The sequence below is a fragment of the Phaethon aethereus genome (assembly GCF_964289735.1).
Source record: "Phaethon aethereus genome assembly, chromosome: 5".
NCBI lineage: Eukaryota > Metazoa > Chordata > Aves > Phaethontiformes > Phaethontidae > Phaethon > Phaethon aethereus.
In genome coordinates, this window is record NC_138579.1 from 64998973 (window position 1) to 65287330 (window position 288358).

Below are 288358 nucleotides of genomic sequence, written 5' to 3' on the forward strand. Positions count from 1 at the left end.
ACAAGCATTGCAGATGAAGCCACCTCCAGTGAGCACAGCAGTCTCTCGGTGCTCAGTGCCCCGGCTGGCGCACGATGCCCACCCGCCTCTCACAGGCCACACCAAAACCAGATAGAATTGGGGTATTCCAGCTACTTCTGAAACCCACGCTTCGCCTTTGGTCCCTTCTATTTATCCAGGGCCTACCTGCGTGTGTAAAGACTGGAAGCCAAGGACAAACCCTGAGCAGCACCAAGGACAATCTGAGCACTAGGGAGCTCTTCTGGAAAGAGCAGGAACGCTACAAACTGAAATAGACCTCGAGGAAAGCTTCTAAATCAGTACCACTGATGAGAGATGTATAAAGTGCTGAAATTAATAGTCAATAAATAGAAAGGAAGGTGATAAACTGTTAAATATCTAGAGAAATTAATTTATGCTTACAACGCCTGTCACAGTGCACGATCACTGCTCCACAGCCGTAAGACTTTCCAAAGACAAAAAAAAACCCCAAAAAATATAATAAAATAATCAAAAAACAGTACCTTGAATTATTCTTACACTGTTACCACTGAAGTGCTGCAACAGTTCCTCAGGACAAGCCCTCCTCAGCGGCAGCGGCACTGAACCTCACCGCGTGCAGCCAGTGCCCGGCGGCGAGGCCACACAAAGATGGCGCCCAGCCAGACACCCCTCAGTGCCGGGCCCTGCTCAAGCAACAGGCCCGGCAGCACCAGCGTTCCCTGCCGCCCCCGCCAGGCACCATCCACCATCTTGCAGCTCCCAGGCTGCCTGGCTTTGTTCAGGGGGGTGGGCTGCCTCTTTCCACCCCTCTGTCTCCCAACTCTGAGTCCGATCTGGAGGGCGGAGGCTAACGCACAGGGCAGTCACCTTCACCTCGCGTCGCGTGCTCTACAACCACTGTCTTCGGGACCGAGCGCTCCCCAGAATTATGGAAAAAGAGCACAAGTCAGCAAATAAGGCGAAACTAAAATAATTTCAACAGTTAAAACGACTGTTTGCAATTCCTTTGCCTTGGTTTTAGTAGCAACAGAAAGAGAGAGAGGGCAAGGTCCTGGCAGGCAGCTGCAGGGGTCAAGGCGTCAGCGGGACACACAGCCGCGAGGAGCGGGGCGGCAGCTGGCAACCCAGCCCGCCGGGCAGTAGCCACGCATGGCAAAGGACTTCCAGTGAGCTCTTAACAGCATTTGTTAGGTGGCAACATGTGTCAAGGACTTCAAATTAGAAGGAGGTCGTGGAACAAAAGGACGCTGTATAAAAAGAATATATGCAGTAAAAAAATGAGCAAAATGGTTTAGAGGGTTTTTTAAATTTTGTTATCCGTGAAAAGCTTGTTTACCTGTAGGAGCATGTAGCTGTGGAAGAGAAGTATTTTTTCAACAAATTTTTTTTTTTTGTCTTCAGATCCAGAAGCCTGGGATAAGCACCATGAAACAGGGAAGCTGTTTCAAGAGCTAAATGTTGAACTGAATTATCACATTTTTGTGTACTTGCAGTTGTCCTTTTTCTTTGTACCTGACTGAAAACCAAACAATCCCTGACACAAACAGCCCCTGTCTCAATTCACTCGTTAACAGCACCCTGTTACAAGCCTAGGCCCCATATATTGAACTGTCTTACAAGAAGCTGGGAGAAGTCGATCTCAATGTATAGCACCTAGGTTTAATAAAGATTAAGTTTCCAAAAGCCTGGGTTGACCTAACCCCAGTCTCAAACAGGACAGTATCAACTGTTAGGGACTGTGAAAGTTGTGCCACAAAGCTGTTGCCAAATAGTCTTGAAGTTTCCCCCAACACAGAAATGCAATTTTCATTCCGGTGGCACAAACCAATAGCGTTCACTTTCCCTAATACATCAAAGGGAAAAAATCCTTATAATCATTCCCTTTAAATAAGCAACTAAACTTTAAAATGAAATCACTGTTTCCCTTCAGTGTTTTCCATCCAGCCATAGGCACAGCTACCCACAGATTTCATTAGACAGAAGGCAAAGAGGATAAAGACAGAGACAAAAAAAATTAACAGTTTTCAATTTTTAAAAAAAACTTTGCTCGTCTCATGCCTGTAGAAGGTGAAAATAAAAGATATGTAAAAAGAAAGAAGCTTTTTAGCATCCTCCCCAACAATATGGGGAAATTACATGTTTCTTCTGGAAGAGGTGTTTTAGCACAGTAGTCTGTTCTTATGTTGTGACAAGATAATGTGTGTGTAAAGCACTCCTATAATTTAGCTGTCACACCGATGCGCCTACTCAAGTTCATGTGTGTCAATGGAGAATTAGTTTTGATCTGTAAAATACATCAATGGTTTCCATTCCTTACGCTGAATCACCTCAGTTTGATAAGAAATTAATCTGACCATCTTTCTTACAGCCAGTGTTTAATCTCTGGAACAGATGCTGTGACTGCATGGAGCTGTTTACAGGGTAAAAACCTAATGTCAACATGGATAAAAATCATATTTTAATAGTTTTTATCTTAGCATTTCACCTTTAGAGATTCCTAGATATTTAAGGGCCATCAGGTTAACACACTATCCAGCAAATTTTTCTGGGAAGAAAAAAAAGTGCAGTATTTACTCCTGAATAGGCACTAAACTTTGTAACTGAGAAATACACTTTCTGTAGCTTTTGTAATTTCGGCATTAGAGAACCAAATGTGAAAATGGAATTATTTTTACAACTATGCCTGCCAAGACTATAAAGACTGACTTAAACTTGCAGTCATGCATCTACCTCTTGTCATCCAACCATCTGCAAGTTTAAAGAGGCAAGCAGGTATGGGTGATGATATGAGTCCTTAAGCACATCAGCAGAATACAGCTTTAACCACAGCTGGTACTAAGTTTTTTCACTATAATCACTCTTTCAAATACAACTTAACGTCAGTCTGGACTCTAGATTCTTCAGTATGTGCTTCTTCAGACAATTAACACACAGACAAACAGGAAGCTCTAGGAATCAGATCACAAAGAAAGGAAAATAATATGTGCACACTGTAAATTTAGGGTGAAAATTTTCATCTGTTTTGGGGAGTCAGTATGATTTGAAGCTGATGCTTGCTTTGAGGGACTGGGATCTGGGAGCTGTCTCCTATTTTCCTCATTTACCTCCTTCACATGCTTACTGGGATGCACAAAATGCTTACTTCTAAGAAATTCCAACGTTCTTTCTACATTGAGCATGATTTGGTCTCTAAAGTTTAGCTGCTGCTGCAATTCATCTGTAACTTTTCATTTGTCATGTGGCAAAAAAGGCTAAATGTCAGATTAGAAAAAAAAATCAGCTTAAATAGGGCCTTCCTCTTAAGTATTCCTCTCTGTCATATACATTGTAGTGCTCCAAAGTGTTACCCCTAGGCACAGGCAAGTCCTTAATTAATAATCTAGTGGCAGAGGTTGCTTACGGTCATTTAGTGCAGCACAGAAAAGAGGACCCAGCATGACAAATGAAAATCATGCCCATACTTGTTCTTAAATTAAGCAGGTTACATGTTTGGCTCTTCCTGTCTCCGACCATTTTACTGTTTCTAAAGACTACTTTTATTGAGTGAAAACATCTATTTTGAGGAATCTAGAAGCCTGTATTCCACTTCCATAAATACATATGCATATATGCTAACATAATAGATAAGGTAATACTAGTTAAGGAAAATAAGCAAAAGAGAATACCTGCACATAGATGGGCCGTTTCAGTATCTGGTGAAACTCAAGCAATAGGGCAGAGAAAGATGAGGTGGTGGCCATATTTCTTAAACCTCTCAACTGACGGAGTAGGATTGTAGAGAAGAACAGGATCTGTTGTGTAAACAACCAGAACCGAGTCACTTGGACAGGAAACATGGAAGAGAACAACCAAGTCTCCTCTCCCTCTATCCGTGGCCGTGTACATGTGCGCAGCTATTAGTTGTATTACTAAACAACAGTTACATCTCTGAACAATAGTTATATATCTGAACATCACAACAAATCTAATTCCTATATTTGCACTACCTTCTAAATGTTATTCTTAGATGTGACGAGGACACACATTAATTAGTCAGTTAGTTACACACATTACTTAGCTTCTGCCAGACCAGGGAAGGTAGAGCAGTATTTCACAATCCAGACCATTAGATTTTTTGTGAAGCCACAGGAATCAACAGCTTTGTCACCAACCCTTCACTCGGAGAATCAGCTCTTCTCTGGTGTTCCCAAGGCAGCTCACCTCTATTTTCCCAGTAATACCAGCTTCTGTTAACTGCTTATCTGCTTTCCCTCAAGAACCTGTGTACTTTCTTCCTGACTTCGTAATAGGAACACCCTCCCTCCCTGCAGAAAACAAACTACCACCTCCTAGCCTCTTTCAAGTCCCCCTTCACCACTAAGCCCCATTTGAAGCCAGCTAATGATGACCAGGTAGGTGGCAAATGGCAGAGGCTGTTGGTGGTTGGTTGACCACGGTTCTCTCCTTCCTGGGAGGAAATACCTATTTCAATTTTCCTCTCTCCTCTCTGCCTATAATGCCCATCCCCTTTGCCCTGCAAATATGAGGGAGGAAATAAAAAAACAAACCAGAATAAAAATCCCAACCTATTTTATTCTTCCCCAAGTTCCAGAGAAACTATTCCTCCTTTGCTCAAATGTTTGGGGTTTTGTTGTTGCTGTTGGTTGGTTGGTTATTTTTTAATATCATCATGCTTCAGTGGTCTATCTTCACTGCCTTCTCAGATGATTCTTCTGAGATCTTGGACTTCAGACACACGCTATCTTTTTACTATGCACTTACGTAAAATACAGTAGATGGGATTTCATCTTGATCTGTATTCTTGGCTACAGTTGTTGGACTGCAAAAGGACTAGTTGTAACAGGCGTACATAGAACTACAGTTGAGTAGGATGAGATTTGTTGTGAGAAAGTACCAAAGTGGAATGCAAACCTGGTAAAGACAGCATTTTTTGCTTAACCTTGCAGAAAAAAAGAAATGGCCAAAAAAGTGTGTATGCACTTTTGGGCCCACTAAAAATGTAGCATTGATATCTGCAAAAGTTTATTATGTACAAGCTGTAGGTTTGTTTCTGGCTTGAAAAATAGAAATTTGCAAAGCCAGAATGTGAGTAGGCAGAAAAACTTAATAGATATGTCCTCAGAATACATTCAGAAAGAAACTTCTATACCTTGTTGTATAAAGAGTTTAATGGCTTCCAGATACACAGTGCTGTCCAATAATTAAACAGAATTAAAGTGCAATTAATTACACAGTTTGAAATTAATATATTAGTTACTTGATGGCACCATTTCTATCCCTAATAGACTTCAAGCTGTATAACCAAATTAGAAATCGGAACCACAGCACAGCATGACTTGCTATATGCACAGATAATAGACAGTGGCCATTAACTGCCTTTAATGGTTTGCACACCACGAAATCACTGAAGAAAGGTCTACAACAGGTATCCAAATAATATACTACATTGAAGGTGAAAACAGGCATTCCCTACTCCCTGATGGAAAGGTAACTGCAGTAGTTGAAGAAAAAATGACTCTTGGGGCAAGAAAACCTGGGCTAACTACCAAAGTATAGAAAACATCAAATAACCAGCGTTTATTTGATGAAGGCTTGAAGTGACCAGCCACAAAAGGAACCAGCCATTATTTTTCTCCAGAATGCAAAATTCGTTGATTCATTTTTGTTGTTTTAAGTAAAATAACACACACACACACAGAGCTGTTTTAGAGTCAGTAGTGAGTAAAGAATTGTTGAAATTTCTAAATGTTTCACAGCATCTGAAGTGCAGAGAAAAGATAGAGTGTCTCCCTCCAGCTTCCTTAAAGTAACACACAGAGACTACACAGAAAAGCTCTGCAGGACAAGGGAAAGGAATGAACTTCTGGCCACCAACTGAGAGCTCTTCTATAGGCTGCCACTTCTATAGGCTGCCACTTCTTCTGTGTAACCAGAAAGCAACATTCTGTTACTCATCACACGATTTATTTACTACTGACATAAAATAGGATTCAAAGGGTTTAGGATTTGGTGGAGATACATACCACAAATCTTTTACAAGCAGCAATGTGGTCTATAAATTTGCTTTACTTGTACAGATTTTCTAAAAATAACACACAAACACCATTTCAATATAACTTCTTGAGCTTGCCACTTGTCTTTGCCTTCAAAGCAAAAGTTTTGCAGACAGTAAGTACATTGGAAATACTAATTCACTGCTCTAGAAAAAGGGTACACCTGTATCCAATCAACTATATCAAAGTATATTTCTATTTCTAAAATTTACACAGATGACAATATAGATTTCACAGTATTATCATAATACCACAAATTATATGTAAATGAATGACAACACAACCATGCATTCCCAAAAGCTGGTACCTGGAAATGCATAAAAATATCTTCAGTAATCTTCCAGGCAAATTACCAAGGAATGAGTTAGGCAGTCTGAAGCCATTCTTCATTAAGCATAAATAATTGCAAATTGTATGATACTCATAAGCAACATTAGCTAGTAAAATAAAACTGCTATGAAAGAAACTTCTCTTCAGTGTCTAGTTTTATGCTAGACGTATCTGCAGTGCCAGCTACCTCAATAATCATAACCTGACCTTAATTCATCACATCATTATAGAATTCTTGCTCTAGCATTAAAAACCTGAAGTTTCCTTCCGAGAATTACCTTAATAAAGTTACCTACATATTGTTTTTATCCACTATATATACCATACACAAACATTATATAACACACGTGGCTTGTACTCATGTCTTTGTGCCATATCTTTGTGTAAATAAGCTTTACTTACGTCAGTTATCACTAGATAAATCAGTTCTTAGGTTAAAAAAACAAAACAAAATCAATCAATCAACAAAGCCAAGCTGATGGAAAACACAAGATGGAGAACGAAAGACTGCCGTTCTTGCCCCCACTTGGCAGCAGTGCACATCGTCCTGTGGGAGCTACTGCTTGGATTTGACTAGACAACCAACAAAAATTGCAACCACTTTAGATTTAAGATTCATAGATTCCAGACGCTGGCCTACCTTGATAAGATCTACCATTTCTGTGCATGCTTCTGTGTGGCAAACGCAGCTTGCTTGCCTCTCCTCCTCAGCATGAAAATACAGAACTGACTCATAGCAGTGTTGCTCTCCGGACAAGAGCACTGCTGGTTGCTTCACTAGGAAGGGATTTCCTAAATTACCTTTGTGACTACCTTGGTTTGAAGGCTGACCTATGAAAAGCAACATTTTGTGGAGTGCTTGAAGGCCTTCTGGTAGTTCAGCACAAAATACTCTCTATACGAACACAAGCAGCTCTTGATACACAGCTTCAGCTCTTCCCTATCATACAGGCAGCCCATGTCAGTGGTGCCCTGGTGAAATCATCCACACATCGGTCTACCGAGTAGGAACGGTTCTTGCTTTCTTGCTGCACCATGTAGATGCAACCACACATAAATCCTTTCTTAATCTCACATCTTTTGACCTTAAAAAGCCCATCCCTAAAGAATCATCAGGCTGTGGCTGCAATCTGGTTATCCAAATTGCAAAGGACCAAAGAATTTTCAGTCCTTTTCCCTCTGCTTTTTTCAGAGGGTCCCAGAATGCTCAAGCTAATGCCTCATGTTGAAACCTCAGCATCTTGGAAAGCTTTGTTTTTCTCTCCAAGCCAAGAGGACCAATTTTCTCATTTCTTCCTTCCTATCACTTTTCCTCCTTCCCTATTCGATAAAACTGTATTTCAGTATATTAATTTCTTAAAATTTATTTTAATGTCTTTTCCATGGTACAGTCAGGAAAAATTTGCAACTCTGCACTTCGTAAATGGTACCAATTCTAGTACACTTGCATTCCCTATTTGACAAAATTGTCCAATCCTAGGAAGTGCTTAGAGTGTTTAACTCCACTTAGTAAGGGGACTTATACAAGAGTTTTCCGTAACGAAACTAAACATTATCAGCGCTTGTTCTCTGTCCCCACGGCCACTGAAATGTCTGCTTTTATATGATAAAATTATCTTTTTCTAAAAAATTGACTGCTTCCAGCTGCCAGTTGGGAGTGATCCCTGGCTCACGCCAGCTACTTTGTGTCCAAGAAACTATTGGGGAAAACACTGTCTGACCAGACCAAACAGAAGAGGCAAGGACTATTCTAACAAGAAACAGCCCAGGCAATCAAGTTGCAGTGCTGGCTGGGAAATATTCCCTGTTACTGTTGGAGAGGAATGGCATCTTGGAACTGCCTATAAACCATAAACCCATGCTTTGTGTAATGCTAGCTATACACTAAACATTTGAGGCCCCGATAAAAGCTCTTGTAAAAAGGCTACATATAATGCTCTCTCCATTCATTAACATGTCCATAAACAAATACGCAGGAAAAATATTATTACCTTCTTCCAAAATTCACTTTTCTCTTGAGTCTAGAACTCATGAAAGATCTGAAATAACTTCGGTTGTGCTGTTGGCAGCCTTATATTATTCTCTGAGACGATACAGCAGGGCAGATTGTTCCAGCTCATTCTTCAGTTCCAAGTTCTCCAAAAAGACCAGCAATGTTGGGTTTCACAATGGAGCCACTGGGGACTGAATGGTAACTCTACCAGCTCCTTCAGTATAGCAACAGTGTAAGTTCCTTTCACTGAAGAAATAAAAGATGGTATACATATACACACATATATAAAAGTTATCAATACATCATGCAAAGCCATATCTTAGCACCAATGAGATTTTTTTAACACATCAAGCAGGCATGCACCTGGTTGTGAGGCCCACATTATGTTTGACGTTTGGGATCTCCATTATTCCAGCATATATCCTAACCACAATCTAATTTAGGAAAGCCCTAAGAAAAAGTCAGGAGGCTGCTCCTCTGAATCAGCTGTTTCACCTTTTATCCTTTCATTTTTCCTTTCACTGTAATCCAAATAAAGAGCCATGATTTCGTACGTGCCTGCCCCTGGTGGGTTACCACCTGTTTTGCAGCTGGTGGGTCTCTTTCTTTGCGTAAAGCAGTTTTCAAACCAGACCTTCATTCTGGCAGCATGGGGCAAATTTTCGTCCCACTAAAACTTACCGTCCAATTGTCTTCACAAAATCATAGCCACAACCCCGAGCACTGCTGTAATGATTCCAAAAAGACAAAAATCTGTAGCAGTTTGAAAACATGCTTTATTCATCCAAGATTTAATGGTCTGTTTGCTTCTTCCGGAAGACTACATATTGTGACATTTTGCTCAGTCTAACAGATACTACAAACAAGTCTTCTTAAAGCGGTGACCCTTATTTTTGTTTGCTGGTGTTGCATAATGTGAAAAGACATATTAACAGTCTCTCCAGTAACAGGGAGAATTACTGCAATGGATTTATTCTTTGCCTAAGTATTTCTTCCACATACATACATTTGCAAAGAATCTCAGCTCTTCTGTAATGAAAACTCAGACTTATGCCCTCATATTCTTCCTGCTTGGTGTTTGATTTCAGTTTTATTTTCATTCCTGCCCTCTAATAGCAAATTTATTTTATTTAAGAACCTGAGAAGAAAGTGTGTGTCTTTTCAGGGCAAAAGGGTACAGGCATTTTGGATATGATTTTCATGGAGTAACTGTTGTTGCCATGATTTAACTTTCATTAACAATTAACTGGTATGCCAGCAGGCCAAGTTGAGATTATGATGACATAAGAGACATTAGATTTTACTGTATATAATACAGGCTTGCAGGTTTGTTGTCCGGCTAAGTATGAAGGTCATTTATTTAGGTTTTTATACCGGATTTCTAAAGTTTGTTGTTAAGCTTTTCTCCTTCAAATCAAAACACATTGTTAGCACCTTTTGGATTTCCCCACCAAAGACATTTTTGCCTAGGATGGCAAATACTGATCCTCCCACGAATGCAATACATTATGATGTGCGAGTTGTACTTGTTAAAAGTGCTTTGTAACAGTTATATATTCTGCCATGTTCATCGTATTTCATACCTGTTGCAACTGAAGTACTTTAACAAACGTCTTCAGAGTTTTGTTGCTACGGCATGACGATAGATGAAGAGAGATGCTCACACAGTCTGTGACTGAATGTAGCTGGTCATCTTCCTCTCCACTGCAACCTACACACACCATGTAGCAATCACGCTGGCTGCGTGCATTTGTGTGTGACAAGAAACAACAGTCTAGGTGGATGCAAGGAAGTGAAAGAAGTCTTCACTCAGCACTGACAGAGCGGAGCAAACAGCAAAACCCCACACCAATGCTTTTCCTAAAGACGCGTTCTCAGCTATAGACGTATCCCTCCCCCTCTTTACCTCTCAGTTTCTTTCTTGTGATGCTGCTGTTTTGTAGAAAGCCTTGTTTCAGAGTGCATTCTGTATGAAAAGTCTCATTGTGCTCAGAGGAATAGATCACTGACCCACAAACGCGTTTGTATGGTTACCAATCTGCCTCTCACACATACTTAGGGATTCTCCAAAGTTATCTAGGCTGAAGAATCTTAGCAAAGTCTTTTGTATTATACCAAATGCAGAAGCTTCAAGGGGAATTTTATGCTAATGATTCTCTTTAATCTCCATATAATTCAGGCCAACTAAAAATAGATCTTTTACAAACAATGAATCATCATGACTTTAAGTAGATGCAGTTCTGCCACAATAAAGTCGAAATCTCTGTTCCATAGCACCTTTCCTTCCTCTCTTCACATAACAACCACCCAACAAGCCAAATGACAAAAATGAATACAACTGTGTGTTCTTCCCCCCTCCCCTTACTTCAGCTATCAGTAGTATGACCAGAGTCAAATAAAGAAATAATTCCAAGTACCATATTCATTTGAAGGATATTTCTAGAAGAGAAATAGAATTTATCAATTTTTTACAATTAAGAAAATTAGACATGAGATTGTCAAATCTCATGGCAGTAGCAAAAGCCAAGGTAATTTCTTTACTGAAAGAAAAAAAAAAAACCACTACCTAGTCCCAGAGCAGGCTGTAGACCTACTTTTACTGCAGTTCCACCCTCCTGGAATGTGTGAGAAATCAGATACAGGCAGTGACGGAACTGATTTCTGTGATTAATTAGCACCCATGTTACCTTGCAGATCAGATCTGTCTCACAAGATTTCACACAGCGGTATTCTACATGCAAGGATTTCTCCTGGTATGCCACTACTAGGAGACAAATAGCTTTGGAAATGTATCTCTAAGATAAAACATGTCTGTGCAGTAAGGAGTTTTGTATCTCTCCTTAGTCCATTTTACTCAAAACAACCATCACCGAAGAGAAGCAGAAACAGTCATGTTTAAATCTTAAACAGTAATTCTACTGTTCTAGTAAAATTCTAGTAAAACTACTCACCTCTCAGTGACAATATAATTTGTTTCCTAACACAATTCTTGTGGATTCCTTGAATATTACCAACACCTTTCTGAAATTCCCTTAAGACTAGTACATAAGATAAAGGTTTGTATGCATTCTTCTTAGACAGCAGGTGGAATAAATGAACAACTGGAGAGCAAAGGCCAGCTATTAATCCCATAGAGGTTTAGGGCTAACGGAGATCCAGGTGTTGGCTGATGAAAAGCAACCATAACACGGGCTGAAAGATTGTTTCCTGGGCTTTTAAAAGCCTTCGTGCTTGAACTTCTCTGACATTTGCTTTTGGATCTCATTACATTTTATTTTATACTTTTTCAATGGAAGTTACCAGTGTGATCCCAGGGTTAAGTTACACACCTTACTGACAGTGAGACATACCTCTCAATTTACCCAAATTTCAACCCATGGAAACTTCATGGATCTGATGTGGTAGGGTGCCATAAAGTAGGATGTTAGTATTGTTGCATGGGTAGCATGACGGAAGCAAATCCCCATGAGGAGCAATGCCCAGCTGCTATGCAGTGCTATGCGACCTCTCTGACCCGGTGCACCATGAGGGATTACAGACATTTTTAAGAATACTCCAGTTTAAAAAGTGCTGTTAAAAATTACTGCAATATATACATGAATGAAATCAATGGGTACAGATGCAAAATACCAATGAGGAGACAACGAAGAACAACTGTGGTGCCTGTAACTAAGCAGACAACCCAGGCAAAGAAGCAGATCCTGCCGGACACCTGGAAGAGTGAACCCCCCCAGAGAGCGCTGAGCTCTCCGTAATCCTTCCCAGGCAGCGGAAGAGGCTGTTAGTTGAGAATGTCCCACCTTTCCCAGTCCAGAGCACGAAGGGTTCAATGAAAGTGTCTGAACTTTGTATCGGAATGATGATACGAGTGGGTTTTTTCAGGGACAGCAGTATTTCTCTAGGACTCTGAATTATACCTGTACAAAGTTTAAATGTAACGTTTTGTTATTTACTTCCCAAGTGAATGTCTAAATCTCTATGTCTTGTTGATTTTTTAAAAATATGACTAAGAAAATTGCTTTCTCTTCTAGAAAAATGGTTCTGAGTTAGCAGGTGCTCTTAATGTTTGAGATGTAAGTTAAATTGGAATTGTGCACTTATTAGGATTCACATTTTTATATTTTCTGCAGGAAAGCATTGGAAGCTCTTCATTCTGGGTTACTAGTAGCAGACACAGATACACTAAAATCAGTACAGTGCTTTTAGATCTGAAGGAACATTTTCTGTAACAGCATATATACAGAGAAACACGTTTCCAGGAAAGAGAGATTAAGATATGGATAGTAATATACACTGATACAGTAATTCACTTCTGTGGTCACAGACCACAATGATGAAGGTGGGAGAGAATTCAGCTACAGGGAGACTATTAAACTCAAAGTTTCCTACCAGCAATAAAAGGAAAGGAAAGGATAACAAACATTTAAGCAAAGTCAAGACCCTGAGAAAGCATTACATATAAACCAATAGAGTGTTAAGTGGTATTTGACAGGCTGTGTAAAAGTAAGAGGTTGACAATGAAGCTGAGAGAAAGTATCATCTAAAATTCAAATCTTCTAAGGGGGAATAAGAGTACATGAGCAGAAGTATGTAAAGATGTAATACCGACCTAGGGCCATCTTTTCATGTGTTGAGTGGCACCTTACCCCACAAATAAGCATCTTAAGTTTTCCATTATTTCCACTGTACCCGGGGGAGGAGGAAACTCATGAGAAAGTAGAGTGGAATCTACTTACTCTACAGGTCAGCAGATTTGTAACAAGATTTCCTTTAAGTGTCTATGTTATTTTTCACCTAACTGCTGACTTGTTAATCTTTTCCAGACTATAATCTATGTTTTGACCTGTACTAGGAATACACAGAGAAATTGCTGAAAGTACTTAGCGTTGCTCAGTGTTGGTACATGGGTAAATTACTCAAGTAACGACTACATAATAAGTAAAAGAATCCAGATTCCACACAAAATATTTTAAAGCTCTTCTCTTTCTTTCCCCTTTATATTTATTTCGGATTTTATACTTATTTTCTTCCTCTTCAAACATCTTCTAGATTTCTCCTTCTGTTTACAGTAATCTTACTATCAAGCGCGCTCTCTCTCTTTGCTAACAATCATCAAAATGACTCCACTTTTTGAGTTACCCCTAGAAATTACTGTAGAGGACATCGAAGGAAGTACAATTACATAACATACCCTAAAGGCAATTAACGGACATGAAATAAGCTGGCAAAGACCCACTAAAGAACATTTACTGGAGCTTACTAAGCCTCAGAATGGCCTGTTTAGAAAGACTATTGCTGCATGGAGTGGTACACTAACGTACATATTCTTTAAGGTCAAATTGCAGCTGCAGGCAAAGAAAGATGATAGTGAGTTCCTTCCGCATTTCTGAAGAGCCCTTAATGAGTGCAAACACATCTGGGGTTCACTCTGCTCTGCAGCAATTGAAATAAATTCTTTCACATTTCACAGAATACTTAAGGGCCACCGAGTGCATTATCTCTCCCTGCTTACAGCCTTCTTTGTAATTTCTGAGGATCTAGAAGTCCTCAGAAGGGTGGCAGGCTTCACAACTTGTTATTGTGTGAGAAATTACAGTAACGATTCACAGGGCATGGCCATATGAATTATTCTTTAGACACTTAGCCCAGAGTAAGCATGAGATTTTTTGAAACTTCCAGACCTTATTGCCCAAATGAGCCAGAAATAGCCTATGTCAGGTGGGTTACGTTACCTTGCACGTGTTGCACGTCAAGGATACCAGCACGGGGAACTAGCATAGAAAATTCCAGTAAGCTGCCATGTGACATTACTTCATGTTCCTCACGCATACACATTGTTATTCCTCGGAGTTTTCTTTCTCAGTGATAAAACATACAAATTATTCCCTTCCATTACTTAAACTCGCTTACAAACTTGAACTTATGCCAGGAAATTCTTTCCTTACAGTTTGCCAAAAACTTTCCCCATTTGTATACTTGATTATACTCATACCACGAAGTCTGTTTTGAATGCCCATGGAGCATGTTTGTAAAGACCAGGGTTGCAACACTTTAACATTTTGTATTTACCAATTACTTTCTAAGAAAATGAACATTATCTTCACCATAGCCTTTCAGTAAATGATGTTCCATGGGTTTTTTCAGTAGCGTACCTACCCCAAGCAAATACTAGAACACAAAAACCATCTCTTATCTTTCTCTCCTTGCTTCCTATTTTTCTTCTGCAGCATATCTTCTGTGCTGTAGAAAACTGGATGTATTTTCTAGATTAAAAACTGTTTTTCAAGTTCTCTCTTCACAGAATGTACCGTTGTGCAATGAGCTACACACAATCTTACTGCTACCCCAGGAGAGAAAGTGTGGGGGGGTAATCCTACAGTACCTTTGCCTCCTAACTAGATTATTTATAATTCTGAAATCTGTGAATAAACTCCCTTAGGAAATATTAAAAATTGATCCACTTTGGTAAATTACTATTAATGCTTTCAAGTCAATTAAATTAAACAGTCATACTTGTACGTTGCTTGCCTGATGGGCAAGTAATAATAACATCAACAACATCCTTACTTTGTCGTCATCTTCATTTTTCAGTTGCTGAAACCTCTCCACTCTAAATAGAAGGACATGCTGAAAAATCAGAAGAAAAAGAACTAGCCTGCCCCATAGTTCTCTGATTCTTCTCTGCTTTGCCTTATTGTTCTCCATCATTGCGTATACCGGATAAACATTCTTAAATTGAAGGAACGGCGGGTTCTTTTCCCTCCCTCTACTGAGGGATAACACAGTAACTGTGCTGAAGAAGGAGCCGTCTTACGTGTTCCAGCATTCTCACACAGGTCGTCTGCAACTTTCTTTGAATCGGCAGAAGTGCCTGTGGGAGTTTCTTGGGCTTTGCATTTTTAAGCAAAAATAATACAATACAAAAATAATTTGGGAAATTATTTATCAATACATTTCTCAATTTGTACATTTCTTAGGCCAAAAATGTTACCAAAATGCAACCAGATCTCCTCATACAAATTTTTGCCACACATTGTCATTGATTCCGTATTTTGATGTCAAAGTAAGTCATATCGAATCTGCTATTAAATTGAGGATTTTTACTCTTTCCCTCAAACGTATATTCCCAAATTCTTGTTACTGAGGAATAACACATTTTTAAACAATCAGGTAGCAATATTTAAAACTGTAGGCTTCAGAAAACTCTAGTATAAAACCTTCAGAAAACATTAATGAAGTTTTTAAGCACCTGACCGAAATTTAATAACTTCATTCCCTTTTGGAGCTATTCTTACTATGTCAACACAGTGCCCAAATTAATATTACTCTTCTGATTAAAAATCAGATTATTTTTTTTTCCCAGAGCATTCTGATCTTAGCTACCCAGGGTGTGCTCAGCAATATATTCTTTGAGAAGATGGTCAAAAGGCCCCCTTCTTCCTTCTCTCCACCACAAAAGAGTAAATTCAAGTTGTCCATTACGAGTTCATTCTCATGATACAGTAACAGGTACGTTGGTGCGGGGATCAGAGGCACACCAGTTACTAGTATGTTTTCATACCGAGGTACGACCGCTGGATGTTTCAGATGGTCCTGTTACAAAGAGTTCTATACGTCAGCGTATCTTTATCTCACTGGCCTGCTAGAACAATGCTTTTTTTGGGGAAAAAAGCAATCTATTTTTCAAGTAACAGACGGATAAGCAGATGGGTGGAAAAGTCCACTGAATAGTGTGTTGGCTGCCTGTCATTGCCTGTATGACAGCCAATAAATATCATATGGATTAAACCTGTAAACTAACACGTCCCTATTTAATGAATTCTTTCAGAATGGTACGTTTGCTTGCCAATACCCACATAAATCAAATGCCACTTTGGATAAGGTAAATTTTTGCAAGGAGACCAAACACCGAGGCACAGCTTTCTCCAAGATTAATAACCGAAAGCAGACAGGGAAGGAAGGCCCATGCTGAAGTGTGTACATTTTTACAGTTTGTCTGTAAGAAGGTACCTTTTGCACACCTGGAACGAATTCCTGGAAAGGACTTAACCTTCAGTATGTTTAGACTTGGGATAATGTTTTCCTACCGCTTACATCTCTTTTTGTGAGAATTTCATATTTTTGGTTTTCAGGCTTGCATAAAGGAGAAGTGCTTGATTCAGCAGCCAGTCATGAGATACCTACCCACATCACACCAACAGTAGACTATATATTTTTGACAGTTTCTCTATTTTGGGCTAACATAACATTAATTAAAAAAATACTGACATGACATGAAAATCCTTATTTACTGGCACGTAGGCCCTTCCGTGTCACGTGCATCCTGCATGACAAACGACAACAATTTGCCTGTCTGCCAAAGCCGGCACGGTTGTGAGGAACGGAAGGCTCCTGCTTTAGGGTGTTCATCCACACAGAGATCACTGTGTGTAAAAGGATAGTTCCTTTACTTTTCTTCCAGCCTACTGTCTAATATTCACTGAGTAATTCCTAGCTCTTCTACTGAGACAGACTATATCATTTTTCCTTTATTCAACAAACCGTTACTGGTTTTACCGACTTGGTTCCACAGGCTGCAAAATGAAATGGAGAGAGATTAAAGAATTTCACCATACTGTAGTGAAAAATCTGCCTTGAAAAAGAATTCAGTTCTCCAGAGCAATGCTCCAGTGCCGTCACCACACAGGAACCTTACTCCTGAATTTTTGAACAAAATACAAAAGCAAATATTCAGACTGAATAATGACATGTGAATTTAATTATTAAAATTGTTTCGCTTCTAATAGTTTTTCACAGGTAGTAGAAATAGATTTGCTGATTTTCAAAAAATTCTTTAAAAACAGTATTCCTGAGAGGAAAATACAGCACTTGTTGATGTCCTATATCAATCATAAAATAATTAGGTGTGCCAAGATGGAAAATAGTACAAAAAGAAAACAGAAAATAATTTCATTATGAAAATACAATCTATTAGCTCAATACCAATAGACGAGGTAAATTTCAGCAGAAGTTTCTGAAAATGTACAGGCAGTTACAAAACACGGAGAACAATATTTTGCAACGCTATTGGAATTTTAAATACGGATGTGTCCAGCAGAACTGTGTGTGACAACATGAAACTGATTATAATTAGAAAAGGAAATAGAAAATGAGTAGAAAAACCCTGAATCAGTTAGAAAAAGATTTGACCTAAGGAAGACACAGCGAAGATTAACTTTAAATTTAAAAATAACTTCTGCCATATGAAAGTATTAGTATGAAGAGATCTTTGCCTTTGCATAACACCTTTTCCCTGAGGAGCTCCAAAGCCTGTAAAGAGGTTAACAGCTTCGTGCCGTGTTAATGAGTTTAATATTATTTCATTTATATGAAATGTGGCTAATGTGACATAATGGGAAAGAAACCGGCAAACACTTCAAGTCATTCATCTTAAAAAAAAAAATTAAAAAATGAAGAATAACAATAAAAGAACCTGATCAGTTTAGCTCCCCGAAGTGTCTGAAGAGGAGAACTGCAAAGCGTTCAGAGAAAGACCCAGGCGGCGGAGCTTGTCCCGGCCGGGGCACGGGAGAGCCCAGGCGGAGCAGGGCTCTCGGCACTACAGCCCCAGGCTCAAGGGGCAAACCACTGAGGACAGCACGTTCCTGTTATCTACAGAGCAACGTCACATAAGAAAACCCGACACGCTGAAGTCGTGTAAGGAGCACAACTCAGGCAAGAGATTCCTGATTCACGAGGCTCCTGCTCTGCTACGGGCGTTGGTCCTAAGCAGAGACGGGGACAAAGTAAAATTGGGCAATCCATGGGTGCAGGATTACACAAACATATGGGGTGCTGAGCCCTTAGTGGAATACGATTAGTTGATGCCTTCTTTAAAAGCGTCGCAGAAGCCTGTGAATAACCTTTTTGTCGTCAAGAGTTTTCCTTACGAGGCTCTAGTACAGCCAGCACGTCCGTACCGCTGAGCAGCCCGCAACCCACGCTGGCACCGCTCCTCCACCGTACCCACAAACAGGTAACTTCAGTTTTTTAAAAAACTGCTACACTTTTTCCAGCCTCTTTGGGCATATGAGGCATCTGTTTGTGAAGACGTTACCTGGACTCCGTCTTGCCTGGGGCTGGAGAGTTTCTGAATGGCTGGTTCCATTTTCTTAGGCACTACAGCAGCTTTTGTGTGACTGCATACCTCTAGATCTGACTGAAGGGGTGAACTAGAAGTGGAATATTCTTTTTTAGTGTAATATTGCATGTCTGTGCGTCTTGCTGTACACTTAGTCATGCCTCCGTGTGTGAATAGGCCCTCCTGTGAAAGGGCTTCTCTAGTCTGGGCCTATTACTATGATTGACAGAATCTGTCAGAAACCTTAGTGAAATTTTTGCCCTCTTTTCCTTCACTTACGTATAGCAGAGAGTAAAATTTTTGAAGTAGTAGAAAAGTTAATAAAAACACTAGAAATATAATTGACATAAAGAAACCCAGGCATTTTATTTTTACGTCTCAAAACTGGAGAGCTTCAAATTTTGCCAAATGAATTTTTGTTCAATTCTTTTTTGTTTTTAAACACAGCAGTCTTACATTACAAAATTATCTAAATCATTCCATAGAAGCTTAGATTAAAATTAAATGAAGCTTAAACGTATATCTGAACTAATTTTCCCACATTTTCAAGTAGTCCCCCTGAAACACAGCCATGGAAAACACAGCTGAAACACAATTCCCTTCAATACTGCCAACAGAGCATCATCTCCACATACATCATTACTCCCCAGGTGGATGCTCTATTTATATACATTTATCACCACCGGACTGCACCTGACTCGTACTGGAAGTAGTCTGGAGGACACCCAGGATGTTTTACGTCTCTATGGCCACATCACTCTCATAGACAACTCCAACTCCAAACTGCCCACAGTGTCTACGAAGGACTCTGGGTCATCTTGTCTGTGGAGACAAGTACAGGCAGGTTACAAGGCAGCAGCTAGATGATGTACAGCCTCATTGCAGACATACTCTCGTTTCCAAAATATAGTCTACTCATATGTTTGACCCTGAAACATCAAAGCTGAGTTGCTGCAGAGATGGTCTTCACGGTAAGCCAGGTGGCAAAACCTGGAAAATTTGGCTTTTGAAGTCTGCTTTAAATACAATGAAGTGCTAGGTCTACCAGTTCCTTGCAAAGATGCAAGAGGCTCTTTTGATTTAAATGATCATAACAAATCCTTGTTACAAGTGAGTGTTATCATTTGGAAAAATGAAAAAAAAAAAAAGACATAGAAGAATGAGGCTGTATGAATGTTATTACTGAAGTTGCAACATTAATGTTGTTTTTAGACCCTGGAGCTTCCAGTCTCCTAACAGCAATAGTCCCATTGGACAACATAAAAAAACCCTGATCAGTATTGCTCTTTGTAAACCCCTTTGTTAATGAGTTCAGCATCTAAAGTGACAGTAACACCCAATATTGCTGCTTTTCTTTCCCTCCTCTTTTTTTTTTTTCCCCCCCTTATGTTAAGCCATTAAAACTATCTTTCTAGGACAAGACGACAAGAACCTGCAGGAAAGACATTTGTAACATATGAGCAATGGAGGCTGATACAAGTTTCATGTCTCTTATTTAAAAGTCTTGGCGAATCACATTAAATTATTTTCTAAATTTACTTGTTGATAGAACAAAACCAGAAGCTAACAAAACTCCAGAAAAAGAGTCTGCTATTAAAACACCTAAAAATGAAGATAAGAGCATGTGGGGATTTTCAGGGTGTTTCATTCCTGCTATTCGTTTTTAACTTCTGTGAATTAAAAAAATCTTAAAAACCCAGGTTTTCCTTTATTACACTTAAACTTAATTAGAAATTAATTAGAATTAGTTCTAATTAGAAATGCTACAAAAGTATGAATGGAAGGCTTAAGACATTCAAATTAAATAAAGATGAAAAGGTCTCATGTAATTCTCAAACTTATTTTGGGGTTCCAAGAGATTCAACAGAAACTTTGAACTTCAGTGTGTTTTTAAAGCTGAATCCCTAAAACTTTCCAGATTAACCTTTCAATGTATTAATAACAAAGCTCTTTAAACAAAACTGCCATTTTGAGAATCAAACCTAATATTACAAGCACCATGCGATCTGGTCTTCCCAAACATCTCCCCTAATAAATCTCTTCCAAGCCTCCAAGCTGTGATTCAGAGAGAGAAGAATAGTTGAGGGGTAAGAGCTCGGCGAAGCCCTGAGTCACACACGCTTCGTGGAAAGAGTTGGTGTATCATTAAGTAATACAGGAGGAAAGAATAACTGATACGAGCCCGGTCAGCCAAGAGAGGCCAAAGCCGTGTGACTCAAGACGCTCTTCAGCGGCGGCGTTACAGACAAACAGCTCCTGCAGGTCCAAGAGAAGCGGAGTCTTTCGAGAGGAGAACATGGAACTTTCCTTGGGCAAGTTATGCATTATAGGAGAAAATTCACAAACAACTAGGGCCTCCTTGTTACTTCTGCTATGCTATACATACCACAAAAATAGCACTATATAAACCAAAATGCCCTCACCAAAAATAGCACTATATAAACCAAAATGCCCTCACAAATATAAAAGACACACATTTTAAGCATCACAGATGATGAAACTGGAGCTCAGTAATGTTATTTGCCATCTCGATTGTCATTTTAGTTGCAGAAGTCCATCGGTTTCTCTACATCCCTGTTCATACATGACCCTCTCAAACAATAGTCACGTCGCACAGCAATAGAAATACTGACATTAACAAACGTTTTTAATTAAACATTAACACAGATGGGAAATAGAACTTGGTTTTCTGGGAAGAAAATGGCTATGGCGGTTGCCACCGTTGCCAGGGAAAACCAGAACAGAACAGGAAAAAAGGAGGTGACTGTACCGACATTTTCCATCTCCACCTACTCATATATCAGACATAAGTACCAGAGCTCCATTAAGTAGCACCCACATAATCAAGTGGCCTAAAATAAGAAATGGACTTCTTTCAGTTCATTCCCCGGCCAATACAGAATAATTCCTTACATGGTGGCTGTCATTTCTTCATCAAGTCTGATTTTAAATATCCTGGCAAAGCCACCTCCACATTTTCTTTGGAAAAATCTGTGCATTAAATTTTCCATTGAGTTCACCCTTATTTTAAAACCTATTTATCCCATTTTTTCCCCTTCAAACCACCCCAAATTCTCCTCCTTCTTGCTCTTTCCATGTTCCAAGTATTTATATTCAAATATCACAATTCTTTGTAATGGTCACTTGTAAGCCAAACACTTGGATGTCAGGTGTGTGGAGATGCAAGACGGTGTTGCAATAGATGGATTAGCAGCTGCAGTCCGTTATCGTTGTCCACAAATAAGAGTTTACAACCTGGCATCTGGCAACCGAACCTACAGAAGTGGCTCTTAGACCAATATACTTCACTTTGTACTAGCTTTTTCAGGTGTGTTTTTTGACTCTCTCTGGTCATGCTTTCAGCTGACAATTTTGTATAATTTAGTAGCCTAAATCAGTAGGACACAACGACGGGATTTTGGTGAGATATAGTTCCACAAAATATAATTGGAAAATGTGTGATAAATGGTAGGGATAAGACTGCATTGTATTTATGCTAGCATCTTGATGACACACGTAGGAAATGTATGATCTGTTCACCAGCTACTGAACTTATCTATATATGAACTTCCCTTCATTAGCCTGCCTTCTTCCTCTTGAAGTAGCAAGCCTTATTTTCTCAAATACGCTAAGGATGGTCATGCTAATTAATGAAGCACGATTTCTTTCTGCGTGCATATATATACACACATGTACGTATGTATGCATACATACATATACATCTTCATACATACAATTAATTTGTTTTAAATGGTGCAGTTATATAAACCTTGTGCTGAGGTAAATGGATAAATGCAGAACTCATCCAGAATCCTACAGTGTAAGACCTTTGATGAAAATGCATAGCTTTCAGGAGTCATTTGCTATTGTAGTGCTCTTTATATTGTCATAAATACCTCTGTAAAATGGAAATTTGATCTAAATTCCAGCAAAGCTGCTCCAAATTTTAAAGAAAAATAAAATTGAAATGAAAAACATGCCCCAAAACTCATTCACTTTTTTCTATATCTTCATTTTGGGGTATAGAACGAAAAGACAAATTTTCTTTTCTTCTACTTAATATCTGAAAAATACATGCTCACTTTCAGATACATAAGCTATTCTATTCCCTTCAGCATTTTGACTGAAAATGCTTTGCATTTTCCAGTGGTTGTAATTTTAAAGAGTGTAATATTCCCACTAGGAGTAAGGTGGTTTCCGACAAGCTGTACAATACTTCAGCAACGTGAGGAGAAGAGAGGGATAGGATTTACATAGGGGAAAGACAGAATATGAGAAGAAATACTTTGGCTCTTGGAAAGCAGCAACTGAAAGATACCACCACGTGAAAGCTGATCTGTGTAACATGAGGTGTTTATCCCTTCAGCCTACATCTAAAGACTGCAGCATCAATAAAGACCTTAGAGTGGTAATTAGCACCATTTCAAACAAATTACATGAGTTTGCAATTCATTGCTTAATTGATACTTCACTCAACAGAAGGTATTTAATGCTCAAATAAACCCGAATTTTATTAGAAATGTGGTGGATGTTTTGTTTTATTTTATAGACAAAGTAGCACGCTAATAAAGAGCGGGTCAGAGCCATGATGCCCTTTTGAGCCCATGCTGGTGCAATGACAATTTTGCAGCAGGAACTATATCGTAATCATACTAATAAAAGCTTTGTTGCCAGTCAGTTCCCTATGTGCATGCCATTTATAAACACTTACCTAAATGTGTAAATCTATACGTATTTGTGATCCACTTTTTCCTAGTCAGAAATGACTAAAAACTATGACCGTCATTTAATTAAGAAGGTGAAGTGCAACAGAAGCCTCCTCTTCCCCCTAAGTAATACAGGAAGGCGAGGGAATATAAAAATACCATATTTGCTATTTCGGGTCAGTTGAAGCTTTGGCGTGCAGCATTTCTGCAAAGCCAAGCCACTTGTGCAATATGGATTTAGGCATCAAACTTTTAGCATTCATACCAGAACATCCCAGTCTGCCTTGTCGCCCGAGGGAGGCGGGCGCCGGGCTGGGAACAGAAGCCCGAGCGCTGCCCGGTCGCCCTCCCAGCCTCGGAGCGCCGCAGCCTGGTCAGCGCCGCTCTGGCATTCCTGTTCACCCATTCCCTGACAGTGTCACGGTGCTCCGCAATGCTGTGTTCCCCACTTAGATCTTTTGTAATGCCAAGTAACCAGGGAACCGGGTAGCACGGCAAATGACGTAACTTCTCTGCCAGCTTCATCTCTGCGCAATAAGCTGTACCACGCTTAGGCACGGCTTGCCTTTCGACAGGTTCTTCCTCAATTTGAGAGCTGCGCTTCCCTTTTGATAAGAGGAAGAGCCTCATTACAGCGTACTGGCAATTTCTACAGCTGATGGGTTGTTATTAATGGGAAGACAAAGTTATGTTTATATAGGCAGGGGAACCACAACTCTGTTTTTAAATACGGACTTAATTCTTTTAGATAAGGATACCTGGAACTTTACAGAAAGCAGACTGTTGAAACTGGTGATAACACCGTTATTTTTAAGTCTTGGAAAAGCTTAAATAAAGCAAGTAAGATATAATTAACGAAACGTTGTGTTTTGCTCTCTGCCAAGATTATAAAAGAAAAGAAGAATATATTTCTGCAAGAACATATTAAACCCACTCATGAACTAATCTTCAAGGAAAGGAATCTTTCCCAAAACAGCCACTGAGGTTAAATGGAACGAAATTATGAAACTGAATCACAAAGCTGTAGGGCTCATGTTCATATTAAAAAGAAAAATAATAGGAACCAATCACCCACTCTTTGTCTTCTGTGGCTGCTACTGCTTCTTTTGTTTTTTTTTTTAAAGAAACTGAGCAGGCAAAATTGAACTCTTCTATTAATGAGTATGTGTTGACTCTTGTGAAAAGAACAGTGACAACTTCTCCACAGCTGTTCACATTAGCCATTCTTAATTTATTGCATAGACTGAAACATCCTCAATAACCAGCTGAACGTCCAATGAAAACATTTCATCTGAAAATATTTGAAATAAGTTTAAGCTTATGAGCATTTTTAACTCCTAGGTGAGTGAAGCTTGCTAAGAAATAAACATTCTTCCCTTTTCGGACTTACTGTTCACAAAACGCATTTTTGTGGTTTGTGAGAATCCTTGTAGCCAGCTACACACAGACAGCAAAGTTTATTTCATTAAAGCCACCCACAGTGTTGGGCTCTACTTGAATACAAGCACCTACTTCCCTACCCCTCTGCCTGTAAACAGCGCTGCATATAATAAAAATGCACCTAGAAATATCAATAAAGTATTTAACTACATTTATTAATTTGTGCAGAGATAGAGAAAAATGAGGACTTTGCCATCAGTCCCTTTCAAGGACCGATGTTGACTGCGACAAGGTGCTCTGTTTCCCTGCAGGTAACTCAAATAAGGAACAACCACGAACAAAACATCTGCCGGAGTCTGACTCGCATTTTGCAAGCAAAATGGCAGAATCCATTACTTCTAGCAGAATGCTGTTTTGTGCTCAAGGAACGCAAAGCCACCCCTTCACTGGCAGAAGCTCTCCGCCTTCTCCGTCAGGTGAGGAGACAGCCGTGGGCTCTGGAGAGCCGGACGCGCCAGACGCTGCTGAGCTTTCAGCACAGCTCTCCTTCCACACTGCTCACGCTCTGAGCACTCGCTCCCCAAACACAGAAGACAATCCACATCCACCTCATGAAAGGAGCACTCAGCACCAACACACCCGTTTGCACAGAAACTGGAGCCGCTGCCGAAAGCTCAGAACAGCAGCTCCCCCAAGAGCTACGGCAGTGAAGAGTGTCGGTGGTGACGAGGACAAGGGGACACCTGGATGAGCAGTGTAGTCACAGGCAGCCTGCGAAGCAGAAAAATGGGAGGTCATAAAATAAAACTGTACATGGTAAAATACATTAAGTAATTTATTATTAAAATATTAAATAATACGCTCATTTCTGCATGCGGACACACACTTACTCGCACTTCATAAAATCCTGGTTGAACATCAGAAAGAATTTCCTATGTGCATTTAATTAGATTCTGCATATTTTTTTCATACACATCCTGATGATTTGGAACATTTCCAAAATATTAGGATCATGCTTAAACACATATATGAAGCTTTGGACATTTTTGTAAATGGGATTTTCATCTTACCTTTTCTGCATCGTGGGCCTCGTCATGGCCCGCTGGCCGAACCACTCCTGGCGCGGAGCCGTACCATTCGTTTATTTTTGCGACTTGTGCAGCTCATTATAACGATAAAAACCATCGACGCTGAGGGCTTTCATCCATCCATAACCCTACGTTTTTTAAGCCAGAGGCTAAATCTTTTACTGAGATTTTGATAGATCTTAAGGATCTCTACTTTGTCCCTTAGAAACAGCTTTTTAATTAACTTATTTATTTATTGATGAGTGTAGCTGATGGGAAAGGAAAGAAGCGAGGGTAATAAGGAAAGCATACATTCCCAGCCTGTTAACCTCTGCTATTCAATAATGCACCAACGCACCCTTAACTTTCACTTTTTTCTCTCTCTAGATAGACAAGGCAACATGTTTTACATTCAGCATGGAGGAGAAATAAACTTCCTTGCCAGCTACATTTCTGCAGAAAATGAGGCCTAGATCAATAGATTTGTGTATTTACAGACATTTGCCACAGACGATGAATTCTCCAGTAGATTAAACTCAGAAAAAATGACAAATAGTTGTTGGCATGCTGCTGGAGATCGGCTACGTTGCCATTTCCCAGGGAAGAGTACAGGCTTCTGACAGTCTTTAACCTTGTTGACGAAAAGAAAACCCCAAACTACACTATTTGCCAAAATGATACTTCACAACTTTTTTCTGATTTAGCTCAATGTTGCTTTACTGGTGTGCTCCAGTGCTGCTCATCACATACTGCTTTAAATAATTCTAGAAAGAAGGATAGTGTAAAAAAAATTGCCATAAAAAGAAAATTGCAGACATTGCCAAGAAAACGGTTGAAGATATAACATGAATTGGCATTTAATGACAGTTTAACATGCTTGCAAGTCAGCTGACATGCTGTTAAGTAGAATATCATGGGTAAAAACCCAAGCTCTTACGGACTCAGGTTATGATGTTCAAGAAAAGGGTAGTGTGATAGACATGGTTGCTCCATCCCAAATGCAACATAGTCATTTTAACACATTTTGCTCAACGAGGATTAATAGCTCTGGTTTAACTAAACTGCTTCCATTTCCAGAACTAACATGTCATCTGCACAGGTTTTACTAAATCAGTTATTAAAACAAATTCATATCAAGTAATTATAGATTGTGTGCATTTAAGGTAATTCTTCATTCTGCCAAGGCAAGCAGTCAGCTACAACTCTCCTCTTGGATTTTGGAAAGGAAGCAGTGGCTGCGGTGAATGCAAACAGCACTAATAATAATTATTAAAGGCAGCGACCGGCTACTAGTCCCACATTCTAACGTTTCTCAAGTTTTCTCACGACGACACTTTAAAGCCTTAGAGCATTTCAAGCTGCTGGATTTAACATTGGGTCAGATCCCAATATAACTGTTAACTGCCCACCAGTGTAGCATAATTTGGGGAAAAAACAGAAGCATGACTCAGGCAATTTGAATTATATCTCTGCTTTAATCACTGAAAGTGATATTCCCAAAGAACTATCTTTCAAATTAAACACTTCTCCCCATTGCCAAAGATATACCCCTCCAATTTAACCTGCCCAAGAAAAGTCATGTGCAGTATTCTTTCCGAGGATGATAAAACACTTCTCCTTCTCCAATAATAACCCTCAATCTTTATCATTACCCAAGGCAACTTTAAATTACACCGTCACCAATTATACTGCGTATCGCTAGAGGTATTCCTCAGTCTCTTAATATCACTGAACAACCCTTGCAGACTTCAGTCCACAGCCAGACCCAGCCACGCTGAGACATCCTACCGCTTTGTCACACAGGACCGCTTTAGGGACCGGATGCGCAGCTAGGAACCTATGGACCCCAAATCTCCAGCTCCCCGAAGCGTTGGCAGTCTCCTTCCGGCCAGGTGCCTCCCATTGCTCAGGATGCTCTTCTGGAAGTGTATTGACTCTGGCTCTCACGACTAAGGAAATGGCTCATTGGGAAAGACTGTGTTTACAAAGCTGTATTTATAAATATTTTCATTCATGAATTTAATTCAACAATCTGTCACCTTACTGGGATATAAAGCATAAGAAATACTTTTAAGGATCCATTTGTTAAAGTTTAAGAGAGGCTTTTATGCTTCAGAAAGCATAAAAAAAAGTGTGTTGAAGATGACCGCATCAGCTGATAAACACCACATAAGCAGGAAGCGGCAATAAACCTCCTTTTCTTCCACTTCAAACTAGTGCCATCGCATGTTCTTCACTGCATCGTGACTGGGATTCAGAGATACTAAAGATAATGACAATTAATACATATTATTTGGCTCAGATTTCAGTTTGGAAGACCTTTAGGAGAAGCCCTAAATATTATATTATGTTCTCAAATTCTATGCATTTATTTAGAAACAAAGATATCTGATCCCCGTCTATTGTACTGCCAAGACAGTAACTAGACTTGTAGCTTTCCAGCGGGCAGTGCTCAACAAAAGGCAGATAATTGTGCAAATAAATGAAAAACCAAGAGCATCTCAAATGGACTAGAGGCAGTAATCTATGGAGGGAACGTGCATTCGCACAGCAGCGAGGTGTGTAATGGCATACCCAGACGTGTTCTATGCATTTTCTTCCTTACGTGATTCCACAACAATTCCCCGTAAACTGATAATTAACAGCGTCCTACAGTAATTGAGATGGTACACGTTGGTACCACGAAAGAACGGTGGCACGGAAGCAAGGTGACAAGTACAGAGACAGTCCTGTACGCACACAACTTCTAGCGTGGCACACGGAAGATGGGGGAGAAGGGAAGGGGCTGGAAATGTTAAAAAATCAGAAGTAAGGCTCCAAAAATGACATGGCCATCCAAAAAAAAAGAAATGACATTTGGTTATCATGCATACTTACGGAAAAGATAAGGGGCTCCAATTCGCATGGTTTCCTCCGCAGCTGTAGAGGCTGGAAATGAAGGCTAGGAAAGCTGAGCCGCTCATGTCCGTGGGAAAACTTGGAACATCGTTAATTACAAAGGTAATGAGCGTTGTCAACAGTGAATCTGATGTGGTGACTTGAACATGGAAACATTTCATAATTTTTATATGCAAAAATAAGTAACAATACAAGTGTGGATTTCACTTAGAGAAAAATCTAACTTTAGCAAAAGTATTTTATAGCCTTGTTATTAAATTAAGAGGACCAAACGGTGAATGCATGCTGGGGAGTGGCTGTTGCTCTGCAGGCTATAGGCAGCGATTGGGAGTTAGGCCAGTTCATGTGACACGCTGTGTAAGCGGGAACATGATAGTCAATAGCTCTATTCAGTAGCCAACATTAAATCCGTACCCCTAATGCAAACAATGAATCCAAAGGAAAAACGATGGCAGAATTGAGTAGATCTATACTTTCTCATCAAAGTAAAAACCAAAAGAAAAAAAAAAGGACTGTTTTCTTAGCATGAGACTATATTTAAAGAAAGGAATCAATTGCCTTTCTCAGGACAACTAAGTACTTTATAACTTTTTTTTTTTTTTTAACAAAAAGCCTGCTTAAATGAAGCAGAATCCTGAAAAATAAGCTACAACTTGGATAGACTGAGTAAAATATTTGCCAACTGTAACTATGGAGGTGGCTAAACTGCAAAAGAATATTTTCAATATGCCGCTGAATTGCTGAACTACTGGGAATGTGGTGTTTATGGAAGACTGTGCTCCCACTGGCATATAATTGCATCAAATGGTCACTGCAATTAATTTCATTCATTACTTTTTGTCTCAAAGAAAAATGGTGACTGCTGCTGGTTCCAAGAAAGTCTCACTTAATTTTAAAAGAACAACAGCTAGCTCGCCCTGAGGAAAAAAAAAACCAGTTATGAAATTCAACCAGCAACCAGAAAATACCCCCTACCCTCAGCTTGTAACACGTTGTTTGCCAAATCACTAGAGCTCTATTAAGAAAGCATTAGCCAGTAAGTCAATGCCTTAAAAAGTAAAGATATTGTAACATTTTCAGGGGAGGCTCAGATTTTAATCGGCGCGTTGGTCGCCGCCCCAGCAGCGCTGCTGCCCCGGCCGCCGGCTGCAGCCCGTGTTTGCTCGAGACGTACGCAGGAAAAACTGGCAGGGTGCTGGTGCGAGGGCTGGCGTGACGCATCCCCGAGCAGCCCCGAATTACTTTGCTTTTAGAATGGTACTAAGTGCAGCACTACTGTATGGCGGGGTATTTGCCAAGCTCATTTAATTAATCTACTGTTTTATAATTTCGCATCACCTGTTAGATTTTAATAGACTCATTAATAGTGATAACTACAGTACGTGTGCAGTTTAGGTCTTGAGCCCACTTTTTTAAACCAATGGAAGCTTTTTATTACCTTTAATAGGGGCAGCAACGGCAGACACGAAGTGACCTTTCCTCTCAGGTAATTTTTCTGTCACCCTCCTGCCCTCCCCATGAGAGGCGGTAAAAAAATTATACACGGGCTTCAATTCCAAGGATTATTTTTTTAAACCATTTTCCTCACTTTGGTCTTCCGAAACCCACCGCCACCGTTGTTAAGGCCTTGTGAAACGCAGCGTAATATACACCAGCGGACCGGCCTCCACGGCAAGAACTTTGTTAATTCAGCATTATGGTATTTAGCTACGAGCGCGCGAGCCCAGGCAGTCAGCCCGGAACGCCCCACAGCCAGTGGACCCTGTTTTGCAGGGGGTCAAGTCCTTTCTGCTTCCACCGAGCCCCACCGAGCCCCACCGACGGGACTTAGCGCCGCTCTCCCCGTCCGCCATCACGCCCCGCCGAGGTTTCAACTCCCGTTTCTGTCCCAGCTTTGAGGAACGGGACAGCTTAGCAGTAAAGTTGCTAAAGGTGCGAAAACAAAGCTGCACCTGTAAGTAAAGGCTGCGAGATGAGGCGCGCAGACTGTGCATGTATAAACATGCGTGCGTCGTTACTCTTGAGAATGTAAGTTTTGCACTATACTACAAAACAATTTTTATGATATCTTCATTTTCAGATACTTGTCAGCCAGGACTGTCAGTGCTTTTCATTTCAGCTCTTTCCAAAGTCTATGAGAGATGTTCTTAAGCATGAAACTACTTCTGATTAAAAAAAGAAAAATATACAATTTCCAGGAAAGGTGTGCAGGAATGAGCTTAAAATATAGTTTGAATTAAGAAGGCTTTTCTAGCCTGAGTTGTTGATGACTAAGTTATTACTAAGCTTCCACACATTTTAGTGTACAAGCTATATCACGATGCATCAGGATTGTTTTATAGTTACTAATTCGTGATATAACCTTATTAACGTTATGTTGCTATGTTAATTAGTATAATTGCAACTAATATAAAGTGCTAATAACATCATAAGCCTAGTAGAGACTTATTCTGAGCTCTAGAATACATTCAGTGCAAATATAAGCCACAGACAACCAAAAACTGAAAAGCAGGTTACATTTTGTCAGAATCACAGCCACAGACTCAAACTAATGTGGCATGTGAACAAATGACAGTGGAGTACATGAAAACCTAAGTTTTTACTCAGGTAGTCTACCACGTATGAATTCTAAGATGTGATTTACATAGCATCATTTATGTTCATTCCAGTACCTGTCGTATCACCTAATGTTTTACTGTTTATGCAGATTTTTCCTCCAGCACAGAAAACTTTTGTAATGAGCGTCAACAAAAACATGAAGCACATTCGCCACCGTTATGTCTCTAGAATTTGTATGAGCACTAAAGAATAGCTAGAATTTATATATATATATATAGATATTTTATTCTAATAATAAATTATACGTTTGAGAACCTTGCTGGGGAAGTTTGTTTTTCTGTCTTTCGAATTAGGTATCTTGATTGAAGTATTTTTAGATAAGAACGTGACTCACCCTTTGTTCTTTTAAAATTCCAGTTAGCATAATTTAAAACAACTTCTAACCTGCAAAAGAAGTTACCCACGTGTTTTTATCTTCCATCTTCATGCTGACAATACACATGCTCTTACTACAATCATTGGCAGGTGCACTCCAAAAAGAACAAGCACCGGTACTCCCAGGGCAGACAGAGGGAGCTGTATCTCCAGTTTTACTCTTTAAAGAGACAGCTATAAACAAGGTGTCATTTAAATTGGCAAACATAAAAATAATTTAAAAACTCCAGCTTGTTGTTGGCTATTACAACCAATCAAATTAGGCTTTAAAAGCAACAGGAAAAATATAATTTGCCTAAAGATCAAGGTATAATGAGAAAGTTTTTTTTTTTACGAACATAGCTATGTCAGTACAATAAGACGTTCAGGCGACCGATCACTTGCTCTGGTTTTTTTACCTTAGATTTCCCGTGAGCAAACATTTGCCCCTTCTCCTGTCTTAGCAATATTGAAAAACATGGCATGTCATCAGTAAAATATGCAAAAGGAAAAGTATTAAATAGCATGAATTTTAATAAAGCTGGATGGACAGCTATTACAGTTTTCTGAAAAAGAAAAGCCCTTCCCTCTCATTCATCCCGGGATACGCTCACAGAGCATTCACAAAGGTAAACACAATTCTAACTGCAAAAGAGGCAGAGGGAAAAATACAGAGGGGTGGATTGAGAGGCATATATACCTTCCCGCTGTCACCTTTGATTACGCGCTAGAAGCCATGCTCTGCATCCATGTACAGAGCTTGAGCTCTCTCATTGCTACTGCTTATCCCAAAACAGGTAAATTTAGGCGATGAACAGGAAAAGTAACAGAATACTGCATGTATGAAACTTGGTTAAAATTGGATGTCAACCTCATAAGTTACATGTTTTCTAAAGTGTTCAACTTTACTGCTTATTTCTTACTTTTTAATTAAAGATATCTTGCTCTTCTATCTGCTACAGGGGTTTGGAGAAGGGGAGGGGAAGAAGTTGTTCTACATTCATTCATTTAAATCATTTGCAAGATTCAGTGGAGCACTGCAGTCTGAATTAATGCACAAAATTCTCCTTTAATTCCAGTATACCTCAGTGTAAAAAAGGCCTACACATTTGATAATACTTCTGAAAGACTTATAAATATAATGGTATATTTTTCTAAGTTACAGATTAGTTTTAAGCAACTGCTATATGAAAAAAAAAAAGAAGTATGGATATAAAGACAGATTCCCATATCCCACTGAACAGTGTTCGTAATGCGGGTGTAAATGGTCCTAATCCATTGGTCCCAATCCTAACCCAGACAGAAGGGCCCTTCCTGGAGAAATTTTGGAGCACAAGAAAACCCTTTATTGCTCTTGTATTAAGTAAGATGGGCAGCAACTAATTGGCTTATGAGTTCATCATTACTTCTCTGTTTATTCAAATTCCTCTCATTTTTCACCAATACTTTTGTACAGTGATACTCCAAACAATGAGTCAAGGCTGGCATCTAAGTTATTTTAAAATTTAAATTAATCGAATAAAATCACCAACAATCTGTGTCTAAGGGTACTTATTGCGATCATCCACCCCTGCGCGTCACCTTTCCTCAGGGCATGCTTCCACCCTCGTTGTGCTGTGACGCTACTTGGAAGCATAAACTCTCCAATTAACACTGTCTTCTCCAATACAAAGAGTAATATTAGAGCAATTATACGAATCATTAATCACCATAAAATGCTACTCTAGAAAGCGGCATGCAAAAAGTCTGATACAATACTTGCTACTAGAAGAGAGCCACTTGCTAACGGCGTTTACTGAAGCGGGTATTTTCCCCGTCTTTAGGAACCCTCTCCTTCCAACTTCCACCTATTAAATGCCTCAACACATCTGCACAAAACCTGACCTTTCAGACTGGGATTTTCCCAGCCAAGTGGCAATCTCAGCAGATGTGACTATAGAAGGCTACTGAGAAATTACTGAACTGTAACAGTTTAAAAAAAAACAAAGAAACAAAAACTGAAGCAAGAGAGATTAATTACTCATATTACCTCAAAACAGTACGATTAAGCCTTTGCATTCTGAAACAATGAAACTGATTCTTTTTCTTTAGGAAGCAATATGGAAGGAATAATTGTTGGTAAGTCCTCATGGGCTATAAATGCAGCTAATGGTGCTTATACTTTAAAATATTTTTTAAATGATACTTTAAAAGTATTATATTTTTACTATAAAAACCTTATTCATAGGATAACCGTGTCTAGTTTTCAAATAATTATTCTGTGCAAATCTCTTCATCAAGTGGGTACTTTCAACAGCATATCAAATCTTTATGTTCACTTGGATTAACTAATTAAATCACATTTCATAATAATTTCAATAGAAAGCATGTTTACAATGTATACAGATAGTTTCATGGCTGGTTTCTTTATCCCTTTTAAAAATTTTTCCACGCTCTTCTGAAGTACTAAGATGAAAAGATATACACTCTAGCAATATGCCATGCTCACACATATTGTTTGGCAACACCATTGTCTCCCAACTACCACTTGATCTTCTCTACAAATATTCCACATATTGGATGTTTCTACTCTTCTCGCTGTGGACAGCACCATGGTATTGCCATATTCCTTGTAAACATGGTCTACAACCTTTTTTTTTTTTTTTTTGATAGATATCTTGCATTTGGCTGTATTAAAATGTATATTGCTCAGGTTGAACAGCAAGTTTCTAGAAATTATATATAATTTGTATCTTGACAGCATGACTTGGTTTTCAGAGAGACTAATAGTCCACCAGATACTGTCTCCATCATATATACCATTTTTGATTATGATAAAAAAAAGTTTAGTTTTACTAACACGTCACATATAACATGTTAGGAAAATTTAAGATATGCTGTGTAGACATGTGTCCTGGAAAGAACATAAAGACACAATATACTTCCACAGTGGGTTGACCTTGGCTGGACACCAGATGCCCATCAAAGCCATTCTACCACTCCCCCTCCATAGCTGGACACGGGAGAGAAAACATAACGAAAGGCTCAGGGGTTGAGCTAAGGACAGGGAGAGGTCACTCACCAACTGTCACAGGCAAAACAGATGCAACTTGGGGAAATTAATTTAATTTATTGCCAATTAACTGGGTAATGAGAAATAAAAAATAAATTTTAAAACACCTTCCCCCCAGCCTTCCTTTCTTCCCAGGCTCAACTTCACTCCCGATTTCTCTCCCTCCTCGCCCAGAGCGGTGCAGGGAGACGGGGAATGGGGGCTGAGGTCAGGTCATGACATGTTGTCTCTGATGCTCCTTCCTTCTCAGGAGGAGGACTCCTCACCCTCTGCCCTGCTCAAGCCTGGGGTCCCTCCCACGGGAGACAGTCCTCCATGAACTCCTCCAATGTGAGTCCTTCCCACGGGCTGCACTTCTTCATGAACTGCTCCAGTCTGGGTCACTTCTACAGGGCGCAGTCCTTCAGGAACAGGCTGCTCCAGCCTGGGTCCTCCATGGGGTCACAAGTCCTGCCAGCAAACCTGCTCCAGAGTGAGCTTCTCTCTCTATGGGTCCACAGGTCCTGCCAGGAGCCTACTCCAGCGTGGGCTTCCCACAGGGTCATGGCTTCCTTTGAGCATACACCTGCTCTGGCACAGGGTCCTCCATGGGCTGCAGGTTGAGATCTGCTCCACCCTGGAGCTCCATGGGCTGCAGGGGGACAGCCTGCCTCACCATGGTCTTCACCAGGGGCTGCAGGGGAACCTCTGCTCTGGCACCTGGGGCAGCTCCTGCCCCTCCTTCTTCACTGACCTGGGTGTCAGCAGGGTTGTTTCATGTATTCTCAGTCCTCTCTCTGGCTGCAATTCCTGCGTGCCCTTTTTTTTCCCCTTCTTACCTCTGTTATCCCAGAGGTGCTACCACCATCGCTGATGGGCTCAGCCTTGGCCAGCAGTGGGTCTGTCTTGGAGCCGGCTGGCACTGGCTTTGTTGGACACAGGGGAAGCTTCTAGCAGCTTCTCACAGAAGCCACCCCTGTAGCCCCTGTGTTACCAAAACCTTGTCACACAAACCCAATACACCTTCACATAATATAACTTCACCTATAAATGAAAATAAAATGCTTGAAGATACAAGAACACTTTGACTAAATATAACCAGAGGTTTTTCTGGGAAAACCAGAAAATTATTTTTTCAGGTAAGCAGAGGCTAAAATTCCAGGACTTTCCATAGCACAAGTTTAAAGTTGAAAGTGAGAAGACTCTGAGAGCAGAGAAACAGATCCTCTGAAGAGAAGAGCTCAACGACTGATGCACTGCCGCGACTGTGCAATTCCAACCCAAAGGTAAAGAAAACACTCTTCGTTTCCCTGAGGGACTGCGTTTACAAAAACTGATAAACTGTAGTTCAACTATCCTAAGAAACTGTGCCATTGAAATTAGATGCGAGAAGTGTGGATTTTAACATTGTTTTAAGTGTAAGGAATTTTAACGCTTTCGTATAATTTCTAGGATACAGATAACTTAACTTCCACTATAACTGGATGGTGTTTTCCTGAAGTGTGTTCCTGAGCAATGCACAGCTTGGCACTACAACTCTTCTAAGCCTATGTTGGAGGCACAGTTTTTCCAACCTACAATTGAAGTACATTTCGGTATGGAATGTTAGCTAAAAACAACATTAGCTATTTATATTTAATGTTTGGAAGAACAAGTGTCTATTTAAGGTACAGTCTGTTTTCTCTGAGATGTCAGCAGTAAGTAATATTATTTGAAGTGGAATGATGTATTTAATATTTAATAGCATGTACAATGAAAGTAGTGGAAAAGTATTGAAATTGCAGAAAAGCATGAAATGCCCATCACCATTCGACTGTTATTTCAGATTAGTGACGGATGTTATCATATGTATACCTAACAATACATTACATGACTTAGCTTCGCTAAGGAATTAAACAATATTCAGGTATTTCAATATATTGCATATTATAGACAGTAAACCTAAATTTCAACTTGTTTCTGTCAATATGACTCAAAACACTCCAATGAAGTAATCATTTACAACAGCATAAAGAGGATGCTTGATGAAAATCCAGACTGCAATGATCTAGTCAGTTCTCTTTCAGAAGCCAGTGTAATAATCATTTATCTCAGAGTCAGAAATTACGTTTTTTTTATTCTACCAGCCGTTAAGTTTCAGGTTCATCACAAATGAAATCCTGCTACTGATTTGATTACCTAAATAAGGACTTCGTTTCCTGAAAAGATGAGCTGGAGGTCAAAGAAGTTGAAACTTACATTATTTTCTGATCATTTTTAACATACAAAGACAGCAAAACATTGGTCTTTGAAGATATTCATACCTTAATTCATATTAACTTACTAAAAATAAATGATGCTACATGTTTTACCACCTAGTATAGCATCCAAATAGGAAACTGGTGTTACCATGGGCCTTTTATAATAAAGAATTCAATACTTAATCTAAGTAGCACCTCTTAATAACTCATCACCAGCAAAGCAGAATACTTAATAAGACCCACAATACCCCTTTTTTGATGGGGTAACTGTAATTCCATCGACACACAGAAGTTGTACTGGTTCTATGCACAGAAGTCAGGGTGACGGGAAGAAATCCAAATGATCGAGTGCAAGTTTTCTGACTGCTTGTTTGCTGTGTCGAAGTGCAGAGATCTTTTAAGTATCTTTTTTTCCCCAAGATACATTTATTATTTAGAATCCATAAACATTACATAACCAGGTGATCACTCAGATGGAAATATTTACTTATTTTTAAAAAAGGTAAGCACCCATTTACAAATTCCTGGATAGAACATTAGATACTGCTACCAATTTATTTAGGAACTAGCTCTTGTCCCACAGGCATTCATGCAACAAGTCAAATTGAGAGAGAGATATTTATATATCATGAATTCTTAGGTTAGCTTGAACTTACTGCAGACTAAATCATTCATCTGACTTAAGTGTGTGAAATCCACCCCCATAAAAATGTTTCTGTCTCAATCAGCTACCAAATTTAGACTGTTAATGTCATGATTTTGAATTTAATCTAAGAGAAATACTATAAATAACCTGTAATTTTTATAAATTTTGGTTTTCATGGTTTTTTTTTAAAAGATGTCTTTTTTGTATAGTTAGTGACACCCACTTATCTACATCTACTTTACCTTTTGATGCTCTACACTACATCCTAATTAAAAAGAAACACAAAGGTAGGAAAGAAATGTTTTCTAACAGCCTTCATTTTATTTTCTCAGCTTGAGAAAAGCTATCTGTCCAGTTAGCCTTTCGGAAAACAACATTTAATTATAAAAATTATATAATCAGATATTTTGTTTTAGATTTTAATAGCAGCTCTTAACTTGGCCGACCTTCCTCTTGGGTTTGTTTGAATATCCTTGGCCTGAGGTGTGAGAACTTTCTTCTGTATAAAAATCCACTTTGAGTTGGATTTTTCACAGGGAAATTCTTGTGTATCTTCTGTGGAGCAATTCTTCAGGGCCTGTCTTATCTTCTGCCTTGACCCAAGATTGTACTTTTCTGCCATGTCTATTCCATGAAGAAAACGTTTAATAATACGATCTTCTAGTGAATGGAAGGAGAGGGCTACAAGGCGACCTCCTGGTTTTAGAAACTTCTCAGCTGTCTTCAGCCCTATAAAGAGTTCATGGAGCTCATCATTTACAAATATTCGCAGGCCTTGAAAAGTTTTGGTAGCAACATGTGTAGGTCTCTGAAGCAAGTCTTTTCGTGCATACAGTGCTGATGCTGGAAAAGCACCTGTCATAAATTTTAAAACGTAGATGTTAATTTATTATTTTTACATTGCTATCCTGACATTAACCCACTCATGCATGATGCCTTTAAAGAAAAGCATACTTACACCTGAACCTTGGATGGTGAGCTTCCTTCTTTATTATATATCTTTATTTTCTGCTTTGCATTCATATTTCTGAAACTAAACCCTATGAAACTGATCTGGCTTGTGGTTGCATGTTTTTTTTTTTCCTACAATCTGTCATAGAAATTCCTTCCTCAAATGCTTCACAAAATTAAAATGCAGAGTGACGGCTGAAACTAAAACAGGGAAAAAACGAAGATGCGCTAGGTAAGTCCTACATCTTACAGTGTAGTCAATGTCAGTTCAGTATTTGTAGTGGTTTGTTTTATGTTTTTAAGGGAAAAAATAATTTAATATATGATGGACACACAATTTTAACTGCTGCTTCTAGAAAATTATGCATTTCTTCACAGGCAGAGATGATGACTATGTCCACCTGGTGATAATATCTTTCAATGAATTGCTTAAAGCTTAAAAGAGGCATCCTTGTTTGGGGATAAAAACAGTTGACCACAGCCCTGTGTTTCTTCAAATGTTCACAAAAATACCTCGAGAAATTTAGAAAATGCAGCTGACTTGCTTTTTCACATGCCTATAGAGCAGAATGTGTCAAGGTATGAGCCTGTTGGATGAAAAATCGCCAAATTAAATAATTTTGACTAGATGCACAAAACTCCCTCTTCCTTTTTCCAAAATTCTTATGAGTTATACAAGTCTCTGTAGAGACCGAGATTTTGATAGAAACTTTAATATATCATTATGTTATTTTAGGCTTGATTCTTCATTATCTGAGTATAGAGCAAAAACGTCCAGGAGCCAGATTTGATGGATCAAAGGGACTAAACCGCAAGAGTCTTACAAGTTCTGTGAAACCTGAGTAAAGTTATAATCTATTACGTAACTGAGCGCAGGAGTCTGGTGAAGACAGATTGAATGAATAATGCCAGCGTATAACTGGAAAGAATTATTTTTCCAAACAACAGGGCACATTAGAGATAAGGCAAACAGATAGCACGTATGTATTAAAATGCCTTAATTCCATGCCAGTGCAAACTACATTAGAAAGCAATGGATTTGAAGTAAATGCAGCTCATAATCAAGTAATTGATATTCTATGTAGTGGAGTAAATGATAGGAACAAGGTAGCTCTGAAACAAGTTGACTAAATTCACATTTACACGGGTGATGGAAGAAAATTTAATGGAGATATCATAATCCAGTACGTTGCCACAAAATAATTTATTAGTGGAATTCCTGACAGTTTTAAAGGTAAGATTTTACTTAGGTCAGAAAGCATAAGTGTTCGGCATCACAAACACACAAGTGATCATCAGTGTCCAGCAAAGGGAGAGGCCAATAATGGGATTTAAAAATTCAATTATTATTAACAAAGTTATCACCATGCATGTGATGTATCTAAGATGCGTTTCTGCATACTCAATTTTTCCAACTAGATTCCCTACCTCTTCTGACTCTCTGCTAACAGTGCCTGAGTTAAATGAAGTAACCCACCGTACCTGTGGCACTTTCTTGTTCCTATTGTCTGAATCCTTCCAGCGAGAAAGTGGCAACAGGATCAACTTCTCCCAACACACACCACTGCACAGGATTTGTGGCTTTAAACTCTGTTTTGCAAAACAGAGTAAACAGATTTAACCTGTAGGAACTAGGCTCCTCCACCACTTACAAACTCTAGAAAAAGTTAAACTAGCTAGCTAATACAATTTCTGTCTTTCAGAACACCACGTTCTATACTTTCAGTGAATCACAAAAAGAATATATACCCTCATTGTAGGGGTGCTAAAGCGTCTTTTGATGAAAGAGCTGAACTAAAAGGAGCACTCAAAATCACAGAAGATGTCCCAAGAAACCAACTGACACCATGCTCGTACTACCTGGCACATTATCTGTTTCCATATTTCTTTACTTACCTAAGAACACTCTTTGAAAATGGAATCCTTAAAACAGCCATTGACTGCCATTTGTGTGTGAAGAAAACTGACTCCTAATGCATAACATAAAGGAATGCTATGCTGAGCATAATTTTTTGAAGTGGTCAACTAACAGCCACAAAAATGAGTAGCATGCTCAGAACTCCTGTATAGTTATTAAATGAAATGGCAGGGTTTCAAATCAGCATGTAATATATCCAAAAATACCAGAGGACATATGTGTTTCATAGCATGCACTAAATGATTAGTTTCTTAGCTTTGTATTCTCCGTAAGACCTGCCTTAGGTTTCAGTCATAATAGCATTTTTCTTCAATAGAATTTGAAGTTAACACATCAGATACCCAGGTATCTTTTGAATTCAATTACAGAAGCCATGGTCTCTTGAGTAAGAAAAGACTGTTTTTGTAAAAGATCTCAGACAACAAATTTATCCCTTTTTCTAAGTCTACATTTAAAACCATTGAAAACATACCTTACTCTTCCCTTCCCCCTTCCAAAACCATGCCCACTGCTGCCGTGTTCACATTACTGAAAATAGTTGTAACTGGAACGAAAAACCACAGTTCCCTTACAAAATGTAGCTACTAACAAGCTAGTGAGTGAGGAAACAGGGTGCATTTTTCTAATTCTACCTGTATTGGTTTATTACAGGCTTTCTGCAGTACCACCTTTCTCCTGCCACTTGCTGAAAAATTTACGGATGTGACTTGAAGAGCATCCTTTTTTTACTTTCAATTTTTGGCTGTTACCACCCAGAGCTGGTGTTCATCTCACAAAGCCGATCCGGAATTTTTAACTATCACCGTTTAGAAGCCTAAGTATTGCAGCCATAAGTACTCTAGCAGCCTAAGTATTTTCTAAAAATACTGCTGGTTTTCTGGGGATGATCCATTTCTGATATTCTAAGAGTATTCCAGCTTCCAAAAGTATCACAGATAAAAATGAAGCCAACCCACAAGAGTACAGCATGTAATTTAGGTACAAAAATGAATGTGTTTCCTGATTGGGACCTAACCATAAAAACAGAAGCCTACAATGAGATCCTTTGTTTAAATTCCCACAGCGAATCTCACTGGAATTTTAGTAAAATATTGGAAGTTTTGTCTCCATATCACCAAAGTATCTTCTACTTAGCTGAACAACAAGGATGATATAAAGATCTACTTCAAAACTGGTTTTGTAAAAATCTAAATAGACATGATATGCTGATATCTGGCCAGATTTTTAGTAGTCTGATCATGAACTCTGCTATTTTGCAATTGCAATACTGAATAGATACACAAAAGAAATGAGATACTCAGGCTACCAGCATGACTAGGACACTAACAGGTCTTAGGGAGGTTCTTCCATTTGTCCTGCCATGGTTGTTCAGTGCAGTGTCTTCCTACAATAATCTTGTATGATGATTAACCGTGACATTAATTTACTACTGTGAATTAATTTATCACACACTGAAGAAAGCCAAATTAAAACCCAGATATATTCTGTGAGTATAATACAATCTCACATGCCTCAGTTGAACATGTACAAACAGCATTGCAGGTCATCTGTAACAGTCCAGAATGCTAATATTCAGGAAATTGGTAAAGAAATACAGCTACTTTGCAGCTTTATGCAACCAAATCACTCCAAACCAAAATCAAAATGAAACCATTTCCAAGTTCAGGGACTTATTGGTCTGTCTTCAAAGACTGGGATTAAATAATAAATGTGATCTGTGGTAATGACTTCTGCTGCATTGGTCTTCATATTTCTAGTAAAAGCAGTAGATTTTGATCTATGTTCCAGGGGTGAAAAATCTTCCTATCCCACTCTTAGTCCTCTGATATAGTTAAATAAAAAACTATCTGTGCTTTTTGCTAAGGCACAAATTCTCTCACTCAGCCCCCTCCAATTACCATGACAGTAAAAGAAAATCCTTCCTGGTGAGAGGCTGTACAATGTACAAAAATATAAAAAAAATCTATATGGGAAGCTTGCAAAATGAATTTCATTCATAAAAACACCACGCTTCTGGCTAGATGACTAGCTTGAAATCCCAGTGAGAGAAATTATCATTTTTAGTTTTGGGATGCCCTGATGCTAGTTACACTTTTAAAAATCTAATAGATTCACATGTTGAAATGTATTGAAATTTTAAAGCTTGTGAATGAAATTAGCAACGTGCTGTGCCTGTCAATATGAACTGTTAAAGTCCCCAGAGTGGATGAGAGTGGGAGAGTTTAAAAATTAATTCAGATGGTGCACCTGTTTGCAGGAATCCGTCTGTTGAATTAGCATTGCATTTAATAAGTTTCTGTGACGCAACTAATGTCCTTTTGTCTAGGCTCCCTCAGTACAGTGTTAATTCTCACTCATCTGAAATTCAGGCAATATTACAGATTCCAAACTGATAATTAAAGTCTATAAATGTGAACCAGTCTGAATGAGACTGGCTTCACCCATTAAAGTTTTTTTAAACTTTTCAAATTTCTTTAGTATCTTATCATAATTCCTTTCAAGTTAATTTCAAATGATTACATGATCTCAAAATGACCTGTTAATAGATTACATATCTAAATAATACTGAGAAAAATAAAATTTTCAACAAAAGCCACTGAGAATAAATAAAAATGGATGATCAATTGTATGAAAAAAGCATATTAAAATTACATTCTAGAAATTTCACTGTTTTTAACCAGTTTTCCTGCACACCGAGTTAAACCTGTATTTTCCAAACAACTCGATGAGCTACAGCAAAAGCCGTCAGGAATTGTTTCGTAATCGCCTTCCACACATCTATTCACCGACCTTCAGCCGAGAACGACTGTTCTTTAGTATTTACAGAGTGTTCATCATTACAGATAGCTGTGTGAAAATTATGAACAGTGAATGGCGTTCGACCGTGCTGCAGGAAGAGATGATGTTGACATGACTGAACAGAAAACTCCTCCTTTTTCCCCATGTATACTGCAGACTTCGTAGCTCACAAAGATCTCCTCATTTAAATGGTTCAGAAGCCTTTTGGACGACATTTAGAAAAACAAAAAAAGCCAAAGTTTCTTTAGATTTTTTTTTGTAGGACCTTATTCATTTGCACAGTATGTAGAGAGATGACTTTCAGGCTCTATGCCAAGAAACAGAAAGAATTATTTTCTTGAACTGGGACAAAGGAGAGCAAGGGATACCTGAGTTAGCCCCAAGCTGTTGTAGGAAATCTTGACATACAGATCTGTTCAGGTATTTTTTCAAGCCATATGTTACAATGATAACTCTTGCCAATACAAACTTCAGAAATGTCCGATTGTTCTGTGACTGTTGTGGAGCTGGTTTTGTGTTTGTTTTTTAATTACATCCTTCACTCTTATCTCCCAAAGAATTAGCAACAACAAGACAGGCTTTTATCAATGCATTCTATCAACAGAAATGAAATTTTCCAATTTCAGGGTAGTCCAAATCTATATTCACTGGGATTCTGGTTATCAGCTGGACGTTAATACAAAACTCTGAAGTTCTAGAAAATCTGAAGCCATGTTAATCTAGAACACGTGAAAGAAACATTTTATTTTTTAAAGGACTTGACATTTAACTAATAGGTCATAGATTTTATTCTGGTAAAGTCCTGAATTAGTCAGGGGGGTTTTTGTGCTGTGCCACCGAGAGGATCCTGTAGCTGTGGTCTCTGGCGCTTTAGCTCTGGCTTACCTTGCATAAGAATATATATTGACAATAGATGATAAATCAAACAAACTACATTATAGATACCAGAAATTTTCTTAAAGTATAATCAGTTCAAAAAATAGTAGGATCCACCATTGTACTGCTTTACTGGAGGAATGAAATTAAAACTGGAAGAAGTTCTACCCAAACAGGGATCAGTGTAACAATCCTAACATTTTTTTAGCTACTTGTATACTTAAAAAAAAGCAGATAAGTGCTGGTTTCATTGTGTTTGGCATATGTACTGTCTGATGCATACCTGATTCATGTATCGAGCTGCTCTTCAAATGTAGCAGAGAGTTTAAAGTGAGAACAAAAAATCTTTCTCCTTGTCACAGGAAGTGACCATTAAGTGATGAATCACATGAAACACATTAAAGGATCTTTAATCACTGTCTTTTATGCACTAGTATTTTTATTTTCTTAGTTCAAGCTAGTGCACAGAATTATTTCAGAAGTTACGAGGTTGCTTGTTAACAGCCTATAACACATTACCTCTTTAGCATAGCAATATGGTTGCTTCAATCTCAAGAACAGTACACTTTTAATCAGCAGTTTTTCAAAAAGCATGAGATACATGTGACAAAGCGCTAAATTATTAGTTTGTGATGTTGATGACAATGACTATATTAAAAATGTAACCCTTCAAGTTTTATTAAAGACTCATTTTTTTTAAGATTGATTGTTCCTCACAATCAGTGTATTTACAGCAGAGGCTTATCACAGCAAGCAGTGTCTTCGGGTCCTTTAATCATATCAGCTAAACTTTGGGCCTCAGTTGACTATACATTTTGTGCAAGTATCCTGACTTATGCAAATCCAAACCTTTGAATTTCTTTGTTAGTCATTAAAAGTAAGTCCCTTAAACTTCCAGTTTAAATAATACAAATTTTTATGAATACTTTTTTTTTTTTAAGTCTTCAGGATACCAATACAGCATTTAACGCTATTCTTTAGCAAATCTTAAATTTGGATAGCCATTTTAAAGGTCTATATTGAAAGGAGTCAGCATTTTAGACTTACTTGTGACAAGACAGAGTAATTTTCATTTCTTGGTTTAAAAATGAAAATATCCCAACATTACCTATAATAATGTTAACGAACAGGATTTGTGCCTTATATTTTTTCTTGAAAATTTTCACTTGAGAACACAAACATGAAGGTTCTTGATGTGAGCACAGTTCCTGCCTAACTACATTTTGTTCAAGTTGTTTACAGTGAAGAGCAAGTAAGATGAAATGTTTCAATAGCCGCTTCAGGCTGATCTACTTGGCATTCACAGAGTGAAGCAAGCTATGTATTGCTTTACTTTTTGCTTCCTGGTTCTTTAAGCAGACAGAAATGATCTGATTTCATTCATAATTAGAAACTGCCTTGGTACTACCCCTCAAAATATTAAAAATGTAGAAATTTAAAACCAAGAGAGGTACATGACGTATCTAGTATTTGAAGGCTTATCAATAGCTGGAATAAAGAATTCCCTAGGCTGCTGTCATTCTGTGTTTCCACTTGGTTGGCAAAATGACATATCACTTCATGTAAAATCTATTATTAAACTAATTGTCAAACTATAATATAAAAAGTGGGAGCTTCAAAAAAAAAAAGCGCTGACATCAGAGCAGAATAGGCAGGATTAGATCCTGCACGATTTCAAGTACAAATAGATCCCTCTGGGACTTTGGGGATTAATATTTTTTCTCCTCAGCCACTGTGAAGAATTAATGAGGGTACCTGCAACAATGCTTGCAAGCTGCTGAGTTCTGGTGATGGGGTATATGCTGCGTGCCTGAACGATGGCTGAAGCGATTTTCTTGGCATGCCTCTCCTCTCCGTATGTTCTCAGGATGGACGCAAGCGCCTGTTGATCTAAAGCATTCACAACATCAGCAGCAGTGGGCATGTCAGGGTACCTACGCACAAGAAGAGCCAATTAGTTCACTGACGTCAGTTTTCATTGACAAGAGGTGAAGCTTCACAGCATTGAGACATAAAGTCAAACACACACACTGCATACAAGTGCCTTTGAGGTTTTCAAATAAGAGACAGCAACCCTATGAAAACAGATATAGCTGGCACCTTTTAAATCCTTTTTTTTTGCTACTTTAAATGGAGCTTGTTCCTTAACATCAATTAGAACAGCTGAAACTTCCAAGTATTACCATAAACTATGCTTAATGAGTTGACAGAAATAAATATCTCAGTCTCACATTAAAATGGAAATGTTGTGTGACTTTTTATTTAGCCAGCTTTAGAATATAAACTTGCCCCTTATGGGTTAATTTTAGTCATCTTGCATTATGTAATTTTCTAGTCCGACCTGATCTCAAGGATCTTTTCTTCCACATCATCTGCTATGAAAACAATTGCTCATGAAAATAATTTCACTTTACTTTTCATTAAAAGGCATAAGAATTTATATCCAAATACTGCTTTGAGAGAATAAAAATGACCTAATATTACAAATTACAGGAATTATTACAACATAAACAGTATAAGCCATGCATTTATTTCTTTTAAATCTCTGTCACTTCGCTATTGAAATAGCTCAAGCCATTTTATGAACATCATATATGGGTTTACTAATCTGAGAAAACATACAACCTACTTAATAAATTCTCTTCTACAAAGACATGAATGTGCCGAATATTTTTCAGGCGTTTATTACTCTCCTGCAGTATCTTACAAAAGGTGACAAAACTTAGAAATCAGAGGCAAGTAGTATCATAGCAACAACCGTTGCGTAAGGCTTTTGTTATGCTACAGGTATCCTTTGTTCTTATGCCCTTGTTCCATGTATGTATCCACATGATGCAAATACAAGCCTTTAGTTCAGATTCTTGAAATCTGAGGGCTGAATCCCAGGAGGATCATGTGAGCTTTTTACACAAAACTGGAAAAAGCGAGAATCATGAAATTTGTTGTGTTAAGACTCAACATTAATGTGTTAAGATAATACCTTAGAAACTGAGGTTTCCCATCGGCTCTATGTGAGCAATGAAAGATCAAATGACATTTCGTAACACTACAGGTTCATCAGAACGCAAACCAAAAATTTTCATTCTCCCAGTCATGCATTATGCAATTACTGCCATCATCTATACAACAGAGATCTTTGGTTGTACATGGAAAAAGCACAATGCTACAGAAATATATCAGGTTGTTTGAAGATGAAAAGTGCTACGTAAGTAGAAATCATCATTGCACCATTGATTTTCATGGTCTTGAATGTACTAAACACCAATTCTAATAATTTAAATAATTATATTTTACTTAATAATTGTTAATTTGATAATTAAGTAAGCCTGATGTGCTTCCTATGCAATGTGAAAGGAAGCTTATAATATTGCTAAGGAAAGTTTACAATACATCCACAGGCATGTAAGACAACATTATACTAGTGTGTTAAGAGCAATGTAGCTATCTGATTTCACTTGACAGATATATCATGGATGGGATTTTATTTATTTATTTTACATTACGTTCCTTTTAGTGAGAAGTAACTGGGTCAGATGGTCATTGCAGAGAAGAGGGAGGTTGCTCCTTTCCTGAGGGAGCAACCGAACATGCTCAAGTGAAGGTTCCAAAAATAGTAAGTGTGGCAGGAAAGGAAGGGGACTGCAGTAAGGGGTTGTGAGCCTGTAGATCAAGTACAATCTGAGAAACTGCAGAAATAACAGGGAGAAGACAGGCTTCTGAAAAAGAGATGTCCCTGTAACTGTATACCATACAGTCAAAAAATATAACATAATAATTGTATAATTAACAAAAACGTTACTGGTTTAATTACTCATCACTGGAAGTTTCCTCCTATTTCAAAGAGGGAAAAGATAATAACAAGGGTTCTAAGTATTAGCATCAAAAAAAAGCTTTGTAGCGAGAGACAGATAGTATACTCGTGCAAAATTAGATGTGGTCTGATGATGAGAATTCTTCAATTTAAGAGGCAATTAAAGGTATGGGTGTTGCTGAGCACACAGCTTTTGAGTTTCAAGAAGAAATATTTTATGAACAGGTACCTGTCACTATCCATCCTCATGTCCAAAGGTCCATCCTTCTGCAGGGAAAAACCTCTTTCAGGTGTATCAAATTGCATAGAAGAACAGCCAGCATCCAGGAGAACTCCATCTAGAGTCCCCGGCTCAACTCCAGAGGAGATTAACAAAGCCTCTGACTGGCTAAACTGTCCTAGAAGAGCTCGAATCTGCTTCCTGTAAGGAAATCACAAATAAATAGCCTCAATTTTAGTTGTAACAGCACAGTGTTTTCCTCCTGTATAGCAGGAATTAGACAGTAGTGCTCACTTCTCCCAGAAGCACTAGGCTATGCCCAAAGCAATAGTTTAAGTACTTTTCACACAGAATCACAGAATCACTAGGTTGGAAAGGACCTTCAAGATCATCAAGTCCAACTATTAATCCAGCACCACCATGTTCCCTAAACCATGTCCTGAAGCGCCACATCCACACGTTTTTTGAACACTTCCAGAGATGGCGACTCAACCACCTCCCTGGGCAGCCTGTTCCAATGCCTGACCACCCTCTCAGTGAAGAAATTTTTCCTAATATCCAGTCTAAACCTCCCCTGGCGCAATTTGAGGCCATTTCCTCTCATCCTATCACTAGTTACTTGGGAGAAGAGACCGACACCCTCGTCACCACAACCCCCTTTCAGGTAGTTGTAGAGAGCGATAAGGTCTCCCCTCAGCCTCCTCTTCTCCAGACTAAACAACCCCAGTTCCCTCAGCCGCTCCTCATAAGACTTGTGCTCCAGACCCCTCACCAGCTTCATTGCCCTTCTCTGGACACGCTCCAGCACCTCAACATCCTTCTTGTAGTGAGGAGCCCAAAACTGAACACAGGATTCAAGGTGCGGCCTCACCAGGGCCGAGTACAGGGGCACGATCACTTCCCCCCTTCTGCTGGCCACACTATTCCTGATACAGGCCAGGACGCTGTTGGCCTTCTTGGCCACCTGGGCACACTGCCAGCTCATGTTCAGCCGGCTGTCAACCAGCACCCCCAGGTCCCTTTCCGCCAGGCAGCTCTCCAGCCACTCCTCCCCAAGCCTGTAGCGTTGCATGGGGTTGTTGTGGCCCAAGTGCAGGACCCGGCACTTGCCCTTATTAAACCTCATACAGCTGGCCTCTGCCCATCGATCCAGCCTGTCCAGATCCCTCTGCAGAGCCCTCCTACCCTCCAGCAGATCAACACTCCTGCCCAACTTGGTGTCATCTGCAAACTTACTGAGGGAGCACTCGATTCCCTCATCCAGATCATCAATAAAGATATTGAACAAGACCGGCCCCAGAACCCAGCCCTGGGAAACACCGCTTGTGACTGGCCACCAGCCGGATTTAACATCATTCACCACAACTCTCTGGGCTCGGCCATCCAGCCAGTTCCTCACCCAGCGAAGAGTAAACCTGTCTAAGCCTCGAGCCGCCAGTTTCTCCAGGAGAATGCTGTGGGAGACGCTGTCAAAGGCTTTACTAAAGTCCAGGTAGACAACGTCCGCAGTCTTTCCCTCATCCACTAGGCGGGTCACCTGGTCATAGAAGGAGATCAGGTTGGTCAAGCAGGACCTGCCTTTCATGAACCCATGCTGGCTAGGCCTGATCGCTTGGTTGTCCTGCAGATGCCCTGTGAGCACTCTCAAGACCATCCGCTCCATAATCTTCCCCGGTACAGAGGTCATGCTGACAGGCCTGTAGTTCCCAGGATCCTCCTTCCGGCCTTTCTTTTAGACGGGCGTCACATCGGCAAGCCTCCAGTCTTCTGGGACCTCCCCTGTTAACCAGGACTGCTGATAAATGATGGAGAGTGGCTTGGCAAGCTCCTCTGCCAGCTCTCTCAGTACTCTCTGGTGGATCCCATCAGGCCCCATAGACTTGTGGTGTCCAGGTGGTTTAGCATGTCCTTGACTGCTTCCTCCTGGATTATGAGGAGTACATTGTGCTCTCCATCCCCATCTTCCAGCTCAGGGGGCCGAATACCCTGTGGATACCTGGACTGGCTATTAAAGACTGAGGCAAAGAAGGCATATATATATATCAGCATTGAAAACTAGTCCAACCCACCCATCAGCAGCTACTAAGCTTCTTTAACTCTTTACTCCCTTCCTGCTTGATCTCAAGGAAATGGAAACCTGACTAAAATTTCAGTTTTTCACCACGAAGGAACCTAAAGGGACACCTTCCACATTCAACGGGGCTGCCCTGAGCACCAGGGCAAGCATGGCGCTGAGCAGGGTCCTTTGTCAAGCGAGGCCAAAATGCCCAAAGGAACAAACAGTTCTTGGACCTAGAGGAGAAGCATACAAGATGGAACATGACTACACAGCCTCGTGGTTAATATTGACCTGCCAGGAAAAGAAACTGGGTTACTGCCACGGAACAAACAGTGTGGTTTTGTTTTAGATTTTTAGGGGTATTTGTTGTTTCAAAAATAATTGCCAAAACTAGGTGCACTGGAACATAAACAGATAAAATACTTCATTGTAGTTTCGATGCAGGCACCTAGTCACTGGGGAGAGCAAAGTTTTACAGGCATATTTGTGCTTAGCATTCTTCTTTTTTAGATTTAAAGTGGATCTTGCTTAATATTCCCGTACTGGGAAGGCAAAGCGTCACTGCAAAGGAGAAGATGACACATCTCTGAGGTGTTCTTTCTTGAGTGTCTAAAAGTGGACTTTTGATTCTTATTTACAAATAAGGTGACCTACAATTAAATGATTTATTTTATCTATCAAAATCTCAATGTATTTCACAAAGATTAACTAACATGTTGCTGCATTCTTAAGCAGTACATGCAAAACGCAATATATTTCTGCCCCTAACAAGAAGCCACTGCCTCCACGTCTGACTTTCGATTACGGTTTGGGTAACTGCTCCTCAGCACGATGAATTAGCAGCCAAATTATTACTAGGTTAACTCACATAATTTTGTCTAAGTTACATGGGCAGCAGTGAATGGAGAGAGCAACTCCTTTAACTGTTTCAGCTACAAAAGGACAGCTGTCCACATAACTTTTGACACTTCAGCATTACAGTAATTTTGAAAAAAACCCAAACAACTTAACAAACAACTTATTCAAATTATCAGCTTAAGTCTAATCCCTCTTTCAGGTCAGTTTAACATCAAGACAACTGGCACTATGACATAATTTAGCCAACTCCAGTGGCTACAGCTTTAAAATAGCGTATGAACAGGGAATCGGGACCTTTTCTGCATCTATCCAACTGGAGTGAGAAAATGCTACCGGGGGGGAAGGAGGGAGGAAGAAAGAGAAGAAATCTCTGTTAAAAGGAAGAAGTTATGAATGCAACCATATGGAAGAACATTTAGCTACACAATGGTATCCTCATTAGAGTAGAATGAATCAACCTATTTAACATAGCACAAAAACCGGGAAATACCTTGAATGAAGAGATTTCATGAGGGATGTCATGATCACACATAGGCATTTTTGAATCGATTACTGTCCAGCACATGATTAAATAGAACTATTCAGCTTAATGAGAACTGACAGTTCCTGAAAAGCACAACAATCCACTTAACATATTTAAACGAATTTAAGCTATATAGTTATAGCTTTGAGATTGTATTTCCCCTCCATATAATGAGAGGAATTTTCTTGAAAATCTGGACCACTTCGTCCAACTGGGCAGTGTTTCTAACCTTGCAACTTGTGCAAACAAATGAACTTTAAAATTCTGTATGTGGGAGATGAAAATAAATGAGAGCTGGAACAAATTATAAATTGACACTGCCTAGTTCCCCCAGCAGACAGTTATCCATGACGGCGGCCATGAACGAGTGCTGTATTGTGCTACCAACCAATCTGAAAAAGGACTCTGAACTACATTTATAACTTGCTAGAAACTTGATCATGTTTCTTTAAACAAGTCATAAGCATGCAGATGGCTGTTTGGGACAGTGGCCTGCCAACCCTCTGTGATTAGGAAAAGATAATTAAAAAATAAGTATATTTTAAGTAAGTTGAAATTTGCTCTTTGGTAGAGAGATGTTTCAGCTGGAAAATGTTTTGGAGTTTGCCAATAAAAAAAGATTGAAAAAGAGTTAGATTGACATTTTTATGTCAGCCTTTCAACTGTGTGAAATTATAGCCTCTGTATATAACCTGTTTGGAATACAATGCATTTTGTATATCAAGAGTGGATATAGGTGTCTTGGTGAATATAAATCTTTACTAAACCCAGATGAATTTCATGAGATTATAATGACTATATTAAAATGTTCAGGCCAGTTTTCTGAATTCCTGTTTCTTTGTGGGATAGAAGAAACAATTTTAAGCACCTTGGGTATTTCATACATTTCAATTAATCAAACCAAGTACACAGCAATAAATAAGATTTATTGCCTTATGAAAGGAAATACAAATAACAACTCTTTTTTTGATAGGATGGTAACAATTATGATAGGGATGACAAGGACTAATCTATTTGATTATAAGCCTGACACATTTATTTAAATAAAAATATTTTACTAGGCATTCAGAAGCATTTATTAAAACAAAATAAAACTTTTCCCTTGGCCTACTATTCTTTACATATATGTTCAAATAATAACTGCTTGTTACACACATTATTTTCTCTAAAAATGCCTAATTTAGGCTCAATTCCTTTTGCCTTCAGATTTCTGTTTACATCATCTGTAAATTCTGTTTCCAGAAAAACCTCAAATAAATAATAGAAGCTGCATACCCTATGCTAAAAATGTTTATTCCCTACAGTCACAGGCCTTCTGCTCTCCCCAGGTATGTAGAAATTCTTTTTGCTTTCTTTTTCAGTGTTCCAGTGTTTTCTTTGGGCATTAGAGGATTTATGTTCCACGACCACACTTCCCAAGTGTGCAAATCTGTCTGTTACACTTTCTGTCTTAATATATTTTAGAAACAGCGCTTAGTGGAAAAAGCAGGAAAGGTAAACCAGGGACCATCCCTAAATACCAAATAAATCAGCCATGCTTATGGTTCAAAAAACCCCAAGAAGACAACGAATATCAAAACATTACCGACCAAGACCGAACAGGAGTTTTGGAGGAGGTCTCGGGGGTACCATCAAAAGCTGTTAAGACTCCAAAGAGGGACATAGCATTTTAAGTGATCTTTGAAGGTTACAACATAACTAAACCCAATTGTCTTGCTTAAGAGAAACCATCTAAACTTAGTACTTGAACAGCACTTTACATATTCAGAATATTTTAGAGACGTAAAACAGCTATAAAGAGCTTTTAGCCCCTCTCTTACAAATGGTGAAGTAAGATTCGCAGGGCTTAATACTGAATGAATGACTTGAAGATACCTATACAGAAAGCTAAAACAATTTCAGAGATTACGGTCTGAGGATGTGAAAAAGCAAACAATACCTGTCATATGTTTAGCTCTCATTGGGCTTCTGTGTGTGTGTGCGCGGTAATAGCATGGTAATTTTTCATAAGTTCTCAATTGTTGCAGTCAAGCAACCTCTAACTTCTCAAAACACACGTGCTCACTCCCTCTTCATTAGTTTTGACATTTTCCAAGAAAAAAACATTCAAGAATTTAAAAGAACACTGGGAACACGAACAATCCAGGCAATTTTAAATATAATAAGTTATTTCAGCTACTACATATGCTGTTGGGGCCTTAATAGATTTTATTGTGCAACAACCTCAAGAGCTTACAGCATTCTTGTACTGTTTGCTACAGTTGGAAAATAAGACACAACCTTGAGTTCAGGACCCTTTGTTCAGGTCGTAACACAGTATTTTGTTGTATTATACTATGACACATAGCATAGTAATTCTGATGGCATTGGATCCCCACTTCTCAATTATATGAAAAAGCAGAATGAGAAAGAGTTCAAAGTCTCCTAATGCCTTTCAGGCTATTCTGCTTTCAGTTAACCTCTGGCATTCTACAACGCTTTAGAAAAATAATTCTTTTTTATTTTACTCAGCTGAGAGGGATGCACACAGGAAAAAGTAAAGCATGAATATAGCTTCTACAAAATAAACTGAGAAGATCTCTTCCCTTATCTAGTTTCTCTCTATTGTCACAGAGGTTACTGTGACATCAATCATTGAAGTAATTTCACAGAAAATTACGATTATGCTTTCACGGTGCTTCAGTATTTTTTTATGTGTATATAACAACACTTGATCTTTCACCTTTGGTCCCCCTTACAAATTCTATGTATGAACACACAGAAAGTCGGGAAGTGATGATCCCTTGTCAACAGTGAAAACTACCTTCTACTCACCAGAATAAATGGTTTCTTTGAGACAACTAGAAAAAAAAAAGTTTTTCAGCTAAATCTTGCCAGTGTACATCAAACAAGGAGACCAATCCGGTGCTTGCTTCGATTCAGTAACTCCACTGAGACTACCAACAGGGGTGCCAATTAGCACCAGCTGTAATGAGGATACTGGTACAGACCTGGTTTGATATCATTGACTCACTTCACCTAGGTCACACAGCAGCTGTTAGATAGCTGCGACTTCACTCGCGGCTGCACTGGACCAGGCACACCTAGAAGCAAACCACCAAGTACTCCAGTCATAAAGTCCTGGAACTCTCAGCATCCTACCTAAGAGCGTTATGCTGCCTCGGTGCCACACCCCCCTCAAAAAAGGTATCTAAATATGCTGTAAAAAATTTTAAAAGACCTTTGACAAAGGGGAAGTTGGGAAGGTTTTCATGTTTGCAAACAAAAAAAAGTTGTAACATCTATCAACTTATAAACAAACCTTGTCATTACATTCTTAGTTTTGTAAGAAATTAATTGCAGCTCTGGAGAAAGCCCATATATCTATTTGAGAACTAACAGTTCAGTCTAGGCTGGTTATATATAACACATCTCCCACAGCATTCTCCTGGAGAAACTGGCAGCTCGTGGCTTAGACAGGTTTACTCTTCGCTGGGTGAGGAACTGGCTGGATGGCCGAGCCCAGAGAGTTGTGGTGAATGATGTTAAATCCGGCTGGTGGCCAGTCACAAGCGGTGTTTCCCAGGGCTTGGTTCTGGGGCCGGTCTTGTTCAATATCTTTATAGATGAGCTGGATGAGGGGATCAAGTGCTCCCTCAGTAAGTTTGCAGATGACACCATGTTGGGTGGGAGCAGTTGATCTGCTGGAGGGTAGGAGGGCTCTGCAGAGGGATCTGGACAGGCTGGATCGATGGGCAGAGGCCAGCTGTATGAGGTTTAATAAAGGCAAGTGCCGGGTCCTGCACTTTGGCCACAACAACCCCATGCAACGCTACAGGCTTGGGGAGGAGTGGCTGGAGAGCTGCCCGGCAGAAAGGGACCTGGGGGTGCTGGTTGACAGCCGGCTGAACATGAGCTGGCAGTGTGCCCAGGTGGCCAAGAAGGCCAACAGCGTCCTGGCCTGTATCAGGAATAGTGTGGCCAGCAGGAGGAGGGAAGTGATCGTGCCCCTGTACTCAGCCCTGGTGAGGCCGCACCTCAAATACTGCATTCAGTTTTGGGCCCCTCACTATAAGAAGAACGTTGAGGTGCTCAAGTGGTTCCAAAGCAGGGCAAGGAAGCTTGTGAGGGGTCTGGAGCACAAGTCTCACGAGGAATAGCTGAGGGAACTGGGGTTGTTCAGTCTGGCGAAGAGGAGGCTGAGGGGAGCCCTCATCACTCTCTACAACTACCTGAAAGGGGGTTGTGGTGACGAGGGTGTCGGTCTCTTCTCCCAAGTAACTAGTGATAGGACGAGAGGAAATGGCCTCAAGTTGCACCAGGGGAGGTTTAGACTGGATATTAGGAAAAATTTCTTCACTGAGAGGGTGGTCAGGCATTGGAACAGGCTGCCCAGGGAGGTGGTGGAGTCGCCATCTCTGGGAGTGTTTAAAAAACATGTGGACATGGCACTTTGGGACATGGCTTTTTGGGCATGGTGGTGTTGGGTTGATGGTTGAACTTGATGTTAAACGTCCTTTCCAACCTTAATGATTCTGTGATTCTGTGATATCCTGTAGCTTCCAGCAAAATTTCCTCTCCTTAGTCCACTACAGATTCCATAAAACGATGCTGTCGTTTGCTCCTTGTGTCTCATTGACTCCAAGCACCCAAAACTGTTTCTAACAGCCTCTCAAGCACACCTGTAAGAAATTTCAGGGTGCCTCAAAACAGATTGCTCATTATTTTAATGTTCATTTTTACTTTTATATGAAGTATGCATTCCACTATTCCGTCCACTAGTGCAAACACAATTTTCGTGAAAACTACTGTTCTAAATTGAAGGAACTATCAACACTGTTCCAATTAAGGGAAAAGATGTAATTATTTAATCAAAACCACAGATATCAAAGATCATTTCCATAGACTACATCAGAAACCTTCCCATATTAGACATCTTTCATAGCAGGTATGTTCAACCCCATCAAAAACAAATATGAAAATTTAAGTTCCTCATGAGCAATGTTCCTCTCTGATTAAGGAGGTCATTTCTTTCTGGGCAGGTAGAAGACTGAAAGAATAAGACCAGTGATTACTGAAGCAAATTTCAAAATTATATGCCTCACCAAAATTTGAGAAAATGCATTTTTAAGTTCCCTAAATAACACAAAGTTTTGCTCAGTAATAAGAGCAAATTGTTTATTTTATGCAATTTACAGCTAGCCGGAGTTAAAACCTCTGTTATAAAATACATAATGTTGTTATGCATGCCACCTTTATTACATAATATATGTAAAATATGCGATATGATGTCATCCTAATTTCCACAGCAAATGAAACCACACTGTCCCATCAGATCCAGTATGTATATATTACATGCATCAATAAAACTGCCTGTTATTTCAGATCTCCTAATAACTACTATCACTTTAACAATTACTGAAAAAAGTTTTGATGGTCTTGTAGCATTTCCGCTGACAGTTTGCACAATCACTTTTTTGGACTGAATGTTCATCTCATTATTCAAGTTCTACTTCTAAGATATTTTGCACTGTAAGAAAAGGTAGTAAAGCAATTTTCCTTAAGAGTTGATAAATCTTATGCATTATTTCCTTATTCTTTCTCTACTAGCATCTTAAAAGATATCTTTATAAAAATCTCCTCTCCATTTCCGACCAACCCACATCGAAGTTCATACTTTCATTACAGACACAACGGTGCTTCACTGAACTCGAAAGAAATGTTGCTACATCTAACTGGCCTTGGAATGAAGAAAAAGTTCTGTTTAATTCAGTCATCAAAACTCTGTAGAATACAGAAAGAAATTCTGGATATACATCAGCAAGCTGAAAAGTAAAAATTGACATCAGAAACTTAACAGCTCTGTAGAAATATCTTTCAGCCTATGAATATAAGAATACCAAAATCCATAGCAACAATCATTGCAGATACGTTTTATCAACATGCACAGAATGAGCAGATCACATCATCTTTTTCCCCCAGTGTTTACGCCCAATCTCAGAGGAATCTGAAATTATATTCAGGGTTTCAGACTGGGAACAAGGCACAAAAACGGATTCATCATTCAATTAGATTTACGGATCAATTACTGACCAGTTGTGATCAGCTATGTATAAAGACCAAAATACCATATATGAAACATTACTGTTTCAAAAGGCAACTTGTCTCTCCTGCATGTTAAATGAACAGAAAAAGTGTACTTTTTCTACTAACTGCTTGCCCTCCCTGCAACACTTTGGTCTGTGCTGCCTAAATATGTTTCTACTTTACCTGAATCAGTACTTAACTATTCTCTGCATAACATGGATATTAATAAGAAGGAATAATTTAATTTTTTCCAATAAGAAGGAATTTTTTACACGTAACAGAATCTCAGATCAAGTGTATTATTTTTCTCACAAAGAAAGTTAAATCATTACAGTGTTCAGTTTTTTCTCCTCTAAACTCATCATTTCAGAAACACATAATAATCTGTTCATAATTTCCAAAAGTATTCATTCATTAGCTGAATAAAAGATTTTGTTTATTGACACATTTATCTGCATATAAAACATGAACTTGAAGTTAACAGAAAGTACATCGATGATTTAAAAAGCAACACACAATGAACTGATAAAAGGCTACTCCTACCTACAACCCACACATTCAATTGTTTTAAAATGACTCCTATTACAATTTGATTTGCATTTTGTCAGACTGTTATGAAATCACAGACATACAGCATGTAAAGGGCATCTCTTTTTCCTCACTGCAGAACTGAATAATAAATTAAACTACTGTTAGATTTTCTTTAGCTAACAAAGCAAATTTCCACAATACTTTTCCACATCATAAATTCTGGCACGCTGAAGTGCTCTATTCATGGAGAGAGCCTGCTCAAGATTGTGCATAATTGTTGCTTTGACAGACCTGCTGCTACTGATACTTGGAATATATTTGCATAGCCTTTGCCTTGTTAACAAAATACGAGTCTAGACCTTGAGACTCAGTGGCAATACTATGACATAATAAATGGAAAAACAATCTGAGCCACAGCAGCATTTTTTTCTTTTCTTAATTATTCAGCAGCTGACAGTACTGGAGTGGCCTAATAAGACCCTACAGGATTATTATTTCCTTTAACAAACTATTTCTTTGTTTGACATGGTAGTTAAGCCTTAGAACAGTAAGGGTGAATAAACCTAGCATCAAGAATTTATTATAAATGAAACAAGGAACTTTTTCTTCCCTTCTGTCATACTTGTCGAAGGTATCTCATATAAGAGCATAGCTACATTCCTAACTGACTCCCACTTTACACGTTAAACTGTCTGCCCATCCTTGGACAGTGTCACATCTCCCAGCTATGTGCTCCTGATTGTGGGCAGGAAAAAGATGAGAAGCAGAACACAAGAGGAATGCAAATAAGGGCAGAAGTGAAGCAGGGGCATCATTCAGCTGGAAGTGACAGAAGCCACAGAGCTTTGCTCTTCTATATCTTTGCTGGTACCAGGTCTTACCCTTTTTGAGACAAGGGAACAAGAACTGTGCATAAAATTAAGACTGCAATCATATCATGGGTTTAAATGATAGGCTAACGTTCACTATTCTGTTCTTCTATCCCTTTCCTATCAGTTTTTAGCATGCTTTTCTAACCACCAGTGAACACGAAGCATTTAAGTTTTCATAGAACTACACATTAAAAGCCCAGTATTTCATTACTGACCGGTCAGCTCATAGCCTATCACTACATAAGTAAACCTAACAAGTTTTTTGCCACACGTCACTTTACACTTAACTCTATGTCTTTTCACCTGCCTGCCTCATAAGGTTTTGCAGTTCTTCAAGATAAGTCTTCATTTTTGCCGTATTAGGTAAGGTAGCCTAATCAATAATCACCAGCAATTATGCCACCAATTGACTGTCTTATTTAGATAATTTCTGAATAAATAGTACCACATATCCTTGTGGTACTTCACTGGTGAGCTCATTGCTTTGAAATGACATGAGTGTGACCCTTATAGCTAGGCAGAAAAACCTACACCAGAAGACTTCTTTGCTTCTACTACCCACTCTTTACACAAAATGATTACTTTACCTTGTGAAACCATACTTATTACTTCTGAAATTACGAACTCTGAAAAATTGTTCCAAATTACAAAGCACTTAAGATTAAAATTAAATCTATATTTGCTTCTCATAGCATTGCAACCCATTCTGGGAAAGAAAATCTGATACTTAAGCCTATTAAAGATTATAAGGTTTATATGCATATTTAAAAGGGAGTATTTTACTAGTTTGTCAAATCAAAACCTTAAGAAAATCAGGGTTTTCAAATACTACATCTGAAAAGTTAGTTACATCCCCTAAGATAACAGATTTTTAGTTACACTGGTAAACATTAAATTCAGAAAAACTACTGAAGTTCTACAAAAGAATGGAATATTAACAACGCTAAAATGCTGTCTTAAAACACAATTTCGCAGTAATTCACTGTCCCAGTGACCTTGATCTTTTTTCTAATGTAAAAATTTAGATTTCAGAACTCAACCATAAAAATAAAACTAGTTTATTCAGGAACCATTAACATCTTGTTGCTATGTAGAATCTTACAGGCAAGTCTATCTTAAGTTATAATTCTGTTATCTCATTTACGAAATGTCTTGTAATAAAATCTGGCAAATTTAGCTGCATTTCACTAATGACAATCTTTTCTCACAATCAGCGTTTCATGTATTGACACTTTTACTTCATACAAGTCCGGAGATGCTGCATTCAAACACACTTCCCTCCTATACAATGAGCATCCAGAAATTGCACAATTTATCTTTTAACTAAATATAGGAAATAATAATTAATGTTTTTGGTGAAATACTCTAATTTCAACCACTTATATCTTTTTATGTAGAGAGAGTACATGCACAGTCTAGTTACCTGCCACTGCAGATGACAACATGAAGTCTGAAGTTGTAAGTATTTGGAGAAATAAGAGAATATTTAATTGAATTATATTAGGTCCTGAAAGTACACACGCATTTTTAAATTAACGCTCTGTTTCCCTCTACTGGGAAAATATATCCAATTGAGATTCATTAAAAGAAAAAAAAAAATGCCCTACTTGTGAAACAAGACAACATCCGGAGGTAAAAAAAAAAAGTGAGTCACCTCCGCCAAGTGTAAAGGGTAACTAAACAGTTACATAATCAACACAACCTGATTTTTGCAAGCAGCCAAAATGAACGGCTTGAGTTAAAAAGGTACCACATAGAACAAATAATGTGGAAGTATACAAATGTTACCACCAGGCCATCAGAACAGAAGCTGTTGTATAAATCCATCGAAACTATCATGAAACAGAGTCTTTAAAAACCCGTAAGAAAAAAGTGTTTGTAGTCAAGTTTCTATTAACCTGGAAGAGTCAATGTCAATCTAGTTAAATTTGTTCCAACTACCCCAGTAAAGGATTGCAAAGCTCGTAAAGAAATGACTGAAATGTGATGAGTTGAACAGCATCACATGTGAGATCATGTATTGAAGTGCCAGAAAAAAACCCTTGCATGATTTGGAAGCTCATCATCTGGGCATAACCATGAGGAAAAGGAACATGACGTTTTATTTGACCATAAAATGAACAGTAAACAGTAGTGTGAACACAGCCATAAAAAGGGAAACAAAATAGGATGTTCAAGTCAGAAGATTTTTCATTAGGAATAGAAAAGTATTAGCAGTAAGACTTCATCCGGAGTGCTGTATGCCATTACTGGAGCCTTACCTAAAAGAGAGCAACCCAAAGTGGAACTTGCACAGAGAAGTTCTAGTTGGATGACTAGAAGAAATGAGAGCTATTATTATGAGATGAAAGTATAAAAAAAAAATCCAGACTTGTTTTGCATACAAAGAAGAAGGCCAAGAATAGATGTTAATATTCTGCACTGAGTATTTTAAATGCCAGGGAGAGAAAAGAGCTAAGAGATATTAATCAACTATTAGTTAATTTTATTCAACTAAAATTAAATTAGGTAACTACTTTAACCGGAAATTTAAAGAACATTTCATATAATGAAAAATTAGACTCTGGAATAGCTGGAGCACTGCATATAGAACTCCTAATTACTTTTAAGATAGAGCATAGTGAAGGAGATTAAATTATGCAGCGGCTTGTAATACCAGGCAATTGGATTCAATGATCTAGAAGTCTCTTACAGCATGTTTATATTTGAACAGCTATGGTAATTCTCCATTGTAAAGTTCACCCCGAAAATGTTTACTTAAACTTATCAAGACATATACACGTGACACTTTTTACATGTGTATAAACAAACTCCAACCTTGGAATAACATACCCCTTAGGTATATAAATGATTCATTGTATTTTTAGAAAAACCTAAACTGTACGCATAAATACAACATTGGCACTGAAAAGGCTTCTTAATTTTTCCCAAAGCGATTGCTGTGGATTTTTGAATCAAATCTAACAATGGTATTGACTGGAAACTTCTATTTCCTGATAGCAAACTCGAAAAAGACACTGCTCTCAGATGAAATGTTTTTTAGCTTTTTTAAATTCAGGAGGAGAGAAAGCAACTCCCAAGCCCTTTCGCTGCTACAAAAGGATGATTAGGATTCCAAGGTCAACAACTGTTGATCATTACTGAAGGAAAAGTTCAGTATCTGTTTTTCCATAGAGAGCGATAATATAGTCTAACGGCATTAACTTAATAATAAAAGGAGAGTGCTGCAATACTAAAAGAAAAAAAACCCACCAAAAAAACAAACTAAAACACAAAAAAACCCCAAACCAAAACCAACTTACTCCAGCAGTATTTCAGCTCTATTTCTTTCCAAGCAGAATAAAGGAGAATTGGCTTATCTGAAAAGAACATTTTAATGTTCTGCTCCATGGCTTGGTACTTTCTAGGCTGTATTTCTTTATGTTTATGAGCAGTTTTCCATCTGTTTGGCATAGCAGCTGATTCCTCAGTTAGACTAGTACTTTCTTTTGTATTACCAGCTTTATCAGAGGTTAAGATCTTGTAAGTAGAATAATTACTGGTAACTTGCACATGAAGATGAACATCCTTTTAGATGCTAGAAAATACACAGTAACATGATCTTGGCAGGCTTCAGAAGACAAGTACAGTCTACTTAAGTATTTATTTAAACCGATGTTCTCCAAAATTGGAATTATGCAAGAATCCATTTGATCCATAAATGTTCAGACCGGTACAGAGAATTTTTTTTTGGGGTGTCATCTTTTTACCTGAGAACCACAGAATCAGACAATAATTTGTCAAAAGGTCTTCTAGTCCAACCCCTTGCTCAACGCAGGTCTAATTACATGGGGTTGCTCAAGGCCAGGTCCAGCTGAGCTTTGAACACCTCCAAAGACAGAGATTCCACAAGCTCTCCAGGCACCCTGTTCCAGTAGCACCACCCCTGTGGCAATTTGCCCCCCCTCAACATCTAATTGGAATTTCCTGCCTTTTAACTTGTGTCCCTGAAACTCCAAAGGACTCCAGCTATATGGCAGCCCTTCAGGCAGGTGAAAAGCTCTAATGGAAATTATTCATAGAGTTGGGTAAAGGGTTTTAAATTATTTAAGTCTTCAAGAACACTATAGCTCACTAATCCTGTTTTTAATTTTTTTCCAGAATTATAAAGATAAACTTGAAATTAAGATAAAGCAACAGTGTATTTAGTTCAATTACAAAACAAGTGTAGTTGGACACACCTCTGGAACATTAATCCTTGGTTGTGTTGTGCCAGAGAAAGTGAAACAATTAGTCCTGAATCATTTACATATTTACTTCAGGCAGGTTCATTTTCCATATCAGGGTATTAATATAAGACTCACAGTTTTTGATGGTGGATTCTTGGCAGGATATAAAATAATCGCTCATCATTACCTGATGACATGAAAAATTTAAGTCTCACACTGTAAACAGAAGCTAGTTTACAGCTTGGTGTTTTTGCACATCCTCAAAATAACTGATTTTTCAGTTACGATACAGTTTCTCGTTGGAAGTGTCAGTAAATGGAGTTTCATTGCTCTTCATTTGTTATAATACGCTTTCAGCAGAAACAATTCATCACTGAGTGGAATAATCCTCACTGGAAGAAAGTCTCATTTTTGTTACTATACAAATATATTTGTGTTCCTTTTCACGAGCTGGACTATTGACATCAACATAAATACAAATACCAGCACTTCAAGTGAAAAACATACTGGTTTATTTTCTCTTTGCCATGGCAAAACCATGGGTTATCTGTTACATTCCTCAAAAGACACTAGATGGCTCCACTGGTGTTCCTACAACGTGCTCTGGCAATGTTTCAAATCTCTCGTGGAAAATACTAAAGAAATACCCTGCTATTTCATTTCAGCAGTGAAATGTATTATCTAGAGTATACTCTAGATATGGTGGCATACCATAACACTTAAGTATAACTTCATTTGAAAAATTTCTATAAAACAAACCTAAAGGACACAGTTTCCAATATCAAAATATCAAATAAAATTGAACTGAATTCAATAGAACCATCCAGCAGAACTCATTAACCTTAGGATAAGTATACCTCTGGTTTTACTCCACAAAACACTGCCATGAACTTGGCACAGCAAATTCCATCCCCACCATATACCTCCTGCAATACCAATGACTTTTGTGTTATATTCACAGTATGGTTATTAGATTTGTTACAAAGCATATAGCCCAGTTTGATTTATAAAAGTAATCCTCAAGTGATCCAAGAGCTATTGTTCTGTCTTACAAAAGAATCCAGAAACTATTGTCCAAAGAACTTCCTCTGTGAGGATGAGCGCTCAACATTCATGCATTTGGACCAATTTCTCCATGCAGAGCAGTTCTGACATCATGCTGCTTTTGTCCATAAAACCAGTGAGTTATCTGATACAGAAATTAATGAATAAAACGTTATGGAAGATGTTATCTGCTGAAAAGATGATCAGAGATCATCTCATAAAAGATGGGGATAAAAGACATGTTCATATATTATATTGTTACAGTTAATTTGCATCATTCTTCTTACAAAGGAGGAGCTGAGCAAATTAGTTCAGGGAATGGATTAAATCATGTCAAAAATATTTTGAGGTCTTCTCAAAATACATTCTTCACCATTTATCTTTACTTCTTGTTTATCTGATACCACCTCTTTGTGGTACCACTGACAAACACTACTAAGGGCTTTTCCTTGGCACAGGAAAGACATGGACATGTTGGAGCGGGCCACAAACGCAATCAGAGGGCTGGAACACCTCTCCTATGAGGACAGGTGAGAGAGTTGGGGTTGTTCAGCCTGGAGAAGAGAAAGCTCCAGGGAGACCTGATTGCAGCCTGCCAGGACTTAAAGGGGCCTATAAGAAAGATGAGGACAGACTTTTTAGCAGGGCCTGTAGCGATAGGACAAGGGGTAACGGTTTTAAACTAAAAGAGGGTACGTTTAGACTGGATATAAGGAAGAAATGTTTCACAATGAGGGTGGTGAACTACTGGCACAGGTTGCCCAGAGAGGTGGTAGATGCCCCATCCCTGGAAACATTCCAGGTCAGGTTGGACGGGGCTCTGAGCAACCTGCTCTAGTTGAAGATGTCCCTGGTCACTGCAGGGGGGTTGGACTAGATGACCTGTAAATGTCCATTCCAACCCAAACTGTTCTATGATTCTATAAGGTCTTGTCTAAAGTGAACAGTAGAATGACATTCTGCACAGTAAGAGTCTGGCATGTCTTTTTTTATATATATATATATTTTTTTTTTTTTTGTCTTCTTCACACTATATTAACTGATAAATTTTTGTGATAGACAAACAGTTTTCTGAAGTGAGAAGATTTCTGCTGATGATCCTGAGGACCTGAACCAGGTCTCTGTTATAGCTGTGAAGCTGTAACTCCAAGACCCCTTGTCAGAAGCATATGTGTACCGCAGTGATACACTAGTATTTTAGATAGGATAGAAGTGAGCCTTCCGATCACCCTCCCTTACTGCACTTTGGTTTATACCAGAATGCTTCAGTGCACATAATCCAAATTCCTGCCCAAAGAATCTAAATATGAAGATGAGTGTTTAATGTGCTCTAAGCACTAAGGGACATTCAGTTCTAAGGATAAGAGTATTCCACAGCAAAAATTGCAAAACAAAGTACAGCTGTCAGGTCAAAAGCACCACCACTCCTGTTGCATCATGGCTAATACAGGCATGGCTTATAACTATGGATCTGGGAATTCAGGTGAAGGATTCCATCATCATATAGGCTTATGTTTCCAGGCAGTACCTGGCTGACTGTACAAAACACCTTGAAAATATAAGATTGGAAAAATAGAATAGAATAACTTTCAGTTGGAAGGGACCTACTATGATCACCTGAGTCCAACTGCCTGACCTCTTCAGGGCTGGCCAAAAGTTAAAGCATGTAATTAAGGGCATTATCCAAATGCCTCTTAAACACTGACACTCTTGAACATTGACCACCTCTCTTTTGAGGCTACTGAAGAACAAATATATAAGGACAAAAAAAAAAAGTCTACGTATGAATTTTGCAAGCAAGTCACATGAAGCCCATATTTTGGTTAAGAGAAATAATTTCTCTTTCTCCTCTTCCCCCCCGCCCCCAAATGTTGTGGATTGTGGGTAGTGAGTATAGAGCACAGTTAGTGCTAGACCTTGACTGTTCAACATAACATCACAGCAAACTAGGAAGTTATGGTGGAAATTTTTGTAGCTTAAAAAGCATCAAACCAGCAATCATAAACAGCCTGTAGCCAAACTGGATGGTAACCCAAAAGGATTTTTTTCAGGCACCAATCCTGGGCCTGGTACAAGTCATTCTTTTCTATCCTGATGGAACAGTAATATTTTTTTTTATAGTTTGAGATGGCTCTGAGCTGAAAAACTATGGATGGCAAGAAAAAAAAAAACCCAAAACCAAAAACACCACACAAAAATTGGAGAACTACATTGTTCAACGAAGTACCCTACATTAGAAGATGATGCTCTTAAGAAAAAAGGCAAATATTTTCACAGCATAATTAGCAAAAGTCTGATAAACAAAATCAAGAGTCAATTATTCCATGTGACACAGAACTAATTAGGTCTCACCTGAAGTACTGGGCCAAGTTTTACAGACAGTGTTTAAAAAAAAAAGTTGTCAACAACCTGAAAGAGATCCAGGGACCAACAGAAACAATGGTTAGAAAACATGACTCATACAGAAACACTGAATGTTGTGCTTTGTTTTGTTTTTCTTTCTGGATAGAAGAAGGCTGGAGAGGATCAGGATGCTTATCTGTATAAGAAATCATTAAAAAGACATCAGTATTCAGTCATTCTGCATGCCAAGCGAGAGCAAGTCAAGGAGTACTTGGCTAAAGTGGCAGCAAAGCAGCTCTGAACTAGACATTAGGAGAAATTCTTTATGTATAAACCACGCAAAATCACTAAGACGGATTATTTATGTAATTCCTCTTACTTATGAAGGTTTCTCAGAACAGGAAAGGAAAACACTGTTTAGGAATTCCATAATTATATTTGATTTTGCTTTAGATCAAGAAAAATCAATGAGGTAATTTCTTGACATTGTTTAAAACCCATGTTTCTAACATCCACAATTTATTTTCTTTGAATTTCTTTTTAGAAATCATTCAGGGATGAAGTTGTTTCATTCCTACGTTTGCTCAGGAAATCTGCCGTTTAAATTTAAAGTTGGTAACATCTGATTTCACGTCTTAGAAAAAGAGACTGATCAAATTTTTGTCTATATCATTCCATTTTCTCTCCTGTCTTATTTTCTGATACTTCTAAGACTGCATCGGGAGTTCTTTCTTTTATCACAGATTTATTCCTTTGTGCTAGAAATATAGGCAGAATAGCCCCCTTCATGCCCTCATCTCCTATCAGTAACCAGCCTCGCAAGTATGATTTCTGAAAGGTAGAGATTATAGTTCCTAGCCTTTTCCCTCGTTATTAGTAAGGTGGCATTCTGCATTGATAAGCTAGATTTTGGATATATAGAAAACTTCCTGCTTGAGTCTGCAAGTGTCATCTTTGACTCTCCTTCCTTAGTATCACGAATGCCAAAGTATCCTTCATCCCCCTAATAAACTGCCGTTTATATAAAACATATGTAAAAACCTCCTTAGAAAAATTACAAGAAGCATGTAGATTATTATCTGTATTCTTTTTTAAAAGAGTATAACATAAAGAACCCACATTTCTTTTTTTGTGTGTTATAATACATATTGCAAGACTGCTTCCTGAGAACCATAAGTCACTACCCACAGGACTGAAATCATCCTTGTTTCCTTTCCCATGTGCATGAAAAGTGCATAGGATTTTTTTCAGAGAATCTTGGCTGGCCAAATATGACAGGAAATGTAACACAAGTAAGAAAATCTCTAGTGTAATCAGACATAGGCAACTATTGCCCATTTCAAACAAGAAACTGAAAATTTCAGCTCAAAGTTGAACACAGATGTTACCAAAAAGAAAAAAAAAAGGTGGGTAATTTCCAGGAGACTCCAGACTGCACAGAAAAGCTGAGTCTGAAGGGACCAACGTACGTTTAGAAGCTTTTTTTACTGATCGATTTCATGCTGAAGTGGACAGCGAGGTGTGAAGCCACACTGCTTCCCATGGCAACTGTAAGAGATGGCACATACACTTTTGCTGTAGAGCGAAAACTGAAGTGACATAAAAACGCACAATCATGCAAACAGATTTAGCCTCTAAATAAAAAAAAAACGAATCCGTCTTTCACTCAGTATTTCCACCTAGAACTAGATACCCTGAAAACATACCTTGAGGACTCCTCCAAGGCCGCTGCTTGGCTATCCTTGACTTCCCCAAAAACTTTAACTACTGTGTTGAATGGTCAATCAATATTTAAATTGTACTTTGCCATTTTTGCCTGTCACGTTCCACATTTATATCTCTTGCATTAATTTCACCTCTGACTCATGCCATTCCTCTTAAAAATGTCCTATCCCCTTCAATCATGAATTATTCAACTTACTTGGCCTTTTGGTATTTTTCTGACTCTCCGTTTTTCTCAGCAAATCTTGCATATAGTTCTTGTCTTTAGACTTGCTTTTTATCCTTCGATTGCTATATTTTGTCAGTTGTCCTCATGTTCCTGAATTTCCTGCTCTCTTCCATATTGCTGCTCCCCAAAGAATCAATGCAATCCTATTGGTATTCTCGAGACATTATAATTTCCATGCTCCCTGAACAATGAATGGGTGCTCACCACAGAAAGAATCACTTAAAAAGCTTTTCCTATTTTCTAGGGGAAAGCAGTCTTGTCTTTTCTTAGGATACTTATTGCTTGCTATTATTTCTCATTTATCAATGTATAATCCAAATAGTTATGAGCTGTGTTTCTTTTCCACTACACCAATACAGAGAGAGATCAAATTAAATATATTCATGTTCATTACAATCCTATTTAAGTGATATGAAATTACTAAAATGTCACAATTCTGCACAAACGAGCAGCACCCTCTGAAGCCTATTATACTTACATCACAGTTTTCCCAAACTGCAATTGAAGTCAGAAGGCTGAAACACTGAGTTGTAGATATGACTCAGTTCTTCACAAAAAGCTTTCCATTACAATCCATCACCAACTGGCCTTTAAATAAACAATCGCTTGTGTACTTTGCATCTCTAGTTTAATCCAGTTCCTGATGAAACGGTGGATGTTAAAAAAATTAAAACCCTCTGAAATTAATTTGTGGGCCATCACTGTTCTTCTGTTACACACTTTGCTCATTCCTGTGACAATAAGAAGAATATACTGCGTCTGAATTACAGATATTTAGTTATAAAGGTTAATGTAGCATATTGAAGGAGATGGATATTCTCAAGATTCATTTAAAAAGCTAGCTAAACGTACCTGATGTTTTTTCGGAAGGGAATGCTGAGAAAAAAGGAATTACAGCTACAGTGAAACTGTGCAACTACTGCCTGTATTATAACAACATCTGAGCAAGGAAATTACTGTTTTGGGCCTTACACAATTATATATTGTACATAAGGGCAGTTCCTGCACTGAAAATGTCTTCATTCAAGAACCTTATCTCAGGATTAAGTAAAAACTGTGTACCAGGGATATCCACACTGCAGCTACCTGAATTTTGCAGGTTGTAACAGCCTAAATATGAATTCATTTTGAACAGTTACTTCAGAACTTTTCAAAATGTTACTCTAATTTCCTTTTTTCACAGGAAGTTCTCCAGCAGATGATCTTTTCCCTGAATCTTGCATGTGCAGTAGCAAGCAAAAGTCCACAATCACTATTCAGATTTCAAAAAATGACTGTTCCATGTATTGCCCAGATATCTGTAAATTATTAGCACTCAGGAAAGGGCAGGAAAATATCTCATTGTAATTTAAAAGCTGTATTAACATTAGAGTGTAATACTTAAATTTGGGATTTAAAGTAGTTTTTCATCTTTCAAAATTAGTCAATCTTGTACTCACATTCACAGTTAGGCTTCTGTACAGAAATATCTGGCTAACAAATAGCTTCAAAATCTGCATATTCCAATGAAGAGAAAACTGTTAATGATCTCCCTTATGAAGCACGAAAGCATAAACAAGTGACCTGTCAACTATAAAATATCTTTTAAAAAAATATTGAAAGGATCACAGAGGAAAATGACAGTGGGTTTTGATGTTTCAGACCTCGAAGTGTGGGCTCTCATATGTCATGGCAGCATGTACACAGTTCAGAGCGAACATTCAGACAGATGCAAATAAAATGTGCACACAGAGGCAACCAACAAGGCCACTCTCACTTTCTGGAAGACTTGATGTCTCCTTCATACAGTTGCTTAGGCAATAAAATCCTTTCTCCTTCTTTAATGGCCTATTTGCTTTTCCCAGAGAAACTGGGAACATCTCATTCAGTTTGTCTTCTCTTCCAGAATCAAGCACAGATTTTCTCCTTTTTGTTTTAATGGTTCCCAAATCCCGTCATCTCTAAGGCAGTCTTTCCATTCAGTCCCTTGGGCAAACAAACTCCTTCTTTGTCAGTCCTCACAACTATATTTTTCTGCCCAGTACATTTCAACAATTTTCTCAGTCGCCACCCAGCAAGAAGAAAATGTTTGTCTCCGTTAACTTCATAAGGTCACTAACACCTCTGACATGCTGTGTCTGCTGTCAGATTCTGCAGTACCCAGAACACACACCCAAATTACAGGAGATAGCAGTGAGGGCTGTCAAAGATTCCACACGTGGCAAATACAAGAACTAGAAGCAGAATATCCAAAACTCTTCCTCCTCATGGCTGCCCAGGAGATGGTTGTTCACCTGGAATTACATGAAAACCATATTATAACTATATTACACATAAATGCAGATGCCCGATACTGTAAGATCAAGCAGCTTCTATTTACTTGGAACATTAGGATGGGGCTCCTAAAGTTAAGGAACTTGAGTTTGCAACCATGGCCATTTATGCAATATATTAAAGTTGCCCTGTTATAGAGATCAGAGACTTCAAGAGAAGCACTTGTGCAGGAAACAACCTACGACAAAAGCTGACAATACTTCCACTACTGATATAAAGAACACAAGATCATTAATAAATGCAGGAATGGAAAGAAAATCTTCTTAGATAAAGAGCATCCCCTTCAACGCAAATCTATAGCACACTGGTAAAACACCACGTACAAACAAGTGTTTTGTAACTTTTGCAGACAGGCAGCTCCAACTTCATGCACGAATACACAGTGCACATTACCAAGCCCCCAGGAGAAAATCACTGAGAACGACACAGAAGGGAAGCTGTCTGTTGTAGGTTCTGTGTGTACACGATGGCATTTCTTATTGCCAGAACACAGACAGGGACCCTCAACCAAGAGCCAGGATCACTATCAGATCCTACAGCACCCTCTGACGCAGCTGTTCCACCACACTCAGTGTACTGCATGCAAACGCTCTGAAGCCTAGGTGTTGCTGAAGTTGAAATTTTGGGGGAAAAAGCCGGCAACAGAAACCTCTACTGAAATTTCTCTACAGGACATTTGTTTTTGCCAAGCCCACCTCCCTCCGATTTTCCTCCACACCGCCTGTATCTCCCCAGTTCTCTCTACCTTAAGTCTCCAGACGCTTTCTACATCCTACCGAAGCGCCCAGACTGACCTGCGAGCATGACTCAGCTGTAATTACATTAAATTCTAATACAGGCTCACGCCTTTGACAAAGGCAGCCTAGCTTAACCCCTGCCTCTCAAATACACGTGTCCAGCAAGCAGGCAATTTGAGGTGTGGCTCAATGGCATGTTTTGGGAACTCTCAGTGCAATAATTCATATTTTTATGCTGGTGTTTTTGGAAAGCTACGTTTAGTAAGTTGTAAAAAAGATCTCTTCCCTTATTTCTATATTGAGAAAGAATCCTAATTGGCCAGAACCGGTCATAAAAATTTAACCATATTTCCAAAAACACGAGTGCCAAGGGGTAATGTATCGCTAATGGTTGCCAGTGGAATAAATAGCAGTTCTGACGTCAAAACTTTGTTACACTCCAATAACTGGCTCACTCGGGGTTTCAGGTACAGCAAGTTACATGTCAGTTTTAAATAAAGTTACAAAAATAGAATACATGGTGAACCATATTGTCACTATGCAACCCGAAACTACATGATTTATGTCTAATAAAATGTTAACAAAGGTGATGGCATAAAAATAGTATTTTCTACCTCATAATATCCTCTTTCTTGGATTTGAGAGAACAAAACAAGGCATATATTATTTCTCTTTCATTTTTCAAATTGTATGGCCAAAACCAGAGTAAGCAATATCAAGTGAAAGTGACATTTTTAAACATTTATAGTACCCTTAGCCAAAAGAGAGTCTAGTAAAATTCAAGCTGTAAAAATCCGCATTATGATAGATCTTTGATTCCCTCTTTAATAAACACATTAAGTAGCAAGTGGCTTTCCCTTGCCTTTCCATTCCTTCTTGAGAGCAACTATTTAACAAAATACTCTCTTCACATTTAATTTTGTAAAAGATGCAGACCATGGGACATGCTTGTGTAACTAACAGTTTATAGGTCCAGTGTTGCAGCCACTCAGATGACGGACAAAACTATGGAGCTTAATACTTGAATCTTGCCAATGCACAAACAGACGTTCAGCTGTGCAAACTATGGTTGCGTCCACAGGGAAGGGAATGGACAATGCTGTTAAGGTATCACACGAGGCTAGAGACAGAAAGACTGATCTGACAGCAGGTTCCCCAAACTGTTATCTGGGGTCCCACATAGATAAGCCTACACCATCCTGATCAAATTCTAGCATTAAACGTTACTAAGCTTTTTGTTTCTAAATCTTAAGCCTGACCATACAATCTTGTCAAAATATAACCATAAGTGATAACATTTTCCATTTCAGGATAGCTGAAATGCTGAGGGACTTTCACAAAAGAGATCACATCGGGTTGAAAAATGAGGTTAGAAGAAATATGCTGTTTTGCCGAAAATTTTATGATCATTTAATTGAGCACATCCAGCAGCTCCCAGTTCTGGAGCTGGAACTTGAAGTGTGATGACAGTGTGAGATGCAGCTGTGACGAGGATTCAGAAGGAGGTAAAAGCCGTCCATCAAATAAACTCTCTACCCCGTCACTTGGGTACAAAATGTACGTTCTCCCCAATATTGCTAAAGAGGAGACTGCAGGTTCTCTAAGCCTCGCCCTGAGATTTGTCTCTGGAGATGTGCTTTTCAAAGCCTGCCTCATCGGGCCATCCTCCTTTGGTCAGATTACAAACCTCTGAAAACTGCCATTTCCTAATTGCAGAGTTGTGGCTTACAAAGGGCTTAAGCTGGGGGAGGGGGTGGGAGGATTGATCTTCCCCAAGCAGACTCTGAACTGGAAGTAAAAAGGATTTTTCCTGCCATTACTCCTCACACGGGTCAGGGGTCCATGGTGCCACCCAAACGGAGTAAGGAGGCTGGTGCTTTTGAGCAGAAACTCCCCTGAAATGGTGCTTCCCCCTCTTCCCTTTAGCAGGCAGCTTGGGCAGAGCTTGTCAGCTGTTCATGTAGTCACTAATAAATCTCTTTCGCCTGAACAGCAAGCCTTGTTCATCTCCAATCATTTCTGTCTTGACCACCCTGTTTAAGTATTCCTGGGAGAACAGGCATTACTTCCATTTCAGAGATCAGAACGTGAGCCAAGTATTCTAAACATTTGTACCATGCTCTGCATGTCTGCAAATATACACAAAAACTTTTGTTCACAGTTAAAAAAAAAAAGCTCAAGATGTTGCTCCAGGAACACATGCAGCCAAAATAAATCCAGTTTGTCTGTAGCCCCTGTAGAGTTTACCAATCTTTTGTTATAAAGTGTAAGAAACCAAGTTTTAGACTCAGCATATGTGATCATTTGAATAGTAATTCAGATGATACTAAATAATAATTAAGAATTATAACAATGTTAGCATTTAACACCTATTCTTTCAAAAAGAAAAAGCATGAGGACAGCACCAATCTGAAGAAAAAAAAGTAACAGGGGAAAAAACCTGCCAAAAGAAATTCTTACATATTGATTAACATGAATACCCAAGGTGTGGCAAAAAAATAGCTCACTACATATACTTCAACATTTTCATTGCTGAGTTGTCTACTCCATTTTCAGTACTTGATCCTGAATGCAAGAAAGGTACTGGGAGCAAAAACTATCTACAAGTACCTTTTAAATAGTAAATTACACCCTATTTATATATTGCAGGCATGTTTTTTTTCAGCTGCAAAACAGCCCTAATTTTCCAGTAGGTTTTTCCCTCCAGTGAGTAGCAGCAAACACTAAAAAGAAAAAAAGAACAAAAAGCAACAACTGCCCTTTCAAAGTACAATGGACCACGAACACTTAAATTTCTTTTGTAAAGATAGGGCAGCTTTTCATCCTTTCAATAAAGGTGACTTTTTTACTTGCCATATCCATTTAAATTGCAGCGAAAGTAACTTTCTAATTCTGACACTGCAGAATCACCACATTTTAAACACAGCGCTGTTCAAAAACACAGACGTAGTTCTGTGTGTTTTGCTTTAGCTTTTTTCCCCCTCTCCCTAATACCAGCTGGTGCACTTATCTAGGGTGGCAACAGGAAATTCATCTCAAGAGGGAACAAGTGTTTCAGCCACAGGTTTTTATGAAGAACAAACAGCCTGAGTGGCAATAGGACCATCTAAGACTGAGCTTGCTGGGGGCAATGGAGAAGCAATGCACATTTGCTGGCTTGGCTATGTCCTCATTTTTATCAGTATCTCTAACCTCACGCTGCATTGAGATTTCTCTCTCTTGTCTTTCCACTGGGGAAATACAAGTTTAAAACCTTTCTTTTATAGGATGGAAGTGGCAAAATACCCCATCACTATGAACAACATGCCAAATTCTTCATTTGCTTAAAACCATTAAACAATTACCATCGAAGAGGGCAGAGGAAAGAGCTCTAGAGCAGTACATGGGCAGGAAAGGCGTTGGTCCCCGTAGCCTTGATGGCTTCCCTCCTTACGAAGTTCTGAGTGAGCAGCTCTACACGGTGCACATCCTTCTGCTGCCCAGTTACTTACATCTTTTATGCCATCGCGTGATGCTGCCTTGCCATCATCTGATGTAGCCCAGCAAGGAAGCCACACTTCCACTTCTTGCAAACACCACGTGACTCAAGACTCAGAGTTCGGCAATTTCAGTCAATTCTTTCAACTCTCCCTGGGTACTTTCCAAGAAAAGCTAAAGAAAGTGTGTAGCAACCTGGGACAATCCTTGATTCATTAGCGCAAGGCAAACACTCAATCCAAAATAAAAGCATATGTTAAAAATCTAGATGACTCCACAAATCAGACGATAAACCAAAATAAGCAGTATAAAAGTTGACACAGCAACATGCCGAACTAAGAGACATTCCCTCACCAAGGTGCTCCACCTTACTCAATTCAAGCAAAGACTTTATGCAACTAGTGCATCTTCTGCTCAGCACATAAACTTCTTCAAAATAAGGCAGACTTATTTTGAATATATTAAATAAGAAAACCTTCCCAGTAGTGTCTATAGGGGGTTGTAAGATTCAGTGGACAACCCTCAGACATTTCCAACTTTTCCACATGGTACATGCTTAGCCTTCTACCACAAATATAAGTTCTTTCACTTCGGATAGTGGGTCATATCAGATGTATAATCACTTTTAACTATAATTAGCAACTATAGTACCGTTTTTATGGATGGGAGGCATTCCTCCTATCATTTCCTTTCTCTTTAATGGAACTTTAAATGTAAGCTAACATCAGAGGTGCCAATCACATAATTTTCAAAAAGAAATAAAAAATGTCATCTATCATTTTTGAGACTTTCACTTTGCTTTTAAAGTTCTTAATTTTTAGTACTTACAATACGTAGGAATAATTTTAATTTTGTTTTATTTTTTAAAATTTTAAATCTAAGAATTTTCCCCAAATAGGAGAAAAAAAATATTCATTTTGTTAAGAAGGCATCAACATTCCACTGTATTATTTTATCACGTTAGCTTTAAGACAAAAGTTCTTATATTTTACAAAGTACATCCTGCATCAAGAATTACCCTGATGTTTCTAATAATTTTTTCAAGTAAATAAAATACCCTTCGAAGAACATATTGAGCAAGTTTTCAATACATCATCACAGTCTTGCTATCAACGCAGACATGTAATTATAAATGTATTCTAATTTTAAAAGTAAAACAGAATAGAGAGGTACAAAACCTTGCATATATATTTTAGAGGCCCTATTTTTACGATGAAATACAAAAACACACTTTCCTATACTCACAAGTATCAGAGTACTGACAATATATAAAGAAAATGAAGTATTGCCCACATCTTCAGAATAGAGCATGACCATCATTAGCCCATGGAAGTTCATATGCTCAATTCCAGCAGTTTGCTCAAGTTTTTTTTCAAGGTCATAATCCCCAAAAATTCTTTACAACTTTTATGTAACAGCTTCTAACAGTACACAAAGAGAGGGAGAAAAATGTGTGACCCAACTGTAAGTACGATGCAGGCAAGAAAGTACCAAATAGAAAGGGTAATATACCGATCTCTTGCTTCCTCTCTGGGGAGGAAACAGATTTAAGGAGATGGGGGCATAAAAAGTTAACTTGAAGAGTTTTAAAGGATTGCTTCTAAAATTAACAATGAATTTAAATCCATGTCTGTCCAGGCAACCTATTCCATGTTTCAATGTTTTAGTTTCTATTTTGGTCTATATGTCATGCTCTGAGCAAAAATAACATTACAATCTTCAATAAATGATTATACGGTAATTATTTTCCCAAGTATAGAATTGATAAAGTTTTAGTACTGCATCTTCAGAAGACTTTAAAGAGAAAAATAAATGAAAGACAGTATCTACAGCATGCAAAGTGTTTTTAAAATTAAGAAACATGAGGAAAAACAGAGAAAGTTACTTTTTTCTTCTTTACCACTCTGAATGCCAGTACTCAGGCACAAAGAATAATGAGCAATTCCTTATAATGCAAACAGGTAGATCAGAACTTGGTGAAGAAATGAAGACTCAGTAGCACCCTCTCTCATTGCACTGTTTTCATGGTTCATACAGAAAGGACAAAAAACTTGCAACAACAAATTGAAACATCAAGTTTAAAGAAAACTGAGCAAGGTTAACTTCAGATTCAGATGAAGTAGTCAAGTGGCTAGACTCCAAAGACAGATTAAGTACTCAGCCAATGAAGGAAGATCTTGATTGATAAGTTTAACATAAAATTCATTTTTCTGTATCATGTTTTTCCTCTGTAATTGCTTGTGTGGATGGAAGTCTCTACTATACCCTAATTTTCTAAGATGTAATTTTCTTAGGTAGGTGAAGTCTAGCTGTTCCATTTCTAAGTGGCAACCCTAAGTGTCTTGCAATTCTTTTCAGAGCAACACACTCCCTACACAAGTTCAGGCCCTCAGGGTCTGAAAGTCTAATTTGAGTCTGCTAATGTGAGCACTGGGATGTGGAATGAATGCTTTCTTCGCAAGCAAGAGGAAAACTGGGGAAGAGGCTCTTGGTTTGTTTAACCTGAAAGACTGCTAAAACTCTTGAACAAAAGCCATGATTGAGAACTATATTGTTCTTCTGCAAAATAGCCTGATAAAGGTGTGATTTTGTTTGTGCTGTAGATCAATGCCTGATTCTGGTATAAATTCCTCTAGGATGACTGAAACCACATAAATACACAGTAATAAGCCCATGTTGAATGCTCCTTTGTCAACCTCCAACAAACGTAAAGTGCAACAGAATACCCTGCTACACAAGTTTATCTGTGAGGAATAAAGCCAACAGAACAACAAAAGCTCCTAGAACAAACTGCTGGAAAGATTCATTTTATAATTATGACCCATAGCATAAGCAAAGAACAGACCAAACCTTGCGACCAAAGTCCCTCCTGTTGACTTCTCAAACTGAAACAGGTGAGCCAATCTAGCAAAGAGAAACCCCTTTTACCCCTAACTATATTCAGCTTTTTTGTATGACACCAGAACGTAGCTTTGCTTTGCTACACATTCACTTAACACAAAAACAAATTGTTCAGTATAGTGAAGATATACAATTTGAAATCTATTTTTACTAGAAAATCACATCATGTATCATCATGATATATTCAGAAGATGGCACGACATGATCATATAAACTGCATACCCAAACTCTTCTAAGTGCTAATTGTAGCATGCAAATTTTAATAGACATTTTTAATTTATTTAGTGTACTGCACAGCTTGCACCACGTTAACAATTTATGTACCTTGTATTTGAGTCACAAGAGCAATTTTAGAAAAACAATAATTGCAAACAGAGGACATAGTTTCAGCTATAGTTTCAGCTTCTTTCTGTCCCTCAACTAAAAACAAAAACAAAATACCTACTGGTTTAGCATTTAAATCATCCAGTCTTGCAATAACTGTATAGCCTTCAAAGACCTTTAAAATTAATCAGAAATAGAATATCCATTTACAGAAAAAAGTAAATCACAGTAACGTCAGCCTAGTTTAGAAATAACGACAGTTGTCATTTTGACCCATAGGCTCTCCAATGGTTAGTTCAAGAATATTAAGACTTTCACACCATTACGTGTATCTCCCAAAGCAATGGAAATTCAAATAGCTCACAGAACAGTGGATCGAAGCTCACGTACGTGAAAACCCACCCTTATAAAAGGCTGGTGATACACTTACAAGTCACCTACACTAAGTCTAAACTTTCAGCAGAAAAGACTTAAGCATTATAAGAGCCTGTAGAAGCAGAGGAGTAAACTCAGTACCAACTGCAGAAATCAATATTTGTAATCAATTTGTGTAAGTACTACTATATGAAATCTGTGAGGAAAAACTTTGAGTGAGAAAGGAAAGTTTGTCAGTTTCTTTCAGAACAACAGGAATTGCCTATGTACAAGTGAATGTAATCACGTACCCTGGAGGGGGTGTGTGGTTAAAAAAAAATGAAAATATATGCCATAATTTCACATTCAACAAAGTTTTGTCTCTTTAGAAGGCACTAGCAATCATTAGCAAAATGTTTGTAAAAGATTTAATCTTATCTGTAAGGATTCTGAGGTTTAAAAGGAATGTAAGTACACAGGAAACCACATTCTTTAGACAGAAACCTTCAACATGGTCATGGAAATGGTTGGCTTTGGTGTTCTTCTAGTTTTGCAATATTTGAAGATATAATGCCTTCCTGCTCTACTGACAACCTCCGAAGAGACTTACAAATAACAGGGGAAAAAAACCCAACCAACCAAAAAAAAATATTAAGACTGATAGCCACTTGAGTGAAAGTTCTTGAGAAAAAGCCATACAACAACATTTGATAAATTGAGTAATCACTGCATTAAATATGAAGAGGAAAGTTTAGATTCTACATAAAATTACAACAGAAAAATCATTATTTGAATTGGTTCTTTCTATTCCTTACAATAAAACAAATCTTTATAGTATCAAGTAGAACCAATAAAATAATGCTTATTTTGACTTCTGTAATTTATTTTCTTTGTTCATCAGCATCAATTGCACTACAGGCTCCTGCTGTTTATTGTCCTGGTCGATTTTAAGCCCTTAGGTGACTTGTTAGCAAATGATTTGGAAATAAAAAGTGACGCAAAAAAACTGCGTAAATCCTTATTAATCGTTAACTCACTCTTACCTTCAAGCCACCCACCGTACCTCTTAAAGTTGATTATGGGACAGAAAGACGTCAGAAAGCCAAAACACTGAGAACATTCTGGTTCTAGTTAAAGGGTGCACATTTTTTCATATAAAGCTCTATTGAAATTGTCATTCAAGCTTAAAATACTCAAAGAGGTTGACTAAAGCACTTTAGAGATGTGTTAAACCTGTACCAGGTTGTGACCGAATTGGTCATTGCAACAGGGAAGAACAAACAAAATATCTTTGAAAAGATTTTTTTTTTTCTTCAATTAAAAAAAAAACAAACAAACATCACTAGTTTAAGAACTACCTTCCTCATCCTGAATATTGTTGACTTTGGGTATGGCCTAAACCAATCAAGGTCTGCTTTGCTTTTGTTCTTGTAATCATGTAAATCTAATATAAAGTGTAAAAATCTAGCCCGTTTTACCTACACAGAATATCTTCCAAGACCACAAGCTACCTTAGAAATCACTTCCGAATGCAGCAATGCTTACTAAGAAGCACTGACCTTTGAACCACAATTTTTTGTCTCCAAATCTTATCATAGGTCGTAAAGACAGTACCAAGCGACCATTCATTTGCATTTTTACTTTTACACAGAAACGTAAAAAATCCAAACAAAACCAAAACAAACCCAAACCTCAAAGAGAAAAACTCTCAGAATTTACCATTTGAAAAAATAATTTTCAACTAAAACCTCATAAAGTTGTTTAATATTTACAGCATACATTTGTGCTTTTTAAAAAGAGGGACTTATGAATAACACCTTCAAGTCAGTGATAATGACTTGAGGATTTGCCAGCATTTAAGATCACAATACAGCCAATATTTTTCAAAAAAAAAAATAGAAGAATTCAGCTGAGTCCAACACACTTGCTGTCCAACAATGCTTGCTGTTGAGCTTAAGCAAAGTTGTCAATGACACAGTTGACTTAAGTTAATCTCAAGAGATCATTTTAGTAATTGATATGTTATGCAGGTTAAAGTGTTTCTCCTCTGCAATTGCTTTTTAAGATAAAAATATAAGTTACAACTCATTTGTTGAAGGCAATTTAAACTTTACAGTACTAAGAGTATTAGAAATTACATTCATTCTATAAATGAAAAATGGAATTAAACTCTTAATGACATTTATCAGAAATGGTCTTCCACATATTTATTAAGATACTATCTGCATCCTCACATTTAACTGCTTTCTGGGAATCTGTATTCTTACAATAAATTTTTCTGTAAGGATAAGAAAAAAAAAAAGACTAGAACAAACATAGAAATAGATGAAAATTGGACAAAGGCTGGCTGTTTATGTAGTAAGAACGTTCTGGGCCAGTTTCACATAGTGTCAAGAACAATACTTGTAGTAAACTACACAATACCCATACTAACAAAAATATGGAATTGGTAAAAACCTTTTGGTATCAGAAGCCAGCATTCCAACAAGATTTGACTTCAGGTGGCTCAGCTCCTGAGACACCCTCAGACAGATTTTGGAGCAATGACAGCAAATGGGGTATTAACAGGTTATTTGTCATGGAAGGAATAAAACTGTCTAAAAATACTTTTTAACATTGACAGCCCAGGTCCTAGGCTAGACAGAGCCATTCTGCAGTGTAAGACTTTAGGCATAATTGCTGATGATCCTGATGGTAGTGATGAAGACAAGTAGCAGACTAGAAATCCCAGGATTCAGGAAAGCAGGAGGGCTTGGGAGGTCTCCAGGCACGCAAAGGAACTCAGGACAGTGGGTCAATTCCCACAAACAATCTCTGCACAGTGCAAGGGAACACATCCCCATCTAAGGGGGGAGAAGCCAAAAAAAAAAAAAAAAAAAAAAAAAAAAGGCAGCCACAGCAAGAGGCCAGCTTGGCTAAACAGGGAAATCCTGACAAAGCCTAAATGCCAGAAAAAGGAGGGCTAAGAAAGAGAAGGTGGACAAGCTACCATGGGAGTACAAAAGCAGAAATCCAGAGCTGGATTGCACTGAGCTGGAATTACGAACACCTAAATCTGTCTGAAGCTGAAACTGGGAAGAGATGTGTCACGAAGACATGGAAGACTGGAGAATGGCATAGGTGATATAGTCATAAATTTCACTGAAAAAGCAGAGGTAGTAAAAGCCTTTTATATCTAAAAGTGTTGAGAGAGCTGGCTGACGTTACCATGAAGCCACTCTATCAGCTTTAAGACACTGTGGAGATCAGGTCCCTGATGACTGGAAAAAGGTCAGTGCCATGACAGCTTCAAAAAACAGTCAGGAAGGATTGTCCAGAGAACTATAGGCAGGCAGGTCTCACCTTCGCCACTGGGGAAATTACACCGCAAGTCCTCATGGAAACCACTCCCCAGCACATGAAGAGCGAGATGAGAACAGCCCCCATAGATTTACTGAAGGCAAAACACTCTTGACCAACCTGATGCCAAGACAAAATAACTTCTCTGTGGATAACAGGTAAGCAGCAGATTTAATTTAATTTTAATACAGCTTTTGATCTTTTCCCTCTATTACCTCGGTAGCCAACATGAGAGGCAAAAACTGAATGTATGAGCAAAAAGCTGGATTCAAAGGCTATTGGTACAATGGGCCAACGCGTGACTTGCACCTGGAAGTCCAACGGGAGAGAAGAGCTTCCTTCCAGAGGGAAAGCCCTGTCAGGCCTGAGAGGGGGATGTAATTTTGAGTTGAAAACTAAAGTAGGGTTCAGTGATTAAAGTGTGTACACTACATATATGGCTGCAGAATGACTAAACACATTTTTATCCACCATAATTTTATTACATATTAATCTATTTCTAATAAACCTGTGACACTGACTCCAGATAGGCACACAAATATTGACACTTATTTCTGCAATTATGGTTAGAGAGAAGAAATGACAAGACATTTTTAGTTCTGCACACTTCTGCTTCTCAATGTTTAGTATCTTATTAACTATGAGAATTAAAAATGGAAACACATCCTTTTGAAAATAAGAAATTCCCCCGATTGTACAATAAGATTCAGATCTTGTTTCTAGCCTTAGTAAGATCAAGGTCTTAGAGCCATGAAATCATTGTACAGAAAAAGAAGTATAGAATTTAAAAAGTTTTTAAAATTCATTAGAATTTTGTTTTATTCATATTTCTTGCTGCAATGTGTCTGAATTTATAATAAACTAGTGTCTCAAGCAAGCAGCTATGAACAAGGACATCAAATTAACATCAAAAGCCTACAGCAGCTTCTTTTTCAGTCCATTTGTTATCTGCAAAATACCCAAAGAAACAGAATTCAAGGCTTCCATCAAGTACGGGACGGTGCAAAAAAAGGAACAGATGAGACAAAGAATACCAGCATCTTCCATACCTGCTCCTTATTCTGCTAAATTGTCCACAAACCTGTAGTATTCCGAATACCTGGGAACAGCAATATGGAAATTTCCTACTGTAAGAATGACGTGAGGGGTCTTATCTACTTTGTACTACAAAACAAATGGTAAAAACAGTTTGAAGACCGGTCAACAGTTTTCTGACTGGTCATATAATTTCTCATTATTACCAGTCATTTTAGTTATTACTATTGTTAGCCTAGTAATTCTATTTATGGGGTCCCTCTCATTACCACGATAAAGAATACCACACTATCATTAACCTTCATACTCTGGCTTTCGTTAACTGTTGGTTTTGACACATATAACAGATTCATCTCGGAAACAGTATTCTCTGCATAAGAAGAAAATGTCATGTTATATACACAATTTTTTCTTAGCCTGAACTAAGAAGTTGCCCTTTATACTCTTGGAGCTGGTAACCATGATGCTCCTCAAATTCCCTCTACATGAACTGAGCTTTGCTGCAGCAAAAAGTTTCACAAAGTAACATCACTGATTATTCAAAAAGGGCACATGGTTTTGGTCCTGCTGGTTGGAAAAATAACAAACTGTACATCCAACTCTTGTGACACAGAATATTTTTGTTTCGTTTTGGTTTTTTAGAAGATGAAAAGGTACTAGTGTAATTTCATATATTATTAGTTCTTGGTTTAAATATTACTAAATAGAAGAAGGTTGTATCCTAATATTGGGCTCACCAAGGGCTAACATCCACTTCTTTTGACAAAGGCAGAAGTGGGAAGGGTTAAATTTGGGTAAGCGTGCTCTTCTGCTCCGTACTTGGTCACATGCCTCCACATTAACCTAGACTGTAGTGCAAGGAATCAAAACCCCTTCTGATGCTCAGTCAACTAAATGAGATTTTTGCCTCATTTTTTGCAGCAAATCACTCTCTTCATCAGGAACTGCTAGCAGTCATCAGTGAGATGAAGGAGGATGAGCTACTACCATAAACCGATGGAAAAATAGGACAACATGCAGCTCATGTCTTAGGACAGGGTGGGAAGAGACAATGCAGATGTGGATTAGGCCTTCCCTGGTGACAGAAAAGTTGGCTTTTTAACAGCTGCTTTCCCAGTTTCACAGGAAAGAGGTTCCTAGTTTCTTTCGAGAGGCAAAGGCGCAGGTTTTCAGGTCCCCATGTAACCATTGGAATAAAAAAAAAAAATTAAAAAATGGTGTTTTCCCAGAGATAAAAATGCAATGGCTTGGGGGAAGGGAGCGCTTCTTATCCTCCTCCTTCCCTTCCCAGCCTGCTTCAAACCAAGTGAGGGTGGTAGCAGTGGGCACAGATTACCTTGAAGATGAATGCCCCATCTGGATATCTGTATCAGAAAGAATTTGATGCTGTTTTCCTGGCTCATATTTAAAAATTTGGTTCAGCAGCCTCTAACTTCTCATAAGCAGTGTAAGACTGTATAGTAAACAATAGCAATATTACAGATTGTTTCTGCTGTTGAGACGTGACATTTGTATTATTTCTTATAAATCTGTGTGCATCAAGAGTTAAGGGCACTTACTAGTCAATATTGGTCTCAAACACTTGCACCATTCAGTGGTGACATGGCCACAGGTAACTTCCATTTCAAGATACATGTTTTCTCCACCGAGGTTTTTCACAGAAATTCTCCAAAATATCTCTATCCAAGTCTTTGCTTCCTGATCAAGATAAGTTGCTGTATTTTTCAGGCATCCAAATACAAAGCCAGCAACTAACTGTCTGATTTTACTTTCAGTCCTTTGAATATTCTGCACAACACTTGGCACAGCTGAGTCACAAAGGCCAAAATCAAATTAAAATGCAAATGATGTTTATTATTATGACAAGAAAGAACCATAATTATGTAGTCAAACTCAAAGTAATTCATTTTTATGGTCTATGTCACTTACATGCATAATCCTAATGTATCTAAGATAAGAATAACAGTATTTGAAGTACAATGACTCAATGAGAAAAATAATCTGAACTCCAAATAACTTCTCTATACATTTGTGTATTTCTTAAAGTGTGAAGCTTAGTACTGATACAAAAATGTGTTGACAAATATTTTCAATTAGTTACGCATTTTCCTTTTTATCAAATTTGAAGAAATAAAATTATGAATCAGAGACTATCAGCTTTTTTTTTTAGTTAGTAAACAACATGTTTAGCTTAAATACTAATCAGTTTTGACCTTCTCTTAGTAAGTTACAAGCACCTTTTTGTCCATACATTTAGATCATCTCCACCTTCATATGAAAATGCTGGAATCTTCTACTCTCAGAAATTATAATCTATATACTGATGAAATATACTTTTGCCTTTATTGTCTCCTACAAGGTGGAGTATTTCAATACAGGTTATGTCCCTTGTTTTGTGCAGAATATCTCAATGCTTCCTATTTTAAATGAGAAGAAAAATAAGCTAAATATACAGCTCTTGACAAATAGCAGGCTAAAATGCTGTTGCTGAGAAATAGGAAGATACCATCTTCTCAATAGGACAAAAAGATCTGTAGACAACTAGCTACCTGCTACAAAAAACTCCAGATTAGAACCTATGTTTTCTTCTCTTCCCTTCCTCCCTCTCATTGAAAACAGCGGAATCTTGAGTTTTGCTGTTATGAAAAAGTTAAAAAAAACTGAAGTGAGTATCAGTTTTCTTTATGAAATGCTAATTATTTTTGTAAACACCAAACTGGTTTGTTACTCTAATGAAAATATACCTGGAACTCAACTGTTTGGCTACAAAAAAAAAAAAGCTTTAAATGTTTGTAAAAGGTATTTCTAAATGTATTTTTGACACATACATTTTAAAATGGTTTTAATTAGAATTTAAGTTCAACAAACAGAAAATGTTTTACATGTATTTTAGTCATAAAATAATTACAAAAGTAATATAAAAGTATTTAAATTATCTAATCCTCTAGAAGAAACTTTCTCATTAAAAGTAAGATGATGGAAAACTGGCTGAAAGGAAAAGTCAATGTCTCCTTTATGGATCATGTAAGTTCAAAGATTATTTCAGCACCATAATTATTTACTTGAAAAAAATAAACACATTTGTTCCTTTTAGAAAAAAACCTAGAACCCAAATTAAGCTTCGTAGAACTGTCCTCAGAAACACTCTGCATGTAAGAGCTAAAACATTAAACTTTAAAGATGTTCTGAGCACTTTTATAGCACAGTGATATAAATGAATTTAAAAAAAAAAAAGAATATAATGGACATGTCTGAAACTACTGCTGGTTCAAGTAACACTTGGCACTGCATTCCATATGAGGTTGAGCTAGCAGGTATCTACAATGTTCTTAAAAATAAATTAAGGATCTGGACATTTGTATCGAAAAGAAATTCAAATCACCCACATTCAACCTGCAAAAGCAGAGTCCCCCCCTGTACGCCTTTGGATAAGGAGCCACTCAGCAGTAACTTTGAAGGAGTTGACAACAGGATGCAGATCTCTCAATTTTAATTTAAATTCTGTAAGCAATTTAAAACACTCACATGGGATATGACTCTAGGGGCCACCTTAGGATACTCACTACTGCCTGCTAGAGAATGGCGCTGCACAGTTAATGCTACAGCACTACAGCACAGTAAGATCAGAAAGTGAATGTATTTTAAAATCCTATTGTGCCTTAGAAAAATTCAACACCACCCACTCGCATCAGGTTACAATCTACAGTCTAATGCCACTGTATATATAGAGGCAGTATTTGGGCATAGCTACGTTCTTAAAAGACACCTTACTCCTTTAAGATGTAAACAGTGCAAATGAGGACTTCTCTTTTATGTAACCAGTATATGAAATTTAAACTCGGCTACTAATGTTGGAAACAGCCTGTAGCCATCCCACCTCAATGCATGAGCTAGGCAGACCTCGCAAGTTAAGTAAGAGTCAGGTCAGGACAGTATTTGGTTGCAACTGAGGCAGAAAAAATTAGAGCTCTGAAGTGATTTTTATAAATTTATAATGTTTAAATCCAGCAGATAGAGAGTTTTTCCCTGTCATTATTAAAATTCTGGTACGATACAGTGCTAAAAGGATTCTGTGACAGAGAGATATGAGATGTTGATACCACATTCATCAATTCATCGATCCTTGACATCCTATACCTTGAGCACAAAAAGCTCTGCTCCAAACGTACATATTAACCTCCTTCAGTCGATATAAAGTGCAATCTTTCCTGCCCTTGCTATGTAATGTAAGAGCTGTTTTCTGGCTTACATGCATACAACAGTTAACAACTCCCACCACTGGAACTGGATAGCAGTTTTAAGACCCACGCATGGGCAATCTTGGCACTAAAAAAATTCTTAGTTTAGGACCCCATTCATCCTTTCAGTTCTTTTCAGAAGAGCACTTTTGATGCTCACAGGATACTAGGAATTACATAGCACCTTCCTGTTTGAAACCATTATTTGTTACTGATCTCTATGGTTAACTGTAAAAATGTCTTACTAATTATAAAAATAATTCTTGTCTCTATCTTAGTTATAGAGATTTCTCAAATCAACTTTTTTCACAGTCACATTGCACTTGCTCTCTACAAAATCACATTTAACAGATTTTTTTCAAAAATAAATATATTAAATCATATTTTTATATTATAAAGTACTTTGTTTCTGCTATGCATTTTTACATTATAATTTGGTTTTCTCATCTTTTTGCTGTCGTCTGCCAATTAAAATACATAACGAGTTGATGGTAACTCTGGGGACAGTGGTGTGGGCACACAGGCACCTGCAGCTGCTCAGTGTGTATGTACATGCATAGAAATTGTTTTTAGTATACAAACAGATATAAATTTTTAGAAGTTTTACAAACTATTCATACAACAAATAAATTATTCTGCTAAACGATTAACTAAGAATCTGTTCTTGATGAAGACGCATCAGCATTTTTTCCCATTATCTCTTGATTTAGCCAGGAAATACCCAACAAAATATTAATGAACCAGTCTTCGCAAAGCACTGCATGTTAGTCACTCCATTTCAGGTCCCTGACCTAAAATCCCTAACGAAAAACAATAAACTCGTCTTTCAAATTCTTTGGCAGAGACGTATTATTGGTAACCGTGAGTATATGACTGCAATAACAACTCAGAATATTACCACAGGAATGTTAAATAAATTAAGAAAACAATCCAGTAACATTTTGTTCAGCTAGTTAACATCATCAGTTATACAAGAACTTGATGCTGAGCGTAAAATAAAACACACACATGCATTGTGAAGAATATTTAAAAAAAAAAAACCTGAACATTGTAAACATTGTATTATGTGCCTTTTTTTTTTTTTTTTAACACCAAAACTGCCAGGAAAAGAAGGAAGAGACACTTTTCTTTTTCAGTGTCATTTACTACTGGGTATTGTATACGTCAAAATGAAGAGATACTGTATTTGTAAAGCTTACAGGACTGAGGACACATTAACTAACAAGTTGCTTTGACCATGGAAAAAGAAAGAATTCATTTTTCCACCAAGAAATTTTCCTTTCAATCGAGCAATCTGTTTTCCTTCTTTACATGAATTTAGGAAAAATTTACAGGAAGAAGGGAAACTAGCACTGCTGTTTAAAAAGTGGAATTACGTGATTCTGGCTTCTTCTACCAGTTTCGTTTCATTTTTGCCATGGTACATCCTAATGCCACTGGCCAGTTTTGGATACAGGGTTTGCGATACTTACCTTTATATTGAGTTCTTGGAGGACCACTGAGAAGTTGATCTGTTCCAGTAATACTTACGTAATAGAAATACTTTATAAACTTGAAATTATTAGACTGTAAAATTTATTAGACTGCAGTCTGTATATGGTAAAGATTTTGCAGCCCATACAAGGAATTAAAACACAATCATTATGTCTACAACGAAGGAAAAATTAACAGGTACACACACAAGAGTTAATTGCAGTTTCCAGTGATGTGATGTTGGTAGAGAAATATCTACAATTATGCTACGTAAAAGATGACAGACACTCAAACTGACAAGGTTTTAAGGAAACACTAAAGGGCCAAGTTATAAAAGAATGTAAAGAGTAAAAAGGAGGAAAAACAACTCTGCAAAGCAGGCTGTTTCATGTATTTTGTATGGTCAGAGTAACTCTGAATTGGTCCCAAATTTGAACCAGGAACTAAATGTGCTGAAGGATCAGATCGTATGTATGAAAGCAAGCAAAGCTTTCTAGTCATTCTGAAACCTGCACAGCTGGAACTTCAACAGCAAGAAGAAGAATTTGTATTCCTTATGTTTTTACAAGGAAATGCATTTGGGACTGTTATCCAAAGAAACCTTTTGGGGAACAAAATTAACAACAGAAGCGCACTATTTTAATATAATGGCACTTAAAGGTCTTTTTAGTGCTCTCAATTGCATTTTTCCATCTCATATTTATGGCAACTCATTTATCTATGCTGCCCGCATTTGAGTGGTAGCCAGATGTTGACATACATGGATAAACCTTTAGAAAGAAATAAAGCTATAGGTAACTAATTAACTTACTTATGTATAGTCAAGGCATCATTATAATGAATATGCATTGATTGCACACTGTTAATTGTATCCCCTGTGCACTACAGTCAAAAGTTAAATAGCAGCCTAAATAACATATAGCAACAAAAGCATCAATATATTATGCACTCAGCTACAATTCACAAGCACTTAAAATAAGCTTATTGCAACTGAAAAAAGAAGTTCTGTTTTCCCTAAAACTGAAAAAAATACACTCTATTTTCCCCAGAACACACAACGCACAGCTGATGGTTCTACCCCGCCTTTTCTGTAAACATAGTGTAACCCTGAAAGCAAAACCCACAAGGTACCATCACCTCAAAATTACTTTAGAACTATCATAAAATGGTAGTTCAATTGTATGAGGAATTTTATACTATTTATTGCTACTTTTGGAGCACAATTTCTTATTCTGCTCAAAGAATTACAAAGAACATATTGTCTCCTCTGCGTAGGCTTTGTGTAGGTTTCTTATACTTAAAAGCTTGCAATGATATTGGTTAATTGCCCGATTTCAGCCACCTCTCTAACCTCTCCCTTCCAGTGGGTGTGAAAAGGTTTGCTTGTAATATATATTGCTACTGACTGAATTTTATCTTGTTCTCCTGGATTCTCAGCAGCAACTCCCAAGTTAGAGGCTTCCCCAGAAAGCACGTCAAAGGATTCCCTCCCACACACTGAATATATAACAGGCCCTGACCCATTTTCTCCTTATTAAAGCAGCACTACATATTTTAAAAAATAAAAATAATCAACAGAGAGGCTAAATGAACATGAGAATTGCAGTTGGAACTCTACCCTCTTTGGATTTTAGTTCTGACAAAATCACTACCAAGAAGCAAAGACACACATTTAAAATACTACATCAAATGTATTTTTCCTTAGTGGTCTTATTTAGTTACTTATTAGTCCAGCTCTCTTTTGGCTAAGTACAAGAAGGACTTCATTTATTAGTTCTGAATATAGGAAAAATGCCCTAATTTAGTCATAGTTATCTCCTTTTCCAGCCATATCTTTGGGCATATTTCTGCAACTTGAGCTTTAATAATCTTGTAACTCAGTGACTTAAGATATAGGATCCTTAAAAAATGAAGCCCCACAGTAAGTAACAGTTGGAAATATATAATTTTACTAAGATTATTAATGCTACTGTCTTGGTTCAGCTGGGATAGAGTTAATTTTCTTCATAGAAGCTAGTGTGAGGCTATGTTTTGGATTTGGGATGAAAAAATATTGTTAACACACTGATGTTTTCCGTTGTTGCTGAGCAGTCAAGGACTGTCCAGCTTTTCAGGCTGGGCTGCCAGCAAGAGGGCTGGGGGTGCATGAGGAGCCGGGAGGGGGCACAGCCGGGACAGCTGACCCCAGCTGACCAAAGGGATATTCCATACCATACGATGTCATGCTCGGTATATAAAGCTGGGACGAAGAAGGAAAGGGTGGAGGGATGTTCGGAGCGATGGCGTTTGTCTTCCCAAGTCACCGTTACGCGTGATGGAGCCCTGCTGCCCTGGAGATGGCTGAGCCCCTGCCTGCCCGTGGGGAGCAGTGAATGAATTCCTGGTTTGGCTCTGCTTGCGTGCGCGGCTTTTGCTTTACCTGTTAAACTGTCTTTACCTCAACCCGTGAGTTTTCTCACTTTTACCTTTCCGATTCTCTCCCCCATCCTGCTGTGGGGGAGAGAGTGAGCGGCTGCGTGGGGCTTAGCTGCTGGCTGGGGTTAAACCACGGCAGTTACCTAACCAAAATAAGCAACAGCAATTCACACTGAATATTTTTAGTTGAAGTTTTATGGTAGGATGGACTTCTGCAAATACTGCTGCAAGACTCAAGATCCATCATGCAGTTGATATGCTGGAATTTATTAACAACTGCAATTAAACAGCTACAATGTTCTTTTAAGTAGAAACAAAATGGCAACAGAAAATCCAATTGATATATGGCTTTGAATTTGCACATTTCAGACATAGTGGGAATCAGATTTTACTGGTCACTGTCACAGAACAGCCTTTTGCCCTGTCTTGTGCTGTCACCTCCAACGGAAGTGAAGCAATTCACTAAGTCATATAACCTCTCCCAAAACAGCAATGTTAAATGGGAGAGGTGAAAAAAACCCCTAGAATGGAAAAAACAATGGAGAAGTTTATACTTCTGGGCTGCAGTCCTTCAGCCAGTTACATTTATGGCTGTGCTTCTTATAGAAAGCACAGCCCTACATTTCTCTCAGCCTGCAACTGCATGCTGCCGCGGCTGATTTTAAGATAGCACAAGTACTTCTGTGGCTGACTCATGAACCAGCCAAGGGAACTATTTTATCTAACAGTAGACCTGACCTGATCAGATCAAGATGTCAACTGGATGAATCCTCTGAGCTTTTGATGCCAACACAGATTTAAATTAAACTGATAAAATTATGATAAAAGATTTATTTCTAATACAGTGCAGAAAATGGACAATAAACCCCCGTAATATTAGATCAACCATCTTTTAATGAATACTGAAAGAAAAAAATCCATTTATGAAAGCTCCATATCTCATAAGTAAATCCTTTATACTTAGAACTGATCTGTAAGCAAACCCTAGCTTTACCTGTTATTTATAAATGACATACTCATACCTCCTCCTTCACCCTTTTAATTTAACGATGCTTTATGCAAGTGACTTCCCAGGGAAAGCAGATTAATAGTGAGCACATATACCATATAAAAACATTATTTTACCTTAATTTTCAACATAAACTATTATGAAAAAAGATATATTTACCTTTTGAAAAAGGAACCACCTGTTCTTTCCAATAGGAAAGACAGGAGATGAGGGAAAACACCAAAACAAATAAGATAAGAATACTGCTCTGTATCTTTCAATAGGTATTCAAGTGGCATGCAGTCATCTTTCAGTGATTAAGTCTTTTCTCTAACAACTTAACACTATGTTATTTAAGAACCCACTTCATTCTAATAACTTGCATCTGTAAAGGTGGACAACACTATGTCTGGAGTCCAAGTAACCAAGTTGATATGATTCTACAAATAAATAGGAACTAGGAGACCTCCTTTGTTTATAAAGCCATAGTAAGTTACATCAACTGTAATACTGTATTGATTAAAGCTCATCTTTCCACAAACATAAGCAAGCAGAGAATTAACCATGTCAAATCACTGGCAGAACAACATCAACACTTGCCTGGAAAATAAACTTCCTTTGCATTGAGGTTTGCCTAGGATACTTTACAGATAAACATATATTGAATCAGAGGACTGTTCATCATTCTCTTGTATTGTCTGTATGTTTCTGAAAACTTCTATTAGATATAAGATTATGTTTAATTTGGACTACATATTTTTTTTTCCCAAGACACATCGAACAGAAGACTTTACAACTCCAATGACATCTGGTGGAATTTGCAGGTTTAGTTTAAAAGAAAATGAACCTTCCTTGCCAATATTCTCCACACTATTCTGTTAAAAAGAGCTTTCTCTGGAGAAATAACAGTTGAGAGAGGAATTCCACAAATTTTTAAAGTATACACTGCATGTCACTTCAGCCTACAAGGAACCGAAAATTTAGAAAAATATATTTAAGTGGTCTTACAGAGTAGGATGACTAGAAACCGAGCTATGCTTTCTTGTCACATGCTTGCATTTTTGCCACTGGGCACCTGACAATGGCACTTGAAGAAAGAATGCACAGTTTAGCCTTTTCTTTTAGAAAAGGTGAGGAATACTTTTTGCATTGCTTGAACACTATTGCTGTCTTAGAACTCCTTTTTAGGTAGAGAAACATGATTCATGTAGGGAAACATGACTGAATAACCAGGTATATCTTTACCCACCTCTTCCAGTTTCCTTCTTATTGGAAAGACTTGCTTTTCCTCATGTAAAAGTTCTTTTGAAATAAATACCCTAACGTTTTCAACCCAACAGCAAGTGTCTCCTCCTTCCTACTTCTTCCCTAGATTTCCTAAGTAACAATTATTTCATATTATTTAATTTTGTATCTACATATTTTTCCTTCTTGGTCAAATTTAAACAATACCATGTTCTGAAAGGCTCACATTCAACTCCACATATTACATACTTTTGCATGAATGTACTCAGGTTCTGAGTGGAAGTATTCTTTCTTGAATAAAATCAAGGAAAAAGAACTTTGTAGAGCTAAAAAACCTAAAAATTGAAGCATTTAGCAATTGTTCATTTAGCAAATCGGGCACTCTATTTAAAAAGAAAATTGAAGCATGAGTTTTACACAGAAATAGTAGCTTACTAAATTGTTTAGTAGTTTCTGAAGCTAGTGGCAAAATATTTAGCAAACCTAATACTGAATTACAATTTTTTTTAATTAAAATATTCATAAGCCTTATTTAAAATACCTCATTATTTAAAAGTATATTATTCCATCCTTTTTTATTAAATCTTTACCACAAAGTGTATGTTTTTGTACAACTCTGCCATCAGAATCATCTTAAAGCACGCAGAGCACATGAATCTTTTTAAAATAAATTTTTAAATATAAAATTGGCTACTTGATGTATACTCAGAATTAACAGAGCACAGAATATGCATTTAACTCCAAAAACCTCAGAAGAACTTGCATGCAATTACTTATAAATAAATTCAATCTCCTATTTAATGGAGTACATAGAGCATATAATGCTATTCTACAAGAAGCCATTAAAAACTATATATTAAAGCTATAAAAAAAGATTAAATTGTGTAAAGAATACCACAGGATCAACCTTACACTGACCATATTTACAACAGGAGAAGACAACTTACGGGTACGATTCTGAAAGCTTCTGAGCTATTTTATAGGCTGTGGGGTCCCTGTCCAGTGCATATATAGTAATGTCACTGGCCTTCTCTAGCAGAGCTGTAGTATGACCTCCGGCTCCAAACGTCATATCAAGGAAACGCTGTGGAGTAAGAAAGACAATGTCATTACCTTAGAATGAAAAAGTGATCAACCAACTGTTGATTTAAAGTTTGTTCTGTTAATCTCTCTCATATGCTGGAGGAAAACATACCATTCAATATAGTCACAATGACTTTTTGGAAATATTTTCATATTTTGTGCAGAATTGCAGTCATACCAGAGCAATCTTTTTAGGGGTTGTGACCTCCCCCCGACCAACCCTTCAAAAACAAAAGGACAATAATTTGGTACAACCAACTGCAGTTTCATACTCTTCCCATTGCTTTACAGACTGAGGTTAAAGATAGTTTCTTTGACTGCTTTGGCTGGACTTGCTCAACTTGAGGCATACAAAGATACATAGGACACAGGACTATAGGAAGTAATCAGCACCATCTGCTTTGTAAGAACATATCTAAGAGGAAGGCTGATGGATTTCTGCACCAATTTAAAAAATGACAGTATCATAATTTTATACCACAGATCAAAGTGTGATGGCAGCACAGGCACATATATATCCTGACTGGGGCTAACCTAATTAGCACAGAAAATGTAAGTTTTCAAGACACAGTACCACTGATTTCAGGGTCACTGTGCAAGGACAAAGCTATGCATTTATCTTACTAAGATGCGCTGAAGCCCAGTCCTGCTGTATCTTCTCTGCTATCATTGCATGTGTTACTTAGATGCAGAATAGCACAGGAATAGCCACCTTAACACCAATCTCATTTTAATTGCTGATGTGACACACTCTATGGACTTGAATTACAACTTTTGATAAGCAACATATTTCCTTGCTTCTGCAGAATACATACTGCCCATGAACATATACCATGTCCATTGTTTTGGACAGACAAACTAAGACTGGGAGATTTTTAGTAACACCAGGCAGACACAGACATTCTCTCCAGTCTTCTGGACTAAAACTGAGAACATATTCAAGGAACTCGGAATGCACTCTGATTAAAACATACATAGGTACAGATTCAGCTCAAGCTGAGTAAAACTGGGCATCGAAATTCCTATAGCAAGTCTCTCAGAACTCGAAGTTCCTGAAAACAAATGGAAATTTCACATTCCTGTCATCAAAAAATTCACAAAAAAAACCCCAAAAAAGATTTTATCTCTCACACTTGAGAACTGTGATGGGTTCATCAAATTTCACATCGAGATAGAGTGACTCAAACGGCGGGTTAACTCCCAGCCACATCACGGAGGAGAACACATGGAGCAAATGGTTTGCCTGCAAAGGAGGAAGACTGAGCAACTGGTGTGCAGCAGGTCCCAACATGAGAAAGGAAGGAAGAAGCAGAAAGGCAGCTGAGATAAGGGTCTGGAAAGGTGAACACTGCTCTCCTGACGGCTCTGCAGTTTCTGTAGGCTCATTTCAGAGAGCTGTCTGTAGTCAAGAGTCCATTTGACCAACAGGCTTTGCTCCTGAGACTTTCCTAAGAAACAGTTACTTGGGACACAGTCAACCACCTTGAACCAAGGCAGGTAGGGCTATAGGATTCCACCAACAGGAGAAACATGAGAAAATTAGCTAGAACTTAATGCTGTTTTAAGTCGTCTTTTATCTGTAAAACAGCAGTACTGTTTCTAGAACATTCCCCATGTGCCTTCCTCCTTCAGCCTGACAACACTGGTTAAACATCAAGAACTATTTTGACAGAAAAAACTGGCTCTTCACTTAGCAATGCAGAGGCTCTATGACTGCAATTCCACTTAAGAAATATTTCCTTTTCAAGTTACTAAGAAAGTATCTGTAATTCCATACTCCAGGGAAAACATACTGGCATTTGGAAAGAGACAGAATTTTATTGTTTTATGACAGCGTATATAAACCAAAAGTAAAAATGCAACTGAGGAGCATCGTCTCTAGTTTCTGCATCTCTGAATTCCCATAACTCTTTCCTCTCAGTTGATTTACTGACCCCTGTTAGATGGGGGGCAGAGGGCGGGTGGAAATCAGACTCCGTGCAAGCTAAACTAGAATAACAGATTCCCCACATCCTTCAATATGAATACCTGGTTTGTTTTTTTCACTTCTCAAATTGTTTTTTCATATGAAACATTTTTTGAAGACCACTTATCAGGTGCAATCACATTAAATAGACATTAATGTGAACTCAGCTTATTTACAAAAAATTATACACCCCAAAGTTAAGCACCTTTTAAGGGAAATTTTGTAACTTATCTCTTGAAAGAATTAAGATTCAACCACAAAATCCCTTTGGATAAAAACAGAAATTTAAAGGCAATGAAGAAAGACACAAACATTTCTCCAGAAACAGTTTTTAGAAAACATAAATAAAGGCTTTGTAATGGAAATCCCATAATAATGAAACTGAATATTTATGAAACTAGTAATACAACTCTACTGTAGCTAAAAGTGAAAATTATGATCCTTTATGATCTTTAGGCAGTCATGATTTAATTTCTTTGCGTTATACCATCATGCTTCCTAAGCCTATGATCTACAAGCAGAACTTTCCTATAATATTTTACAAAGTTCATTGAGGAAAACAAAATTTAGGTGGCTCATCTTCCAATACTAAATTGCACCATTCATATGAAGAAATAAAGAACTTAAACAGAATTTTTTTTTTTTAAGCAATAGGTATAAGACAAGTTTTGTTACAGAGAATATCCATACTACATAAACACTCCCACAATCTATTTAAGCATTCTGATTTATCGTCTGCTGTAACAAAAACAAAAGTATATTCACTGAAACCAGTTTGATAAGCACAAAACTGAAACAGTCAAAAAAGTGTGGGTATTATTTAAAACACAGTCACAAGAATTTAGCTAGATTTCAAAAATACTTGCATACATTAAAAACTCCAAGCTACTGAAAACATTTATTTTCTCTATAGGCTCTCATGTTATCACTGTTGATGAGATTCAGAGAACCTCTCTTATGATAGAGGATCCACTTAGTATGGGTTTTTCTTGGCACTGTACTGTTACTTGTGCTATCCTTGTAAAAATCCAATACTGGCTATTGACCAGGATATTGAACTAATTAGCAAAATTTGTATTAGCACTCTTAAATGAAAATTAATATAAAAGCGTAATTGTTAACTCTGCATGTAGCTTAGAGAATTGTAAAAATTGACATGAATTCTAGAAAATATAAAAATCCTCTTAAATTACTCTTACAATTTCTAAGAGATGTCTGATGCTCAATTTCCACTCAAGTTATTTCCATTTCATCCTTACCAGAAGAAATCTCCATAAGCAATAAACACATCTTTCACTTTTACCTTCTATTTCTGTACAAAGAACCCTTTTAAAAAATGTGAAGGAACAACAGAAAATTAAACCCACCTTTTTATTTCTTGCATAGGATTAACACAGTCAGAGATGCACTCAAACTTGGTCTCAACAGTCTCAAGTGTCATTTAGGATTGCACTTATTCTGCAGCAACTCAAAATAATCAAAACCAATCTAAATAATACCATAATTCCTCTTGGAAAAATAGGTTTAATCAACATAAGTAACATCTTCCGGGATGTGCCTGGTTGTTTTGTTCTAAAAAAGAACAAAGAAATGCTCTTATTTGATATCATAGCTAGAAATCTAGAGATGTTGGCAGAAAGAGTTAAGGAAGCCACGGGAAGTGCCACAAGTAAGCAGCTACCTACTTTAAAACAAAAAAGTTAGGAACAATAATTTTATTCCACTTAAACTCAATAGTAATGTGAAGTTCCAGAAAATATTCTTTCTTCCCCAATGGGTTTAGCAATTTGCTTATTTTTTGTATATCTGTTCTTTTTCTAAACGTCTAGTTCTTCGTTGGTGATCTCCAGACACAGATTTAATCCTTTCTGCCTTTCTCTTACCAACACTTCTGTACGATGGAGAAGGTCCTTTGTTTCATCAAGTTTGAAAAGCAGGAAGCGAAAAGATGAGTTAGGGACCTTTTTGGCCAAGCATATATGCAGACAATTTTGCTATTTAAGCAATATTTAATACTGCTCTTATTTTTTTCCCCCAAATGAATTTTTGAAGATCTTGTGGCTCATTCAAGAATATTTATATTTGTTATTTTGCTTAACCGTTTCACCTTTCCTCATACACACCTGCCTCTGCTTCCACTAATTTTAAAATTCGATAAACCCCTTCTACATGCTGAATATTAATGAACCATACAGAGGATCTTATAAATAAACCGAAAATTAATACCAGCAGTACAAAGGAAAGAAGGGGAGAAAGGATAAGGACCATACGACATAGTGACAAGCTCTCAGTATTGTGACAGCACCTAAAAGCTTTGCTTAAGAATTCATGCAAGTGTTCACTGTCACATGCTCACCAAATCATATTGCCTTTTCTGGAAAAAAAAAAAAAAACACCCTCCCAAAACAATAGAACCCAACCAAACCTTTAAGCAGTAGACAGCACTAACATGATCTTCAAATTAGGAGCACTACATAAAACAGGATACAGCTCTGATTCAAGCAGAAGTGACCGCAGGACTGAATACATAGTGACAGATAAAATACTGCATCACCAGCATTAATGAAATAGACTAAAGCATTCTTGGCATCCTAGCAAACCTAACTAAGGCTACATTAAGTATATTTTGGCATAACTTTTAAAGTAAGACAGACCTTCCATAGATAATCTTTAAACTGCACAGACACTTATCCCTAAACTAGCAAGAACTCATACAGATGCCTCATAATCTAGCTGTTCCACTCAAAAGCAACACTTAGCATCTAGAACCTAAAAAACCATATCACCTTAAGTTATCAAATACAACAGTTTTATTATTAACACAACTATTTTGGAGCCTTGATCAGATCTGAAATTAAATCACAATACTATACTGTTTCATAATAGGCTTTTTATATATTTCATTCATCTTTCATGCCTGAAATAAAAGAAAGATGCTTCACTTTTTCTTCCTCTTTCTCTCTTGCCTAGTAGTTTTTAATCAAATATAATTAAATGACATTTTATCCTCCTGGTCCTATAAATACCGGAAAAGATTATTACATGAATTCCTCCTGCAGTGACTCACCGTTCCATTGTTAAGCTATGATAGCCCCGTCAGAGCTCGCCTTGGGAATTTCATAATCAGTTTGTGACTGTACATTTTATAAACCATTTGGCTCTTTCATGACATACAGACAGCAACAGACAAAAACTTTATAGCCTTCATTTCACAACTAGTTCTAAGATAGCTATAGATATACAAAGAGTTCATCTTAATTTCTGCACACAAGACTTTCCACTGACAAGCTATCTCCTAATAAATACCTTTTAAGCTCTTCACTTTACTATGACCGAAGTCATCTATAATTCCACTTATGATTATGTTCTGCATCTAATAAAGTTTACTCCACAATACCTGGCAGCCTTTGCAATTATTTTTTTCTTTACAGTGTAACCAAATGAGATTGCGCAACTGATACAAAATTGAAACTCAAGCATGACAGATAGAAATTGAAACTACATGAGCCTTATTTTAAAAATATGTAAAATACAAGTTTTCTCACTAGTTCCAGTAATTTTTAGTCTCTGCTTGCTTTCTTTTTTAAAAGAAAGAACTTTGTTATGTTCTGGAAGTCATTTGCTCGTTTAGATGGACAACTTTATTTCCCACTACTAACCGTAATTCTTTTAAGCACTTCATGGCGATCAGTTGATCTTTCACAAAATGTTTCTTCTTTCTCTTGCAATCCTGACATAGTCTCAAAAAGGACTTAGACAAATTGTACTAAATATACAAGACATCCCGAGTTGGAATATAGTACCTGAAGTATTATGCCGAACAGCCTTCTACCTGGGGTATCAGCCCTTCTCGAGCAGTCTCGCTCTCTCTTTTCCATCACTGACCACACGACAGACTTCCGCTGTTGATCTTCTGGTCCAGACAAACTTGAGTTTCACCTTGTTCACACTTAAGCGACACTAAAAGATAGTTGTTATGCTACGACTAACTAGTACAGGTAATGCATTCTCCACTGCTCTTTGCAACAGATAACAGGAATTTCTTCTAAAAAATTGAGAGCTTTTTGTTCCCCCAAAAAACGACCTTGCACTGCATCATTTTTTTTTAATTTTACCCCACCCTGTTTATCCACTTTTTTTCTATTAAAAGAAATAAATCTATCCTCTATTGATAGTGACCATCCTCTCTGCCTTCAGCGTTATCACCTGAACCATCTTAATGCCACATTCACTGGTTAAAAAAAATTAATAATGGTAATAATAATTAAAAAAAAAAAATCTCAAAACAATCTCCCTGGGAAAACACAGTTCCTTCCTCCAGCCCTCTGTTTCGCACTTCCTCCGAAGACTTACACACACTCACAGAAGGGACAACCATACAATTATTCCCCTCTGATGCTCCTGTATCATAATATTGGCATTTTTCCCGTCTTGTCTGAAGAAATTTTTCTTTAAGTGGCAGTCATTCAAGTACAGCAGGATAATGTGCTGAGCAGAACGTTTTGCAGTTCCCTTCAGAGTACATTTGTTGGAGTATCCTCCTCACAAATTAAATGCTTAAGGCCCATCAAACACAGCATGGGCAAATCACTCAGAAGATAATGACGACAGTTACGGCGTCAGTCAAACGGAGCGGCAGGCCAGCCATGGAAAGACAGACTTATGTTACATATATTACAATGCAGAACTTCTATACAATAGAGGACACACTCTGCCATTTGTAATACACATATCCCAGTTGGTTTAGATGTAGTTCTAAGAGGAAAACGTTACTCAATAGTAATCCAAAAGAATGGAAAAGAATCTTACTTAATTAGTCACCTCTTTTAGCTAATAGGAAGGACGTACTTCCCAATGTACAAAAAAATCAAGCCAAGAGACCTGCTGTTTTCAGAATAGAAAACAATATAAATGCAAAGTTTAAAAGATGAGCAGAACTAAAATTAACTTAAAAAAAATACACACTTTGCCAGTACCATATCGATATTATATATGAATATAATATTTAACACTGATACATGCCTACTGGAGGACTTTCCACCCAGAACTGAGCCTCGCAAACTAATAAACTAGAATCACAAAACTTTCCTGTGGGAGGAGGAGAAAGGAAATATATCCACAATCCCTGCTGCCACAGCTGAGACCACATGTCCCAACAGTCCCTCACCCACCATGGTCCATCTTCCAGAATAAAACTCCGGAGTTAGGAAGAACAACAGTTATAAAATTAACATATTTTTCAGTGCTTGCATAACTTTTTTTTTTTGAAAGTAAATTGCACTCTTAACACTTTTTACAGGTTTTGAAACAAAAAATATCAGAAATGCTTATTTATTTGAAAGAAACTTTGCAAAGAAAAAGGGAAGAACAACCATCCAGCATCCGAGCTATGCTATGTAACTTTTCAGCTCATTAGAAGGAAACGCCTGGTATCTACTGCTTGAAGAAAGAAAAATAAAATGAAGAAAGACTCCTTCATGCAATTGAGACATCAAACATTAAAATAACAATAAATTTTCTTAACATATTGTTATACTGGATATTCTAACACAAAAAAAGTTGACAAAAAAATGGTTGTGTGATAAAAGCAATGACGTATTTTTATGATACTAAAGCCACCATCCAGTAGTGTATTCCAAGCCAATGATGACCAGGTCACAGCGCTTCTCTTTGCTTTCACTGATCCTTCTTAAGGGAATGACAAGCCAACATTTGTCACAAAAGTACAGCTTCCAGATTTTAAATGAGTGCTAGTGTTTTGTTGTAAATGTAAAGAAAGTCAAACTCCTAGTATGCTTGTATTTTGAACTGCAATGCTTGTTAAGGATAACAATAAGTATTTATTACTGCATTGCCAGGCGCCGTTGGTAGGTATCTAAGTACTTTTCTTTTATTTGTATCTATTCAATCAGCTTGTGGAAAGAAAATCCCAGCGACAGAAAAGTAGTATGATAAACAAAACAATCAACACATTGTAAGACGTTTTTTGCCTCTTCATCCTCCTGGTGTTTCTATGATGAGTCATGTTCTCTAAACTTGTTGTCTGAATTTCCTTGTTATTCACAACAGAAATTGTTCGTTGTCACAACACAACTTGTTTTCTACTCTGCTTTATTTTTCAAATATCAACTCTAAATGCATTAAAGTATAAATACATCTGACCTCTTGAATTGGCCACAGCTTACCATTTTAATACACTGAACTATTTCATAAACACGTAAGAAGAATAACAGTTGAAGTGGGGAGTGGCAACAAGGAATTCTATAGGAATCTTTTTTGAGCAGGTTTTTTTTTTTTCATGGAATAGCTGATCTGCTAGATGCTTTTATTACCACATTTTTCACAACTAATCACTGCAAAGGTATGAATTAATATAGACATTTTAAAAATAATTACCGGAGTAAATGCTTCTTGAATAAAGCATAGAGACTATTGTTTGGGCACATATCTTAATGTCCACAGTGGCAAAACGCAGAGTCTCTTATCCGTTCCTTAGCCTTTTCCTTCCCTTCCGCAAAGTTCAAAATTCCCCAGCTCAAAAGTGAAAATTAATGCTCAGTGCTGGCCTGTGTTAATAACAACTTCACTGAACCTGTAGTTTCAATAAACACAGACATAAAGCTAATCATAAGTAAAAAATCTAAAAAGTCATGCTAAGAGAAAGGAAAAATATATTCGGACTTTAATGTATTTCCTTCCAAGCTTCTAAAAGTAGGGATTCTCTTAAACCGCAACACAAAACAGACTTGCGCGTTCAACAGAAGAGGATGGTGAAGCACCAAAGAGACTTCAAATCCTATTCCAGCCAACAGGCAGGACTGAGAATGCCCAAGATCCTAAATGGGCTTCTGTTAGGAGATAGTGGCAAACACTGCTTTATGAAACAACCTTCCCAAAACCACAGCTCCCTCCACATCCACCCTCTACACTGAATTACAACCGACGTTACGATTGATATGCATGGAGAATGAATGGGACCCTCTGGGTTTAAACATATCAGATCTGACCCCCCCAGACTATCAAGAGGAATACATCTAATGCATGCATGAATGCACATACATATACAAATTTCTAAGAGCAGGAAGAACTACCATTTGAAAAATTACAGTGTTTAACGAAACAACTTAAAGTTATTAATCTTAGAATTGTTCTGATTTGCAGTCTCCTTCTCCCTGGCTAGTAGTAGTAATTGATGAGAACAAATAAATATGGCTCGTTCTATTCCAACTCATTTTCTGAATTTCAGTAGAAGACCAATTACAACTTCAGTGCATGAGCAAGTATTTTTCATCCCAATACACATCTGGTCAATATGGCAGAAGATGGGAGAAAAGGCTCTGTTGCTTTGAAATCTAGAATACTTACCACAATTAAGTTACAAACATTTTATTCAGGCCTTTTTAACAGCTAGTCTGCCATTCCTTGGGGATACAATAGAACAGTATCAGCGCCTGTATACTGTTGATGTTTTTCTTCAATTCCACTTCATTTTTACTTCATCAAAATGCCTTACAATATGAGATTACCACACACCTTAGAAAACCAGGAATTTATGGGCATATTCAAGTGCCTTAATTTTAATGTAACTGTCCAAGTGGTTCAAGAAACAAAAATGTCTTCAGACAATTAAAAAAAATTATCCTAATTGAAATAAACTTCCCATGTTGCAACATGCAGTAGTATATTACACAATTTTAGGAACAGAAAAATATCATGATTTTCATTTTTAATACTCTTTTCAGTGTACAGAGATTATATATATAAAGTTCAGCGGGCCTTTACAGATTACCTTTCTTTGAAACAGGTACATGCATACCAATGAACAGTAAAAACATGCCATTCAATAATTGTATATAATACATAGTAATGATAAAACTAGCTTTCTAAGTCAAAAGGAATAATTATACCAACCGTTTTGTCCAAATTAATTTACAATAATCTCCAAAAACTGAAGTTAACACTTTTGTTTCACAATCATTAAACTGGATTCTACACTGTACAATGAAAATTAATTCAGGTAGCAGAAGCTGGATAACCATGTACCATGGAGCTCTAAAAGTTAGTTTGCCTCAGTACCTTAACATGGGAAGGAGTAAGTTCCATATAAACCAGTTAAACTATGTCTGGGACCAACACAATTTAAAGTATTCCCACGCTACCAAAACCACATGCTTCTTAGAGAAGGCGATTTTTAATCAACAGGAAAGATAGTCATTCTGAGATGACATTATGCTCTAATTCAGATGTTTTCATAAGACACTGAATGAATTGGGAAAAAACCCACACTGTTCTGTGCAGCAAAGTATTTTAGAAGAAAGCAAAAAAAGTGTGGTAGTGGTTTTTTTCCACACCAAGTATCTGATCCAAGTCTCATTTGCTGCTGAAATTGTTCACCAGCAAAAGGACATAAACAGAACACTTCTCCTACCCTCGTTCTCAGTGTCACTTCCCAAGCATGCACAACTCGAGCCTATTATCAAGAGCTCCACTAACTGCTGATTTTGAATCAAATTATGGCAGTACACGTTATCCCATACAGCTCTCAAAGATGATCATGTTAAAAAATATTGATCTGCTGAATACAGTAATTAAAAAAGGTAAGCTAACTATATTTTTCTATTCTTCTGTAATTTCTTTACATTAGAGAAAAAAAAATTTCTCCTAAACATTTATCACACCTTAAATATTCGCTGTTCTTACAGCACTTGCCTTTAATCCACTAGATGTATTTCATAAATATTTTTATGCTAATGCAGACAATCATCACATCATCTTTCCCACATGGACCGTTTAAGATTTTAAGATTAGTTTTTGCAAAATACAGCAACATTTTTAGCATAAGCCTCAAAGATGTTATTTAAGGCACATGCAGAAAATCTTTGTTCTGCAGCTCATCACTTTTGAAGCCACATGTCAACATCTGTTGGGAGTAGTTTTGACAGATCATGTTTATGACCAAATCTAACAGAAAAGAAAAATAAAATTTAGGACTGTCTTTTCTTAACACACATTCTGAACAACACAGTCCAGAAAGTGATAATAACCAGCAGGAAGTTAAGCTTTCATTTTGCAATAATTTAAAAGGGACTATTAAGCTATAACTTTGGCACAGACAAAAAGGAAGTAACTTCAGATCTCTTTACATAGAGTTTATTTCAGGTATTACTTTGCATTTTAAGTTATTCTTACAATTATTTCTGAACAAATTATGACGGTCATTGTGTGCAGCAAGTAAAAGAATATGAGTTCAAAAGGAACTTCAAACTATTTCCCTTAGGTCACTGTGAACACAAGGAAGAATTAAAAAGAAAAGCATTTCTTTAAAAACTTATTTAAATTAACATTTACAAACAAAAAAAAGGAAACCTATTAATTGCAGTGCCATTGTAAAGTCACACACGGGTAAAGTCACTTACACCAGCTCAGTTACACAGAACAATCCAAAATGTCGGTGTTGACTTTGGAACATCTTATTACGGTAACAAACAATCTATTTAAAAGAGACTAATGGAAGTAGGATCACTTTTCTTCTGAAAGACATATGGAGTCTTTTTCCTGTCAACTGAAGTTCATGGCTGGACTCAATTTACAACTCTGATCAGATTAATATGCTTAAAAACCTACACTGTGCAGAAATCTCACAAATGTTCTCCTATTATTAGATAATAATGATGTAACTTTCTAACATAAATAATAATAATTTATAACAGTCCTTCCGCTAATTGTACCATTATATGAAAATAACTTAAGGTAAATATATAGTCAATTTGGTTTTGAGCATACCACAGTAATAAATTAAAAAACACCACCAAAACCACACCAAAAAACTACACCAAAACCCACAGCATTCTTCAGAAGAAAAATACCTCCTTGAAAAATAACTTATTTTTATTGTTCACTTTTGTCTGAAGCATAAATACAAGATCATAAATTGCACACAGATACTAACTCAACTACATTATGAAAGAAAGTTGTTAAGAAGAGTAACTTACCTTCAACATCAAAAAATCTACTTATCTGAACTCTAAGTAGTTTTCTCTTGGTAGTCTTATTTCTTATAATATTCCCTACTGATTAAGTAATGGATATTTCAAAAAGAAGTCACACGTTTTCAAATACGTTTGAAATATATTATTCTTCTATAAAAAGGAAGTCAAAAGGCAGCGCTCTGAAAATAATCGCCCATTTGTTTCTAACATTATTCGTGCAATAAGCTTATTAACTTTTTTCCAATAACTAATTCAACAAGTTCTCCTCTTGGCTACTCCTTAATTTCATTCTTTGTAATTCATACCTGAACATATTAAAAATGGGTTTCTGAAACAGCATCTGGAGATGAAAGTTTTAGGTTATACATGCAGAAACCCAAAGTAACATGGCATTTGTGATCTCTTAGGAAACGTTAGCCCCCAAACATCAAGCAGCACTATGTTTTCTAGAAAGTATGTAACAGAAGTTCCATTTCATAGGAAAGGTTTAAGGAAAAAAAAAAAAATCCCAACCATAATATCCCACATATTCGCTGCTCAGACAATTCCGTACCACTATGGTGTTGGATAAGTATCTGAAACTGCAAACACATGATGCACATTTAAACACTCTGAACAATGTTACCATATAACTGAAGTCTTTGTCACAGTATGCATTCATAAAAGATTATGATGCTTGCTGTACCTCCTTGGTCCTTTCATTTTTCATTTCCAATCATTTCAATTGTGCAAAATTGAAGTTCTTTGAGGAGTTTTTATTCTTTAACACCCACTTTTTCCATGGAATTGTGCAGAAGGAAATCAATATGATTAATGTAATTCTGTTCTTTAGGATACTGAAGCTCAGCTGACTTACAAATGAAACATATTATATATTCTATAGCTATTTTTCTTCACTTTTTTAAAAATAAAAATGTTTCTAAAGCAAAATCAGGTTATTCATATTTCTTACTTAACAGACTTAATACACAGTCTTGCCCTCCAGCTCCCCTGTGGTATCTGTCTTTTGTCTCAAACATAGCAGTGGGTAAGAACCACGGGCTTTGCGCACGTTCAGTAAAACGACATACTACCAGCTTTCCTTTTGATGTTAGTGAACCTAGGCTACTTTATTCCATCCAGCTCTAGGATCAGTATTTCTCTGAAAAGGTCATACCTGTTGACTATTTGCTTTCCTGCTCAGGATATGACCAGTTCAATACTACGCTGGAATGGAATTCGGCACACAGAGTTGCCAAAAGGTAGCCTGTAATTTAGATGCTTTCCTGTTTGCAGATGGTTGGGTTGATGAGTAGAATAGATCATTACAAGCAGAGTTTGAGCAACTGTGCAACAGATTTATACCCTTATCACATCAGTTCATGTTAACCTATCAGGTAGCATTTGCTTCCTTAACAGAGACACGTCAAACACCACACCGATAATACCTCCTTTAAATACTGCAAGGCAGCAGACTACATGTTATAAAAAGGGATGTTCTACTTAGAAGCACAGACCACAGCAGAGGATGTGCTGTCGAGGGACTGCCTTTAGCAATGAAACATTGTGCTGTAGACTAGCATACCCTAAAAGTTAAAGTAATTCAGGTATCTCCGGATCCTGGTTGATGCCCCATATCTTTCACTGGATGCTAATGATGTCTGCTAATATTGTGAATTATTAAAAGATTTGGCATGCCATGATATTATGCTAGTTTTGCATATGTTGTATTTTTGTATTGTGTTGATCAACCAGTTCTTGTTCCAGTCATTTTACAACTTACTAGTATCCAAACAAATAACATAAATGGAATGTGAATAGAGAGCTAAGTTAAGAAATCACATTCCGGGATTATACCATCCACCTTGTTTACAGTGCTTTTCAGAAAGACGGGCAACTGTGCTGCGTCAAATACCTACTTTTTATCACTGCAATATTTGCAGTGATGGCGACAAAAGTATTAGTAAAGTTTATACTTACAATTCATGAATGCAATTATTGCTAAACAGTGGTAAGCTTTCACACACCTAAGTCTTATGACTGACAACCTAAAGCCAATAAAAGTATTTTCTGCAAATCACTTGGTCCCAACATATCTCAGCATCCTTTCTAGAAATTCTGTATTACTTTTGTAGAAATAATCTTTGTCTGAAGAGGGAAAAGGTCAAGCGTTAAGTGACAAGGGAAGAGGAGACACTGCTACTGAGAATGCAGGTTACATTAGTCATCTTTTCCTGAAATTATTAAAATATTTTTGGATCATGGTAGAATTCAGCTATGTGTTTATGAAATACCAAAAGATCTTCTCAAATAATTGATAAAATTCTTTATTTTACATTAAAAAATATCCCAAAAACCACTGACAGGTGGTTTTTTCAAATCCTCTTGTAATTTCATAGTATGTTTTACAGCAATTGTTTTCCATATTGTCAAAAAATCCCTATGGAGTTACTTATAAAGTGAGTGCCTTACTGTAGCTAAACATAGACGATCTAAAACAAGCAATAAACACACAGTACCTTCTTCAGTAATTAGAAATGCAGTGCTACTAAACCTCATAGAGCAGAGAAGATTTAATGACCTCCAATACACTGTAACTGGAGATGCTCATATTCTCATCTAGCATGCAGGTACAATACATTAATACATAATTAAAGAACAGGCAGTTACTGATTTATATTTATGTGAGATCAGCTTCACAAAAAGGAACATACTTCGGACTCACGGGCAATTAAAACCAGATTAATTTCCTTCCACAAATATGAGTTCAAACTCCTAGTGAGAACAGTATGACTTATTTACTTTAATACTCTTTATTACATTAATAGAGTAATCAAAACATAATACAGACCCTGAGAGAAACCCTGTCCTTCACCATGGGCAAAAATAATAAGCATAAAAACTTGTAGAACTATACAGTTTTCATAGAATTCATTGATAACAGAAGGCACCTACTATGCTCTTCAGAGCATATAATCGAACATCAGGAACTCCCAACCTCTTGTGGCAACTCTGCAGCTGGTTCGATAGTAGTGTAAGAAGTCTTAATCAGCAACATGTAATTATAGTAATAAAACATGTTTAAAACGTCTGCAGTATTGATGTAAGTCACTGAAAAAGAACATGTATCCACAATCTGTAGTCTGAACAAGTGCCCCTTCCTTTTTCAGGCAAAAAAACATTCTCAGTTGTATTACTAGTGTATTTTAATATAACATGCAATGCTGGAAATCACAGAATACAATGGCATGGCTAAGTTAAGTAAATTTGGGAAGGAAGGTTATTACTTTTAAAAAAAGACATTCAGCCGTTACTTACAAAAAGAATAAACAAGTGCATGAAGAACAAATTATATTTTACATCGAAGTTGTTAAACTAATTGCTTGCATTTCAACATGACAGTATAGACACTATCATAAGCCAAAAGCTGGAAAGAGGCAGCACACCAAACTCTTCACTTTCTGACAACACTCTTTGTAAACAAAGTACTACCTGTGGCAGCATGTTACAAAATGAGGAGCTGATTTGGCTCACCCCTGTTAGTTCTTATTGGCTGAAACAAGAAGCATAGAGTGACTACGTCTAACTTAATTACACAGATTAGATAGACACAGTAGTCGAATCAACCGGTTCTAACACAGCATTAGCTTACAACACAACAACCAGGAGCAATGCTACTTAACATGCTACTGCCTGTGTAAAAAGCCATTTTAAAAATCCCTACAAATACACAGGAAATAAGACACCTTTTATCATGAGAAGAAAGAGTGTAAATACAGAAAACTTTCTTGCTCCCCTTTATCTATTGTTTATTGCCTGCAAATAAATTGTTTTACTCTGTTTAGCTGTAATGATGCTTGTGCGCCATGATCATTTATTAGAGGCCAAAGGAATTACCATTAGCAAAACAAATTTGCTTTATACATACAATACAGTTCTTTTCAAATGAACTTCTGATCTAACTTAAGACAAGATCAAACAAATGACTGTGACAGCATAGGGAAGACCACATAGATAACAGTAACAATCCTGTGTAATTGCACAGATTAGTAGTCATCTCCCTCGGAGCAAAGCAATTAAACGCATGTTTATCTTCAGGCATAGTTTCATTTACCTCCAAAGACTATTCATGGGTTTAATGTTAGGAACATGCAGAGAGTGCCTAGCTGTATTGGAGTCAATGTGCACAACAAATCAGGCCTATTAGTTTCATAGTTGTTAGCTCTATCCTATACTACCATCAAAAAGTTAGTCGCACAAGAAGAAAAATTAAAAAGCAATTATAATTTTGAATCCTCTCTTCCACAAGCAGAATCCGAGCCTCTAAAATCTCTTTTTGGATCTAGCTCTCACCACATTCAGTACTGCTGAGCTCCTCCAGACATGAACATAAAACTACCATTTCTTAATGCCTGTTGTTGCATCCGCAAGCTTGCACTGTCCTGCATGCAACCAACCTGATCTTTACTTTGCTGGTACTGTGACGCTCCAGGCACATGCTGGGATGTAAAATTATCTGAGGAGAGTTTCCCCAAACCATTTATATCTGCAGGTATTTTATCACACCCTTCTTCCTTTCACTCTTCTGAGAAAAACTGGTTTGACATTTTTAATTGATTACATCAGATTTATCATCAGAAAACTACTTTACAATTAACAGTTCCAGTCTGGAACTGTTTAAAAGTAGTTGATTTCCTTTAATCAATAACTTACCATAATCCTAAAGTGTAGATTCATAAGGTTAAATAAAAAAAAAATCTTCAACAAAATACAAATACACATTACTTACCCCTAAATCAGCTACATATGTTCAGAGGGAATGGAAGTGTCAAATCCCTCTACTGTTTAAAGAAAACCAAAGTAGTAGCCCCATTACTGTATTAGCCCAAATAAAGCAAATGTATTATCAGAGAATATTTGTGTACATTTCCCAAAAATCCACCTTAGCAACAATTACTCTTATTTCCTCTTTATAGCACATAGTGAGGTAATACCACTTGTTGAGAAGCCTAAATAAATACAAGGAGAGTATGCCAAAGGGACTCATTATTTAATAGAGAATATCCTGCTTAGCCTCACTTACCTGTTCTTTACGCAGAGAAGTGTATGGTGTATGTATAAAAGCTTGTGTATGTTCCTGATCTGAACGTAACACTCCAGAAAGATGGAGCCTGCTCCAACACCATGGACCACACAGTCAGGACAATGCAGGTGGGACTGGACAGAAGCAGAAACCTCTACACATCTTAACTGTTAAGTGAGCGAGTTTTTTCCAACAACAAACACACAGCTGAGCATTCAGGCTGTGAATACAGCAACAACCAGTGAAGATATAACACCAGTTACTGAAACAACTAGATGATTTTCCTAACTGGTTATTTTCTCTATTGTATATAAACGTCCCAATTTTCTTTACATGACACTTGCACTGACTCAATCGGTGTGGTCTAATCCATATCAGACATTCAATTGCTCAAACAGAAGTAAAAATGAAAATTTATCTTGCTGGTATAATACATTTTTTCCAATTGTTTGCTTAATGTAATCTTACAGAATTCCTTATGCTATTAAGCATACTTTAAACTGGGAATATTCTTCTCTTTTGAATACGCACTATATTTAGCCACACACCATCCTAATCCAGGCTGATGCACCCAGTCACTCTGCTTATACAAACAAAATACAAATGAAAGCAGGTAAGAGGCATTACCGGACAATCTGAATTGTCTTCCATTTTCTTCCAAAGTGTGGAATCATTCAAGAATAGTGATATCTACTCTAAATATCATAGGTGTGTCATCACCCCCCAAAAAAACACTATATGGAAGAGGTAAAAACCTTAATGCAAACCCCATCCCCATTATTTCCTTTCTGTCCATGTCTATGATAAATCATTCATTGTCTTGAATGCCTTATTCAACAGCAAGTAGTAAGATGAAAACACACCAGAGTTACAGGGGAGAGCAACGGTCACAACTTGGAATTAGCAACAACTCAGAAATTGTCCCGAAAGTCATCCAAAAAAATGGCAAAGCCGAGTACCATTGGTAAAATAGAGAGAGGGGGCAAGGAGATCACAAAAATCATGTAAGTTGTACAACTGTAAAGGCAAATTAGAACATTCATTGATTAAAAAACATGAAACTCCTAATATCGCAGCTGTGTGAGCTTTTCTAAAAGCGATGCAAAATACAGACGTGTTTGTCGCTACAGCACAGTCACAACTGTCAATTTATACATGAAACTTATTGTCCGTAAGAATATGTCCACTTTTCCTAGCAGTATAATATTGTATACACTTTTTTGAGAGCAGTTCATTTAACGAAGCTGGGAAATAATGCAGTTCTGAAACACTGAGGAGTTGTATGATGTCCACAAGAATCTGAAGTATATCCTTCATTGAGTCCATTTTGACAAACTCTTCCATTTCTGAAACTTCAGATGAAGCCTGTCAATCAGCATTTTCTGTTATAAGTAAGCATTTGGCAAAAATGACTGTGCAAAACTTTAAAATTCCACTAAAAATAATTACTTCAAAAAGAGCAAGTTTTTTATGCTCTCCAATCCCATTCTGCTTCCTAAAATATTCTGAAGTGTAAATTAAACTTCAAACTATTTGCTGTTGCTAAATTTTAACATGATGCCTGCAGTACTGATATTTTTTCCAGAAAGCATTAAATAACATGTAATTTGAAAGGTGGCATAAAGACTGGAGGACCTGTGTCCTGTTCCTATGTTAAGTGGTCCTCAGGTTTAAAATTAAATGAACTAGAGACTATCAGGTAATAAAACTGGATCAAGTCTCACTATCAGCATTCTTAAGGGAAGTGGCTTGTCAGTCTCATGTGTATGTCTACACTGCAAAGAATTATTACTGGCAATTCTTAAGTGATGTCACACTACCAAAAAATCCATATTCCATATCACTGCAAACTCTGCAAATTACTTCTGACAGCATCAGGGATCGGAAATTTGATTCTGAAGTACCTGCATGGAAACAGCTCAGCGAGAACAGAACAGAGCGAAGATTTCAACCTACTCTATCCAACAGCTACTGTACTTTCGCTAAAAAAGTAGTGGGTCAGTGCAGGATATGAAAATACAAAGAACCTCTAGAAAATCTAAGCCATCTGATACAGCTTCTGTTGAAGAAACCAGGGAAAATAACTAATTTTGAAACTTATGTAAGAACAAAGACTGCAAATCCCCACACTACAGTAACACAGAAGTACCCTGCTTTGATGAAGAGATAGCACTTACAGACACTGCAAATTTAAGTATCCTGTGTGGGACAGACCAGTAAACTCCCTTAACTAGCAGGTAAGCACAAATACATTCTCCAAGTTTTCTGGTCAAGATGTAGAGGCATTTTACATTCTTGAAACTAAGAGTATAAATAGTTTGGGACAAAAAGGGACATCTCTACACATAACAACAACATAAACCTGTTGAACTCCTAAAATATAACTGCATAGAGAATCCTTTCACAAAAAGGTTAACCTACAAAAAAACCCACACACCACACAACTTGTAATTACCACCAAAATAAAAAATGAGTAAAATTCAGATATTGAAAGCACTGAACGCAATGGGTAAGTATTTACACCAAAACTTGTCAACAGAGGAATCTGTTGAATGTCACCAATAAAATTAAGAAACAAAAGACAGCGCAAGACATCAAGTAAATTTGTTTGAAAAGGAACATTATTTTTAGCCTTTCTGCTCTTTCAGCATTAACATTTGCTCTATTTAACCACAGCCAAGAAAAATCTAGTAGGTTTCACAACTGACATGTAATAGTTGCTTCCAAAAGGAATCAAAAAGGACAACATGTTCAATAAATGCCACATACACCACCAGTATTGCAAAGGATTCATGGAGACTCCTAAACTTGCAAAATAAAAAATCTTTGGTAATTCGTTTTCATTTTCATTGATGCAAATAGAAAAATATGAACCCATGATTGGAGGTGATCAGTAATTTCCTAGAACACACACTACAAGAATCCAGTTTGCATTCAAAAACAAGGGTTGCATTTGTCCCCAGCTGCTCCGATCAAAGTAGAGGTAAACCGATGAAAATGTATTTAGTAGTAAAGTCAATGTACAGATGTAATCCAACTTATCAAATCAACTGAGTGTATTCATTACTGCTACCTTTCACCCTACAGCCTTGTTAACCAAGATATGAATGTATAATGCAATCATCTCAAGAAGAAATCATTTTTGAAGCATGATAGGTACATACACATTCAGGGATGACATATTCTCACAAGTGTCTGCCGATAGGCATGTACGGCCATCGTGTTTAAGCCTCAGGTGTTTCACAGAGCAGTAGTAATGCAGAATGCCTGACCAAAAAAATGGACATCATCATCATCATCATTTATAATTATTTACATCCTTTTACTCAAAATGTATTTCATCAAAATTATCACATAAACATTTTTAAACTTTAGTTTGATCCGGTAACTAGTAACTGCAAGCTCTGTCTCCTTACTGTGATAAGAATCACTGTTTTACACAACTTTTAAGATTTTCTTAAAACAATTGCATGGTTGATTTTACTTGCCATTTGTATTCCACTCTTTTGCTTTTAATATTTATATATTTTAATATATTCCTGTATTGGGTTTGCATGACAAAGTTTTGGTTACACGGAGGCTACAGGGGTGGCTTCTGTGAGAAGCTGCTAGAAGCTTCCCCTGTGTCCGACAGAGCCTGTGCCAGCCGGCTCCAAGACGGATCTGCCGCTGGCCAAGGCTGAGCCCATCAGCAACAAGTGGTAACTCTCGGATAACAGAGGTAAGAAAGTGGGGAAAAAAACCAACACACAGGGATTGCAGCCAGAGAGGACTGAGAATACGTGAAACACCTCTGCAGACACAAAGGTCAGTGAAGGAGGAGGGGCAGGAGGTGCCCCAGGCACCGGAGCAGAGGTTCCCCTGCAGCCCACAGTGAAGACCATGGTGAGGCCGGATGTCCCCCTGCAGCCCATGGAGCTCCACGGGGGAGCAGATCTCCACCTGCAGCCCATGGAGGACCCCATGCCAGAGCAGGGGGATGCCCAAAGGAGGCTCTGACCCCATGGGAAGCCCACACTAAAGCAGGCTCCTGGCAGGACCTGCGGACCCATGGAGAGAGGAGCCCAGGCTGGAGCAGGGTTGCTGGCAGGACTTGTGACCCCATGGGGCACCCACACTGGGGCAGTCTGTTCCTGAAGGCAATAAATTAAATCATTTTGGCAACAAATTAAGAGAATTTCCCCAAGTTGAGTCTGTTTTCCCTGTGACGGCTGTTTGTGAGTGATCTCTCCCTGTCCTTATCTCGACCCATGAGTCTTTCACTATATTTTCTCTCCCCTGTCCAGCTGCGGAGGGGAATGATAGAGCAGCTTTGGTGGGCATCTGGCATCCAGCCAAGGTCAACCCACCACAACTCCTCAACTTGAAAAATCCTAATGCAAGCAATCTGACTTGCTGAGAAAAAAATAAAGACATTCCTAAACCACTTAGGAAAATTCTTTACAAAACCATGAAAAAAACACACGGCTAAATATGTTTCCAAGTGTACTTACTGGACCATTTACTAAATTATTTTAACTATTATAGCCTCTGAAATTATTCTGAAATTGGTACCTTGTTTCATGCCTCAGTAGGTGTTAAATTTTATCATCTGGATTTTCTAAATGCCAGTTCCATCAGGTTCTGAGCACTTACTCTTGCCTACTCAGAGTCAGGTCAACAAGACAGAATTTTTGCATAACATTTGCTGAAATGAAGTTTTAGTTCTCTAATTACTGTCTCTACCAGCAGCCAAGAGACTAACAAATACCTCCAAGACTGGTGTTTCTGACTCCATTTAACATTTTTTTGGTTTGGGTGTCGTGTATCGTGTCGTGTCCCCCCCCTTGCCTGCCTGGAATAAAAAACTAATCTGATAGAAATTTTGTGCATTTGTAGAAGTAATTCAACTACTATAGCAAGGCAAAACCACCATCTAACAGGCAATATGTCAATGCACACAGAAGTCAACCTCTAAATATTCCACTTCAATGTTCTATTAGAATATAGAGGAAAAATAATGGATATTATCACCATTAGTTATTTGCTTGTCTGATGAATAAGCATTGTTCCATACAATTAAAAAGGCACTATTATTAATTAGAATATGTAAACATTCCTGAATATTCCTTCTACCTAAAGCAAATGAAAATCCCACTACTGGTAGGATGTTCCAGACTTCTGTACTGAGATGCAAAAACCCCATTAACAGGTCAGAAATCTTGTTGTTTCATCTTCAGTACACTAGCTTAGAACAGACTGATTCTGTCCAGCAATTACCTAACCCAAAGAAGTTTGAAGTGCTAAAAAACAAAAAATGTATGTACATTCACATGTACAAATGGTGTGTGGGAAACAGGATGAGAACAAATAGGAAACTATGACCACTTTTAACTCGGTAACCAAAATTATATGAGCAACAATACACTTGTCCAAGGAAGAGCCATTAATACTATACAAAGGAATCACATCACACAACTTTATCACTGAAGACAGTACTGTGCTGTTACTGCACAAACCAGAGTGTGACAGTTGCCAAATTACCAAGTTTAAAATCCAAGCTACAAGTCTCCACAACAGAAAACTTTTCCTATATCTTCTACATAAAGCAAGAAAAGTTTAGCTGAAAATGGAAGATTTTTTTTTTATCTGATATTAATCTATCTAGAAATTGGATACCTCCAAGTACAGGTTTATGCTCCTCAGTGACCGTAAGGCAGATGGAAGCTTTGTTTTAAATCTTTACTGCTTCTTTCAAATTGAAAAAGATGCTTTGAAATACATTGCATTTTTCTTTTAAAGAATTAATTCTATTGCTACTTTCTAGTATAAATATCATTTTGGTGACCGTATGCAAAATATCTAAGCATCTTCACAAACTGATAAAGAGAACAAATACCTACATGAAAAAGTTACAGCCATAAACCTACTTAAAAATGTAGGTTTTTAAAGCACTTTAAAGATACGCAAAACAAAATGAGTAGATACTTGGAGGGAGACTGTTTGGTCAAACATCGGAACAGGCTGCCCAGGGAGGTGGTGGAGTCACCATCACCGGACATATTCAAAAAAACGTGTGGGCATGGCACTTCAGGACATGGTTTAGTGGGCTTGGTGGTGTTGGGTTGATGGCTGGACTTGATGATCTTAAAGGTCTTTTCCAACCTTAATGATTCTGTGATCCTGGGAGAGTAAGAGTACAATTGGGAAAACAGGAAGAACCACTAGAAAAAGAGAGGAACTGGATAAAATCAAGGCAAAGAAAACAAAGGAAAAATGCATGAAGGATGAAATCCTGTAGAAAGGAAGAGGGCTGAGAATGAACTGCATCAGTAAGCCTTACATTCCTAGGAGAAAGTTGATGTAAGGAAAATCTACAGTGCAGAAAAACAAGAAAATCACATCCAAAGAACAAATTTCAGAGTTAACGGAATGATTGTTTCAGGAGAGAACAGAACACCTTCCGTCACTGCTGCTTTATATGAAACTGGCCTTAGATGAGGACAAGAAGATAGGAAATGTGGAAAAGGAGTCCCTTAGGACACATCTCTCTGGTCCAATACCACATCCAAAGGCTCCAGCAATTTTCTGTGGAGGACTATTAATGTTGCTTTTATACAGCGGTAGCAGATGGTATGATTCACTTATCTCAAAATACAAGAGCTCAGGGAACCTGATGATATTATCAGGCATCAAGTTAGAACAAATAAAAGAAAGTGCCTTTCATGCAAATACTGAAACTATGGATATCATATTGCAGGGAGAGAGATACTAGTCAACACATTTTTTTAAAGAGATCAAATTTGAAAAAAAAAAAAAAAAGACTATGCCAGTGATATTATACAAATACAACCATCAATTTTTTTTTTTCCTTCCCCCTCTTCAAGGATGTCCTTAAACTACTGTTGGAGCCTTAAAGGTCATGCAAGGTAGAAAAATAATCATTCTCTATTTCCCCCTTCTGTTAGGTCTCCATTAGCACCTGCCGTTAGGCACTGACAGAGACTGGACACCTGGTCAGGTATACTTCTGATGTGAACCAGTACTCTGTTACTGATGGTCTGGTGATTTAGGAAGCTCTTTAGATCTAAAGAGCTTAGGAGAGAGGAAAAACTGGTCAAGAGAAAAAAGAGTTAGTATGTAATCAAAACATCTTCTACCTCCTCAAGTCTCTAGAAAAAAATTTCTTCTTCATCATCCCAGCTTCAGTATTTATCACATACAGAAGCAGCATAGACAATTTCTGAAAGTTCAAAAATACTGTCTCCAAGGTTTTAAAAATAAGGAACTCGGTTGCAAAGAGACCCACCACCCATTCAAGTTTTCACTCCTTAGTTCTCAGCTGGAGCAAACAGGAGTCCTACACAAAGCCAGCAAGGGTTTTTTAAATAATTCAAATTATTAAAAAATAAATACCTCAAACCTTGCTCTTCTTCCAAGACCCTGAGGTTAATGAAAGACAGCTTCAGGACATGTCCTGTTCCCTCCTGTCCCCCCAGGCTCTTTGCTTCCTCAAGCTGCATCACAGAAAGAAAAAACACAAAGGAACTGAAGAACAGGAGAGAGAAAGGCTCCAATGATATCGGAAACTACTGTCATTATCTCAGGATGATGGCCAGGCACTGGGATAAAGAAAAGCCATTCGTTATTATAAAACAAGGTACAACACGAGATGAACATTAGAAATGAAAACTAGCAAAATTGAAAATGTAATCTGCAAGTCAACATAAAAATATATTAATTTTTAAATTTAATTTTTAAGAAATTTTGCATAATGCTTAAAAAAGTTTAGGAAAAGTGAAAATATATTCATCAGTGCTAATAGGACAGTTCTTAATGAAGAAAACTTAAAAAAATCCTCAAAGGACTCTCAACATCTGTAAATCCACAGACATGGTAAAGAGCATAATTACCGAATAAGTGACCTAATAGGGGGAAAAAAAAATTTCAGAGTGAGTACTATAAAAATCATAAAGAGGAGAGTAAAAGATAACAGCAATGACAGGTCTATTCAACACAAACAAGATATTAAAACATACAAAACTTAACAGCAAAGAACAATTAATGTAAATTGCTAAAAACAAAATACTTCAGTGGGATGTCAATCAGTAACACAGAGCTGACAACTGTGCTTTAATTAAATTTGAGACTGTTACCAATTAGTTAGTCTAGAGCACTACAGGCTTCATGCTGCCTATGACTCAGTGCACTGACTCATCCACTAAAACTTTTCTTACAGAAGAACCATCCAGGCACCCACAAAGATGCAAGATCAAAAGGAAAGTAGTTTCATTGACCTTCTTAGCAAAAGCCTTGTTTTAAATTTAGATGACCAAAAGTATATACTGACACAATGGCTGAAATAGGTTTATGAAGGAGAGAATTTTAGAAACTGTGTTTTAACTTTTCAGATAAACATCTCAAAAAATCAAAATAATGTTTTGTACAGTCTAAAGCTGAAGCAGCAGATTTTAAATCTGCTTTTTTATAAGCTGCTCAAGTAGCATTTTTTATTATTAATAAAATATCTACCATTTTTCATTGAAAGATCCTGTTTTCTGCCACTTAGAGTCCTGACTGATTTTAACAATTGGATACTGAAATTTTTCTGTCAGAAGTAAGGTCTTCAGCTGATGGGGGGTGGGAAAGAGTGACAAAACATGTTTGCTTAGATTTCAAAAGTATAACAATTCTACCATTGCACTAGGCAGTAATGGCATTTTCAAGTTCTGAAATAAAAATAACAGGAGGATAATCCTGGGTGAAAGACTCTTCTATTGATATTCTCACAGACCTCCAAAAACATCTTAAATTTAAAAGCAAGACTTCTCTACCAGTTGTTCTTTGTGAATGCTCAGGCTGTGATGTCTAAGCTGCCAAGCGCAGGATCTCAGAAAAGCTCGCTCTCTTGCTCTCCGATTCCGCTCTGATAGTGACGGTACAGAGGGAGCAATCAAAGAGTGGGTAAGAGGGGTTCAGACCCAAGACAGGCAACCTGTTGAGGAGAAGCCCTGCGGTACATACCTACAAACTGATGTAAACATCTCATCGTTTCTCAAAACAACTGGCTGCTCACTGCCACCTTCAGCTCTAGCTGCACACTGGCCCTGTAGTCATGGGTTGGATCAGCTTGCTTATTCACCTGAAAACCAGCTGCAAGTAAATTGACAGTTCTAGTGTAAGCTCACTCCATGGCTGCACCATCAGCAGAGTGAGAGAGGAAGCAAGAATCTATATCCAGATAGCAGCATGTGCAGTGCAGTTTGAGACCTGTTAAGCCATTTAAGTAGGACCAGCTCTTTTTCTTGAAAAAGAACTTGGAGTTATATTTTAGACCTGGAGCAAAGGGTGGAACAGGTAAGGCTCCTGAAGGTTAAAATGAGCATGAATGTTGCAATTAAGAGAGAATCTTAAATTAAAGCATGTTTGCCCCACAACTTATACTAGAATCTACAAATCTCAGTATTTAACATTAATTTTTACCGACTGAAAAAGCTGTAAATTCACTGGGAACAGGCATATTTATCTTCTCACAGCAAAGTCAGACAATGATGATCTACCGAAGATCAGTACTAAGGGTATAGTTTCACAAAATGTTAAGTATTAGGCACGGAAAAATTGAAGAAAGGGAGCAATTCTGTGCTATTTTCCAACGTGCAAGACTTCCTGCTTCTCGTTCGTTCCTCCCAGCACCGGTGCTTACTAGATACTTCCATAAGCCAATTTAACTTACCAGCATGACATAGAAAACTAATACAGAAGAAAAAGCTGTACTGTTTTATGCCACATTAGTGTGTTTAACTGATTTGCAGACCAGTCAGGGAAGGACAGGAGCATACGGAGACGGAGATGTGCGGGGAGCATGGCAGCTGGACTTGCCCCCTTTAGCGGCAGCAAGCCATTTCACTGGCTTACCTGTCCAGCCTGGCTCTTCCAGCAAACCCTGTAGGAATGAATCAATCGCTTCTATTTGAGTTTTATTTTCAAAAGCAAAGCAACATTGGAAATGGCAATACTCCACACCTTAAGAAATGCACTCAGCTGACGGATGAACATTGGAACCTCTGCCACACAGCTCTTGTGTCATTCTCAAGAGGTCACCTACACCAAGCAGTTGGGTCACATTAATGGTTCTCATTTTTCTGGCCGTACAACTCAGGAACTCTACATCCACTTCCCAGACATGCTGTGACCTCAACAACAGCAAGCAGATATCACTCCAATGTGTGCCAAAGGTCTAAACCAAATGTTTAACTCAAAATTTTAACCTCTCTGAAAAAGCAGGATTGGGCACCCAAAGCATAATTCTGTTATTGATGCCTCTAAGTTCTGCAAAGTAGAAGTAATATTACTGTGCTGCCTTAAACAACAGCTGTAAAGACAAATTCTGTGTAATGAATTTGAATGAGTTTAGCTACATGGATAATCTGTGAAGAACTCAAATGTTGTAGGAATATAATTCCTGAGATAAAACTCTGAATTCAAAGCAGAGTTTGAGTAGTGAACAGCATACAAGACTCGTGTGTGTACAAGAACAAAACAAAACAAATAGCTTATTCACCCAGCACTCCCTGGCTATGCCTACCTTATCAAGCCAGTGGAAGAAGATTCTCAAAGGGCAGAACAGCCGTTTTGTTTGACATCCTACACACGTGCCAGTGGGATTTACTTCAGACCATTTCTACTTTGGTTCTTCAGGCTGAATACTTATTAACAGTTGGAGCACAACATGCGCTCAGAATACATCGCCTGGCTCAGTCTGAAGAAATCCAGTTTGTGCACTGCAATGTGAACCACCTGCTTCAAGCAGGGACAATCAATACATTCTCTCAAAAGCAGATTCTTTATTCAAGAGCTGAAATGGTAATGCATATGAGCCATATATTGTGCTAAAAACAAAGTTTTTTTTTTAAATATGGTTTTTAAATGTAATTATTTTTCAAAATGTATTTTTTAAAATATAATCTGAAAGCATTTTCCAAAGGAAGGTCACAAATACGGAAACCATTGATGCGATCTGGGAAACCTTTCAATGCCACAGTCGTAAGTGACAGTTAAACAATTCAGTCATCCTCTACTGCATTATTAAAACCCTACAAATTGGAAAACAGAGGACATAAATGATATCTGTCATGCCAAGAGGCATTTTTCTCATGTATTTGGTTTAGTCTTTTGTAATACTTATATGATGCTCAAGTACACATAGACACATCTTCAGGTCACTTGTATGAAACTTCCTTTCTCTTGGTAAAGACTGGATATAAAATACAGACCACTGTATTGCACTGTAATGCAACTTTTTTATGTCTATATCTGTACAAACAGTACCTGCTCAACCATAAACCAATGGTTAGACCGCTAGCTGTACAAACAGTTGAGTTTAAACGGAAAAAAGTATTTTTAACACATTTGCTGTAAAAAAGGTCATTCCTATTAAAGCTTCCAGTATACCAGCTACAGAAATACAAAAATACTGCAGAAAGTCATCGTAAGTGCTACTTTTCTTTCTATAGATCAAGAAAGCTGTTAAATATTTTTGCTATAGAAATGTAATGTTTCTTTATGTTTTTATTATACCAGATCAAAACTGTCTATAGTCAATAACCATTTAACCTATCCTAAGCCATGCTCAAAACATCTGAAGAAATTCATAAACCAAATTATTTACAAAAATTAAGGTAAACTTTTTAGTGTCTTACCAAGAAGTAATTAAAGTGCAGCAGATCCTTATTACCTGACAGTGTCTGCAAAATTCTTCAAAAGAGGAAATCCAACGAGATCACCTCACCATAAAATAATCCAGACGAGTCTGCAAATATTTTATAACTCCTTAAAGCATTACAAAGAATCTCATCTTGGATATAATCCCAAATGATCTATGCAATACAAAGGAATCCCATTAGTGTTATGAAACGTGTATACTAGAAAGCTCCCTAAAGAAGACAGAAATACTAATAATATTGAGTAAAAACCCCACACAACTAATTAAGTGCTAGTTGTGGCCAAGTAAGACTCGGGCTTTTCAATAGGATACCATCTCCTGAGGTTACTCTGTCATTTTTATACCTTCCCTAGATAACTGCTTATAAATTCAAGGCCAGCATATAAGTTTGCATTCAGTCCTGCTGAACAATTACCTATCAATAAAATTCTTCATTAAAAAAGAGAAATCCTCTCTACTCAAACAAAACATACACTGAACACTCACTTCAGACATCGCAATAGCAATATTGCTGGTTTTAGAGAACAGCATCTCTCAAAAGTTACAACATGTTTGATAAGATCGTATTTTATAACTATTAGACATCTACATCTATTTTTGCTAGCATTGATTGATATTTATCAATTTGAGGTCTTTTTTTTCTCCATGATGTTAGTATTTCAGTCACCAAAATACTAGCAGATAACAGGATTATCCATGAGAAAACAGAAAGTTTCCATGAATCTTTCTGCTCTGCTCTGTCAAGGGGTGCACTTACTGCCCTGCTAGAAGTGGTGACATCTGTTGAAAGAACATACCTCATGTAAGCTCTAAGATGTGCAGCTTTTCAAAGCCATTTAACAAGGACTTTAAACTAATCTTGAAAAGCGAAGTCTAACTACCTACACCTGACTAATTCCAAAACATGTATCTATAAAATTTATTTATTTCTCAGTTCTAAGCACTGCTGCTTTGGTTGATTCAAAAGTGTCTGACGATGGCTAAGTCTCCTGCATCCTCCCAATTTATCTCCAATCTGTTTATTGCACCTATCACTATGTCCCACCTAATGCATGCATAGATCAACCATGTAAAGAAATGATTATCTTTAAATTTTTGCACAGCTAACTAACAATTTGTCTTTAATTCCCATTAAATATACAAAAATTAAAAAGGAATATTTGTTTTATATGCCTGCCAGAAGGCAGGGCTTTTAAAATTATTTTAAATAAAAAGGATTGTTAAAAAATGTTGGCACAGTGAGACATGCTACAAAAGCTGATTACTCATGGGATCGCAACAAAGATTTGTTAGTAGAGAAATCTACTGTTAGAGAAATGCTGGAAGGGTTTTAATATTTCTTTAAATAAATGAAGAAATTGTACACACTCAAAGTCACAGCTGAAAAAAACTGAAACATACACTTTACTGACATTCACATGAAAAGAAACATTATCCCAGAACTAAGAAAATGAGACGAAGATAGTCCAAGTTATTCTTCCATTTTTATTAGGACATTTTTAAACCAGTGCAATTTAGTAAGAAGCATTATTCAGTTTTTAACTTCATGTTAACCTCATGAGAATTTAAAAAATTCTGCAAAGATGTTCAGTTTCATGAGGTAAATCAGACAGACGTTTTTAAACTACAGAGTATCTATTCTGATTTTTAATAATTGTTTCAAAACTATTGCCTCACAGAAGGGAAGATATTACAAATCTAAAGAACCACATACTGTACACAGACACCCAGATACTCTGAAGTTCCTACCTCACATTCTGAAAAAGTTGCGATTTACATTTGCATCCTGTTACTTCTATAAGGAACTCCAACAATGAAAGATGACTTACCATTCAAGTAGATGTTCTAATGTCACCTCAACTTCAATCAGTAACAAAATACTGCCATGTTATAACATAAAATCATTTAACAATGAAAAAGGAATGAAAAAGGAACGTCTGGAAAATAAAAACATCTGTGGCAAAAGGCGGTCAAGATTAGTCTATAGATCAAAGCAGTCATTCCAAGTTTCCATGCAGCAAACTTCAAAATGTTGAAAACATATGCAAGGTAAACAAACTTCCCAAAACTCTGCACCTACTACCAAAAAGCTAATGTTGATGACAGTGCTATGAAATGTATAAGTAGCTCCACTGTACCCATTAAGCCACAGATCTATAGAGGCACAATTCCCATCCCAAACCTTGCTGAAGTATACAAGAGCTGAACTTGTCAGTGAAAATGTTATAACAGGATTAAAAATTCTTATGCCTTATGACATCACCTGCCAGAAAATAAAGATGACCAAAAAATGATCCTACAGGTCTATATTTTTGCTAATGGTAATATACTATACCATAAAAACCTTTTTTTTCTAGTATCTACTAGAGAAAAAAAAAAGAATTTTAGTTGCAAGCATAAAAAATTCTCTTATCAGTTCTATGCCGTACATATCTTTCATCTATGTATAAAGTTAGCACATGTAATTTAAAAAAGTAAGGACTAATAGGCAAAACATAACTGGACTGTATTTTTTTTTCCAAAAGCACCTTTGAGAGAATATGAAATGATTAAAAAGTTGTTCACAGTCCAAGTCTAACAATCTACATCACAAAAAGAAATCTAAATAAATAGTTGGCATTTTGTAGGAAAACAACCTTCTCACGTAACATATGTAGTACAACATAAAATTATTTCCCAGTACTGGTCCATTCAACAATTCAACTTAATGCAACTACTATTACCTACTTTTCACATTCATCTCGTTGGTACACTAACAGAGGATGCTACTGAATTACACTGGCATACAGCTAGAATATGTGCAAGATCACTGACTAGGTCTGCATACTCAAGCATTTCAGTAACTTTTATTCTCTATCAACCATGTCTACATCAGTCGACACAGAGGGGGAAAAAAAGATTGTTATGAATATGACATTTTGAAGCACCCATCTATCATAATCACTCAATAGCCTCAAAATTAATTTCAAACATATTTTCTTCACAAGGGTTCAATTTTCTGATTACAGCTAAATATGAAACAGCAACTTTATAGGCAAGATGCTCCCCTCATGAATATTTTTTGTCTTAAAACATAAAAAGGGCATTTTACCTCTTCTTTGTTACTGTTTTGCCTTCTTCACTTATTTTCTAAAGCGCCTACCTTAATTTGTGATCTTGATTCTCTAGAACGTACTGGAATACTCCACCTGTAAACATCTACAGTTTATCTTAAAATATGTGATGGTTTTCTCAGTCATCAATTGTAGGTCCTTCACAAAAGCCTGGCAAAAGTCCATGCGCTGGTAAACCACTCTAATCCTCGCACGTCCAGAAGTGAAGGGAGCTGCGTCCCAGACCCTCTAGTGTACACCAAGTGGCATTCCTTGCATAGTGAGACCTGCCAGCCAAACACTACATTTCATGTAACATCCAGAAAGCTCACTGGGAGCAAATCTTTCCAATTTGCAACAGAACACTGATGAGCCCTTTCAGATCAGAGGCAAGAGAAGCAAACAAAAACCACCACCACCACCCTTTGTCACCTGCTTTTAGACAGCTCCGTCAGGCCTTGCTTCAGGATGCATTATTTACTTTACTCATTTTCCTAAGAGTAATGTTGTCTGGAATTAGATTTAATGACATTATGACTCAAACACACCATTATTAACTTTTTCATAGGAAATTAAAATTTCAATGTCTGAATGACTTCAGTTAATCGCTAGACTTAGCAAGACAGAGCTGATTTCCTCTGCTACCTCAGAAGAAACTTCTTTCCTCAATTACAACTGAGGAGATATTTAAGATGCAATGAAAATTTTACAAAGGCTCAACTGAAAATCTAATCCATTCTTTAATATTTATGGTTAGCCTACCCAAAAAAGCCATGTACACGTTTTTGACAGGTCTTGGCTGCCAGGTGCCTACAGCAATTTGACATTATATGATACAACTTTTTATAAATAGGGAGCCTGGAACAATATTAATTGCTTTCACTGTTTAAAACACAATTATTAGGAAAGTATTTTCCTAAGCTGCTGAGCACCAGTAAACACTGCTGGTATGAAGATGATGTGCTCAGAAACTCTGGGAAGAAGAAAAAAATATTAAAAAAAAAATCATACCATACATTTGGATTACTTCAGATATCCGTTAATTTCAAACATCAAATATAGTAGTTTAACCTTTTAATTATCTCTTTATGCAGAACAAGCCTGCGCAAAGCTATTCATAACATTATCTTAATTATCTTAAACAGAAAGGATTACCTTAAACAGAAAAACAAGAAAGTAAGAAAAAGCCGGCAGATATTTCCCATACTCCAACTGTGATCTTAAACTCCTAGTAATATTTTGTGTGGTAGAAAACGTCTGTATTACTGTTTACAATCTCGAATTCAAATATTTAATAAGAGAGCTTAGCCAAAAGGCTGACTAAATAAGACACACAGTACTAGATGGGGAGGAAATGAGTAGCTACATATATTAATTATCACCCTTTCTGGGATCACAGGCTCACTCAAGTTTAAATTTAAAGGGCTTAGATTACTTTCTGGTGAATTTTATTAGTTTTCCCCAAGAGGTGCAAAGACTAATGCTGTCACAACAGAAAAGGAGAGCCATATACAGCGTCATTACAAGCTGAGTCACCCAAAAGCATTGAATCTTGCTTTATTATAACACAGCATCTTAAATAGTCTCCTGAAGCACTATCATTTGTTATGCGATAGAGTGATAACAACAAGCTAACCCAGTATTACAATAAAATGAAATCTGGCGCATCGGCAGAGTTGTTCTCAGTAGGCAGACCAAGTTCCCTTGCTGGCCTCTTTGGAAATAGCAGCTGCAGGCTTCTCTTTCTCTACTGCAATAGAGAAAGACGCAGAACAAAGTTGGTGAGAGCTATCTTCTTGTTGCTGATGACAACATTTAGATATGCCTGCTGAGAGCCATGCTGCAGGTGGGAAGAAGAGGTGGTCGGGCAGATCTCCAAGAATTATAACCAAAGGATTCTTCCCTGTGCAGTTGTAGTCATCAACTTATTCTTCCCCCTCGCCCGAGTGTTTAGTTACTTACTCTCTGAAGAGCAAAATCTTGAAGTATAAAAAAAGTAAAATCTGAAAGATCTTCTTCACCATGCCTCTCATTCATGTCTTGCCATCATTCAGATCCAATACATGATTATTTTTCATTTCCTGGTACCGCAGTCTAATCACACAGCAGTACCAGCCTCAGAAAGGAGAACAGTTGTGCAGTGCTCTTAAATAAATTGTATGTGTTTTAAATCATCTGTCATTAGGGAATTTACGATCCCTGTAGTTTTTTTTTTTTTAGGACCCGCTACAGAAGACAGCAAAGCAAGAAACTGCAGATAATTAAAGAGCGTGACTGGATTTTCCAGCCCCCTCAACTGACAAGCTGTTCATGAACACCATCTCCTGTCTTGTTTTCTTCCCTGTCCCCTTCTTTCCTCTTTCATCTCATGATGGAACTCACCCAGATGCAGATACTGTAGAACTTGTATGACATTTGCGGGCATCACATTGTTAAACATTTCTTCTACCTTGTTACTTTTTTATTTAGACTGCCTGTCACAGCAGAGAGAAATCAGTTATAAGTTAAGGAACTTAAGCAAATTGGGGTCTGGTTTTCCAAATCCCCATGTAGACACTACCGTCACAAAACCAGATAATATTATTACTCTAAATAACAATAGATATTTGAAGGACTATCTTGTGCATATCCTAATCAAAACTTTTTTGAAAATATTTTGAAAATGTTTTCCATTTTCATGCACTACTTTCAAATGCTAACTTCACCAAAAAATCCCTTTTAAAGTATTATTTTAGCCAAGTACTTTAAACAGTGCTCTCTACCTGATGAGATTCCATTTAACAAGTTTCCTATTATACACCACAGAAAAGGAATACACTTTGCATACATATGCACTCTATGCACATTTTATTACACATTTCCCTACACATCTGTGATCTGAAACCTGGCTAGTCTCTTTCTTAAATTCACAATATACACAACCAAGAAATCAGGCAAGACAAGAGTGACTGAAAAGGTCAAAGGGAAATAACTCACCATAACCCCCAGTAACATTAAAATATCACAGGAAAAACTATGTTCTGTAATTCCCAGTATATTTTCAGAATTTCTCTATATTAATTTATTGCCTCTTGCAAGTTCCAGTATCTTTCTTCCTGTTTTACCATCTTTATCAATCACCATATAAATCACTGTGCTGCTGCCGCAGAAAAAAAAAAACATACAATTTGCATATGGAAAGATATTTTCAGCATGCTTACCACAGGAAAAAGATACAGTTGTTTCTACAATAAAGAACACTATGTAAGTCACTTGCTTTATGTCACTTTATGTCACAGTTACGTACAACTCCAGTGGAAAATAGACTAAAATGATAAAAACGGTTACTATGGCCATGGAGTGTTGTGCTTTTCCAAAACGAACATTTCAGCATTTATCTTATGATGTAATTAATGCTCCATGCCAAACTTGGTGTTTTGGTTGCATCCTACAAAATACTTCATGCAACTTGAGAACTCAGAATTAATTTTTCCAGGTCCCTTTTCAATTCCCGTTGTCTTGGACACCCTGCAGAAAACTTCGGTTTTGAGAGCCTTTAGCATAAATGGGTTGTTCCCATTATAAATTATTTGCAGATGGCTTTGGAAGTACTACGATAAATACACTGGTCACCAGCATAGCCACATAACTATTTATACACCATGATACTTGGAAACCCTCCTCACAAAACAGAAGTCTGCTCTGCAGGGTGTTGTACAGAGAAAGGTTATTTTTGTCCTTAAGAGCTTACATGCGGTATAAGGCAGGAAAAAAAAAGAATACTGACATATGGACAAGGACATAAAGAAACTAAGACAACAATTTCAGAACAATAGACTCTGCCTTTGCAGACGAGTAGTCTACCTCAGCTTCACCAGAGTGTCATCTATTACTTGACTAACTAGCTCTGCAGAACAGGAAGGAAACAACTATGCTTCAGGTCAACAACGTCCAACAGTGGCAAGAGAACTTCTGGAGGTGAAAGGCTACAGTCTTCAAAATAATTGCAGAGCTCAAGCAGCACATCAGTAACAGCAGACCAACGTTTGACTGTCAGCAACATCTTATCCTTCCTCTTGTTATTTTGGAAGGCCATGCTCATAGTCTCAGTTGGAAAAGAATCATTTGACATTCAGACGCATGAAAATAGTAGCTATCCTGAGAACAACGCAATAGATACCTGAGAGACTGAAAGGAAAGCTCATTGCAAAGCTGGATGTTTTTAAGAAATACCTGTCTCTTTCTAGAAGCTAGGTATCACACATTATTTTCAAGACAAGGAGGATACCTCCTTCAGTGAAAGCTGGGTAGTAAAAATAATCTAAATAATTTTATGAAGAATTGAAGAGGATACCTCCACAAGAAGTCCCAGCTAACTCAAGAAGATATCAGACAAGATCTGTTTGGGGAAAATTAACGGCCTTATTTTTTTTTATACACAAATTAACATAATGAGATAAAAGATCATCTGATATTAACTCTGTTTCTGAGAAATCACTTAAGTATGGAAAAAAGGGAATGGTCTCATTCATTCTTTCTCACCTCAAGTTTAAACACCATTTAATTTACAAATGTTAAATAAAAGCTTCCACAACTATCAACTAAATAATAATATTCCTAGAGCTTACAGTATCTCCATTTTAGTCTATTCTAGACCATAAATGCAAAACCATGGATGTCACCAGATTACAGGTTACCCATAAAATATGAGTAGGGTATAATATTTCTTTTTGGTCTAGTCAGAGTTTAAATATTATACACAGAAGCATGCTGTTTGTGCTGGAGCACTATCAAAATAGTTTCCCAGAGATGTGCAACCCGTACGAAACTTTGTTATACGACCCCCCATACGAAAAATTAAAATTTCTAACTTTCGCCCTCTGGCATTCATACTAGAACTCACTATTAATGAAATTCTTCTTTGTATCACTATACCTGTATGATGTGGAAGAAATCCACATCTCTAGTTATAAGGCCAGTGACTATTGCAAAGGAAAAAAGAGGAAAAAGTAGGGTGAAAATTGGGAAAACATGCTTCTGGATGTCCAAAGACAAAATATACTTGGTTCTTCACTACCTTTAGACTTTAAGAGAACAGAGAAACCTCAAGCTACCTCAAGAAAACTGCAGAAACACTGGCCAAGTATGCGTAAAGAACACTAGTGGACCGAGAAGACTAAAATGTAGTTTAGTCAATACAGTAAACTTAAAGACAAAATTACCTGTCTGTGGATTTACTGCAACAGATTTTTCACTGAGGAGAAGCGAGGTAGATTGGTAAAAACTAATTTGTACAATGTGCCTTAAAGACAGGACTACTACAGGGACTTTGTAGAAACAAGCTCTAAGGCAATAAAAGAAGATTCAAAGATAAGTAGAACACTATCGTTTAAATCCCTGACAAACATTTCACAAAGGAGACAGTCAACAAGAATATTCAGTAGGAGGGTACTAACATCTTTATCTGAGTTGTGACTCACTCTTAAGTAACATTTATTTTCTTAGGAACCCCCATAAGTATAATGAAAACACCATTCACTGACCAAAATCATAGGGAGAACGTTGTCTTTCTAATCGGATTTTCCTTATATTGGTAACTCCTTTTCTTAGGACACAAGAAATAGAGGCTCAAATCAGCTTTTTTATAGCAAAGAATTTAATTGTGCTAAAGTTGAGGAAAGAAAATCTTCCTGTGCGTACGAGACAAGAAAGCAGAAAAACAAAATCCAAAATCAGAACATTACTTTCCCTGCCCACAAAATAAAGTCTTCATGAACTTCCTAGTCATGACTATAACCTTAAAAATCTAAATTGATATGACAGTCCCAGTTCTGCATCCATGTTAACAGAAACTGTACCACCATTCACATCAGTGAGAAACAGTCTCAATCTTTGTTCAAAATTTCACTGATGCTTACTCTAGCATAACTCAGCTGACACATTGTATCCTTTTGTACACTATTTATTTTCAAAACTACAGGCTGCAGAAAGTGCTGCAAATATATGATTTACTCTGTCTTTAAAAAAAAAAAAAGAAAAATGAAAGTGCTGTTTTCATTTTCAGTTATGCTAAACAGATTAGCCATATTATAAATGCTTCTGTTCAAAATAATACACTTGTGCCCTCTTATATCTGTCATTAGTGGTTCACCACTGCCTTAGGAATCTGCAAAACCGTCTATACAGAGACCTGAAAAAATCCCACCCCAATAACAAGCTATTTTAAATTCATTAATATTTAAATTATCAAAAAGCCTTCAGGGACAACAGCTACTCTCCACAGTTTATAAATACAAATAGAGTTTCTTTTGCAAGTTCCATCACCAAGTTTTTTCATATCAACACACACAGTTCCATAAACAGTCTCCCCATCGGTTTCTCCTTAATTCTTATTTAAGTAGAAATTTACACAAATGGAAAAAATACCTTACATATAGTATCATAATTTATATGTTAATTTAGTGTGTGAAAATTTCATCACAATTCTGACGTGTGAATGAAATCTGAACTCAAAAGTTCTTTATTTATTTCACTAGTTTAGGTGTCTTCAACAATAGGACACACACAAGAGCAACAGGTTACAGTAATTACGCCATTGGGATTCTCTCTGGCTTTCAAAACACTTAAAATGATACATTGTGTTCCAATCCCAAAGAAGTTCTCACAAGGGAATGCAACAAGATTTGACCACAACTTTTTGATACCTGAATCCATCTCAAATTCGCTATATCCCTTTGCCACTACTGGATAACGCTGTCTTCAATTAAAAATTAATAAACCAACATGCACACACTTTGAACTTCCTACTTCTTTATGTATCATTTCATTCTTTGTAGTAAAACTGCACATTGATAAGCATAAATTCATAAGATTCTATGAAGCTAATATAAAAAGCACTAAATTCACAGATGAAAGCATCTGAAATGTGAAAATCATTTAAGCATTTAAGTTGTATAACAAAACCTTTCAACTTAATATTGTATTTAAGATCTCTCAGATTAAAACTATTTCACTGCGTTAACATTTTTGTAACGGGAGTGTGTAACAGTATACCTACACTGCATACACCAGTACCACGTACATGCATCAACACTGCAGTGTAAAGACCTGAGCTAACCCAGATACCAAAAGGAATCTCCTCACAGTACTGTAGCCAAATAAGACAACTTGTAACACTTGCACATTATTGATACTTAACCATTTCTGGTACCATACACAGTCATTTTATACCTACAGTACCTCTACAGTGCACCACATTATGCAGCGTAAGCGTATCCTAAGGAAATATAGTGCCTCAAACCAAGTGAAACCATGGAGATTAGGATCAAAAGAACAAGGTACAATGATGATGATTTTTAAAACCTACATACTTACTACCTCTTATACAAAAAGAAGTGAGCTGTTCACAAATTGATGACATAATCATACATAAGGACTCCCTGCGACTATCAGTAATTAACAGAACTCTAGAAATACAAAGAGCAACCCAGAAAGATGGGCACAAAAGCAAGAGATTATTCCAAAGCTACAGTTTTAACAAATGCTGCTTATTTGAGGATTCAGGCAAATAGATACCAGATTTTTATTATTTTAAATATGAAGCCTTAATTTGAATTGCAAAACAATTAAAAACCTTTAAAAGGTGCAAGATTCATAAAGAGCATCCCTTTATTTCTGCAAACAAGAGTTATCCCTACATTGCAGAAATTCTTCTGCTGGACTGCTAATGAATCACAAATGTTAATTAATCATTTAACTCACCTGGCCTGGCTGGGGGGATAAACAATTAACAACCTCCTCCAGCATCACTGGTATGTGCAATCTTCCAACACTCTTGTTTTCAGCACTCTTGTTTTCTGTACTCTGAGGCAACTCTTCAGTTTCACATTTCTGGACAGTTTGTTGCTTTAACTCACAGTCAGAAAGCTTTTTTGCCGAAGAATGGATCCGTCTGGCCAAAGTAGCCACATTTATTGAATTCAGTTTTAAGTTATGCAGAAACAAACATCTGTAACCTTGGTGCAGACATTGAGATAACATTTTGGAGTTGATCAACCTAGAAAAACAATAGATGTCAGGAGTTACTTTGAAACAACTATTTGAAACAGTAGATTAGTTTAAAAAACAAAGTGGAAATGCTGCAAGTAAAGCATTAAACAGCCCAAGATGGGCTGTTTCATAGATATGTCATGTCAGTAAAAGGTGAGATTGTCTTACTTTAACACGTTTTCAGAATTTTCCATGTCATCTACCAATCAATCACATTCAAGCAACACTGGTTTTCTTTTCACATAGAACACCTGTTCCTCTTCATTGCCAGGACTCTACAGCATTACAATGTCCCAGAGATGCTAACATTAAGTCACTAACCAAATCTGAGCACAACCAGAACAGTGACTTGACTTTCAAATTGTTTCCCTCCATTTTGCCAAACATAATGAGACGCTTGCTCTGAACAGTAGTGGTCCGGTTGCCAAGTTTTCTGTATTTCTAGTTAAAATGGGGATGGACAAATCAAACACTGTAACCACACTTAAATTGGTGTTATAATTTAGTGTTATGGGTGCAGTAAATACATGGTTTTCATGATGCATTACAACTTGTAATACAAAATAATTAAGCACAGCCAAAGGCAAGAATTCTCCAGAGTATTACTAACTGAAATAATACTCTAAATCCCAGAAACAAAGTGGTTAGCTACATAGTTTGGTTTTTAACTACATGCAAAACTGATGATTTTTTCCCCTCTGTCCAAAACACTCCAAAATTAAGTCAGTAACCTACTAGTAGAAAGATGCATGACTGCAGGAAAAAAAAATAAAAATTGAAAGCTTAACATAAGTGATAACACTTTATTTATAAGATATCTGTATTTGTTTACAGAACTGACACCTTGTGTAACACTGTATTGCATACTCTCTCCCGCCCATCTGGAAAGTTGCAACCTGTGACATAAAACTATTCAAAAAAGTGCCATCCTACATTCATACCGTTAACAGTAAGGCAACATTATTTTAACTATCAGATTTTTATTACATGCTTTGCTTGGATCTACCTATGGCTTTTATGTATTTTGTGTACATAGATAAGAACAGGCTGCGTTGTCACCTCTGGGAAGTTATTCTGATAGTTTAAGCCTCAGCTAGGCAGTATTTCCCCTTAGTTTAAATTTGGAACTGTGTATCATTCTATAACCTCGCACAGATATACCATAGCCCTGCGGTTTTGCAATGAAGCACAAGGCCTCTACAGAAATTATCGTAGGAACAAGACAAAGACCAAAAATCATCATCCAACTCACACTGCCCTGGGTTGGTACGAGCCTAGGCGGTGTTGTTAACACTAGGGACATGCTTTGTTTACAACCGACCTTATTGCATACAATTGGACATTGTTTTTTTTTATATAGAAACAAGCAGAAAGCGTACTTTCTTGCGGCACGCGCCTTAAGCGGCACTTGGGCAAAGGCTGGGGCAACTGCCCGCTGAGCGGGACTCGCCAGAAGCAGCCAGGGAGGAAAAAATGAACTCCATAACATTCTTCCCAGAGGCGGCCGGAGAAGCGGCAGGCAGCCCGCACCCCAGCCCAAGGCAGGCCCCACCCCGGTGCGCGGCAGGGAGAAGCCGGGGGCTACTCCCGGCTCCCCGTCCGGGAGGAGATGCCGCCGGGAGGGAAAAGCCACCTGCCCGCCGCGCCAGGCCTGGGGGGAAGAACGCCTCACGGCGGGCTCTAGTACCGCGCCTCAGTCCCCGGCCCCGACACGGTCGCTCCCCACACACAGACACATCCCACCCTTCACCTCACCGCACTTCCCCTCCTCCACCCAGGCCTCCCACTCTTCCCGAGAGCCTCGGAAATGCGGGAAGCGCCGCACGCGCAACGCGGCTGCGGGGGAGCCTGCACCTCAGCTTCACATCGGCTGCAGCGGCAGCGCCACCGCCTCGGGGCTCCCCCCACCCCCAGGCGCCTACGGCCTCCACAGGGCAGGGTGGGGCCGAGGCCCAGGGGTAACACCCGCCCGCGGGGCGCCACAAAGCAGAGCGGCGCGGCCCAGCCCCTACGCGAGCTGAGCGGTACGGCTGCTCGTCCCCACGCGCTTACCGTTGGCGCCGTCGCACTGTTGGCGTCACGGCAGCGACGGCCAATGAGAAGGCGGGGGGGGGCGGGCCGCTTGTGTTTGAATTCGGCGGCCGGGCTGATGACGGTTAGGTTGGCCCCGGCGCTGAGGTGAGTGGCTGCCTGGGTGGCTGTAGGGGGCCGGGGCCGGGGCCGGGGCCGGGGCCGGGGCCGGGGCCGGGGCCTTTCGCCGCAGCCTCGGTCGTGCTGCGGGGCTGAGCCTGGTAGTGGCCTCCGGAGGAGAGCCATCTGTAGTGGGGTGAGGAGCGAGACGAGGGGGCCGGGTGTGGCTGGGCTGTGGTTCCCCGCGTTGCCTACGGGGTGATCCCTTCGCCTCACGGCCTGGCTCCGTGGTTGTGTCTCGGTCATGCCAGCGGTCGTGGGGCAGCTTGTTTGGGAGAAGGTAAGCTTGTCCTGAGGCCGAAAAGCGTCACCGAGAGCTTTTACCGCGAAGGTCGCTGTCCGCTGTTAGGGGCGACCAGTGAACTACCCACCTGCCACCTTTGTCAGCAGCGGTGGCCCATTAAAAGGCAGTTCTGGTTTGACTTCTGTGGAACATGTTTCTGTCTTCCACGCAAATTATGTTAACGTGAAGCCCGCTTTAACTGTCTCTTTAAACCTACGTGCAACGCGCCTAAACCAATAACGCAGAGAATGCGGATAGCCGGCTACCCCGTGTTTTGCTGAAGGATGAGAAAACTGTACACTTTGGTCTGCGGAAACCTGGTAGCTCATCTGCAAGCTTGTTCTGAAATAAAGGAAAGCCGGTAGATGAATTGGTAGTTGAAATTCTTGAAATAAGCTTATTAATTTCCTAGGAAAATGCCACTTAGTTTTCTGAAAGCTGTGCTGAATTAGGTCACCTTTCCAGGCCACTTACAGCGCTCTCCACAGTTGTGCGATCATTGTAGCAGTCCAGAGGACTAACAAACAAGAAGAGGGGTGGATCCAGCACAGATGCAAAATGTTAGTCCCAATTCAAAGGTGTGAAGTGTTTGAAAGGTTAAATTTGAAATATAAGGTCTCACGCTCTTTTTTTGTCAACTGCAGAAAAGATTCGGCGACATTGTCTGAAGGAGTCTTGGAAGCAAAGAAGGGGGACAAAAGGAACATTGTTATGTCTGCTGCTAAGGAAGATGATGTCTGTAATCATGTGAAAGTGGTGGTCCGTGTCCGTCCAGAGTCTCAAAAGGAAAAAGATGGCAATTTTAGCAAGGTTGTTCATGTTGTTGACCAGCATATATTGGTCTTTGATCCAAAGGAGGAAGAAGTTAGCTTCTTTCACGGGAAGAGGCTGACCCACAGGGATATTAACAAAAGAAAAAAGAAAGATCTTAAATTTGTGTTTGATGCTGTTTTTGCGGAAAGTTCATCCCAGTTGGAAGTTTTTGAGCATACTACCAAAACTGTAATTGATGGCTTCTTAAATGGATATAACTGCACAGGTAACGTTGCTGTTTATCTTCTTCAATTCAAAAACTTCACTAAATTCCTAAAATTTTGTACCATTGTATCCAGCTGCTGCAGAGGCCTCTTTAAAAAATGCTGAGATATAAATAAAATATTTTGTTTTAATTTATATATATGAGAGGCTAACCTTTTAGCTTACAGAAGTTAGGGTAGCTCTAATCTGTTTTGAAAATGAGCTCATGTCAGGTTTATAATGGACTTTAGAATTCTACCTGAAATATGCATGCTTATGAAGGCAGTCCTCTGGAAGGAGTTACTCAACTAGAAGTTGTGTCACTGACTGTGTGGTAGCCTGCTTTATGAACTCTCTTCGAGAGCTTGGTTTTTTCATTGGCAAATGGAACACTGCAGGGAAATTAAATACCTACCTGCAATACGTTGATGGCTTAATATTATTTGCCTACTCTAATAAACCTTTTATGTAAACTGCCAGTGAATGTGTTTTGAACTGAAAATTCAAAAATAAGTGTGATTTTGAAATAGCTTTCTGATAATAGCTGTAAAAGGTAAGGCTTAAGTAAGAAACTTGATCAGTTTATGAAAACATCTGTGCAGAATGAGAGAGGTGTGTGTGAATGTCCATTTGACTTCTGCGTTCCTGATTAGTTTACTGGTATAAAGTGCATCTCTTTGTTTTGTTTTTGTGAAAATTCAGTGCTTGCATATGGTGCAACAGGAGCTGGAAAGACTCATACAATGTTAGGTTCTTCTGAAGATCCTGGAGTGATGTATTTAACCATGATGGCACTTTATAATTGCATGGATCAAATAAAAGAAGATAAAATATGCAATGTTGCTGTCTCTTATTTAGAGGTAAGCCAATTCCCGTAGTTGGTATGTTGATTTTAATAAGGCATATTTTAATCAATAAAGACAAGCTGGTTTTGCTTTCCCCTGGCCCTTTTTGAGACTTCACAAAATGTGACTTTGATAGGAATGCAACTGAACTGTGCTCTACAAATTTGGTGCTATTTATAGGCACCTATTACTATATTTTACAGAAGGCTTCCTAAAAAGGACAATCTCTTCTAATATATTCGCTAAACATTCTGATGTTTACTTTCTTGCTGATCCATTACGTCCCTTTGGACATCCATCAATGTGTACAAGAAAATACTTTTTCAGGCATATGTTTCAGGACTTCACAATAAAATCCTGTAAGCGCTGTGAAATCATATAACGAAATGATGTCTAATCCCTTTTTGATAGTGTTTTTTCAAGTTTTCAGTTTATCTAAGATACAGTAAAACTACTTGAATTAGAGCTGCTATGCCAATGGTTAGCTCTTTACAATTATTCCTTTTGTTATTCACCTTCTCCTTTCTTTTCTTCAACTATTTTTGCATCACAGTTCTGTTTGTGCAAGCAGCTGTCTTGGCACTGCTGTCAAGCAGTAGTAGTAAAACTGTTACCTTCTAGCCGCCTCAAAGTCTTAATGGAAGCATAGTTAGTATTCTGGGGTAGAACGAGGAGGGAAAAGTTTGCTTTGCCATGTGCTATTTCAAATGTATCCACAGACTAAGAAGTAAGGTATTTAAGAATTTTAATAGAAGTACATTTGCGTTAAGAAAGTTCACTGAAGTATGCATTGTGTAATAAAGGACAGTAAATGCTTTGGATTCATGGTTGCTGCAAGAGTTTTTTGTGAATTGAATTTTTTTGTAATTGAATTAATTTAATATTTCAAGCTCAGTATAGGAAAGCTGGAACAAATTCTACACAAATTCTATTCTTTAAGTTTAATCCTATCAAGTATGGGATAGTTTTATATTAAAAGATTTTAAATTCCCTTTCAAAGGTCTACAATGAACAGATCCGTGATCTGCTGGTAAACTCAGGACCTCTGGCTGTTCGTGAAGACACCCAGAAAGGGGTGGTAGTTCAAGGGCTAACATTACATCAGGTATGTAAATAGATACTGAAATTTGGGAAGCCTCACAATGCATTTGAGAAAATGGCAAAGTTCACATTAATCTGTGAAAGTCATATGCAAGGTGGTAATTTCCTAGTGGGCTTTTTTTCTGGCCATGTTCATCAGTAGCTTATTAACATGCAAACCTAATTAATTAACTATTCAAAAGCATGTTGGGGAAAAAAACTGCTAATATTCTTGAACACAAATGGATAAAAGTATTCAGCCCGTGTTATCAAAAGGGTAATAGAAAAACCATTGGTTTGATACTCATCTTCAGGTTTTGAAAGATTTGTTTTCTGGCTAAAACACCTTAGCATTTGTTAAAGAAATTCACAGTCTTCAGTGCCATCTTGGAGAGTTTTACACCTCTGCAACATCTCAGGGTTGTTTTTGTTTTAAAATAACCATGTTTGAAAAGTTTCACTTCAAAGTACTTCTCCAGGCCAGCATAGCAATTCTTTGGCCAAGTCAGTGACAGAACATAGTTTTCCAATCTGAAAATCCACTCTTGTGGATGTCTTTTTGGGCAGCCTTTTAGCGTACGTTACATGCTATTTAGTTTGCAGATTTTGTGTACTGGAGATAATTATTCAATAGGTAACAGTGACGTTAATTTGGTTTACACTATGAACACCATGCTTCCCAAAGCTTGGGGGGAGGGTGGGAGCACAATTGGTGTATCACTATTTAATACATTAGTACAAGAAAAATTAAGTCAGTCATTCTTAAATAAGACTTTTTTTGACTATGGAGAACCTTTGCAGATTTGTTTAACTTCTTTACTAAAAAAATTTTCTGGTTTAAATTTCTGCAGTTATGATGTGCTTGCGTTTTGTGCCTTACTGCTTTTTAACTGAAAGTTTTTGTTTGAAGTGCCTTAATTCCAAAACAGGAAATTTCTCTTACTTCTAGGTAACTAAAATTTTAAGTGGCTTTATCTTTTTTGGAAGGTGAATGTTAATGTATTTTAGAATCTGTGTAGAATCTTCTATAGTTGATGAAAAAGAAAAAAACCTGTGCATTTATCTTGTGCTCTGCCTTTAAAGCCTAAATCAGCAGAGGAAATCCTTCAAATGTTGGATTATGGAAATAAAAACAGAACACAGCATCCCACAGATGTAAATGCCTCTTCTTCCCGGTCCCATGCTGTCTTTCAGGTAAGATGATATAGATAATTACTGTGAGTTGTAGTTTTTGTTCAAAGTTGAATACAATGGAAGCTTTTTTTTAAACTGTTGAACCTTACTTTAGGCGAGAGGAGATTAAAGTTTTCCAGTTTACTTGTCTTGCCAACTTCTCACTCCTTTTAAATATGTAAATGTTCATAGTGATTCCATTTGAAAAAACAAATTCAATGAAAAGCTCTCTAGTTCCAATAGTTTGAACTAATATTCCTCAGAAGTAATATCTCTTCTGTAAAACTGTAATTTTGAGCTTTGAATATACTTCCACATTGTAATCTTATAAACTGAAAGTTGTTGGGGTTTTTTGTATGCTTTCTGGTTTCATTATGTTGCTCAGCATTCTTCTAGGAAAAACATTTGACAGAATGCAGTTCTATGTCTGACTATAAACTGATAATCTCAGGCAGTACTTTCTCATCCTGCTTATTTTGGTTAATGTCGATTTTTGCACTGAAGTGATTTCTTAATATTCTCATACGTATCAAGTTTTAGAACACCTAAAGCAGTACATGTTCTCTGAAAATATCTCTATACTCATACGAGCATTATCAAAATGAAGTGCTGGTTTTTAGTTTCCATAGATGAGAGTTTTGCAGATGTTGTACAAATCTGCTAAAACTTAAGACTTCTCCAAAGATTATTGCTGTTTGCTAGCTACCACCTTATCCTTCAGACTCCTCTTAAATACAATCTGTGATATTTTTAAAAGATAGTATTTAAAAATTAGTCCTGTTAATCAAAACTTTTTTTCTGTTTTCTAATGCATGCTGCTAAAGCACATTATCTTGAATTATGTGTATGTTGCCATTCTGGATTGTAAAATATTAAAATAAATTTGAATTCTGGTCCTTGCATTACAGCTAATGTATTTAACTGTTAGGCAGTTCTTAACTGTATCTGCAGACTTTGGGTATAGCTATGAAGCATTGTCTGAAGCTTCTATTTTGAAGTAGATGATGGCAATGCAAGTAGCTGTAAAGTTAGCAATCCAGAGCTCTACAGTCAATAATAACGAGAAAAGAGGTTAGTAACAGACAGTAAGTGTGTTAAATACTTCTAAAATATGTAATGGAACAGAAGTCGTTCCCACTCTAAAAGCTGATGTGTTTTCTTATATACCTTACACTTCTGTTTGAGATTGCCCTTCCAAGTTTTAATTTCCCCTGAGGTCTTGCCCATGGTTGTGCATTTAAGGCAAAGACTTCTTACGAAGTTGTTCAGTTGGAGAGCTGCATTGTCGTTATGTGTGCTTCCTTTAATAAGGCACAAAGTGTGGTGCCACAGACTGTGATCAGAGTGGGAGCTGCCGATTTCTGTTTCTTTACGTGCCAGGCAGGAGTATCTTACCTCCCTCACCTTTACTTGGGAAAAAGCTCTGGATTGTATTACCTAGTAGGCTTTGCATTCTTCTTGGTGCATTTGTGAAAGTGGCAAGCAATTAAATAAACTAAGTAGATGTTGCAGAGTGATACTGTCTTTAAGAAGCCAAACAATCCTGTGAACAGGGATGCTGGAGAGCTTGTCTTCTCGAGCGTACAGTCTGTATTCTGGCAAATTGATCTAGCTGTAGATATATCTACTTAATAGCAAAAGTTGTGTATTCACCAAATAAACCATACTGACAAAATTAGTACACCTGTATCTTACCACAATTTTTTTAAATACATGACCAAAAAATGGATGAGTATACTTAATCAGATTTACAATTTTTTTTTTTTTTTAAATTCATCATTTCAAACTATTTCCAGCTTACAGACAGCAAAAGTGAACCAAATATGAATGCTTACAGGTGAAAGGATTGTTTACTTTCTGGCAATATAAGTAAAAACATAATGAAAGCAAAGATCCTCTCATATCTAAATATTGTAGAAACAGCAAATACATCATATCTGTATATGCGTATACCTAAAATATATATAGATTTAGGGTGCAGCTTGCTTGCACCGCAATGAACAAAAAGTGTCATGCTTAGTGGTCTTATAAATGCTTTTCATACTATATTCTAAAAATAACAAGCTTCGTTTTTATTTTCTGAGTATTATATGCACGCTGTAAACTGGTGTGATGCATGAGACAGTACAAATCACAATCCTTTGAATGTTTACAAAATACTGTTACAGTAAGCATCTCACTTTAAAAAGCAAATAGTATATGCTTTTGCAGCTCAAGTATATTAAGCCCTGAATGATTTTTTTTTTTTTCTGAGATCATTATTGTTGATAACAATTCTTAAGACTGCTCAAACTAGTGTGAATATTTTTGTCTTTGAGCTTGAGGTAACTGATAAAGTCATTTCTGGATTAACTGCTCTGTGTTCTATCTTTGTTTTCCTGTGTCCCAATAGCAGTAGTGGCCAGCAAAGTAGCCTTGACTGTGTAAAGTGTACTGGCTGTCTCATAGCCAGTCTCCGTATGCAGCTACAGGCAGTTAAATGGCATGCTTGATTGAACTTGATCTTCATGGACAAATGTCTGGGTGTTAGAACTTTTTCATGAACAAAAAGAGCTTTCAATGTAAAGCTTAGGCATTGCCATGTCATAGCTCAAAGCACGTTCTGCTATGTACTCAGCATTCAGTCCCAATGCACAGTTAATTCACAAAAACTGTCAGACTGATTCTGTTTGAGGATACTGTACTTTCTCTGGTGTTCTTTGCAATATTCCAAATCCAGTTAACTCTTGTAATGGGATGCTCCTGACTGTTTGTTTTGTCTTTTGAGATGGTCTAGCTGTCAATCAAGTTATTTAATTACTTTCGCTTCAGTGTTCCTCTCTGTTAAGCGCACAAATTATTGATAAAAGTCATGACCTGTTTTGTTAGACAATTGTATCTTGAATGTGTGATTTATATAAATATCTACTAATATTGTTTGTTCTCAAAGGGAAAGATAAACCAGTGTAGCCTTTGAATAATAGCGCATTTAACAGTGAATGGGTCTTACGGCTTTTTCACAGCTATGACTTTATGCTTGAGAGGAGGGGAGGATTACATCATTTAGTTAGAAAAAAGTGTGTGTAAATAAAAGCTTAATAGAAATGCTGCAACTGCATGTAGCACTTCAAAGGAATATTGCTGTTGCTAACTAGATTGGTCCAATGAATGCCACTAGAAGTTTAACAGGTCTTAATAAATGTGTACTGGTTTAAGCTGAGCAGATTCACAACCATATACTTTAAGTGGATTCTTAGATACTCTACCTACTTGATGCGCTTGTTAACAGTGTTGGCACTGTAAGAAATTATTACGAACTAGTCAAATTAGTACTGCAAGTAATCACTTCTGTCAGTTTTTCACCCATTGCCACAAGTCTGTGACATCATGCAAAACATGTCTGACCTGCTTATCCTTTATTGCTTCTTTGGTTCCCCAGATATAAATGATGAGAAATCCTTATTGCTGTTTTGATTCCTCTTCATTTTTAAGTCTTCTGTTATTTTAAGAGTTGCTCTTCTTTGTAGAGATCCATTGTCGTTTATGCTGGCTTTGATTTTTTTTGTTTGTTTGTTTTGTTTTTGTTTTTTGTTGGTTGTTGTGAACTTTATTGGAGCAGGGTATTTTCTGGAAGCGAAACTCAGAAAGTAGTAAAAAGTCTTGGTCCAGGACATTCTGAGCTGATTTTAGAGATGCAAGTTTTGCCTTACTGTACCATCTGTCTTAGGTTTGAAGTCTCTATCTAGGTCAAGCAATTACTGCATCTGAAAGTAAAATCCCAGTTGACACACTGTTCTATTGAAAGTTTCTGCTGATGGACAAAGAAATAGAAAAAACTCTGCTTTGGGGCATTTCCTGTATCTTTTGAATTTTTATAAAAGCTTGAGTCATACAACATAGTTTGTCTGTCACTCTACCTTTCCCTACTTTGCTGATGATTGTTACTGAGTTCTGGTAGAGTGCTACTAGCCCGAGATAGCCACTTTACCAAGGTAAGTACAGGGAAGAGGCTTTTTTCCTTGTATTGGACAAGAAATAGTACAGCAGAACTTACTTGTATTGTTTCATATAAAACTATGTCTATCTGGTATAGACTTAACTTTTGTGGCAAGTCATAAGAATTTTATTCAGTCCCAATACTGAATACAATTTTTTTTTCTGTTAAAATTCCTCTGAAGACTTCATTTCTCATACACAAAGCTTAAAGCTACAGCACTTGTGAGAATACTGTCTTTATTAGTCAATCACCTTGTATGTATGGCAACTCTTTCCCAATTCAATTCTTGAAATTGAGAGTGCATTCATGAAAGTGTCAGAAGCCATTAGCCTTACAAATGGCAAGGCACTCGACACAAAAGAAGGGGAAATATATAGAGAATCCTGAAAAAGTAAAACCATCTAAAGATAGCTGTAATTCTTCTTATTGACTGTATATTCATGCTCTGCTTACTTCCTCATAAACCTGAGGAAAGAATAGCTTCACTAGCAGAAGGAGGCCAAAGCTTTTAGTTCCTTCTATGTCTCCTGTATGGTGAAAAATTGAGGAAAGAAGGGATGAGGGGGAACAAGGGGCTTCAGGAGTCACAGCTTTCCAGAGGACCCTGGAGTAGTATGTGTTTTCACAGAAGTAAATTAGTATTGTTCTCCTACTAATGGTAGTTACGACTAAGTCTAAATCACTGAAAGTACAGCCTTTTTCCTGGTTTATCCCTATATATATCTTTATGGCATACTCTTAAACGTGCCTTCAAAAAATGAACACCTTTTTTCAGTTTAAAGTGCAATGGTGTGGTATATGTCTTGAGCGTGGGAGAATCAAGAACGATTTTAGCTATAAAAATCATTTGAACCTCAAGGGTCTCTGCCACTGTGGTAAGTCCCAGCCCAGTTCTTTGCTTAATTCTCTGCAGCAGAATGGGGGAGAGAATCAAGAGCAAAAGCAAGACAGGGAGGGAAATGCCTCCTGGTTCATTTAAGTGAAGGGGTGAGGGTGAAGCGATCACTTGCCACCAGCAGGTTGATGCCCAGCCAGTCTTCTAGCAACGGCTACTTTGGAGAAACTTTTGGTCAGTTGGGGTCAGCTATCCCGGCTGTGTCCTGCCGCAGCCTCTTGCCAACTGCCTTGACACCATACAACTGCTGTTCAGCACAAGCTAAACACTGGTGTGTTATCAGCACCGTTTGGGTCACAAATCTGAAGGACCATATGGGCTGCTATGCAGAAAATTAACTTCATCCCTGACAAACCCAGTGCAACCACACTAATCTTTCCTGCTGGTACCTGAAGCAGGTGAGTTTGAGGTGTCAGAAATGGATTCACCATTTTCCATTAGGCCAAACCGCCTGGTGGTGTTAGATACCTACTAAGACGTTTAGTTTGGATTCCTTGAAGATTTCCAATAAGAATTTCTGAAAACAGTTGTTACATTATAAAATTAACTTACTGCTTAGAATAACAGCAGACTGGTTAGTGGTTACTTTTTAATTTTCTTTTTTTTTTTTTCATTGCAGATTTATCTAAGGCAGCAAGATAAAACAGCTAGTATTAATCAAAATGTTCGCATCGCCAAAATGTCTCTCATTGACCTGGCAGGATCTGAACGTGCCAGTGCAACAAATGCCAAGGGAGCTCGCTTTAGAGAAGGAACAAATATTAACCGCTCCCTGCTAGCTCTCGGAAATGTCATTAATGCCTTGGCAGATCCAAAGGTATGTTCTGCTTTCCTGTGCAGTCTTCACCTCCTAGTGTTCGGAGAACTGTTGTTTTTTTTTAAATGGCAAGCCCTCATTGAGTGTATGTGGATTACATTGTTGAAGCTTCTCACATCATCATTTTCCTTTAAGGTTTTCTTATGGGTTTGCACCATCATATCCGTGATAGCTGAAAGGCAATCCCAATAGGAAAGAGCTCTCAAAAAGAGTGCGCAGCTACCTGAGGATAATGTCAAAGATGAATGTACCTGCTTTTCTTACCTCTTTCAAAATACAGCATATCTAGAGAAGCTTGAAGTAGTAAATAAATAGCCTTACAAGGACAAAGATTTTGCCAGAGGTTTATGCCCTTTAATCTTAGGGGAGGAGGCTTTTATAGGAGAAAACAACACCTACCCAAAGTTGTTCTTTTGTGCTTTTACATACATCCACACCCCCACACACACATCCCTCACCTCCCACTCCCTGCTCCCAGTAGTGAATTAGTCTCCTGATCTGGCTCATCACCTCGAGGGAAGGAGTGGGGACAGTTGTATGGGAGAATGAGAAAACCTCCTGAACTTTGGCAAAAGTCAAGTCCATTGCCTACAGCTATACTCTTTTTGTCCTTTTGGTCAGCTAGCAACTTCCATCTTCAGGTATGCCAGGGGAAAATGATCAGAGCTTTTATTTCCCTTCCTGGTGCCACACATTCTCATCACTATCTTATTGGAGTGGGCAGAATTTTAGAATCTGTACCATTGACATAAGCAAGATTCTTCATGTTGACTTATTTAGTGTGGGATTGGGGTCCTAGTGACTAACTTCCTAGTCCTAATTTTGTACTGTGAGATGAAGATTCTGTAGATGTGATTGAAAAACTTCACAGAGCAGACTTTGGGTTGCCTGGAAAGGTTGTGGCATCTCCATCCTTGGATATTTTCAAAACCTGACTGGGCATAGTCCTTGGGAGCTTGCTCTAGCTGATCCTGCTTTAAGCAGAGGGACTGGACTAGGTGAATCATGAGAGGTCCTTCCCAACCTCAATTATTCTGTGAACTGAAAGTAATGTAGTCTACCTTTTCCATTAGCTGCTCACATAACAAAAATAGTTGTTACCTATTTGGACATCAGAAAGTACCCTGGCTAATACATGTGTTTATAAAGGTATGAAACAATTCCAAGAGATTTAAAACTGGTTTTGAGTTGTATATGTAGTTTTGAGAAAAATTACTTATGTCAAAGAAAAGTTCCAAGGCTATTTGTCATGTTTTGTGGCATTGTTGAAATTTTAAGCAGACTTTTAGGTGCGTGAATATTTAAAGTACCATTCACTAATCCATAAAAATGCATATAACTCACTTTCTAGAGCAAGAAACAGCACATTCCTTATCGAAACAGCAAGCTTACTCGTTTATTGAAAGATTCTCTTGGAGGAAACTGCCGGACAATAATGATAGCTGCTGTTAGTCCATCTTCTCTGTTCTATGATGATACATATAATACTCTTAAGTATGCAAACCGAGCAAAGGATATCAAGTCTTCTGTAAGTATGGTGGTATTTATTGATCTTTTGTCAAAGTATAGTAATGTATTCAGAAAAAGAGCATTATTTCCTTGAGAAGATTATAATTTTCTTTACTTTTGTCTCAAAATTTTGTTCAGTTAACTCTTCTTTCTTACAGTCAGTTCTTCATCATCTGAGTGATAGATGTAGTAGATACAGACTAGATATTAATTCTGGCCTAAAAGCAACATAGCTTCATTAATGGGATTATGCTGCCAGTTTGAAAGTGTTGGTTTTGTGAGTATCAAATTCGGAAATAATCCTCAGATGTTGAAATTCACAGCCATTTTCAGTATCTTGCTATTACTTTCTCAGAGAACTGTAAAGCATATTAAAGAAATGTCTGAGCAATTGTACAAGACCCAGTCCAGGTTTGTTACAGGTAGAATTCAGCTGGAGCCAAGAAGCTCAGTGAGATTATATTGATAAATGAAAAGTTACTGGGGAGTCCTGTCTTCTGCTCTCTAGTCTGATTTTTGTCCCCATAATCCTTTGTATTGCAGCTCCTAATTTCTTTTATGTAATATGGGGTTGACTGTAGTTTCCATTTGTTGCATACTTAAAGATAGTAAAACTCGTCTGAATAAACGCAAAATGTACTTGCACCTGCAAATATAACTTTTTTTTTATTGCTCTGTTGAGGGAAGTAACATGACCCTGGGTATGCAACAGCTGACTGCAAAACCTGAGAGTCATATTTTTGTTGTGCAAGTCAGGATTTTATTCAACCCTTTCCACATATAGTGCAAGTGTAATTATGCAATACTTATACACAGCGTTTTTATTATGCCGGAGAACATGAAGAAGCCTTCTTAAATTCTAACTTGTTTCTTTTCCTTAACAGTTGAAGAGCAATGTTGTTAGTTTGGACAGTCACATAAGCCAGTATGTTAAAATATGCAATGAACAAAAGAAAGAGGTACGTAAAAACTCTCTTGCGAAAAGTTTGAAAGATTGGTATAACTTTGAATACAAAAAAATGTTTATGGGATTGAACCTATAAGGCAATATTGTCCTAATTCTCCCATATAGTCTTCTGAAGTAAGAAAGATGTTTTGTGTTCGAAGAGGGATATCACCTACTGCTATTGGTAAAGCTTTTCAAGACATAAGCACAGAATGATAGGGTTAAAAAAAAAAAAAAAAACCCAAAAAAACCACAACAAACTATGTTCCAGCTGAAAGGTACCTATTTTGTTTTAGATCCTAATGCTGAAAGAGAAATTGAGAGAATACGAAGAAAAGCAAGCAAGCATTCCTGAAAATCATAATGCTGCAGTACTTTCAAACAACCAGCAAGCAGAAATACAAAGGTAAATTAATCACATTATGATCTTACGTCAAAACTGGAGTTTGCATAACTTGTAAAAGCATTTGTAACACAAACTTACTCTTTTCAATATTGGTTTCCTCACTTTTAACATTGCTTTACTTAGACTAGGTATGACTTTGCATGACTTATCACTTCTTTCCAGAACAACTTGGTGGTGGATTTAAAACGAAACAAATATCATGTACTTGAGGAAGTATCCTGATATTAACCTTCTAGGCAAATTATTCCGTAAAACACTGCAAGATAACTATGTATTCTGATCCTCAGGAAGCGGACATAACTCACTGACATCACAATTTAGATCAGCGGTGATGGTCTTGCATCTATAGTTACTTTTTTAGGAAGTATTTACTAAATTGACAGAAATGCAGCAATGTCAGTATTCTGTAGGTTATGTTTATTCCCATCAAATTTTCATTAGAACTGCTGATATCAAGAGTATTTATTTTGGTGGGTAATTGAACCTTCCTAAAAGTTATGAGCTTCGTCAGTGCGCATGTGGTCTTTAAAATGTACTGAGTTTTTTAATGCTTATCAATAGCTTCATTATTGTAATGAAGTTATTTAGTTATTTTAGGGGAAGGTCAGGTATTTTTGTCTCAAGGCTACAGATTCTATTCAGTATTAATGTGCAGATAAAATTCTACCATTAATAACACAAAACATTTCAGGACAAATGTTCTCCTAGGAAGCTCCAAAGCTCTGTAGGGCTAAGAAGCTTTTTACTACTACCAAAACCTAAAGGTTTTTGAGGAAAGTAACAACCATATTTAATCTCGGTTGTTTGAAGTAGCATACTGTAATGTAGGTTTTCAGAAAAACTAACATCAAATGTAAATTTTATAAATTTCTTATCCTATTTTGAGCCAATATTTAGCAAAATTGCTATGAATTGATTTTAAATCACCTTGACTTTTCAGATCTGATTTCGATTGTTATTCTTGTGTTATTGGAAGGATCCCCGTGCGAAAGGACTATCTTTCAAACACTAAGTACTTGTGTGTGTATACATATATATGTATACACACATATACAGTGGCAGATAAAAATGAAATGGTGATTGTGAAAGGTTTGGTAGCAAAAATATTCAATGCAAAATTGTATTTCTGGGAGGTACAGGGCTGGGATATGGTCATTCACTAAGGTGTTACCAGGAAGAACACTGAAGAATTGGTGAAAGTTCAGTGATGAAAAATAACTGCCAGCTGGCCAACTAAAAATTCATCAAATAAAAATACAGCAAAAACCAAACAAAAAAACTAAATAGCCAAACAACTGGTCTGCATGTGCACTGAACAATAATGTAACGATAGAAAAAGAATGATATATGTAACAAAATAGGGTAGTGTACTCTTTGAGTGTTATGTAATAAAGAAATACAATACATTTAAGAAAGGATGAAAAAGTTGAATATAATAGCAACAAGAGCTTCGTGGTAGATCTGCCTATGGAACAGTCTTATTTGGAGGATGATAGAAGCCCATCTCGCAGGACTTTTAAAACTAGGCAGAGTCCTTTAATAAGAGAAAAAAATTCCTTTTTCTGGTAGGAAGCTTATCTTCATAACACAAAAAAATGTGAAAATGCCATACAAATGCGAGAAAGCTACTATAGTTTTAAAGTTATATTATTGATAAACTGGTCTTTTAAAATCGAGACTTTGTTTTGGGGAGAGGGACAGTAGAATATTTACAAGGCTCTTTTTTTTAATAACTAGAAATATGTTACCAAATAGAAATTTGACTGTCTTGTGTTTATACAAAAATTCCAAAACTATACTTTTATGTTCTAAAGGTGCTGTTTCTCCTCATAGTCCAGTTTAGATGTTTTAGTAACTTGGGGGGTGGGAGGGTACACAGACATGGCAGAATCGAGCATGTGAATGCTAGCTTTCAGCAAAGCTATTTAACAGGTCATTTTTGTGGGTATACACAATGTAGGTTGCATGAATGACAGCAACTGCTGCTGGCAGGTACTACTTCAGTCGTATCCTTCCTGCAAGATTTGAGAGGCAAGAACTTGAAGTTCTTCTTTCCACAGAGAGTCTAATTTATGCTTGTAGGTTCCTTACTTTCTATTGCTTTTATATTACTTGGTCCCGCTTTCTTCTTGGTGATGTTCCTTTCTATCTTTCCTGATGTGACAGTCTCTCATGAGAGAACACAAAAAGTAACAAATCAACATATGCGATGTATGAATTCGTTGCAGAAGTCAATCTGTTCCATAAGAAGGTTAAGTTTTGGTGTGAAAGTCGTGCTGGATCTGTCTCTGCGTATCTCCTCACATATTTCTGAGAATTATTTGCCTAGGTTTATTCAGTTAACTTTTTTTATTGGCCCTTTGAATGTGGTATTTTTTTAACCTGAAAAACCTTCTTATGTGAAAATAAAAACCCATTCAAAGCAAAATGCTCCCTAACTGAGGTTCATTTTACAAGCATTCCAGAGGTTTCAATAAACCTCTCATTCAGGTTATTGAAATTTCATTTGCAAAAGAAGTGTAGGTCTCTAAGTCATGTTGATAGATCTGACAGATTTCCTGCATATTTTTGCACTGTAAGTCTTTAAGGTTAATTTAATTTTCTGTGACTTGCCCTTTATTTCATCCTACGTGTGTGGGAAGAATCAGTCATGGGCAAAGGTCTCTAAAATGTCTTTTCAAAATGTTGGACATATTCTAGACCACCATTTGTTGGTCAGAGAATGTTTGTTTGGGTTTTAATGTTCTGAAATGTCCATAGAGACATATGTAAGCCTACCCCATTCCCTCTAGATGTCAGCAATGAAGTGGCTGTTGCATTCTCTTTTTCCTCAGGAGGATCCTGTCAGGTTCATCCTACGATGGTGTGGGTGATGAGTTGATTTCCCACACACTGATTTACAGGTTTTGAAGGTATTCTGCTGTCTTCTCCCCTACGTTTGGGACAGGGTAGAGAGCCTTATCTGCAATCTTGTGCTTCAGTCCAACTACCTATGGCTTTTGCTTTACTGTTTTCTGGAAGACATTCACTCATTACACCCCTTGCTTCTTCAAACCCAAAGGTCATTACTGCTCCCTCCATCTAAAGCTTGGTTGGCGTGGTCTGCCAACCGTTCAAGTCTTGAGTCTGTTGAGATGGACACTGTACGCTGGCTTTGGAACTAACACCGACAGGTCCATGCGCTCTTTGAGGTTAGGTAGTCCAGAGAGTTCATACCGTGGATGTGCCTACGGCATCACTTTGTCATTTTTAAGTGAAGAAGAGAGCGTAAAGATAACTCCCTAAGAATAGAAGCGTGCTTACTGAAAGAGTGAATCCAGCTCAAGGCAGGAGCTTTGCAAAGGCTTCTACACTTGATGCTATATTTGGGACGCTAATGATTGTAAGTACACAAAAGGTTGATCTCTTGCTATAATAGTTCTTCGCAATGATTGTACATAGAATCAGAATCTACAGCCTCTCAAATTATGACCAGGGGTTTTACCGTGAGGGAAATTGAGAGGGGATTTACCTTCATTTCTCGTTGCTGTGTTTCCCAGGCAGCTGGAAGGAACCATGTTTCTGTGGATACTATGGAGGAAAAAAGTCTCCAACCAGTTGTGCAATAAGTAGTGTAGTAATGCAGATTGTATAGATAGTAACAGCGTAGAGTAAGAACTCTGGTACTCTGCAGCTGACTATTTCATTCCTTAAGAAAAATTATTTCTAAATTCTGTGTGTGTTTTAGTACACATTTTTACCTTGATACAATAGCATTCTCTGGACACTTTTAGGTAAAACAGTTGAATTTCTAAAACTGTAGAGAAGAATTCTTTTGTTAATTCTGTTTGTTTTTAAAATGACAGTAATAAAACACTAGAATAAAAGACTCGGAGTTTATTCAGACTTTAGACTATGAAATTGCTACTTCTGGTACATGCTGGCAAGAAGTCAAATGCATGACCAGAATGCCTCTTCAACTTGCTCTCTAGTTGAATGTACATGTTATTTTATAGTATTTTTACGGTATTTAATTTTGTAATCTTTTATACTAAACACTGTATAACAACCTCAAATGTTGCATGTCTTTTAGAACATTTGCAGGTTAAACTGTGCCTTTATTCTTATGTGAAGTTCTAACAAGTGAATAGGGTGTTATGAAGTGGCTTGTGTACAAGGTTGGTCATTATTGATATATACAGTATTTTTTAGGCTATTCTGCACTGCATTTCCGGTATTCAGAGGTGAAGTGGAAAAGTACCACCAGTGAAACTTATATTGCAACATGCTAATGCTTCCAGGCTCTCTCCTTATCCTTGTTATTCTGATTTGCATTGCAGACTAGTGATAAGCAGATTATGAGGCCATTTAAACATTGGTCTCCTTGGAATAACTCCTAAGTACCTTCTATCACCAGTTTGGTTTTTTGCCCCCCATTAGCCTATTAGTATGTGTTAAAACGTGATGTATGTTGCTGATTTTTGTCATCCATTAGTGATTAAAATTGTACAACAGAACTTCAGAAAAAGTGAGCAACTGAAGACTCTTTTGTGGTTTTTCTTTTCTGAGAGACAGCTAGCAGGTTTTTTGAAGGAGACTTTGTGTGTCTATGGCAACGGTAGTCTGATCTGTTTAATAAATTGGTATAAGAAGCAGAGAACACAGGGTTTTAGTTCCTTTTGGAGGTAGAGGTAAGACTTATGTGAAAAAGTTCCAGGTGTCTGTCTTTTGAATCCCAGTGTCATCTTCATAAATACAGCAAGGCTTATTTTTAGTGATCCCTTCAAAACTTCACATCCCATTTCCAGTTAGAATACTTAAAATCTTTACTGATGTACTGACACTTTATTTAGTGCTGAATTATAACAGGCGTTTCTTTTTTCCTTTTAATTTTTTTATTTTTATTTTATTGACTTGGATTTGAAAGTTCCCCTTGTAAAGAAGATGGTCATAAAAAAAGTCTTCAGTAAGTACTCTGTTATTTATTCTTATCCTTTGGTTCTAACAGATACAAAGACATCCTGAAAAATGTGTTTGCAAACCGTGAGGAAATCAGAAAAGAATACCTCAAGTTGGAAATGCGACTGAAAGAAAATGCACTGAAGACATATTACCAGAAACAATGTCATGAACAAATTCAACTGATGTGCTCTGAAGAAAGAGTAGAAAAGGTGAGTTTTCTGTAATGTAGTACAAGGTATCATCTCTCTTCATTTTGCTATACTAATGTATGATTTTTTCTTAAGTGATTATATAATAAGTTAATGCTTAAATATTTAATTAAAATGGGACACACTGATTATCACTTGGATAACATCTTCTGACATTAATACAGAAAATGTAATAGTAATGCTAGGTATGCCATGTTTTTCCCACACTGCACAAAAAACTGTTGATGTGCTTATTGCTGCTAATTGTGAAAACTTTTTGACTTGCCCTTATGTAGGCTTGATTGTCATAGTTACTTAAGACCTGACTAGACTTAGGAGACTCATGATGCTCTAGTCCAAAACCAAAGCATCTTAATGGATGCATGGTATAGCCATTGAAGCTCTTATCAAGCTGAGTAATCCATTTGTGTTTCGTAAGGAAGAGCATGGACCTAGTGCTAAACAAGACTGATTATTATCATTGGTGTTTTCAGTTGTCACCAGGAAGATGTTTGGATAGCTGCTTAAGGACACAGTCTTGTGAACTGAAATAATCACGTTTAGTTGCCTTGAATTTTAAGAGAAGAATTTGGGGACTAAGTATGAACAATTGCTGTTGTGCAGCACGAAATGCTGGTGTCTTTCTAGAAGAATCAAAGTATAAATAAGTAAGCATGATTAGATAGTATCTTAATTTTTCTGATAAAAGTCATCTTAAAGGAATATATGTTTTATGTAGGTATGAAGTTGAGGGTGGGGCTGATTTTGCTTAGTCACAGTAGCAATCTGTATTTGGCCGAAAATTATAGTTTACCATATGACTATTTTTCCCCAGTGATTCAGATGAAATTTGGTCCTTAGATAAATGTCAAAGTGAAAATATATCACAAGTTTTTGCTTGTCATTAATGAAGATATTTCAAGTGACTAATGTGTTCTAGAATTCTCTTTTATGCCACAGAAACCCCAAAGCAATATTTTTCTATACATACCATAGTTTTAGATGCTGCTTACAGTGCACCATAGCTGTGTGTCTATTCATAGTGAGAAGTTAGACCTTCATACACTCTATTTCATATCAATGTTTTTTAACTGAGTTAACTTTTATTTTTAATGTTAGCAGTGCTGCACTCAAATGTTAGTTTTGCCATTAGTTAACTTATACTTGCAATGTACTAAGGGTCAAGAGGCACTGTCCTGTAAGTATGATGCCGTATTTATTAACAAGAGTAAGTCACTTTAGTGGTAAAATTAAATGTCCTTTTGCTATTGCTTTGGAACAAATTGGATTTTAATTTGGAATCCAGCAATGTGATTATCAAAGTGACTTCTCAAGTTTCCCTTGTGCACTATAATGCTTCTGTTCTTCCTTGTATTTTTGCACATTTGCCATTTTCCTAAATGCTTCTGGGTTTTCTTTCTGTGAAATAGACTGTTAGGCCACAGGGGTATTTATGAAATATTAATTTTCCAGGGAAAATTTTCCTTATAAAATATTTTCTCATTTTACAGTTAATTGTCCGTGCTCAGTAACTAGATACAGTAATGATTTTTAGGTAAATTAACACAAAGCAAATGATATCTTATCTATATTTGAACAACCCCAGTTAGAACACTTTAATTCAAAACAATAATTTCAGAAAGATGGGAAGTAAACTTACATTTGAGTTTAGGTTACCTTGATCTCTGTTCTTAAATGTCTTCTTGTTGCAAAAATTGTGTCACAATTTATTTTGTGAAATTCGGTCCATCCTGGACCACTAATAAATCTTTCCCATTGTCCACATAACTGCGCCTGTTTCCAGCTTCTTTAGAACTTGGATGCTGCCCATTTAAAGGGCTTGTTTATGTCCTCATGCCAAATGCCTGTTCTTCCACTCTTGTTACTTGTATTTCTGCATCTGTGTTGTTCTGTTGCATGCTAGGTATCAGCTACAGTAGAGTTAGCCAGAAAACCTTTGTGCCAACAGGAGAACATGGATAGAACATTCCTCTTTCTATGGAAACATAAAAAGTTAGTATGTGCCCCTGTGTTATAGTTACTTTTAATGATCTTGCTGAGTTTGAAGAAGTCTGCTCAGTTGTGACCTATTTTATCTTGAAGGTTTCTGCATCAGTCATGGAATCTGGGGGTTTTTTGTTTTTTGTTTTTTTTTATTTTTAGAGACATGACAAAAACCTGCTGGCACTTTGACAGGATTAAAAAAAAAGGTTTAAAATAATTTCTCCAATTTTGATTGCTATGTTAACACTATATTTACTGTCTAGGAAGGGAGCATATTCCTGGAAAGCAGTCAGTCTATCTTGGTTTTGGTTTTTTTTCTTACTGCAATTGCCCATGCTGGATCCAAAAAACACTTGCTGAACATGTCCCAGTTCTTCAGGCCTGGAGGGACAATTTCTTCTATATGTCTCGTGATTTTTCTTCTTTTTTAAATTACAAAAGAGAGTAGCAACAAAGTATCTTGCCCAGGACTACACGTGTTCCAGAGGTTGTGTACAGCTAGCAGGCATAACAGTATTTGTTTTGCTGTTGGAGCACATCCATGTAACATGTCCTTCCTTCCTGGGAACCTATTGGATGGGTTCATCAAATGGTGGGATATTGTCAATACCACCTTCAATCCTAATACCTCTCCTGCACCATGTAAACGCTGAAATATGCAAAATGATGTGTTTGAATTTCTCTGCTTCAGCAGTCCTGGCAGCTCTCTCCTAGTCTCAGTGGTCAGAGGGAACCAGTGGTCACTGTGAGCTTCAGTCTGACAGTTAACTCTTCCTCCTGATACTTTCCCTAAGGAGCTGGTCCTTTACAAAGTGACTTTGTCTTCTCTGGATCCTCTGTCATCTTAGCAGATAAGACAGCCTAAAGAGAAAGCAAAGTGAAATTCTGTCCAGAAGTTCATCTTTGACCTGTTAAGTCGCCTGGAAGCACACATATAATTCAGGTCTCTTTACCGTGCTGGTTCTGTGTTCTGCATGCCGTGTGTTGAAGTGAGCATTTTGAAAAGTCTCCTTAAGAAATGCAATCTGCATGTCTCCACATACTGTTCCAATTTTCTACAGTATGTTCAGAAGGACATCCGTTAGAGTAATTTCTGTTTCGTGCAGCATTAGGAGGTACATTTTAGAGTTTCTTACGAAATTTTATAGTAGAACTAATTTGGCCTGCTATTCTAAGTACGTAGATTTATTCTAATTGGTGAAGTTTTCATTTAGAGTGTTAATTTTGGAACGTATGGATGTAGAGATTTAGGTTACGTAATTTTTAGAATGTAAAAACTAACTGGGTTCTGTATGTTTGTTTTTGTTGAGGGTAGCAATATACTTCAAATGTTTGTGGCTTTTTGTTTGGTTGGGGTTTTTTTAACTAACTAAAGGTTAGGCCTAGTTGAACTCTGTGAACTCTACCTAAAGTTAATGTTCTTTATGACTGACTGAATTAATGACCTAATTTTAAAGTATACTGCAAACTATAGCTGTCTTCTGAATAGAAAGAGCCTCCCTTGCCTTGTTAGGACACTACCTCATTCATATCCAGCTTGCTGTTGCTGGTTTTGTGCCTTTTTGCTGTCAGATTTCAGAAAAGAGTCAGAAGAATTTTGATGCTTGAAGATAGAGGGTTTTCCTTTTGCCAAAAATTTTATCCTTTAGTGGTCTTTTTCTAGGACATATTGCATTAGGAGAACAAAGCAGATAAAATTCCTTCTTCATGTTCATGCTTGAGTTACGAGAAATTATTAGGTGGTTGTATCTAGAAGTGTGTTTGCCTGTATGAGCATGTATAGTTTTTCCAGTCTTTCCAACTTGGGGTAATTATGGTCTAGAACAGAAATTTGTCAAATCCAGCATACTATTCTTTAAAGAATACTCAAATTACTATATTCTTTGTTATAAGGGCTTCCAGGAAAAAAAAATTTGAAAATGTTTAAGTAGAATTCAGTAATGCCTTTAAGGAGAATGTGCTACTTCAATTTTATTGAACTCGTCAAAAATGCAAAATGTTCATTATGTATAGAAGTATGGAAAAAATATTTTTTTTAAATAGAGATGTTTGTGATCATAATTTGAAAGTTTCCGCTTAACCCCTGATTTTTAGGCTACTTGCAAGCGGGATCAAAGGCTTGCAATGCTTAGAACCAACCGCGTACACATGCAGAAGAGGAAAGAAGAGGAGGTTGAACATTTTGAGGAAAATACCAATTGGCTGCATCGTGTTGAAAATGAAATGCGCCTCCTGGGTCAAGATGGGTGTATTCCAAAGGTAAAATGCCTTTCGCTTCAAGGGCAGATTTCATGCCTTGTAGGTAACATCTGACTATAGTTAAGAACAGATTTTTACTGCCCCCCCATCTCACTTCTCATGGCTTCTGCTTTAATTCTTTCAGGATGGTTTCAAATACTAGTTTTAGATGTTTTCATTCTTCTGACCTAATAGTACTGCATTGTTTGTGCAAGTATTCCTTGTTCATGAAAGTGTACAATTACATACAAAAATGCATGCTAAAGGGAATGATACAGCTGAGCAGTTCAGATGGCTGCCAGAGCTGATCCTGCTCCTGGCGAGACAGTTCTAGTCTTGCTTTTGCAGTAACTCCCGATGTTCGTCCAACCATATGACAACCTAATTCTTAGCCTGGCCAAAAATACCTTCTTTTTTGGTAGGTCCTAGGTGAGAGGTGGAAAGGAGTGTGAAGTTGTGCCAAGTTCTCTGCCAAGTTTTAGCAAGTAGTCAATTCAGTGTAGCCTCAGACAAGCACCAGGGATGACAGAAGGGAAGGGACAAAGGTCTGTGCAGGAAGAAGAGGGAAAAAAGGTGGAGAGTTGTTCTTCCCTCCCTTTTAGTTTCAGCCAGCAATTGGAATGGCTTAAATGATAGTGTAATGAGCACTTATGTGACTCATATAATGGAATATGTTTCAATACCTGTATTTTTATTAGGATGACTAAAATTTGTTGATAAATTAACTTTAAGATATTTCAAATAAGATATTGGTATCTCTGGAAGATGACTGAATACAGTGAAGACTTGTCATAGATAAGTTCACTGACAAGTTCACTGAAATTCAGGTATGGAGCAAGAGCACAGGAAAAGATGCAAGCATGTTTTTGGGCATGCACAGATAAGCATAGATGGATGCCTGATGGGTTCTTAACGTTAATTGTAGCATACCCACTGCTGGTCAAAGGAAATCCACAAAGCAATATTTACACATATAAATAAGAATCAAACAATTCCTACTTTTCTACCATAGAACTTTATTATAAAAACAGATCCACTCCATCTTTACTGCTCAATGTAGGATGAAGTCATATTTTTAGTTTAAATAGTAGTTTCTCACTTTCAGTTTGATGTCCGGTTGTTTTTTTTCTTGATAATTTCCCAAGGAACTCTGTAAAGATCTGCAATGTTGCCATTTAAACCTAGAAGTTAAGGACCTGAAAGCCCAGATTGAGCACATGTTATCTCTGGTGTCCCTTCAAGATCAACATTATAAGCAGACAGAAAAGTAAGTATGGTTTCACAGCCAGCTTGATAAGACTTGTATTCTGACACTTGTATCTTCAGAAGACATATCTATAGAGTTTAGTTTTATTTGAAACAGAAGCAAGATTTTTCTCAAACTTCTTTTTTCTAGCTTAAAATTTTGTTTTCATAAGCAAAAAGGTATGTAAAATAATAATGACTTCATAAACATCGGTCTTTATCCACTGAAGGATTTATTGTTTAACAGAAACTGCAGGTATACTCTAATGCTTCTTATTTCTATTTCATTTTCTTCTTGGCATAGTTTTTACAAATTGTTCAATGGATCATGCTGTGTTATATTCCTCTTCTGTGCTGAATATCAATATTGATTTTTTTATAAGTGCTTGTGTTGTCTTTTAATTCCTTGCACTGTAGACATTAATTTATCTGTATTAACAGTTGTTACTATTAAAGTCTTATCTAGATAGTCAGACTGAAAAAAAAATTAATTTTCAGGTAAGCATCAGCTCTTTTTCTACCATCAGTCTCCCAAAAATGTTGGAGACTATCTTTCAGAGTGTGACGTAAGGAATGTGAAGTAGTTGCAAGTCTATTCAGTAAACAAGTGTAATAAATTTATAATTAAATCATTAACCAGCTTTTCTTTTTCTTTTGGAGAAAAGACTGATGCCATAAACACTACAAAAACCAATACATAAACTTGCAAAACTGAAAGCCAAATTTTTAAAGCTATGTTAGTAATTACGTCACTTTCCCTATTGCTTGAACCTACTGTTTAGTTTTGCAGCTGACTCCGCATTTAATGAATTCCTGTGTTGAGATAGAATTTCTAAACTTCTGTCACTTTGGTTTGTAGTTGTGCATGGATCTTAATGTATTTCATTCTTTAATTAAAGATCCTAGTATCTAAATTTATGTGGACTAGACTTCTAATAAGGTTCTACACACATCTAATTAAGATGTACTTGGTTTAAACCACATCTTGGTTTATACTCTTCTTCATTAATCCAATACTTAATTTTAGGAAGTCAGAACTCAATCAAGATATACTGACTGTATTTCTGTGGTGTATAAGGGACTGAAGATCTTGGACACTGAGGAAAAACTGTACTTAGTAAATGCTTAGAGTGGAACACAAGATTTTGCAAAAGAGGAAAATCACTCTACTTAGTCATGAGTATTTCCTCTCAGTGTTATGGTATTCCCCAAAATAAATTAAAATAAATTACACAGCAGAACTTGGGGGTTGCAGGAAGGGAAGGGAAGAAGGGCAAAAAATCCCTTATATTCCTAATAGTGGCAGTGCTAGTAAGGATCAGATTAGTTATGGTTGTCATATTTGTCTTGCCTCTTTATTTTACAGAGTACTAAATACTTTGCTTCCAGTTCTTCGCAAGCAATACTTGACTTTGAAAGAAGCTGGGTTGACAAATAATTTAACTGAGACTGAATTTGGGGAGGTCGAGCAGCTGATTCAAAGACAAAAATCGGTAGTTTGGGCTGACCAGACTGAAGGAAAGGAACAAAATCAAAACCATGAAGTAGAGTTGTCAGCTATCTTTGCGTTCCCACAACTAGTGAACAGACCAAACACCCCATGCCGTAAGTATATAATTAATTTGTTCTCTGTTGGAAATACTTCTAAAAGTTTCCTGCAAAAGATATATGGTATCCATAAACACAGTGGATGCACACTTCTGCAAATACTGGAGCCAAATGGAAAACCGAGCCTCAGACACACTTTATAAATTATATACTATTCTTAATTGGATATAGGAAATAAGTTTACTTTTTCAATGGCTAGACACACTCTGCCAACAGATAATTCCCTTATTCTCTTGTTTTAACATACCCTATATATCAATATTCCTAGACCCTGTGAGTGTTATTAATAATTCCATTTGAATCTTTCACAAGACATTGATGGAAAATGCATCATAATGTCGCTGTTATAATTCTGCTAGTGATTCAAAAAGTTAAGCAGCTCCTACAGTTTTGCACAGTTAGAAGTAATAGCCTTGAGGGGGCTGAGATTTCCCATTAATTACAGGTTGACCTGGAATCAATTTAGAACAATATAAGTTTTTATTTTTCCAAGAATCAAAAGTTTCACCATTTTTACCATGGAACTGACTGCTTTCCTGTATCCTGATGGCCACATTTCTTCTCCATGACTCTGTGTAAACCGTCTTTTCTTCTTTAGCTCTTAAATGAGTTGCCCTGGAGTGTAGCCTGGTTAAAAAGGGATGAAGAATCCTTCTAGAAAGTGCTGTTCTGAGGGATGACAAGGAAAATCTCAGCCTGACAGTGCAGCTGTTGTGGGCCAATGCTTCTATCTTGTGCTCTGGATAGGCAGCACTCGACACACTGGAGCTTTCTGATTACAGCTAATAATTCATAACATTGAAAGGCATTCATAAGTAACAACAGAAAAGCAGATAAATAATACTTCATCTTCTCAAAAGCTGGTAGGCATGGAAGAGCATTGACCCTGGAGCACTGTGAAATTAGTTCTCTGCTTCCTTTAGCTTTCTTCCTCTGCACAACTCACTCTGGGGTTGAGAATTATTCTGCCAGAACAATTTATTACCTCTGTTCTCCTTAAGTGTGTATGTGATTTTTGGCATATGTTTGTATTGTTGTTGATCATACCAGATAGCTGATTCCCAGTATTTCACTGTCTGCAATGTAAAGATCAGACTGTGTTTAGGATGGGCTGGGTGTGTGTGTGGGGAGGTGGTGTCAGGTTGGTTTTGGTTTGAAGGGGTTTTGGGGGGGGGGGGGTGTTTTTGTGTCTTGTGAGAGATGGAAAAGAAAGTTTGAAGATTTGCATGATTATACTTCCTATTCTGCCCATGCTAGTCAGGGATTCGACAAGGTTGAAAGCAGTTGTTGGCTTGCCCATTTCTCCTTCCAGCTTGGAGTGAGGGCAGCGGACCTCAGCGGGTGGCAGCATTCTTGCGCTCTGCTCCATTCTCATTTCCCAGGTAGAGAGAAATTGCATGTGATCTTGAATTGCTGGCAATGGCTTGGAAAGTCATGGCGGTGATAAGTATCTGCATTTTGTGGCATTGCGCTCGTTAGGAACCATGATGCCACTGTCATATCATAATGGAAATATGTTCTGCAAAGCTTTATGAAAGGCATTAAAATAAAAGGTAGTGGTTTTCTTTCTTGTTTTATCTTTATCTTTAAACAAAAAGAAAACAGTTTTTAAAATTGGTTTTCTAGTCTGTTTATTCTGTCATGGCAAAGCAAATTAGTGAAGGGTTTGGAGGTGAGGGTTGTTTCCTGTCATAACTCGTCTGAGAATTCAAATACTGTAACATGTTGTTTTCAGTGCTAGAACACTGGAATTTTAAGTGCTAGCAGTTCTGATAACAAAAATCACCACATTTTTATTTTGAATCATGTTTTGCGTGCACGTGTATATATGTATGCCTATATTTTTCACTTATAATTTAGACTGAAATTTGTAACTTGTTCATTATGTAAAAAAAATACCTAAAAAATGGCAGTTATGTTATGATAGGATATGTGGAAGTATGAGTCTGACTGAAGAAGGGAAGAAATACAAACTTCTCTAAACTACTTGTAAAATAAGAATTCGAGACTCACATGCAATGGGGCTTTTACTTGGAGATCTGTATTGTGTATGTTGCAAGGCAAACATGAAGCCATGCTCCTGGCTGATATTTATTTTATACCACAGGCATATATTTAATATACTTTTTTTTTTTCCCCTTTTAGGTGAACTTTTTTTTCTGGCAGAATAGGTAGCGAGAGGAACCCAAATACAGATCCAGTAAACTGTATAATGTAGTTTCTAACTAAATATTGATTGTAGAGATTGTGTTTTGTCATGTGTGATATCATTGTCGTGAATTTTAACTCCTGATGCTAGTAAGTTTTGTTAGAGTTCTTGATTAATCTACTTCTGTTCCACCTTTCTTAGAGTCCTGTGTTGTATCTATTCTATACATGACGAGTAAATCGAAATTAACTCTAAAATAACTATTTTTTAAGTTGCACGCAAACTGTTAAGGCATAAACATTTCACTCCATTAAAATCATTAGACATAATTTGAGGGATTGTCGTGCAAGTCTTAGGTAGAGGTTTTCCAGTTATTCTCTTGTTCTCAATGTTGTTGAACTGCATGTTGACTTAAGTAAATGGACACTATTTTTTAATTAAGATGGACTTTTCTCAACTGTAAATGGTGTCTTTTGCCTCAAGAGAGCCATATAAATCTTTTGTGGTATTTTTTTTTTTTGTTTACTTGTTGTTCTTTGGAAAAGGAAATAGGAGCTGTTACTTTCACTTTTCCCCTTCTTATTAGATGCAGGAGAAAACATGGTAGAACCAATTGTCCTCCAAATTTTTGTAACCTTTACAGGAAAGTTTATGATAATTTCTAACAAGGCACTTCTCAGGTGGTTTTTTTATGCTCTTCATCTGATTGTGTGCTCTCTCCATTTGCTTTTGACTAGTTGTATAAATGTGTTCATACTTTTAGGGGATGTTGCTAGGAATTTTTTTTCTCAAATTACTGAAGATTTTTAATCATCTTTAATCTGCCTCTGCCTCTGCCTCTCCCTCTCCTGTTGTTGAAGTAACATAAGTTTTCTTCAACAGCTTTTTTCCTCTCAATACTGCTTGTTAGTATAAGACCTACTGTACCGCAGGTAACTATTGTTGTACAAACACTTCTAAACCTAAGTCATTGTACAGAATAAGACATTGCTACTAGGTACTAAAGTACTGAGAACTTGACATAAGACATTTGAATTTGGAATCGAGAATTGGCTTTAAATACTGGAAGAAATTAAAATAAAGTTCTAAAAATTATTAATTGGACATTCAATTTAATTTTAAAACATTGAGATGATAACAGGTAAACACGAACAGTAGCAGCTCTGCTCAGAAAATATAAACTCTTTTCAAACAATATTTTTATAGTATCATTTTAATCTAAATGTGTACTTAAATGCTACTGGTGTTGACACAATCATTTCCATATACCTGCTTACCAATGCTTTAAATCTTTTTTCCATTGAGCACAGAATAAATGCAATGAAGTACTTCTTCAACTGCTGGTTTGAATTCACATTTAAAATATGTTGAACTATTAGCTGATATTATCTTATGGAAATTATTTCTGTTGTGCAAGAATGTATATAACGAACTATTAAGAAAAAAAACATAAATCAGAAAAAATACATTAGCATGGGAAAATGCGACGTAGTGCAAGGGCAACATCCTGAACAGAAATAGGAAGGATGTAGTAACTTCTTTTTTCCTTTAAAGATGAAATAAATTATTCAGGAATCCAATTCCTTTTCCCTAAAGTTGTCTCAAAAGTATGCTTGGCAAATGTTAGCAAGAGCTGACCTAAGAACTTAGTGAACAAATAAAAAGGAAGATTTATACAGATCCCCTCACACCTTTGGTGCATTGATATTTTATTATTTATAATTTGTTCAAGATGTTGGGAAGGAAATAGTGGTTTGCACTAAGATGAAAAAAAAAATTAGCCACGTGCTAAACAGTGGTCTTTATTCCTTATATAAAAATCTGTATTTCACATATAATTGCATCGGCTTCGACTTGTCAACAGGAAAGAGCAATGCAGTTAATTTCTTGCGATTTGATTCTTATTTTTCGTATTATAAGTTGAGAGCAGTAATCTTTTTTAAAATCTCCTATTTAATATAAATAGGCCGCCTTGTATTAGTGTCTGAGACGTTTCTTTTCTAAATAATCTGGGGGAGAGGGTAGAAAAGTTAACTGGTGGCAATGTAATGTTTCTTTCATATGAAATGTAAGTCTAGACCCCTCTAAAAGGAAGAGAGTGTATGAGATCTGCTGGTAACAAATGTGATGTACTGCTTTTGAACCTATGTTAACACATATTTGAAAGAATGTTTTTTTGAGATAAAACCCCTCTGCAAAAATGAGATGCAGTGAGATTTATGAGGGAAAATATAAATTCCTCTTTAGTGTAAGCTTACAAAGTTAATAATTACATATCTTCTGTTGAACTCAAAAGTATCTAGGGATGCATGCAGTATCCATACATTATCTGTATTTGGAAATTTCAGATTTCTTCAACTACAAGTTACTGTTTAGTCACTATGCGTTTAAAACGGTCGTGATGCAGAAAAGCATCTGTACTTAAAGGAAACTGCTGAATTCTGCATGTCATAAAACATGATGCACTAATCATTGTAGAAACCTTTTTAATGACGCTGTAATCTTTTTTTGCTGGCAGTCCTTTTAGAGGAAGCCATGACATTGTTCAAGTGCAATTGGATTGTTATTGAGTGTTTTCACAGAAAAATTAAAATACTTTAAGTCATACAAATAACTTTTCTGGTTATAAGCACTGTCCTCAAAAGACTGAAGCAGCTGAAACATTTCAGTAGAACAGGAAAAGCTGTGAAAGCAGGGCCTTAACTTCTCATGGTTTTCTTTGGAATTAACTACATTCAAATTTTGCCTGAAGAACGAAGTCAAATAAGTAAGTGATGTGGAAGAAGCATCTAAAAAGAGTAAAAGCGATGACAGCAAAGGTGAAAGGGTAGGGATTTTCATTCAAAGTTTTGTTGAATGTCTCTTACAGAAGTAAGTTTTTAAAAATATAGTCCAAATGTGCTTCAATTATTGTATGAAGTGGTTTTGATATTACCTTGTTATAAGATCCTTCTTTATATCGTGAGTTTCAAAATACCGAAGAATTTGAGCTGAACTCCACTTTTTGTTTCTAATTAAGATTTTTTCCTTTGAGAGGGTCTCCTATGTAAGTAATATAAAGTAATTTATAAGTAATATAAAATCATAATGGGAGAGGAAAAATCAAGAGACTCTCTGGCCATTCATTCTACACCTGTTTCTATGGTCAAGATATCAAGATAGTCAATTCTTGTGCTTCAAAACTCTGATTTTTAGGGAAAGCTAATTAAAGCTTATAAGCTTTGCTGAAGCACACATAGCACGTCATTACAGGAATAGACCTCTTTCTATTTTGTTTTTCCTTTAGCCTTTGAAACCTTTAAACACCTTCTGTAAAATGTCTCGCTCTGAGTGTCAGATATGTGTGTTACTAGCTCACCGTGTTAATCAGCAACCTTGTCCAACCAAGTAATATTGCTTAGTCATCTGTGTCTACAGTAGCATTACCATAGGTACCGGAAATAACTCTCAAAAAATTCACAATTTGTCTTAAGCTAATGTTCCAGGCTCTTTTGGTTTGTTTGTGCCATATTAACACAGCTATACATGACGATTAAATTGATCTAACAAAGGCTTGTTTTGCAGTGCATGCTAACACACTTCACACGTAATGATTCAAGAGGTATTTTGCAAAGAACTTAACAGAGTATCTGACTCTTAAATTTCTGATTGCACTTATTTGATGTGGGTTTTTTGCTCCACCACTTCTGGATTTTAAAAATAAATGCTCTCAAATTTGATTAAAATGGGATATTTGCATTATCTTTTAATTTCAAGTTGCTCAAGTAAAAATAATTTAAAATTACTTATACATATTAATTTATCCCACTAACTGTGTTCATGTTACACATTTTTAAAGATTGTTTTTCCTTGGTAATTTAATTTTTGTTTTCTTAAATAACAATCATTTTAAAATGACTGAAACCCCATTCTTTTCAGAACCTCTATGCTTGCTCACTTGCTTTATGAAGCCTTAACATGGGGTTTGCATAACATGTCTTAATCATACTTTCTACTCTATGTTAATATGGAAGACATTTTTAAATGATTGTTTCGTCAATGCATACTCCTATTTTTACATGTCCACCCATACTAACTATTTATTCTGATCTTAAATATAAATTAGAATTGTTGTTTTGTAGAGGAAATGTGGGTTTTGCACTATTATTTTTGTTTACAAAATTAGATTAAGCTTGCGTATGCTTCATGAAACCATAAGTGTGCAACCTCATGAACAACTCAACTATTTGTATCAAATAAAGCACAAGCTATGAAAACAACCTAAGTTGATTTAAAAATGTATTCAGGCCCCCATTCTGGGGTGTTGGTTACTGGAGAGCCATGCAGTATTCATAGAGTATGGACTCATGGGTGGAGAGCTCTGACTGGTATTTGCAAGTATTTCTGTGAATGGGAAAGTTCTTGGCATGGTTTCAGGCATCCCATTTCCGGAAGCCTTACTGTACATTACCATTGAGAGAATGGAATTGATTTACAGGAAAAGAAAGAAAAGGCATCCATTACCTCCCCTTGTCACAAACATCCGAAAGTAAAGCAGATTTATTATTTTGCATGGCAGGAAAAATTGGGGTGTAGTTTTATGTAGTAAAAGACTTTACTAAAAGAAAAAGAAAAGAAAAGCACGTGTCTTGTATATAGTTTTTCACACTATCCTATATGACTTTGTGTATTTTATTTTTTTCTCATGCTGTGTAAAATAGTACACCTGACCACTGGGACCCACAAGAATGCAGTCTGGGTTTTAGCCTTTTTCAGTTCACAGCTGTGGTTAGCGAAGCTGTTTTGAAACTGGCCATCACAGTGATGCCGTTGGGTCACATGAATATTAAATAATTGAAATACATTCACTAGACCTCATTGGCAATTTGAAATTCCATGAGTCATTTGGTAAAAGAATCAAAATATATGATTAGTATAGTAATTGGATCAATCATTGGTAGCCCAGAAATGTTTATTGAAATGAATACATTAATATTTTATTTCACTTTAGCAGAACAACCTGGTAGCCTTAATTTAGCACAGTTTCCAGAAATAATCCCCTTATGCACGTATTAACATGAGTTCCAGAAGAAGAGAAGTATCAGCCATTACTTCGTCCCAAACATCAATTAGAACTAACCCAGTTCATCAGAGTTGTCTTTCGTGAACTCTACTCACTTTTGCTGTGACTCATGTTTCACAAATACTGCTTTCTGCTTTTCATATTAACTCACAGGGCTGTAAATATCTAACATTGCTATGTTCCTCTCCTGATAAATCAGTTGTTCCGAGCAGTCTTTTGGGACAGATAATACAACAAACTAATGTCCAAAACCACCTCATACTGTTTGATGGGGGGTGGTTGGTCAGTGGAGGATGACTTTTATTTTTAATTTCCGACTGAATCTCTTAAAAAAAACAATATCTAAAAGAATTCTGACTATTAGCTTTAATAATCAGCCTGAAATTAAAGGTCAGCAAATATGTGATCTGTTCTCTAAAATTTATTTGGAATAATGGTTATTTTTAAAGAGAAGCATGGTAGCTGGAAGCACTAACTATGGAAATACAACTTCTACATTTTTCTTTTAAGCTACTCCATCAGGTTAACTGCAGATGTTTCTGTAAAGTATATAGTGATTCATTTTTGTATATAAAATAAAAAGTAAACTTAATATTGCTGAATCATGATGATCATCTGATGCAAAAGATTGACCATAAAATGTGAAGCAAATGCAAACCCTAAACATTATAATTTTGCTGCCTTATTATGGAACAGGTGTGGAGATTTTCTCTGGAGTTGGAATGTGTTGTTTGCTTTTAGGTAGAAAAAGTGGAAAAGTAATGACAACACATAACGAGTAGCATTAGACATCCGCTCAGGAACTATTTAGATTTGTTCATTAAGAAAATGTGACTAGCCATACTTGGTCCACCACTATGATGTCTTCAGTGCCCTCTATTTAGTAGTTGCCATAACACACCCCTAAGAGGGACAGTGATAACAGCACAAATCTAGAGTCAGCTGACTTCCAGTTTCCAGTTCCGGTGCAATTGGGAATCCCATTGAAACAATCGCATGTAACAATTGCCAGTAGATATCTTTCTCCTAAGTTTGTCAGATCTTTATTTCGTAACCCGCTTATACTTACGGGCTTTGCCACAGCGTGCTGCAGTGAGTTCAACAGTATAATTGTTCTGTGGGAGGTAAGTGTTGCTCTCGGTGTTAAAACTAGTGTGTGATACGAATAGGGTATCTGCTGTTTGTTACGGCAAGAAATAAAAGAATTCCATGTTAACCTCATCTGTGGTATTTTATTAATGTATTAAATACCATCTAAATTGCTCCTATCCAGGAATGTACTGTTGTCTCAATCTTCTGTGTCTACCCATTGGACTAGTCAGGCAATAAGACAAAGCATGTGCTAAAACATAAAAAACATACATCCCACCCACAAGCACTCAACAATATCATGTTAAAATCCTGGGAGAAAGCATTGCCTAAAATTGTCATACAGATGCTTTGGGTTTAGTAGGCATGATCTGTGATGAAATTAATGTCTCTTCTGCATTGCCTTAGTACTGGAAGTTCGTATTTGCCACTTACAACATTTAAATCCTTTGTTCTGAAGCTTTTTCTTTTTCCGTTCTTGAATAGGATTCAGGGGAACTAGTTCTTCCTAGTTTTAGCTGTCCCATTGCAATATAAGCCAAGTAGTGATCGATGACCACATTTTCTAAAGTTTTTTGCTTAAATAGTCAGTGCTTGTTTAGACAAAGCTGTCCTAAAATTATATGAATTTACTATTTAGGGAAGACCAAGTATGGTGTTTCAGTTGCAGACGTGTTACTTTTGTGTCAGCTTGTGGATCTAAATTTTCAGTAGAAATTTTCATATATATAAATCTTAAAGTATGCCTCTGAATATCAATGTTTTTAATAATATTGAGTAGTCTCTGAGGTATTTCAAAATAGGTTCTCACAAAAAAAGATACTTTTCTTAAGGAAAACCACTTTGGATATGACCAGTTGAAGTCCTCTGAAATCCATAGGAGTAGTGTTTTTATAGCAGTTATTGTCTGAGCCCATTTTATTTAAACTTCTCAAACTTCTCAATGGCAGCTATTCAAAGCACCTGCAAAAAGATTAGCAACTGGCTTCAGTATCTTGCTTCTTTATTAAGACAGAAACAAAAACACTGGCATTCCTTTTATTTAGTGGGTTTAAATGTTTTTGTTGCAGTATTCACGTTTACTTTGTATCATAACTGTTTAGAGCTATATACTTTATAACAGAAAGGTGACATGAAACTGGGGTGTTGGGGTTGGGTCTTTTGTCGCATCATAATTTGTTTATGTTGTTTGGTGAAATCAAGTTAAATATGATGTTGCTGGTGATGTTTTTGTTTACTTTCTCGTTTACTGTGTTAGGAGCAACTTAATGCTTTCACAAAAACCTTTGAGAAGGGACGCTTCTTTAATATTTTACATGCTTTCCAATATTTAACTGGCAAGAAAAGCTAGTTTTGTTCTTTGTTTTACAATGAGTTTTATTCCAGAAATGAACAGATTTTAAAAATAGGTCTAGGTTTTTACTAACAGCTTATTTGCCCTAGATAGAATTGCTGTAACTCTCTTTTTATTAATGTACTTGTATTACAACATGAAATACTGTTCATTATGACGAAATTCAACAAATTATTAATGTTGGCAATACTTTTGTGTTCTTTGCCTATCTAGTTCACGGTTTAAATGCTTGCATTTACAGTTAATTTTAAAATGCTTCCAGTATTTAGTCCTGGCGAAGCTTCTAAAACTTGGCACTCTCACCAAAAGGTTTCTCCATCAGACTTCCTTCCTAGTAACTTCAGGACATTAGCAAAACCTCAGTGTCTTACAGTAAGCAAACTTTCTGAAACTGGAACCTCCTTGTCCTAATGTAACGACAGACAAAATAGAATTCTAACCATTCTTTTCCCCAAAACATACACTTTCAGATGTATATAAGCAGGAGGAAAACCTAATAAGTTAATATTTAAAATGTGTCCTGAAATGTTTAACGGACACTTATTTCAAACACTAGATTGGAATCCTTAGATAAATCTTATTCTTGTATTTAAGAATGTAAGCTGCCAAAAAAATCTTTAAAAGAAAGGTTTGGCCTTAGTTTTTGGCTGGGACAATTAGAAAAAAAATTTTCACTTTTTTTTTTTTTTTTGAAAGAAAGAAATGTTAGTCTTTTACACAGAAGAATAATATCGTACTCCTGAAACGAACTTTAAAGAGCATGAGAGCACGCACATTAATGAAGCATAGCATTGTTGATAGTCACAGACTACACACTGAAAATGGTTCATAAGTAAGTTTCTTGCCTGTTACCAAGAAAATCCTAACAAGTCTTGGAGAAAAAAGTCTTCTACTGAAGTAGGCCTATATTATTTCTGGTGGAGGTAAAACTTATTTGGGGAACACACAGGCGCTGTTTTACTGCCCTTTTCATTTCACTGCTCATGGAGAATATTCTGAATTAGCTTAATGTTCAGATATACAATCAACCTGCTGTGTCTCAACAACTTGCTGCACTTAACCTAGTGAATGCTGACCATGAATTAAACTAAGACCAGGTGTGAGAAGATAATGTTTTGCATTTAATGAAAAAAAAAAAAAAAAATCCCTTGCATATGTATAGGGAAGTGAACTCTAGATGGGCGTACACACATAATTCAGTTATTTCATGTCAAGCAGTCCTCTCAGGCCTGAGTTTTCTGTGTTTGTGTTTCTTGAAAGCTGAGGACAGCATAATAGAATTGTAATTGTTCATGTAATTGTCCAGGCATCTTCTCCCATAAGCAGTTTATCTTAAATTAACTTGCTTTTATTGTTTATTCATTGTTGGTTAAGATGTTGTGTATTTGTTGAACCATAGTAGTTTAAACATTGCTCTTTCCGAAACTGAGCCCTTGAGTGAGGAATAAGTTTGATTTCTTTTTTTCAATGGTTTCATTATTAAATTAAGTTCTGGCAACGTAGAATAGATTTCTGGCCTATATGTTAGCATCTAATTTACTTACTACTTGTACACACTTTGATACTACCCATTCCATCCTTCCAGAACAGGTCTAATTCTCATGGTAGTCTTTAAATCCTGTCCTGTCTCCTCACAGCTCTGATTTGTATCTTCTGATTGGGCACCATCTCATGTAGCTAGGCATGAGGAATCCCTCAGATAGTATGTCTAGTTCCAAACTGTATACACAAAACTGATGCCGAGATGGTCCTTTCATCCTTTGAAGGCTTTCCTTCAACGAGGCTCTTATTTGGGCATTTTCCCTAAGACATCTGATTTCTGAGGGTACTTGGGGAATTGGCATACTTAAAGCTTCTTGCTTTAAGGGGGAGGTTGCAACTGGGCAAGGAGGTCAAAATTAAACAGGGCTGAGATATGGTAAACAGAGGAAAGACTACAATCATTTAAGCTTTGGTTTTTGTAACAGATCAAATTTGGGGGTGTGTAGAATAATGCAATATGTCTTTTCAATCAATTTTCTCCTCTTCAAAGAATTTTTATGGAACAGTTAAAATGCCATAAGTGTTAGCACACGAGAGAGCTAAAGAACCATTCAGACTGAGGAGCTCAAACTTTCTTACTCTAAGGCAAAAGTAAAATGGCATTTTAGAAGAAATAAATATTCATCAACACTGTTACATGAATACTATAATTAATTCCTTAGTAACTGTCAGCAATTTAAAAAGCAGGAGCTCTTTTTACAGTTTAGTTGCTCATAGGAATGGAGTAGGCAATGCAGAAAGAGGAAGAATGGTGTGGTTACTACCAGCTGAAGTGGGGCCAATCCATAGACATTTTCAGAATAGTAGTATTTACTTAATTTCTTAAATTTGCATTGAAAGTTAAATATAGAAGCACTTGGGGTTTTGACAGGCCTCTTCTACTTTTTGATTTGTTTAAAAAAAAAAATCCTTAATTTTTTTGTTATAAACCGCTTAAGTCACCACCAGCCTAGCCTTTTGGACAGTGGTCTGTGTCTTAAAACAATTCTACTTTACTGAAAACTTGAATGAAGGAAAGGCCTTTTCTCTCTTACTTTGGAGATTGCCCGTTACCACCTGCTTGAAAATTAAAGTATTATGACACTTCAAGAAAAAGAGTATGAATCAGGATGAATGGGAATAGCCAATTACTGCTGCATTGCTTGCTTTGTTATTTTTAAGAGTGGGGTTTTTAGTAAAGGGGGCTTTTTTTTCTAGAGTTGATACATTGAGATGACAGGATCCAAGTAACTTCTTTCTTTCCCCTTTTCCAAAACAATGCTTTCTCATTTGCGATGTCATTTTGTCCTGCTAAGTGATTCTATGTGCCTCCTCTTGCAACAGCCTCTCTCACTCTACTGCATGGGGAAAAAAAAGGCTGTGATCAGGAGGCAGCCGCAGATGACTGTGATAGTACCATCTTAAATTAAATTAGGAGTCGTGTCATGATAATGTGATCCTTTTCAATAGTCTTACTCTTCCATTCCCTGTTGTCATGTGTCATATCTTACTTGTGATTAGTTGTAATATCTCTGGGATTAACTATATCAGCCTATGCATATTTATAATACTTTTGAGTGCCACAGAACAAATGCTGCCATCTGGACAATGCTGCGATAGAAATAATTTCAGTTATATGATCAAATTAATATGTAAATGAAATAAATTGTATTTGTATTAATTTCTGGTAATAAACATATGTCATTGGGGAAGAGGAGGGGAAAAAGCAAGATGTAGGTAGTAAATATAGGTAAATGTGCTAACCATTGTTGCCTATGTTGCACAGGTACAACTTTTGGTACCCCATCACAAGAAATGAATAAAAATACGCAACAAACAGTAGAACATGCAGTACCACCACAGAAAAGAACTAGGCGGAAGCTAATGGACTCTCCAGTCACAACTCAAAGTCCTGCCATGTCCAAGCACTCCGGTCTCCATCATCTGGAGGATTCCCTTACCAAGGAGGTCCACCCTATTGTGTATACGCCAGAATTTTGCAGAAAGCCAGTACAAAGCTGCTGTACTCAGACTGTGGTAAAGAAAGCTTTACATCTTGCAGGCCTTCAGGAAGCCAATGCATGTAATATAGATATGTCAGTGAAAAAGGCGAGCATTATGGACTCCACGTGTGACATAATCCCGGAATGCGATGAACCTGACATGGACTCAACAGTAATTCTCTGCGAAGGGACAGGTGAAACAACTGAAACATCTATTGACTCGTCTGTGAAGGAGTCGCAGCCATGCAGCAACAGCATTCTGAAAAGGTATTTTCCATTTATATGGACAAGGAATATTACCCAAATAATGTAATCCTGTTTATCTTCACAGCTGGGTTTGTGTCAATTTTATTTGTAGAGCCAACATTTTGAAAACCCTCAATTTTAAACAGTATCGGATTCATTTCTGACGTTATTTGAGATGAGTGGTATGTTACTGATGACGGGTGAAGTTGAAAACTTACCCTGTTTTACCAGATATGTACTGAAAAGAAAATACAGCACTCTTGAAACTGTTTGTCATGCCTCGGGCAAGTTACTTTCTCTTAACCTTACCTTTTCTGTCTGTAAAATGGATACCTTAACCTTTTTGACATTGAGAGATGCCATTGTATGTGTGGAAGTCCTGCAAAGCTGCCTCAAGTAATGCTATTGAAATGAATTTCAGGTATTGTTTTTCAACTTAACATATAATAATTTACAGTTAAGAACAATTTCACTTGACTTCTATCCAGAATAGATTTTACAAAAATATATAATTCTTTTATTTCAGACTTGGTATCTCTTCCTTCAAAAACAAAAATCCTACTTCAGTACTTGAGAAGCCCTCATATATGGCAATGACTTCTGCTGCTGAGAGAAAGAGAAAGGTATTAAGGTAGGATTAACTTAACTCAAACTAAACAAATTAATGAGTTTGTGTTCATTTCTTGTATTCTCACTTGAGCTTTGATATTGTATTTCAAATCTGAAAACCTCTTAGACAAGTCATCTGGACCTATATATGAGATGTTCTGACTCAAATATATTTGCCTATTCTTTTTTTTTTTTTTTTCCTAGCAAGTTGAGTAGAATCCCGTTTTACTCTTGTTTCAGGAACTTCTGTTGTTTTAGCAAGTACAAACTAATATCGTATCTTCCATATCTGCTGTCTACTCAAAATAGAAAGATGATACATAATTCTGAAAAGATAAATCCCATCATCAATTAAAAATATAATTTGTCTGAAAATGTTACGCCTTTTCTGGAACGCATTAGAAACTACCGAAATAGAAAGCGGAGAAAATGCTTAACAATACTTATGTGGCAAGTGCCTTTGTTTTCCAGATAATTCATTTCCAGTCTCAGTGATTATGACTTCATTCTTGTGTCTGCTCTGGGAAGAACTCCCATTTTGTCACTTCTCTTTTATGACCCTGAAAGAGGCTTGTTGTTAGGAGCAGCAGGAAAGCTGAAACTGAATAGACACTAAGTGGAATTGGGCTTTTTGTTTTTGTTAATGTATTTAAGGATTAGCTATCAGGTATTTTGCCCTTCCCCGTTTTTTTTTCCAAAGCAAAACTTGATATATCCTTTTTAAAGTCATAATGAGTCCTGTGTTGCTAGACAGTGAGTGGAGCTGTCACCTCATAGGTCCTCCAAAGAACGTTTCAAGGCTGTTGGAAACAAGTTCTATGGGTAGATAGGTCACAGGACGTGGAAGAAACTTAAGCACTTTTTTGTTTATTAGTATCTTTGAGATAGAACATCTTCCTAGAAGATTACAGATTTACCTGATCCAATTTCATGTTCCTGTTCTAATTGTTATTAATTATTGTTCTAAACTGTTTTGCTAGGATTGCTCTAGGATGGGGAATAAACTGTATTGCTCTAGGATGAGAAAAGAGGCACATCTCACATTTTCAATTTTTCAAATAGTTTATTATGAGTTTAGCAAAATAAATCACCCACTTTCTGAAATTGAGCTAGTTTTCTAGATTTTCTTTAAGGAGAAGTATGGGAACTTTTGAGGCCTGATTTATCTTAAGGTAAATGTTCCAAGATAGACTTCAGGAGTACTTTTTTTTTTTTTTAAACAACTCTGTAATTATTTCCAAACTTATATATGCTTATCTCTTTCCAAAAGACTAGCTCTTTCTGCTCTTTTATGTCGTTCCTTATGTGTCTCAAACATGTATTTCCCGGTTTCCAAGTTAAAATAACACTACAGGGAAATCCCATGACTTCTATTCCTTTTGGGGGGATTATGTCTTCTGCCTCAGACAGTAAACAGTCAGTAAACCAAAACTCATATGGCCTTGTCTAGCAGTCGGTGATGAAGAGAAGGAATGAAGGAGGAATGTGCTTTTACTTCTCAGGTAGCACTTACTTTCCTTTCTCCTTTACTTTCCCCCCCCTTTTCTCTCCCATGCTTTCCCTGTTTGAAGTAGTTGACTCCAGTCATTCATCTCTTACTAAATAATTAAAATAAAAATATAAATTTCAGACTTATTTGCCACATAAAAAATATAATCAGAAGCAGTCGTATTGCTAGGACAAGGGGTAAGAGACTGGTCAGTCATAATACAGAGGCTGCTTTTACTAAATAGCATTACATTCTTATTGGCATAAGTTCTCTTCCAAAGAAGCATGCATGAATAGATCTTAGGAGTGGCACAAGGCAGGTCTTAGTCTTTACTGCTTGCTATACATTTTCATTTAGGCAGAAAATTCTTATTAAGATAACTAGTGTAAGTTAGGGGACTATAGAGTAGGAATAATACAATATCATTAGAGGAATGGGAAAAGCATAGAAATAGAATTAGCTTGTTTATGAGGCTGTCTTACAGAGTTGGAACCAAGGAAGTTAGCGAGGAAAGTGTAAAAAGGTGAGATCAGATAGGTTCATAATTTTCACTGTAGATCTTAAGTCCATCCCACAAAAGGCTATAAAGTATAGATGTTTTGTCTTAATGAATTTGAAGCTGTAATAGCTTTCTTGCAGCTTAGCTAGAAAGTATTGTCTGCTATGAAGCCACCCCTCCAACTGTGGTGAGGCTGTAGAAAAATTATTGTAGCAATAAAAAATGTGATTTGTTCCACAGACACAGCTTGGTCATTTCAAAGATTTCTTACATGCGTTAAGATTATATTTTAGTATAATTTGTGTGCAATGACCGTCAAACTGGCTTCTGTGGTTCACTAAAAAAATATGGCCATATTGGTCTGCATTTTAACATAAGTGGCAACATCAGTCCTTGTTTTTGCAGCTGAAACATTCCTGTAAAGTTTTAAAGAGGAAAAAGGGGAATAATATCTGTGTGTATATATATATCATAAAGAAATAAGTTTATTCTTTGCATTCTGTTCTGAACTACCAGTATTGGATAATATCATTTAACTTATTTCTACATGGCAAGGCCTAAACTACTGTAATGTAGCTTCATCACCGTACTGAAAGCCAACTCTTCTCTGGCTATTTTTACAGTTCTACATCAAACACTGGGTTAGGCAGCCTGCAAGACCCTGTTTCTACAAAACGCATTCGACAGGATGTCTTGTTAAGCCATAGAGCTTTGCGAGTACCCAAAATGGCAGGTAAGTGTCAAAACTTGAATGTATGACACTGCATTGGGAAATGCATTTGTACAGGAGGTCCAAGATTAAGGTTGATACTCGAAGTTTTATGTACTTTTTGAGAAATTACCAATTTTATCTTCGCTAAGTGTGGTTTATCAAGAAATAAAATCCTCTAATCATTTCCATACCTGTTTTTAACTGCTTGCTTTGTTTTATAATGTCACGCTGATTTGTTTTTACACATATGTTTTTTTTAGAGACTTATTACTTAAAATTTGGGGCTATTTTGGGTCAACACAATAGGTGAAGGAAAATTATTTTAAAGCAATACTTAGGAATTATTTTGCTTCTAACAGATCGCTGATAATATCTCTATCAGGTGGTATTTTGTGAAAGTCTGCTACAATTACCTGGCTTCCCTGAGGTATATAAATCTTTACTGTATACAAAATCGGTTACAAATAATTTTTTCAGTAGTTGTGCACAAAGGTCTTTTATTCACAACTTTCCAAAAACCTTTGCCTTTCCTAGTGCATGGGACCAAGATGCTTGGAACCTGTAGTAGATTTTAATGCACTGAATCCTTACAATTTTCATTTTATCTTTACCCGCTTGTCTCCTTTTCTTCTCTATCTTCAGAAATGCACTTAATGATCTTTCTTAGTGCAACTTCTTGGGCAGTTTAGAGGAAATCAAAGATTGTTTAAAGTTTTAGTTTTAGTCTGTTGTTCTCATGAAATAGTCCAGTCGTGTAGCTTTTCCCAGTGGCATAGGCAATATGCCAGTCTTACAGCACATACTTGTTTTTACATAAAAACTGATGGGAGGGATCAAATACATATGAAAATGTATTATTCTCTATTTATGAGAAATGTTGAGGTTCTCTTACAATAAACTTTATGAAAAGTGTAATCCTGAGGCTAAACATTGTCTAACTAATAATTACTTATTTGGTGAAGTGCGGACGCGGTTACATCAGTATCAGTTTCTACTACTAAAGACTGGGTTATGAAGTTACCGAAATCAATCACTACTCTGGTATTTATTAAGTAACTATGTAATGAAGCACCACATTCTGAAAGAGAGAATAGATTTTTGATTCTTCAAAGTTTAATTGAATGTGGAATACATTTTATTTTCAAAAGCATGCATTACAGGAGAAGAATGAAATATGACCAAATCCCTAAGCAGAAGAGCTGCTTTCAGATTAGAGAAAACTTTCTCTAATGACATTTTTCAATACTACTCTATAAAAATAAGGATTAATAAAATTTTTACATTTATACAGGTTTTTATATAGACCGCTGTGCCTTTTTAATAGCATCTCGTGTCAATTGAAGGTCTGATCATTGGACTTGCTAGGCAATTAGCACACTGAGCTGAGAGTGGTTACATTTTTGTACATCAAAATTAGGCTTTCAATAAGGACAAGAAATATGTGTAAAAATTCTTAGACATGCTCTGAAAAGGAGATCCAGGTAGGCCAAATTCTGCTTGTGTTTATTGAATAAGTGTCTTCTATTTGTAATAACATCTCTTTTTTTCACTAGGAATTAAAACGAGGAGCTGGAAGCAAGAACAGGCTGTGTCAAGAAACCTAGTTAGAAGCCTTTCTGAAGGAAACGTAGCACTGGGTGTTAAGTCAAGGACGTCAAAAAAATCTTTTACTTCATGCTTGTAAGAAAAAAAAAAAAATAGGATTTAGTTCTGAGTTAATCTGTATTTCAAGCAGGATTGCCAGATAGCAAATGAGAACAGGGTGACTTTTGTTTTCCTCTTGTGAATTCCTTTGTATTAAAGAGGTCTCTCTCAGTAATGCACTAGTTCAGAAAGAACCACTTTTTGGGAATACGAGGATTTTGTTAAATTCTAAAATAAAATAAGTTCTTTTTCTGTCTCCTGTTAAAGCTTACAAATGTCTTTTGTATATTAACAAATGAATAAGAAACTTCACATGGACTTGGGAATGGAGAAGTGCACAGTATACCTTTTTCCATAATCTTTGAGTGTTCCCCTGTGTTTATAACTAACAGATTAATACTTCAGACAATGCAAGCCTTAAGGTGATCAATAGTGCTGTAAGTCTTAGATGCTACTTGAATTTTTTTACCTACAGCCAGTCTTAATTTTGTAATGAGAATTTTGTGATATAAAAGTTAGAAAAAAATTTTTGACCTACTAAATTATTTTCATTGAAACCTCCGAATGTTAAAATTCTTTATCTTTTGGAAGCAAGGCAAACAGATGTTAGTATTAAAATACATTGATGCTTAGCATTAGGATGCCAGTTTATTCTTAGATATGCTATCATGCATAGATACTACCAATGTAGTACCAGGAGACAGAAAAATATTTACAAAAAGTGTTTTTAATGAAGTATTACATTGAAATTTTTTAACCTTTCTATTTTTAGACTGTTACTTCATTGTAAATGTTCCTGTTTTGTTTTTCAGTTTTTTAATTCAGTTGTAAATAGGATAATTATGGTAATTACTTGGAATAAATTTTTCATTTTGATAACAGAACTATAATATGAATTGAACTTCTAGAAAAAAATGTACTTTTTTGTCTCTTTTCTTCTCTTATGAAAATTTTCTGAATTCATTTTGACAAGTATTGTTATAAGTACATGTAGTTCATATTGTATCTTCTGATAAATGATTAATATTCAGAGGCAAAATAGTTTATATATAGCTGTATTGTGGCCTTGACAGCCTGGCCACCCTTAATAACATTGTTGTAGTGTGTTTGCTCTCTGAAAATGTAAGTGTATAGATGAATTTCATCAAACTAAGGAGAACTAGAGGAAGAAGTCCAGTAACTAGTTCCAGTGATGTCTAACAACTGTCTGAAGCGAGGGGCTTGCGACCCAATCAGTTAAGCAACAGGAAGTATGCTTCTGTTTTTCAACCAAAACAACCAAACAACAGGAAGAGTTCTGGCTTTTAGCAATAGTAATGGGCTCAAAAGAGCTCCACAAGTTGGTCTTATTCTATCACAAGCTTTACTGTGAAAGCAGAGGACTGGACTCCATGATCCAATAGCTTTTATCAGATTTGTTCCTAAAATTGTTTCAGTATTCCATAGTTTATAGTTTTATATGTTTATTTTCGTTATATTATTATTTATTATTTCGATAAGCAAGATTTAGACAATTAGACAAACTAATATAAACCTTCTTCCCAGTTATATCTTCCCCTAGCTATGGGATGTTGACATGTTTATTCTTGACACATTGGAGGGGCGTTTTTCAGAAGGCTTCTGAAGAAGGAAATGCTAACTGCCTGTATAAGTTTTCAGGACCACTTGTGGGAGAAGCAGACAGGCAACACTGCAGAGGCTGACTTCATCAGGGACATTCAAAGAGGAAGGAATGATTCCTTGAGAAATGGGCATTGCTAGTTAAAAATAGGAGGATTCAATTTTTCTCATCTCTGTTTGCATTCTAAAGGGAGTATAGGTGATACAGTTGTAGTGAGCGTGAGGTCATGCTGATGGCATAATGAGGACGGAGAAAATATTGGCTGTGGAAAAGGCTTTTATGACAAAAGTTCTAAACATCAGAAAAGCTAAAAACTAGAATTTAGGACTTTAGCACATCTTAGCAAGGTAATGTAAGTAATTTCAGTAGAATGAAGAGGGAAGGGAAAACAATCTTAATATTTCTTTATCATGATGAACAACAAGATCTTGGAATTAATTTAACTTCTTACGATTTTTGGCACCTGGTACAGATAAAATTGTAGGGACCATACATTTTTGATTTATGGGATTTCTTTCAAATTCTCAGTGTTTATATAAAATGTGCATAGGGGGCTGCTTTTGTTCATGCTGCTTCACATCTGCAAGAGGCTTGTTGGGCTTTGCTTATAGTTGTAACATGCATTGCTCTTGTGGCATGTAAGACTTACACATAGATGTTCCTAGCAATTTTGAAAGGTTTTTAGACAAGTTTGTGCATGCAACATTTTGATACTCAGTCAAAACATAGAACTGATGAGATCTCATCTTTTCTTAATGTGTTTTGCATACCCCTGAGTGGAATTGATTCGATTGACTTGCAACACTTCAGGGACTTAAAAAAACAAAAAGCACAAAATTAGCACATTGAGATGAGAAGTGACTTCCATTCCTATCTGCTAACCGGATGTTTATTACAGGTTTGTTAAATGGTGAATACATACCTAACTATAACTAGCATAAATTAAATCTTTCCAGAAATTATAACAGATTGAAGCAGGGTTTTCATATTTCAGACTGCTGTTGATTAATATTCTGCTCTGTTAATTGTACATTTATTTTGTTACCTACTATGAACACATCTAGACTTCATAAACAGAAGGTGCTTCAGAGCACGTTCCACACACACAGTGCTGGTACAGAACTTCTCATTGCCTAATAAGTTTTTTGTCAGATTGCCAGTTTCATTTTTAGGTAGAAAGCTGAGAGTATTTGGGATGCAGAGGAGTTACGATATAACGCATTTCATTTTCTTGTCAATCTACATTGCCTGTTACCTGTTGGCCTGCCTTTACAAATGAATTTAAGTAATAGCATTTATCTGAACTATACATTTAATTGATTTTACTCTGTTGTACCACACAGTGTTAAATCATGCCAGATGGGATGTAGCAGAATATTGCACAACATAACATGACTCAGGCTGAATCAAGAATTCAAAAGATTTGGGTCAATTTAATCTTGTTTAGTTAAAAAAAAAAAAAAAAAAAAAAAACAGCAATACTTTTAAAATAAGCTCACTTGAAGAAGATGTTGTACTCCTTAACTATTCTAGAGTCTGACGTCTTAGATACCTCATATTTCATAAGTATTGAGTGAATCATACTTGCTGTGTAAGACGCAAGACAAGTTTTATATGTTTGGGCAATAGGAGTACTGATCCTGGCTCATCTTGCTGTCTTATTTAACACAGATACCTAGTTTATTTAAAACAGATAGTAGCCTGAGTCAAAATTTTAGGTCTAATACTCATGGCTCTGTCTAATTAATAGAACACTCATGACTTCAGCCCTGCATATCAACATTGTGGAAAGCAGTCCCTCATACATAAATGTCTTATTTTAGTGTTTCGAAAAGTTCATGTGCTAAATCATTGGAGTATAAAACTCTCAGAAAAGCTGTACGTAGAGAAGTTGCAATGATGTGGTATGTAGTATATTTTGAAGAAGGGTGAGAAGAAAAATATTTTGTAATATTAATTCTTTGTAAAAGTTTATTTCTCTTTAGACTATTTCTGAGTATATTTTGCAATACAAATCTCAAGCCTCTTTTTAAAATAAGAGGAGGTACATACATCATTCCTGTAATACACTGTGTGTGTAACTGGGTATGAATAGTACTGCCTTTAATATGGTAGTCTTCGTGCTCGTGTTACTGCCCTTTTAGCTATGGAAGGGCATATCGGAACACTCTACCTGTAAAATACTCAGTATTGAAATTATCATTGCTCTTTCCATGAAACTACAGCAGTCATGAAACCCTCAATGCCTACAAATAGTGGCCTACACTCAGAGGTATGTTGTCCAGGCTTTCTTTAGCCAAAAATGTTTCTTTTTCCTCTGGTCTATATCAGGAATATGTCATGCTTCAGCATGTCTTTTTTTTTTTTTTTTTTTTTTTCTTTCTTCTGAAAGAGATTGCTAACAACGGGTACCCCTGTGTTTTACGTCTAGCTGCTGTGTTTATTTTGTTGAACCCCTGTTAGTACAAGCTGGGAGCCCTAGTAACCTCTTCTTGGTCCCTGGCCAGGTTTTCAAGGCAGCTTGCTATTATCAGCTTTTCAAAAAAGCTCATTGCAGACTGTTTTACCAAGAAGGCGACATTTCCCATGACCAACTAGGCAGAGATTTTTCTGAAACGCTATTTGTTGCAAGTGTGAAAAGGATGTTAAAGATCTTGTCCCACTGGGAAATTCTTAGGAAAACATACAAAGGCTGTAGGGTGTGGGTTGTACTATGACTCGTTTACTTCCTTTACTGTCGTTGCAGGAAAGTGAATTTATGGGAGCTATATAATATATATACTACCTTTAACCATGCATATGGGCCTGCATGGCTATGCTTCAGCATATTTGTGCCAAGTGCCTACGCGTGTTAAATGCCAATTATGTCCATTAATTTTTGCAGAATTGTAACAACCTTTGTTACCTTGATAGTAAACAAAGACTTGGGCTAACTTATATCCACAGACATCTGTAGATTTTTACAAGTTATATGAAATATTAAGATTACACACCCCCAAAATCGTACCTGCTGCCCTGTCAAACTGGCAAAGCACAACTTGATTGGGTTATTAAGAAAAGTCATTTGTGGTGGTATGAGAAGTTTCCATAGCAGCCCGAAAGTAATGAGGCATCTGCTCACTGGGACAAATATTTTGGGATATGCTGTACTGAGGCAGCTGAGTCTCTTGCACCTGCAAGTTTTGGTGCTTTGGCTGCAGAAGATAGCAGGTGCTATTTGGAAGCCTGACAACATAATGCAAAAATAAAGATTTAAGTTAGCAAAGTGATCCACTTTGAAAATCATTTGGACTCCACAGTAGTTTTATTGCACTTTGATTGTCTTTTATAAAAATGGTGTCTGTAAATAGGCGTAAAGAAATTAATTTTAACAACTAGAGAAAGTGAATGTTCTTGGAAAATTCATCCACTAGAAGCGTAAAATATGTAGTCTTCCCTGCAGGAAATTCCACGAGCTGCCTTAATAGAAAGTAGATGTGTAATGGTAAATGGCCCGTTTTATTTCTCTGCTACGTAGTGCTCTTGGGAAAATTATTCCTGATTTGCCTGTTGCTTTAAGTTTAATTGTGCTATACATATTAGGTCTTAAGGTTTTATGTAGCATGACTTGTACATCTAAGTTCTACAAGGGAGTGATTGAATCGAACATTTATTAGGAGCTACAGTAGAGTAAATCAAGCTTTAAAAGTGTTTAACTACAATAATTTTCATTTTGTGGTTTGAATTTTAGCCTACTTCATTGCTGGCATTGTTTTTAACTGAATACCTGTAGTTCTATTTCATGAAGGATTACAGTAAGTTGATGAAAACACTGCTTTTGCAGCTAGCACTTAGAGGCTACTGCGCTTTGCATTTCATTGAAGCAGTTGGTTCATTACTTAAAGATGTCTACAAAGAAAAGATATTCAGATAAACTAACTTTGGATATTATAGCAGCTCTGTATTCTGAAGGAGGCTGGAAAACCAGTGAATGAGTTAACCATATGATTAACGTGAAACATATTTGCACTGAAATTCAGTAGCTAAATCCCTGTTGTTCATCCCAACCTGCGTCAGGACGACGGAAAGGAAAACAGTCTTTAAAAAGCCGAAAACACCGTAGTAATTAGCGACTTAACCCTGTGTAGGTAAAATAGTGTCAGGAGGGACTATGGAAGCAGATTACTCTTCTAGACACCAAAACCAATGCTTGACCTGAGCAGCACATAGGTGATGCCTCAAAGTTTATCCATCGCTCTCTAATGTGCTCACATTTAACAGCCTTTGTAAGAGAACAAGAGCCCGGAATAGCCACTAAAGTATTTAAATGGGGAAGGGAAAATAAAAACCTGAAAAAAATTATTAAAAGTGAACTGGAAGGGCAGATAAATGCTGAAGCTGTTTACCTGAGGTGTCTATCAAATCAGCCTGTGTGGGAAGGGGCAAGGGGAAACAAATGCTTAAAAAAGCCAAATAAAGGAGGGAGAGAAGTCAAAATGTGTACCTTTCAATATCGAAAGTAAAAATGTGGAAGCATTGTTTATGTGAGGAAAAACAAAGAATTTTAAATGCAAGAGTTTTAAAATCACTCGCTAAAAGTGGCAGTTAAATACTTTCCACCCGTGTAAGGGCCGACTCATGGTGCTTCTGTAAAAAAGCAGTCAAAGTGGAAAGGCCATGGTAGAGACCTTAAAGGAGGTAGAAATCTTAAAGGAATGCCTGAGACATGTTAAATGAGACTTGCTTCTCAGAGCTGTTCTTGACAAGAAGTAGACGAATTGGCATTTGAGGTTGAAGAGATCAAAAGCACCCGTATCAAGTTTGCAGGGCCACCAAGCTGGCGGGGGACAGCTGGCATGCTTGAGGGCAGGACTGCCGTTCGGAGCTAAAGGAAATGAGCAGCAGGAACCTTGGCAACCCATGTGGTGCAGGGTTGGAGAACAAGACAAAGGCTGAGGGAGAAGGGTTTGCTTTCACCTTGGCAAAGAGAAGGCTTAATAGCAGCCTTGAGTACATCAGAGGAGGTTGAGAAGACAGGGCGCAACTGTCTGCCGAGGTGTGTGGTGGAAGAACAAGAAACGGTGGTCCTACAATGGAGCTGGAGGTGTTTCTAATGGTAAGATAACTAGGTGCCAGAACAAGTTGTCCGTGTGGCTGTGGAATCTCTGTCCTTGGCGATTTCAAGAAAGAACTGGACAAAGCCCTGAGTGATTTGGTCTGAAATCAGTATTGACCTTGCTTTGAGAGGAAGCCTGGACAAGTTGACCTTCCAAGATCTCTTCCAACCTGAATGATCCTGCAATTCAAAGGAATGGCATGAATTGTATCAAACTGAAGAGCCAATAGAAGGTATTTTAGAAACTAGTATTTAAAGGAGTACTAATAGATCCCTTGCCCTAGCCAAAAACACTAAAGGTCAAATATAGAATAGCTGAATAACTGTGGCATGAGATCTAGTGCTTCAGTTGTCTTTAGTATCAATGAGTTATGAAGAGGCAAAATTGTTTGTTTTTGTTGTGGGTTTTGGGGGTTTTTTTGAAAGCTCCAGGGTTCTACATAAAAACTTAACGAATGTAATAAGCAATCTGTTAGGAAATATCATATGGGCAGATATAATCTTTCCATAAAGGGAAGTCATGTCTCTCAGATGTATTAGATTACAGACTCTGAGCTTATAATTAAGATAGGACTGCTTAGTGTAGTCCACTTACATTTCCAAAAAACTCTCAAAAGGTACCTGATGGTACCTATTACAGAAACAAAGTTGCCTTTGGGCAAAGCGGGGCATGGGGCAGAATCTGTGTAAGAGTTAATAAGTGCTTTAAAGGTCAAAAACAAAGGGTGGAAAAAAATGGTCAGGTTTCAGAGCAAAGATTATTGGTGCAGTCCAGGTAAGTGTGCTAGATCCATAGGGTTTAACATATTCACAAATTGTTTCAAGAAGGAGTTCTAAAGTAAGCTGACAAAATTATTGATACTGAATTATTCAGGTAGTTGAAACAAAAGCTAACAATGAAGAGTTGTAGGAGCATCTCAGCTACTGAGTGGCTGGGCAATAAAATAACAGATGAAACTGAATGTCAATGCATGCAAAATAATGCATAAGACAGAAAACAACCCAAACTTGTACACACGTGAAAATGGGTTCTCAAATAGATATTATGACTCGGGGAAGAGGCCTTGGAGTTATTGTAAAAATACCGTGAAAACATCATCTCTGTAGTCAAAATAGCACGAAAATGAATAGAGAACAAATCACGGTGTATATCTTTGGCATGCCCGCATCTTACGGTGGTGTCCTACACGTTTCAAATAAATATAGTAGAACTACAAAAGGTATAAAGAAGGATGAGAGGAGTGATTAAAGTACCGAACAGTCTGAATACAAGGAATGATTAAATAGATTCGGAGACTTCAGCCTGGGAAGTAGGTGATTGAGGAGTTATGATAAAGGTGTATGAAATAATGAGTCATGCAAAAAGGGACTAGGCAACAATTATTCACTGTTTCTTACTGTACGAGGACTAAAGGGCAGGTTCAAAACACATGAAAGTTCTTCCCTGCATAGCGTATTTTATGACAGCAAGCTCCATAATTTAAAATGTAATGGGTGCCAAAAGCTTTGAGTTCAAAAGTGGTTAGGGAAACCCAGGGAAGAAATGGCGATGGGGAGCTACAGAACACAGAGCCCGGTTCAGCAGGTGCACAAAGCAAAGGGAGGCAGGAATCGCTAGTTCAGTGTCACGAGCGTGTTTGGTTCTGGTATTTCCATTAGCATCTGCTAAAGGGTGCTACGAGGAAGACGAGGCTTGGCTTACTGCACTTTTGACTCTCGTATGGCTATTCTGAGGTTTTCCTTAATATCTTAGGTTCTTAACGCTAAGAAGCTGGTCTGCCTGACACCCTGTGTAGTCAACAGAGATAGAGAGAGGATGGAAGGGACTCTCTTCCAGAAGGCAGGTCAGAACGGCAAGCTGGCAGGAATTCCTTTGGCGATACGCTCGCCTGGCAGGTAAGTCTTGTTCCTTGAGGACCTTCAAGTTTGGCTCTCTGGATATCTCCTCCCAAGTGAAGCTTATAATTATTCTCCAGATACTGTGCAAATTTAGAAGATTGCAAGCTAATGAAGAATAGATTAAAGTTTCTGGTCTTTTACTCTAGTTTTTGGCATCTCTCTGAGATTTCAAGCCCCAGGTGAGAGTCTACCCTAGCTGAGGTGCAGAGGTCCAGGAACCGCAGTGGGCACCAAGTGAGCTAGCTTCTGACCTCAGCACTGTAATTTTCCCCTTTTGGAGAGGGAGAAGAAAAACAAACAAACTCAAAACCCCAAAACAAACAGAATCCACAAGTATCCCAATATTACTACAAAACTTGGGAATAGTGATTTTCATATAATCTTGTTGCAGTCTGGCTTTGCTTTTTCACCTGGTTCACAGAGTTGTTCTTCTCTCTCGTTGACCTTTAAATTGTACCTTTCTTAGTCTTCCTAACATTCTGTGACACTCTTCTGCTCTTGTTCGCATGTTAGAGAAAATGAGAAGTAAATGTGTATGTTGGACATTCTCAAAGATACAGGGAGATTAATTTTGTGATTGCTTTAGGGTATTTAATCTGAGATTCACTGAGACATTAAAGATTAAGAAATTACGAATGAATTACACAGTAAATAGTTTTAAGCACTGAATATTCCACTGGAAAGCTCTAAGAGCTGTATTGCCTTCACACAGCTCTTATATCCATAAATCAGAGGTGTTGTGGAAATTCACTGAAATATATACTGAATATGAGAAAATATATTGAAATGATAAAACATTTTCTTAATAAACCACCTCCCCCTTTGCAGGGAAACTGGTTTATAGTTTGGGGAAAGTTTTGTCTTTGAAATTAGTCTGAAATATGCTAAGGAATATTTTATCTGAATACGCTCCCACAACTTCATATGCTCTATACTCTTTCTCGCTTCTCAAAAAGGATCATTTCTACTAGGTCATATATTTGCCTGCAAATCCATTTAAAGACATTTCAGTCATCTTGGCTCTCTTTAAGTTCATGAACTATTATTTTTTTTCTGCTAGTTATTTTTTTCCTTTTTTTTTTTTTTTCTCTTAACCCTCCATCCTTCTCCTAATAACAGCCTCACACCACCATGCCTGTTCAATTCTTCATTAGGAATCGCAGAAGCTTGAGAAATCAACACAGGAAGCAAGATTTTATAATTTCAAATCAATACAGTATTTTTATGAAATTTTACAATGAACAAAATTCTGTGGCAGAATCAATAGAAGTTTGACAAGCTGAGTTTGTCAGAATAACATGGTATTGTGACTTGTAAAAAGCTTTTTAATGGCCTCCTACTTCACTGTATGCTGTATGTGCATTTCGCTTAAAATACAGAACAGCTAAATTTTGCTCTTCTACCTCCCCTGTTGTGTGTTAACCTATCTTGCAACGTGTATATGGTACCTTTTCACTGGGCACGTGCTGACTCCATGCCTTCCAGGATTGCTCTGCAGAAGTGGATAAAAAAGGATTTCTAATTTTTCGTATTAAGGTAACTTTGAAAAAACAAACAGTGGGGTTTTTTTTCTCTAAAAAAAAAAAACAAACACCACATCTGTATCTTCTAAAAACGTTGTAACTTAGCATTGTTACTTTGCAGTCTGCATACAGTGATCATAGGGTTCTATACAAAGCAGAAAATAGAGTTTGGGTAGATAAGCTGCTGGGCAAAAGAAATGGTTGTGGTGAAAGTTACCCACCAAATCTTTGGTTGAACAGCACTGGACCTCAGATTCCCCAGTTCCTCTCTTCCGTCTGGCAGTAGGAACGGAGCTAGTTTAACATTCTGTTGAATTTGTTTGTAAAGAACCGTGTAAAAATAGAAACCGTCGAAGAATTGAAGCGTCTGATTGCTATTCCCATACGCAGCACAACTCCTCCGCGTCTATTCCATTAACGCTTTGCATGCACGTTGTGCTGCTTAGCCGTGGTTCTTATGGGCCCCTTGTGCTCAGTCGTGATGCACCTATGCAGAACGTGAAGCCGCGCTCTGCTTTGCCGACTAACCGGATTTGCTTTTCTTCCCTCCCCAAGCTCAGCTCCTCCCTTCCATTTCCCAGTGGCATAGCGCTGGGGCATGGCTGCCAGCGTGGGTCCTTTTGATGATGTGGTTTGTTACTGTGGTGAAGCTACAACTCCATATTTTTTTGCAGTATTTTAGTTTATTGGAAAACACGCTTTGGGGCTATCTGAGACCACTAGTCACGGGCTTGGGTTTAACGGCGATAGCTCCAGCTGGAGTACGGAGAGTAACAATTAGAAATCTGAACAAAACATACAACTTACACCTTTGATGGGGAAGCGGGGAAAGGCTCTCTGAGCGTGAAGTATTTCTTTTTGTATCTAAAAAAGATCTTTGATAAAGCAAATTGTCCGGTTTCACATTTTGGGGGGTGGGAGGGAAAGAAGGGGAGAAACACAGACCATTTGTCTTTGGGTTGGGAAACGTAAGTGCTCTTTAACTTTTTGGTTCAATCCATGAACAAAAAACTATCATTCCTTTTGGATCCTACATATTTTTAAACTCATATCCTAGATTGATGGAAAACTTTCGATACTTCGGAGGGGTTAATACCAGTATCTTTCCATTTACGGAGAGGAAAAATGATGTCAAGACAAGTGAGGTAATATGTATGAACCAACTCAGTATTTTGGTGACAGGCTAAAGCTTAGACCTAAAGTCTCTGGGCTCTCCCTCTTGTGTCTGACCTGCTAGGCATCTCTGAGTGGTGTACGTCTGCCTCCATGTTTGGAATAGAGAAATCTCCTGTGAGGTTTCTTGAGGAATCCAGCTGCGTGGACCAGTGAATCTGATGTTCCATTGTATTGTATTCAGAGAGTAATTATTAAATGTGTTTTGCAAAGTACTTGCTGTACTGCATTTTAAAAAAAGTTTAAGTTACTTCAGTCTGAAAACATATCGGTTCCAATTTCTTTATATCAAGGTTATCAAACAGATGCTTAAAAATATCTAACAATTTCCCAGCCATAGATCTTTCTCTTGGTACCTTAATCTTTAGATCAAGAGCAGGAGATAATGAAGTAGGATTAGAATTAGTGAATGGCAATTTGACTAATTAGCTAGCTAGAACCTTGTCTCCAAAGGCTGAGAAGAAGTAGCTGATGTGTATTTCTTGCAGTAGGAAACAAGAAAATAGAAATGTACGTTCTTAAACCATTTGATCAGGCAAGCTGTTCATGTGGAGATACTAGTATGAGAACGGAAGACGTGATTAGTAAGGGAGAGAGTAACAAAAGGGTTATATGTTAAGTTATCCATGGGACAGCAGTGTGCCCTGGTGGCCAAGAGGACCAATGGTGTCCTGGGGTGCATTAAGAGTGTGACCAGCAGGTAGAGAGAGGTTATCCTCCCCCTCTGCTCTGTGCTAGTGAAGCCTCATCTGGAGTTTTGCGTCCAGTCCTGGGCTCCCCAGTTCAAGACAGACAGGGAGCTTTTGGAGCGAGTCCAACGGAGGGCTACGAGGATGAAGAAGGGACTGGAACATTTCCTCTATGAGGAAAGGCTGAGAGACCTGGGGCTGTTTAGTCTGGAGAAGAGAAGGCTGAGAGGGCACCTTATCTATGTCTATAAATATCTGCAGGGGGGCTGTCAGGAGGAGTCTCTTTTCGGTAGTGCCCAGTGGTAGGACAAGGGGCAATGGGCACAAACTGCAGCACAGGAAGTTCCACCTCAGTGTGAGGAAAAACTTCTCTACTGTGTGATGGAGCACTGGAACAGGCTGCCCAGAGAGATTGTGGAGTCTCCTTCTCTGGAGACCTTCCAAACCCGACTGGACACGTTCCTGGCCAGCCTGCCCCGGGTGATCCTGCCTTGACAGGGGGCTTGGACCAGATGATCTTCAGAGGTCCCTTCCAACCCCTGCCGTTCTGTGATTCTGTGATATGCTATTTCTCTGTAGGAAAAATAGAAGATTTACCCTTGGTATGGATAAGGCATATGACTTTGTTATTTCTGACGTCAAAAAACCCCACCAGATTTTAAGCTAGTCTCTTACAAGAACTTAAAATATTAAAATCTGACCCATCAGCTCTATCCCAAATGGTCACAACAGGGAAGTGATTGTGGCATAAGGATTTTTCCAGTAAGGTTCAATTTCTGTGTGTTGTCTGAAGAGAAATATAAATCTCGTGACAAACTTTGTGAAAGATGCAGAGACTGGCAAAATGGCAAATTAAGGAGAGGAACTTTGCACGGGTTCAGAACAGAACTGGACTACATGGTAACCTGGACCCACTCACTAAAAACATGACAAAATTTAATACCTAGAGAGAAGGAAGCAGACCATTCCTACAGGAGAAGACAAACAACAGCTCTGGAGAAGCTCAGGGACCAAGCCAGCTGAGAGGAGTTCCTAATGCAATGCTGTCATTAAGAAGTTTGCACTTTATCAATGGACGCTAGATGAAAAGCAGCAATTTTACGTCTCTTCACAGCCTTGGTGAGCCCAAAACTAGAATGCTGTGTGTGTTCGTAATACCCAAGGATATAACTGTTGACAAATGGAAATGATATTGAAAGAACAAAAAAACATTCATCCTAGGGTAGGGAAAGAGCCTTGCAGTAAGAGATATAAAAAGACTTTCTGCATTAGATAACAAAAAACAAATTTTATGAGGAAATGTTGTTTTCTTGTTTATAAGTACCAATGGGATGGATGTCAAAGAGGTTATTTCAATCTGGAAACCAGTCATTCACGACATCACCAAAAAAAAATAATCATGCTGATGTAATTACCAGCAAAGTCAGCTTTTTCTAACATCCTTTCTCTCATTGTCACTGTACATGTAATACTGATTTACATGAAATCTAGGTCCCGCTGAAGTCAATGGAAAAACTGTCATGTATTTCTCAGAGACTAAAGCTTTTCACTCCCTGCTTTTAGATGACTGCTTTTTCCTTTGACAAGGTCAGTTTATTTCTGTGACCTAATGAACGTGTCTATTACCTGTTGCTGACTGCTATGATCAGCCATAAGGGGCTTTGCCAGAAAAGTGTTTTCACTTGTGCCTGGCACAAATGTGTTGCTCTGTTTGTGTGTTGTCGACGCGTGTGGCGTGAGCCCCATGAGCGTGGTATCATTTTTTTACTTCCTTTTCTCTTCCCTGTTAACAGCGTAGCCTAGTTTCCTCCAGTGAGGTCTCTAAAGGCATTGGTGACAAAACCCTGAAATGACAACTGAAACCAGACCTAAGAAGTCAGCTTGTAGAAAGATAAATGAACTTACCTTTAAATATCTTTAAATACACGTTGTTTAGCAATTGAATTGCAATAGACTGTCTGAAAATGTAGCCTGATTTTCTGAGGTTCCCCATAATTTCTTCCCTCTACATCTGAGGATGTATGAGATTTTAGCCATGTAGTTCTCATACCACGCGTAAAAAGACAACCACAAAAATGTCACTGTGTATTTTAATGCGTCTGTGTAGGTAACAGCACTTGCACGTCCGGGTGGCCATAGTTCCTCTGTAAGATTTCCTGTGCATAAGACTTTGCCAGCAGAGAATGGAACTGCTAAGCTTGAAATTTAGGCATCGGGGAGGTGTTTTGCAGGGGAATAGCCTTCCAAATTCGGTTATAATGAAAGAATGTGGGGGGGCAGAGGGGGAGAGGAATCAGTAATCGGGAAAAAAAACCACAAAACCAAAACACAAAAAACAGTTGTTTGCAATTAAATCTAATTTTGTCTTGCAACATCTCTCTGACACTGACCTGTTGGTATCTTTTCCTCAGTCCCTGGTGTAAGACTTCTCAGTGACGATCAGAACACTCACGCGTGATAATTTGTGTCACTGCATCTCTTACCCTTTGCACACAGGCATCTTGCATAGTCTTTAGTTTAAGCAAATGATATGTATATTTTTTCTTCAGTATCTAGCCCTTTTGGTGCACAGGCTGGAGTTGCCTTAGTCATGGCCTGGAGTCATTCAGCGAAGAGGATAAAGCCCTACATGAAATCTCACTTCTTGTGTAAGGTGGAGGTGATCTTGTGGATGACACAAAGGAAGAGAAAGAATGTTGGGTTTTTTTTGTTATTTGGTTTTTTTTTTTTTTTGGCCCAAGTGAAGTAAGTATTGTATCTAAGCCTCGTGGTTCTTTTAAGGCAATGGGCAGGTTATTCCAAACAAACTTGTTCAAGTCTCTTCATTTTCCTAGTGCCGTTTGAGACAACGGAGGCTTGATCCCAAAAAAATGTTAAATGTGCAACATTTTGCATTCACAGCAGCGACTGATGTAATCAGGCTTGTTGCTCTGAACATCTAAAAAGGTTTTTAAAATACCTTAGCTTTTGGAAAACTCAGGTCCTTAGACTTTCAAAACTGGCAAACAAAATTAGCTGACACTTCTGAACATTTTGGCTTTTATCTTAAATATTCCGTTTCCCTTGTGTAAAATAGTGATAAAAATATCCTCTTACTTCAAAAGGGTGTTGAGAAGATCAGTTCATTAATGTTTTCAAAGAATTCAGATGTTCTAGTGAAAGCACGATACAAAATCCCATAAGGAAATTAATAATTCTGTATTCATTGTAGACTTTAGGTGGTGGTAAGTCAATAAGACGTAAGATTATCTATTGCATGAGAAGGGTATTGAAAGATCCTTTTTTTTTCAGTAGTCTTCCCTTCAATGAACGCTGCCCACCCAAGGCGCTCAGCGTGCCAGGAGCTGTGCAGAAAGCAGTGTTGAAGCTGTGGGGGAAAGGCATCTGTACCGTAGGGAATGGGCACTCGGAGACAAACTCTTGTTGCACAGGCAGTCTTAGAAATGTAATTTTCGGTTGACCTTCAAATGTTCTCTTAGTATAAAGTTTAGTTAATGCTGTTAATGGATGTTGTCAAGCAATTGAAATAGAGGCCTATCTGTTTAATGACCCACTGAGAGAATCCTATTGACATGGTCTTAAGAGCAGCACTACGCTTTTTGAACCTAACACATTGTATTTCAAGTATCTGGCAGAAAGCTTTACACAGCAATTGTGAGGAAAAAGGAAGTCAGAAAACAACATGGCAAATGCGTTATAATTGCTATCATGAACCTGAGGATCCTATTAAATCAGCTAATCTGGGGATTTAGTGATTTGGGGAAAAAAGCAAACTTTTTTGTTTCATGGACTAAAAAAAAAAAAAGAGCTTCTCAGAATTGTTCCAACTATTCAAAGCTTTAAGAGCTGTAAATTATTAGCAGGAACGCTGGTTAACAGCTGTACGGAAAGCAAAAAGTTGTTATAATGGAAGACGAAATCAGAAAGCTAATAGAAACCTAGAGGTGGGTGAAACAAAGCTGCACATTTCCTGTAACCTTACCTAACATCTCCTCTAAAGGTGTCAATTTAAGTAGTGAAGACTGGAAGAAGACATGAAAATTAATGGAAAAGGGTAGGTGTTATTGATTCATGTCACCGGTACATTCCCCGGGTGAAGGAGCAGAGGTGCAGAAGGTGATGCTATGGGGGCTCAGTCTGGCACAAAGTAGAGGCAGGATGAGCAGATGGGTGACCACAACCCTCTGTGGGAAGCATGGCACATTCAAGCCAATGCTGACACCGTGCAGCAAGTTGAGAGTTGTTAAGTAAGTGTGTTTACTAGTGGAAAGTCAGATGATGAAATGTGTGCCGCAATAAATGGCACTTCAGGGGACCTCGTGGAACACAGACAGGTAAAGGCAGAATAAAACATTACAAAGATTGATAATCAATCTCAAAACAAACAAAACCAAAACTCAACCCCCCCGAAAAACCAAACCAAACAAACAAAAACCAAACCAAAACACAACTGCCAACTCATTTGGCAGTGAAATGAAGATATCAAAACAGTCATTCCTACAGAAATTTGAGGTTAATTTCTTGAGCGATTACATTAAGGTAATCTAGCCGATTAGGTGCTCAAAACTGACTTGAGAATTTAGGGAATATGCATTTACTGAGCGCATTCTGAGAGTTTAAAGTACTACTGTGTGTTTGCGAACACTGGGAGCCCTCGGAAGAAAGAAAAGATGATCTTGGGTGGACAATGCTAGGTTGTGGGCAGAGCAAATGGATTTTTCAGCTGTAAGGCAGGCGCAAAGGACTGTGAAGAATGGTATTTGTATCTGCCAATTTCCAGTAATAAACATGTAAAAAAACCAAAAAAACAAAAAAACCCCAACAAACCCAAACCTCGAAACCAAGGGAAGTTTTTTGTTGTTGTGATATTTATTTTTCATAGACTCAAATTTTTTCTACTGAAGACAAAGTATACGTTCTTTTAAATTGTACACTCAACAAGAATGATATCTGTGTGATGCATCCCTGCCAAAAATCACAACCGATTTGGTGAATCTGTACAGGATTGAACGACTAAAAGTGAGAGTCAAAGTGAATTGTTAATTTAAATTCCTCACTGGGGGCTTGAATTTTTATTTAAGGTAACTTTTACTAAACTATCTTACAAAAAGCCTAGCCAAAAAAAAAAGCTCTTAACTTTTTTAGTTCCTAAGGGGAACCCAGAGCAGAAAAGGGAACGTGCTTTCTAGACGCCGTTCACTTTTACAAAGAGAATTAGATTATGCAAGACTCTGCCCCTATAGACTCATGCACAAGTAGTCTTTTTGCTCTCATCATCATCATTATTTCTAAAAGTGTTTTAGTGTTTGTATTTTTCACGCTATGCAATTTCTTAGTTACCCAGAGACTACTTTTAAGATAGCCTTTACATAATTCTTGCAAAGTCACATTAAGTAACAGATATAGATATATATATATATATATATATATAACACCCATTCAATTCACTGAAAAAGTTAATGACATTGGTAGTAAACGATTACAATCAGAGAATGAAATAGTGTTTTTTAAAACCTTGTGCAATACATTAGTAGCTCTCCATAGCTAGGCACTACTGAAAATATTTAGGTATAACTTTAAGAGTAGACTTGGAACAATGACAACCCGCTTCTAAAATTCATAGCGGGGGGGAAGTAAATGTATCATTACCTGATTCAATTATATCCAGCAGGTAATGAAGCAAGAGATTAAAAAAGACTGCCAGACTTTTTTTTTCTTCAACATACAATTTTTAAAAAGCATGGGTGGTAAACCAAAGAAACAACCCAAACAGTTGGATGGGGCTTCTGGGAAGAATTGAGGTGATAAACTGCACAACTGTTCCTACAGCCGCACGGTGTACACTGGCACTAACAATGTTACTGGTATTGACAGATACTACTCCAAGAGGGTGTTAATGCTTTCGGGCATATGCTAAGCTATTAACCCATGCTTCTTCCTTTTATCCTTTAGACATTCACAGGAAACACTGACATATTACGGCAGCAGAATCAGTTTTCTTCTTCAATTAGGCTTTTTTGTTTGTTTGTTTGAAAGCGTATTAATGGTTACAGGGAGAAAACATCTTAAATCCCTGTTCTTGCTCAATAAATCAAAAGCATACTGTCAGATCTTCATTTTGGTCTCTAGGAGGAAGCTTCTTCATGCAAGCAATTCGGAGTCCTCAGCTGCTCTGCTGCTCGCTTGCTTTTCTCCGTAGACGCGAGCTAACGAAGGTTAGTTGAGGCCACCGTGCGGCTTTGTGCTCGCTGCAGTGTGTGTTGGACCAGGAGCAATGCTGTATTCTGGTCGCTCTTATGTCTAGACGGATATTCATAATGAAATAGATGTCTGGATAATGAAGTAGACTTTCACAGTCCTAATGGGATTGAAGCCTACGGAGGCTGGAAAAAGAGCAACTGGCGTGGCACCCTCCGGAGCTGCTGGATGTCACAGGTAAGACGAGCACAGGCAGTCAGGCTGGTTTTGCCTTATAACCTCACCTTCTCCCCACGTGCTCAGCCCCGCTTGACCCGTGCACTCAAGACTTTACGGAGGGCTGCACAATCTTCAGGCAATCAAGAGAAGCTTATGCAACACTTAATCTCATCCAAAATTCTCCAAATATAGGGGTTTCTTTTCAGAAACAAGTTTCAATCTATTGTGCACAGCTGTGATCTTCCTAATGAACGAGGGAACGTGTTTTTAATTACATATTTTTATTCCTCTTGGCACGTGGAAATTCTTCCCAACTAAAGTAACAGGAACTGTAGCCCCCAAAATCTATCCTCCTACGTTTCAAGTGTTTCTTGAAATAGTAAATCAGATTGGAAGATGCTCGTGCGAGTGCTAGCGGTGGCAAAAAGCAATGGGGAAAGCATGGGCATAGGCAATTGCTTTTTGTTCTTAACAAAGTTGGACAGCTAAAGAGAGTACATCACTAGTGTCGCAAACAAGCTAGAAGGTATCCGCTGTCTTTGAGCTTCTCGTAGTCAGAGCACGACAAAATCTCTGCAGAACAAAATTGCAGTGAGACAGCAGAAGTCCTGGGCTTTCGTCCTCATTCTCATTTTTATGTAAAATAGTTATTTTGTTCTTCGTATTTTAAGAAAACATAAAAGCTTTAAGAGTTGGGAAATTTTAAAAATAATTATGGAAAACTTTGGGCATTTCCCTAGCGGTCTATTTAGGATGTAGCATCCAGGGTACCTGGGTTTTATTTTCATCGGGTCTTCTTGAGCAGAGCCCTGACGCACGCTGTGCCTAACCCTGCCTGTGCCGAATGCGACCTCCAAGTTCAACAAACCTCCAAGTAACTCCGCAAAGTTAAATAATGTTCGTAGGTCGCTCGTGTTCAGAGTTTCACTGCTCGGTGTTGCCCAAGCAGCTACTCCGTGTGAGCACAGAAAACTTGCAAACGTATTCAGCGAGCATACATTATGCATTTTCCCTTGTAACTGATGACCTTTCATAACATACCTGTGTGTTGGGCATTCATCAGTTGTAATGTGATCTATAACTCATGTAAATGTATCTCCACAAAACCCATTAAATAATATATGGACCTATTCAAAAAAGTACAACAAAAGGAGGGGGTACAGATTAACGGCTGCCTTCTCCCTCTGTCTTATGAAAGTAAAACTCTAATTTGTCAATATTTCAAATATTCATTTGTAAAATTCTTTTTCAAATGAAAATTGTTTTTTTAATTACATTGGCAAAAAGTACATTTTCAATACGTCAAAGTTCATAAAAATATTTTACAACATTCACAGATACAGGTATAGCTTTTTAAAAATGTAAAATTAAGACAAGAACAGAATGGAATGCAAACACTTCAGGTGCTTTGGATTTAAATAGGTTTTCAGAAATTACGTTTTGTTTTTTTGATCAGCCCATAATGTACGCATATAAAAGAATAGGCATTGCGCATTGCCCGCAGCATTTACCATAAACATGTGCATAAAGACAGGAACCTGTTTGAAATCTTTAGCTTTACTAATAGCATTTCAGTCAATAGAACTGTTTACACTGGCTGAAATATTCCCTATGATTAATAGGGCATACGGTGACATGAATTTTCTGATAAGATATATCACTTAAGAAAATCGTATGGAATAATATTTGCGTTTTGGGTACGTTTAGAGGCAAGAAAATATTTTATCTTGGACAGGTAGGCATGAATAGCGTGCGTTCAGATTTAGGAAAAAAACGTAGCAGTGAAACTTCGGCATTTGTATTAACAGCGGTTTAATCCTCTACTCTGAATTGTCCTGCTCTTTGGTACGCTTATAGAATAACCGTTATGGGATTTTATGGTCTGTTTTTTTCTGAAATTGTACATCTATTGTTACGGTATACTTGCGTGATAAACTGAATTCTATGTAGTTAGGCTTCAGCAAGGTGTAATTTGTTTTAAGATATCACACACCTGTAAAGTTATATACGAACGCTCTTGGCAGAACGCTAATTCACTAACACTCATGAAAAGCAGGAATGCCTTCGGTTCTTTTTGTGGAGAAGAAAAGAACCTTGAAGGAAGTCCGTAAGTCAAAACTTTTTTTTAAATTCAGCAGGGCACTTTGCGATGCGCATCAGAAGGCCAAGGGCAAGCTCGGCAGGGAGCGTAACCCGGGGGAGCAGGACACACGGGGACTGCTGCACGGTGGTACGGACGGACACCGCGGCGAAACGAACGGACGCTCGCTGGCCTGGCGCTCCCCGCTGCCGTAACGGTAACAGTGGCTGTCGCTGTACATTTGTGCCTCTACCATGGGGTGCGCAGGTTTATCTTGTAAATTAACCGTATTTAATAGCATTCATTTAATTGTGACTCAATGCTTCATCCTGCTCCACGGAAACTTCTATGGCCTGATTTGTCTCTTCATTTTAACTGGAGAAAATGATACCCAGGCTCATCTGGGGCAGTTATTTTACTTGTGTGGAACAGCTGCAGTGAGTGGAGTCACAGGGAACACGGAAAAACTTTCACAAGCAACACGTGAACGGTTTTGCTTGCCTCCTGGATTTCTTTTAACGGAAGTATATCTCATTGTCTTTAAGCAAAGCCATTGTAAAAGAGAGACTAAAAATAGGTCTCTCTTTCAAAATCTTCTTAAATGTCAAAATCTGTTTTTTCATTAGTACTGCAATCTCTTTTGTTGGCCATAATGAAAAAAAAATATTTTAAAAAACAGCTACATTTTTATTAATTTTTCGTGAAGTTAAAATCTTCCCCGTGAGGACTGCTTAGCCTCTGCTTTGTCTTCTTGTGTGGTACTTGAAGGTATTTCAGAGGGTGCCCTGGTTTTCTAATCTTCAGTCCGTTTACAAACACAGTTTATCAGGAATTTTAAGATCTTAGTGTACTGGACTTTTTTGTTTCCTCTTAGGAGAGGAAAAAAGGGCTAATTCCTTGACTTCTTGGCTGCTAGTCTGGGAACCTTACAGCACGTTGGTACGCATATAAATGGCTGACACCGTGTAAATATGCTGTTTCCATCTGGTCTAATAGCATTCCTTGCCTACTCTAATCAGAATATTTGATAATCATCAATAAATACTTGATAGTGCATCACTAAAATTGACACCTCCCTGCATCTCTAGTAAATATTCTTATAGATAAACACTAACTTTTAACAGTGTATCGGGTCAGTTCTAGTTGTTTTTAACTTGGGGGCGGGGAACAAAACGGGATTTTGTAGTCGCTGCTGTTTACGGCTGAGAGACGGGCAGCTGATGCGGTTGCGTGTGGGATAACACCCTTTCTTCCCGCCTGAGGGATACAGCACATGCACTTTTTTTCCTCAGGGATTTCCCTTTGAGGAAATGGGTATATCACAGAGGGCTACAATGCGCGAACTGCAGTGGCTATGCAAATGTTTCTATTTTGGATCTTACTAAGGAACAAGTTTTTAATTTTCAAATTTTTAAATGATTGAATGATTCAGTCTCTTCGGTCAGCGGATGGGGCAGCAGCTGTGAACTGTCCTGACAGGATTTCTCCTCCTGGCTCTTTTATTGAACTACTGTGATTTTGGGACAAATAACATCACTTGATTTTGCCATACCTTCCTTAGTGACGATCTGCCTATGGGTTGGGTTGGGTTTCTTCATTATTGTTTTTAAAAGGAAGAGGCGCAGAGCATTGCCTGCCTGTTTCTGAGGCTGGCACATTCTAACTAAGCCCCAAAGTATATCATGTTCCCTAAACTTCTTACTAAAATGAAATAATAAGAACTTTTTGCCCCTCTCATGTGGATCCCTTATTAATTAAAATTACTTCTATGTAATTTTAATATTAATTTTAATAATGTTATCTCTGGAGGTGAAACATAGCCTGGCTAAGCTAATGAAGGTCCATAGAAGACTGGACTTTTAATGTATCGATGATGCATTTTTGTTATTTATTTGGAGGAAAAAAAAAGCGAGCATGTTCTGATGCTTTTATTTATGTTTAAAAATTTCTTCTCCATCTGACAGAAGTTGCATGGCTGCAAGGTGCTGTTATTCCCTTGCTGACATGCCCTTGCAGTTGCATTATGGCCCATGCAAGACACTTGTACAGGTGCCTCCCAGTTACCTGTCTCCCAGCAGCAGGAAAAACTCTGCAGGAAGGAGCTCTTTACAAATAGCCAAATATATGTAGGGTTTTCTATTACCTTTTATAAGGCCAAGGTAAGAATACAGGATATATTAGGGGAAAACGGATACTTGACAGAGAGAAACTGCAACGTGCAGCAAGGATTCCCGCTATTTCAAAAAGCGTGATGGCTCCTCGTAGGAGAAAAAGGTTTTCTAGGCACGTTCAGTGTGCCTTTTACCACTGTAATCTCTTTACTTGTAGCCAACTTTAAGATACATTCCAGAATAGCTGTCTTATCTGTAAATAGTGCCAACTGTAGTAGGCAGATACCTGAACGAGCTTTAAATAAACAATACTGGCCACCAGTTTGGTGCTTACCAGAATTCGGTTCACTCTACTTAGCTGTTGTAGGCTCATTTTTCTTTTTTATTCTTATTTAGGCCCATATTCTACATAATTGCCCATATTGCTTTTCAGAATAAAAGTAAAAATGAGTGCATCTTGAAGTTGACAATTAGGAGGCAAAAATGAGAAACATCTCCGGTGAGGAAAACTTGCTCTTTTCTCCTTACGATGCCTTTTTAATGCTGGGAAAGGCATACGTGTCTTGGGTTTGGACATGAGATATACACTCGGTCTTTCTCACCTGCTTAAGACAGGTAAGACAGGCCTGCTAAGCCTCGAATTTATCATGCATCTTAGAGCTGTGTAAAACCCAAGTCTTTGTCTCGAGCAGTATCAGCAGAAGCATAGTGCAGGTGAGCCTTCATTTCCAGTATCCCAATCAATAATTCCGTAACTCGCTGGAGCGCTAACCCAGTATATTACACGTTACTGTTAACTTAAGATTCAATAGCCAAATACAGACTTGTTCTTCACTTGAAGCAAGATGTCTCACCTCCCTCATTCGGAGGCCGAGTTTCCCAAATGCTGGGACGTTGATTTTCCCTTTTCTCATTAAATGGCCAAAGGAAGGACAGTTGCAGCATTTGAAGTTCTTTGCTTGCCAGGAACGGTCAACAGAAATTTAAAAAACCTAACTCATACGCGCCAACTGAAACTATGCGCAAGTAATTAACATACTCTATCAAATAGAGAAAAACAAATGCATAATGATTACTAAAATAAACCCATCGTTGCTTTCAATTACTGTATACATTCCTACTAAAATTTAATCATTGGAAACGATTCTAGTTAGTATTCCTATCAATAAGCGGCATCTTTTTTTCAGCCGTTTACTTTCTTGCTTTCTTTGCGTAAGATGATGTTATTCTGTAATAAGTGGCCACAGCTGAAGATTATTTATCGCTTTATTATTTTGCAGTTGAAATTCTTAGACCGACCATGTGCTAGTGCAGAAATAACTGCTACTTCTTTTCTAGAATCTGACTTTTCATAAGGCCTGAGGACACGCATTTCTCATTGCTGCAGGAGGAGCGCAGGTGGTCATTGCTTCTCTGGGTGACGTCTGCAACATTTTATTATTCCAACTTTGTCACAAGTTCAGATTTTTCATGTTGCATGAAAGATGTATCAGGTCACTATTTATACCTGAATATCTGTAATTATTCGAGTGTTTCAGTGGCTTTTCAGTATAATTATGCTTTAAGGCAGAAATCTGATCCTTCCACAAGTCACTACTTGGTATTTTTAGATGACGTAATATTATGACTGACTGATGGCAGTAATATGGCATATGCAAAACGACTTTCTGGTCTTTATCTAGCAGCCTTCGGTGACTCAGTGGCCACCAGACTTGCCCCTTCCTCCCCTGTCGCGATAGTTATTGCTGACTGATTCTGCTGTTACCCAGAGGAGGAGGAAGAGAGGGGAAAAAAAAACTTTTGATTGCTGTGTGGGCAGACATCTGCACGGACCTGTGAATGTGAACAGGAATCCTGGCTTGTAGGGCCTTTCTTTCCAGAAAGCCATGAAGAAGAAGAGAGAGGTAAATGATTTCCACCAAGGACCTAATAGCTATACTTTTGGAGAAGGCTTCAGGACATCTGAGAGAGAATAAGATTTAGTGGGGTTTATTCTGCACAAAAGCCTCCCTCTCACTTTGTTTCTTGGGGGTTTTTGGTTTTTTGGTTTTTTGGTTTTCTTGAATTGGTGTGTTGGGGTTTTTTTCCCCAGGGGAAAAATGGTGTGTCTGTAGATTTTGAGGTTTTTTCACTTTCATTGAAAATATTTTTGTGTCTCTGTTTGAACCTGCTTTGCACCTCAAAGCTTTCCCCCAAAGAATGAGCAAGAATGCTGTACAAGGTAGGGATATATCATTCCTCTTTTAAAGGTGGGAAAACTGACGCACAGTGAGAAGCTGAAGTATCAGATGCCTTGGCTAAAATCTCAAAGTGGATCCGGCAACATCCAAAATACAATTAAAATATTTCATGTTGAAAACACAACCCCTTGTTTCTAACACCACATAGTCTTTCTCACTCTTTTCTTTCTCGGACTTTTCTAGTGCTCTGGCACGGATAGTGAAAGCACGCTCCTTCAAGATGGGGGCTGTTTGTACAGGCCTGCTAGAACTAATGAAAAGTGTGTGTATTTACATCTGTGGGAGTTTATATTTCTCAGAAACCATCCAAGCTTTTCCCTTACTTTGCAAATATATCTATTTTACAAAAACATTATTCTGAGAGCAACTGTTCATGTGTAGCTGCTGTTCAGACCTTTTAAAGTTTGCTTTTTGTTAATTCATATTGAAAAATAATTGATCAGATGCAGGTTAGTGGATTTAGTTTCACTCATCGAATGACAGGTATTGGTTGCTCGTTACAACACCTTAGCATCTGATACTCTCAAGGTGGCTAAAGAGGCACTATCTCGTTTCTTTTAGGATTAGCATTCAACAGCAAATTTACTTTCTATTTTAATGCAGACAAGGTGAAGATGTGCTAACTAGTGATGTTAATAAGCTACTAGAGCCAGGATTGAATCTTTAGAAGGTGATGGGCAAAACAATACTTAAATAGTGTTTAGTGTGAAGGTTCTGTGCACTGAATCTTTCAGATGAACACTGGGTGGTTACCCTTCCCCAGCGTAGACACCCTAACCTGTGAAGACCAGTTTTGCAGTGCCAACAGACTGGATCTCTGCTGGTGTCGGACCGGTGGCTGATGGTGCATTCTTGGTTGGCCTCAGGAAAATGGTCTCTCTGGTGGCCTAAGGGAAGGTCTCTATTCCTAATTTTCATGAAGTGCAAGTGCTTCTGTCCAAGTTATCCTTATTCTCATGAATGAAAACCATGAAGAGCAGCACTGGGGTAGCTTTGATTCGGTGTGTGTGGGGCAAGGGGAAGCGTGGGCTTCTGTGCAGCTTGGTAGCGTGCACAGGGTCCTGCCCCTGCAGACTGGCAGAGCCCCTACGTAGAGAAGAGAATTATCAGGGACTTTCAGACATTGCCGCTAAATAACTTCAGTGTGAGGATTTACTTTAAAAATGTGCTTGTCTTGTTTTCGTGGCGACATACCTGACTTTCTGGCAAGGATTTTGCGCTCAGCACTGATCCGTGGTAGCAGAGCATCACTGTGTAGGAGTCTGATGGTAGAGCAGTTCTTCACAAGAGCAGAGGGCAGAAATAATTCTCAACAGTAGACTCTTGTTCGTATGAGACGTTCAGTTCATGAAATACTTTCAGGTGACCTATAACCTGTCCATCTGCTTCACACTGAAAATCCCTTTCCTCCCCAACACCTCCCGGTTCTGAGCTGAGACGTGTCTGTAACCGGAGCCTGGAGTCACCAGGACACAAGTGTTTCCAGGCTGTGTTGGCCTTGGCAGCGGGTGGAAGCTGCGTGTTTTGTTGTGAGAGAGCTTTGCTTATCGGTTTTCAGGTGTCACCCTCGTGCAGCACGGGGAAAGCGAGCCAAGATCCCCGTTACTGGGAAGAGGCTCTGGCTAGCTGCACCATGGCAGGCACACCTACGTCTTGGCGTACTCTTTCAAAAGAGCAAATGCTTTTTTGCTGCTCTCGGGCACGCCGCAGCTCGGTGATAGGAGTGCTCCAGATGCTCCCGTGGTCCTCCTCCTTTGCACCGTATCCCGAGACACTAAATCTATCAGCCAGGAGGTGCGAGTCGGTACCGCACCTGCTGCTCCCCTCGCCAGACTGATAGGGTGACAGCACCCCGCTGTATTAACCGCGCTATATGTCACCCTTCGCTGCGCTACCGAGAAAAGTCCTGCCTAGAGCGTTATGGGCCGCGCTTCTGCTGCTGTTGGAGCATGTGCCATGGTTTACTTCATTACAGAACATCAAAGGAATAATGAAATCTATTATCTATTTTCTGCCAGCGTCTCTTTGGCTGTCTCCTAGAGGACTTTGTGGACGAGTCTAAAGGGACACTAAGGTGGGCCTCAGATTAGGTGCTGCTGATGCCCTCTTTCAGGTTCAGGCCTTGGATTCCTCAAAAAAATTATGGGGTTTTTTTTTCCCTGTAGGTTGAACCTTTGTAAATAATGAAAGTGAGAGAAACCCGATCTGGTAAACTAATAATTGAATAAGTTAGATGATATAACATGAAAGAAGCAGTATGAGACAAAAGAGTCCTCGTACTGCTCAATTATTTGGTGGTCATCTAGGGCAAATTGTGCATACGCAAACGTGTTTCCAAGTAGGTTTGTGCTGTAGCAGGCTGTTTGGATGGTCTGGGCCATGATTTAACATATGCCCAGTGCCCTGAGGCACTGAATAACTTGTTTGCAAAGTATTTCACCCTCTGATGAATCCCTAAACACATGCCATGGGATATGAGGGAATAAGACTGCACTAACACTTGTTCCAGGAAAGTATAGAATGTCTCTGCAAGTCTTATGTGTGTGGAGGAAAAGGTCTCTGTGCAAGCAGGACTAAGGTTATTGGGAGGAAAGAGTATATGACAAAGTAGAAAAGAAACAGTTGTGGTCGAATGCCTTCAGCAGTGCCAATCAAATCTCTCTGGAAATCAAGATGAAAGAAGTAGTTTGATTAAAATAACTTACTCTTGCCATTTAGACGTGTGATACTATAAACTACAAGGGAGTGGGAACATAATTGCATATAGATGTAGGGGCTGAGTATCTGCATATGTGCACATAAGTCTGCGCACAGCGGAAGAGAGGAATGTAAATAAAAGGCATGAGGAACTAAAATGGTTTCTGGTCTTTGTTTCCATTTCTGATAAGTTACTCGATGCTGCGTTTTACATACAGTATTCATTTTGAGAAACACTTGCAGTTAATGACAATAGTAGACAGGAGCTGTGGATATGTACTGCTACATGTCTGTTACTCCACAATTTATAAGTTTGATGTTCTCTTAGTGAGAAACTTCTGTAGCTTATTTCCTGGCATGGGATTAATTTTTGTTCCGCGGCTGTGGGGCAGCGTGGCTACACATTGGCTGCCTTGGAAACCACGACTGACTCTTGTTTATCGGGAGCTGTGCTCTTACCCTGGCTTTCTGCCGGACGTGCCTGACGGAGCTCGAGGCCGCCGGTCAGGATTGCGCTTTGCCTGCTGCGTAACGGGCAGGCACTGGCACGAGCTCACGTGCAGGGTGTCCCCGCTCAGCCTGCTTCCGACGTCTGTATCCTCTCCACCTCGAGCAGCCAGCGTTGCCACAAGCCCACATACTTCAGGTTTCTGTCACCTTGCTCAGCAGGGACAGGCTCCGGGCACTTCCACCTCGTATCCACAAAGAGATTTCCAAAAATCTGCTCTGACGTGGGCGCTAAGTGGTAGGAGGAAGTGGTTTAATACAGACAAGCATGTGCAGTGACAATTCTGCTCTATGAAATGAGTAAGGGTTATAGTTTTCTCACCTTACCCCCAGCACAGCGTGCTGCTTTACCTGAGCAGGTGGAGGACGTGATGGCACATCCATGAAGACCAACCAAAGATGAGCATGCACCCATTTTTAACAGCTGCTCAGAGCCTTGAGCAAATTACTTTGCTCAGCATCCTACAGCTCTCTCCTTTCAAGTTTAATTTACCCTAACTGGATTTAAGTGAAGCATCATCTCAATATCATCATCGCGGCATTGCTCAAGTCCCAATTTGGCAAGGCTGAAGAGAGCAGCTCAACAAAAAGTCCCCTCCTAGGAGAAATTACACTCCCAGGTAAATGTGTTTCAAAGGGACATCGTTCTCGGACTCAGACCCTGCAGAATCTTAACTCGCACTGTAATCCCAGAGTTCAAATATCCCAGAAACATGGTGAATGTTTGAAACCTAGATATAAGCTAAGTAGGTAAAGATGAGCTTGAGTGCACAGAATCTTAAGAATTTTGTAACTTCAGCCTCTTGTAGCTTTGTGGTGTGTGTTTTCTTTTATTTCTTCTTTTTTTCAAATGAACACTTGAAGTAATGGAGTCAATTTGTAAGCATCAGAGTATCAAAAAAGGGTAAAGTGTTAAAGCAATATAAGACTGTTTTCATCCCCTAGAAAGATAAATGAATTTCAGACCAAAGGATTTTGCTGTAATTAAAACATTTAAAGGTTGGTACCTGTTAGCTTTGTCCTAGTCACAAACACACGCACTTCTCTACCAATGCGAAAGATATTTTTTTTCCTAATAAAGTTTATGGAAAACCCTGTAAGGACAAAATATCAGACACAACAGGCACTCTTTAAGCATTAGAGGATAACACTAAATACACGTTTAGAAAATAATTCAGTGTCAATACTCATTATGATTTTTAACGTACTTTCTTCGTTCATTTTGGCAGACCCCGATGCGCCAGACAGAAGCCTCGGCTGTGATCTGGGTGCGTGCGTTTCTCCGGGTGAAGGCAGCCCAGTACGTCCTGGTCTGGCATTCTGAATGGGCGGGTATTTCTAGACACAAAACAAAAGGCATAAAACTAATAATTTCCAACTGCTACCTGTTCTTAATAAGCACCGAGCATTTTGCGCTCTTACAGAACCCACTACAAGGATTTTAAAAGATTTACAAGCATGACTGCGCAACGCTGCTTACGCTCGCTCTGGGGTAGCGTGATGGTATCAGAGCTGCATCCTGCACTAGTCTCCAGCAAACGATAGAACGTTACCTGTTATCACATTACTGCATCAGTTTGTGTTCTGGAAGTCTCCAGTTACTTAACGGTAGACTCCTTTAAATTATTTATTGTTATTACATATATTTTCTATGATCGTAGAGCCTAGGAGCTTTAAACATGGAATGGGACGGAAACCAGTGCAAATATACAACAGAGAGAAAGCCCCTGCCCCAAAATGCTTGCAAGGCGAGATGGCACGATACACATGCCAAGAGCCAAGAGAGTACGGGCCGGCGTAGCAGGCAGGGGTTAAGACCATCGGTAGCCTACCTTCTGGTTTTGTCGGCATCGTGAAAAAGAATATACCTGGTGGTAAGTGGCAGCAGGTGCACCTTCGGTGAATGAAAGCTGATAGGCAAATAGAGGGTCCTTAGAAGTGGAAGCGAGTAGTTTAGGTTTGGTGCAACGGCTGGAGGTAAGAGGAGCAGCCGGCACAACCAAGCGCAAAGATGAAGCAATCCAGGCAGATGGGTCAGGCAAACCATCTTGGCAGAGTATTCAGGGTAGAGATCAGTGGGGCAAGGCTGCCTTTGTCAGGGTAGGGTGTTGCAATATTTAAGATGGTAAGAGTTTGGGTAAAAACTCTGGCTATGTGAATAAAGCTCCAATTTCAGGGGTCTTATACCCCCCAAAAAAGAGAAATATTAGGACGTAATCTGGACATCAGAAGTTAGAATAAGGCTGTCTTTCCCTTACGGAAAGGAACTGTTAACTTTTCTCTTATTTTCTGTGTCAGATGTTTTGTTTTCCAGCCTCAGGCTGGAAAATCATGAGTCCACAGTGTTAACATATGCCAGTTGGGTCGACGAGAGTCAGTTTTACGACAAATTTCAGAAGGCGTTTGTCTAAAATTTCAAATGAGGTGCCAGAATCAAGGAATGCTTTAGGAATATCAGTTATAATTATTTTTTTTTAATGTTATGGGACTCAGGTTTTCAGTAAGAGTTGAAAAACATTACTAAAATGTGCAGCAAATTAGAAAATTAGATGGAACTGGGCATTTATTATTTGATAAAACTCTTCAATTTTTAAGTGACTTCTGTAATTTCTTTTGCTGTCTGATTAGAGATTTCTGAACGCTCGAGATTAGCATTGTATCACATTGCACATATTTGTTTGTATAGCCCTGTTAGTTGCATTTCTTTTGATAATATGCCTTGTCGCGATGACACAGTTTTTAGTTTTACACAGCTCAGCGTACCAGTATCAGTGCTTTATAGACAAGCATTTTACCATTACTTTATACTACTTGTTGTAGATACAAATTCCCAAAAGAATGTTTGGCACCTTCATGGCTGTGCTAGATGGCTACAGACAGTAGGAGGAACACCTTCTGTCTCTATACTTACTAAATAGAGGCTGTTTCTCAATAGGTAGAATTTTTTTTTTTTTTTTGCTACTTTACATCTGAAGAAAGTAGTTAGGGCACCTTACTCTCCAATGAAAAATCAAGCTGTAAATGACTTGATGGTCTCCCACTGAACTGACAGCAAAACCAAAAACAAAGCCTAGGTTTTTCCAGAGCTAGCCTCATGCAAAACTCATGTATTTGTGTGGGCACTTGCATCTGGTTAAAGATATCTGGCTCGATCTCCAGAATTTAAAAATGAGAATGATTAGTACTCATACACATCCCTGCGGAAGCTAATTCCTTGTCTTCCACATGAAGCGTTACCTTCACTTTGAGAAAAGCTGTGTTTTTTAACTTCAGGTAGACAATTCACTGACAATGAAGCATGATGTAATTTTTGTGTGATTTAGCAGGTCGAGTCAAAACCTTACAGCACAGGAAACTTCACTTCAGCACGATGATTCACCGGGAAACTATGGACTCCCTTGTCTTTGCCAGGATATTTACTCAACTAACTCCAGGTAAAAGTTCATCTTTGTTGGACAGCATTGACATGGCTTGAGCTCTGTAAACTAACTTCTTGACTTCTGGAAGCTGCTTGTGATTGTTTCATGCCTTCAAAGGTTACAGATTTACTTTATTAGACGTTAACCACTTGTACACACTTCGCATCTCTTGCTCTAACCTCCTTCTAAACAGATTTAATACAATCTTAATCCAGTACCATTTCCATCTCCGGTATTGTGTCTCCATCTGACTCTGGCTTCAGCATGTGCTCCCTAACCTCTCATGACGTGGGTCGAAATTGCAGCCTATTGGTATAACTATTATGTTGTGTTGTTGAACAACTTCACTGTTATGCTCATGATGTTTGACACTCCAGAGTGCTCATATTTAATTATTTGTGCTCCTATAATTCAAAATCAAATAAGAAAATTGACTATGTATAAGCTAAAGCCTATGGAAGCGAGATTGGTTTAGTTGTTCAGACCATTCTCACATGTAAACACTGGTGATTTCTGTCTTGAACGAATCACAACTTATTTAACATTTCACCTTAACACCAACAGAGGATGCCTGTGTGCTGAGCCTTGTTCAGCACGTAAGTAATACAGCTGTTGTGCTTGTCCAGTGCTGCTTGGCCATAGACATGCCAAGTTTTACAACCATTAAAATGAGAGGTTAATCAGTTTCTTATTCATAAAGCAGAAATAAACTTGATCCCCTCACCCTGCTTTAGGTGGCTGATAGAGCGAGCTACTCAAGAGGTGACAGACAGGTATCTAATGGGCTAAACTCTGACGCTTGAAGACTAGAAGTGAACTTCAGTGCCCTACTAACATTGGGAGCGGGGCAAATTCTGCCTAGGCAAGAAATAGTATGCCTGTCACCAAGGAGAAACTGGATGAGTAAGTCTCACTATACTTTTTCTGGAAGATGCTTCAGCACAGTCCTTCTGAATGGTCTGACTAGGCTACAGGTGCTTGCCAACAAATGAGAAACTGATAATTCTCCGTACTCCCAAGCCAGAGGATGAAGTCCAGGAATCTGTGCTGATGTGTCTGGGAAGGGTTTCTTATGAATACTGTGCCTTTCTGTTGGTGCTGGGGGTGAGCATGTGGATTGGTAACCCAATTTGTTGGTTAGATCCAGGAGCTCTTCTACAAATACAAGCTTTACTGGGTGCTCATATGAAGAAGGAGCTGGGCTAAGTGTAGATGAGCAAGAGAGGAGACACTGCAGGAGCAAAAATGACCAAACATGGAGCTTGTTCTCTTGCCTTATGCTCATGGGTCAATAACAGTTACGCTCTTCTCCACGAGGTAGAGTTTGAGCCTGTTGCTGTAAAGCCTACTGTTTTCTTTTGAGCATGTAGGCAGTAAAGGAAAGCTGCATGCATAGATGTAGATGTCTGTTTTTTCCCTTTGTGTTGGGCATCACTGAGCCATAACCTGTTGGTGAAATGGGGAGAATGGGCTCCCAAGCTGCAGTTGCATTAACGGATACCAGTAAAGTCCCTGTTCTATGCTGACTGTTGCATGGGTGTGGTCTGGAAGAGTGCCACCTTCTTTTGGGTCAAAACACTGCCAACTGCTATGGTTTGGTAACAATTTGGCAATATCAAGCCCAGGACTATCCTGGGTTTGCTAGTACATAGTCTCAAATATTGCTAATATCAATAACGCACATTTCAAAGCTCATCTGAAGTGAGAAGTTCCTTTTGATTATGGAATGATTAGGCAATTAGTCTCCTAGTGGTAATCTGTTGCGGTTTGTCAATTTTATGCTAAACTCCATTACTACCGGATTTCTTTTAACAATCCCTCCAGGTAAACTTTTTTCTGGCAAACCTCTGTCAATGCAAATGGGATAACAGGATCCCTTGATAATATTCCATACCCAGTAAGGGAGGGAAGGCATCTCTTCCGTAAGTGCTACTGCATCCAAAGTAATTAATGTGTTAGAAATGACAGAATTGGAAGAGGATGAATATGTCTTGTATAGTCTTTCCAGGTTCAGAAACCAATTGCTTATACTATTGCCCTACCCCATGAAACATAGCTGCCAGGAAACACCTCTTCTGCAGCGTGGCAGAATGATAGTATTTTTCTCAATGAAGCTGTGGGGTAAACTTCAAAGAGCTGGTAGTTGTTACCCAGTTAGTGCACACCTGTGAAGTAACTTGTATCTCATAGAAACCAAAGGGGTATGAGGAGAATTCAGTGCCAGACTCCCAAAGACTTCTATTCTACTGAACGAGTCTCATCTGTAGATACCTAAAGGGGATGGAGGGCTTCATTATACATATATATCTAAAATTCATGTAGAAAAGATCCTCTGCCCAGGTTTAGAGAATGAAATTTTAAAACAGTTGCTGCCTTTCTGGACTAGATTTCCTGATGACCTAAAAGTTTTAGAAACCTTTAAAGGGATGAATGAACAAATGGCTATTCTTTTTTTTTAACTATATGTGCTATTACCCTATTACCACACTATTACAGACTAGATTTTTCAAGGGCATCGGAATTTCCTTCCATTAACTATATTCCGTTTGTATTTATTACCTTATTCCCACAGTAATCTTCAAATTAAAAGAAAGAGCTGCTTCGCCTCTACCTAATAGTGAGCAGACAGCTAGTCTTGGATGGCAAGGAGGAAGAAAGAAAGTAAGATTTTGTCATAGGGGTGATAGCCAGATGAAAAATAAACCTACTTCAGTGAAATTTTCCAGGCTGGAATTTCTGGTCAACACAAAAAAGGAATACACCAGTTCCCAAAGGTGTAACAAGCTGGGGTCATAACACTCTGCTACAAAAGTGAAGCTGCCTATACTACTCTATCTCCAAATTGAGCATGGATGAGATTGAGTGTCTCAGATCTGGGTGTCCAGGTTACTGGGTTATTCAGATGAGAGAAGAGGCTACATCTTCTGAAAGCAGCAAACTTCTTTGTGTTTGTGGAGCAGGAGACCCTGCAGAAGTGAAGGGAGGTCACCTATTCCCTTGTTCCTTTCTGTTAGAAGAGGTGGGAGGGGGTAGCACACTGTAGTACGCCTTTGTGGCTGCCTCCTGCATCCACATCCTTTGAGCGCAAGCACAGACTGTCCTTCGATAGTGAGGCTTCACCTTTTCATAGGGATAACATCTGGAAGGTGGAGTTACAGATGCGGTTACATTAACCCAACGCGCTGTATCTGCAGAAAATTGTTTTACCATTTGGGTTAGTTTTGCATTAGGACAAATGTAATATTCTCTCTTTATCAAGGAAGATCCTGCTATCTATAAAATCAAGGGCTCCTCCTAGGACGTTTTTAAAAGATGTTTTGTTGTTATTAAAAATTTTAGTCTTGCTCTGTGGTTCAGCCATACAGTGGGAGGGAGTAAAAGGCAAACAACAGAGAAAGTGGACACAAGGTTCTGAGAGGCAAGTGAAACCAGTCATTTAATCCATTATCTTTATGTTTCAAATTACTGCTTTTGAATTTCCTGAGTCTTAATCTAAGGAGTCTCTTCATATTATTTTGGCTGTAAATTATTTATATGTTTCCCCATCTTTTATGGTACTTGGTTTCTGGGCTTCCTGCGAGACCTCATCAGCTTCTAGCAACATGCTGAGGCACTGCTATAATCTGTCAAAAAGGAGGAGAGATGGGGCTAACAAAGCGATGCTCTGGGATTTGTACTAGCATGAATTGTCAAAGATGAATAACTAATGGTATGTTTTCTCATTTCTAAAAAGCTGTGGAAAATCCCTAGTAATTTTGTTAGAATAATTCATTAACTGGCATTTTTACCCTTCTTTGTTAAATCTTATGTATATCTCTCATTTTCATCAATCCTGGCGAAGAACTCTAGCATTTGTACATCTTCCTGCTTGAAGAAGCTGGTATTTTGTTCCATTCAATTTAAAATGCTTCTATATCCTTCAGAGATGAGGATACAGTCCAGGACATCTCTGTCAGGTATTTTTTTCCCCCTGTGAAATTAGGCAAAATAGTCCTCTCTTCTTTGCATCCTATTGCTGCTAGGGTTGGGTATAACTTAATTCTTCTCCCTGCACTGTATTTCTCCTTTCAGACACTTAAAGACTGTTATTTGGCACCTGTGGTTTTGCCAAACTGTGGCCGAGATCAGATTTCGCAGCATCCTCGTCAGCAAGCACAGGCTGGGCAAACCCTCACAGGAGCCCTCGCGTGCCCAAACGCCGCGTGGAGCCCGCAGTCCCCTGCGGTGTGCCTTGGTGGGGGTGAGCACGAGCACGGTTTCTCCATTCCCCTAGCCGTGTATCGTCGTAAACTCCCGTTTCATCAGCTCTCCCTCTTTCCCTTAGGTTGGTTTCTGTGTTAACGTTTTCCCGTTTTCCTCCATCATACCGAGAAGAAAGTCAGCACTTCGCTGTTTTGGACCCACTCATAGTCATAAAATCTACTTGGGTTCTCCTTCAGTTTCTGGAGAAGGTCTTAATTTTTAAATTTTAGATAACAAAGGCAGAAGGACACTTTGTCTTTTATGACCAAGAGGATAATAAAATATCATTGGTGGAGGTGGAAAGCCTTTTGCAGTTCTTAGTACAACTGGGATTTAGTTCCTCCTGTGTAAGATGTGTATCTAGAGCCACACGGACATGAGCAACCATATGGAAGTGCTTGGGAGTGGTTACCTATTAAATGGAAATTTTTCTTCTCATGGAGTCCTTCAGGCCTACAGCTGCATTCTTCACTGCTGTGGGAGATCCCAAGCTGAGTCCCAAATTTTCTGTAGCTGACTTGCAATCAGATTTATCGACTAGGGTAGGCTGACTTTCAGAAAGTGTAAAAGACAAAACAGCAACTGTGGGAATAAAAAGAACCTTTTTTTCATTACTGGCAACTTCCTTGCTCTGACTTTTTGACCTCATCCCAAGGTCAACTAAATGCCTCAGAGGAACTGGAGTGATTACAAATCAACTTTGTCATCGTCCATTAGGTGAATGGAGAACATTTGATAAAAATTTAAAAAAAAAAAAAAAAAAGGTTTCCAGGGAGACCTTCTCAGCAAGTGACTTGTCCATGAATTGAAGATCAGACCTTTTCACAAGGCAATTTACTGGTTTATTCAAGTGTTCTCACACAGACTTGGTGCCCCCAGATGTTCTTCTGGCATAGTGGTGTCAAGTCAACCATCAACACGCTCAGCTGGAGTCCTCCTCCTTCCTTGGTTTCCCATCCTCTGGTCCAGTACGTTGTCTGTTAAGTACCTTGCTCACTCCAGACTGGAGAGATAAGTCATTATCAGGGAATAATACTTCTCGACTGTGGTTGATAGGGAAAGGAAAAAGCCACGAAAAATGAGCACTAAATGAAGATGATCCTGTCGACTGCAAGAGCTATCTTTGAAGACTTCTAAACAATCAGAAACTTCAGTTTGTTCTCAGCATATGCTCCCAGGGGAAGGTCATCTGATTCATATCCGTCAAATGTTGAAGGGATGAGTCACAGTCAAACAAATCACACTTTTCTAACTTGTCTTTACACATACGGGAAGGAATAATCTCTCTTCATTTAAAAGGACTTTTTTTTTTTTTTAGTAGACAACACTCAATAACTTAGCCCCATGTTTTCTGTTTTCCTTGAATTATGAATATTTATTCCTTTCCATATCCATAAATAATACATAATCTACAGTTGCCTCATTTTTCTCTTATGACCTTTATACACATCCTGTACTTTAAATCAAATTCTCTCATAGTTACAAAAAGCTCTAATTTCCAGTTGAAACTTAATTCAACACCCACAGAAAAAGATCTTGTCTTCAAATAATAGCTAATATCAGATCTTGTATTCTTTACTGCCAGTCAGCCAACATTGGACATGAGCAGAAATGCACTGCTCCAGAAGTCATCGGTTTATGACAGTGTTTAAGACGTGATAAAACGCGTATGTTACCGTGCCCAGCGATACTAATCCAATGGCTTCAATATTAGTGTGGAGGTGTGAAAAGTGCCCACTGCATGCAGCACCCTCACGCAGCTGGCAGGACGCCGTGCAAACGCAGCACCTGCTTTTTTGCCGCAGGAAAATCTCAGAAGGAGTTGCGATTGCTGTTTTCTTCTTCCAGGGGGGCCTTCTCCTTGCACGCAACCCACCCCGGGCTGCCGAGCCCCCGGGTGAGGTTATGCTTTGGCATTTACACTTGGTGGTTGAATACGTCTCGGCCGTAGCGTTTGCTGGGGCTGCCCCTTTTGTGGCGGCATTGTGCATTTCGGCGCAGGAGGGTGCTCCTCCCCGCGACCTTCCAACACGCGTTGGCTCAAGAGGCGGAATGGCTTCCTGTTGGATCAGGGCGCTGTGTGAAAGGGAACCCAGCAAAATAGCTCTCTCCAGCCAAATCCACCGCTGGCCGGGGTTTGGCTGGCAGCCACCGGCGTGCCGGCGCGCCCCGCGGGAAGGGGCCGGCTGACCCGGGGTACGTGCGCGAGGGTGGAGGTCCCGGCGCGGCTGCGAGGCGGCGGCAGCTCCAGCCAGGTGAGAAGCTATTAAAGAACAGCTTTCAGAAAGGTGTGCTCTGAGCTGTGGCCTGAATGTAAAATAGATGTGTTTGCAAGGCATGTTCAGGAAATTAAATTAACATCTCTGTTTGCAGGAAACTGAAGCTCTTTTTTTTTCTTTTTTTTTCTTTTTTTTTTCTTTTTCCTCCCCCTCCTAATATATACTAAAATGCCTAGAGAGTAAATTTGAATGAAACAACAATCATCTCACACTATTTAAAATAATGTATTCATTTATATTTATCACCATGCACCCCAAAAAATGCTCAGTGAATGTGTACAGGTATTGTCTCGGCTACTACACAGCAAGAATCTGAACTGCTGTCCAAAACCAAAACTTCTTCAAAGTTATGTAAATATTCCCGTTTTAGAGAAGAAGAACCTTGATACACACAGCAAGCATCCAAGACAATTAATCACAGGACACATCCGGGGCCGGAGCCAGGTCTTCTGACTCACAGTGCTTCCTTTTTGTTGAGAAAAATACATACTTTTTTTTCACAATTATGTCATAGAATTAGTGTTAAAAAAAAAAAAAAACTTTTAAGAATTAATACAAACTTTAGGGTAATCTTGTTCATTAATGAACAATAATGTTCATTATGACAAGCATGATTTTTAAAATATCAATTTTAATATCACATATTTGTGTATTAGAGATACACATTTGTTTAATTTTTGGACATCTATGTGAAATATTTCTAAATCGTCTTTAAAAGATCTTTGAAATTTATCCTGTGGGAAACACTGACATTTCATGTTTCATTCTGAATTCTAAACTTTTATATTTCTGGAAGATCAGACCCACCTGTGAAGGGAGGTCTACCTCCTTCCAGCTCCTCTGGTTTCAAATGGTCATTTGCCAAGACAAAAAGTAGTTGAAAAGAGATCCACTGAACTGTAATTTGCAGTAATATAAAGGAAAAAAAGGAACCCTCTCAAAGCTGTATTTGACCGTGAGACTAATTTACCAGATATGCAAAAAATTTCTGGCCTTTTAATGCCAATAGGCAGGCTATATCTTTCTAAAGTATATAGCCATTTTCCTGACTACCCTCATTTAGGCCCTTTGGTCACTTCGTATGAAATAAATGATGCCATTTAGACACATAACTGATTTTGAGATGTCATTTTTTCCTAGAAAAAAATTGATCTTTGCATATCTTAACTCATTCTGTCTTATCTCTTATATTTCTCCAGTCTCCAAACAGCTAGAATTTTGTATTTTCCGTCATAAAAATCCCTGTGCTTGTAGGTCTCAGACTTCATTTTCTCTCTTGCCCCATTTTTACCTCTTCAACCTCAGCCTTAAAATGTGTTATTTCCTACTTTTAAACAATTAGCTAAACACAGCTTTATTCAACTCTGCTGTTGCCCCAACTTTCTTTTTCATGGTACTCAGGTCCAAAAGTACTTGTTACTGGGCATCATGCTCTCGAGCATCCAGTATCCCAAATATATACCAAAAACCCAGTACCATGGGTCAGGATTTTAAAACCTGTCTGAAAAAGGAGAGAGGGTTAAAAAGCGAGAGTAATCTATGCACCTGAAGGGCAAACTGAGTTATTTTGAGACTTGAACCCCAACTGTAGACGCTGTACGAGATGTACCAGAGTGTAATATGAGAACACACAGAGAACCTTGGAGATGTAATACCTACACTCCCAATTGCTGGAATGGTGTCTATTCAGGGAAAAGGATCTTGTCCCAAGTTTTTTATCTGACTGCATAAGTGATCTTGATGCGGTGAATCAATATCTCATTATGTGAGAAAGGTCTCCAAGATAAATTCTGAAGCACAGAGAAATTGGTGTTAAAAATAACATTTCTTCCTTTTTCTTTTTTTTAAGTTTCATTTAGACTTACATGTTGAACAACACAAGGTGATGTAATAAGCAGGCTGAATAGGATGTCACATTGCTTTAAAACAATGGACGACTTGCCTTAATGCCTTAATACTGCTGTATCTGTAACGAACACTTCTGGAGCCCAACTTGAGAGCTGCTTCAAGATCAAGTTAATTCATGTTGATGGCTACTGCCTATTAGTCACCACTTCCAAAAGCAATGACAGCGACTGGATACTTGAAAAGAAATAGTGTGGTTGGTGATTTGCATTATGGAAAATGCCAACATCAGATCTATTTTGGTGTCCTTGAGAATATGAGCTTTGAGAAAATGATGTGTAGAGTTCAGCACCGTGGGTGCATGCCTGGGTACAGGGAACTTCGAGTAGACCCGGGGCTCCCAGCAACCCTCCTCTAGTTGATAGTAGAAAAACCTTGGCTGACAAAAGCCATGTTTGGAAAAAAACCATGAACTCGTCCCTCTGATGTAGCTGGAGTTATGACACCACGTAGGTTTTTGCTCAATGCTGTTCCCGCAACCCTTGTTCCCAGGTAATCTTTGTTATTTAAGAGAAAGTTTCAGTGAAAGGGCTGGAGGGTGGATGCCTCTTTTGGGAGGAGGCTGTAGGCTAATGCATGGTGCCTAGAGAGCAGAATTCGTAGGCTGAAATCCCCTACACATACCCCACCCCATCCAGTGATTGCCCTGGGCTTTGGGATTTGTAGGAAAGGTTGGCAGGTCCCCCACCCATCTCCTCCTCAGCTGGTGCTGCTCAGCTCCAGACAGAAGAGGGTCTGGGGAAAGGCAGAAGCAGAGCTGTCACAAATTAGTTGGAAAAAACAAAGCTTAATGGGAAAGGATTGACAGGTTAAACTGAGACTTTTGAGAATTGTCATCTTACGTTTAGCAACTGAAACAATACTTACGTAGGACTAAGATGTCCAAGTCAAGATCTTTTCTTTTTTATTTTAATTATCATCCCTTGGCATTATTACTGAACTTACTCTTTGTGTATGGGTTAGGCATAGGGCAATGAGTTATCTTTGGCAACTGTTTTTCCTTGGGTACCAAAGCTTACTGAAAGAGTTGTCGCGGTTTAGCCCCAGCCGCAAGCTAAGCACCCCGCAGCCACTCGCTCACTCCACCTCCCCCAGTGGGATGGGGGAGAGAATCGGGGAAAAAACTCGTGGGTTGAGATGAAAACAGTTTAATAGGACAGCCCAATACAGCAATTGCTCACCACCCAGCGATCGACAGCCCGTCCCCGAGCAGCGATTTCCACCCCCTGGCCAACTCCAGTTTACGTACTGGGCATGACGTCGGATGGTAGGGAATATCTCTTTGGCCAGTCTGGGTCAGCTGTCCCGGCTGTGTCCCCTCCCAGCTCCCCGTGCACCCCCAGCCTGCTTGCTGGCAGCCCAGCACAAGAAGCTGGACTGTCCTTGACTGCTCAGCAACAACCCAAAACATCAGCACCTTATCGACAGTTTCTCATCCCAAACCTAAAACACAGCCTCACACCAGCTTCTGTGAAGAAAACCAGCTCTATCCTGGCTGAAACCAGGACAAGAGTATAGATTACCAGTTCTTCTAGTGTAGGTACACATGGAAACTATTGCAAAATAGCAAATATCTAGCAAGGCTTTATTAATAATTTTAAAATATTAATTTGTTTCATCCTCTGGTCTTCGGATAAGATTTCTGCTTGAATTTATTGAAACCTTTTCATATGGTTTATTAGAAGCAGTGTATTGAATTAATCTGTTGAAGAATTCTTATATAGTGGTTGAATAAATTCTGTAGTGGAATGAGGCGTGAAGATGATTTACTGCCCGTGCATGTGAGCCCCGTTTGATTAAGAGGTGACACTTCAACAGAGAAGTTGAATGGAGAGATGTCAAGCAATACGTAGGGGTTAGTTTAGGAAAGTCCCCTGGAAAAGGATGGGAAAAAAAAGTATGGAGTTTAAGTAGCTAAAAATTCAGAACACTGTCTTTGTAGACTCAACAATTTGCTAAATTTAGAATAGAATTTAAACTCATATTCATGCTATGTTTCCACTAAACCTGTGAAGATCAATAAGGGAGGAAAATATCTTTCAGGACATCAGTGCTTTTTCATGGAATTTTGGACATTAAAAGGCTCTGTAGGTTTCAAAGATATCCCTTAAAATATATTACAGAAGGAAATGAGTCATCGTCCTGTCTCAGGGGAATGGTTGCTTAGACTGATAACATGGGAGGGTTAAGTGAAAGAATACGTTTGCAGAGGAAGAAGTTTGTAATAACCCTTGAAAATAGTAAACAAAAATCAATCCCTTTTCCTCATCATCCTTTTCTCCTTCTCTCTTACCCTACCCCCTTTTAGCACTCGTGGGAGCTGTAGAAATGGGATTTCAATATGCAAAATTCATTTTGATTGGACAAATGAAAGTGTTTTAGAACCTGATTTTGGTATTAGCGCTTAGATATGCAAAGAACATCACAGTATTTTAAGTATGGCACTTTCAGGTAAATAATCAATCTTGCAAGATGCTGAGTGCTGCTGAGGAGGTCCTGAGCAAACTCTCTTCCTCCTGTCTCCCCGCAGCCACGCAGATGTTGTGTCTGTACAGTGCCGTGCACACTATGGACGTGCATTGATAAGGGCGTCTATAAGCCAATGTAACATAAATGACGACAACAGACTCTAATTAATTCTTTTCTGGCTTTCACACTGATAATGAGATGTAGTTACTTCTTTGTCACTAATGTACTTTTTGTAACACTTTCTTAGTGAACTCAGATATTTCCCCCCAGGGAAAAAAAAAAATATACTGTTTTGCTTCTGCCCTCAGTTGTCAAATTCAAGGATGCCTGCCAACGCAGCTCAGCCTTTTGTAGTCAGAAATTCATTTTCAAACAATGCTTTCCAATTCCTAGCTAATCTGTTGTATGTTATTCAAACCTCCAATGTATGTAATTTCGGAAGGATCGACGTAGCCAAGTACACAGAAGCCTTGAGCTGGCACGTCAAACAAAACGTTCTCTGTTGGAAGTGAACATGATTTCATAGTGATTGAATAATTAGTGTTTTGAGTGTTCTCATCTGAAGTTTTGCAGTGTATTTCAAAGCCTAATTTTACAAATGCGTACTAATGCTTCCTGATAATGACTATAGAACAGCTGGTTTGTGTAAATTAACAGCAAGTGTAAAAGCCTAGCCCTGTTTAAGTCAGCTGCATAAACCTCTTGAGCTTCTTTGATTTGGGAGTTTCTCGCCTCTCCTTCAGGTTACAGGATGACTTTCATTGCCATGGATTCCAGTAACAAATTAGGTTTTAGACTTGCAGTGAGGTCAGTGGCTACGCAGGACCTCCTGACATTTTCTTCTTTGCTAAACCTGGGCCAAGGTCACACAGACGTTAAGTGGTTGCCAATTTCTTGTAACATCGGTGAAATCCAGCAGTCTTTCAAGAAAATCCCCTAAAAAAAAGCTCATGACAGAGTTGGCTGAGGAGCCCGTAGCCTTCCTCTTTTACGGTAGCTGGCGTGTCAAAACACAATCAGGGAAGTGATAGCGTTATTCATTACCTGGTCTTGGAGCTCAAATTCACAACTGCCCGCTCGTCACCCAGACATTTTGTTTCAGGAGGCTCAGCTGCTCTGGGTACAAGGCTAACGCGACTAAAGCCCTTCCGTGCTAGCCAGCCGAAAGTCTCACAATCAAAGAAACCATAAAACTGAGCAAGATCACGCTGTTGTCCCAAACTTTGCTTCCTTTTCTCTGTAAAGTATGACTACGCTATATGCCATAAGACGCGTTTTCCATGCAAACCTCTCTCAGGCCAGCCACCCAGCCTTCCCTTTCGTGAAAGAGCAAACGGAGGCTACGTCTCTCCCTTTTCTGTCTTGGGGAAAGGCAGGCATGAGGGAAGCAGAGGGGGACAGGACTCCTTTAATGACCTTTAATAGCAGTATTTTATCCTCTCTGTATTTCAGCCGCTAACCTGCTAAAGGATCATCCCCTCATCAAGGTAAGCTGGTAGGTGTAGTGCCCAAGCTCGTCTCATTTCAGACAGTGGGGCTTCTCAGATGATGTGGGGAAGCAGGATTTGATGTTGAATTTATGATCGTTATAAATGGATTATGCACCTTGGGCTAGTCTGATGAAAATTCATGAAAAGGATTTAGAAGCTTCTATTATACCAAGCACTTCTTTTCCTTTACCTCTTTAAAGAAATTAATGTTTTGTTAATACATATATTGATAAATGGGATAGTGTCAAAAGTAAGGTTTTCTCCATCAGTAATAAGACAAATTTCTAGGGAAATAAATGAAATGGCTTGTGCAGTGAAAAGATTGGTCCTAGACCACCTGAGAGAAACTTTCCATCCCTTTCTTCAGCTGTATGACATTTTAATAAATATTTGTTAAATACTACAATTCATGCAATCAAGTTTTAAGGCTTTGAAACTTGTGCTATACACGGAAGTTGATAACGTCGGGCATTTCATTTCATCAGGAGAAAAACCTATGTATCCAGCTCAGTAGGTCTTACATCCCAGCCCAGACCTTCCTTGCTGGAGGGCACCAAGGTCTGGCCCCTGGTGCTCCACGCCGATGCGGCAACCCACCAGCCTTGAGGCGATCGGGGTGGCGTGAAGCCCCACCGGTGCCCAGACGCACCCCTCCAAGGGCTGCTGCGAGGCGCCGGTCCCTGCTGCTCTCCAGACGCACCCCCAGGGTGTTAGCTGACGGGGCGTAGCTCGATTTTCTGGCCCTTACGGTGGCCGTGTCCTTTGATTATTTGTGTTACAGTAGCACCTAGAGGAGTGGGGCATAGCGGGGCCCCATTAGCCAACCTGGCGCTTCCCATGGCTGGGCGATAATGCAACGCAATCTCTTGGGCATGAGAACCATTTTTTAATTAAGCGGTTAGAATACTGCATTATTTGAGGATCGTTCAGCTTCTTCTAATCCTTATTTGATTTAGCTTTATTTTGCTAATGTACATTTCGCTGCTTGTTGTTATCTTTCGCTTTGAATCTGCTTAGAAATCCATTTAGTCTGGGTAATTGCTCTTTCACAAGGCACTTCTCAGTAATGTTCGGTACAATGATCTCATGTCAAAAGATGATGTTAAAATAAAGCGACTGTCATGATAAAGACTTTTTTTTAAAAAAAAAAAAAGAGAAGAATTAAAATCTACTATTTGTTTCTGTTTCTGATTAGCCTCCATTACAGGTAATGAAATAATGTAAATAAAAGTTGTAAGTATCATATTAAAGGGAACTCAGACACTCATCAATAATATCAGAAAAGACAAACATAATCTTATTTAGTTGCGCATAGTGCTGCAGTCAGAACTCGGTTTTCTGATTACAAGAGAGAAAAGGAAACATCAATATTGCTACTGAAGTCTGAAAGTCACTTTATTCCCAAATTAACAACATTGCTGATGTACCTACATGTATTGAGCGTACACTTCCTTTATCAAAACGATTCCTCTGCAGCGAACAGAAGGAATTTGAAGGTATTTTTTGTATCGGAATGCCTTTAAAATTTTTGTTTTTTAACAATATAAAAAAAATACAAACGACTCTTATTAGACTGATGGTTCCACTGCTGCTCCTTTGGGTCCAAAAAATAGAGGCTTGCTTTGCAGACTTCCATGCCAATAGCTAGTAACAGCAGTGATATGAACAGAAGGTGATTTCCACCCACGGTAAATGAAAGGGCAACTCCTGACTCAGCTGAACTCTCAGATTCAGGGTTGAGAACACCAGCCTGCATCGCGTTTTCATCCGCACATTAACCTCTAATTTTAGAGGGGAGCCACTGGTCTTGGTGTGTGGAAAAGGGGCACCATCTGTTTTACAGTGTTTGTTTTGTCTGGCATTCGTTTCAACCTCTGTTTCTCCACAGATACGTAGAAGTTTATGTTGGGGAAAAAAAATTAAAGCCATTAATAATATGGTTTGCTCTGCAAGGTTTTGTTAACTAATAGCTTAAACAAAATACATTTTAAAAAAGCATCCTAGTCCTGATTCATAAAATAATGATTTCTTTAAGCTCATCCGTGGATCCGGGTTTGTGATTGAGTTAGGAAGGTCTTACTCTAAACTAAATAATTATTTTAAAGGAATCTGAGTAGATTGAGACTAGCAGACTAATTTATTGTGTCATTTGCTGAATGTCCCTAGTTTGAAGATGTTTGTGATTTCTTTACAGCAAGCATGACAACGCAGTATGCCATAGGAAACCTCCAGTAGCGACAGTGAGGATGAAGAAGAGGTGGGTGCCTGTTACGGAAGGTGGTGGCTCTCCGAGTTCAGCTCCTATCGGTTGCGTCTGTGGTACCGTGCGTCTTTGTTGCTTTTAAAGACCCATTAGCTGCCACTGTGGGTTAGTAAAGAGTCACAGTATTTCAGGTTAGCCACAAAGACCTGACGAGTTGGCTTTCTAGGGAGAGCTCAAGGAGGGAATAATGGCACATCCCACAACCGACTGCCTGGAAAATGCCTTTTCTTGTTGCTGCACTTGAGATGTAACTCTGCCTCTGCTCTGGTACATGGAGGGTAAATAAAACCAACATTAATGGCCCCAAAAAACTTAATATTAAACAGTACTGGCACAAACTTTTGTCCTATGCTTGTGACAGCTTTACATGGGGTGGGGAGGATTGTTTATTCTTTTTATTCACCTTTTTTTGCCTGTTTTGCTTGTTTGTTTGTTTGTTGCGATGGTATTACTCATGCATCATTCTGGGAAGAGAAGCAGCAGCCAACTACCTTTAAATGAGAGACATTTGTTAATACAGCCATCATCAGATGCTAACAATTCTGACAGGAACCTGCTTTTTCTGAGTGTTCCTAGCTAAGAAAAACGATGGCAAAGGTGGTGTGATTCAGACCTCAGCTGAATTTTTTAGGTCATTTTCAGCTTAGTTTCAGGACATTTTGCAATACAGAGCAAGGTAGATATTAATGTCGATGGTCAACAACCTGCTTGTAACAGACAAAGTGCTACATGATAGTTTCATGGGAAGATTGATGCCGCCGTCTCTGAGATGTTGCTGACTCATCCATGGCATCTAATGGATGCACTTCCCTGAATTAATTCCTGCTTCCAGTTCCATAAATATGGCTAAACTAAAAGATACCTCTTAGGAAACATCCTGTCTTCATCTTAATGTCACTTACTCCAATGGTTAATTACTCTTACTGTTAAACATCTGCATCTTATTTCTAGCTGAAAGTGTCTCGCATCAGATTCCAGTTATAACTTATTATCCTTGTGCTGTTTTTTCAAAAAGCTGGTTTTACTTCAGAGGTTTTGAAATTAAACAAGCTTTCATTCTTTTTAGCAAGATTTTCATGATAACATCACCAACCTTTTCAGCAGAACACTTCTTTTCCCGTTCAGCAAGTTTCTTTTTACGGTAAGGAAGCATTTGGAATTGTTAAAGCACTTCTCAGTTATTGTATGTTTTAAAATAGTGGTAAAGTTTTAGCTTTGATGTTCCAAAGATATAAGAGAGACGAAGACTGCAGGGTACGGTCATTTGTTTTACTAGACCAACTAATAAAGATTGGGGGGAGAAAAATTAAAAATTGGACACATAAGCATTCCCTGAGATGCCGAATGTTTTTTGTGACCACCAATGTACCTGTTTATCAGTCAGTTTAATAAAAAATATTGCTACTACTTACAAGTCTTCCTTTTCTGCAATATTTCACAAAACAAGTCAGAAAATGTTATATAAAAAATTTTTAAGTATCTTCTAGCAAGAAGAAAGTTTTTTTTGAGAAAAATAATCTGCGCAAAAGTTATGAACAGTGTTGTTCAGCTCAAAAATAAATAAATCCCCAAAAAAGTGATATATTTTCTGTCAGGCTAAAAGTGTTGAGCTAGAGAAACTTCTGTTATAGTTGTCTCTCTCATCACCTCTAGTTTTATTAAAGGAAATAAATACTACTAAATGTATTCAGCAATAAAATTTTATATAAAGGTGTATAAAAATTCAATGACGGGGAAAAAAATTAGTAGCCAATCATTAGAGTGTTCTCTAACCATTTTGAAATGTACTCTGGCCCCCACCTCTGTCAATGTTGGAGGAGGCAGGAAATTGCACTGGGTGATCAAATAACGTAATTACTCTAAAAAAAATACAAACTGTTTTTGTTTAAAATAAGGCAAGGAGGTGTTGATTCCTTCTCATTCACAACATTTACTACATATTTGACATTTGAGCTGCTATAACTGGGAAGAGCTGACACCATCCTGAGGGGAAGGATGTTATTTCTACAGCTAATTGGCTGGCTGATACCTTAATTCATAAATCCGTGCGCCTGTTCTCATTTACCACGGCTGAAGATCCCGGCCATTTATAGCTAGCAGTGAGGACAAGAATACTTATTTTTCCTGCTTGCTTTGACATCCTTTCTTAAAAATCACTGACATGTAAAATTCCTTTTCAATACTTTTTTTTTTGAACCCAAGCACCATTAAAACACATATAATATCAAGCCTTCCCTAAGAAATCTGTCACACAGTGACTGAGAACAACTTCAATTAAATCTTCTTATTAAGTGAAGAAGTAATTTACACACAGGTTTCACCAGATGAGGTTAATGTAATTATACTAGGGACGTTCCAACAATTGACAGCTCCCCATAGCCTTATAATCACCTGCAAATTAGAAGAGGAAGAGCTCTGAGTTCTCATTTCTCCTGCGCATGATGCATACAGAAAGCTAAATAGGGACATTTCCAGAGGAGGCCACACCTTCTTGCTGGATGGTTTTTTCCTTGAAATTTCTTTCATGGTAAACGCTGTCCTCATTTTTATTTTTTCAAATGAACCTTCCCTGCTCAGTTTGACCTTATTGTAACACTTAACGTTAAGACTTAAAAGGGGATTTAAATTAGAAAAATAAAAATCCGAATGATGGGCACTGAACTATAAATTACAAAACAATGCATGATTACATTACATAAGCACTGTAAAATTTAACTCAGAGCACGTATTTCTTCTAGATAAAAGAGCCTTTAATTTCTTTTAATTAGAAGATCTTACCAGGATTGTTTGCAACACATATGATAGAGTAACTCTATGTTTCAAACTTACACGAAGATTTTCTGAGATCTGCATATAAGAAGCTAAATGAAACTTCAAAAAAATATTAGTTTATGATTATGGAAAAAGCCTCTCTCTAGTATGAAAAGAGCTTGCTATGAGCAAGTCAAGGTTTAGTTATCTAAAATGAGCAAATTGTTGTTTCCTTTGGTGGTTAGAGCAGATGTACTGTATCCAAGACTGTCTCAAAGAGTAAACCATATGGAAAATTTAAGTCTGGTCCAGTGAAGAAATTCCCTTTCAAATTCTGCACACTGCACTGTGTAAAATGTTCTGGTACATATATGCACTAATAATGCTCATACAGCCTGGGTAACTGTGTGTTAAAATAGGCAGGCAATTGTGCAACTGGCCAAATAGTCTCTTCAGTCAATCTGCTGGCAACGGTGCATGAATGTTTTTAGCATTACATCTTGCGTTCCTGAAAGTGGAAGAGAGAGAAAAGGTAAGAAAGCATTTTGAAGTCTTCAGGTATGAATCCTGGGATAACTAAATGTTATTTTTATATTTACATTTTATACTAAAAGTCATTTACTTCTAATCCACTGATATATATTTGCTGCATAAGGAAAAATCTAGGCTGAAAAAAGGTCTTTGAGGTACTGATTTTCTCCTTGATTTCCCTGATGCACCACAGCAGGAATTTTCTTAGTGATATTTTATTCATTTTTCTCCTTCTAATTATCTTTGCTATTTCTTTTCTTGTCCTTCCTTCCATGCTATATCACAGAAAGTGCCTTTATTGTGAACAGAGGGGAATTCCTTCAACATATTTCAGGGAGCATGAAATTCAACCTGGGATTTTGCTGTGAAGGCTAGAGATGGAAAGTGCTAACTAACAAAATCTGCTTGAGGGGAAAACATTTTCTCACTGTCATAATGAAATATTCATAGTGTAACACTTTGCCCCCCTGTGACAACCACAGGTGAATCCCAGACTGCACCTTTGTGACCTCTGGAAACGGGACCTTGGCAATACCCCTTCTGCCAGGCTCATTCATCTCGTTGCTGGGCGCAAAGCCTACTCAACCAGCTGGGTGGCTACAAACTCCTCCGTGCTCACCTCCTGTATCTCGTGACTCGGAGTGGCATGCTAAGGTCCTTCTGCCACCGGCCTAATTCTCTAGAAGCATCCCCTGGAAGAGATTCGAGCCACAGCCCTTCAGCCCACGCGTGCCTTCGTGCCACCGAGGAGAGGGGCTGAGCGGCTTTTTGTTTATTTTTCATTTGTTTGGTTTGGCTTGTCTTTGTAAAGGCAACCGGGGGAGAAAAACAACTTTTCTTTTGAAAAAGCACAAAACAAAGCAATCAAAAATGAAGCTCATCTTTTCATACCACTATGCCACAACAAAAACCTTAAAGAACTTTATGGGTTTGGGTTTTTTTTATAAAGCCTGAATTTTTCTGTCATGTGCATTAATCATTTTATTAACGTTATACAACCTATATGTAGGGTGTGTTGGATGTCCCACACAGCGCATCTTCTAGGTGCTGTAGCCCAGCAGAGCAGAAGGTAAGCCTACAATACTGTAAGACCTGCCTTAATCTAATTTTCCCCAATTGAGAGATATTGAAATAAAGCTACAGAGTTGGAAAACAGACACATTAGCAAAAAGAGGCAAATGATATTCTGAATGTTAAAAAATTATTTATTAGTCTCATGTAGTATCAGACTATGTGGTTTATTGGACTGCTATGCAGTGTATAACGTGTGACACACTTATATTTCATGCAATTAACAAATGTTATAGAATTTCAAAGTTATCCCAAAGGGGCGACATGAATATATTCATCAGCAACCATCAAATACATAATAAATATATTCATCAAAAAAAAATTTGTTCCATTTATAAACTACAATTTGCATGTATTTGTCTATACGTGTGGAATATAGGTGAAGACACAAAATGCTTTCAGTTTTCTAGGTGATATAAGACATTCCTGTATTTCTGAATGGAAAATTATCTGACATGGATAATCGCAGGCTTTGGATAAAAAATGGGAATATATAAAACTAAATGTTTAGTCTGATCCATGGTTCATTGAATTCCACTTAAGCAATGAAAACTAAATGCTCCACACTGCACTTTGAAAGATTCTTCCTACCTGACCTCAAGGAAACAAGTCAACTAATTTTTTGTAGCTTGATTTACATGAGTGAAATTCCATCTCTATTGAAATCAATGACAAAGCCCCTGTGTTTTCAGTGGGGCTGTAATTCCACATCCATGAGTCCACTGTGACTGATGGTCTCTGCCTCATGTAGCTCCAGGAAATGTCATTTATATATATTTGTGCAGTGCCCTGCACAGTAAAGGTTGGGCTTGGTTGAAGTGAGCCAATAAGCTGGTAACATAATATAAATAATAAATGATACCTGCTAAACAACTTTGTATAAGGGCTTGCGATCGTGTGGAGAGGAGATTTATACAGCATGAAAAAAATATTGTTTAATTACTTTCCTGTTCATTTTTTTTTGGCCTGCTTGCAGATTAAATTGACAGTTTGAGATACAACATGACTAATTTCTTGATTGCTCAAGGAACTTACAAGAGCTAAGCATAAATTACTTTAGTTTGGATGTTACCAATTTAACTGAACAAAAAAAAAATGCACTGAAACATTCCAAATTGTTTTTTCATGAAAACGCCACTATGGTCTTGGTTTGGGTTTGTTTCTCGCGCTTTCCTAGAAGTAGCAGGTAAAATAAACCATCTTCAGAAAACGTAAGGACCTGGCCAAAGGCATCGGTGAAATGTCTTAATCTTATCTCTTAACCTTCTGACCTGTCAATGGAAAAGAAACCCAAACACAGCTGTTGCGTAACCCTCAAAGGAAGCAGTTAAGTACCCTGGAGGTATTTAAAAGACGTGTAGATGTGGCACTTAGGGACATGGTTTAGCGGTGGAGTTGGCAGTGTTAGATTTACAGTTGGACTCTATGATCTTAAGGGTCTTTTCCAGCTTAAGTGATCCTGTGAGTCTTTGGGTGACTATGACACCAGCACAGCCCAGCAAGAAAGACTCCCCCTCTCCTCAGCTTTGCTCTTTGAATCAAACTGCCAAATCTGAAAGCAAATTGTAGAAATAAGAGAAACGATGTGTAAGTATAAAAGACAAAACCCAACCAAAGGAACAAATCAAAAAGCCTATAGCTATTTCTTTGTCCAATCCAGACAAGCTATATTCAAGGGGAAAAGTACGGTGTGTTCAATGGCCCCTCACTACAAGAAGGACGCTGAGGTGCTGGAGCGTGTCCAGAGAAGGGCAACGAAGCTGGTGAGGGGTCTGGAGCACAAGTCTGATGAGGAGCGGCTGAGGGAACTGGGATTGTTCAGTCTGGAGAAGAGGAGGCTGAGGGGAGACCTTATCGCTCTCTACAACTACCTGAAAAGGGTTGTGGTGAGGTGGGTGTTGGTCTCTTCTCCCAAGTAACTAGTGATAGGACGAGGGGGAATGGCCTCAAGTTGTGCCAGGGGAGGTTTAGATTGGATATTAGGAAAAATTTCTTCACTGAGAGAGTGGTCAAACATTGGAACAGGCTGCCCAGGGAGGTGGTGGAGTCGCCATCTCTGGAAGTGTTCAAAAAACGTGTGGATGTGGCGCTTCAGGACATGGTTTAGGGGACATGGTGGTGCTGGATTAATGGTTGAAGGTCTTGAAGGTCCTTTCCAATCTTAGTGATTCTGTGAATTCTAGATAATTTTACATTTTTTTCCCCCCTAAGATCTAAATATTTAGCGGTAAATCAGATGGAAATGAAGGATGACAAGGAAAGAGCCCCACATTGCGATGCAGTAAAATCATCATTTGGAATTCGAGTAGGCAGAATGGAGGAGGCATTGCAGAGAGCATCTTCTTGTTGGTGAGTTATAATGTGAACTAACATTTGGGTATACCGTCTTTGATTTATAGGGAAATTAATTTATCTGCAGAAATTTATCCCTAAAATGTTTATTTTTGTTGCCTAACTGGGACACTGTTGTGTAAACTTGCAGAAATAGACACAGAGGCTAACTCTGAGAGATCCCTATGCCTTGTAAAGAGCTAAAATGCTTGTTACCATTCGTTGCTTTTGACTAACATAGGGAAAAGTATTCTCTGAGCAGACTTGGATGCTTAATGTGGTGATTAGATAGAGAGGAGGATACACATCGTTGTTGCTTTTCTGCAGTAACTAGCTACGTGCCACGAGTGTCTTATCCTACGTAGCAGCTACATGTGAGGTAGAAACTTCTCTTGGCACAGTAATGTCAGTTAGGAAATAAGAATCTTGGAACTTTTTTGTACAGAGAAGAGGCCGCATATGTCAAACCCACATAATAATGGTGATTATAATGAATACTATAAAAAATCCTGTTTTGGGAGCTCTTGCCTTCACCTTGTTTTGCCTCGGGATTTGCCTCTGAGAAAATGCAAAACCTCTCTTCGGTACTATAAGCTGTATGGACTCTTGGATGTTTGGTGCTGTAAGTATTTGGTACCATAAATGAACATTTTCTGCAATAGGTAAAGTCCATTCTTCAACGATACCAGCCAAATGCATTGCATTACCTTCAAATTCCCAAGTAGAAATAGGAGACTCTATGAGTGTAGCTAAAAGGAGTTCCAGTGCCTTTCTCCTCTGCAGACAGAAGATCTGACACTGGCATTTGCAAAAGGATGTTAAGGCCTCAGGAGCATGACTTGGAAATTAAATGAGAACAACAGAAGCTGGGGGGGAGAACTTTAGATGTTTGGAAAGGAGTTACTAGCAGTATATTAATGTCCTTCCTCAAGGTACACTCTTGTTTTATCAAGCACACCTATTAGCTGTTTCCAGCCCTCATTGTCACCTGTGGCAGCTTTAACCTTATTCTCTAAAATGATAATGCATTAAAATCAAACTGCCTATTGACGTGGCTAAAAACCTACACTGCGTTGTTTCTGTCCAATTTGGTTACGATTAAAGATTAGTCAGTTAAAACAACATCTCAAAAAGACAGTATTTGGTTCTTGAAATTTAATATTGTAAGCGTGTGGAGAGCCATTAGTGGCTGACTCGTGGCACCCTTCATCTCTCATTCCCGTCAGAACTGTGTTTTCCATCTGCACTTTCCCTCGGTGTCTGCCTGGGAATATTACTATTACTAGAGCAGCAGATTGCAGCTGCTGTTTCCCCCCAGTTGAGAGCATCCTCCAGACCGCTCTAACCAGACAATAATGAAGAATAAATGCCTAATGCCCCAATCTGGTAAATTAGATTAAATAATTCAGCATATCCAAAGAAATTAAATGTAGCCTGATAACTCTGAATGGCTTGGGAAACTGTGGAGTTGGGAAAACTATAGATCCTAGGGTGAAACCTTTATATATTCATTCACAAATGAATACTACCTTAACCTGCTGACCTTAAGAGAAATTTTAAGAAATAAGTTGGAATCTGACTAATAGAGCATTATCCACCCCTGCCTTTTTAGTGAGCGTTGTCTGCATTGACATCGGTCGCCTCCAACTGTTCCCAAGATGTTTATCCCCACCCCATGCTGTTTGTAGAAGCTTCCTTGGTGATCATAACAGACAGAACCAGCTCAGAGGAAAAAGAGGACCTGGGTACAGGGTGCTGACAGAGGATCACCGCCGGTTTTTGGCTCAGCTTTGTACCCAAGCCTCATAAATGCAAGTCTGAGGCCCAACATGATGTCGTGGGCTCAGGTCACCCCTGTGGCATCCCAAGGCTTTGGTGGGAAAGGGAAGGAGAAGGGGTGACCTCTGGCTGGCTGTATGTGCATGTGTGTTGGGTTGGGGGTGACTATAATCTGCTTCAAAATCACTAAGCCTCTCTGTGCTTGGGCTTACGAGAAGATATTTGTAGCTTAAAAGTGCTCTCCTCCTCAACTTCCTTCTTTCCATGCTTACTGGAGGCTTTTGGATGGTGTTTGCATATCTTTCATCCCCTCTGCTCCTAAGGGGTAATTTAGTCCTAACTGCCTGACATGTACTTGGCTTCAGGTCTTTGAAGAAACATGAAGCCAGGCAGGGAAAAATCTTCTGGCATGATTTCATCATAGGCATGGTGATGTTATAGATTATCCTATTTACTTTCTTTCTCATGTGAGTAATAGAGCAGCAAGAGTTTAGAAAAACAGTGCTGGCAAGAAAACTCTCTTTCTGGTAAATATTTTTTTAAATTAAAAACAAACAAACAAAAAACCACATACACACACCCAAAAACCCATCACCAAAGAACCCCAACGATTTTAGGAGCAGGGTTGGAAATGTTGTTCATTTGCCAGTTGTCATGTCTCCTATGTGAGCTGCTAAGCAATTAGGTAGTAAGTAGAAATAGCCAACTCCTCAGGAATGGAAACACCTAGCAAAACCATGAGGGTCTTTCACCATTTTGAGAATGAAAAGAAACAATATTTGAAATTCTGTAAAGTTACAGTTTTCCTTTTACCTCCTCTCAGATGGCTGGGTGTACCATATTTTTCTGTTTACAGCTAATCCACCAGGATTATAAGAATTTACCACAGCGATGCGACACAAAGCTACCCCTCGACCTGCTGTGTTACAGGGGGCCTGTGATGAAGACAGTGCGTTTTGAGCTGTTTCAGTTGTAAGTTTTCCATGGGCATTACTGGATATGCACATCACAAACGATTGAAATACTTGAGTCTGGGCTCTCTTGGGGAACATCTCTTTGGCCCGATATGGCTTAGTATAGAAGTTCCCCAAATTAGCTCCAAGTGCACATAAAGTCTCATTCATATCCTGGACACTAAGTGCATAAGGGTATTAAGTACTGTTGTCCAGACCAATTCTCATTCCAGTGTTAGTTTATGGGTCTGTATTCCGATTTCCATTGGCTGACACAGATACATAGTTGATGTCTGCCCAGAAATAGAACGTACGGGAAATTTCAGAATAGTCTTGTTTTCTCTGAAAAAAAATGTAGCCTACATTTGTGAGTGTAAATATTTTCATTTACCTTTCTAGATTATGCTAATCTCACTGACAATTTGAATGTTTATTAGCCCAATCTCTTTCCATTTTTTTAAGTTTGTCCATTTGACTGGGATGGGAATAGATAGATGTGCAAAGAACTTTTACAAATACATCTTACTGCTAAATATGTTGCATTAGCCATTTTACCTGCAACCAGATATCCCAGCCCTGTCTCACCAGCACATCTGGCTCTGTTTCTTTTGTGCAAATCTAATAGCAACATATCAGCTTCAGGTTTCTTTGACATACCGCTAATGAAATGAAGAATGTTCTGATTCTAATTACTTTTTTGGAAACAAATAAATCATAAATACTGATAGATCTAAGTTTGATTAACCACAGATTCTTCCTTTTAAAAAAGAAGTCTTGATCCCGTGACTAATCTAAGAAGGTAGAAGTCTGTACAGACACTGTACGGATATGCTGTCTAAAACCTCTGGTAAGTTGTACTAATCGATGGTATCATCAGCATTTTAAAGTTCATAGTAGGCTACCATGACTGAAACTTCCTTTTTTTATTAGTGCTTCCCATGTATTATTTTAGGTATAAAGCTAAAAGCTTGCTAATTTTAAAGTTCTGGAAGTGTTCCTTCTTCAGAAACATTAGGAATCTATTTCTTCAAGACCTCAGCTGGTCAACTGATCATCCTATATCAGAGGAATTCTCTTCAGTTAACAGCTCACAGTTTACAGGCTTTGTTCACCTCTGGAAGTATAAGTGTTTTTTGGGAGCACACACTAAAAGAACGGGATCATCAGAGCCTGGAATGAACTAAATCCTCCAATAGGTCAGAGGCATTTATAACTTATTATATAAACAGTGACAAGGATCAAATAATTTGCACTGTGGGCTTTCACACGCTCTGGGGAAATTGCTGAAATTATTAAAAAATATGGGAAATCCTAGCAAGTAATCCGTCACCTTCACAAATATTTTTCTCCTTGCATCTAATTCCATGCAGATGTGGGAGAGACATGGCAAAGACGCTTACGTTTGAATCTCAGCTAAAAGGTGAGTTCAATTTTTTTTTTTTCTTTTTTAATATTCTGCCACCTATTGGTAACTGTAGATGCTTTAGGTGCTGTACACGACACGATGTTATACACAACAGCCAACACAATTCATGTCCTTGTCTTTCTTAATTAGCACGATCATTTACTCTTCTTCCCGTGCAATTTACTCTGTGAAAGTTCCTATGGATCAAATTATGTCAGGGGAAACCACCAAAACATTGAAACGATTCCACTGGTTTTTGGTTGGCCTGATGACAAAACAAACTTTCAGATTTTGGACTGTCTTTCACCCTAGCAATACATCTTAAATTCTGGGGCCTCTCTTACCCGGTCTAATATGAAGAGTTTCTATAAATCCTGTGTAGTAGGAACATTTAGGAAACCAACAGCATTTCTGTCTAACTGTAACTTGAGACACTGATTTCCTTTGTTTATGATGTACATTGAATAGAATTGGATATCCATTATGCCTGGAATATATTTTGAGAACTCCTTAATTCTTTGGAAATCATATAAATCCCAATTAGCCCTTGATGTTCAGAAGCAGAGAAGCTTTTACTTCATCTTGAGGGAACGCTGGATGAGCTTAATATTTGCTTGTGTTTTTTGAAGATGAATGGGAAAACCTCAGTGATTTTTATTTTTATGTAATATCACACACGTCTACTCTCTTTTCAGAAATACACTCAACCAAGCCATACACAACACTATCTGTATCTTATTTTTAACTCCTGATGTATAAGGTTAGCATCATTTTAAAGATTTCATTACTATGGAGGGTGGAGGGAGCAAAGACTGGGACTGATCAGTTCCTCAGAGTTTGTAATTTGGGGTTAATCTCCCTTTGAAGATTTTTATCTCTGGGTGTGAAACTTGAATCTCTAAGACAGCAGATGTGGAAGGGTTTGGACTATCGGGTTGTGGTTGGATATTGAGTATCTCTGGAAAACAACAAGGGAAGAATCAGTGTAAGAAGAAACAGAGTGTTGGGGCAGCTAAAAACAGGTCAAACTTTCTATTTTCTGGTGTAAACCTGGAATTCCAGTCTAGGAATAAGTTGAAGAAGTCAGAAATAGAGACACAAAGAACAGCAAAGATGAAAAATAACCAGAAAAGGTGGGAAAGTAAAACAGAGTAACCAACACAAAGGTTTACCTGCTAATTGACCCTGAAAGGTGTTTGGGCACATAAAAAAGAAAGGAGGAAAAGCTTCCCAGTGGCTAAATCGCAAAGGTACTTCAACCAGACTGTGGAGCCCAAAAAACAAGAGTCCAAACCGTGGCTGATAAGGGCAACTGTGGAAAGTAGGAGGCCAAAGGATGAAAACAAACAAAAAACTCTTTAAGCATCTTGGAAGAGAAAAATAAAGGTTATAGTGTAACAAGTGGGTTACCAGAAAATAAAGGCGAGAGGTAATTAAGGAATACTGCTGAGGAGCTCACGGATGTACTTCTGTTCCTCTCCTCTGGGGAGGCTGCTGGGAGGCACCAGTTTTTCTCAGGCAAGAAAGATGACACGGTCTGGGACTGAGGTGCTGCTTTAATACGTTTTGCAGGAAATAGATCAGCTGAGGGATAACAGGACACCAAAGCTGGACGATGAAATAGCTAACAGCTTGGGTTTCGACTCTAGAGGAGCTTAGGTATAAAGCTTTAAAACATTCCCATGTAAGTAGCCAGTATGTACTAGATACAGTGTCTATTGTAGGTACATTTATAATGGAAATTAAAGTCGTGTTTTTCAGTATCCTCTAATAGGCATGATGATTCCAATGAATTGGAAGTTAGTGTTCATTACTTCTAGGAAAACCTGTAAAAACAATCATTATAAGTGGTTGTCCAAAATGCTTGGCAGTGGACATGAACTGAAAGAGAAAAACCAGCTTCTCTGAAGGAAAGATGTACCTCTTTTATTTCTTGATTTTTTGTATTCACAAATGACTGTTAAGGAAGTAGAGAAAGCAGGAAAAGAGAGGGAAATTGCTATTAAATTTAAAGAGGTTAGTGACCAGAAAAGAGAAGCTGCTCTCAATCTAAGCATGGCAAGGTGTTAGTGGTGGAATGAGCCTTGAAGTGACTGATGGGGAGATGTGGGGGGCTCCTGGCTGTATCCAGCCTTGCTGAGCAAGCCAGGGAGACAGCACAGTCACGGCTTCCCTGGGAGGGAAGCCTCCGTGGTGTCTTCAACTCCTGCACTACATTCCCTGTTGACCCTTCCCGCTAGCTTCACTCACGACGAGGACTTTATTTCCCTGGAGAGGCTTTATTTCTATATCATGCAAGGCCTTTGGCTCACATGGCCCAGCCAGACTTTGCGCAGAAACAAACTCCAGCGTAAGTGCCCAGTAAGCTTTGGTTTCTGGTCTTAGCAAGGCTCCTAAACCTCCTCTTTTGCTCAGTTGCAATCAAACTTACTGTGCTGGTCTCTGATCCAGGCCTGTGGTGCCTGTAGGTGCCAGGAGTTGGCGCTTGGTGCTTAGGTCTCCTCTGTGTTAACTAAGGTGCCCTCTCCCAGGTGGCCACCATCGCCTTGCTCTTCCTGGAGCATTTCCTTACAGGACTGTGGAAAAACAGAGGCAATGGGCTTGCTCGTAAGGATCTATAGGAACTGCGCACTCCTGTCAGACCCACGGCTCCCTAGCAGGCTACAGAAGGTGGAGCAGAAAAGCAGGACCTCCACAAGACAAAAGAATTGATAGAAAAGAACATCGGGAAGGTATTGTTGGTAAAGGTAAGGCACTGTGCATGTGAAATCGCTTCTTAATTAATGAGTTGTGACTATTCTGAAGGAAGACTTGAGTGTCAGTGTAGTATCAATGTAGTCTCAGTTCAGGGAAATTCTGTTTAGTATTGAATAGCAATCAAAAGGGATGAGGAAAACAGGGGATATAAATTATGTGGGGGAAAAAGTATAAATATATGATTCTATTTTAGAAATCAGTCATTCCCTTTTTTTGAAAGTGCCATTTTTATTCCTTGTCACCAAACGTGAAAGGAGATAGATGAGGTAGAAGTGATTTAGGGATGAAGGAGGAAAATTATGAACTTTCACAAAGAAATATCTAGAACTGACATAGCAACAGCTTTGGATACTTTATAATGCATTTAGAAAGGCAATTGGTGCAGCGCTGGGCTGTCTTGGTGGTATGCAATTCTTAAGCTGGAAGAGAGGAAGAGGTGACTAACAAAAAAGGTGTAAAAAATTTCCTACCAACTTTGCATGAATTAGAAGCTGAAAACCCAGAGGAAAAAATGAAACGGAGGAAATGTGCCCTTCCAGAGCATACGCATTGAGAGATAAACAGAACACCGGCAAACAAAACAGGCTCCATCTGCACTGTCTGTGAAGAAGTGGTGTATGGACTTTTAGATTTTAATCCTAGTCAGCCCATGCAGGTTTATATATTTGTAATAAAATGGAGAACGATGTCATCAGCTGGCACTTTTTTGATCAGCTGCCATAGTGTTCTTTGGGTGCTCCATTACATCCTTTAAGCAGCTACTAGCCAAATTTCAGTTAAACACACCAGCCTGTGAGCAAGTTCTCTGGGATACTTTGAAAATCACCGAAGACCCGGTCTTGGTTTTGTACATGGATGACACTTGCAGGATCTACAAAACTCTCCATCTGCTGGCAACTGCAACTCTAACAGCAGTGATGTCTTTGACCCTGGTATTCAGTCTGCTGTGACAGAAGTTTACTTACTGCTGCTAGTTTTAGTACTGTAAGTGCAGTAGTTTATGAATCCACTTAAAAATGTAGATTCACATCCACACACGGTAAATGTAAACTCATGCCCCGTTCCATGCAGAATGTTCACGGCAGAATGTGCCTCTGCTGACCCATCTGCTGAACAGACCACACAGCAGCTCAATGGTTTTGCTAGGGAGGGAGAGTGGGATCGTGGAAACTAAAGGCTGCAGCACATGTTTTCCTTCTCTCCGCTTTGCTTTTATCCGTTTTCTCCTGTAATTCAAAAGAGGTTGTCGTGGAAGTAATTGATAGAGCTTCTAACACAGATTAACAGCTTTTATTTAGTGGTGGTGGAGGAGACGTTGCTAAACTTAAGTGTTACCATTGTGGGGGAGGCACTGCAAGTAATACTAAGAAAATCATCTTTTCCTTACAGCAGAAGTTTCATGGGAATCGATGCATTTAAGGGGGAGTGAGGTTACCGGCTTGGACCCCGGACGGGCAGCGCAGCAGGGCTGGGCTGCAGTTGTAACTCACTGGCCAAGACCTGCTTGGGGAGGAGCTGCCAAAAACCCCGGGCTGGCTGCCGTGCCAGTCACTCCTAGCCATGGCTATCGGTGGAGATCCGGGAGAATAAAAGCCTGTGTGGGAGAAATAACCCCCAGGTACGACGCTCGGCAGATATAAAGCAGGCTCCAGACAGCTCTGCAGGAGGGGCCAAGAAACTGAGGAAAAGGATTGGGTAAATCTCTCCTCATAGAGTTTCTGATCCTTCCATGAAACAAGGCATAAAGAGAGAAGAAAATTAGTCTCTCCATTGAATTTCAATGCCAGCCTGTGCAATGGGGTTGCACAGAGCGACTAATTGCACGCTCCTGGGTGAAGTGGGTGCGCTTGCGAAAACCTGTGGCTGGGTCCCTCCCCACACCTGCTGGTTCTCCTGCGGGCTGTGCCACACGCAACCTTCTTCCGGTCATCGCGGGCCATGGGCCACCACTGCGCCAGCAAACCGGACGGAGATGGGCACAGGGGTGAGCTCTAGCGCTCGTAAACCCCGCTTCTAGCATCCCTTCTGGTGCCCTCCCCGGACATGCCGGGGCACGGCTGGAGGGACAGCGAGAGCCAGGCCACCTCCAACCGGCAGTACAGTCGGACCCTCTCTTCTGGGGTATGAGTTATCGCCTCAGTGTATGGGTGCCAAACGCACCCTGCCCGTTTCTCTTAGGATCCCCAAATGGCCCCTCTTATCGCTGAAGGTAGGCGCCACTCCGGGACCGAGCGGGAAGCTCATCGCTGCTGGTGTCAAGAGCTAGGGGAAAGGTGTGCCTTTATGGTTCAACTGCAGGAAAATGTCACATGGATTGGTTTTTCCATTAAATTTGGTTTTAGGAGCGAGTTCCTTGCCACGGTGCTTCGCTGTGGTGTGTGTACTGATGCCGAATCTGTCATCCAAGCCCACAGGTTTCTGCTGCTCCTGAGCTAAGCATTCACAGCACCTGGGCTTCTGAAATGGTATTTTTCTTCTGTAATGATCTACCAGACCTTAACTTTGTGACTGTCTTGGTACAAATTAGCCGAAATTACTGCGTACGGCATTTCAGCATGTCTGGGTTATCTACATAAATGGTTTGCATACAAAGCAGTCGCCTATTTTCAGTTAGACGAGGTGGGCAGCATGGGCACGGTAGCCACTTAGAAATACCTGCATCACAAAAGACTCCGAGAGCAATGTTTTAAACCATGTTCATTCCAGAGAAGTTAACTCATAAGAAGCAGCATATGTGGATTAAAAAAAAGAAAAGAAAGGTATGGTTGTACCAAACATCATTCACCCCACACCTTACTTTTCAGAGCCAAAGCTCTTTGCAACCCTTTCTTGTTCAAATCTCACCTCCAGACTTGTCTCAGATACATTTCTCCTGCTAGTTGTCTCTCTTACACTGTTGGAACGCACAAATATTTTTGGCTCAGCTTGGAACGCCACCATGAAAGCTGCCTGGCGTGGCCCAGTAAGGACCGTCTTTAACTTCGGCAGAATTTCATTACTGGGAATGACATTTTCCCTGCTGAAGATGGTGTCAAGCTGATTTGTGTATGTGTGTGAAAGAAACACGGGGTAACCCATAGAGTAAAGCTAGGGGGAAATATATTGGTTTAGTACTCTATTTTTGTTCTGGGAAAACTTGTTTCATTTATAGTGTCTTCATGCTCCAGAGCAGGAATTCAAAAATTGGCTAAGCGTTATTTGGGTGAAGTAAGCAGGTCTGTCAGCCTGATGTTGGCGATGTGCTTTTAGCCATCCTCATGAAAATCTGCTGAAGCTTGGCCAACTTGTAAATCTCAGCGGGGCGGGGGGGAATCTGTCTGCCTGTGCTCAGCAATGTGTGTGAGCAGTGGCGATGTTCTCAGCACCGGGCAGGAGGGGCTGGGGTGGGCTCTCCTCCAGTTGTCCCTTCTGGCCGCTGGGCCGTACACCCCTATCAGGTTCTCCTCCTGGTGCCTCTCCTGTTGTGGGTTTGGAAAGAGGGAGCTGTGGTCACCTTTTATGCTTCCTGTACTGCACTTCCCACAGCGGTGGCTGAACCTGGTGAAAAGTTATGGGTTGCATAACAACAACAACCAACCACCACCACCACCACCAAACAACAACAACAACAATAATTCTGAGCTAGGCTTTGACAGTATGGCAGTCAAATTATGATCGGGAGACCATAACGCTATCACAAGCCAGTGCTGAAGGCATTGTACAAGTCCTTGCCTGAGCCAGTTTGATTTGTTATGGGTAGCATGAGACGAGTTTTGGATTTTGAGCTCTCATCCTCTCACTGTCCATAAGAAAATAGCCTGAATTTTTGTTTCTTTCAGGCTGCTTGCCATGCAGGTGATTTTTGTAAAGTAGTTGAATATGCCAATGGATGTTTTTCACAGAGAAGAGCAGTTTAAGATTTATTGCCTTTAGGAAAATTTTTGACCAGGATTCATTTTTTTTAGTAGACTTGAGGAATTAAAGTCAAAAGTCATCACCGATGACTAAATGTTGCACTAATAGTTACCTTAACCGCCAACATGGACAGTCAACACGGCAATCAGTTCAAATGCACGAGAAGTCACACTCACTATAAAAAAGTCTGAAAATCGCCGAATAGAAGAGATCTTACTCTTTCGTTTTCTCCTGCTAATAGCTAGTGCAATTTGCAGGAGTTTGTGGTTATGGGGAAGCGTGCAGTTTGCAAGACAACTGAATATTAGAGGGCTTCTAATTGATTTGAAAAGTGTCGCCACAGATGTTCTCTGCTCTATATTTTACGTATGAACGGTGCGCATCAGCAAACGGTGCAATCAGAAAATTTGAAAGTGATTACCAGAAACGGACTGGAATAAAAGCACTCATTCTGTTACACAGTGCGATATATCCACAAAGTATTTGATATAATAAGTAAATATATAAATAATCTATATAAAATATAAATAAAGCCTGGCTAGATTTTCACCTGCATAGTAGGAGATGGAGAGCCGAGGCCAAGCTCCGGACCTCAGATCCAGCCTCCCAAGTAAGCCTGAGTTAAAACATCGACACCACAGTTACCAGTAAACAGTGCTTTTCTTCTGCGGGCACACTAAAGCGCGCTGAAGAGGCTCAGAGAGTGTAATCACGGGTCCAACCGGGCAGGTTCTTTTCTGAGGGGGAGCCATTGATTTTTACAGTTCTGGCTATGGTGCCGCTTAGACGCAGAGGTGGCAGTTCCAGCTTTCTCCCCCGTCCCTTGCGCTAGTGTTTCCACCAGTACCAGCTGCAACGGGCGCTGGGTTGGGTGTCATCTGCCCACGCCGCGATTACCCCTTGAGCAACAGGGACGAGCGCGCTCCCGGCCTGCCGTCGCCTCCCTGCCTCTGCCTGCACCGGCCCTCGCCGCGGCCGCCTGGGCCTGGCTCAGCTTCGAAGCCATTCGGTAATACAAATCAACGCAGATACAGCCGTTATTTGCTAAACATGACAGGGCCACAGCCACCTCACAGACATTTTAAATCCTCTTAGTATTTGCGTTTGTTTGTTTTTAATCCTCGGTGCCGCAGAGTTCGTGAAATGGACGCGGAACGTCGACGTCGGGGCGTTTCAGCCCTTCCCGCTGAACGGGAGACGTCCGGAAAAGCGGGCTTACGGCTCGGGATCCTGCTGCCGCACCGTTTCCCGGCACAGAGGTTCTCCGCCGCGCCAGGACTGCCGTCTGCGTCTTCGGCCGCAGCCGGTGACACGGCTACGTGGAGAAATAGGGGAGGTCTGCTGCTGCCCAGGCACCTGCTGGCCACCCTTTGCATTCGAGAGCAGGCGGAAGGGGAGCTGGTCGTTGAGTCGGCGGGATAAAACCGAGTTTTGCAGCCTGGGCCTTTCTTATCGAATGGCCGCTGCCGCCAGCGTTCTGTTTGCTTCGGCTGATCCGGAGGCGCTGGGGTCCTTTCCACCCGATTTCGTTTCAGGCATCTCTGCTGAAAAGCGAGGGTTTCTTTTTATTTTTAGCTCCTCAATTCTTTGCGTAGAGTTCTGTCAAAAGGAGGTATCACTTTTTTTGATGTAAAATACAGAATAAGAAACAAACCTGACCTGGCGTCTTGAATGAACGGATAACTGCACAGTACCTGGAAGTGTGAAGATTCCCAAGCCCCAAGGAATTATTGCTATTATGTTATTTCTTATATAGGGCTACATCCTGCCTTCCTCATTAATTGAACCCAACTGCTAAAACATCCTTTACAATAAGCACTTCTTCATACCAGACATATTTCCTGGATCTATAAAACGGCTTTTAGAAAGGCAGAACTGTATTTAAGGAAGACATTAATATAGTTCCACAAAATGATGCTTGCTGACGTACGGAGCACTTTTTGAATAATTCACTTTGAAATTAACACTATAATACCATTTACCTTTTAAGTCCTATTTACTGGAGCTGCAAAGAATTGTTCTCCGGAGATGAGGGTAACGGCAAACACCAGACCTTCTTCGGTTTAATAAAAACGGTCAGATGATTTCACGCAAAGGAAGCCAGTAAGCAGTGAAAACGGTAAAAATTTAAAAAATTCGGGAGGACGAGCGCCAGCCTCTCCTTCGCCATCAGGCCGCGCGTGGCCGGGCTGCTGGCGCCGGAGGCGGAGGAGGCTTGCGGAGGTCCTGCCCTCGGACGCTGCCGTGCCCGAGTTTGCTCCCCCCGCGGCTGCGGTGACACGGCCGGTGGGGGACCGAGCCGTAAACCGGCTCACGGGAGCCATCTGGGTGATGTTTAATCCTTAGGAAGACAGGGATTAATTCAAATGCAGATAAGTTGCACGCTGTGATTTTGCAATTTGCGGGGCCGAGCAGGCAGCCGGCCGAGCCCCACGGCGGCTTTTGGTGGCCACCAGGCGCCCGGGTCCCGGTGTGGCTCAGCCGGCAACCGCCGCTCTGGCCGCGAATGCTGCCGCGAGGAGCATCCCGGGCCGCCTCCAAACAAATGTGCCTAGTTCAGAAGTTTGGTTTTATCGTTCTTTTCTCTCTTTCCCTTCCACCTTTCTGCCGTGGCCGGAGTTGGTGACGTGCTTGAGGCAGAAGGAAGGAAGGGGCTGCTGGAACTTCTGCCCGTTATAATCGTTTGCACATTTCTTAGTCAAGTGTACGCAGCCATGTGTGCTCATAATATCACAGCTGCAACTTGATTTTCACACGGTTCATTAATTACATGCTCTTTAGGCAATTTTAGGTGTAAGTAATGAGGCAAAAATGGGATCTTGGTGAAGTGTTTTTCTACCGATTTTAAAATGACCTTGAATATGAGTTTTTCTGATTGACAACAATTGCTATGGATGTTGACTTTTGGAGGTAGACCACTAAATTTTTTATTCATTCAACACCTGCTTAGCACTAGTAGCAAAAATATCTTCGGTACAGTCATTTGATGATGCTCTTTGACTGAGATGACTCTGTCAATGAGGATAGCCCAAGGTGCAGCTGATTTTTTTTTGCTGAGGTAACAGTACAGAGCAGCAATGTTTACCCAGTTCCCATTACGCTTCATGCTGACATTTTTTATTTCCCGTTTTGGTTAGCTTTGGTGTTGCCGACCTCAAACATTCAAAAAATTGTAAGTCAGCTGACAAAAATATTGAAGTTGGTTTCACTTTACGTACCTGCGGGGTTTATTTTCTTTAGTAAACCCTAAGATATAAAAACGTGAGACATAAAAGTTATTCAGACGCGTGTAGGCTGAGCTATTCGCATAGTCAGAGGATCGCAGGAACTGACCTTACCTCTCCCTGCCACTGTCGTCTCAGGCTGCTGGTAATCTGCAAAAGCTGGCACCATACTCAGCCTGGAATAACCTGAACAGAATATCTTATGTTTTCATTTAGCTGAAACATAAACCCACTTATCTACGCTCCCTTTCAGGTATCCTAGTCACAACGTACCTTGGCAAGGGTAAGAATTTGTCTGGTTCAGACCACTAATGGGCTTTTTCTTTTTTAGAATCTCTGTCATCGGTGGGAATCACAAATTTTGCATCCCTGTCTGAGTGGAGAAATGGATAATAACATCTAGATTTGTCTGAATTCTATATATCCCAGAGGGATCGAGTTTGATTCCTCCCTTATTTACACTGCTACAAGGAAAGCATTTCAATTCTCCAAATGCTCCCTCATGTGGCTTCTTAGTACTAACACTGAAACATTTATGTGTTCTCGGAGATTACAACTCTATGCCAGGAATTAGGCTGAGACAACATAAAAGGTATTCCATGTGACCTTTGACATTAGAAAATTATGGGTCTGGATCCTACATGTACAATGTTTTGCTTTTATGTTGTTAAAGTAGCTGGAACACAGTTCTGTGTGCTTGTGCCCCCACGCTGGGGGAAGGGAAAATCCCGTGCTTCAGACAGGTTTGCCCAATGGATTATCTCATCGGATGGCATGGCGATAGGTAAGGCATGAAAAATCTGAAAATAATGGAACTACTTTGGTGTAAAATTTGAAGAAGTGGGGAGTCTGGTGTACACAGCATCCAAGGAGAAGTATATTCGCTTAGTGTACGTCCTTAGACAGCCTTTGCCAGGAAATACATACAGAAGGTGAAGCGAGGAAAAGGAGACGGAGGGAGGCAAATGTGCTGTCGCTTTGAAGCTGCGGCAGAGAGAAGGATGTCTTTCTCCTTCACCACAGCTTGGGAGATGCTCCTTGGAGCTCTGACGTTTCCCACTTGGTTACAACGTGGGAAGCCACTGCTGAACCTCGGTAAGCAGGTGGTGAAGCAACCCACGTAAGAAATAGGCTTATTTCCACGCACCTTAATGGCCTAGTCATCCGATGACCTGCGACAGCGTGGTGTCTTTTCTCTTCTCTAATGATAGCTGTGCCAGCGCTCGTACTGGCTCTGCCTTCCCTGGTGCTCCTGCGGGCACTGCATGACAAGCAGGGACCCCACCTCCGGGCAGCTTAACCTTGGGAGGTGGGAGCGGACGCGGGCACCAGGCTGCAGACGCCGCGTGGGCTGGGGACTTCTCCTCTGCGCTCTTATTCCCAGGCCCGACTGTAACATTGATGGGCAAGGAGTGACTAAGTCCTGACAGTCTTCTCTGATGTGAAGATCTCTGGAGTAAGAGGCTAATTTTTCCCCTTCTACTTGAACAGTAGAGGGACATGGGAATGTATCTCCCAAATTTAATCAGAGAAGATGTTGCCCAAGAGGACTCCAGGTCCAGCAAGGTTATGCTGAAGAGAAGATGCGCTTAGGGAAAATGTTTTGGTGTCCATCTTCAGAGCCCTCACCTGATCCTGAAGCATTTGTGTGGTATGCAAAGGCACATATGCAGGTGTGTTGGTGTGTATTTTTTGCCTGAGGTAAAGAAAAATAATATTGTTTTCAGGCCACTTAAACAATCCGGAAACACTTGCTTTACATCTTCCCTGCCTTGCAAGTCCTCTTGTAAAGGGCAAGTTTTACCTTGAGGAGGCTGATTCCGGAGTTGCTGGCTCCCTTAAAAAAAAAAAAAGGATGAAAAATCAAAGTGCTGCAAAGTTAATATGTTTCATACTGGACAAAATATTTCTCTCCACAAGGAAGTTTTCATTCTGATCTTGAGCTTTTTAAAGCCTCTGCAAATAAAATTCTCTGACCCTGGAATGGTTCCTTTTGAACTTGCACGGAAAATCTGGCAAAAGTGAGAGTCATCTGTGAGTGTTTTGGGAACATAGCCCTGCAGTTTTCACTGATAGAAGTGTTTAACTAGAAATGTCACCCAGCCCTTCTCAAGAGGGTGTGGTAGGTGGCCATGTGGTCCATATCCAGATGCTGTCATTGCAAATGTTACAGAAACATACAGTGTTGAAACCTCCCCAGCAAAACTCTTCGCAAGATGAGACTGTGTCTGTAGGCATGCGGAAAAATGTGTTTGACCTGTGCACACACCATTCGATATCACTTCTAGCTCTTTGCGGTAGTAAGCCAATGCCAAAAGAAATGCAGTTGTTTGGGGTAGAAAAAAGTTTTGCATGTTGGGGAAAGAAAATCAGATACTAACTAAAATCTCCATATTATTTAAAATACCATTCATCGACATACTTTGGTTTTGATCAAAACAAGAAAATATCACAGGATTTTTTTTCAGCAACTCTTGATGTCTTTGTTTTCATCCAGTTTTCACTCCAGTGTTCTTCAGGTAACTGAAGTTTTATACTCATTGTTGAGGCAAACAAATATCTAGCATATTTTGGGGAATCTATAAGCAGGGAAGACTCTTTTCTTTCACAGGGATATGTCAGACTTCAGGAGTTATTGTTGAACATAGGGAATCTTTCTTGAAAGAACAAAGTCTGAAGTTGTTACATGTTTGGTTGCAGATATGTCCTACTCGTGACTAAAACATTTGTAATATGTTGAAGCTGAGAAAAAGTGTTGAGCCTGTCCCACCTCGTGGGGAATTACAATGACTTAGTAGAGCATCTACTCCTAAAAACACAGGGCAGAAGATTTCAGGCCCCACCTTGCCTCACGAGACATTTCTGTTTTGGACTGTAAGATGTGAACAGGTCGATGATTAATCACTGGGATTGACCTTTCCCGGAGGCAGTGCCACGTTGATGTATTATGACAACTGTTGGTCTTTTTTTTGTGAATACACAGTAACGTGTCTGAGGGGTCCGGGGCAAAAGAAAGAAGTTAGTCTGATAGACATTTCAGACACCTGCCAAGCAAAATGTGAGGGGAATGGAAGTTAAATGCTAAAAATCATTAAAACCCTTCCGCTTGTGCTAATTAACAATGATATCTAATTTGGACCCAGTGTGAAGTATAGCTGGATACATAACAGCAGTATGTACAAAGTTTTTGTTCCTCCTCCTTTCTTGCCTATTCAAATATCCTACTTCCTTAACATTATAAGGTTTTGTTGTTATGTCGGTTTGAAATCTGGAAATTATATTAAATTATATTAAATACAGCATCCGGCGTAGTTACCTGCAAAGCGCGAACATCAGGTCTTTTACCTAGGGCGTCATTCGGTCACAAGAGAATTGGGAGCAAAACCACACCGCAGCCTTGCTCTCGGATTGCATGGACAGCTTAGCAAGGTAAGAGGGTCTAAGAACCATATACAAGATGCCTGGGTATTTACGTTATTCACCTCTTCAGTTAGTCATTTCACTCATGACCTCATCCAGATGTCAGAGGTTGTGGTGGTCGCTGCTGCAGGGACCCCATCGTGGTGGAGCAGGTGACAGGGCCAGCCCGCTGCCCCCTCATTGGCAATACTGAATTTAGTACTGAGTTTTGCCCCTTTTTAAATGAGCAGCCTCTTCCTTCTGCTGTTCAGAGCCACGGCAACATGGCAGCGCTAAAATGCGAATGGGAGGGACTAGCTCGTGAGAACACGCATCTGACCGAAACTTGCTGGGAGCTCCTGGTAAACAAAATGCAAATGATATATTCAAACTCAACGTTCTTTTGCAAAACAGCTAAAGCAATCTACTGTACTTTCTTTGCTTAATTGGTCTTACAAGCCGGTATAGCATCCTCTTAAATTCGCTGTGCTCCATGACCTGAATTCATACCACTTGCATGTGAAGTATCCAGAATTTATATGATTCACTGTTTTGTGTTTATGTGGGTATTATTCACACAAGGTTCTTAAGGCAATGTGAAAAATGTATTTACACTGCAAGAATATTAAAAATTGGCAACAGGGATTCTAATACTGGGAATTAAGAGGGCTCAGGGACTCCTAATAAAGACACCAAATACAATAGATATTTTAATTACTAAAAAGGCATATGTCATTCTCCATTTCTGTAATCTCACATCCAGTGATGCCAGCATGCGTATACATGATTTAGACTACTTAGGCACCAATCCAAAGAAGCAAATGCCACCAAATCTAGCATTATTCACTGACCTACTCATGTTTTGCGTACCACTTACACGGAGAAGAAAACAATGTGATTAAAAAAAGAAAACAAAACAAGCCCAAAAACCCCAAGACAAAACTACTTTTAAATGATATCTATTGTCAAAAATCCCAAAGGCTGTGCCTTCTGGAAAGCGTTCACCTGAATGTTTATTCACAGTAAATCTCATTTCACTTCTTTCTCAAAGTAAAGGGGCTTTACAATAGCCATAATTTCTATTTATAACTGCCTGAAGACATCTGGATATGGCTGGGGCTGGGTAAAAAGATGTTAGTTTAAATGACAACTAAGACGCAAAGGGTTGCGACCGATGAGCAGGGATGGCTTAATCTATGAGAGACAGTGATTTCTCAGTCGGAGGTCCCCGGTGCCCTCCCTCCCACCCACCCATGCTGGGGTGGGGTCTCATCCCCCCGTGTGGCAGCTACTGACAGTCTGGAGTTTGTGCTGAGCTAAACCCGGACCAAGTTGTGGAGGTTTCTTGCACACACCCGACTGCGCGCAGGCGACTCGGCAGCTGCGGTGTGAATAGCTGAGGCACCTCTGCAGAGGGATGCTTGAAGGACAACTGGAGGCAGCAGCCACAAAAGGCATTGCAAGATAAATCATTCCCTCTTGTCATTCAGCCCCCTAAGTGTATTTTAGGGAGTATTTGCTGGGGGGGACAAACAGGGCCACAAATACATTACAGTGCTTTAAGTACTAGCCCAAACATGTGAAAAGGGTTTTTTGTTACGTAAGGCCATTAAAATGGGTGGAAGTTATGTGGCTGAAGTCCTGCATATAGAAAAACTTTAAAAAGCAGCAACCGCAGCCTATGTTTGTGATTTTTCTTTCTTTTTTTTTTTAGCAGCCTGCTGGATGGTCATCACCAAAAAGCCAGTACAATGCTGCACAATTTACTCTAATCATCAGAACACAGCAAAAATACTTCAAGCTAAACATCTCTGAAAAGAGACACGCTAATGAAATTACAGAGCATTCAAATATTGTAACGGCTCTTACACTGTTGGGATTGATCCGAAGCCATCATGAGTCGGATAAAGAGCATTTATTTAAATTCTAGCTTTTGTAAAGTGTTGGGAGCGTGAAATTAGCAGCAGTAAACGAGCCCGTGTTTCTATTCAATTTAGTTCGTTACTAACGGCTAACTTTGAGTACCTGTCTAGAGGTCCCACTCAGAAGCCTTCCTGTCACCGTGCTCAAGCTCCACAATACAAGGAAGCTCCCTGTGGGACGCAGCACCCAGCTCTCCATCCTGCTGAGCACTGCTGGCATGAGCTGGGAGCACAGGCTGGCCCCTCTCACCCGCGGACGTCTGTGGTCTCGTTCCCCCAGGAGGGTGGCCAGCTGGTAGTTTTGCTCAAAGCAGCAACTTTAAGCGAAGAAGCACAAACAGAGGCTTTTCTTACTAAGCAAGTAAAACAAAACGGGGCTTGTGAAACAGGCCAAGTGAGCCTTGGCCTCGTTGCTAGCTGGTGTAAACCACGCCACGCTCCGGGAGTCAGTGGAGTGCCCTGCTGGCAAGCTCACCCAACTTTGGGGTTTCTCTTTTAATTTTTTTGTGGAGGAATCCCAAGCGGAGCGGGGACCGTGGCCCAGGGACCACAGCTCCTCGTTCCTTGCTGCAGCCGTCAGGCGAGTTCTTCGGAAGGTGAAGTGCTGTGGTGGGACCGGTCCTATACGCGGTACACACGCGTAACAACGAAGGAGTATTTGATCTGAGGCGTGTCAAGCTGAGCGTTTTCTGCTCTGTTGGGTTTAATTTTAAAAATAAACCGAAAGCTGTGAGTGGGTTTTGAGCTCCCGTCGGCGCGCGGCGCTCCGCGGCTCCTGAGCCGCTGGCTGGCCGCGGTGCCGCCGGAGGGTCCTGCCTCTCGTTCGGCCGCTGACCTCCCGCAGAAGTGGAACAACCAGAAGCCACTGGGTCTAAAGCTGCTGCCGTTCGGCTCGCTTTTGTGTTAGCCGTGGCCCTTATTTTCTCCTTACATGCATTTTATGGGTCCGTGGAAGAAAAAGCTAACTCTGAGATTAGAGGCCGTTATGCAAACTGGAGACACGTGTTTTTTATCAGGGACACCACAGTACATGCAAATAACAATAAAATCAGTGGCACAGACACCACTCAGGGGCTTTGAGTCCAGATTTTTGACTGCAACTGTGATGTAAATCTGGAATAATTGGCAACTACTTGGTACCTTTGAATATTTTGATCTTATACTCAACTTTAGGACAAAACGCGAAACATGAGAGAAATCGGGTCCCTGGAGCAGGTAAAAGTAAAAAAAGTGCTGCAATAGTAGTTTAAAGGTAAAACTGAAAAATAGGAATGGGAAACCTAGATTCTTTCTCTAAGTTGGACAGAAATGCTGAGCGAGTTTGAAAAAAAGGCTTATCTTTAATGCTGAAGTTACTCTTCTGATTGGATGGAGGGGAGGAAGGGGTGGAGAATGGGTAAGAGGAGAGAGGTATTTTTTAAGGCAAATTATTGCTGCAGACTGAGTTGGACTCTTCAGAAGGAACATGCTATGGGAGAAAATAAGAGCTGTTATGTGGATGGTGCAAAGAGAAAAAGATGCAGAATCTCACCATTGGCTACAAAAACAGAGGGTGGGTGACCCAGGTCAGTTCAAGAGAGGATTTAAATCAAGAAAGAAACTAATATGCTCTTAAGGAAAAATCGACTACTAAGTGATGGAAGAAGGGAAGATAGTGGCATGTTTGTTAAGAACATCTCCTTTTGGCAAGGGTGAACTTGTGCTGTAAAAATCAGTCCTGAGTATGGATCCTCAAGAAAATAATGCTGACTGAAGTTCACCGACGGCATCTCATTATTACTACCTGGAACTGCAGGTGAAAGGGTAAGATGGAGATGAAAGAGTGTGTATTTTATGGCCAGTCTTCTAAACCGCCTGCAGTATGTTTTTGTAGGAGTTAATCAGAAAATATCCAATCTGGAAGAGATTTTTTCCTTTGAGACTCCTCTGAAGTTCATTCCTGAAATCCGTTAGTCACCAAGTCACCAAGAGAGAAGGAAAGCGGGAGGGAGAGAGTGCCTAAGACAAGTCTGAGGAAGGAGAACTTATAACTAAGAAGAAAAAAAAGAGGAGAATATTTTCAAGATGGAAAAGTTAACAGCGTTCAGTAAGAGATTTATTTTCTTTTAAAAGATTCTATTTGATTTCCAATTGCCAAAAAAAAAAAAAGGTTAGTATAAGTCCTCGTGTGCATATGTGGGTGTGTATAGTGATGATAACAACATGCTCTTAACAACTCTGAATTATTTGTCGTTTCCACTTGCTCCAGTCAAGGATCTGGATCCCTACAGGTCCTGGTCCCTGTCTTTAATCAGTGGCTCACTTTCCAAACAGAAGACAGATACATATAACTTCCTAAGATTTATAGTATATGCATTTCATATTAACTTATTAGGCAGGCATGTTTTGCTGGGTTTTGCCTTGTAAATGCCATACCTAACACAGCTTGTAGTCGTATCAGCAAGCAGCTCCCACCAAGCTCCGCTATCAATTGCTCCCAACACTAGCTACAGAGATCAATATTATTTTTCATCATCCTTCTCTTTTAAAGTCATTTATAAGGAATGTTCTCATACACAGCAGTATTCTGGAAAGCACCTTTCCAAGGCTTCCCACAACGTGAGTTAAGCGTGCTCCAGTTTATACCACACTTCATATATCTGCACTGATTGGGGAAGGAGATTAAAGTGGTCTTTCATGTGCCTGTCAGTCTCTTCTGTCTGGAGATGTTTGTTTTTAAGCAGGATAAATAGAAACACATTAAAACTTGAACACGGGTCTGTATATGAATGGTTGGATGGTTCATTGGAAAACTTTACCCAGGAAAATTCCCAGTGACAAAATTGTTAATGTTTGTTATGAAACGTAATTTGGAATAATAGCATATAAATATATGAATATATAAACATATATCTAAATAAAACTGTCCCATTATGCAAAATACAAGCCACACAAGAAAACTACAAAAAAATTATTATCAAAGCATGAGAAGGGGTTTTGTTCTGGTTTTTAAGACGCTGTATTAAAATACTTTATCCTTTCCATAATGACACAAGGTTACAGAGATAAACAAGCCAGTAGACCAAACAGGAAAACAAATATGTATTTACTGCATCTGGATGTATATGCTTTTTTTTAAAAAAAAAGTGTTTTTATTTATTATCTTCCCATTCTAGCCACTACATTTCATATCAAAGAAAGTGTGACAGGGCCAAATTCTGACATGTACATTAGTGATTTAAGGTACAATAAACTCTTTTATACTCTCTGTTAGATCATCAAAAGCCTAGGGTAATTCACCAGTATAGTCATTTTAGTTCAAACCTTTTCATGTACAGAGTTAACAGGCACTTTTTAAGTTATGCTTAGAATTCTACTAGATATTATCCTTTAAAAATATGATAATTATTTCAATATGACATGTTTATTTATTTTGCTAAGTGGTTATAAATTATGACTAGCTAGTACGCTGGCTCATTTGACAGCATCCAGACTCACTCTACATGTATTGCAGAGTTCAAGCCTGAACGTGTTAAGGATACAGCATTGATTCATTCTTCTATTCTAGCAACACTAAAGGATAAAGTAATTTGATTAGTGGCTTTTATTTTGAAGATCTATTTTATTTTGTTCATGTCATGTTTTACCGGCATCTTGTTTGATATGCATGTTTGGCATCTCTTAAACAGAGTTTTACCAACTTTTTATTTAAAAAGAAGTTGAATATTTAAGCAATTCTTCCCATCAAAGTTAGTAGACCTTTGCTGTGCATTTTACTATAACCGCAGGACAATCTTTGCACTCCACCTTCAAAGAAACAAAGCTTCTAATCAGGATTAGGATTTTGCTTTTTTTAGTGCAGTACATGATATTTAATTTCTCCGGCAGCAATTTCCCATAAGTGATGTCATCGGAAGCTTCAGTCCTTCTCCCACAGGTACTAAACCCACCAGGCAGAGCGATACGTCTCTCCTCAAACAGCGGCAGTGGCCAGTGACAAGCAGGAAAGCAGCAAACCAAAGACGTGCCCCTTTTTCTCCACATAAAATCAGATAAGGACCCTGGAGCCCGATGGGACTGGGAACATTGCTTGACCACAAGTGCCAGATTAGGCCATACAAATAATACCGAGCAAAAGCTCTTAAAGAAAAGGAAATCATACCTACTTTACCTCTGGCAAGACTTGTGTGTGTTAGTAGCAGCCATAGCATGGCTGCTATCATCCATCAGCACCATGATTAATTAGAAAATCCTTGGAAAAAACATCAGATGAAGAGCAAAAATACCGCACCAAGAATGTTTCCCTAGCGAGGAAATATGCTGCCGAACACCACAATCTGTTTCAGTTTTGACAGAAAGATGTTTCTTGAGAGTTTGCATCTGTAGAATGAAAAAAAGTGTTTTACAGCTATTTTTACAACAGTCTTTTTTATGCGTTTCCTTTGCAGTTTAATAATATATTTGCAGGTCTCCATATATTCCAACTGCTGTGCAAAGATTTCCGGTGATATGTGGGGTAGGGGTGTGTGGGAGGGGGAAATTCCTGGTTTGATTTTTGGTTTCCCCTGATTCTTAAAAGAGAAGGGAGGCCTGAAAACTTTTCAGAGAGGATATTTTTAAGGGTGTATTCAACATTTGGCATTCAGGTTGTCTAGCCTTTTTTTTTCCTGGAAGACTCTATGGATCACTGGAGAGCTATTAAGCTTATGACATCAAAGGTGCCATGGAAACAAAACCTGATTAAGAGTGATTTTGGTTAGACTGTTTTAAGCTCTTTTTTTTTTTTTTTTTTAAACGCTAACTCAAACGTTTGAATGAACATCTGGAAGAAAAAAAAACTACAAGGGTTTCTCCTCTTGTTATAGATTCAGCTCTGTTTGTCGTCTTCGTCAAAGGCTGCAAGTTCTGTCCCTCTACGTCTTACGGGGAACACCTCCAGAAACCAAACGACATCAGTATTTCTCAAATAAGGGAGAAGCGGCGCACAAAACAGTACCGTTGCTGTGGCCCAAAACTGGCACTATTTTTCTGATTCAACCAAGAGGAAGGCCAGTTTTGTTCTCTCAGACTCCCTAGAACGGACGGGCTAAATTAGCTCTGGGAAGAGATTCCCCATCCATCACTCCCTGACATGAAACCCGAGTCCTGCTTCTTACGTGGAGTCTCAGGCTAAGACAAATAGCCTGAATGCCTACTCCACTAAAATCAGTGGGTGCTCTGCAAGTACCTTGGGAAAAATATAGATTTAACTTTTACTGAAATCTTCTTTTGCCTTCATATAGTTTTTGATTTCCTAAACATTAATATTTTTATGCTTCGTGCATATTCAGTTGGAAGATCTGTTATTATTTTTGGTCTGAAAACCAGCATCAAGCTTAAGTGATATCTGATTGTGGCTTGGTATTTAACAGCTATTCTTCCTTCCTCATGCCTTAGTTTCAGTCACTCTCTGGCCTGCGCAGAACCCTCCTTATGGGAGGGCTCTTCTCAAGCCAGAGGTCTGTTTCCCACACACCTGAAACCGATTTTTCTCTGAGCGTCAGGTGGTTCATAGCTCCCTCTTTTCATTGTGAATATCCTTGATTGTTTATTTTCTCTCTTTTCCTTTGGAATTTTCTGTATTATCCTAATGCCAGCTTCAGCTATCCCTCATGCCCTTCCTTTTGAATAAAACACGGAGTTGGTTAAATTCCAGTTTGTTGTTCAAATATTTACTTTAAGCCTTCCCTCACCACATACAGTGCCCTCATCCTTGTGCTCTGCTAGTGTCCTATAGCCTCTCAGTAATGTTCCTCCAGGTTGTTTACATGGGTGGTTGAGTATTTTTTATATATATATAAAAATATGTATATTTTTTGCATACATTTCTGAATTGCATGACATGAGACACTCGCATTGAAAGGACTGTGTTGCATGCTCCTGTTCCCTTAGAAAGAGGCAATGCTGTTCAGAGCCCTACCCAAAGTACTGACCAAAGCCAGGGAACAGTGGCGAAGATCCAGTCCCAGCTCAGGTTTCACCATCACTAAGGATGTAAGTCAGGAGCGGTCACGCTGAGGCGAGAAGAGTTATAGCTGTACAAATTCTGTATTTACCAGTGTTTCACTCTGTTTTCTTGCTGCAGACAGAAGGACTCATTCCATAGGCCAAGAACAGCTCTGGAAACGCACTGTCCAAAAAAAAAAGCCACCAAAAATCTGGCCTGAGAAACACGTGCAATACAAAGACTGAAAATTTGGACAAATTTGTTCTCCTGCAAAAGTACCTTAAAGCGTTATCCCATCCTACCACTATAGTAGCTACATTTTAGCCACTTTGCTCTCAAACGCGAGAGAAGTTTGCTTCATTAGTTTTATCAACTTGTCCATGCTTATCCCTGAGCTTTGCGCTCATCTTTGCTGCATCTCCCATAGTATCTTGCAAAAAACAGGTTTATTTGGACTCATAGCTACACTCAGTTTTCTTTCCCCTCTCAGCCAAAAACATTGTATTGCTTTGTTATTTTTTTCATGATGAAAGGAGGGAGTTTTGGGACGCCAACCCTGTCAGCAACCGTGGGGCTGGAGCCTGGAGCAGGCAGCTGACCCTGAAGAGGTGGAAAGAAGAGTGAGGTGACGGTGTTAACATGCTACTCGTTCCCTTCCCACACCGTTAGGCGGGCACTAGCTAGCCCGAGCAATGCCAGAGGCGTAACAGGCGAGGCACTGAGGGTACAAGCACTATTCCTAGGTTGGGCTTATACAGGGCCCGCTGATCTCTAGCCTACTTGGCCACAGGAGAAGCGTGTGAGCACAGCCTCCGGCTTCACAGGACACAGGTGGAAGTGCTTACAGGGAAAAGGCTCAAGTGTGCACTGACGACAAGAGCAAATGAGTGCTGGTGGTGGGAGCGCTCAGGGGTATACGCAGACGGAGCCATAGTCTACCAGGAATGCTCTTTCCCGCACGCAGATGAGCCTTCAGGTTTTTAGCACAGCCACCAGCAGGTATGGTCAGTGTTTCCCTACCTCCTCACCTCAGTCAGCACTAGCCTTTCTTTCCTAAGCGTCGGTTTAAGCAATGAGCCAAAACTGCAACTTCCCTCTCACTTCTGGGAGCCTTTCGCCTTGACTCCGCTCTATTTTGCATCCTTGGGATTATCTTTTTTTTCTTTCTAAAAACCCTTTCGCTTCCTCTGCATTTCTGTGTTCAGCTGTCGCTTGCGTGCGCTTCCCTCAGCTTAGCATTGCAAACCAGTCCTGGCTCTTCTGAAAGCTGTCACTTCTGAAATGGCAGCAGCAGCCTGAGCTGAGTGGTTGGGCTAGCGTGGAGGAAGGACGAGAGGATTTTTTTCTCTTTAAATTTCATTCAAGCTAATCTTTCCTCTATCCATATTGATTATTTTGACAAAGTCTGACTGTCCTAGCACTTTTACTGCTTTGATTTTTGAGGTTTTAGCTGGGAAGTAGTGCTTTGACTGCGATGGAACAAATAACTCCACCTCTTTCTGTGTCTAGCATTGAAACTTTTCATTGAACTTTGTCTTTTCATTGAACACAATGAGAAATTAAGGTGTTACCTGTCTTCCACATTCTTCTCCATTCAGAGGTCTAAAGTACTTACTGATTATGACCCCAGTCTGCAATACAGGATTGCAAAAGAAAGGAGACAGAAAAATGAAACCTCTGAAGCCTATTGCTTAGTTCTCATGGCTCTGGTCCCTGAAGAAAACTAACGTAGGGGATGGTGCAAAGCAGCTGAGGCGACGTGTGCTAAATCAGTGGCTCAGGTCTGAAGAGTTTAGAGGCACGATGTCTATGATGGCAACTTCTGCTTCCGTGATTGTTTTTGTGAAACTTCTTCGCCTTTTGCCTATGCGCTTTTGTGATGGTCTTTACACTTCATAAAAAACAATGAAGCCACGTCTCCCTGAGGCTGGGCTGTCAAAGGATGCGAGCAGAAAAGGGAAGGAGAAGCAGCAGCTACAGAATTAAGCTCAGCTCACAACCACAGGTAGTTTAAGTCAATAGCACTGCTTGAGGATCAAGGGCATAGGGGCTGTTTTTCTTGGCTTTTGTGGTTCAGCTTTGATTAAGAAGGTTTCCTGTGATGTTAGAGATGTGTGGCCAGACTCTTTCTTGTACAAACTGCTTGCGTAATCCACACGCAAAGCTTGTGTGAGGCTTTCTTGGGTAAAGCAGGAGTTGCTTTAAATGGCACTTAAACCCATCTGTTTCACTGGAAGGGCCTTTCTTTTATAGGGTACAAGATGCATAAGTACATCTGTTTCCACTACCTTTAGCTAATTTGTTTCCCTCTCTTCTCTAAGAAGGAGCAGAAGAGACCTCTGCTCTGGTGCCCTTATGCCCATGTCTTCCTCCCTGCACGGGGCTATCCAAATGCCAAACGCGGGTTTGGCTGGTTGCGCGTGGTCCTGATGCTTGGCATGCTCCAGGTTGCTCTGGTGAAGTCAGGCAGGTTGTAAGTGGCAGGAGGGCTTTGCCCATGTGTGCATCTCAAATGCAGGCACAGGGGCTCACCTTAATTTTGACCACACGCACGCAAGCGCTCGGGTGAGCTGCGTGCCAGCAGAGCCCTTCCCACACTAGCCAGCACCGGAGGAGGAGCTCCTGCAGACATGCAGTGCAGCTGAGATATTTGGCTTCGTGATTTGTGGTGGGAGAAGGAGCCTCAGCACAGTCGCCTACTCATTCGGAGGCTCTAAAAACTGCCAGTTCTGATGCCCAAAAAGCGTCTGCCCCCACACCCTCTGCTGCTGGTGTGACTCTTTTTATTCTCTGCTGAGGGGGGACAAACAGCCCACTCTGGGGAGTGGCATATCAAGGGGGGGAGAAAAAAAGAAAGCCTTCCTGATGACCATAAAATGCAACAGCAATACAGCAAAAAATAGGAGGACTGGGTAGCTGTTCAGTCCGGGTCTTGGTCTAGGTTTCCAAGGATGTGGACACAACTCCTCTTCCAGCCACAGGCTTTCAGCTTGAACCCAAGCCCGGATGCAGTCCTGAGCCAGTAACTCAAGCCTGAATTAACCCCACTTAACTAACACATCTAAACCAGGAGGGCCATTGCTCTCGGGAGTTTTACAGGTGTTTTATAGGCTCATTGCCAGGCTGTTCAGTCCATCTGGGGACATGGTGGTGCCGGATTAATGGTTGGACTTGATGATCTTGCAGGTCCTTTCCAACCTTAGTGATTCTCTGGAGGTGTCTGCCTTTCCCTATTGACCAAAGGGAGCTGGAGGCGATTAAATAAAATTAACCAGAATCTCAATCTCCCTGCATAATGACGCTAATATTTTCTTTGCCTGGCTTGTCTCCCCAGGCTAGGAGCTCTTTGGGCTGTTGCTGTCCCTCACTATGTACTTGTGGGAGTCTAACACGACACAGCCTCCAGCAAGCCAGAGTGTCTCGGTGCCGTGGCAGCATAGCTACGGCCGCTGACCCTGAGCCTCCAGAGAAACTCCTCCAGGATCAAAGTTAATAAACATGGTGGCGTTTTTGGCATAGGGAGCAGTAAAATGAGCAGAGTAAACAGGAAAAAGGAATAAGAAAAATGGGTTAGTTTTCCTAGACGTGGGGAAGGAGACTCCTTCCAGGGTTTCCAGACCCTGGCGAGGTGAGGTGATGCAGCCTGGTCCAAGCCCGATTTTGGTGTTATGGCAGCAAAGAGGCACTGCTGACCACGTGGGCTCAGGGCTTGCTGCCATCCATGCATACCCACTCATTTGGGTTCATCTGGCCACGGTCTTGTAAGGTGCCTCTGGCTCCATCTGCCCTTCGCTCTGTGTGTGTGTGTGCTGCAACCAGGAGAGGCAAAAAATGGTTTGTTTTGGTATTTTTTTCCCATTAGGGTACAATAATTTTGCAGGAAGCAAGCAACTCTTCTACCTGCACGGATGGCTTTTTTTCCACCAGCCTTCTGGCCTGAAATCCTTCCCAGCTAAAAATGTCTCATAGGTCCCCGCGACCCACCAGCCACTCGTCCCCCAGGGTGGGTTGTGCTGGCAGCGTTGTGGGGTGCAGTGGGCTGGGGAGCCAGGAGCTGCGAAGGCACCAGAGCTATCTGCCAGGGCTGCACCCCCTTCTTGACCTCCCAAAAGATGTGGCAATTTTTTAGCTTTTTCCCACCCTCTGAAAGCTGGAGGTGATTGAATTTTGCATGACTGTTCAAAGCTTCTCCTGAAGCCTGTTTCCCGAAGCCCCAGAGAAAGGGGCAGAGGTAAGAGGAATTAAAAGGGATATGGAAGTCTTTGGATTTTCTTGACATCAATCACTGAATGAAAACTGCTGTATGGTGACATTTATGGCATCGGCATTACATGTTTGACATCTTATGGAGTAGCAATTCCCTTAGAACAGGCTTGTGTGTCTGGAAAGCATTTCCTCCTGTTAAACCCTTTAATAGGCAGTGTTTGTTCGACACTTGGGCACACACATTGAATCCTTTACGTTGTCGTTCACCGGGGAGCTCTCAGAGGCACCAAATAACTTTGAGCGGTGCCTCCGAAGCTCCTGGCATGCTGGGTCTCGTGTGCTTCCCCGCTAAATGGGGAGATTAGCAAGGCCGAAGCAGGGCTGGCCCTTACTCCCCAAAAGAGAAGTGTTTTGCAGCAGGGAAACCAAATCTTTCCGAATCCATGCGTTTCGGAGGCTTGAAGAGGAAGCTGTGACTCGGAGCTGTCTCTCCTTCCCAGCGGAGACTCCTCCTTGCACAGCACACCTCCTGTCCTGGGGTAATGCTGGTGGACTTGTCTAGACATGACTCCTCTCGGGCAGAATTCATCCGCGCTCTGGGGTACGGGGTGAAGGGATAACTGGAGACTCAGCTCTAATTAGAGAAGCCTTAACTTCACTCTCTCTAAATAGACTTCAGGAGGAATCTGGCATATTTGGGGTGGGGAGAGGGAAGAAATCTGAATTTCTAGAGGACTCTCAGGCATAATTAGAACTTGGCACATATTTACAGGCGTCAAATGGATGTCGAGACAGTTTGTGAGCGGTGTCCTGGGCCTGACCGCTGTGAGGGCGAGGGCTGGGAGGAGCGGAGCAGCAGAACGCTGCTCAACAGGAGGCTGTGTTTGCCAGCTCTTGGGAGTCCTCTTTGGGTTTGAACGATCCCTCTCGGGATATATGAGCAAGGCGGATTGCAGCCGAGTGAAGGCTTTAATGATAGGGGTTTCCTAGTCAACAATGTCAGTCTAGCGAAACTCAAAATATCTGATAAAGTCACAGGGATTTTGCTGCCTGGGTCAGTTTATGGGGTTAGGAACTACAGGGGGAAAAAAAAAAATATCTCGAAGTGTTTCATTCTCATAATTCAAATAAATGTGTCAGGTTTATTTTAAAATAAATGTATCATTATTCTTTAATACTTTTTTATTTTTTTTAAATACAGGCAAATCTTAGCCAGCCGAAATTCTTATTATCGAGCTGAAATATGTACTATAGGTCCATTTAAAACTGATTATGTGGGGTTAACCTGATCTGCAACCCATATTTTGGGTCACTCCTTGAGAAAGAAAGAATTTGAGTCTCGTGCACCACTTCAGCCAGTTGTGTATTTCTGTTGGGTCCTGATTAAGGAAATGCGTGAAATTCAAAACAGGAGCGCTGACAGCTATTGTACCGATTGGGGAATAGTGAAACACACGGACTCTGAAAATAACAATATAACGTCTTTCTGCACTTGTTTAGGTGGAGGCTGCCAACTGACAGCCTGTAGCCCAGACACAGCCTGTTCCTCAATGCTTCTCCACTATTGTAGCGTAGTGCAAGATTTTGACTACTTTAATGGGAAAAAAAAAAAAAGAAAAAAAAAAAGGTGGGCAACCTGGCTTGGTTGGTTAGAAGTAAATCCAAACTTCTGTATACTAATGTTTGGTATGTAAGGTGGCTTCTGTAAGTACCAGAATATGTCAACATTTTCTGGCAAATGGTGTTTTCAAATGGAAGTTGTTCTCGCAGTTGCAGTAAACTTCTTAACACAGAAGAAAAATATAAAACCATAGAAGACTAAAAAATACTGTGCATTAAGGTTTTTTTCTTATAAAGGAAAACACAAGAAATTGGGGGGGGGGGGCAGAAACAGGAATGTAAAGGATTTAAAGGAGTATAAAGGAGCGGTGTGCCACACCTCTGTGGGTGGTTAGACCCTGCCTCAGCCAAGGTGGTTGGTCACCTGCACCTCCAGGAGCGGTGGTCCTGTCGCGGGTGGTCCGCGTTTGGGCCCGCAGACGTGACGTCTGTCCTACTCTAATGCTGCTGCCCACCTGCCAGCATTTCTGACCCTTTCTTAATTCTTTTGAAAAAAGGACCCACCAGATCTAATGGGGTAATGTGCAAAAGCCGCCACTGCATCACCTCCTTTTCCAGGGAGAGCGTGGTGTCTCCCCCCCGGCATTGCCCTGACATACCTGGCTGGCAGGAGGGGGTAGTGGTTGCCTTTCTGTTGGCTGATGTCTCTCCTGACAGATCCCAGAAGTCCCAGAACAGATGTTGCCCAGTGTTTTGCACAGGGGAAAAGCCCAAGAAGGCGACTGTATTTACAGACTGGTTACCCTTGGTACGATGAACCTGGAGCTGTGAAGTGACTTCTTGATCCTGGCCTCCCCAAACGCAATTGTGGAAGAGATCCCTAAATTTTAGAGGTGGCCCAGCCTGAGTGCTCTGCTGGGCTGCTCCCTTCCCCTTCGCAGGCGGCTGCGCACGTCACGCAGCGCGCAAACCACAGGCACACCAGTAAGCGCCAATAAGCCAAATAAATCCCAGCTGGGGTGAGCTTGCAGGGGCATGGGGCTCGGGACACAGCCTGCCCCACCAGCGTTGGGGTCCTGGGCAGGTCGTGCCAGGACCCCAAAGGGTGTTTGCAGCACGTGGCCCCCGCAAAGCGTCTCCGCCTCGGGCAACGCGGAGAGGGAGCGGCGTGGCCGCCTCAGAGGGCTGCGACCTGCTGGACCCCTCTTGCCCCCCCCGTTTAGGGACACCCCTCCTGGCATCCCCCCTGAGCCTGGGAAGAAGTGCCAGTCCACTGCACGGCGGGGAGCAGGGCTGCCCCAGCGAGAGCAGTAAAAGCCTTAAATAAGGGACTTGCAGACTGAACGCGGGGCTTAAGTACTGGGAAGATGATCAAACAAGGAATGGCTCGGGCTTTTTTTTGAAGTATAAAACGTGCCTATGTCTAGAATTACCTTTGAAAGACATTAAAAAGCGATGCTGTCAAATCCTGTAATTTGCCCTTGTTCAGACAAACAGGCTTATCTGCACCTTCCCATCTTAGAATTACTATTTTTTGCTTTAACTACAGACACTTAAGCCTCCTTGTTTGTAAGTTGTGCCCCTTTATCTTCTGGCATACTAGCCAGCTAGCCTCTCTTCCCTTGCCGGTGCTCCAGCCATCGTGGATGCCCTTGTGCCCAGCTCCTGCTCCTCCCCTCTTCTGTCCTGCTCAAGGAGGTCATGGATTCAAGACCCTGCTGTACTCCAGAGAGAGGAACCTTTGGGAAATCTGGTCTCACTGAATTAAAACACTGTGTGAGCAAAACATCCTTTAACAAGGAGGACACTCTGTGTAAATCTGAGATTTTCTGTTTAGTACAAACCCTTTTAGGGTGTCTTATGTATTAAAGCTTGTATGGAACTTGATGGGACTGAGTGTATTAGCTTCTCGGCTGGTGCTGGGTGGCTGAGCTGTACCAGCATGGCTGAAGCTAAACTCATTTCCACCAGCTGAAGGTCTGGGCAGTCTCTGTGCAGAAGTGGAACGGCCTCACGCAGAGCCCTGTGCAGAAAGGCAGCCCTCCCCAGCAGAAGTGGGAAGAGGAGCCCAACTGATGTAGCCGCAGCGAGGAGCAGCCCTTCCCTCCTGAACGGCTGCCTCGTACCCTTAATTACAAGCAATTGGAGCTCATACTACAAAGTTGTTAGAAGCAAACTTTGTAAATGTGCATCGTCATGGAGACAGTATAGATCAGCTGAAGGACCATATGGTTCTTTACTCCTTCGAGCTATCACTGGAAGGAGTAGACTGAGGAATATATTTAGTGTTTTCTCTTCAACAGATGACTAAAGATAAGGAAATAAAATTAGTTTGAGAAAATCCTCCTCCTTTTCTATGGGAAGTTGGCTGCTCTTCACTCTGCATTAGAAAAATATTACTGAGATGTCCTGTTTTATGGCTGATCACTGACAGGCATTTTGGAAAGGTCATATCTGAGAGCCTCTCCTGACGAGTGTGCGAAGAAAAACACGAGCATTTGTTTTCTTCAAAACGATACTAATTTGCTGCTCTTAAAAGCAGGGCCTGTGTGCGATTTTTCAGAGATAGAAGACAAGTCTTCCTGAAAAGAAGACTCTTGATCATAACTATGCACTCACATCCACTTTAAGACCACTTCATCGCCTCAGGGCCAACGAGAGCCTGGCTCGAAAGTCCTTCAGCAACCACAGACAAGCTACGGCTGGCATCGGTGGAAGGAGTAGTTCCCTGCAGCCCCGTGGCCTTGCCTCTTCCCTGGCCTGGAAAAGCCCTCGGCTGCCCCTCCACCCTTCTGTCAAGAATGCCAGTTGCTTTAACAGTCGGGTTTTCAGTGTGATTTAGTGGAAATAAGGAAGGCCTTTGTCCCACAGGGTTGGAGAGGGATGCACTGGGCTAAAAAAAGACAGTGAAATTGTTGATGATATCACCGGTTCTCAAGAAAAGCTTTGTTTTAGGGAAAAAGACACTTTTGTTCAAGAAACAAACAAAAGCATCATGCAAAAATATTTCACCGGCTTTATGGACCCCATTCACTAGCAACTGGACCACTGTAGTTCATATGAGTTGGACAACAGATGTGAATAACTAATTACGCTTCTCTAGCAGCCAGTCTTTAGACAGGAACAGCATTAGTATAATCTGTCAATTAACGGTTCAAGAGAACCTATTATTCTATGCCTTTATGATACTTGTGCTCAGAAAGGGTAGCTTGGCTGCAGTGTCCCAGCTGGAATTGCTTGAAGGAAAATGTTCCCCTTGCCAGGCTGAACCTCATGTCTCCTCCCAAAGTGCAGGTGGAAGAGGAAGATAGGAAATTCTTTCCACCTGTTCATGGTCTGCTCAGGAATAGTTATAATCTTCCCCATAACGTATTGCTTAGCACGGTATCTTGGGGATTTTGGGGTTAATGTTATTGGGGGTCTCTGGAGGCAAGAGCACAGGCAAAGATGAAAGGGTCATCAGCTGGGTGAGCAGCCTGGTGGGACCACGGGAGGTATCAAGTTGCGCAGGGCCCTGATCCCCTGCTGCCGTGGCCAAGGATGGGTTGGCTGAAAAGGTTTCAACGGTTGGTTCTTGGGTGACAGAATTGCCTTTTAACTTCTTCCATATTATTCATGTTCAGCAAAACAGCAAGTTGTCCCCTAAAGGGAGCAGTAGTGAGTCCTATCTGCTCCCCTCCTCTGTGTCCACGGTTCTGAGTGAGCTCTTTCTCAGAGTGAGATTTTGTTTCCCCGTCTGAGCAAGGGTCTGTCAGACTGGAGCAGGGGGGGAAAAACACACACATCGGCATACACACACTAAAAAAAAAAAAAAAAATTGGCCATGATTGAGCACATGCAAATTTGACTTCGCTGGTACTAACTGTTTGGGTGCATTGTGACCTTCTTGTACCTTCTGCCTCAAGACTACCCATTTTGCATTTGGAAAGGGTTTTTTTTTTAAACACAAAACTATCTATTTTGGTTTAAATTGTGCTATGGAGTGCTAAATCAGAATGCCAAATAGGACATTCATAAGCCTGCAGAGTTGAGCAAGAAAAAGAGGGGAGATGCTTGAATTAACATGGCCAAACAGTTGAAGTTTGGCAAAATTTCCAGAATCTGAAAACCAGTGCTTTTAATAGGACGTACTGAACTGCTTCACAACGGGGAGATGTTATACACCAAACAAAATGCACATAGTACATGACGTATGGTGTGATTTGACAGTTTTAACCACGTGTATAATTAGGGATATTGACCTGGTAACACAGAGAGTGACTTTTTGCTGGTGCTTCATCCCGTTAAATTGAATCTTTCCCAAGGAGGAAAATCTAGGAGGCACTCGTCAGTCACTGACTCACTATCAGCTGCCTCCTTGCTAAAGCCTGAATGTATTCCATAGTAAGTTATTTGTCACAGTGACTCAGCATTGTAGGCTCCTTTTTAATTTCTCTCTCTCACCACAGAGCCAAGAAAATCTCCCACATCCCCATGCCGTATGCCACTGAGATAGCAGTTTGTATCATCGGCCAAAGGATAACACATTAAAATGTGTGCAAGGAGCCTTATAAGGGCATTAACACTTGCCTCCAGGTTGGACGTCACGACGGCGAGCCAAGGAGAGGCGCCAATAATAGATTCCTTGTGTTTGTACGTGCCGCGGTGACTATTTGTGCCGTCCGTGGGAAACGGAGTGATATGCCAGACGGCAGAGTGTTTCATTTATCCAGAGTCACGGGGGTTGATCCCGAGTGAGTCTTCGCTCAGACATGCAGCCCCGTTCCTGGAAAGGTCAGCGAGCGGATCCTGCCAGCCCGGGGGCCAGCTGTGGGAGGGCAACTGGGGATCAAGCCCGTAGCCTCTCCCTTCGGCGGGTAGCTCCCCTTCAGCCCGGAAAAATCGACGTTACGTGATAGTAACTCTGAGCTGCAGCAATACGTGTGTCTTGACTTGCGCACCTATGCCTCGGTTTCCCCTGTGTCAGTCGGGGGTGATGAGATGTCCTGTCCTCTGCCAACCGCCCTGTGTTCTCTATATCAAAATGCTGGACCCGCTAATTGCAGGTGTTCCCCAGCTGGTGTCTCAAACCGGTGGGGAAAAAGCTGTCGAGCCTGAATCCCTGCTCTGATTACGTCATTCCCTAAACCACCGCTCCATCCATAGGGGATGGGGGAGGATAGTTGTGTGATGTGACAAACGGCCGGTAGTGCCCGCCTTGAGGAAGAAACGGAGAAAAGCAGAATAACGCTGCTGTTTCTCTCTGCCACCCGGTGAGCCAAACACTTCCTCATGGCACCATCTCATGTTTACTCAAATAATGACCTGCTTTCATATTGCTTTATCCCTCAGGCCCTATTGGCCACAGGTGTAACCTGTGGAGAATGTATAATTCAGGCAAAGAAGCCACACACTTCTGCGCTGGCTAAGAAACGCTATTTATTTTGCTGGAATTGGTCTGTGTTTAGCCAGCGTGAGCAGTATGAGCACCAGACCAAGTAACCAAGAGCTGCAGGGGGAAAAGGTGGGTCTTGTCTGCAGAGTTCCCCAAACATTCTGACAGGGGAGGGCATTGCATAGATCACTCTTTTTATTTTAGTCTAAACTAACATAAGGTACTCGAAGCTCAGGCAAAGGATGCTGGAGTGAAGTTTGAATCAAACCCATCTGGCTTGTTGGTGTAGGAGCGTGGCTTTCAATTAAAAATTAACGCTGCTGATGTCCAAAGGCAGGCAAAAACCATTTCCACCCTACGCGATGGGTGACAGTCGAAAGGAAAAAAAGATTAATTGGGTTACAATAGTATTTGAATGCCTACAAAGGGAAGCCTAAACAGCATTGACCTTATTTCCCAGCTATTTTATGAAATCAATCTTTCTCGCAGATGGGAATGCACTGTACTCCCATGACTGAGTGATCCCACCACAAGCAGCAGCATCTCCCCCTCTGACGGGTTTGCTGCCGGGTGGGGAAAGCCCTGCACGCCAGGACTTCGGGAGCCCCTGTGTACAGGCGTACTTGTCAGTACTAATGGGAGTGCCGCGCACGGTAGGCCAGGCACCGGCTGCTACTTCATGGCCAAGAGTTTTGCACAAACAAAATGATTGTGACTTATGCTCATCGTCTGGGCTCCCGAGCTGGCCAAGCGGGTGGGTGGATGGCTGTGTTCCTCTCCCTGATGGATGGCAGGGCTTCAGCTGCTGGAATTTTAAGGACCTCTTTCTGTGCCGGCAACTACAGACAGAGCTCTTGTGAATGACATGCCATCCGTCACGAAACCTCCCCCATCACCTTTGTATCAGGATGTAGTGACCAGACAGCTCGACTGAGATTTGCATGTGCTATTTTTCTCCCGAATTCTTCCGTCTCCTCCTTCCTTGTTACTTGAGCATTTATTTATGAAGATATTTGCAGCGGGTGCAAAGGTCAAGTGTAATATCCTAGGGGTTAAAAGCCGATGTTTACTCAACGCCAGCCGGGAAGGGAGGTGAGCTGGAGGCTGTCGGAAGAGACTCACTGTGGGTGAGCTCCCCAGTCAGAGCGGGGCAGGTGACGAGCTCCAGGGAAAATCTTCCAAGCCCGGGAGAAGAGTAAATAACACATCAGCCTGGAAAACCCAGGCTGCATGTGCTTACCTGAACATCGGTATGGCTGTGTATATATAGCTAGAGATGCGTAGGTGTCACTACTGCATTTTTTTCATCGTATATGCAGCACTCCCTTGGTGCCTGCCCATGACAGTGCGCATTGTAAGCATCTGGCTATGCCGTACTGTGTGCATTGAAGGTTGAGAAGCGAACATCTGAGGCATGGTACTGACATACTAACCAAAACCAAAAAAATGTCTGGCTCCCAGGTCATTAAAATGTCGGAAATACTCTTATGGCAAATCTTGAAATCTGTTGTTTGCCAAAGCTGCTTACTCGTCCCCTTCAGGAGAGCAGGAAAATAAGTGAAAATTCAGAATTTCTCCAGGATGGAAGCGCTAAGCTGGTAGATGGTTTGGAGCATCACAGCACAAAGCATTGTCGGCGTCCATGTATCTTTGCAAAACTCTCCTCAAGCCACCAAGTCACCAGGCAATACCTTGACAGTATCAATTTTTCGTTCTCTTTGGAACGCTCATTCATCTTATCCCGGGAACCATTGTCATTACTAAGAGCCTTCTGTGATCAAAAATCCCAGCTGAGGTGACATTTTCTAACTTGTCCATTTTTTCTGATCTTTCAGCTGGAAATGTATAGAGTTTAGGCACTAGCTGCGTAAACAGTCATCTTGCACTTATAGAGGCAACACCGCAGGAAATCCTTTTCCAGAGAAAACGATAGAATAACGTTTCACATTGCTGTAGGAACTTCAAAGATATTGTTGGCTTGTTATTTTTACTTTTTCATAATTTTTAAGTACTTGTTTGATACTGTTCCATTTTACACGAGTGCCAAAATATTTTTAATGTTTTTCCTCCAATGACTGACTATAGCCACAGTAATGACTTGGAAGGTAGTTCTCGTCTCTTCCATCAACGATGGGAAAAAATCGCATCCCTGAGGCAACATCCTCAGAAGTAACACTCAGTCTTGCTTACATGGTGGGTAGAAGTGACCCATTGCAGAACTGAAAGTAGAAGTAGGAAAATGTTATGCCAATACCTTGAGTTTCAGTAACGTTCATGTCTGGGCCTTTTCTCTGTGAGGGTGCTTCCATACAGAAACTTCCGTATGGTTCTGGCTATTGATGCTGCCTCTCCAAAAGATTAGAGCTCAACAAAAAATAGCAATATTTCCTAATAAAATGGTAAACCTGTTGCATGAAGATTCAACAAAATCTCAAGTAGTTAATCAGTCCCTCAGAAGTCTCTCTTTTTTTCCCCCAAAATGCCGTATTTCTGACCACCCTTGAAAACAAATGGAGACTAGTAGGAGAGTGTTATTACAAACAGCTCTAAAGCTCTGAACTCGTTACCCTTTCTCAGAAGGAGCTGGGCTTGTCTCTTGATCTCCTGCCAGTTAACGACAGTCCTGTCACTCATGGCCAAGTGAGAAGTGGGAGCGTCCAGCAGCTCTGGGAGCGGTGACCCCCCTCTTCCCAAATGCTCCTCGGACGGCAACGCAGACGCCGCGGTAGCATAATGGGCTTCACGTAGGACCTCCCGTCCTCTCCTCTGACGAAAAACCTCTTGGCGTTGCCTTTGCAGTGCTAGGTGGCCCTTATCCTGTCTCGGCGCTCAGTTCCATAGACAGTATCTCTAAATGAAATGTGTTGTCTCCACGGTTTGTGACGGCAAAACGGGCATTGGCTTGTGAACGCAACCTTGCTTGTGACTTTGCTTTCTGCAAAGAACTGCAGGACGTGCAGTCAGAAAGCAGGTATTTGAGATCTTTTTTTTTTTCCCCTTTTGTTTATTTGTGCTGTTTTTACAGCTACTGAAAACTGAAATCAAACAGACAAATCAACCAGCCTTAAACTACCCTGATGGGACACTGTAATGGCCACCTCAGCAGCCACATGGCTCAGTCCTCGCAGCAGGTACGGGCTGACACATCTTGATTAATCGAGTGCTTGCAGGCTGGAAAGGCTCGCAGCTTTAAGTGATTCAAATAGGGCTGGAAAAGGGGCATGATTCCTGTGGAAATTTCTTTGAAGGCTGGAAGGCAGGCATGGCCTTTGCTGGAGCAGTTCAGCCTGGGCGCAGGCTCTGCATAAGGGTCCCTCGTACCTCCCTGCTCTGCCAGGCAGCAGCAGCCACAGGGCAGGTCCCTCCTCTAAAATAAAGTGCGTTTCTTGGTTTGTGCAGAGGGTTGTGTGCCAGGTGATATGAAAGCCTTCCATACGTCCCTCCTTTAGTTCCTTCTCTTTATTTCTGGGTGTAAGCAGGCCACAGCTGCTGCCCGTACCGGCACTTCGGACTTTTATGTCTCCACCTGGCTGAAAGCCTCAAATCCATTTTGGTGAATAAACCCTCCAGAGACGCGGCTTTTCCATTTCAGAGATGGAGAAACCGAGTCGCAGAGATAAGGAAACTATTCGCCCGCACCTGTGAGCGTTGTAAGGGACGATAGAGCCCAGGTCTCTTAATTTCTAGTTATCTGCTCCAGCCTCCGGTTCTGAAGGGAAGCTTTCCTTTTTCCACGACCCATAGGGATTGCTGCTTTCAGACAGGATCCAGCTGCCTGTGGCAGAGGAGTCGTGCAGCTGTGGAGGGAGCATCCGTTTGTTACGTAAAACATGACGTGGACACTAAACTGTTCACCGACAGCAGCAGAGTGGGTGTAGAAAGGTCTCTCTCAAGGCGGAGCAGTGAAATGCAGTGTCCACACAGGGATGCTGGCAGGACTGGGGGATGCTCCATGGCTAATTGCCGCTTACGGGTACGGGCACTAAACTCTACACTTCTTCATGTCTGTGATAAAACAGGCAGCCCGACACGCAGGAAGGCAAGATTACCTTAGCTGGAGATGAGCTTACAGATGGATCCCTCGGCCATCGAAAAGGATTGATTTTTCTGTGGGTGAAGCAGGGTTGCTCTCTCATGCGGCAGTTTTGCTCTGGGGGCGGTTGGTTGCTCAACCCTTCACCATTAATGCTGTCACTTTCTAATAAAAGAATTGATTTGTAGATTTGGGTTGGAATACCTGGGACAGCTGTCACTCTGCCCCAAAGTCATAAATCCTCATGGTCTTCTTCATCTGCCAGTCCTCCGTGATTACAGCAAGAGCTCCTTGGAGCGATGAATCACCGAGGCTCATAGGTATTCGCTCGCCGTGTTACCGCTGCAGCCCACTCTGTGTGTTGTCCAGGCACTGTTTGCCTGACATAAACAATAGATAAGATGTCAAACATGCAGAATTGCTCTGGAAGGAAACAGCAACGATCTCCAGAGCTCCAGGTTTCTTATTTCCTTTTAAGCTTGGAAATTAAATGTGGGGGTTCTCTAAAACTAACACAAACACTGGGGCGGTTGGCAGTTTCCTTTTATTTGTGCATATAAAACATGTTTCGGTGCAGCAGGAAGATGCCATTAATACCTAACACCAAGCATGCAAATCACTACTGAATTTTGTGTAAGTAATTTAGATCCCCTTGGTTTTTTTCCACCGTCTTCTCTTCTGTTTATCAATTTCTTCCCTGTATCTCCCATTTTGCCTGCATCTTCATTCATCATTCATTTACAAAGCCATTCAGAGCATCAGAAACCAATTTCCTCCCTGAACCTGGTCCTGTAACAAAACAAGGCTGCCCCGCATGCAAGCGATGTTATGACAACGTGTGCTGTTTTGAACAGAGGAGTGTGTAGCAGGAGGTGGATTAAGACTAAAAAGCCAAACTCTGTGCTTCGCAAACTAAGTCTCGTCTGCAGCTCAGCATCCCTCCACAACACAAAAATAGATGCTTTCCGCTTTGTTGTCTTGCACAGGTCTGTAAACCGCCATGAAATTACACGTTAAGCTAATGGACACCGAAGTTTGACTTGCACTTTTGTTCTCTCCCTGCTCCTGAATCCTTAATTCCTTTCTCCAATCAGACAGCTTAATTAGCCCCAGCCCACCCAACAAGTAGCTGGCTAGCAGCTACCCATCCCGCGCGCGTTGCTCTGCCTCTGAATCACCACCTTGACTGAGATCCAAGGGCTCCGCTTCACTCTCCCTCCGGGGTGTGCGTGTACGAGCGTGTGAGCGCACTGCAGGCAACCCGTATTTCGTCCCTATCTGCAGATAGCAGCTGTAAATCACCGGGGCTCTTACACAACCGCTACCTTACATCCGTACCACTTCGTTGGTCTGTTCACTCGCGCGAGTGTTTGCTCCAGTGCCTCTGCCCGGCGATTCCCTACGGCGGCAGAACCCGCGCGCCCTGCGGACACAGAGGATCGCATCCTCCCAACATCTCTGCGAGGTAAGAAGCTCATGTGGTTCTTCGTGTCTTCTCAGAGGTAGGATCGGGCAGTGAGTGGCTTGTCTGGGAGGGCATGGGGAACTGTGAAGTAGGTTGGGTTTAAAATAGAGTTTTCCCAAGTCCGGGCTCACATTGTGTGCTCCTGCCTACCTTACCGGTACCTGTGTCCTCCACAGACCACGTGTCTGTAGGAGGCGAAGGTGAGGGAGTCTGGTACACTTTTGCCAATCTAGCCATAAATCATATGTAGGAAATAACAATTACGTATTAAAATTATTTCTGTCAAGTTCCGTATTTTGATCTTGCTTTGCTTTTGATTAGACCGAGGAAAAATACTGCCCCTGCATTTCAGATCCTGCTCTCACAGTCTCACTTACTCCTGTAAACCAAGAGCCATGCACGTGAAAGGGCTGCTTCTGTAGAACACGGCAGAGACATGAAGTCCTCCTGACTTTTTTCCACCCTATCTTGTACCAATAATCTTCCCAGCCACATTCTCTCCGCAGTACCCCTGCTGGCACCTCTTCTCCAGCGTACCTCCAGGGAAAAAGCTTCAGATAGCTCATTCCAACTTGCAGGGCATCAGGAGCTAAGGAAAACCATATATCGTGCTGTTGCTCTCAGTCATTCTCTAATCTCTAGGGGTTTTATTCACTAAATCGCCCTATCTCCACTCTGTTTTATAGTCAGTCTTTGTGTGCATGTAAAAGCATACAGGTGTATGTAAAAATGTGTTACTCAAATATGTGTATGTGTACAAAAATGTTGGGAAGCAGTAGGCCAATGTGATGTCCAGCCTTTCACTCCGGGACACGACTTCCCTGCTTTACGTAGCCGTAGTCCTCAGATCAATAAAAGCCTTTTTACTTGCCAAAGCTCTTGCCATCTCCACAAGATGTTAGCCCGTCCTCTCCTTTGCCCGGTGTCCCTGGCACTAATGGGGATGCACAGTGGTGCAGGGTGGCCATGCCATGCCCTGCCTGCCTACCCTCCCGCAAGCAGAATGTAGGACTCACCAGACCATGGTGCGTGACCACCAGCCATGTCTCCATAAGGTAAACTTGGAAAGCCTTGTCTGAACCCCAGCCTTGACTGCTTTGGGAGGAGAAGCAGGTTGCAAGGGCTGAGATCCAAACAAGAGGCTCAGATTTTAATCTCTTCCTAAGAATTTTGGTCTGCACTGGAGGCAACATCTGGAGACGCCTCCTCTTGACTGCAGTCCAGATGCACCTGAGATACTTGAGTTCTAGTGCCCTTGTGGCACCAGTGTCCCCCAGGTGCCACTGGACTGGACTGGCATGGAACTTCCCACCGGGGTCTTCTCACTCTTGTCTCTCTTGGTCCCTGTCACTGCCCTCTCCGCTGCTGAACCCCAACAAATACCTCCTCGCCTATTAGCGATGCCTGCCTTCCAGCCAGAAACCCACGGAGCGGGTGCCGCCTGCATCCGATCCCTCCCAGCTCTGTGCGCTCCCACCCTACCCTGTTTCCTCTGAAGAAGCTGCTAGAGAGAGCCTGCGCGCTCCCGCCAGCTCCTCTGGCTGGCCCGGGAAGAGCCGGTTTCCTGCCTCCCTCCACCAGCCACAGCAGAACGAAAGGCAGCATCTCCCCTCCAGCCCACGCCTGCAGGACAGGGCTCGGCGGGCGCCCGGGTGCCCAGGTGCGGGTGCTGCTGCCTGCTTGTCTCGGGCGCTTCTGGCTTCTGATGCTGCCTCCGTAGCTGCAATGGGAAGCGTCGCTTAAAGCACCGAACGTGTCAAATGGTGCACGTAGGGATGGGGAGCGCTAGCGACAGGCGATAGCACGTTGTACTAGTCAACGCCACAGGACTACGAGCATAGACCTCTCTGTACTGCTGGATCTCAGAGCCAGCAGGTTATTCGTCAGCGCTTTTTGGCTATTTATGTTAGTAAATGTAAATGACGGAGAATAAGCTCTACCAATGAGTTCGCACAACAAAAAGCCTTTATCATAATAAAGAATTAGGTGGAAAAAAAGGTTTTTGATTGGCTTTGTTTAGTTATCAATATAGGCATGCAATCCTTAGTGTGATTTAAGCAGGTTTTGTTTGGTTTTCTTCTTTACTGTTTCTCTAAGAGGCCCAAGGCACGTAAGACAGACCCTGCTCTAGTGCAAGGTGGCTCAGCTCCACAAAACCATGGAGCTATGTCAATTTAAAGCAGATAAGAATCCACCTGCACTTTTCAAACGGAATTCAAGGCTTTTTAGGTACCTTTACATTGTTAATTAACTACATAACTTTTGTTTGAATTGTTTCATCTTACCATCATTTTTACTTGTTCCTCTACTCTCTGAGAACACTCTTTAGGCCAATATCCAAAATAGATTTTTTGAGAGAAGCTTAGTGGTACAGGAAGGTCTCACATTAAGATACAGTGATTTATATGCTGCTGATTAAGTTTAAATAATTGAGAAGTACTGGTATTCTATGTCTTTCTTCCTACCTATTTACTTGCAATTAATCATTTGTTTTTCAGCCTATGGTTTTCCTTCTAGATTTTACTCCCAAATTTTTTCCTTCAGCGTACTGCCATGTACTTCATATTTAGTGGAGATTACTCCTGAGCAAGGAATGTTGAAAGATTTGTGAGAAGCCTGAGAATAAGATAAATGCGAGATTATGAGAGACAGCATCTTCACAGCAACTGCATCTTTAAGCCAGCAATCAAACCCACTGAAAGGCAGAGAAACCTTAAGCCAAGTTTCATTTCAGTCTCACGTAACTGTGCAGACTCCGTAGATCAAAATTACTAATAACGATAGTCATCTTGAGTTTTCCTGACAAATAAGTTGGAATTATCTTTATTGTAGTTATCTGAATCTTCACACCTCTCTTCCCTGGTAGTATCTGGGTTGCCTTCTCCTCCTCGTGGAAAACAGACTGCACAAAAAATGAGTCACTAATAGAGGATCGGAAAAAATTGGCAGGCCGGTGTTTTGTCCCAAGTGCTGATTGATTAAAAGCCTGATTAAAGAGGGAAGGCTGGCGGCACAACACGGGACGGCTGCCACGGCACAGAGGGCCCCCGGCATCGCGGGGGTGCAGGTGAGGCTCGTCGCCAGCGCCCGCCCGGGCACGCGCACTTCCAGCCACCCCAGCATGGCACACCCCGGCATGGTGGGGGCTTGGGGGACGAGCCACATGCTCGTCTTGCTACCCAGCTCCTCTAGCTCTGAGCCAAGGTAGGGCTCAGAAGGGTACCGATCACGAATGGAGAGCAGGCACCAGGCAAGGAGTGCAACCGCTGTAGGCTCACGAGCGGTGACATCCCCTGCCTGTATGGCCAGGTGCTCCCAGAGTATTTGACTAACCTGATCTCCTCCTTTGACAAGGTGTCCCATTTAGTGGATGAGGGAAAGGCTGTGGATGTTGTTTACCTGGGCTTTACTAAAACGTTTGACACCGTTTCCCACAGCATTCTCCTGGAGAAACTGGCTGCTCATGTCTTGGACAGGCATACTCTTCTCTGAGTAAAAAAAACGGCTGGATGGCTGGGCCCAAAGAGTTATAGTGAATGGAGTTATATCCAGTTGGCAGCCGGTCACAAGCGGTGTTCCCCAGGGCTCAGTACTGGGGCCAGTTCTGTTGAATATCTTCATCAATGATCTGGATGAGGGGACCACGTGCACCCTCAGTTAACTTTACAGATGACACCAAGTTGGGTGGGAGTGTTGATCTGCTGGAGGGTAGAAAGGCTCTTCAGAGGGATCTAGACTGGCTGGATCGATGGGCTGAGGCCAAGTGGATGAGGTTCAACAAGGGCAAGTGCTGGGTCCTGCACTTCAGCCACAACAACCCCATGCAACGCTCCAGGCTTGGGGAGGAGTGGCTGGAGAGCTGCCCAGCGGAAAGGGACCTGGGGGTGCTGGTTGACAGCCGGCTGAATATGAGCCAGCAGTGTGCCCAGGTGGCCAAGGCGGCCAACAGCGTCCTGGCCTGTATCAGCAATAGTGTGGCCAGCAGGAGTAGGGAAGTGATCGTGCCCCTGTACTCGGCACTGGTGAGGCTGCACCTTGAATCCTGTGTTCAGTTTTGGGTCCCTCACTACAAGAAGGATGTTGAGGTGCTGGAGCGTGTCCAGAGAAGGGCAACGAAGCTGGTGAGGGGGCTGGAGCACAAGTCTTATGGGGAGCGGCTGAGGGAACTGGGGTTGTTCAGTCTGGAGAAGAGGAGGCTGAGGGAGACCTTATCGTTCTCTACAACTACCTGAAAGGAGCTTATGACAAGGTGGGTGTTGGTCTCCTCTCCCACGTAACAAGCAATAGGATGAGAGGAAACTGCTTCAAGTTGCACCAGAGGAGGTTTAGATTGGATATTAGGAAAAATTGTATTTTTCCTACAAAAGGGTTGTCAAGCATTGGAAGAGGCTGCCCAGGGAAGTGTTTGCATTGCCATCCCTGGAGGTATTTAAAAGACATGTAGACCTGGTGCTTTGGGACACGGTTTAGTGGCAGACTTGGCAGTGTTAGGTTAAGGGTTGGGCTCAATGATCTTAAGGATTTTTTCCAATCTCAGTGATTCTATGATTCTATTCTATGATTTCACACATCTTCCATAAAACCTCTTCCAAATTCACTATCCCAGGGTGCAGGCCACAGAGTAAATGCACAGGAAAAGTGTTGTGACCCACAGGTGAACGTTAACCTTTAGGGTAGATGCTGCGAGTCTGAGAAGGCTTAAGAACTGGAAAACCTGATTGCTCTTTTCTCGCTGTTTGCCCCAGTCCTCTGCTTTTTCTTCTGATTTATGTACAAGTTGAACAACTGAAGTCATTTTACCCCCAAATTAATAATTGCTCCTCACCAGTGTTTTGCCGTTAGGCGATATGAATGAGTGCATATCCTTGATATTATGATACAAATATTTTTATGTGGATCTTTTCCCAGTGTCAAAGTAATATACCCAGCAGGCACAGGAGAAGAGTCATTATGTACTTCTTAGAAAAAAGTGTTGGGACTGCCAAATCTTGACCGGCATTATTATTGTGGGCAAACTGCTTAGAGACCGAGCTGCAATATCAGAGTCATTTACTGGCAGTTTAAATGCTCTCTGCCTCAGTTTTCCTTTTTGTAAAATGGACACAAAAATATCCCGCAAAGCCGTAAAGATTAATTCAGGTTTATGACAGATTTGAGATCTTTGCCTGAAACAAAATAATTGAATGCGATGTTTCTGCTGATGAGAGGTATATGCTGTACAGACCCAGGGATAAGTTATTTGCATAGTTTTGTGGAATTAGGTTTAGTGGTGTTATTACCCACCAGTTATCAAACTGGTAAACCAAAACAGGACATGATCTAACCCATACCAAGCGAGACAGGGTCATTAAATAAAGCAGATTTGCTCTGTGTTTTCCCTATATCTCTGTAGTTACATAAATTTCATTGAAAAAATATTCAACTTGCAGTTGTGCTTTAAAGTATTTATTCTTAGCTGTAATGTTCTGCGTTTTATCTTTGTTTCGCCAAGAAAGCTGGTATATGGTAGTTTGTGACATTTCCATTATGAAAGATCCTTAACATTAAACAGTTATTTAGAACCAAAAGCCCTTGCCCTAAGATACATATGGTTGCACTTAAGCTGAAATCACCACTTTATGTTAGAAAATATTGTTTTCATCATAAAAGGTAAGTGTTCCCAGAAGTGTATTAAAATGCTCAGAGATACAAAAGGGAAATATTGGAATTCAATCTTGGGTACCAATGTAAAAATATTTAAATACACTATAAATTGTGCAGATCCAGCACTGTTCACTGAAGAATCTTTCAGGTTATTAAAATACTTTCTGTTCAATAAGATACACTAAAAGTAATCATGCAGTTTGTGTGCTGTTCAGTGTTAGAAACACTTCTAGATATACTTATTCAATAAAGTTCCCTGGGTCACAAACAAAAGTTACTTCGGCTCCTATGAGGAGCAATTAGAATAGGAGAGTGCATCAGAAAAGAAAGTGGAAGGCAAAATGCATAGATTATATTTAGTTTAACTCCAGTAGAGGTGATGAAAGGCAGAAAGGACTTACGTGGCTGAAGTGGATTAATTCACAATGACACCTCCACACCTAAAGGCTTCATATATGTGTTGCATGTAAGGAAGGTACTGACAGAGCCCGTGCAGGAGAACGTCTCTAAGGGAAACGGGCAGCGTTACAGGGGGGCACTAAATTAAAATAATGGCCCTTCTTTGCCATTCTAGCTCCAAGTCTTGGAAAGAAAAAAGCCAGTTTTGTCATCTCTGCTGGAACAGAAGACTTGCTAATTGCCGCTCAGCCGAGGCTTTGCTAACGGCCCACCTTTTTGACAGGTTATCAGGTAGAGCAAAAGGAAGGATGCTGCAGCAGTATGTGGGCTGCAAATGGAACAAAACCAACTTCAAATCTATGATGCAAATAAAAAGCAGGAGTAGCAGTAATATTTTTACCAACAACCTCTAACACTGCAGAGTTTGATGCATTTACAATAAAATCCTAAGTAAGGGTCCACAAAATCTTCCTCTAGACTTGCCCCTATTTTTGGGCAGCTTAATTTTGGAAATGGACCTCAGCTCTACCGCTTCAGATTGATTAAGAATAGATCTAATTCACCTCAATAAACAGTGCAGCTAAAGACATCTATTTTGTTAAGTGTGTAACGGCTCTCATGAGTCAATGAATGACCCTATCAAAAAGTTAAGGAGGAGTAATAACACCACCTGAGGCAGAAAACATCATGCAAATCATCATAAGACAACGCAAGTAGTTAAAGCTCTGTGTGTGCCAACCCCCCCATAGCTCAAACCCATGCATACAACTCTGCAAAATCGGGTTTTTTTCTATGGAATTTCATCTGTGCTCTAACTGAAAGGTCTACCAGTTGAATCCAGGACCTTTTGATTTGGCATCAGAAGTCTTACCCTGAGTACCACCGTTTTCTTCAGCAGCGTATCTATAAAGCTCTCAGCCTCACTTGCCAAACTGGCGTAGTGAGACCGTAGTGTCTAGCAGGTTCTTTGTCCCCCAGGGTTTCGTACGCATTTTGCAGTAAATGTTTTCAAAGTACCTTGTGTTAAAGGATCCTTGCAGGAATTCTTACACAGAAGCAGCTTTATTTATTTAGGTCAACATTAGCACTATCTCCTGGCTGTTATGAATAGTGTCTCAGGGGAGAATTTGTTTGTCATTTTAGTCAGAAAATGACAGGATAAAAATATACCGGACAGTTGCAATCATAGCTGGTATGGGTTTTTTTCAGTTAACTTGATGCAAGAGCCTAGATGGAGGTTATTATTGTACTAAATGCCCTTAGTTCGGTGACAGCCTCATAGGAGTTTCTCTATATTTCTACTTTCCTTTAGTGTTTTCCTTCTACATTACCATTTCCCTTTTCCCCTCTTTTTCTGTTGTCATCTCACCTCCTTCCTTTTTCACACAGGGGACTTAAAAAGAACACAGTTATATTTGAAAGAGTTAATCATAAAAATGCCAAGACAAGGTCAAGGGTCACTCTTACTCAGAGCTCGCCAGCATCTCTTAATAATCCTTACCCAATATGCACCCAGTTCCTCTTACTCTCTGCTAACTCAGTGTATAATTCCTCCAACAGATATTTTGTTCTTAACAATAACATGTTTCCATCACGCTCAATGAGGTTCAAATACGCAGCTGTTGGTGAGAACACCCATGGAAGCTGATAGGCTATTTGACTGTCAAGAGCTAGATTAATACGGTCTGGGAGATAGTTTCCTTTTAAACATTAACTTAGAAAGGAACTAAAGTATGTGTTTACTTTTCACTCATACGTACAATTAAGGCTAATCTCCTTTAGTTTTATAAGGGTATTTCTGCATTGGAAGCGCTGGAGTACTTTACTGACTCAGGACTATGCAGAACAGCATTTAAAAATGTGATGCCGTAGTGGTGTAGCTTATTTTGTTCACAGTCATGTTGTATGTTTGCTTTTCTAAAGGGAAATTGAAAGAACCAATTTTAAAAGTTGATGTGTCTGCAAATACTTTCCCTGTGGCCACACGAAGTGAGACGTAGTCTTTATTGCCAAAAGAAAGGGTCCCCCGCCATGTCAACGAATCCTGTAATCAGCTTGCAATAGTAACAGATTACGGCTGTCATGTTTCTTTTTTCTCCAGGTTCTGATTTCTCTCCCTATCTCTGGTTTTACTCTAGTAAGAGATACCCGGTGGCTCATTTTGCTCAGGTCATCCCGGAGAACTTACACGGGCCAATAGTTTCCATTACATTTATCTCATCTCCTGTCTTTTGCCGCTAACCTAAATGAGCACCACACAAGCAGGTAAGACGTAGTCTGAACTACATATGCATCGGTGGTAGTTTGAGCAAAACAAAACCTTAATTCCAGAAGTTTTCCTGAAACACACTTTTTCCAAAAGTAACCAAAACAGTTTAAGCAAAACTTTTTACCATAGTTGATGGCAAATAAATACTTAATGCAAAATTCTCAGACAGGTTCTTAAACCCTTGCTACAGCCCCAGTGCGCTGCGAGAGTGATGCAGGGGAACCTAGAGCCAGCCGAAAGTGCAGCGCAAAGGATTTCCCCGGCATGAGCAAACCAGTGGCTGACACAATGCTGGCAGACCCACTCTTACCTCTGCCACGGTTCCTCCCACTACAGCCTGCACTGTTGCCCCTACAGTGAAGAACACTGGCCAAGGCGCCCGTCTCAAGGTGTTTGCTCCAAACACCTTGGATGATGGAAACCCTGATGTTATCCTGACTTCTCTCAGGTCTGGGTTTCCTTGGGTGTACTGAGCTTGAGCTGCCCTTGGGTCTCTCTCCCAGTTTTACCAAGTGTGAATGTGAGCTTGGCACAACTTGTGATTTTAAAAGAAGTCAAGGTCCAAAATGCCTCCCGTTGATGATGACGCTGAGGCCCCTCTCCTGGGGGAGACGTGGGCAAGACCCAAGGCTCTGTGCTGGCTATGGACCCACCGCTCCACCTCAGGGGTCTCGCCCTCTCTTCCCTCCAAACCTGTGCTTGGAGGCGAGTCCTTGCCGAGCTGTTCTCTGAGGTACAAACACAGCAGGCATGCTTGCTGCTGCCTGCCTACTCCAGAGGATTTCCTGGTGCTTTCAGGAGACTGAAAGCAAGTTGAAATGTTCTAGCACTTTAAAGGAGGACTAGGCATTGGTGGGAGGCTTGTTTAGTATCTGAGTGGGATCATGACTACGATGTTCATCTGCATGTTACCAGCATAGAATATACGCAGTTGGGAGCGGTTTGAAAACGAGTAGGCTCAGGAAGAGAGGAAAACTCTTCCAGGGAGGGAGGAGGCAGAGTGAAAGACTGCTAACACTTGCAGCACTAAGATCAGGGAAAAGATGGAGATATCAGAGCGGGATAATCTCCAGGAGGAGGAGATCAGGCACAGAAGATCAACACTCTATGGGAGGCTACCCTAAATATGTACTGGGAGGATGGTATTTACCCTCCGGGCTGTAGCAGGACAGGTGCCAAATCCGCCTGTTGAAGAAGCAGGAGGTTACCAGCCAAACTAGCACACGATGACCCCAGGGGACCTTTCTTTCAAACACACCATTAGATTGCTGGTGTGCAGAGGAGTTGGCAGCCCCATTCCACACCAGCGATGATGCAATGTAGCTCTCATTTCAGAAGCATCTCCATAAAGTTGACAGCTACTGTTATCATCTGATTCTGCTCGCATTGCTAACGCTGGTGTTTGAGGTGAGCTTTCAGTGATCTCTGAAGGAGCAGCCTGTGCATAATGGACGTAAGGTGCGTTTTAGCACGTGCTTAGCAGTCATCTGCACGTGTCGGTAGCCTTTCAAGTGTGTGAAAAAGCCAGCCAGTAATAGCTCCGTGTTTTCGATGATGTTTTAAAGCAGGGAGTGACCTTTTGCGGCTCGTTTATGATTTTGGGGTGTTTGGCAGGCTAGTTCAAGGCACCCCTGACATTCTAGCAATGGTCCTGCAGCATTCCTCACATTCTTTTGCCTAAGAGAGGGAAAAATGTATGACTGATTCCCACTTAATTAGGCCTCATCTGCTAAACAGTTATGTCACTATTTACATATGAGTAGTCCCACTGAAGTCAAGTCCTACAGCTGGTAGTACTTCATCTGGTAACAATGTAAATCCAAGATAAACAGACTTGGAACAAGAGACGTACATTGCCTTATATGTATGAACTACCTGAATATAGCAAACGCTGTGCCTTGTCTTTCTGGCAAAAGCTAAAAGCTATCCTGTTTCAGCACCCTGTAAACAGATCACCTGGTTATTAGTTTTAAATGATGGACCAAACACTACTCATTAATCCCAACTTTTACAGAAGTGTAGGACTTGTCAAATGAGTAACTTTAAATCAATTGTGCCCCTCTACGGTAATAAGAAGAAAATAATCCTCTGCACCTACTCACATGAAGTGATTTTTCATGGCTGGGTCTCCCATGGCCTAGGGATCAACCCTTCTAGAGACTAAAACCATAGTCGGAAACAAGACGTAGGGAAAGGAAATCATAGAATCGTTTAGGTTGGCAAAGACCTTTAAGATCATCAAGTCCAACTGTAAACGGCTGGAAACTCAACAGACATCTGGGTTTAATTCTCCCCCATCCCCTTTCTAATGCTTTTCTTGCAGGAATCTCTCTCAGCTGTCTGTCAGTGACTCTCCATCATTTTTGTGCACTGACTGATGTCCCACCTTTGGCTCTGGTCCATCAGAACGACTTGGGCTGTTTTCTCACCGGGGAATGGCAGTACAAGGGAAGGACTGTGATTGCTTTATACTACCTCCTCCTCTTCTGCCAGATGATTCCCATGCTCTATAGCATCCCATATTGCCCTACCAAAGACCTTTTGTTTTTCCATACACTTCAGTGCCATTCTCTTGATTATTGTAATTGTAATTGTAATTAATTTCATTAATTACTTCAGACTAATGTGATCAAAGCAATGTAAAGCAAAGTATCCCCTCAGCAAACATATGCTTAATTTGGACTAATGAGCATGAGATGGGTTATCAGCTGTACCCTATCCCCAGTGAAGTGGGTGGAGTCATGTTGTGTTGTCTTAAGCAGAAGACTTGTCTGGGAGCTCTTCTAGTTAGCCCTCTAAGGGAGTGTCCTTGCTTGTGGTTCTGCCAGCATGATTCTGCCTTGGTATTACTGGCAAGCCCCATTGATTTGCTCTGGAAAATGCAGCTGGACAGGACTGAAGAGCATGTCCAGTTCCTGCTGTGAATCTCCTGAGAAGTTTTTGTGGAAGTTTTTTTATAAGTTTAACTTTACTGCATCAGTGTAATACTGTGACCTGGCAAAGGCTTCTTCTGCACATCTTTGAGTGAGACCTTCTTTCATCAGAAAATGAATGTATCTGGAAGTTAATGAGATGAGAAGTAGGGGAGGAACACTTCTGTAGGTAAAATACTTTCTTATAAGTGATACAATTGGAATTATCTTCTCAATGAAAGACTATGTTTCTTGAGCTTTGAAATAAGTATATAGAAGTTTTTTTTAACAGATATTGCATCTTTGTAAAGTTCTCTCTATCCAAAATGAATGAGGACTTCCTGGAGTCAGAAACTTTTAAGACTTGGATACATATTTGTGTAGTCAAAATATGAGTTGTGTGACTTACTACCCAAAGCAGATATTACCATAGTTATTTCACTCCCCTGAGGGAAAAGCAGGAGCTATTTGTTCAGAAGACTGGGAGAAAGCAGAATTCACTGCAAGCCCGCTTGTTGAAAGACTTGTGCTTTTTTTTTTTTCTTTAATTTTAGAATTTATATACCCAGCTAGTACTAACGAGCTAACTATGAGTACTTCCAACTGTTGGAAGAGAACTTCAGCTTCCTGACTGAAGGTCAATACTTAAGGATGGGGCTCAGGTGACAACTTGATAGGGTGATCTATTGGGTGCAGCCTTACATCAGCAACAGCCTTTCTGAACGGCTCTGCTTGTGACATGTCATACAGCGAGTACGTAATGCCAGTGAACGGATTCAGCAGTTCTCTTCAGGGCAGCTTTGCTGGAGACCACTTGACTTTTCTTCTAACTCTTTGCCCCCAGGACAGCCGAGGCAGGAAAGTACCAGCTGTACCAGTCTTAGGGCAGCATCTGCTGGTTATTGCCTGGATCAACATAAATGGTTGTCATGGAAGAGGCTGCTTGCTTTGGCTCCCAGGCAGAGGTACCTGGGATTCGAGGGGGGGGGGCGGGGAGAAGAGGGAAATCAGGGGCGCTCTGGAGAGAAACGACCTGTAAATGTAATTGTAATAGGCAAGCAGGAGAGAGTAGGAGCGGGCAAGGGGCTTCTGGGTCTTGGTCTTGCTTTCTCCTGTTCTCAGAGGCAGCACCCACAAACTTTGGAGGGTCCAGGCTCAGTCGGCTTGCGGTTCGCCTCCAAAGGCAAAGAAACCCGCCCCACCGTCACCCCCCTCCCCGCCCCACACATGTTCTTCGCTCTGCTGCGAGAGAAATTCGAGAGTGGGAGACAAGACGGGGACGAGGACTTTGGGAGACTTGGTAGGAGTAATACCGCGGCTCGGCCCCCCCTCCTGGGGGAGAAGAGACGGCAGTTGCGCCCACGCGGGTGTTCTCACACCTCGAGCGGGGCGAAACGGATCAAGCGATAGAAATCCCTGCCCGGTGCGGCGGAGCTCGGGGTCGGGGCGGGCTGGGAGAAGGGGAAGGCAGGTCCCTGGGACGCGCCCCCCTTCCTCCCTCCTCCTCCTCCTGCCCGGCGGCGGGGGCTGGGCGCGGGGCTGGCGGGGCAGCCCGCCCCCGGGCTGAGCCTCCCGGAGGGGCGGGGGGGGAGTGTGCTGGGAAGTGGCGGCTCGGGAAAGGCAGGGGTTTCCGAGGGAGCTCCTCTTGGCAACTGTGCCATGTTCCTCTTGTGGCAGGAGCTAAATGTGCAACAAGTCCCTGGAGCGCTTCCCGCGTGAGCGAGAGCGAACGTGACATTAAAAAAAAAAAAAAAGCCAAATGTTTACTTACCTGTCACCAATGCAAATCTCCAGAGCCAGCTCGTCTTGCACGGCCCCAGGTGCGAGCCGGGAGGTGGAAGGAGAGCGGCCGGGCGTCAGGGCTCATCGCCCGGCCGGGCAGGGCTTTCCTCGGGAACTTTCTGTCCCGCTCCGGTTTCCTGGGAGGCGGCTGCGATCACGTTTTATACCGTGTTAGCTGGTAACCCCTCTCATTCATTAAGATCACGTAAGAACTCAAAGGGAAACGTGACTCTGAGCTAAGGCGTTTGCGTAAATCTATAGGTTTTTAAAACTCCCTGCCAGTTGCTTTCTGTCTTCTGTAGGCACCAAGGTGGTGGAGAGTTTAAGCTTGCGGATATTGCAAAGGGTTATTAGATTCATAAGTCACACCAAGTGGTGGGCGATCCACTGAGCAAAGCAGAAGTTCTCACATGATGACTTCAAACAAGACACATTACCTTCCAGCATCTGTTGGAGAGACTGGATTTTAAGACACTTCTGTCTCCAGGACAGCAAAGAAACAATGGTGAGTACCAATAAAAAAGCCTATTTTTTATAACTGGAGAGAAAAAAAAAAAAACAAAAAACAAAAAACCCACAAACAAACATAAAAAAAAAAAAGCTTGAGATGTTGCTTAACGACAGGATCTCGTACCACGGGCTCGGC

At 39.4% G+C, this 288358-nt stretch overlaps 2 protein-coding genes across 2 annotated transcripts; one reads left to right on the top strand and one right to left on the bottom strand.

Moving 5' to 3' along the window:
* Positions 1–37852: 37852 nt before the first annotated feature.
* Positions 37853–134424, bottom strand: METTL15 (methyltransferase 15, mitochondrial 12S rRNA N4-cytidine; the record flags this gene model as incomplete). Its single annotated transcript, XM_082000193.1, has 7 exons — positions 37853–38295; positions 45740–45918; positions 48025–48216; positions 69323–69346; positions 94257–94393; positions 133943–134237; positions 134399–134424. 7 exons carry the CDS (start codon positions 134422–134424, stop codon positions 37853–37855), a joined length of 1296 nt encoding a protein of 431 aa, XP_081856319.1.
* A 2990-nt stretch (positions 134425–137414) lies between these two features.
* On the top strand, positions 137415–180152 carry KIF18A (kinesin family member 18A; the record flags this gene model as incomplete). Its single annotated transcript, XM_082000683.1, has 16 exons — positions 137415–137742; positions 138423–138580; positions 139566–139670; positions 140729–140839; positions 146309–146506; positions 147858–148034; positions 148900–148974; positions 149258–149367; positions 154355–154517; positions 158595–158759; positions 159884–160005; positions 161350–161588; positions 174553–175036; positions 175542–175646; positions 178236–178345; positions 179878–180152. 16 exons carry the CDS (start codon positions 137415–137417, stop codon positions 180006–180008), a joined length of 2781 nt encoding a protein of 926 aa, XP_081856809.1. The 3' UTR covers positions 180009–180152.
* Between the last annotated feature and the right edge of the window lie 108206 nt (positions 180153–288358).